Source organism: Ranitomeya variabilis, chromosome 4 (genome assembly GCF_051348905.1).
Source record: "Ranitomeya variabilis isolate aRanVar5 chromosome 4, aRanVar5.hap1, whole genome shotgun sequence".
Lineage (NCBI taxonomy): Eukaryota > Metazoa > Chordata > Amphibia > Anura > Dendrobatidae > Ranitomeya > Ranitomeya variabilis.
Window position 1 is genome coordinate 220,392,702 of NC_135235.1, and position 288,358 is coordinate 220,681,059.

The 288,358-nt window shown below is 44.0% G+C and overlaps 2 protein-coding genes and 1 long non-coding RNA gene across 3 annotated transcripts; 1 reads left to right on the top strand and 2 right to left on the bottom strand.

Moving 5' to 3' along the window:
- Window positions 1–6,496: 6,496 nt before the first annotated feature.
- On the bottom strand, window positions 6,497–176,629 carry LOC143767789 (uncharacterized). The gene is made up of 8 exons (XM_077256309.1): window positions 176,568–176,629; window positions 173,430–173,671; window positions 139,235–139,310; window positions 68,634–68,810; window positions 36,094–36,175; window positions 22,843–23,035; window positions 18,510–18,592; window positions 6,497–12,847 (listed from the first exon to the last, which is right to left on the bottom strand). The coding sequence occupies exons 1-4, from the start codon at window positions 176,627–176,629 to the stop codon at window positions 68,702–68,704; spliced, it is 489 nt and encodes a 162-aa protein (XP_077112424.1). The 3' UTR covers window positions 6,497–12,847; window positions 18,510–18,592; window positions 22,843–23,035; window positions 36,094–36,175; window positions 68,634–68,701.
- Window positions 176,630–185,588: 8,959 nt separating this feature from the next.
- On the top strand, window positions 185,589–212,014 carry LOC143768668 (uncharacterized). Its single transcript, XR_013213988.1, has 3 exons — window positions 185,589–185,697; window positions 197,018–197,137; window positions 209,708–212,014. It is a non-coding gene; the product is annotated as an uncharacterized LOC143768668 (long non-coding RNA).
- Window positions 212,015–240,978: 28,964 nt separating this feature from the next.
- LOC143770423 (hyaluronan synthase 1-like) lies at window positions 240,979–248,294 on the bottom strand. The gene is made up of 5 exons (XM_077260041.1): window positions 248,235–248,294; window positions 245,141–246,015; window positions 244,157–244,382; window positions 243,149–243,281; window positions 240,979–242,427 (listed from the first exon to the last, which is right to left on the bottom strand). Exons 2-5 carry the CDS (start codon window positions 245,966–245,968, stop codon window positions 241,755–241,757), a joined length of 1,860 nt encoding a protein of 619 aa, XP_077116156.1. The 5' UTR covers window positions 245,969–246,015; window positions 248,235–248,294; the 3' UTR covers window positions 240,979–241,754.
- Window positions 248,295–288,358: the final 40,064 nt, after the last annotated feature.

The window sequence follows — 288,358 nt, forward strand, 5'->3', positions numbered from 1 at the left end:
AAGTTAAATGTTCAATTTTTTTTAAATATTCCAAAAATTCCTGTGAAGCACCTGAAGGGTTAATAAAATTTTTGAATGTGGTTTTGAGTACCTTGAGGGGTGCAGTTTTTAGAATGGTGTCACTTTTGGGTATTTTCTGTCATATAGACCCCTCAAAGTCACTTCAAGTGTGAGGTGGTCCGTTAAAATAATGGTTTTGCAAATTTTGTTGCAAAAATGAGATATCGCTGGTCAACTTTTAACCCTTATAACTCCCTAACAAAAAAAATTATGTTTCCAAAATTGTGCTGATGTAAAGCAGACATGTGGGAAATGTTGCTTATTAACTATATTATGTGCTATAACTCTCTAATTTAAGGGCATAAAAACGAAAAATTTGAAAATTGCTACATTTTCATAATTTTTGACAAATTTCTGTTTTTTTCACAAATAAATGCAAGTCATATCGAAGAAGTTTTACTACTATCATAAAGTACAATATGTCACGAGAAAACAATGTCAGAATCACAAGGATCCGTTGAAGCGTTTCAGAGTTATGACCTCATAAAGTGACAGTGGTCAGAATTGTAAAAATTGGCCCTGTCACTTAGGTGAAAACAGGCTTCGGGGTGAAGGGGTTAAAGAAGTAATGGCAACTGGTACTGGGGACTGCGATGGCCATCAGCTTTTGGAAACTATCTGTATCCATCAGGCAGAAAGGCTGTATTTCCATGGCCAGCAGATTGGATTGGCCAACAAATTTGTCAAGGATTTCATCCCATTATCAGAGATCACAGGTCGGTGGTCACACAGAACCACCCGCTGTGCTCTTCCCATTGAACAGCTCTCAGCTGGCCCCTATCTTCCAATTATACCACTGAGCAACGATCAAACGAGGTTGCAGGCTGTTGCCAATAATTAGTTATCGGAAAACGAACAGTGAGCATACGGCATATACACCTCTGGACAACAACGCATGGAATTTGTGTATATAACTGCTAACTCCACGATAACCCCACACTCCTCGCTGCCACCACCAGTTTTTTTTTTTTACAAAAAATAAATACAGGCTGATTGGATGCCATTCTTTTTTTGAGGTCCACACCATCAGTGTCTTCCCTCCCCTCACCCTCAAAGTAGCGGTTATATACCGTCCCCCAGGCTCACCCACCCACTTCTTTGACCACTTTATGCCTGACTGCTGCACTTTATGGCCCCAGAATTGACAACACTTATCCTGGGAAGTCCTATCCTTATTCTCTACTTCTCTGAACATAATTCGCCAACAAACTCCACCGCCCTCAAAAGCACTATAACTATTGGCTGGTGACTACATCATGCATCCTTTATCTACCCCCATTTCCTCAAGATGGTTGTACCATCATTGTAAATAAGCACCTGTATTTTGTGTCACCCTACCTCATTGTATATTGTAAGCTCTGAAGAGCAGATTTGTCATTATTTTGGCTTTAATTGGATTATCATTCACTTTGCTTTGTACCTTATGACTGTTTTACTGTATATGAACTGCTGACTTGTAAAGCTATACGGAATGTAAAGATTATTAGTAGTAGTAGATTAAAGATGGTGAACGTCAAGCTGTTAGCTTTGCCATGTGTAGGAGGAAACAATATTTTACGTGACTACAACTGCACAAATGAGGGCTCACTGCTGTGCTGTCACAGGGTGGAGTAGGGTAAACACTACAAACTGCTGGACTGTGAGTGAGGTGCAGGTGGAGATATGATGGTGGATTGAGAAAGATGTGATGTCCTCGGTGTCGGAGATCGGTCAAAAACAGCAGGCATGTCCACTTCTGAAACAGCTGATGGGCTCTCACTCACGACTATAGCGGGTAAACAAATGGAGGTCCAGCGAATGGAGAACTGTGCAAGAACACTTGCCACATTGAGGGTGGAGAAAGAAGTAGCAGATGTGGTTAATGGGGTGGCCAGTGGTTGGCGAGGTCCACTAGTCCACATTTTAGAGCAGTGAGATTCCTAGAGTAACACATATTGATCGCACATGTGCCAGTTCATGTATGTAATTGTCAATTTATTGATTTTTTGCCTCTACTCAGTCGTTTTTTTCAAAGTTGGCAGATAACCTGAGTTGGGTCATCCTTTGCGGTCCCCTAAAAGGGCTAGGCTAGCCAACCCTGTCAACTGTAGACCCGCAACTGCTGCTTGCCACAGACAGAGTTGTGGCTTAGGATGCAGTGCTTGTCGTGGTTGCATCACTTTGGGTCTGTGTGGGAAGCTGCAATGTAACCTCCTTGTCTTCATCTTCCTCCACCTCCTCTGCTGAGCAACTCAGCTGCGTGCCTCTGGGTTCATACCAAGTGGGATCTACAACCTCATCATCATCCTCTCTGTTCTCCCACTCCACTCCCTGAGTATCACCCTCCTCCTCTTCCTGCCCTGACAGCACAGTACAGCCACGTGCGCCTCAGGTATATGTCACAGATGTCAGAGGTTGCAGACCGTTGGACTGCATCGGTCTGCAGATGGTCTCAACAGTTTGCTTTGCAGACTTCTACCTGGTCCTTCTGATGCTAGGACCCAGTGGCCACCGTCCCCAACTCTAATGGTCACACCTGGGTCTGGGTGTTTATACCTCCCAACTTACTGTGATATTTTCTATTGCACTTCCCTGTTGAGGCTTGGAGCTGTAGCAGTCTGATAGCGTCCTCTTTGGAGTTTGGAGGGCATCGGTGTTTCTGAGTCTACTCAAGCTGTGACTCCCTTGTTTCATTTATTCTAGCTGTCTTTAGTTAGTGGGGTTCAACCAGTGTTCATCCCTTCCTTCCCAAAGCAGGGCTTACCGCTAGGATCTGACAGGGATTAGGTATCCTGCTCGGCGATAGGTGCGGAACCTATTTAGGATCTCTTAGGGCAGACAGGGTGACATTAGATCTGCCTAGGGGTCTCCACTCCCCGCTTCCCTAGTGTTGGGACCCCCTTCCACTTATCCCTTTGTGAGGCACTTAGTCTGTCCTACACCGTGCGTGACATTATCTGAGTCCCATCAAGATTACCTCCACTCCCAGTGGTTAATGTCTGGTGATGAGGGTCTGGATTCTGCTGAGACCCTACTTCGTCCGACCCCAGATCCAACTGATAAAAATGTTGACCATCGATGCAGATGCTTTCCTCATCTTGAGTCTGTGAATGTTTGGCGCATACTTCTAAACCATGGCATAGAATGTGTGTACAGCTCTTCAGACTTACCCAGCTGTGGTTCCCCACAGTCAGTTGGAGAGTTCTGATGCGGGGGTAAAGAAAGGTAATTTGCGCGCCACTTCTGAGAACTGTACCGTGTGTGATGTTAAGGTGGAGAAAGAGGAGCAGAGGCCACTTGATATAGCTTGCCATCCACTGGAGCACGTTCTTTCTGGCCCTTATCTACAAAGCTTACCGCTGTGAGGCTGCCAACAAAAGGGAGTCGAGTAGCCTGTCCAGTAACAGAAATTGTCAAAATGCTGTACAATTAATCACTGCAGCAAAACAAACCTACTTCTCATCCCTCATATCATCCCTGTCTCACAACCCTAAACAGCTATTCAGTACTTTCAATTTTCTCCTCCCTCCCAAAGCTCCCCCTCCCTCTCTACTCATATCAGTTGAAGACTTTGCCTAATTCTTCAAGCAGAAGATTGACAACATAATACAAAGCTTTTGCCTAAAGTCCCCACAGCCTCTCCTTATAAAAACTCAACTCTCATCCTCTAAAACCAACTTCTCCACCATAACGGAAGATCACCTTTGAACTTGACCCAATCCTGTCCCACCTCATACCAAACCTTACAGTCTTCATCCCAACCATAGCTCACCTCTTCAAGCTCTCTCTAACCATTGTTGCTTTCCCCTCATACTTCAAACATACTTCGGTCACACCCATCATCAAAAAGCCCTCTCTTGACCCATCCTTTGTGTATAGCTATTGCCCCATATCACTTTTCCTCTATGACTCAAAACTACTGGAACAACACGTCCATTTTGAACTGTCCTCCCACCTCTCCTCCTGCTTCCTCTTTGACCGCTTACAATCTGGCTTTCGACAGCACCATTCCACTGAAACGGCCCTGACTAAAGTCACCAACAACCTACTATCCGCCACATCCAAGTGACACTACTTTGTTCTTCTCCTGGAGGACCTGTCATCTGCCTTCAACACAGTGGACCATACCCTCTTACTACAGACTCTCTCCTCCCTTGGCATCACAAGACTTGGCCTTATCTTGGATCTCCTCATACCTAACAGGAATGACATTCAGTGTCTCCCACTCACACATGACCTCCTCATCTGACCACTCATCTGTCAGTGTCCCCCAAGGTTCAGTTCTAGGACCCTTCCGCTTCTCCATCTACACCTTTGGCCTGGGACAGCTCATGGAGTCTTATGGTTTTCAACCTCACCTCTATGCTGAAGACACACAGGTCTACCTCTCTCGACCTGACATTACCTTCTTACTAGAGTTGAGCGAATATGTTGGGAATCGGCAGCCGAAGCTGAATTTGCCATACTCGTGCTATATTGTTACCCTATTCATGCTGAATTTATGTTTGATGATCGGTTCCGAACATATTCGGTCATTTCTACTCCCATTGACTCCAATGACTTTCGGCTGTGTTCGTGAAATATTGCAAAATCAATATTCGCCGCCGATCATAATCGGAACCAAATTTTGAAAAATTCTCTCAACTCTACTTCTTACTAATCAGAATCCCACAATGTCTGCTATTTCATCTTTCTTCTCTGCTAGATTTCTAAAACTTAGCATGGATAAAATCGAATTCATCATATTTCCAACATCTGATTTAACCACCCCAACTGACCTATCCATCAAAATCAATGGCAGCCCACTGTCCCAATTCCTGCAAGCTTTACTCTGATCTCTCCTTCAAGTCTGAGATCCAAGCCTTTTTCACTTCCTGCCGACTCCAACTCCAAAGTAACTTCTGGATGCGCACATTCCTCAACCATGAATCTGCAAAAACACTAGTACATGCCCTCATTATCTCCTGCCTTACCTACTGCAACCTCCTGCTCTGTGGCCTCCCCTCTAACACTCTCGCACCCATCCAAACTATCCTAAACTCTGCTGCCCAACTAATCCACCTGTCACCCCACTATTCCCCAGCCTTTCCCCTCTTTCAATCCCTGCACTGGTCTCTATTACCTAGAGACTACTGTTCAAAACCCTGACTTTGGCATACAAAACCATCCACAACCTGTCTCCTCCATACATCTGTGACCTAGTACGTACTTGCACGCAACCTCCAATCCTCACATGATGTCCTTTTGTACTCCTCTTTTATCTCCTCTTCCCACAATCCCATACTAGATTTCTCCAGTAGATCTCCTCTACTCTGGAACTGTGTACCACAACATATCAGACTCTCGCCAACCATGGGAACCTTCAAAAGGAACTTGAAAAACCACCTCTTCCGACAAACTTACAGCCTACAATAACCTTTGTTCCACCATAATGCTGCAGGACCACCTCTACCTGTCACGGGGTTACCACAACACAGAGGAGCCAGAAGACCACAGTGTCTGATTTCTCCTACTCCTGTGCTGAAACAAAGCACTTCTCCTTTTTAAATGGTGTTTATTTCTTTAGGCAGAAAAGGGGTTAATCTGCCATGTTGGAAACTCTGGGAGTCTGAGCTCTCACCTGAGCTCGGTTAGCCACTACTATCCCCTATATAATCTGGGTCCTGAGTAAAACCCATGTCAGAGCTAGCTTTTGCAGCATGGCTTGGTGGAGAGGTGTTTATATGAGGAGTTTTGGAGGAGTTATCTGTGACTGTTGCATGGTTTGTAAGTGATTATTCCCTTCCCTCCTCTTACCTTGGTTTTTCCCCGTCCTCCACTCCCCGATGCATTTATCTGTTATATGTGAGTGAATATTTGTATGTTTGGTATTTCAGTTTACCCTTTTTTGTGTTGCCTTGTTTGTCGGGTTGGTGTACCGCAGTGCACAATAGCGCCCTTCTTCCCTGGGTGGGGGAAGTGAACAGACGGAGGGCTGATTGAGGAGATAAGGCAAGGGTGGCGGCCCCGGCATCTTCACCTTCAGAAGTATCCTGGGGAATAGGGCGAGCTGGGGCGCCCCCTAGTGTTATGGACAGGGAAGGAGCCCCTGGTCCCGGGTCACCTGAAAGCTGAGTCGTGACACTACCCTCACTTAGTGTATCCTCACCATCCCTTGTAATTTTGAGCCCTCATGGCCAGGGTCCTCTCTCCTCCTGTACCAGTAGTGACTAGCATTGTTTAAGATTATTGTCATTGTTATTATTATGTACACCCCTTCTCACATGTAAAGCGCCATGGAATAAATGGCGCTATAATAAAAAAAAAATAATACCGGTGTGCAGCTGCCAGAGTAAGGGAGTCGAGTAGACCGTACAGTAACAGAAGTTTTTTAAAAAAATTGCAATTATAATATTTCTACTCTGGGGAAATTGATGACACTTTAGTGGTGTGTGACACCAATTTAGGGAAATGTTTGTACTCCAAGTTGGGTCTCCTTCATGTGTGTTGCCTGAATATGGCAGAGCTCCCAGGACAGCAGGGTACACCGGTCCCTCACCCACCTCATCTTAATTTAAACATTCTCTTTTCTTAATCCGTGAGTTCCATAAGACATTGTCCTGTTTGTTGCAGGTGCAGTGCTGTCTTTTTAATTTTTTTTTTCTAGTATAGTAAGAAAAATATGTTACTGGGTCTCAGAAAAAGGCGACAAATCACTTTTTTTTTTTTACAAAGATTTGATTTTTTTTAACCACTAAAATATATAAAAAGGAAAAAAAACCTTGTCGGTGCATTACATTCTTCTCTTGGTGCAGGAGAACCCATGTTTTATTCTAGCGTTGTCCATATGGTGGGTTCACTTTTTTTCCTGATCACATCCTGGTGGTTTTTCCATATATTTCAGAGACCAGTAAATGACGACAATTTCTTTTATCATCGTTTATTCAAAATAAATATCAATATTAAAAAAGATGGTAAATCTACATAGAGGACACAACCCGCAGAACGTCATGTGGTTCAGTTCTGCTGCCCCCAACATCTGTTAGAAGGCCCCAAAATTGACGGCAGCAATGTGGTTGATTCCTTCTCGGTTCTGCTGCACAGCTGGGTAAGGGGTCCTGCTGGATGGGGTTCCTGCTGGGTGGAGGGTCCTGCTGGGTGGGGTTCCTGCTGGGTGGAGGGTCATCTATACTGCTAATTTCGGCACTTTAAATTGGGGAGAGGGTGTTTATAAGGTCCCTTATAATCATGGGGTCTGATCTGGGCCTCATGATTTGCAAATAAGGACAACTTGGTCCTGATCCACAGCTGTCAATTGTATTGTTTGTACTCGTATTTGAAACTCATCTTGGTCCTTATCTACACTTATCTTTTATCTTCAGTCTTATCTACAGTCATCATTCATGTTGGTTCTTATCTATAGCCATCATTCATCTTGGTACTTATCTATAGCCGTCATTCATCTTGGTACTTATCTATAGCCATCATTCATCTTGGTACTTCTCTATAGCCATCATTCATCTTGGTTCTTATCTATAGCCATCATTCATCTTGGTCCTTATCTATAACCATCATTCATCTTGGTACTTATCTATAGCCATCATTCATCTTGGTACTTATCTATAGCCATCATTCATCTTGGTCCTTATCTATAACCACCATTCATCTTGGTCCTTATCTATAGTCATCATTCATCTTGGTACTTATCTATAGCAATCATTCATCTTGGTCCTTATCTATAGTCATCATTCATATTGGTACTTATCTATAGTCATCATTAAACTTTGTACTTATCTTTAGTCATCATTCATCATCTTGGTACTTATCTATAGTCATCATTCATCTTCAGTCGTATCTATGGTCATCATTTATCTTGGTCCTTATCTATAGTCATCATTCATCTTAAGTCGTATCTATAGTCATCATTCATCTTGGTCATTCTCTATAGTCATCATTCATCTTGGTCATTATTCCTAGTTGTCATTCACATTAGATTTTATCTATATTTATAATTAATCTTGGTCTTTATCTATAATCTCAGTTCATTAATTTCTTTTAATTCATCATCGCCTTTATTCATGCATATCATTGCGGTGCTGATAGGCATCATTCATCTTAACCCATATTCATAAGTGTCATTCAAATTAGTCCTAATCCATTCTTATAATTCATATTACTCCATATCCATAGTCATCATTCATCTTGGTCACTATTCATAGTTGTCTTTCATATTATGTTCGCACTAGTCCTAACCTATAAGTCCTTATGTACACTCATCATTCATATTAGTCTCTTTCTATAGTCATCATCAATAGTGGTCCCTATCCATAGTCATCACTCCATCGGTCCCTATCCATAGTCATCACTCCATCGGTCCCCATCTATAGTCATCACTCCATCTTTCCCTATCCATAGTCATCAGTCCATCGGTCCCCATCTATAGTCATCACTCCATTGTTCCCTATCCATAGTCATCACTCCATTGGTCCCCATACATAGTCATCACTCCATTGTTCCCTATCCATAGACATCACTCCATCGGTCCCTATCCATAGTCATCACTCCATCGGTCCCCATCTATAGTAATCACTCCATCGTTCCCTATCCATAGTCATCACTCCATTGGTCCCCATCCATAGTCATCACTCCATTGTTCCCTATCCATAGACATCACTCCATCGGTCCCCATCCATAGTCATCACTCCCCATCCATAGTCATCATTCCATCGGTCCCCATCTATAGTCATCACTCCTTCAGTTCCCATCCATAGTCATCACTCCAACGGTCCCCATCCATAGTCATCACTCCATCGTTCCCTATCCATAGACATCACTCCATAGGTCCCCATCCATAGTCATCTCTCTCCATCCATAGTCATCACTCCATCGGTCCCCATCTACAGTCATCACTCCATCGTTCCCTATGCATAGTCATCACTCCATTGGTCCCCATCTATAGTCATCACTTCATCGGTCCCTATCCATAGTCATCACTCCATCGGTCCCCATCTATAGTCATCACTTCATCGGTCCCTATCCATAGTCGTCACTCCATCGGTCCCCATCTATAGTCATCACTCCATTGTTCCCTATCCATAGTCATCACTCCATTGGTCCCCATCCATAGTCATCACTCCATTGTTCCCTATCCATAGACATCACTCCATCGGTCCCTATCCATAGTCATCACTCCATCGGTCCCCATCTATAGTCATCACTCCATCTTTCCCTATCCATAGTCATCAGTCCATCGGTCCCCATCTATAGTAATCACTCCATCGTTCCCTATCCATAGTCATCACTCCATTGGTCCCCATCCATAGTCATCACTACATTGTTCCCTATCCATAGACATCACTCCATCGGTCCCCATCCATAGTCATCACTCCCCATCCATAGTCATCACTCCATCGGTCCCCATCTATAGTCATCACTCCATCGTTCCCTATCCATAGTCATCACTCCATCGGTCCCCATCCATAGTCATCATTCCATCGGTCCCCATCTATAGTCATCACTCCTTCAGTTCCCATCCATAGTCATCACTCCAACGGTCCCCATCCATAGTCATCACTCCATCGTTCCCTATCCATAGACATCACTCCATAGGTCCCCATCCATAGTCATCTCTCTCCATCCATAGTCATCACTCCATCGGTCCCCATCTACAGTCATCACTCCATCGTTCCCTATCCATAGTCATCACTCCATTGGTCCCCATCTATAGTCATCACTTCATCGGTCCCTATCCATAGTCATCACTCCATCGGTCCCCATCTATAGTCATCACTTCATCGGTCCCTATCCATAGTCGTCACTCCATCGGTCCCTATCTATAGTCATCACTCCATCGTTCCCATCCATAGGCATCACTCCATCATTCCCTTCCATAGTCATCCCTCCACTGGTCCCTATCCATAGTCATCACTCCTTCGGTTCCCATCCATAGTCATCACTCCTTCGGTCCCCATCCATAATCATCACTCCATTGGTCTCCATCTATAGTCATCACTCCATCGTTCCCTATCCATAGTCATCAGTCCATCGGTGTCCATCTATAGTCATCACTCCATCGGTCTCCATCTAGAGTCATCAGTCCATCAGTCCCCATCCATAGTCATCACTCCATTAGTCTCCATCTATAGTCATCAGTCCATCTGTCCCCATCCATAGTCATCACTCCATCGGTCCCCATCCATAGTCATCACTCCATCGGACTCCATCTATAGGCATCACTCCATCGTTCCCTATCCATAGTCATCAGTCCATCGGTCCCCATCCATAGTCATCACTCCATCGGTCCCCATCCATAGTCATCACTCCATCGGTCCCCATCTATAGTCAGCACTCCATCATTCCCTTCTATAGTCATCACTCCATCGGTCCCCATCCATAGTCATCACTCCATCATTCCATTCTATAGTCATCACTCCATTGGTCCCCATCCATAGGCATCACTCCATCGGTTCCCATCTATAGTCATCACTCCATCGGTCCCCATCCATACTCATCACTCCATCGGTCCCCATCCATAGTCATCATTCCATCATTCCCTTCTATAGTCATCACTCCATCGGTCCCCATCCATAGGCATCACTCCATTGGTCTCCATCTATAGTCATCACTCCATCAGTTTCTATTCATAGTCATCACTCCATCTGTCACTATCTATAGTCATCATTCCATCGGTCCCCATCCATAGTCATCACTCCATCGATCCCCATCCATAGTCATCACTCCATCATTCCCTTCTATAGTCATCACTCCACCGGTCCCCATCCATAGGCATCACTCCATCGGTCCCCATCCAGTCATCACTCCATCGGTCCCCATCCATAGTCATTACTCCATCGATCCCCATCTATAGTCATCACTCCATCGGTCCCCATCCATAGTCATCACTCCATCATTCCCTTCTATAGTCATCACTCCATCGGTCCCTATCCATAGGCATCACTCCATCGGTCCCCATCCATAGTCATCACTCCATCGGTCCCCATCTATAGTCATCACTCCATCATTCCCTTCTATAGTCATCACTCCATCGGTCCCCATCCATAGTCATCACTCCATCATTCCCTTCTATAGTCATCACTCCATCGGTCCCCATCCATAGGCATCACTCCATTGGTCCCCATCCAGTCATCACTCCATCGGTCCCCATCCATAGTCATCACTCCATCGGTTCCCATCTATAGTCATCACTCCATCGGTCCCCATCCATAGTCATCACTCCATCGATCCCCATCCATAGTCATTACTCCATCGGTCCCCATCCATAGTCATCATTCCATCATTCTCTTCTATAGTCATCACTCCATCGGTCCCCATCCATAGGCATCACTCCATTGGTCTCAATCTATAGTCATCACTCCATCAGTCCCTATTCATAGTCATCATTCCATCGGTCCCCATCCATAGTCATCACTCCATCGATCCCCATCCATAGTCATCACTCCATCATTCCCTTCTATAGTCATCACTCCATCAGTCCCTATTCATAGTCATCACTCCATCGTTTCCTATCTATAGTCATCACTCCATCAGTCCCCATCCATAGTCATCACTCCATCGGTCCCCATCTATAGTCATCACTCCATCGGTCCCCATCCATAGTCATCACTCCATCGGTCCCCATCTATAGTCATCACTCCATCGGTCCCTATCCATAGTCGTCACTCCATCGTTCCCATCCATAGGCATCACTCCATCGTTCCCTTCCATAGTCATCCCTCCATCGTTCCCTTCCATAGTCATCCCTCCACTGGTCCCTATCCATAGTCATCACTCCATCATTCCCTTCCATAGTCATCCCTCCATTGGCCCCCATCCATAGTCATCACTCTATCGGTCCCTATCTATAGTCATCACTCCATCGGTCCCCATCTATAGTCATCGCTCCATCGGTCCCCATCCATCGTCATCACTCCATCGGTCCCCATCCATAGTCATCACTCCATTGGTCCCCATCCATAGTCATCACTCCATCCGTCCCTATCTATAGTCATCACTCCATCGGTCCCCATCTATAGTCATCACTCCATCGGTCCCCATCTATAGTCATCACTCCATCGGTTCCTATTCATAGTCATCACTCTATCGGTCCCCATCCATAGTCATCACTCCACTGGTCCCTATCCATAGTCATCACTCCATCGGTCCCAATCCATAGTCATCACTCCATTGGTCCCCATCCATAGTCATCACTCCATCCGTCCCTATCTATAGTCATCACTCCATCGGTCCCCATCTATAGTCATCACTCCATCGGTCCCCATCTATAGTCATCACTCCATCGGTTCCTATTCATAGTCATCACTCCATCGGTCCCCATCCATAGTCATCACTCCATCGGTCCCCATCTATTGTCATCACTCCATCGGTCCCAATCCATACTCTTCCTCATATTGGTTCTCATCTATAGTCATAATTTTTACTAGTCCCTTTCCATAGCTCCCATTGCTCCGTCACATTGGTGCCTTTATTAGTCCCTGTCCTCGTTGGGACTCACACTGGAGTAGTAGTAGGATACCGCTGTGAATAAAGGGGAAGCACAGACGCTTCAGTTGTCGCTCCTGTAAGTGTTTCTTATAGGGTTATACCATACGCCGCCATATTGTCCTTAATTGCCCTGATAGCATAAGGCATCATGGGATATCATTCGTCCAATTCCCGTTGTTGCAGTAACACACGACGCCCGGCTCCTCAGAACCTCACCTGTGACATATTTTTTCTTCACAGGTTAAGGGTCTCAGGGACAGAGCGATGTGCTGACAGGATGAACGGCTGATGAGGACATGATCTCCTTACCTGAATGACACCAAAGAACCTGCAGGAAAAGAAAAAGAAAAGATCAAAATGGGATCACGGAGAAAAGGAGATGAGACAGACACTATAGTATAAAAAAAAAAACAACAACTCTATAGCATAGCTGAGTAAGGTTAGATTAGGATCAGGCATGTTGGAGTTCAACATGCCCAATCTTTTGTTCTCATGGGAGACAGCCCAGATATCTGTAAAGTATTATTAAAATTTTTGGACCCCTGAATTAAGTGTATAAGCTTCTTGGATGAGGTGATATTAGGGGAAGACTGTAAAAAAAACCCCTAACAGTATTCAGCGAGTGGCTGACCTAAATTTCCGTGGCACAGTGGGAAACTTTCATGAAGAAGAGAATAAAATCCTCAGCAATGCTCCAGGGATCTGTGATATTTCAAAGGATGTATTAAATTAAAGTTCACAGAAGATTCTTCTAGAAAAGTTTCTTCTTGATCGGGGTGAGTAACTTGAGTATGCGCCAGACCAAATATATGGATTTGTGAGCCAAGCGAAAAATAAGGAATGATTGAATCTAAGTACTTTGAGGGCCCAGGGGTGAAGTGACAGAAGTTGCAAGGCAGTGACATCAATTATTTTTGCAGGTGTCATAACCCGTTTTCTACACAGACGGCTATAGATTTTTAGAACCAATTCCCAGAAGTTGTTTCCACCAAAATATCTTCTAAATTGGGTGAGTAAATTGTCTAAATACCAAACCGAATATATAGGTTTGTGAGGCAGGAAAAAAGAAAGGATGACTGAATCTAAATACCATGAGAGCCCAGGGGTGAAGTGAAAGCAGGTCCAAGGCCATGACATAATTTATTGTTAAAGGTTTAAAAGTTAACTCTCCACTGACAGCTTTAGATGACCCCTCTAACTTTGGAAATATTACGGATCCTCACCTAAGATATGTGAAGGAGTTGTCATACCGACTAAAGTAGATTATCATAATTCACAGACGTTGTTTCCAAAAAGTTTCAAAGGATTTATGGAATGAGTTTCTTTAAGTTCACCCAAGTTTCTTCTAGATTTGGGTAATTAACTTGAGTATATACCACACCAAATATATGGATGTGTGCAAGCAAAAATAGAAAAGATAAATTATTCTAAATACTGCGAGGGCACTGGGGCGAAATGACAACAAAGGGGTTTATTAAAATTGTTGCACTCTTTAGCTGTTACAAACTTTTTTTAGTGCACATTTATCTTTAATGTGGTGTTAGGGTATGTGTCCACGTTCAGGATTGCATCAGGATTTGGTCAGGATTTTTCATCAGTATTTGTAAGCCAAAACCAGGAGTGGGTGATAAATGCAGAAGTGGTGCATATGTTTCTGTTATACTTTTCCTCTAATTGTTCCACTCCTGGTTTTGGCTTACAAATACTGATGAAAAATCCTGACCAAATCCTGATGCAATCCTGAACGTGGACACATACCCTTAAATCCGCTGATAGGAGCGCAGAAAAAGTCAGAGAAAGAGTTACAAAGTCTACTGTCAGAATGAGCTCATTGATTAATCCTCAGTTAACTCATTCTGCATCCAATCAAAGACAATGCAACACAGGGTAGCTTTTTTTTCCTATAGACAGTTTTGTTAAATCTGTGAATGGAGATGCTGTTTAACCAATTAGCTGCCGCCGTCACTCATGAGTTGTCAGTGGGTTAACATGGCAGTCTAAAGTCAGCTGAAGGCCTTTAGCTCCAACCATCTTGGAGCTTCTATGACAGTGCTTCATGGGAGATTGTAATGTTTACTATATACTGCAATACTAAACGATTGCTGGGCAAAGTCCTCTGAGGGGGAAAATATTAATAATAATAAATAAATATATATATATATATATATATATATATATATATATATATATATATATATAAAACGTAGTTAAAAAAAATAAATAAAAATAACAACATGAAAGTATAAATCACCCCTTTCTCCCAATTCAAATATAAATGAACAAATGAACCAAGAAATTTCTTTTTAGCATTGTGGTGTCCTGAAAAGTCCAATGAAAATATAAAAATAATGAACCCATACGGTAAACGCCAGAAAGAAAAGAAAAAAAATTGAAACACCGGAATTGCAGTTTTGCCCTCCCCCCAAAATAATACCATTAAAAATTACATATCGGAACACAAAAAACAAGCCATCACACAAGCTTGACCGACGTAAAAGTAAAAAAGATAAACTGTAGGAAAATGTAAAAGATTTTGTTTCTGAATGTTATAAAAGCTGTAAAAAAAGAAAAACTGTATACATTTAGTATTTCCGTATTCGTACTGATACCTAGGATCAAGTTACCAGGACACTTAGGCAATAGACAGCCTAATCTATCAAAACTGGGGAAGAAACCTTGTTGTCTACAGCAGCCAATCAGAACACAGCTAACATTTTCCAAGAGCACGTTAGTAAATTAAAGCACAGCTCTGATTGGTTGCAATGGTCAACAAGGATACATTGGCTGTTAGGCTTAAAATCCCCAATTCATCTTTCTAAGTGCAATCCAGATAGAGAGGAAACTGTTTCCCTGGAACGTAGAGACAGGGAGGCAGTACTGTCTGTGTCTACATTATTTTCTAGTACATCAATGGTTTACAAGTAGGTGACTACCACATTATACTGCAGACTATGCACCACCATAGTAATCACCCAGTGTCGTGGAGGCTGTTGCTATGACTTGAGTATTCATTACAAAATGATAAGATAAAAAAAGCAGTAAAAAGGGAATGTTAAGTGTGATGTGGAGTGTAAAACAGAACAGAAAGTTTCCCCTTAAAGGAAATGTCAAAAGTTGTAAAATCCTGGCTGTTTTTTTTTTCAGAACAGTACCATCTCTGTCCACATGTTGCATTTGGTAGAGCGGCTCAGCTCCACTTACAAATTAAATGAGACCGAAGAAGAGTAATCTGGCCCCTTCCATGTTAAGTGTGAGTGAAGAAAAGTAGTCTGGCCCCTCCCATACGAAATGAGACTGAAGAAGAGTAGTCTGGCCCCTCCTACATGAAATGAGACCGAAGAAAAGTAGTCTGGCCCCTCCCATATGAAGTGAGACTGAAAAAGAGTAGTTTGGCCCCTCCTACATGAAATGAGACCAAAGAAAAGTAGTCTGGCCCCACCCATATGAAGTGAGACTGAAAAAGAGTAGTCTGGCCCCTCCTACATGAAATGAGACTGAAGAAGAGTAGTTTGGCCCCTCCCATGTAAAATGAAACTGAAGTATAGTAGTCTGTCCCCTCTCATGTGAAGTGAGACTGAAGTAGATATGTCTGGACCCTCCCATGTGAAGTGAGTACTGAAGAAGAGTAGTGTGGCCCCTCCCACATGAAGTGATACTGAAGAAGAGTAGCCTGGTACCTCTATGTAAAGTGAGACTGAAGAAGAGTAGTCTGGCCCCTCCCAAATGAAATGAGACTGAAGAAGAGTAGTGTGGTCCATCCCATGTGAAGTAGACTGAAGAAGAGTAGACTAGTCCTCTATTTCAAAGTGACATTAAAGAAATATAGTGTGGCCTCTACTACAGGAAAAGAGACTGAAGAACAGTAGTCTGGCCCCTCCTAAAAGAAATGAAACTTAAGAAGTGTAGTCTCTTCCCTCCCATGTGAAGTGAGATTGAAGAAGAGTAGTCTGGCCCCTCCCAAATGAAATTACACTGAATAAGAGTAGTCTGGCCACTTCTACAAGAAACTAGATGGCAGACCAGTAGTCTAGCCCCTCCCAAATTAAATTAGACTGCAGAAGAGTAGTCAGGTCCACCCCAAATGAAATTAGACAAAAGAATAGTAGTCTGGTCCCTCTCAAATGAAATTAGACTGCAGGTTTGACTGCAGAAGAGTAGTCTGGCCCCTCCCAAATAAAAATAGACTGAAGAAGAGTAGTCTGGCCCCTCCCGAATGAAATTAGACTGAAAAAGAGTAGTCTGGCCCCTCCCAAATGAAATGAGACTGAAGAAGAGTAGTCTGGCCCCTCCCAAATGAAATTAGACTGCAGAACAGTAGTCTGGCCCCTTCCAAATAAAAATAGACTGAAGAAGAGTAGTCTGGCCCCTTCCAAATGAAAATAGACTGCAGAACAGTCGTCTGGCCCCTCCCGAATGAAATTAGACTGAAGAAGAGTAGTCTGGCCCCACCCGAATGAAATCTGACTGAAGAAGAGTAGTCTGGCCCCTCCCAAATGAAATTAGACTGCAGAACAGTAGTCTGGCCCCTCCCAAATGAAATTAGACTGCAGAACAGTAGTCTGGCCCCTCCCAAATGAAAATAGACTGAAGAAGAGTAGTCTGGTTCCTCCCAAATGAAATCAGACTGCAGAACAGTAGTCTGGCCCCTCCCAAATGAAATCAGACTGAAGAAGAGTAGTCTGGCCCCTATCAAATGAAATCAGACTGCAGAACAGTAGTCTGGCCCCTCCCAAATGAAAATATGACTGAAGAAGAGTAGTCTGGTCCCTCGCAAATTAAACTAGACTGCAGAACAGTAGTCTGGCCTCTCCCAAATGAAGTGAGACTGAACTTGTATATGTGGTTCAATCTGCAGGCAGCATGATATAGAGCAGGAGGCACTGAGTAGGTTGATATGTACATTTTTGGGTAAAATTAATTAAATTCCTGCTCACTCTGAGCTCAAGAGTCCAGTGGGTGGAGTCCAATAATGCATATACAAAGATATCTGTCAGTTATTACAGGGAATCTGACAGCAAGATTTCACCCACAAAACTGAAGAATTACAGTAAATCTGTAGCCTCTGTCACTCCAGCTCTATTCCAAGCCCATCGCTGCCTCCTTCTGCTTGACCGACAGCCTCTATGCTGTGTGATATCAGTCAAAGGAGTCCTCAGTCAAGCAGGAGGACGCAGCGGGGATTAGAGCTGGAATGACAGAGGCTTCAGATCTACAGCTTCATTTAAATATCAACTCAAATGCTGATTTCTCAATAACGGAGGAACGGACTGGCTATGTAAAGGAATCGCTGGACTTGTCTTCGAAAGAGCTATATTCACACAAATAGTTTGGGGGAGTGAAATCTTGCTGACAGATCTTTCTTTAAATAGGACCGCCTACTGGACTCCCAAGCCAAGAATGAGGAATGGTTAACATTAATAATGATTAAAATGATGCTCAATATTTTCTCAAAAAACTATATATCAATCTGCTCAGCTCCTCCTGCCCTATAACATAGATAAACAGATAGATAATAGATATATAGATAGATCATAGCTAATAGACAGATAGATAATAGAAATATATATATAGATACTTAGAATCTATCTATCTATCTATCTATCTATCTATCTATCTATCTATCTATCTATCTATCTATCTATCTATCAGAGCCAGGATATAACTAGTGAAATCTGGAACCTCTTGTTGGATTTTCTGCTACCTGTAGTACCTATATACCCATGTATATATATATATATATATATATATATATATATATATATATATATATATATATATATATATATATATATATATATAGCCTCAGTATTAGAAGGCAGGGACTTCGGACTATAAATTCTGACAACTCGATTGCAGAAATGTTGCGCCCCAGACAACAATAGAGCGGACATCTTGTCTATTGTCTGGCGCAGGAGTGTTGGTGGCGTTGGAGCTCGGGGGACAGCAGACACAGACAGACGTCCACACCTTCACACATCCCATTGTCTTACCTTTCTCGCTTCTTGTCGTCCCTTCTTTTACCACCGAAATTTCCACCAAAAATAACCCCCGTGAACCTCTCCGGAGTCTTGGACTAGGACACAGGATGAAATGAGTTAACGATAATCCCAATCAATAAGAAATGGTTAATGAAATAAAGAATTAAGCCCCTCTTTTTTACGGCTGGTGCCAACATTTCTTCTTTGGTTTACGCTGCATAATCCGTGATTTAGCAGCAGAACCAGTGCAGAAAATGGCACTTTAAGGACGGCAGACGCAGCGCACCCCATTAATGCGTGTCCTCATATTGCCCCGACTGTATTAGCAAGCAATTTAGGGAGCGGCTGCAGGAAGTGCGGGCTATAATTGGATGGCCTGGTGCCATAATACTTCTTCTTCACCTATAATGGTCCTGGGTATGAGGAGATGCACGACCATCGGGTCACCAGACATGGCCACTTTTACTTCTCATCCCAAAAATTGCCTCCAGACATCCCTCTAGTTTGCATGCAGCCTTATCGACATGGATGATATATGTGTATGTATATCAGGGGCACGGACCGCTGCACATAATCACAGCAAGAAGACAAGAATGCGACTGGAAAATGAGCGAAAACTCCCGACCCAACGCTGGCACACCTTGTCTGACACCTGTCCGTGAGCCGACAGACTACCACCTGCACGGGGAGAGCCGGGGGGACAAAGGACGGCAATGTAGACATTCCGGCGGAGAGTCGCCCAGACAGACGAAAGGCGCGGACAGTGCGCAAAATGGCGACTCGACCGCCGCAGAATATTAATCAGCGACTGACCCAAAACTGAGATGCAGATCGAGACCCTGAAACCCTCCAAAATGGGCAAAAATGAAAATAAAAAAGCATCGACATCCGAATACCATCGAACAAGACAAGAACCTACAGGCATTAGATCTTAATGCAAGACTGAACCCCGAGCACAGGCATCCCCCCGAGATGAGCGCGCAGATGTGTATCCCACCAACCCCCCTCGATGCAACAAAAGAACATCTAATCCCTGCAGGAAAAAAAGGAAAAATGGTGACAAAAACGCACATTGGCATCCGCCTGCCAACCCTGTACCTGACCTCCGGCTGCCTCTGCGACTCTCGACGCTGCTGTCTGTCTGTCTCCATCCTCGGTCTGTGCTGCCAGAGCGTCATGAGCGAGTCTATGCCACCCCCTCCTCCTCCTCTGCCCTCACATACACTCTCACCCCTCTACATGCAAAACCTGACGAGCACGTCGCCTGGCGAGTACGGCTAATCCGTGCCGCCTGTAACAGGTAGCTGTGCCCACTGAGCCGGGCACCCCCCGCAGGCCTCTGGAGCACCTGAATACGTAGACTCCCCCCGTGTCCATTAAGCGTCTCCTCGTCCTCCCCGATCAATAATTGCTTCTGATGCTCCATTGCTCTCACCTTGCGTTATCTGGCTGCCTTTGTGTTTGTGCATTCCTCTGTACCTTTATCCATCATACACCTGCCGCTGCCTCTTTGTCTGCTGCTCCCTCTGATGTGCCGTCGCCGTCTGCCCCCCTCTGCCTGCCCCACGCTGATTCGCACCATCCTGTCGACGCTCTTTGTCTGGTCCCATTTTTTTTTTGCACCTTCTCACCTGTCTGCCTCTCTCGCATCCCTATCCTGATTTTTTCAATTTTTCGAGACCCCCCCTACCAATTCTACCGCCGCTTAAATCCCATTGCGCGCTCGCCGTTCCTTTTTGCCCCCCACCAAAAAAAATAAAAATACCTGTTCTCGGTCTTGATTTCCTCATCTGCCCATTCTCTCTTCCTTCTTCCTCGCTGCTCTCTTTCACCATTCTCACCCCCTCCTTTTGCCGTCGCTCTCTCTCCATTCTCTCCATCCCTCCCCTCCCTCCCCGCTCGCTCTCCGCCTCCTGGGCTGCCTTTCATTTCCAGACAGGCAGAAAGCGCAATGCGGTTCTAGTCAGGATGGGGGGGAATTTATTAAACTTGTCTGGCTCTAGACACGGAGGGTAGGGTCTGTCTCTATGTGTGGGGTGATGGGATGGAGGAGACACTGGTAGGAACGGGCAGAAGGGGGGACCTGTGGGGAAGGTAGCGAAATGGTAAAGGTGGGTAGATATGCCCAATCGTTTGGTAAGCCTGGGTAGATTAACTCATCGCTGCCAGGCGACGGTGGCGCATTGCAGAGCGTGCTCGGTTCAAAAGTTAACGGCACGTCGTGTAAACCCAATTTCCAGGGCATCTATTTCCACCTATTTCTATTTCGGCTACGCGAGGCATCGGCTGCCTCGATATATTTAATTGTGGCTGCAAATAAAAAGAGTCACATATTTCCGCGTGCAAGAATGTACATCGCGTGCAAGGCCGGGTGTCCGACCGGTCGTAAATCTTCATTTTTTTTTTCAATTTTTTTTTTTAGCCCTCTCTGACATCTTCGGTCTAGACAGAGACGTGATGGTCTATTTCTGACGCTCCGAGAACACGTCTGGCAATTCCGATTTTGAGAAATAAAATGGCCGGTGCCGAAAATACTCTTGACGGGGCTAAAAATCAAATGCTTTTTTTTTTTCGGTGCACTGCGCAAAATTAATTTTTTTATGGTGCTGATGACTGTTCTAAGAAGCCGAATGTGGAGCATGGATTATATCCAACTGGATTTGGCCCCCGATCCTTAATTCCATGTCTGTCTGACTTGAAAGTGAGACTCATAAATGGAGCAATCTGCAGAATTACAATGCAGCTTCCTCCCGGGGGCGCTCTTATACCATTCGCTCCGCAAGGTGCAGCAGAGGTCGCTGAAGTCCCGAGGTTGGGAAGCATTATCCCAGTGTAGTGCCGCTGTGGGAACAGCAGGTGACGCTGCGACACTGAGGAGACAACTCTCAGGAGCTGCGCACAGACTGAAAAAAAAAGCATGCTGCCGCCCACTGCATGGCAATACAGACACAAAAGATTAAAAAGAAAAAATCACCCTGCAGCCCTTGACTCAAAATCACCAACCAGGATTGATCGGGGAGGGGAGTTTGGAAAACAAATAAAAAAAATCAGCAACAATGGAGCAAGGCAGAAAGAATATACAATATCATAATTAGTCATGGTAAGTGGAGGAAGACACGTAAAGAATCCTTATCATAGGGGTATTCCCATCTCATACGGTGGTGTCAGGTCGAAAGGGTAAGCAATCACTTTCTGACCGGTGGAGATCAATCTTTGGGATCCCCATCAATTCGCAGAAATGAGTTGACGCAGGCTTCTTACTATTTTTCCTGGACAGCAAAACTGCAGCACAGCTCTGTTCAGTGCTGTGGCCCCTTCAATGTCAGGACTGATGGGGGGTCCCAGAAGTAAGTACTTCATCCATCATAAAGTGATGCATTTCGTAAGGGTATCCTATAACCTGATCCAACATAACCTTAGACTCTCAAGAGAACAAGAACAAAACAACGGTGGTCATCAAAATGCTTCTTGGTTGAACAATTTTTGGGCAGATTTGGCAGCAAATTGGAAACCCTCCTACGGCCCAAGACCTTCTTTGGTCTAGAAATGGATTCCAATATGTACTAGATAAACAATTGCCAAAAAAAACCTTGATGGTAAATAAAGATTTCTCAAAGTTGTAATATTTTGGTGAAACATCCTTAAGTGACAACAATGGATGGAACATAGCTTGGTACTCCTTCCTTACTTGATTGTAGAGTCCCATATCCAACGATGTTGCGATGTTACGGTGAAACCCCAGGGAAAGATAGGAGGCTGTACAGTTATCTCCTGTGGTGTTATCCTCAACTATACAACCTACTACCTCATCCTGGAGCTCACTGAGAAGAAGTCCCCGAGAGTTCCTAATAGGAGCACAATAAAGAAGACAACATGGTGGAGAAGAAAGCAAATTCAACATGGTCTGTACCAGCCAGAATGTCTTCAGACATACGGAAGTAAAGCAAGACACATTACGGGATCCAAAAAGTTGGTAATCCAAGTCATGACAAAGCTCACACGCCGCCGTAGCCAAGCCGACACAGACCCGCACACTCGAGCTTGTGAGAGGGGCACAGCACAAGTTCGGATCTACGGGTTTATGGCAACCAGCAGAACATCTACACTCAACTCAACATCAAGAGTAAAGAAAACTTTTTCAGTAATTGGCAAAAACATGTTGCGTCTACATTTACATCCAAACCTAGGCCTTATAGATTTACTTAATTTAGGGTTCGTGATCAGCACCCACACAATGGCAAGATTGTCATATTGAGTCCTAGATTCGAGAACAGTAGAACACTCTCTGACATTTTATCTAAGAGGACAAAAGCTACTGCTTAAATAATAGCAAGCACCGAGTTACCGTTATTGGTGGCTTCCTAACACCCCTGAATGTCCTCGCCCCATGCACAGTCGAGAAGTAACGGCCATGTTACATGCTGCTTGGTGTGGGCGGATGTACTGGGCCCTGTGCCATGACACTGAAGGCGGTGTTGCATTTTTCGTGGCCTCTCTTTTCCTCCCTCTCCCCTCACTATGGACAATCTCCGTCGCAACTAAAAGGAACAAAGAAGAGAAATGAACACATATGAATGCAGGTTGCATGTTGGCACAGACCGGTAGATTTGCTTGGCAGCAACTGGCCCTCCGGAAAGGAATCCCTTCCTCCTTTCGTAAACGCTTCTGCCCGCTGTGTGTCTGTTGTCCGCTGTATCTTTTTCCGAACCTATGATGTCACCACTTCTTTGTCCACCTTATCAATATTTTGTGAGTGTTATCGCTCCTCTTCTTCCTAAGTTTGACTTTTTATCTGTTGCCTTCTGGCAACTTCCACCCCGTACGCCGAACATCAAACTAAAAGTTAACGGAGCGATTCTGCTCCTCCTGGATTTCAAGGCTATGATCTTACCGCATCTCTTTCTATCCCTTCCATGGTCACTTTGACAGCTCTTTGTTAATTATCGATCCCTGGCTCCATTCCTCTCCTGCCCCGATTCTCTTCATTCATTACACTCCTCCTTTTTTAACTCTGTCTCTTTCTTCCACTCCACCCATATGTCTCCCAGCTCATTCCAACACTTCCTCTTCTCTCGCCCAAGTCTCCCCAGGCTTTACCACATTCTCTTGTCCCGTTCCCCACCCAGCTTATGTTACCTCCCCTTCCTTTTCCTTAATACCCATTTACTCGCTATTTTTTCTCAGAATTATGTACCTCGAACACATAAAAACTTTTTTTCCCCCATTCCAAATAAATATTAAGATGTCAAAGTCAAAGGGACATCCTTATGAAGCCAACATATTCCTAGTATCTCCTTGACTAATAGTCCTAGACTTTTTTCCCACCGGTAAGCCAAGACCCTAGGGCTGAATGTTACCTGTAAAAGCCAATAACCATCTGTTCTGGTAATGTACATGTTAAAATACGAGACATTCTCCATCCAGCGAGCCCGTGCCAGACCGCTCAGCATGTGCAAGTCAAAGCAGAGCCCAACAACATTTCCAAGGCTGAAGATCAAATGAAAGTAATGAAGGGAAAAATATCCGATTATTACACAGGTCAACAAAAAAAATTTTTTTTTCTGGTGTCCAAAATATTTTAATGAATTTGGGGTATTTTTGGGGTGCTGATTCTGAATATGCTATCAGTTTTGCCAGATTGGCTCAAGTTTTTGACATTTTTGGTATCTTATTTATAGCACTTGTTGGTAAATGCGACGCATCATCTCATTAATTTCTTTGGATTAGTACTTGAACTGAGCAGTTCTCAATATAGTTTTGTGTTAATTAGTGTTCTAAAAGTTTGTTCATAGCTTGATTTTTGCACTAACTTTATGTTGTTGTCTGTTTTCCAGTGAAAAGCATGAACTCATCAAGAAGAAGTTGTCTTAACGATCCAGACTCATTCTGTTACATTTGTGGTGAATACACACTGCCAAAACATAGAAGAAACATAACAGACTTCGTAAAAAAAAGTGTATTTTGCCTATTTTGGGGTTATGCTTGGGGACCAAGACAAGTTTTGGGCACCACACATAGTGTGCAAAGCATGTATCGAATTATTACGAAAATGGAGCAAAGGACAAAGAAAAAGCTTCAAATTTGGTGTTCCAATGGTGTGGAGAGAGCCAAAAAATCATCATGATGACTGTTATTTCTGTGCAGTGCAAGTGCAAAGATTCAATAAGCATAACAAACGAAAATGGGAGTAACATGGAATCTGCAAGAAGGCCTGTCCCTCATTGTGAAGATGTGCCTGTACCTGTGTTTACCATAAATAACAGTCATCATGATGATTTTTTGGCTCTCTCCACACCATTGGAACACCAAATTTGAAGCTTTTTCTTTGTCCTTTGCTCCATTTTCGTAATAATTCGATACATGCTTTGCACACTATGTGTGGTGCCCAAAACTTGTCTTGGTCCCCAAGCATAACCCCAAAATAGGCAAAATACACTTTTTTTACGAAGTCTGTTATGTTTCTTCTATGTTTTGGCAGTGTGTATTCACCACAAATGTAACAGAATGAGTCTGGATCGTTAAGACAACTTCTTCTTGATGAGTTCATGCTTTTCACTGGAAAACAGACAACAACATAAAGTTAGTGCAAAAATCAAGCTATGAACAAACTTTTAGAACACTAATTAACACAAAACTATATTGAGAACTGCTCAGTTCAAGTACTAATCCAAAGAAATTAATGAGATGATGCGTCGCATTTACCAACAAGTGCTATAAATAAGATACCAAAAATCTCAAAAACTTGAGCCAATCTGGCAAAACTGATGACATATTCAGAATCAGCACCCCAAAAATACCCTAAATTCGATGAAATATCTTTGGCACCAAAAATGCTGTTGACCAGTGTTATTTATGCATCCTATACAAAAGACCACTGCTCAAACCTGAGGATGCTTTTCGGCTTGCTTTCTCCATACTGGGTTGTTAGCTTATAATTATATCCCACATAAACCTTTTTTTTCTAGGGAACTGGTGGCAGTCCAAACTCTTGGACTCCAAACAATGTTATGGCCATCAACATTTTTGGATGATTTCTAAAAAATGAAGAACCCCTCATATTGCACTTTCTACCTTGTTTCAGTCTTCATTTGTAATATTTTGACCCTCTCAAAGTATGTGTATATAGGCTCCTAAGGCTTCACCTTCATTACAGGAGAACATTGGTGAAATCCCGGGCCATGGTCATCATCTGTAGGTATAAGTGCATTCTTGACATTTCGTTGGCAACTATGGCTGGTATGATGAGTGTAGCATAAAAGTTTTTGAAAACTATTGTTATATATCTTGGGGTTAGTATATGACAAGAGGCAGCACTCAATGTCAAGTAACTGCTGTGAAAGCTGTGACAAGTTTAAAATACTAGAAGAAAAATATCTCTCAACCAAGCGTTCGGCAGGCAGATACTGTAGTTTCAGAAAAAAGGAGTTCTTTGTAGCAACTACCTACACTATTGATTTCAGTTTTTCGAGGGCTTTCAAAAAAATAATTACGTTGGACAGTGGTTTAAAGCACCAAATCCATACTACATGCAAAATACAGTATCATCTGCTTTAAAGGGTTAGGCCTCCATATAGTTTAGATAACTGTTGGCCAGTAGCTATCTCGCTGTCTCTACCATACACAGGAGCAACCACTCAGCCGAGGGCTCCTGTGACCTCTGAGAAAGCCGCTGCCAGTCATCTCTGCCTGTGGCTTATCTTAGGGCGAAGAAAAGGATTGACAGTCCGAAATTGGACTTGCTAGATCCATAACTCCTCGCCACAATCAGCTGTCGAAAGCCTCCGTATATATTAGATGATATTGATGGGTTGGGCCGACGTTAATATTATGTGTATATTGGTCTTTGTCTTGCCACATTCTCTTCTGCATCAAGAGGACAACGAGGCAGTTGAGGTTTTGCCGATTGATAACTTCTAAGATGTGTTGTCACCCGATGCGGAAGTCAGCAGTGTAGAACTAACTCTTTAAATGTTTTTTCCCCCATCTCATGAAGATCAGTGGGTGTCCAATTTATAAGACCCATCATGATCCTGAAAATTATCTGTATTTTTCCCAACTAATGTGCATGGGGGCCTGCCACATTTAGGTCCACATCAGGAGGTCAGTGGAGCACTTTAGGTTACGTCGACTGATAACTGATGGAATGGGTGCACAATTCTCCGCTCACGTCCCGATGTGGAGGTAAGAAGGGGAAGTAGGGAAATGTTTTTTTTTCCCATCTTATGAAGATTAGTGGGTGTCCAACCTATAAGACCCCTTATGATCCGTAAAATTAACCATTTTCTCCTACTAATGTGCATGGGGGCCTTTAGTCTTGCCAAGTTTAAGTCTTTATCAGGAGGTCAGCGGGGCAGTTTAGGTTACGTTGATTGATAACTGCAGGGATGCGTGCACAATACCTGCCGATCATCCACATGTCTTGGCAGGCAGGCAACAGTAGATGTGTCCGTCACACTCCCCGCTCACCTCCCGATGTGGACGTAAGCAGGGTAGAACTCTTTAAATGTTTTTTCCCCATCTCATGAAGATCGGTGGGCGTCCAACCTCTAAGACCCTTATGGTCATGAAAATGAACTATTTTTTTAAGGCACAATGGGGCCTCAGTGACCAACTGTACAGGAAACTGAAGCAACTTTCTCCCATTGAAAGAGGACATAGCACTAAATCGAAATTGCCATTTAACCATTTTTGGATCCAAGAGGTCTCCAATCCAACGATTGAAGGTGTCGCAGTGATGGAGATCCCATCCACTGTTTTAGCCTACGCATTGGCCCCCTGTTCTCCAAAGAACTAAAGCATGACCTCATTTATGTGAAATACACTGCACAGATGGGTGGCCAAGAGCACCACCGTATAGGAACAAATTATAAGGGTATGCAGTGATGGTGCCTTCAATTCAGCTACCCACCACCAATTGTAAATTGATGGCATATCCTACACAATTTTATTTTTTTTTAAGTTTTCTGTTCTTGGGATGCCTTTGTAGTGGAGTTACGCCCCTGTTTTCGTTCTGTTGCGATCACGCAGTTAATTTGCCAGGGCTTTTCGTAGATCAACTCCCTCAAAGATTAAGAAAAAGAAAAATGAGTGAAAAGTAATGTGCAAGAAAATTTCAGTAATTGTTTCTTGAGTGAAATGTTCGGTGGTCTAAATGGACATAAAAAAAGGAGAAGCGGCGTTTAATAGGGTGTAAAGTTCCAGGTTGTGAACTGTATTTTATTTGAAGGGTCGGAGCTGTAATGATTATTGGAAACACATGTTATTGGGAGTGTTCAGAGTTATTTCCACTTGTTCTGTGGCTACAATATCGAGCTCGGATGTAAGATGAAATATGACTCAGCGGCTCAGCATCTGTTGTTTATACTCTGCTCTTACAGCCACTAATATCCTTATAATATAGGGGGTCCGACTGGCCATACACAAAGTCTACAGACCATAGAGAACCAGGATCTGAAGGGTTGAAAGTGCTCGTTATTGCTCCCAACAAGGTTCCAAAAAGTCTATTCATTAGCTTTTAGAAAAAGGATGATGTTCTCTTGCATATTGGTGGAGAATAAGGACCCAAGGAAAACACGCTTTCTCATGGATCACTGGTCCAGATAGATATGTACATGTCTATGGTTTCCTTAATGACCTTGTGGTTAAAAACTCCTAATCATCACCTCAAACAGATTATTCCGGTTATAAAACCTATTTAAACTTGTGTACCACATTCAAGATCCTCATTTTTTGGCCAGAGTGAAAAGACTGGAGGACCCACTTATTTCAATAGTTTAATGCTTAAAAAGCACCAGTCATCAAATCAGAAGTGTCCAGTTTTTGCTCTTATTTTATTCTCGTGGCTCCCCTGAGTAATTCGCTTTTTGTTTTTTAAAAATCCACCACACAGTTCCAGAGATATTCGCTTTTGTATTTAGTGCTAATTTTTATGGTCTTTAGGGGCATGGCTTACAGGATCCTCTGGGGCGTGACTTAAGGCTGCTGTGCATAATTACCCTGTGAGCCACACCTCCTTGGGAAAGACCATGAAAATTAGCACTACATAAGAAGGCTCATATCTCTGGAACCGTATGGCGGATTTTAAAAAAACTAAAACTGGAATACTCAGGGGAGCAACGGAAATAACATAAGAGCAAACACTGGCCACTTTTGACTTAGTGAAAGGTCCTCTTTAATTTTTTTCTGTGGTGGTATGTTGGTAAACTGCACAGATTACCCTACAAATGTCTGATTAATTTATTTTTGAAGAATTCTTCTAACAAGTGGGTTTCGTGCAAAGCAATGGACCCTTTTAAGCAAAATTCTTAATGTCTACAGCAGTGTTCCCCAACTCCGGTCCTCAAGAGCCACCAACAGGTCATGTTTTCAGGATTTCCTTAGTATTGCCCAGGTGATAATTGCATTACCTGGAAAGGCAATAATTCCATCACCTGTGAAATACTAAGGAAATCCAGAAAACATGACCTGTTGGTGGCTCTTGAGGACCGGAGTTGGGGAACACTGGTCTACAGGGAGTTATCATAAGTTATGAATTCTGTGGTTCAAAATAGTGGTTTCGGTGTACTCTAGTAAGGCAAGTACCCTTTAAAAAATAACTTTTGGGCAGCAATGGCTCTCATATAAATGGGTAACTACATTTTGAAGAGACCCTATAGCAAGATAGTCCTAAAAAAAAAAAAAAAACGGCACAACAATTTTCTACAGCAAAATGGAAAATAGCATCATAAAGCAGGAAAATCCAAATTGTAGGGGAACATTCCCCCCACCAGAGTTGACCCTCAGCCACAACAGATTATATAGATGATAGATTCCTAGAAATCTCCATATGTTTTTACATAACCAGGCAACATAATTCTCCAGGTCAATACCATTTCGGAGATACCAAATGTCTAAGTTTTTTTTTTTAGATTTTAGTGATTCTAAAGAAAATCTGAATTTTTAAAAAATTGGTTTATGACGCCATTTTCTGAAATCCATAATATTTTTCATTTTTCTGTCGATGAACTTGGGCTTTTTTTTACGCACCATTTTTTGGTACAAATGATGTTTTCATAGCTTTGTTGGAGTATTGCCGCAATCGGAAAAAACGCCATTTCTTGATTTTCAACTTTTTTTATTTTCCGTTTTTTGGCGTTGATATAAATATGTTTATATTTTATTAGTGCGATTACGCACACAGCGATACCAAACGTGATTTATTTTGCATTCTTTACATTTTTCATTTGGACAATAAGAAGTAAAATACCAGGAAATGGCGCTAACACCACGGAAAAGAAAAATATATCCAAAAAGGATTTAAGAGAAAAAAAATTGAAAAACGTAGAGCAAATTGCTACGGTGACATGTATTTTGATTAAAACCAGGAAACATAATAACTCAACGTGTTTCGACTACAACGAGGCTTCATCAGGTGTCTGAAACCAAATGTAACATACAGCTCTCTTATTTTCTACTTTCATTTGGGGAGTGATTAAAACTTTTAGTTTTTTTATTATACTTTTTACACTTTTCTTTTTTTTTTACATTTTTTATTTAGTCTTTTTAGGGAACTCAAACTTGTAATCGCTTGATTGCCTGTACAAGACACCACAGTATTGCAGTGTATTGTGAACTCACCGGTTGAGCTTCATAGATTTCATATGAGAGGCTCGGAACGCGCTGTCGGTGGCTTTCAGAAGTGATGGCCACCGAGTGGAAGCCTCCTAGATATAGCTGCCTGTCACGCAAAAGATTACACCAATGGGATCAGATTTAGGTCTGAGGGCATCAGGTGTTGTCTACGTAACAGAATCGGCACTTGACTGCATGGAGCGGGCTCAACTCCTAAGCTCGCTCCATACATATCTGTACGACCCCAAAGTTGTCCAACTTTGGAACATTTCTTTTATTTTTTCACCTAAATGCATGGATTTTGGACTACAAATCGCTTTTGCAATTGGATTTTGGAAACTTTGCTTCGTTTGCCTTCTTTAGCCTTTTGTCTATCCCTTGCTCCAGAATGAGTTAACTGAGAATTCATCAGCTAGTTCGTTCTGACAGTCCGACTTTCTTTTTTTCTGTGCCTCTTTCAGCTTATTGACGACCACATCAAAGTTGAAGGTGTGGAGAAACATGGAGCCCGTAAAAGGTGCAAAATTTGTAACATAACCAAATTGCAAACCTGATTTTTAACCCCGAATACATTGATTTAAATAATAAAAAAAGTGGACAACTCTTTAAAACCTGCGTTGGACTCATCTCCTTATAATAAAAAAATGATGGCGGTGGGCAGCAAATAAGTCCCCGGCTGGTTCGGACTTTCCATTTTTGCCCCAACCTTCTGTTTTTCAGATCTTCTGATTGTTATATGGAAATTTTCGACACTCGGTAGGGGAACTCGCCCGAAGTTTTTGAAAAAAGTTTTCAAGGACGTTTTTTTTTTTTTACAACGAGGAAGGAGGAGGCAAGAGAGGACGAGGCATCCTCCATCACCTGCAGAGCTGAATGCGGCGGTTTCCTCCTCCGTACGGAGAGGGCAGGGGGTGGCAGAAGTGACGGAAAGCTCTTACCGTTAGCTCTGATCCCTGTTGCTATGGGAGCCGGATCCGCCGCTCGTCTATATATTGGGCACATGCCCAGATATCTCTCCTCCTTTGTCTCTCCCTCCTTCCCTCGCTCCCTCCTCTGAGACATGGTCTGCTGTTTCTTGTTCCTCGCACCTCTCCCGCTTCGGAAGATCACACCTTTGTGTCTCGCACGTTTCTCCCTTATTCTCTACCTTCGCACCCTGGCAATTTCTTTCTAAAATTCCTATATATTTTATTTATTTTGCCGCCCGTCATTGCCCGCGATTTTCCCGATATTGCCATTTTTCATCTGTTACCTTTAATATTTCTTTCTTTTTTCTCCTTTATTTTGCCTGTCGTCTACATCCCCCCCACGTTGCTCGCCTCTCCTCGTCTTCCTCTCCCCACCCCAACGCTCTCATTAATTCATAACACGCAGCACTGCGTCTGATGCCAGGATACCAGGCTGGCACCCGCCACGATGCCACAGAGACGCGGCTCGCCGCAGCACCTGCATGAAATCCACCGACGCCCATTAATCTGAAATACATTACTTTTTCATAATTTTCAGATAATTTGTGTAACCCCCCCGCCCTCCCTAAAAAAAAAGCGTTAACGCTCACCTGATGGGGCGGACTGGCACTGCAGGGGTTAAGTCTGTCAGACTATGACTGGGTCTTGTAGGGATTAGTTGGCGGTCTCGTACTCTGTCACACGCGATTACTCCTTTTTGAGTTATTGAGTCTGCTGTGATCGCCACAACCAATTCATCTCCCCGACCCCACCGTCCGCGACACGCAGAGGTATTCGGGACCGTGACCACCATGGCCGCCCCCCGGACTCTCACCGGCTCCCACTTTCCTTTGTACTGCACACTGCAGTATATATATATATATATATATATATATATATATATATATATATATATATAAATATGTGGTCAGACATATCTGTACATTGCTTTCCACAGAGTACAGCGGAATGCTCCGGGGGTCATAATTATCATCCACCTGAGACAGAAATGATCAAGAAATATGTGCACAGCTATCTTATGTAATTGTATGTTACAGATCTGCCATGTTAGCTAGATGATAGATAAGATAGATAGATAATAGATAGATAGATAGATAGATAGATAGATAGATAGATAGATAGATGATAGATACATAGATGATAGATGATAGATAATAGATAGATAATAGATAGATGATAGATAATAGATAGATAGATGATAGATAATAGATAGATAATAGATAGATGATAGATAATAGATAGATGATAAATACATAGATGATAGATAATAGATAGATGATAGATAATAGATAGATAGACAATAGATAATAGATAGATAGATAGATAATAGATAGATAATAGATAGATGATAGATACATAGATGATAGATAATAGATAGATAATAGATAGATGATAGATAATAGATAGATAGATGATAGATAATAGATAGATGATAAATACATAGATGATAGATAATAGATAGATGATAGATAATAGATAGATAGACAATAGATAATAGATAGATAGATAGATAGATAATAGATAGATAATAGATAGTTAAAAGATAGATAGATAATAGATAGATAATAGATAATAGATAAATGATAGATACTAGATAGATAGATGATATAGATAAATAATACATAATATATAGATGATAGATAGATAGATAGATAGATAGATAGATAGATAGATAGATAGATAGATAGATAGACAGATTATTTAAAAATAGAAAAAAGAGGCACCACTCCAAATACTTCTCCTAGTGAGAAAAGGAGTTTAATGGCTGGTGGCCATTAAACTCCTTTTTTTCACTTGGAGAAGTATTTGGAGTGGTGCCTCTTTATTCTATTTTTACATTATCTTGCAAGGAAGGGATTCCAAGCGTGGGAGGCCGTGCACCCAAAGTGCTTTTGTATCTGTGCTGTTCCAGCATTTGTTTGATAGATGATAGATAGATAGATAGATAGATAGATAGATAGATAGATAGATGATATAGATAGATAATAGATACATGATGGATAGATAGATAGATTATATATAGATATTAGAAACACACTACATAGTTAATAGAAGGATAGACAAATATACCTATTATCTGTCCGTATATCTATAGAACTATTGGATGTGGTGCCTGCCTCCTATCTGACACTACTCTCCTCCCTTTTACCTACAGGTGATATAACCAGTTCTCATTGCCCATTCATCTTGTAGACTTAGAGCCTCAGAGAGACGGGTTTGTTCATTTGATTGTAGGCCCATAAGTGACATGTACAGTAGAAATAGGACCCATCAGAGGGATGTCACCTTGCCGTGGTTGATGGGCACACATGAAATGGCCAATAGATGCAATAAGAACCCTTCATTTTTTGTAAGTACTTCTTACTGAGTAACAATACAGCCTAGATCTAATGTTTCCAGTGTTTTCATATATCTTGGCTTTCACGGAGAGCTGCTGTTTTTACTTGCTGTATCCACCCATCTATCATAGAGATATATTTTCGTTCTTTGTGGGGTTATTGATGAGAATAGCAGCAGGACAGTTGTGCTGGTGGTTATTCTGGGAGTTGTAGTCCTTGAACCTCACTCACAGTGAACAGACGCTTATATAAGATCCCATTTTTGGAGTAAGCGTCTGCCGTCCACCTCCAGACGTCTCGCCCCGGGTGACCGTTCCTTCCTCTCTCCTCTCCTCCTCACTGGAGAGAACTAATGATCTCATTACTTGAGCAGCTCCAGATTTCACAATTTTTTTTCTTTTTTTCTTTGTATCGCAACAGAAGTGAAAGTCCTATCGCAATATTGTCCTGACCCTCCCAGGACGACCGGTTCTGATGGCCCCATGGTACTGGATTGAGGCGAGGACCGGAGATGGTAATTTTTAACTTCTTACAAAACACACAGAGGATTATTAAACCTGGTCGTGACTTCTCGCTCTGTGAATTTCCTCTTTGGCCTGCCCGGACCACCCTTTATTCACTTCCCACCTTGTGTCCTGCACTTGTCTTTGTAGTTTGGGTTTCTGCCAAGTCCGGGGGTGAACTGACCCTTATTATGACCGCCTATGCTTTCGGAGTATTTCTTGAATCGTGTCGCCTGGACGCTTCACACATCAAATATCTACGGCTTTTACTAAGGGAAAATAGGCAAAAGAAATACCTTTGCGGCGTTGTTACGGTCTTGTGACATTGGGGGAAATGGCCGCCGATCCCTTCGTTGATACTCGTCTTTTTTTGCGCCGAGCCCAACTTCCCGTCTCAACCGGGCACAAAAACTTCTAACGAGAAGCTGCAAACATGGGTAAAATCAGGAGGACAATAATGGGGGCGAGTATCACCCCACGCCATAATTACTGGGGTTCTTCCTCTTGGTTTCCCTCTCTCCTCGTCTCGTTTTCTTTCTCACCTCCCCCCCTCCGCATGCCACCGGCTGGCGTGTCAGACTGCCAAGGGAGCCAGCTCCCTGGCAACGCTGAACCCTGGCACATCTCCCGACGCTCACTAACTCAAGCTGTGTTTAACACCTTCAAGCCTGAGCTCGCCGTGCCACCGAGACACCGCAGCAGCTGATTTTTTACCTGAAGGACAACAACACTTCCTGTGCTCAGCATCCACATCAATGTTGACGTCTGAAGATTTGGAATGTGATTGGCTGATAGAACTTTCACTTTTTGGCCACGTTCATACGGTCAGTGTTTGGTCAGTATTTTACCTCAGTATTTGTAAGCTGAAACCAGGAGTGGAACAATCAGAGGAAAAGAATAATAGAAACTCATCATCACTTCTGCATTTATCACCCACTCCTGGTTTTGGCTGCAAATACTGATGTAAAATACTGACCAAATACTGAACGTGTGAATGTGGCTTTAGGGTGTATTTCTGTCTTGTACATGTATGACATCTTATGGTGGCAATAGTCCATCATCTAATGGGTACGGAGGCGTCATTACTCTCTTGTAAAGGCAGACATTGATGGAAAGAAGGATTGGGCATATTGGATTTTAGCATGCCCAATCCTATGTTTTCAAAAAGAGGATATATCGATAGATAGAGTATAGATAGATACTAGACAGATAGATAATAGATAGATGGATATCTGTTGCCTGTTGCTGCTTTTCTCTTTTTTTCCAGAAAAATAGTGTAAAACAAGTACTGGAAGCAGCAATGAATATATATTCCACTATACATATCAGTAGCCTATAGAATAAGTGGTATACATCTGCTGGTGGATGAATGGTAGACCATTCGGAGAAATTGTGGAAACCAAAGAAAAAAGCTGAACATGTGATCAAGAGAATATGGGACAAGAAAGTATATAAAGATAAAATACCTTTATTGACAAAGTGATAAGAGGTAGCACCACATACTAGAGGTGCCCGCACCATCAATAAAAGGAAAACATAATTATGTACAGTAAAAAATGTCATAAAGACCAAACCGCCAGGTAATCAATAGATGCTATATATCAATGTAAATATATTTAACAATGTATTGTGAGCTGCAATCTGCGTACATTCAGGAGATAACGTGCCCCACAACAATAAGAGTCCAAGACTGGGAGGGACAAAAGAAATATGTAGATATGTGGGGGTCAAGGTATGAGTGCTTCTAGAATACAATAATTGGTAATTATGTGCATAGAACCACCATAGTAAGCTCAAATTGTAGGCAGTGAGATTAGAGGACTGACTGGACGGGATAAAGCACCTATATTATAGGACCAGGGAAGTGACAGAGGTGGAGCATGGTTTCTGTGAGCCCTGAGAAGTAATAAGAGTAGGGTACGATTTCTGTAAAGCCTAGGATGTAATTAAGGAGAAATAGACTATCTGGGTGGAAGGTCGTTCAGGTGCGGAGCAGACCCCGACGCGCGTTTTGGACGGTGTCCTTCATCAGGGAGAATAGATAGATAATGGATGTGTCGGGACCCTCCTGCTTTTCTCTGGGGTCTGGCAAACTATTACTTGGTAGAGAAACTGCAGGGACCCCACGCCCTCTAGTGCTGAGATTGGGAAGTGCAGGCTGGAAGAATCGACTTACCTGGCATGACTGATGATGAAGATGATGGTGCTCCGCATACAGGTGATTCCTGCACCAAACACATCACACCGGGTCTTCAATTCTGTAAAGGGAAGAAGAGAGCAGAGTGAGAAGAGCAGATTCCTGGGCTCTGACTCCAGGTCACCAGCGTATGATTCACGGGCAGACATGTGATCCTATTGTAGTGGGAAGCACTGATGTCACAGGATCACAATCGCTCCAAGAATTTGTTATCTTTTTCCTCTTAGGAATTTCCGGGCATGTGATAAATGGTAATATGTGGCTCCTGAGACGCCCCTGAAACATGTAACCCTGCACAAAGTCGCACCAGCATGATGCCCGATTAAATTATGCTGCAGCGCTTCTTGAGCTGCCCATGGATTTGCCTGTGATGTTGGGGGTCCTCACACTCTGTAGGTGCCCTACAATCTGCCTGTGTGAGGACCCCCAATATCACAGGTAAACCCCATCATAAATCCTTATATCTCCGTTTCCCGGACTTCAGTAAGGATGGGGATCATCCACAATGGGTTTCACTTTGGTCCTAATACTTTCACCATCAGAATCGGAGAGGTTTTCAAGCATCACTTTAATTATCTAAAAACTCCATAGATATCCATGGGCACCTAAATCTAAGTTCTGGCCCTCTACGCCCTACCCCAAGACCAGTGGGACCCTGTAGTTGACAGTCTTATGTATGAATGGACACCACTGAGCACTCTCTCAATTTTAGGCTCTGCCCCCTCCCACCATAGGCACGTACCCATCAGTTTTGACCATCATAAAAAAAGCCTTATTTTTTTTAATAAGTGCCCCCTCTCCAGGTGCTGATAACCACAGTATACTCCTGTACCAGCCATGCCATCTAAAGTCTGGCTGGATTAGGGAGGTTCATCCTCATCAGTGTGAATGTCATTAATTGGAAGACAGATTGGCTCGTTATCCACGAGCTGCGCTCCACCGAGATAATTAGCGATGCACACACTACAACTGGCATGATGGCTACCATAGCGCACAGCGTCTTTTCTCAGCCGTGCCATGAAATGGCGTTCATACTTGTTATCTTGTTGGCTTCACTGATAGTCATTATGTCCAGAAGAACATTCCCTCTAGAAGCTAATCCACAGAACTGTCCTCCAGAGCCAATCACCATGTACTGGAATGTGGGGATTCACTACAGGATCAGTAATGTATGTTCACAGTGACCGCACCAGCAGAATAGTGAGTGCAGCTCTGGGGTATAATACAGGATGTAACTCAGGATCAGTAATGTATGTACACAGTGACTGCACCAGCAGAAAAGTGAGTGCAGCTCTGAAGTATAATACAGGATGTAACTCAGGATCAGTAATGTAATGTATGTACACAGTGACTGCACCAGCAGAATAGTGAGTGCAGCTCTGGGTTATAATACAGGATGTAACTCAGGATCAGTAATGTATGTACACAGTGACTGCACCAGCAGAATAGTGAGTGCAGCTCTGGGGTATAGTACAGGATGTAACTCAGGGCCAGTAATGTAATGTATGTACACAGTGACTGCACCAGCAGAATAGTGAGTGCAGCTCTGGAGTATAATGCAGGATGTAACTCAGGATCAGAAATATAATGTATGTACACAGTGACTGCACCAGCAGAATAGTGAGTGTGGCTCTGGAGTATAATGCAGGATGTGACTCAGGATCAGTAATGTAACGTATGTACACAGTGACTGCACCAGCAGAATAGTGAGTGCAGCTCTGGGGTATAATACAGGAGGTAACTCAGGATCAGTAATGTAATGTATACAGTGACTGCACCAGCAGAGTAGTGACTGCAGCTCTGGAGTATAATACAGGATGTAACTCAGGATCAGTAATGTAATGTATGTACACAGTGACTGCACCAGCAGAATAGTGAGTGCAGCTCTGGAGTATAATACAGGATGTAACTCAGGATCGGTAATGTATGTACACAGTGACTGCACCAGCAGAATAGTGAGTGCAGCTCTGGAGTGTCATACAGGAAGAGGCGGAGCCTGCTTGCCGTGTGCTCTGTGTGCTGCCTAGAGAGAGCTCCTGGGAAGGGAGGTAAAGTTTTTCATCCAGGACTTTTTGTCTGCCCCCTTCCCAGGAAAGAAGGCTCATTTTGGGACTGGCCTCCGGGGCTGGGCCCCCGGCTCCCACCTCCCGGTCCAAGCCGGCGGGGGGTGGGAGGACTCCAACTCCGGCTAGGGCCACAAGATCTGGCCAAGGATCAGGCAAGGGATCCAGTGTGAAGACCCGTAGGACCCCTGAGGCCGTAGCGGCTCCTTCCCCCGGAGGTAGGCCTAGTACGAGCAGGGGTGCTGCAGCGGTGCCCCTTGGTTGGGGTACCAAGGCGGCTAGGGAATCCGCCATGGGCTATGGTTCACGCATCCATGCGCACCTCTGCAAGTATGAGGACGCCTCAAGGAAGCTAAAATCCCTCTGGGGGTAGTTGAGGGTAGCTAAGGAGAGGTCTGACAGGGCCTCCGGCAATAAGAAGGCCGAGCTATCCGCCGCGGTCAAGAAGATAAAAAAATCCATACAAGACCTGGAAAGCCGGAGGTGTGAGATCCTGGATGGCAGCGGGCCCTTCCGTGAAAAGTTGGAAAATGACGACCAGTTCAGAGCCATGACCGGTGGGGCTCCGGAGGGGTCACGGAGCTCCGGCCAGGTGGTGGAGGAGGATGATGAGGAAGAGGAATGCGAGAAGGAGGTCGCGCCCTACCCACCGCCTGGTGGCCTGGTAAGAGATCTCCAGGCGTCGCATAGCGGGATAGCCCCCGAGCAGGTGGCTCTCCCGTCAGATTCTGGCCCTTCAGGGGACAGCGGGAGCGAGGGGGAGGATGAGGATGGTGGTAGTAGCAGCGAGGGGGGCTGCCTTGTCATGCAGCAGATCCGGCAGATCGAGTCCCCGGTCCGTTTTAACCAGCTGAGGTTCGGGGATGAGATCTGTGAGGACGAGGCAACCAGGAGGGGGATGAAGAGAAAGGCAAAGAAAAGTAAGAAGAAGAAAACATCTACTGTGGAGAAATATGTGTATGTCCCCCTCTCTGGGGCCCCCCGATCCCGCTGTGCGGCACCCGCTACCCACCCCGGCTCGGGCTCTGTTGTGGGTCCGCAGCGAGGGAGCAGGGAGATTACAGGCCATGACACGCAGGGCGCTGCCTCTGTTTGTGGTAACGGAGGGGGTAGTGATGTGTCTGATATGGAGCATGGTGTGGAAGGTGGCCCAGAGGTGGGCAAGAGAGTGGCATCCGGGACCGCATCTCCGGCGGTGAGCGCTGGGGTGTCCGGGTCCCCCACTTACGGATCCCCTAAAACTGGATCGCTTCTGGGGACCCAGGCACTTAGTAAAGTAAAGGGGGAGGGGCCTGCGGCTCCGGCAGAACCGGCTCATAAAAAGAAAATGGTGGGGGCTCCCCTGGTGGGGTCTGCGGTGAAGTCGGCATTGGGGGCACCGCCGCTGGTGGATGCTGAGGGGGAGTGGCCTAGCCTGGGGCCGGCTGCTGGAGTTGCTGTGGCCAGGCTGTTTGTGGCCCAGGGTGTGGTGGTGGGGGGCGCTGTGCCTCAGGGGACTGGTACCGCCGGGGGGATTCCTGGGGGTGGATCCAGCTCTGGGTCGGCTCTGGGGGTCCCGCTGCGGCCGGTCTCAGGGGGCGTGGCCTCCTCGGCACCTGCTGCCCATGTAGGAGCAGCTTTGGATAGCTGTGCTGTGCGGCTGGAGGCTGGGGGCGTGGCTTCCCAAGCAAAAGAAAAAAAAATGAACTTAGCTGCGGTCTGCAATGGAGCAGGGACTGCAGCTGCAGCAGACAGCAGCAAGGGCGCCTGCCTGGCGGGGTCCCCTGAGTCTGGGGGCTTACCTGCGGTGGGGGCTCCGGTGACAAGGCAGGATGGAGGTGAGTCTGCACCTGGCTTCCTACCTGCCAGTGAGGGAGGAGACTCTGCGCCTGCTGTGGTGCCAAGTCAGGCTGTGTTGCTTAAGTCCTATGGCAGCAGGACCCTTAAAGGGACACAAGCGCTGTGTGTGCCAAACCCCCCAGCAGGGAAGATGCCACCAGTAGGTGGCGGTAGCAGAGGGGAAACAGAACCTGGAAGTACCCAAAAGGTGAGGCAAAATAATATTTAACCCCAGTGTGCATGTGAGTGAGAGTGGGGTGACTGATGGAGTGGATGAGGAGGGTGCGGGTATGGAAGTGTCTATGGTTGAGAATGCGAGTGGCAGTGCGTCTAAGGTGGCAAGTGTGAGTACGGTGTCTGATGGTAGTGGGAGAAGGGGGGAGGGGGCCGGTCCATCTGCACCCCCAGCCACAGGCTCTCTGAGTTATTCGGGGGTGGTGGCTGGAGCCTCGGGGTCTAGTCAGGGGGTTTCCTCGCCTCTGGACCTCAGGGATAGCGTCTTGCGGCGCCGTTTCCTGGAGGCCCTCAAAAAGGGAGAACGGACGATCGAAGTAGAGGGAAGAGTGGTGGACTTGGCCTTTTGGCTGGATAGACACGGCCAGGCTGCCTTCCAAGATAAAAGGGAAGGAGAAATGGTTTGGTCCCTCCCAACAGTCGGGCAGGGGGTGGCCAGGCGGAATGTGGTCCGTCTTCGGTGGAGGGGCAGTGAAGCGTGCCCGCCAAGGGCGAGGGTTGTGGAGCTCCTTCTGAAGATGGACTTCAGGGCGATGGACATCTTTGCCCTGATTCATCCGTTTGGCACCTCCTTCTTCGATGTCAGTTTTGTTCGGCCAGAGGGCTTGGAGCTTTTCTGGTCGAATTTCGAACTGGCAAAGGGGGAGCCCGGCTGGCGAGACTGCCGTGCAGGCGGTGTCTCGCCAAAATAGTGTAAAGAGGGTGACCGTTCTGACAAGTAATGAGTCACTCTCTGGGGTCGACATAATGACGTGGCTTTCCCGTTATGGGGAAGTCACCGAGGTCCCTAAAAAAAATAGGGACGAGTTTGGCATTTGGTCAGGGGGCTGGACCTTCATGGTATAGTTGAAGGTTTCAGGAGGTACGGTCACCCACATCCCCTCCTCAGCATTTCTGGGGAGGGACAGAATCCAGATCTTCTACCAGGGGCAACCGAAGGTCTGCCACAGGTGCGGTGATCCCCGCCACTTCAGCGCAGGCTGCAAGGTGCAGAAATGTGCCTTGTGTGGCGGGGTAGGCCATCTTGCCGCGGCCTGTGGTGACATTAGGTGTCACCTGTGTGGTGACCTAGGTCACCCGTATAGCCGCTGCCCCCGTTCCTTTTCCAGCACCATCTCTGGCCCGGCAGGGGGGAGCCAAGGGGGGGTCCCCGGTGGTGCAACTTCTGCTAGGGCTGAGGGTGGAGGCGTGAGGGGAGCTGAGGGGTCAGTGAGGAAAGGCGAGGCTGGTACATCTGCCCACCAGTGGCAACAGGTGAGGAGCCGTAAGGGCAGGGGGCAGGATAAGCCTCAGGCAACTGGGGTGATGACTGCCCCCACCCTGGAGGCGGCAGCCAAAGCCTCTGAGGCCCTGGGGGAAAAGGCGGTGAGCGAGGAGATCCGGAGGATGGAGAGGGAGGAGTTGGCTGCTTCTGATAACTCTTCCCAGTTTGAAAGTCTGGATGAAGAGGTGGTGGAGCAGCCTAAAAAAACGGGTGACAATCGTACCGGTAAAGGTACTGTCACATTAAGCGACGCTGCAGCGATATCGACAACGATGCCGATCGCTGCAGCGTCGCTGTGTGGTCGCTGGAGAGCTGTCACACAGACAGCTCTCCAGCGACCAACGATGCCGAAGTCCCCGGGTAACCAGGGTAAACATCGGGTTACTAAGCGCAGGGCCGCGCTTAGTAACCCGATGTTTACCCTGGTTACCAGTGTAAATGTAAAAAAAAAACAGTACATACTCACCTTCTGATGTCCGTCAGGTCCCTGGCCGTCTGCTTCCCGCACTGACTGTGAGCTCCGGCCGTAAAGTAAAAGCAGAGCACAGCGGTGACGTCACCGCTGTGCTGTGCTTTACGGCCGGCCGGCGCTCACAGTCAGTGCGGGAAGCAGACGGCCAGGGACCTGACGGACATCAGAAGGTGAGTATGTACTGTTTTTTTTTTTACATTTACAATGGTAACCAGGGTAAATATCGGGTTAGTAAGAGCGGCCCTGCGCTTAGTAACCCGATATTTACCCTGGTTACCATTGTAAAACATTGCTGGCATTGTTGCTTTTGCTGTCAAACATGACGATACACGCCGATCTGACGACCAAATAAAGTTCTGGACTTTCAGCAACGACCAGCGATATCACAGCAGGATCCAGATCGCTGCTGCGTGTCAAACACAACGATATCGCTATCCAGGACGCTGCAACGTCACGGATCGTTATCGTTGCAAAGTCGTTTAGTGTGAAGGTACCTTAAGAGTCGGAAGAAGAGGAAAAACAAGGCTAAAAAATCTAAGCCCCCCCCCTGGCCACTAGGGTGCATACGGAAGGGCTCACCGACTCCCCTCTGATCCCCCTCTCCAATCGGTTCCAAGCCCTCGATGACTCTGCTGTGTCGGAGGTTGGGGGTGAGGGGCCGGACGCAACATCTGGGGTGCCTTCGGGGAGTGGTGAGGTCTGTCCTCCGGGGGATTCACACTCCTTTGGAGGGGGGACTACCTCGGGGTCCAGGGGCGAGGAATCTATTTCTGGGAAGTCCAGTGCTTTAAAGGAGGATATGGACACCTCGGTGTCTTTAAAGCGGAGGGGTGAGTCGGGCTCCTCCTCAGAGGGGGAGAGGAAATCAGGGGGTACGGTTAAAAAACAGGCCATCTAACTCAATCACCCATGATGGCGGAACCTACCCCGTTGACTCTGGCGTCGATTAATGTCGCCAGCATAAAGTCAGGTACGGCTAGATTTACGGCCTTTGATTTTTTTCACCCGGGTTGAGGCTGATATTTTATTTTTGCAGGAGACCAGACTAACGGACCTGGGGTCCATCTACAAAGCAAAGAGGGAATGGAGGAGTGGGCCCTCATACTGGTCTCTTGCAGCCGAGCCGTATAGCGGGGTAGTGGTCCTTTTTAAGACCGCGGAGGTAGAATGCAGACGGGTGATCGAGGTAGAAATGGGGAGATGTTTGGTCCTTGACGTCTTCATGAGGGGACAGGAGCTTCGGCTCATCAATATCTATGGCCCGCAATCTAAGTGGGACCGTAAATGTCTCTTCCTGAGGATCAAGCCCTATCTTTTTACGAGCCGGCAGGTGGTCTTCGGTGGGGATTTTAATACTGTAACCAGACTCCATGATAGGGGAGGCCCCGGAGACCGGCTGGCTTATGATAGCGTAGCCTTGAATAGCATAGTAAGCGAAGCTCGCCTGGTGGATGTACACATCCGGCACACCCCAGGTCACGGGGGTTTCACCTTTTTTAGGGGAAGCAGTAGGTCTAGGATAGATAGGTTTTTTTTAAAGGAGGAAGCCATCTCTTCTGCAGTGTCCGCTGTTGAGGTGGAGTTCTCCGATCACTGTTTCATTTTCTTTACTTTGAATGTTACAGAGACCCCCCGGATGGGGAGAGGCCTATGGAAGCTGAATTCGTCCCTTCTGGAAGAGGCAGAAGTAAGACAGTCCTTTGAGGAATTTCTTCAGAGCCAGGTACCTCTCTTGGGTCTTTGTAGCAGTAAGTCTGAGTGGTGGGAGATCTTCAAAAGAAGGGTCGCAAGGTTCTTCCGTCAGCTCTCGAGCCTCAGGGGCCTGAACAGGTACCGCCTGTATCGGGAGCTGGGGAGGAAACTCGAGCAGCTCGTCTCAACTGGAGGGGACCGAGAGGAAATCTCCAGGGTGAAGACCTTGCTCAAGGGGTGCCAGTATGATAGGCACACATCCTTAGTTTTTGAGAGGGAATTTCGTGAGGTACCGCTCGCCCGACCCTTACAGAAACTGCAGGTTGTCAGTGAATTGTAAGATGGTGAGAGGACTGATTGACAGTACGGGGTCCCTGAACAGATCCAAATCAGGGATCCTGGAGGTGGTCAGATCCTTCTACTTGCACCTCTTGGGGAGGAGGGATCCTGATCGGGATGAGATGTCGGCTTTCCTGACTGAAACCATCCCTGAGCCAGGGGATGACCCCTCTCTTCATGTTTTGGCAGAAGCAATCAGGGAAGAGGAAGTGAGACGGGCGATTGATGGGCTCCGGCCCAAAAAGTCACCCGGTCCGGATGGTTTAACATCCGAGTTCTACAAGACTTTTAGGGACTCTTTGGTCCCCCTCTTGACTGAGGTGCTTAATGAGTGCCTCTCCTCGGACATTCTGCCCAGTTCAATGGGGAAGTCAGCCCTGATTATCCTGTCAAAGGGTAAAGACTCGTCCCGTATTGAGAATTGGCGTCCCATAGCGCTTCTCAATACGGACCGAAAGGTTCTGGCAAAGGTGCTTTTTAATCGGTTGGTGCAGTTTGCGCCCCGGCTCCTTTCGGGGGCCCAGCACTGCTCTGTTCCAGGCCGCAGTACATTTAGTGCTGTGCTCGGTGTCCGGGAGGCAGTGGAGCAGGGCAGGGCAGGTCACTGGAAGGGGTACTTGCTGTCCTTAGACCAGGCGAAGGCCTTTGACTGGGTTAACCATGAGTACCTCTGGTCCGTCCTTCTGAGGTATGGTCTGCCTGGGAGGTTTGTTGATTGGTTGAGAGTTTTATACAATGGGGCAGAGACTTTTCTGCTCGTGAACGGTTGGGTTGGACACCCTTTTGAGGTGAGGTCTGGTGTCCGCCAGGGCTGTCCTCTGAGCCCACTGTTATACGTGTTTGCGATCGACCCCCTTTTAAGGAGGGTGGAGCGTGAACCGTTGGTGGGAGTCAGGATGGACCAGGTGGAGCCAGAGGCCGCCTTGAGGGTAGTGGCGTACGCTGACGATGTTTCCCTTTTTATATCCTCGAGAGAGGAGGCAGATTGGGTGATGTCTGAGGTTGAACGCTACTCGGTGGCATCCGGGTCCATGATCTACCGGGACAAGTGTGAGAGTCTCTGGCTGGGAGGGGGAGATCCAAGTTTTGATCTCCCGGACACCCTTCCAGGGCCTCAGGCCACAGCAAAAATATTAGGCATCAGTTTCGGCCCGGGGGACTATCCCTAGCAAAACTGGGAGGGCAGACTTAAGATTGCCGCCCAGAAGGTGGATCAGTGGAAGGGTTGGTCTTTGACCCTAAGGGAAAGGGTTAGTCTTGCCAAGGGCTATTTGCTTCCTTTGCTAATATATTTGGGCAGCGTTTGCATCTTGCCAGAGCCTCTTTGGACACGGGTCTACAGCCTGTTTTTCCAATTATTATGGGGAAATAGGCTGAACCTAATCAAGAGGGAGGTCACGTACCGCATGAGGAGACTAGGAGGCTTAGAGAGGGCTCCTCTGTGGGTATTCTCCTGTAGGGGGTGGTTTCGGCCTTTCTTCCAGGAATGGGAGACAGGAGGGCAGGTAAAGGACCTTCGTACACCTCATGGGCATCTTCCGGCTTATGCTACCCCGGTTCTGAAGGTGATCCGTCGGTGGGGTCTGGGAGTGTGGGAGATCAGGACCATGTCGAGAAGGTTTCTTGACAATAGGGTCCTGTTGACCCACTTTCAGAAGCCCCTGGCGCTCAGGGATTGCCCAAGCCGGGATCTGGAGGTGGGGCTCGGGTTATTGAACTCTAAGCGGATCCCCTTGAAGTTTTGGGACTTGGCTTGGCGCTGCTTCCATGGGAAGCTGTATGTGAGGGACAACCTGAAGTGCAGATGCTCTGATGACCGGGATTGTCCCCGCGAGGAGTGTGGCGGTATGCTTGAAAGCATGGAGCATTTCCTGCTTCGGTGTCCCTTTAATACAGAGGTCTACAGCAAGGTGGGTGCTTCCATTGGCTGGCCCAGGCTGGCAGGCCTTTCCTATGCGGAGTGGGCCTATGGGGCATTCAGGTCCCTTGGTGGCCGAGATCGGGGCACTGTTTTCTTAGTTAGTTTAGTAACTAGGTTCCACACGTGGAATGCACGGTGTCTAGTGTCTACTCAGCGGAAAGTCCTCCCCAGGGAAGAGGTGATTAGGAACATCCTGGGTGACCTGGCAAAAGTGCGCTTGCTGGAGTTTGAGAGGCTGGGTGCAGGGAGGGCCTCTTTTCTATGGAGGGGTTTCTCCTTTAATGTGCCCTAGGGAGAATTGAGTGCTGTGTGCCTGTGATAGGGTTGAGTTAGTCTTATTTATCTTTTCATCTTTATTTTGTAGGGTCAGATAGATGTGTAGGGACAGGGAGGGACAGATAGGGACAGTCTTTAGGGACAGGTAGTTAGTATTAGGTTGGTAGTGAGGGACAGGTAGGGAGAGATTGGTAGGGCTATAGGGACAGGATTTTCTCTTTTGTGTTGTTAGTGAGGGTCAGGGTGATGTGCGGTAGATTAGGGTGAGAGCCTCTATGGTCTCCAGTTCCTGGTGGTGGGCTGTAACCCTCACTTACAGATTTTTGTTTTGTAATTGGTAACCAGGGTATAGGGCTTGCAAGCATTGAACTTGGGCCTGTTCTTTGGTCATGATTATGGTGTGTACTGGTTATTATTATGTTGTATTGATATATGTTATTATAAGGTTGTATATATATGTTACATGTGTACTATGATGCGAGTAGGGGGGATTTAGTTTAGGTGGGGTGGGGGTTTCTTGGGGGGTGGGGGGATGGGTTTTGGAGAATGGACATCCGGCGGGATGCCAAGAAGAGAAAAAAAAAAAAGGCCATAAACTTCTATAGACCTTGCTGTGTAGGAAAGGCCACAAACTTTCGTGGGACCTGGTGTGATAGGAAAAGTAAAAAAAAAAATAAAATAAAAAATATAAAATAAAAAAAAAATATTAAAAAATATGATTAAGTTTCGGCCAGGTGGCCTATTTACTTTCTTTAGGGCAGATGGCCGACTTTTGTTTATTTTTCTAGGGATGAATGCATGGGTATGTGTGTATGAGGGGAAAAAGGAACAAAGGAAGGGAAAAAAGGATATAGGCTGAGGTCTCTTCCTTTGCTGGGGGGTATTAATGAAATGGAGGAACATTTTGTTTGTATAAATCTGCTGGACATTGGACTTTTGGGGATTGTGAATATTTTGTTTTCTTATTGAGTTTGTCTGTAAAGGTACCGTCACATTAAGCGACGCTGCAGCAATATCGACAACGATGCCGATCGCTGCAGCGTCGCTGTGTGGTCGCTGGAGAACTGTCACACAGACAGCTCTCCAGCGACCAACGATGCCGAAGTCCCCGGGTAACCAGGGTAAACATCGGGTTACTAAGCGCTTAAAAAACGTACATACTTACATTGCCGTGTCTGTCGCGTCCCTCGCCTTCAGCTTCCCTGCACTGTGTAAGCGCCGGCCCTAAAGCACAGCGGTGACGTCATCACTGTGCTTTGCTTTACGGCCGGCACTGACACATTCAGTGCAGGAAGCTCTGAGCAGCAGCGCGGACGCCGGGGGACGTGACAGACATCAGAGGGTGAGTATGTAGTGTTTTTTTTTACTTTTACAATGGTAACCAGGGTAAATATCGGGTTACTAAGCGTGGCCCTGCGCTTAGTAACCCGATATTTACCCTGGTTACCATTGTAAAACATTGCTGGCATCGTTGCTTTTGCTGTCAAACACGACGATACACGCCGATCTGACGACCAAATAAAGTTCTGAACTTTCAGCAACGACCAGCGATATCACAGCGGGATCCAGATCGTTGCTGCGTGTCAAACACAACGATATCGCTATCCAGGACGCTGGAACATCACGGATCGTTGTCGTTCTCGTTGCAAAGTCGTTTAGTGTGAAGGTACCTTAAGCTTTGTTTTGTACTTTTATAATAAAAGAGATACAGGATGTAACTCAGGATCAGTAATGTAATGTATATGCACAGTGACTGCACCAGCAGAATAGTGAGTGCAGCTCTGGAGTATAATACAGGAGGTAACTCAGGATCAGTAATGTAATGTATGTACACAGTGACAGCATCAGAAGAATAGTGAGTGCAGCTCTGGAGTATAATACAGGATGTAACTCAGGATCAGTAATGTAATTTTTGTACACAGTGACTGCAAAAGCAGAATAGTGAGTGCAGCTCTGGAGAATAATACAGGATGTAACTCAGGATCAGTAATGTAATGTATGTACACAGTGACCGCACCAGCAGAATAGTGAGTGCAGCTCTTGGGTATAATAGAGGATGTAACTCAGGATCAGTAATGTACTGTGTGTACACAGTGACTGTACCAGCAGAATAGTGAGTGCAGCTCTTGAGTAAAATACAGGATGTAACTCAGGATCAGTAATGTAATGTATGTACACAGTGACTGCACCAGCAGAATAGTGAGTGCAGCTCTTGAGTAAAATACAGGATGTAACTCAGGATCAGTAATGTAATGTATGTACACAGTGACTGCACCAGCAGAATAGTGAGTGCAGCTCTGGGGTATAATACAGGATGTAACTCAGGATCAGTAATGTAATGTATGTACACAGTGACAGCATCAGAAGAATAGTGAGTGCAGCTCTGGAGTATAATACAGGATGTAACTCAGGATCAGTAATGTAATTTTTGTACACAGTGACTGCAAAAGCAGAATAGTGAGTGCAGCTCTGGAGAATAATACAGGATGTAACTCAGGATCAGTAATGTAATGTATGTACACAGTGACCGCACCAGCAGAATAGTGAGTGCAGCTCTTGGGTATAATAGAGGATGTAACTCAGGATCAGTAATGTACTGTGTGTACACAGTGACTGTACCAGCAGAATAGTGAGTGCAGCTCTTGAGTAAAATACAGGATGTAACTCAGGATCAGTAATGTAATGTATGTACACAGTGACTGCACCAGCAGAATAGTGAGTGCAGCTCTTGAGTAAAATACAGGATGTAACTCAGGATCAGTAATGTAATGTATGTACACAGTGACTGCACCAGCAGAATAGTGAGTGCAGCTCTGGAGTATAATACAGGAGGTAACTCAGGATCAGTAATGTAATGTACACAGTGACTGCACCAGCAGAATAGTGAGTGCAGCTCTGGAGTATAATACAGGATGTAACTCAGGATCAGTAATGTATGTACACAGTGACTGCACCAGCAGAATAGTGAGTGCAGCTCTGGAGTATAATACAGGACGTAACTCAGGATCAGTAATGTATGTACACAGTGACTGCACCAGCAGAATAGTTAGTGCAGCTCTGGAGTATAATACAGAATGTAACAGGATCAGTAACATAATGTATGTACACAGTGACTGCACCAACAGAATAGTGAGTGCAGCTCTGGGGTATAATACAGGATGTAACTCAGGATCAGTAATGTAATGTATGTGCACAGTGACTGCACCAGCAGAATAGTGAGTGCAGCTCTGGAGTATAATACAGAATGTAACTCAGGATCAGTAACGTAATGTATGTACACAGTGACTGCACCAACAGAATAGTGAGTGCAGCTCTGGGGTATAATACAGGATGTAACTCAGGATCAGTAATGTAATGTATGTACACAGTGACTGCACCAGCAGAATAGTGAGTGTGAGTGCAGCTCTGGAGTATAATACAGGATGTAACTCAGGATCAGTAATGTAATGTATGTGCACAGTGACTGCACCAGCAGAATAGCGAGAGCAGCTCTGGGGTATAATACAGGATGTAACTCAGGATCAGTAATGTATGTACACAGTGACTGCACCAGCAGAATAGTGAGTGCAGCTCTGGGGTATAATACGGGATGTAACTCGGGATCAGTAATGTAATGTATGTACACAGTGACTGCACCAGCAGAATAGTGAGTGCAGCTCTGGAGTATAATACAGGGTGTAACTCAGGATCAGTAATGTAATGTATGTACACAGTGACTACACCAGCAGAATAGTGAGTGCAGCTCTGGGGTATAATGCAGGATGTAACTCAGGATCAGTAATGTAATGTATGTACACAGTGACTACACCAGCAGAATAGTGAGTGCAGCTCTGGGCTATAATACGGGATGTTACTCGGGATCAGTAATATAATGTATGTACTCAGTGACTGCACCAGCAGAATAGTGAGTGCAGCTCTGGGATATAATACAGGATGTAACTCAGGATCAGTAATGTAATGTATGTACACAGTGACTGCACCAGCAGAATAGTGAGTGCAGCTCTGGAGTATAATACAGGATGTAACTCAGGATCAGTAATGTAATGTATGTACACAGTGACGGAACCAGCAGAATAGTGAGTGCAGCTCTGGGGTATAATACAGGATGTAACTCAGGATCAGTAATGTAATGTATGTACACAGTGACGGAACCAGCAGAATATTGAGTGCAGCTCTGGAGTATAATACAGGATGTAACTCAGGATCTGTAATGCAGTGAATGTATTTGCCGCTCTCGGGTTCCTCGTTGGTAAAGAGCGCAACACTTGTAATAGTTATGTTTCTGCTCGGGTTGCTATGGCGACCAGCATTAGGTGGTCTGACAGATGAGGTGATTACAGGCCGGTCAGATACAGAATGACAGATCAGATGAGTAATAGTTATTGTTTAAGACATGAATCATAGAAGATTATTCATTAAAAAAAACCATGAAAGTCATTTCAAGGTAGGGGAAGAGACAGTACATGGCTCCTGCATCTACACCAGGGTCTAACAACATAGGAAATGCTCATCTGCAGCACAGGGAAGCGCGTCCAAAGGGTCTGATGTATCACATAGAAGTCACAGTAAAGAGAAAAGGTGAACAATGGATGAAGATGACGATGATGGTCACAGATCTTCCTGCACTGACCAGGGATGATAACTAGATGACTAATTTGACCAACCCTCAAAATAAGGAATTGTCCAAGCCAAATTATGAAAGTATAAGAACGATGGTGGGAAGAGGCTAACAAAATAAGAGAAAATCTACTTTAAAAAAAAAAAAGTTAATACCAGCTGGAGCCAAAAAATCCCCAACAGTTACACAGTAAAATTAAAAATCTGGAGTACCCCCAATCACCACTAGAGGGAGAGCCGAGCACAGTGTTTTAGTATTGGGTGTCAAGATACAACAACCCCCAACATCATTACTATACAACTGTACAATACTCTGCACATAGGACACTACAACCCCCAGCATCATTATTTTACGACTGTATAATACTCTGTACATAGGACACTACAACCCCCAACATCATTATTTTACGACTGTATAATACTCTGTACATAGGACACTACAACCCCCAACATCATTATTTTATGACTGTATAATACTCTGTACATAGGACACTACAACCCCCAGCATCATTATTTTACGACTGTACAATACTCTGTACGTAGGACACTACAACCCCCAACATCATTATTTTACAACTGTATAATAATCTGTTCATAGGACACTACAACCCCCAACATCATTATTTTACGACTGTACAATACTCTGTACATAGGACACTACAACCCCCAACATCATTATTTTACGACTGTATAATAATCTGTACATAGGACACTACAACCCCCAACATCATTATTTTACGACTGTACAATACTCTGTACATAGGACACTACAACCCCAACATCATTATTTTACGACTGTATAATAATCTGTACATAGGACACTACAACCCCCAACATCATTATTTTACGACTGTACAATACTCTGTACATAGGACACTACAACCCCCAACATCATTATTTTATGACTGTATAATACTCTGTACATAGGACACTACAACCCCCAACATCATTATTTTACGACTGTACAATACTCTGTACATAGGACACTACAACCCCCAACATCATTATTCTACAACTGTATAATACTCTGTCATACCTCCCAACTTTTGAAGATGGGAAAGAGGGACAAAGTTTGCTGCGCGCAACGCACGCGCCGCAGCAAATTTTAGGCCACGCCTCTGACTACACCCAATCATAATTAGTCACACCCATATCCACGTCCCAACCACACCCATTTAGCACTGCTGATCACACTGTTTCATATACAATAATTAAACAAAAAAATATGGCCACACAGTGCTCCATACTGTATAATGACTGCACATGATGCTCCATATTGTATAATGGCCGCACATGATGCTCCATACTGTATAATGGCCACACAGTGCTCCATACTGTATAATGACCGCACATGATGCTCCATACTGTATAATGACCGCACATGATGCTCCATACTGTATAATGACCGCACATGATGCTCCATACTGTATAATGACCGCACATGATGCTCCATACTGTATAATGACCGCACATGATGCTCCATACTGTATAATGACCGCACATGATGCTCCATACTGTATAATGACCGCACATGATGCTCCATATTGTATAATGGCCGCACATGATGCTCCATACTGTATAATGGCCACACAGTGCTCCATACTGTATAATGACCGCACATGATGCTCCATACTGTATAATGACCGCACATGATGCTCCATACTGTATAATGACCGCACATGATGCTCCATACTGTATAATGACCGCACATGATGCTCCATACTGTATAATGACCGCACATGATGCTCCATACTGTATAATGACCGCACATGATGCTCCATACTGTATAATGACCGCACATGATGTTCCATACTGTATAATGACCGCACATGATGCTTCATACTGTATAATGACCGCACATGATGCTCCATATTGTATAATGACCGCACATGATGCTCCATACTGTATAATGACCGCACATGATGCTCCATATTGTATAATGACCACACATGATGCTCCATATTGTATAATGACCACACATGATGCTCCATACTGTATAATGGCCACACATGATGCTCCATACTGTATAATGACCGCACATGATGCTCCATATTGTATAATGACCGCACATGATGCTCCATACTGTACAATGGCCACACATGATGCTCCATACTGTATAACGACCACACATGATGCTCAATACTGTATAATGGCCACACACAGTTCTCCATACTGTATAATGATCCCACATGATGCTCAATACTGTATAATGACCCCCCCCTCCTGTATGCATGGCTCATTTCCCTCCCATCCCATATACATGGCTCATATCCCCCCTCCTGTATGCATGGCTCATATTCCCCCTCCTGTATGCATGGCTCATATTCCCCCCCCTTATCCATGGCTCATATTCCCCCCCTGTATGCATGGCTCATATTCCCCCCCCTCTGTATGCATGGCTCATATTCCCCCCCCTCTGTATGCATGGCTCATATTCCCCCCCCTCTGTATGCATGGCTCATATTCCCCCCCCCCGTATGCATGGCTCATATTCCCCCCCCCCCCCGTATGCATGGCTCATATTCCCCCCCTGTATGCATGGCTCATATTCCCCCCCCCCGTATGAATGGCCCATATCCCCCCCGTATGCATGGCTCATATTTCCCCCCCCCCGTATGCATGGCTCATATTCCCCCCCCCCCCTGTATGCATGACTCATATTCCCGCTCCTGTATGCATGGCTCATATTCCCCCCCCTGTATGCATTGCTCATATTCCCCCCTGTATGCATGGCTCATATTCCCCCCTGTATGCATGGCTCATATTCCCCCCTGTATGCATGGCTCATATTCCCCCCTGTATGCATGGCTCATATTCCCCCCTGTATGCATGGCTCATATTCCCCCCCTGTATGTGTGGCTCATATTCCCCCCCCCCCCGTATGCATGGCTCATATTTCCACCCCCCTGTATGCATGACTCATATTCCCGCTCCTGTATGCATGGCTCATATAACCCCCCCCTGTATGCATGGCTCATATTCCCCCCCTGTATGTGTGGCTCATATTCCCCCCCCCCCGTATGCATGGCTCATATTTCCACCCCCCTGTATGCATGACTCATATTCCCCCCCCTGTATGCATGGCTCATATTCCCCCCCCCTGTATGCATGGCTCATATTCCCCCCCTGTATGCATGGCTCATATTCCCCCCCCCCCTCCCGAATGCATTGCTCATATCCCCCCCCCCCCGAAAGCATGGCTCATATTATTCCCCCCCCAAATGCATGGCTCATATTATTCCCCCCCCGAATGCATGGCTCATATTATTCCCCCCCGTGTACATGGCTCATATAACCCCCCCTGTATGCATGGCTCATATTCCCCCCCTGTATGCATGGCTCATATTCCCCCCTGTATGCATGGCTCATATCCCCCCCCCTGTATGCATGACTCATATTCCCGCTCCTGTATGCATGGCTCATATAACCCCCCCTGTATGCATGGCTCATATTCCCCCTCCTGTATGCATGGCTCATATTCCCCCCCTGTATGCATGGCTCATATTCCCCCCCCCTCCCGAATGCATGGCTCATATCCCCCCCCCCCCGAAAGCATGGCTCATATTATTCCCCCCCAAATGCATGGCTCATATTATTCCCCCCCCCGAATGCATGGCTCATATCCCCCCCCCCCGTGTACATGGCTCATATAACCCCCCCCTGTATGCATGGCTCATATTCCCCCCCTGTATGCATGGCTCATATTCCCCCCTGTATGCATGGCTCATATCCCCCCCCCCTGTATGCATGGCTCATATTCCCCCCCTGTATGCATGGCTCATATTCTTCCCCCTGAATGCATGGCTCATATTATTCCCCCCCTGAATGCATGGCTCATATTATTCCCCCCCTGAATGCATGGCTCATATTATTCCCCCCCCCCCGAATTGCATGGCTCATATCCCCCCCTGTTGTGAATTCTGCTTTTGGGTTCCCTCCGGTGGTGGTAGGTGGTAATGCAGTTGTCCCTGAGTTGCAGTCCTGGTCAGGTGTTTCTGCTGATTGCAGTTCTGACTGGGGTATTTAGGTGTGCAGGATCCATTAGTCCTTGCCAGTTGTCAATTGTTGTTGGGAGGTGTTGGACCTCTGCCTTTCCTCCTGCCTTTCTGCCAAATCAGCAAAGATAAGTGTCTGTTTTTTTTTCTGTGGCACACATGCTGTGTGCTTCATGATTCAGTGCTATTCTTTTGTGTTTTCTTGTCCAGCTTAGATTGTGTCAGTATTTTCTCAGTCTTGCTGGATTCTCTGGAGTGGCAGATATACATTCCACGTCTTTAGTTAGATTGTGGAATTTTTTGTATTATCTGCTGTGGATATTTTTTGAAGGGTTTTAATACTGACCGCCTAGTATTCTGTCCTATCCTTTCCTATTTAGCTAGAGTGGCCTCTTTTGCTTAATCTTGTTTTCTGCCTGCGTGTGTCTTTTCTTCTCCTACTCGCAGTCAATATTCATGGGGGCTGCCTATCCTTTCTGCTCTGAGGCAAGGTAGTATTCCTATTTCCATCTATAGGGGTATTTAGTCCTCCGGCTGTGTCGAGGTGTCTAGGGTTTGTTAGGCACACCCCATGACTACTTCTAGTTGCGGTGTTAGTTCAGGATCTGCGGTCAGTATAGTTTCCACCTACTCCAGAGAAAGTTTCATGCGGCTCCAAGGTCACTGGATCATAACAGTACAACTGGCCAATAATGAGCTAAATGCATCTCAGAAGAAGGGAAGAAAGGTGTGTTGAGCCATTTTTTTTTCTGCAGTCTGTTTTGTCTTTTTTTCCCTTGTTATTTATGGGTGGCTGAGGAGTCTTGTGCTAGCATGGATGTTCAGGAATTAGCTTCTCGCATAGACCAGCTTGCTGCTAGGGTACAGGGTATTTCTGATTATATTGTTCAGACTCCTGTTTTAGAACCGAAGATTCCTACTCCTGATTTGTTTTTTGGTGACAGGTCCAAATTTTTGAGTTTTAAAAACAATTGTAAACTGTTTTTTGCTTTGAGACCTCGTTCCTCCAGTGATTCCATTCAGCAGGTTAAAATCGTCATCTCCCTGCTGTGTGGTGATCCACAGGATTGGGCATTTTCCCTGGAATCTGGGAATCCTGCTTTGCTTAATGTAGACTCCTTTTTTCAGGCTTTAGGATTATTATATGATGAACCGAATTCTGTGGATCAAGCGGAGAAGACCTTGTTGGCCCTCTCTCAGGGTCAAGAGGCGGCAGAATTGTATTGTCAGAAATTCAGAAAATGGTCTGTGTTGACTAAATGGAATGATGATGCTTTGGCGGCAATTTTCAGAAAGGGTCTTTCTGAATCTGTTAAAGATGTTATGGTGGGGTTTCCCACGCCTTCCGGTCTGAGTGATTCTATGTCTCTGGCCATTCAGATTGATCGGCGTTTGCGGGAGCGTAGAACTGTGCGCGCTGTGGCGTCGTCCTCAGAGCCAATTCCTGAGCCAATGCAGTGTGATAGGATTCTGTCTAGGACAGAACGACAAGGACTCAGACGTCAGAATAGGTTGTGTTATTATTGTTGGGACGGTTCTCATGTCATTTCAGTCTGCCCTAAGCGGACAAAAAGGATCGCTAGTTCATTTACCATCAGTACTGTACAACCTAAATTTCTGTTATCGGTGTCCTTGATCTGCTCATTGTCATCATTTTCTGTCATGGCGTTTGTGGATTCAGGCGCCGCCTTGAACTTAATGGATTTTGAGTTTGCCAGGCGTTGTGGTTTTCCCTTGCAGCCTTTGCAGAACCCTATTCCTTTAAGGGGGATTGATGCTACACCTTTGGCTAAAAATAAGCCTCAGTTTTGGACACAGGTGACCATGCACATGGCGCCAGCCCATCAGGAAGATTGTCGATTTCTGGTGTTGCATAATTTGCATGATGTTATCGTGCTGGGTTTTCCGTGGTTGCAGGTACATAATCCTGTGTTGGATTGGAAGTCTATGTCTGTGACTAGTTGGGGTTGTCAGGGGGTTCATAATGATGTTCCTTTGATGTCAATCTCCTCTTCTTCCTCTTCTGAAATTCCAGAGTTTTTGTCTGATTTTCAGGATGTATTCGATGAGCCCAAGTCCAGTTCCCTTCCACCGCACAGGCACTGTGATTGTGCTATTGACTTGATTCCAGGCAGTAAGTTTCCTAAGGGCCGACTTTTCAACCTGTCTGTGCCTGAACATACCGCCATGCGGAGTTATGTTAAGGAGTCTTTGGAGAAAGGGCATATTCGGCCATCTTCTTCACCGTTGGGAGCGGGATTTTTTTTTGTTGCTAAGAAGGATGGCTCCTTGAGACCTTGTATTGATTATTGCCTCTTGAATAAGATCACGGTCAAGTTTCAATACCCTTTACCTTTGCTTTCTGATTTGTTTGCTAGGATTAAGGGGGCTAGTTGGTTTACTAAGATTGACCTTCGGGGGGCATATAATCTTGTTCGTATTAAACAGGGTGATGAATGGAAAACTGCGTTCAATACGCCCGAAGGCCATTTTGAATACCTTGTGATGCCATTCGGGCTCACTAATGGTCCATCGGTTTTTCAATCCTTCATGCATGATATCTTCCGGACTTATATTGATAAATTCTTGATTGTATATTTGGACGATATTTTGATTTTTTCCGATGATTGGGAGTCTCATGTTGAACAGGTCAGGATGGTATTTCAGATCCTTCGTGACAATGCTTTGTTTGTGAAGGGGTCTAAGTGCCTCTTTGGGGTGCAGAAGGTTTCTTTTTTGGGCTTCATTTTTTCTCCCTCATCTATGGAGATGGATTCGGTTAAGGTTCAGGCCATTTATGATTGGATTCAACCCACATCCGTGAAGAGCCTTCAGAAATTTTGGGGATGTGCAAATTTTTATCGCCGTTTCATTGCTAATTTCTCCAGCGTGGTTAAACCCTTGACCGATTTGACGAAGAAAGGCGCTGATGTGGCGAATTGGTCCTCTGCGGCTGTCTCTGCCTTTCAGGAGCTTAAACGCCAATTTACTTCTGCTCCGGTTTTGCGCCCAACCGGATGTTTCCCTTCCGTTTCAGGTTGAGATTGACGCCTCTGAGATTGGGGCAGGGGCCGTTTTGTCTCAGAGGGATTCTGTGGGTTCCTTGATGAAACCGTGTGCCTTCTTCTCCCGCAAGTTTTCGCCTGCTGAACGCAATTATGATGTCGGCAATCGGGAGTTGTTGGCTATGAAATGGGCGTTTGAGGAGTGGCGACATTGGCTTGAGGGAGCTAAGCATCGTATTGTTGTCCTGACTGATCATAAGAATCTGATTTACCTCGAGTCTGCCAAACGGCTGAGTCCTAGACAGGCTCGATGGTCTTTGTTTTTTTCCCGTTTTGATTTCGTGGTTTCGTATCTTCCGGGTTCTAAGAATATTAAGGCTGATGCCCTTTCTAGGAGTTTTTTGCCTGATTCTCCTGAGGTCCTTGAACCGGTCGGCATTCTGAAAGAAGGGGTGGTCCTTTCTGCCATTTCCCCTGATTTACGGCGGGTTCTTCAGGAATTTCAGGCTGACAGACCTGACCGCTGTCCTGTGGGGAAATTGTTTGTTCCTGACAGATGGACTAGTAGAGTGATTTCTGAGGTTCACTGTTCCGTGCTGGCTGGTCATCCTGTTTTTTTTGGTACCAGAGATTTGGTTGGTAGGTCCTTTTGGTGGCCTTCCTTGTCGCGTGATGTGCGTTCTTTTGTGCAGTCCTGTGGGACTTGTGCGCGGGCCAAGCCTTGTTGTTTCCGTGCTAGTGGGTTACTTTTGCCATTGCCGGTCCCTGAGAGGCCCTGGACGCATATTTCTATGGATTTTATTTCTGATCTTCCGGTTTCCCAGAGGATGTCGGTTATCTGGGTTGTTTGTGACCGGTTTTCTAAGATGGTTCATTTGGTGCCTTTGCCTAAATTGCCTTCCTCTTCAGATTTGGTTCCGTTGTTTTTTCAGCATGTGGTTCGTTTGCATGGTATTCCGGAGAATATTGTGTCCGACAGAGGTTCCCAGTTTGTTTCTAGGTTTTGGTGGGCCTTTAGTGCTAGGCTGGGCATTGATTTGTCTTTTTCTTCTGCATTTCATCCTCAGACAAATGGCCAGACCGAGCGAACTAATCAGACCTTGGAGACCTATTTGAGATGCTTTGTGTCTGCTGATCAGGATGATTGGGTGGCCTTTTTGCCATAGGCCGAGTTTGCCCTTAATAATCGGGCTAGTTCAGCTACTTTGGTTTCGCCTTTCTTTTGTAATTTTGGTTTTCATCCTCGTTTTTCTTCTGGGCAGGTTGAGCCTTCTGACTGTCCTGGTGTGGATTCTGTGCTTGACAGGTTGCAGCAGATTTGGGCTCATGTGGTGGACAATTTGGTGTTATCTCAGGAGGAGGCTCAACGTTTTGCTAACCGTCGTCGGTGTGTTGGTAACCGGCTTCGGGTTGGGGATCTGGTTTGGTTGTCTTCCCGTCATGTTCCTATGAAGGTTTCTTCCCCTAAGTTTAAGCCTCGGTTTATTGGTCCTTATAGGATTTCTGGGATTATTAATCCGGTGTCTTTTCGATTGGCGCTTCCGGCCTCTTTTGCTATCCATAATGTCTTCCATAGATCTTTATTGCGGAAATATGTGGTGCCCGTTGTTCCCTCTGTTGATCCTCCGGCCCCTGTGTTGGTTGATGGGGAGTTGGAGTATGTGGTTGAGAAGATTTGGATTCTCGTTTTTCGAGGCGGAGGCTTCAGTACCTTGTCAAATGGAAGGGTTATGGCCAGGAGGAACTCTTGGGTTTTTGCTTCTGATGTCCATGCTGCTGATTTGGTCCGTGCCTTTCATCTGGCTCGTCCTGATCGGCCTGGGGGCGCTGGTGAGGGTTCGGTGACCCCTCCTCAAGGGGGGGGAGGGGAACTGTTGTGAATTCTGCTTTTGGGTTCCCTCCGGTGGTGGTAGGTGGTAATGCAGTTGTCCCTGAGTTGCAGTCCTGGTCAGGTGTTTCTGCTGATTGCAGTTCTGACTGGGGTATTTAGGTGTGCAGGATCCATTAGACCTTGCCAGTTGTCAATTGTTGTTGGGAGGTGTTGGACCTCTGCCTTTCCTCCTGCCTTTCTGCCAAATCAGCAAAGATAAGTGTCTGTTTTTTTTTCTGTGGCACACATGCTGTGTGCTTCATGATTCAGTGCTATTCTTTTGTGTTTTCTTGTCCAGCTTAGATTGTGTCAGTATTTTCTCAGTCTTGTTGGATTCTCTGGGGTTGCAGATATTCATTCCACGTCTTTAGTTAGATTGTGGAATTTATTGTATTATCTGCTGTGGATATTTTTTGAAGGGTTTTAATACTGACCGCCTAGTATTCTGTCCTATCCTTTCCTATTTAGCTAGAGTGGCCTCTTTTGCTAAATCTTGTTTTCTGCCTGCGTGTCTTTTCTTCTCCTACTCACAGTCAATATTCATGGGGGCTGCCTATCCTTTGGGGTTCTGCTCTGAGGCAAGGTAGTATTCCTATTTCCATCTATAGGGGTATTTAGCCCTCCGGCTGTGTCGAGGTGTCTAGGGTTTGTTAGGCACACCCCACGGCTACTTCTAGTTGCGGTGTTAGTTCAGGATCTGCGGTCAGTATAGTTCCACCTACTCCAGAGAAAGTTTCATGCGGCTCCAAGGTCACCGGATCATAACACCCCCCCTGAATGCATGGCTCACATTCCCCCCCCCCTGAATGCATGGCTCATATTCCCCCCTGGATGCATGACTCATATTCCCCCCTGAATGCATGGCTTATCTCTCCACCCCCCACGCCCCTGCTCCCGCTCCCATCTCGCATGGCGCGCCGGCTTATGTCCTCCTTCATCCCCCCGTCCCATACTCACCTGTGCCACAATGCACAGCCGCGCCGACATCCCTCTCCGCTCTGTCCCAACTCCCGACGCAGCACCTACTTCCTGCGTGAGCGGTCACGTGATACCGCTCATTAAGGTCATGAATATGTGCATATTCATTACCTTAATGAGCGGTACCACGTGACCGCTCATTCAGGACGAGCTGTGTATGCCGAGACCAGGCATCGCTGGAGCAAGGTGATTATCGTCTTCAATGAGGGCGGGCGGCCATGGGGGGGGGCGCAGGGGGGTTGGTCAGTCAGGTGACCCAGGACTTGGCTTAACACAGGGGCGTGGCTAAACACAAGAGGGCTTGTCGGTTCGCTCTTCCTGCTGTCTGCGGGATCAGAGCGTCCCGTGCGGGACTGCGGGGCAAAGCATCAAATCCGGGACAGTCCCGCACAATGAGGGACGGTTGGGAGCTATGCTCTGTACATAGGACACTACAACCCCCAACATCAATATTTTACGACTGTATAGTAACCTGTACATAGGACACTACAACCCCCAACATCATTACTTTACGACTGTTTAATACTCTGTACAAAGGACACTACAACCTCCAACATCATTATTTTACGACTGTACAATATTATTATTATTTATTTATATAGCACCATTGATTCCATGGTGCTGTACATGAGAAGGGGTTACATACAAGTTACAGACATCACTTACAGTAAACAAACTAACAATGACAGACTGATACAGAGGGGCGAGGACCTTGCCCTTGCGGGCTTACATTCTACAGGATTATGGGGAAGGAGATAGTAGGTTGAGGGTTGCAGGAGCTCCGGTGTTGGTGAGGCAGTAGCTTCAGTAGTGATGAGGAGAGAAAAAAGGAGAAACCGGAGCATGTATATATAGAAAACATGTACTTTATTATAACAAAAGGAATTAAAAACAGCAGTAATACTTAAGGGTATATAGTAGGTACCATAATTTTGCATATGTCAGAGGGCACCCACCCCTCTACAATCCCCATTTTAGTAATAATCCAGGAGGGAAATCCCCCATATAATGCAGCCTGGTTCAGCAGTCAATAACTAAGTCAAAGATTAGTTCAGCAATTACTGAACAATAAATTAAGCCAGATAAGCTTACCAGGGTGCAGGAGGGGAAGTGGAGGAGCGGGGTCCCGCCAGAATACCGACCCCGACACGTGTTTCGCGGCTGCAAACGCCGCTTTATCAAGGAAGTACTTCCTTGAAAATATCAACTAATACCTCACATAAAGATATATTTTTTTATGTGTTTTTTGCACTTTTTTTCGGGGTGCAGTTGGGCCCATTTTTCTCTTGTAAACTGTGGTGTCTGTTCAGATGGGGTGCATTTGGATAGCGCTGGGCAGGCCCGCCTGATCTAATAGAAGGGTGTCACTACTAGGCCTGCCTGGATGCTGTGCATCTCCATTGTGTGAACAGCGCCACATACAAGTTTTTTATGTGCAGCAATGTGCCAAGCAGCCACCCCCTCCATTAGTTTGGTAGGCCGTGAGTGGCTGCCTCATCGGTTATGCTGCACCTGTGTTTTTTTTCATCTTGACCACATGGGTCCACTGCATCCTGATAGTGCATTTGTTTGGAGGCCTAGGCAGGTAAGCATCTCTGCCTTGTTTTGCTGTTTTTTCTCATTTTTGGAGGATCTCTGAATCCTCTTTTTGTGCTTTTAGCTATTTTAAAGTGGAGCCCTAGGCAAAGTTTAAAATGTGACCCCAAATGCTAACATATTGCACATCACACAAAAGCATTTCGGTTTACAAGCGCTGAATTCAGGCCGCTAAATGAGTTTGATCGACAATACTGAAGTTGTTCAACGCTTGTTTCCCGGCCTCTTTCCACCAGCTGAGGAATAATGATGGGACAGAATGATCACTAATAGATCACTAACAGATCACCATACAGGATCATGTTATAAGCAGCACATCTACAGTTTACACCGGCGATGCACTGCTGAGAACAAGGATTTTTGTTCCAGCAAAAACAATCTGAATAGGCGGCATTTTACTTGTTTAGTAAAATACACCCCATAGTCCTCCATATATTATAATGTGCACCACAGTCCTCCATATAGTATAATACACTCCCTATAGTCCTCCATATATTAAAATACACTGCTCAGTCCTCCATATAGTATAATACTTTCCTCATAGTGCTCCATATAGTATAATGCACCGCCATAGTCATCCATGAAGTACAATTCACTTCCCATAGTATAATGCACCCCATAGTTCTTCATATAGTATAACGTATTCCCCATAGTCCTCATTACAGTATAATGCAACCCACATATAGTATAAGGCAGCCACCACCCTACAGAATATAATGCAGCCACCCCAGAGTATAATGCAGCCAACCCAGAGTATAATGCAGCCAACTTATAGAATATAATGCAGCCCCCCCATAGAGTATGATGCAATCACCCCTCACAGAATATAAATATAATACTGCCCCCCATAGAATATAATGTAGCCCCGAATAGAATAGAATACAGACCACCTCCCCATAGAATATAATGCAGCCCCATCAAAGAGTATGATGCAATCATCCCTCATAAAATCTAATACAGCCCCCCATAGAATATAATACAGCCCACCTCTCCATTATATAAAATGTAGCCCCCCATAGAATATAATGCAGCCCCCCTTGGTATACAAGACAGCCTCCCCCATAGAATATAATATACCCCCATTGTATATAAGACAGCCTCCCCCATAGAATATAATATACCCCCATAGTATATAAGACAGCCTCCCCCATAGAATATAATATACCCCCGCAATAGTATATAACACAGCCACATAGTATATAACACGGCCTCCCCCATAGAATATAATATACCCCCCATAGTATATATCAAAGCCCGCATAGTATATAGCACAGCCTGCATAATATAGAACAGCCCACGTGGTAGTATACAGCACAGCCCGCGTAGTAGTATGTAGCACAGCCCACACAGTAGTATATACAGCACAGCCCACACAGTAGTATATACAGCACAGCCCACACAGTAGTATATACAGCACAGCCCACACAGTGGTATATACAGCACAGCCCACACAGTGGTATATACAGCACAGCCCACACAGTGGTATATACAGCACAGCCCACACAGTGGTATATACAGCACCGAAAACACAGTGGTATATACAGCACAGCCAACACAGTGGTATTGGTATATACAGCACAGCCAACACAGTGGTATATACAGCACAGCCAACATCTCACCTCTCCCCCCCCCCCCCCGATAATGGCCCCACAGCCCAGTAAAAAAATAAAAAAAAAACACACTCTCCTCACCTTTCCTCTTGCCCGCGCTGTTCCCTACTCCTGTCTCGGTGGCTGCAGTCTGCCCGGGACACAGCAGGTGCGCAATGATATGACGTCATCGCGCACCCGCAGTGTCAGAGGCATTTGCCAGAAGTGCCCGATGGCCAGTCCGGCCCTGGGCGATAGCTGGACATAGCTGTTGGGTCGGGGGTTGGCTTTTTAAGGATAGGCGTGATTGTGGCATGTTTGAAAGCAGAAGGGAAGGTGCCAGAAGTTAGTGATAGGTTGAAGAGGTGGGTTAGGCCTCTTTCACACTTCCTTCTTTTCTCTCCTGTCGAAATCCGTCGAGTTTTGAAAAAACAGGATCCTGCAAATTTTTCTGCAGGATCCTGTTTTTTCCCATAGACTTGTATTAGCGACGGATTGTGATGGATGGCCATCCGTTTCATCCATCGTGCACTGGATCCGTCTCTCTCTCTCTCTAGAATTTTCTACATTGAAATTCAGGTCCTACCACTTTCGATGCATCAGTCAGATTACTGGATGCGTTACATCTGTTTCCCAATCTTTTCATGAAGTCGGTCGATACGTCGCACCTACGCAGCATGACGGACGTCACAAGACGGAAATGTGAAACAAGCCTTAGGGATGGGATAAGTGTGGTGGTGGGTTTGGGGAGGAGGTGGGATGGGATGGGGTCAAGCGCACAGGTGGTGAGGTGCGATTTGGAGAGGAGACAATGAAGCCCCCCTTTAGTGAAGTTGGAGAGGGAAGTTATGGGGTTTGGGCATTGGTCTGGTATACAAAGGGGTTGTGGTGGTTGAACAATGAAGACTTGCCTTGTCTGGTCGATCTTATTTTTAAAGTGTGTGGCAAAGTCCTCAGCAGAGATGAGGGAGGTTGGAGGGGGCAGTGGTGGGTGGAGGAGGGAGATAAAGGTTTTGAATAACCGTCTCACAGTGGCACTTTGGACGCTACGACGGCACGATCCGTGACGCTCCAGCATCACTCCATTATCGCTCCAGCGTCGTAGACTGCGGTCACACTTCGCAATGCACAGCGCTGGAGCGATAATTTCATGACGTATTTGCGATGTAGAAGTCGTACGGGACAGTCGCACGGGCATGTCATATCGTGCACACCTTTGTTACACGATGCGATCATGCCGCCACAGCGGGACACTTGACGATGAAAGAAAGTTTCAAACGATCTGCTACGACATACGATTCTCAGCGGGGTCCCTGATCGCAGTAGCGTGTCACACAGCGAGATCGTAAGTATATCGCTGGAATGTCACGGATCGTGCCGTCGTAGCGACCAAAGTGCCACTGTGAGACGGTACCTTTACTGTTTGGGGTTGTAGGATAGGGAAGATATGAGGGTTGTGAAGTAGGCCTGTTTAGCAGAGGTGAGGGCAGATTTGAAAGCAAGTGTTGCCTGTTTGAGTGCAGTGAAGTCGCCTTGTGAATATTTTCTTCCAATGCCGCTCCGCAACCCTGGACACTTGCCGGAGCTTTATAGTGGTGTTATTGTGCCAGGGTTGTCTATTGATACGTCGCACTCTGCCATGAACAAGAGGGGCGACCGTGTGAATAGCTGATGCGAGAGTGGCATTGTAGAAAGCAGTGGCAGAGTCTGTGTCGTGGAGTGAGGATATGGATGCCAGTGGTAGGATAGAGTCAAGAGAGTGTGTGGGTGTCTAGGTGTGGAAGGTTTCTGCGGGGGGTGCGCATGTTGCTGGCATGGGTGACCGGTGAGGAGGACACTACAACCCCCAACATCATTATTTTACTATTGTACAATTCTCTGTACATAGGACACTACAACCCCAATAATATTAACCCCTTAACCCCTGGAGCTTTTTTCAGTTTTGAGTTTTCGTTTCTCGCTCCCCTCCTTCCCAGAGCCTTAACTTTTTTATTTTTCCGTCAATATGGTCATGTGAGGGCTTTTTTTTTGCGGGACGAGTTGTACTTTTGAACACCATTGGATTTTACCATGTCGTGTACTAGAAAATGGTAAAAAAATTCCAAGTGCGGTGAAATTGCAAAAAAAGTACAATCCCACACTAGTTTTTTGTTTGGCTTTTTTGCTAGATTCTCTAAATGCTAAAACTGACCTGCCATTATGATTCTCTAGGTCAGTACGAGCTCATAGACACCAAACATGTCTAGGCTCTTTTTTATCTAAATGGTGAAAAGAAATTCCAAACTTTGCAAAAAAAAAAAATTGTGCCATTTTCCGATACCCGTAGCGTCTCCATTTTTTGTGATCTGGGGTCGGGTGAGGGCTAATTTTTTGCGTGCCAAGCTGACGTTTTTAATGATACCATCTTTGTGCAGATACATTCTTTTTTTTTGCCTGTTATTGCATTTTAATGCAATGTCGCAGAGACCAAAAAAAAAGGTAATTCTAATGTTTTGAATTTTGTTCTCGCTACGCTGTTTAGCGATCAGGTTAATTTTTTTTTATTGATAGATCAGGCGATTCTGAAGGCTGCGATGCTAAATATGTGTAGCTTTCATTTTATTCATTGTTTTATTTTGAGTGGGGTGAAAGGGGGTGATTTGAACTTTTATATATTTTTTATTTTTTTCATATTTTTAAGAACATTTTTTTTTTTTTACTTTTGCCATGCTTCAATAGCTTCCATGGGAGGCTAGAAGCTGGCATAGCCTGATCAGCTCTGCTACATAGCAGCGTTCATCAGATCGCCTCTATGTAGCAGAATTACAGCGTTGCTATAAGCGCCGACCACAAAGTGGCGCTCACACCAATCTGACATCAACAACCATAGAGGTCTCCAGAAGACCTCTGGTTGTCATGCCAACGCATCGCTGACTCCAGATCACATGACGGGGTCAGCGGTGCGCGTATTTCGGACCGATGGCAGGAAGCACGCATCAAATACCGCTGTCAGAGTTTAACAGCGGCATTTAACTAGTTAATAAGCATGGGCGGATTGCGATTCAACCCTCACCTATTGCGGGCACATGTCAGCTGTACAAAACAGCTGACATGTCCCAGCTTTGAAGCGGGCTCACCGCCGGAGCCCACATCAAAGCGGGGGTTCTGCCATCGGATGTACTCATCCGTCAGATGGCAGAAAGGGGTTAATGTAACGACAGTACAATACTCTGTACATAGGACACTACAACCCCCAACATCATTATTTTACAACTGTATAATACTCTGTACATAGGACACTACAACCCCCAACATCATTATTTTACGACTGTACAATGCTCTGTACTTAGGACACAACAACCCCCAACATCATTATTTTACAACTGTACAATACTCTGTACATAGGGCACTACAACCCCCAACATCATTATTTTACGACTGTACAATACTCTGTACATAGGACACTACAACCCCCAACGTCATTATTTTACGACTGTATAATATTCTGTACATAGGACACTACAACCCCCAACATCATTATTTTATGACTGTATAATACTCTGTACATAGGACACTACAACCCCCACCATCATTATTTTATGACTGTACAATACTCTGTACATAGGACACTACAACCCCCAACATCATTATTTTACAACTGTATAATACTCTGTACATAGGACACTACAACCCCCAACATCATTATTTTACGACTGTACAATGCTCTGTACTTAGGACACTACAACCCCCAACATCATTATTTTACGACTGTACAATACTCTGTACATAGGACACTACAACCCCCAACGTCATTATTTTACGACTGTATAATATTCTGTACATAGGACACTACAACCCCCAACGTCATTATTTTATGACTGTATAATACTCTGTACATAGGACACTACAACCCCCAACGTCATTATTTTACGACTGTACAATACTCTGTACATAGGACACTACAACCCCCAACATCATTATTTTACGACTGTACAATGCTCTGTACTTAGGACACTACAACCCCCAACATCATTATTTTACAACTGTACAATACTCTGTACATAGGGCACTACAACCCCCAACATCATTATTTTACGACTGTACAATACTCTGTACATAGGACACTACAACCCCCAACGTCATTATTTTATGACTGTATAATACTCTACATAGGACACTACAACCCCCAACATCATTATTTTACGACTGTACAATACTCTGCACATAGGACACTACAACCCCCAACGTCATTATTTTATGACTGTATAATACTCTACATAGGGCACTACAACCCCCAACATCATTATTTTACGACTGTACAATACTCTGCACATAGGACACTACAACCCCCAACATCATTATTTTATGACTGTATAATACTCTACATAGGGCACTACAACCCCCAACGTCATTATTTTATGACTGTATAATACTCTACATAGGACACTACAACCCCCAACATCATTATTTTATGACTGTACAATACTCTGTACATAAGACTCTACAACCCCCAACATCATTATTTTACGACGGTATAATACTCTACATAGGACACTACAACCCCCAACATCATTATGCTACGACTGTATAATACTCTATACATAGGACACTACAACCCCCAACATCATCATATTACGAATGTATAATACTCTATACATAGGACACTACAACCCCCAACATCATCACTTTAGTGTAGCATGATCTTTCCAGATGGTGTTATTGGGGATTATATCTGTACATTTCTTACAATATCTGTGTTGTTACGTGTGATTGTAACTCCTCTGCCTTGTCTTCCTCGTTATGGTTCTTACCTGTTGTGGCCTTTCTCGTTGTCCTGGATGTGTTGGTGTCTTCGTCGGTGATCCGTGCCGGTTGAGGATTAGGTGTCATAGATCCAGTGAGTGATGTTGGATTTCGGGTGATGCGTGGGACATGAAGATGACCAGGATGATCGGCGTTCCTCCTGCATTATATCCAATCTTGAGAAACTGGGAAAAAAAATAGGAACTTTAATTTGTACTCGCAATATGAAAAAATGCGCTGTGGGCTTGCGGTCCACATGCCGGAATCCACAATTTACGTGACTGTGACGCCCCAGGAGGGTGTCGCGCCAAGGAGACAGCCATTCAAAAACCAGCAACTCCGTCATTCCTACTTACAGCACATGACAGGACACGACACCTTAAATTGGCCATTGGCCACCAAGGTATATAAAACATCCCCTCTCTAAACACGTCCCCTGAGGAAGTGTACAGAAAAAGTGCGTCGGGGCTGAGGGCAGCACAACCGGATACAGCTCTGGACACACAACATTCCTAATATCTAAAGGCAGTGGTGGACTGGAGTGATAAGGGCCCACCAGTAACATTGACTATGAGGGGCCAGCTTTTCACCTGCATACTATATAAAACATCCAGCACATTCCCTCTAAACATGACCCCTGAGGAAGTATACACAAAACGTGCATCGGGGCTGAGGGCAGCACAACTGGATACAGCTCTGGACACACAACATTCCTAATATCTACAAGTAGTGTCGGACTGGGGGCTAAGGGCCCACCAGTAACATTGACTTTGGGGGCAGGCCCACTTTTCACCTGCATACAAATATTATACTACACTACCCTCATTCACAAATTTACCTACATCTCTATAAAATAATACATTGGGTAGTTTGGTTAACGAATGATGAGATGCTTTTTTTCTGTGCAGAGTGAATCAAGTTAATTATGCTAAGTACAGTCCATACAGTGGGGTCTGGGGCCCAGATATGCACAGCGGCCCACCGGGGAATTGCCCTGCTACCCTATGTGCCAGTCCGAGCCTGTCTATCTGAAACTGCTTTCCTGTGTGGTCGATCACACGAGGCATCAATTCTTTGAGGTTTTTAAATTTGATGTTTTGTACATTTTAATAAGCTGATTTAATAAAATCTAATATTTTTATACTATCTGTGGAAGTGTTAAATGATGTGGCCCCTTCGTTCCACTTACTAACATGGAATAATATAGGGGCCGCTTTTTGATAATTATTCATGTATGGTACCACATTACTCTGGACACCCTATATTAATTAATGATCTTATATTACGTTTACGACGGAGGTTCCTTTCACTGTAGAATTATGGATTTGAAAGCCACAGAGATGGCCTGGTAAACAAAAGCGTCAGACATTTTTACACGCGTTTCCTCTAGTGTTTTTTTTTAATGAAAACATGGTTACGAATAAAGAACTTATTCGACAATACAAGAGTCTAATGCTTAGAAAAACTAAAGTCTGGTGGACCAAGACCTCTTTGGACAATTACTTGGAACCTAAAATTATCCCAAGAGGACTGAGGCTTCAATCGTACCCCTCGTTTAACCTAGAGAATGAGACCCTCAAAAAAAAAGATGGAATAAAGGGTCAACCGCATGTTCATTGTCATTCATACAAATTATCATTGAACGCAATGTTCAAACCCTAAAAAACCATAGATGATGATATCCTCAAAATCCAACAAACCATGGAAAAATAAGTACAGGCAGATATTTTCGATAGACACCTTAAAGAAATGGACAAAGAACTAGAAAAGTGGGAGTCGGACGGCAGTGAAGGTAAAATGAAAAAAATCACAAGAGACATCACTGTAGATGGCAATATGCCACAAAAACAAAAAGGCCATCAATTTCCAGAAGTGAATCCTCCATCTCTATGACATCATAGGGGACAACAGGTACTCCAAGAACAACTTGGAGGCCATGTCATCCTCTGGACCTGTTACCAGATATGCTGGAAGAAGGAAATTCCCTCAGTCGCCTAAAAAAAACCATCAACGGGACAAAAATTATGACAACTATAGGCGTAAGGTCATCAATTTGTCCAAACATACCCTTATTGATTCCCAACTACAGGTCCTTCAAAAAGGTTTAACATTTTCTCCATCCCATTCCCCAGATCTTTTTTTTAGTTACTAAAGACGTAAATTTATTTCCAAGAAAAACAATTTTCCGAAAACTTCATTAGAAACCTGATCATCGAGAACTGTTTCCTACTGTTGAAGAACAGGAAGCCGTTAAAGTTCTCGAATCTTTGTTAGGAGGCAACGAAGCTCAGGTCGATAACTTTCCCACACACCTTTTTGGTAGATATCCCAAAAAAAATCTTGCTCTAAGTATTTGCCCCTCGGTTGATATTTTCACCAAATGGGTCATGTCTGATACCAATCAATTAACAGAGACCAAAAAAATGGTCTAATAACCTAAACAGAAAGGAACGGATGGCCATTAGGGAACTCCAACAATGGAAAGACATTGTCTCTAAATCCGCAGATAAAGGGGGCAAAGTGATAGTATGGCCTTGTACTAGGTACAAAAAACAAGCCAAAAAATTACTCAGTGACACCAAATGTTACGGAAACAACAACCAGCTAACCCAACACACAAATTTCAAACAGAGCTAATAGCAATTTTGGAGAAGGCCTATCGTAAAAAAAAAAGTTGGATATGGTCCAGGATCGGGAGCCCCGTTTACCTACACTTTATCTCATTCCTAAAGTTCACAAGGACCCCCAAGACTACCGGGAAATAGGGGCCTTTGTGAAATCAACTGTGACACCCTAGAATTCTTCTTGATACCACTGGTAGCAACTCTACCATCATATATTAAGGATTCCACGGTGGCCCTACATCTTACAGATGACGTGGTCATGGTCACAGCAGACGTGAAATCCTTACATACATCCGTCAAACACACAGATGGATCAGCAGCGGAATCTTGGATCCTTGAATCAAGCAATACTGAACCACAGGTGACCAAACTGCTGCTGACACTATAGGAATTGGTATTGACACACAGGGAACAGCCATGGGCACCTCCTGCGCACCGTCATGTGCCAACTGGTTTTTAGGGGTATGGGAAAGAGAAATGTTTCAAAGTGATCCTGAAATGGAAAACATAAACCATTAGATGACACTCATTGAGGATATATGGTTTACTGGGAATATTTTACGACTGTATAATACTCTGCACATAGGAAACTACAACCCCCAACATCATTATTTTACGACTGTATAATACTCTGTACATAAGATACTACAATCCCCAACATCATTATTTTATGACTGTACAATACTCTGTACATAGGACACTACAACCCCCAACATCATTATTTTACGACTGTACATTACTCTGCACATAGGACACTACAACCCCAACATCATTATTTTACGACTGTACAATACTTTGTACATAGGACACTACAACCCCCAACATCATTATTTTACGACTGTACAATTCTCTGTACATAGGACACTACAACCCCCAACATCATTACTTTATGACTGTACAATTCTCTGTACATAGGACACTACAACCCCCAACATCATTATTTTACGACTGTACAATACTTTGTACATAGGACACTACAACCCCCAACATCATTATTTTACGACTGTACAATTCTCTGTACATAGGACACTACAACCCCCAACATCATTACTTTATGACTGTACAATTCTCTGTACATAGGACACTACAACCCCCAACATCATTATTTTACGACTGTACAATACTCTGTACATAGGACACTACAACCCCCAACATCATCATTATTTTACGACTGTACAATACTTTGTACATAGGACACTACAACCCCCAACATCATTATTTTACGACTGTACAATTCTCTGTACATAGGACACTACAACCCCCAACATCATTACTTTATGACTGTACAATTCTCTGTACATAGGACACTACAACCCCCAACATCATTATTTTACGACTGTACAATTCTCTGTACATAGGACACTACAACCCCCAACATCATTACTTTATGACTGTACAATACTCTGTACATAGGACACTACAACCCCCAACATCATTATTTTACGACTGCACAATACTCTGCACATAGGACACTACAACCCCCAACATCATTATTTTACTACTGTATAATACTCTGTACATAAGATACTACAAACCCCAACCTCATTATTTTACGACTGTATAATACTCTGTACATAGGACACTACAACCCCCAACATCATTATTTTACTGCTGTATAATATTCTGTATATAGGACACTACAACCCCCAACATCATCATTATTTTATGACTGTATAATACTCTGTACATAAGATACTACAACCCCCAACATCATTAATTTACGACTGTACAATGCTCTGTATTTGACACTACAACCCCCAACATCATTATTTTACAACTGTACAATTCTCTGTACATAGGACACTACAACCCCCAACATCATTATTTTACGACTGTATAATACTCTGTACATAAGATACTACAACCCCCAACATCATTATTTTACGACTGTACAATACTCTGTACATAGGACACTACAACCCCCAGCATCATTATTTTACGACTGTATAATAACATGTACATAGGACACTACAACCCCCAACATCATATTTTACGACTGTACAATTCTCTGTACATAGGACACTACAACCCCCAACATCATTATTTTATGACTGTACAATACTCTGTACATAGGACACTACAACCCCCAACATCATTATTTTACGACTGTACAATTCTCTGTACATAGGACACTACAACCCCCAACATCATTATTTTACGACTGTATAATACTCTGTATATAGGACACTACAACCCCCAACATCATTATTTTACGACTGTACAATACTCTGTACATAGGACACTACAACCCCCAGCATCATTATTTTACGACTGTATAATAACATGTACATAGGACACTACAACCCCCAACATCATTATTTTACGACTGTACAATTCTCTGTACATAGGACACTACAACCACCAACATCATTATTTTATGACTGTACAATTCTCTGTACATAGGACACTACAACCCCCAACATCATTATTTTATGACTGTACAATTCTCTGTACATAGGACACTACAACCCCCAACATCATTATTTTATGACTGTACAATACTCTGTACATAGGACACTACAACCCCCAACATCATTATTTTATGACTGTACAATACTCTGTACATAAGATACTACAAACCCCAACCTCATTATTTTACGACTGTATAATACTCTGTACATAGGACACTACAACCCCCAACATCATTATTTTATGACTGTACAATACTCTGTACATAGGACACTACAACCCCCAACATCATTATTTTACTGCTGTATAATATTCTGTACATAGGACACTACAACCCCCAACATCATTATTTTACGACTGTATAATACTCTGTACATAAGATAATACAACCCCCAACATCATTATTTTACGACTGTACAATACTCTGTACATAGGACACTACAACCCCCAGCATCATTATTTTACGACTGTATAATAACCTGTACATAGGACACTACAACCCCCAACATCATTATTTTACGACTGTACAATTCTCTGTACATAGGACACTACAACCACCAACATCATTATTTTATGACTGTACAATACTCTGTACATAGGACACTACAACCCCCAACATCATTATTTTACGACTGTACAATTCTCTGTACATAGGACACTACAACCCCCAACATCATTATTTTACGACTGTATAATACTCTGTACATAGGACACTACAACCCCCCACAGCCAGGACCCCCACCAGGCAGTTGTGAGCAGGCCCCAGAGGGTATCATTCCCCTTACTGGTGTGAGTCTGTGAGCCCACGTCACAGCTTTTATATACCAGAGCTGTGTGTGAGGAAAGAGGAGGAGCCTCGCTGTGACAGACAGCTGGGAGAGGCAGTCAGTGCTGAGCCTCAGGAGGGCGGGACTTTCCACCATCCAATCCCTGCTCAGCGCTGGCTCAGTGCAGCCTTCTCGTGCTCAGTTACCTCAGTCAGTGAGTGAGAGCCCAGTCTGCCCCTGACAGGACACAGCAGCCCCTCTGAAGATTTTCACAGGGGGCATTTACTCCAAACTATTTATATGTACGGTATATATATACATAACATATATAAATAATCCTCCCAAGCACAGTATATTGCAGGGGGATAAAATCTTAGTCCTCATTCACACTGGCGTATAACACGGCCGGGTGCTGTGATGTTTTATCGGACAATGTTATACTATGGGGCAGCGCAGATCTGTGATTTTTTTTTTCCCTACACCAAATTGGTCTGTGGAAAAATAATCTGCAGCATGCTGCAAGTGGCTCTGGGATTTGGATCACCCACTGAAATCTATGGATGCGTGTGAAACATAAGGCTGCACTCAGCTGTCATCTGAGTGCAGTCCGACATCCATGGCCTCATACGATGAAGAAGTTGCCTGGCTTCTCAATGTGCTCCGATTATCTCATGCAAGAGAATTAGAGGACACTCGGATGAGAGTTTGAGCCGAGGGTCCGTAGCATAATTTAGCCGATTCTCTCGCACTCGTGTGACCCCGGCCATACACTTTTTTTCAGTTTGACAATTCTTTTATATATCTTAATTAGTCCTAATATTCCTGAAGACTTCATAATATAAGTATCCTTCTCCCCAAACCCACTGACCGCAGCGGGCCCCTCTCCTCTGCTCAGCGGGCCCCAACTGCAGGATCCTGCCGGCTGTGTAACATTAATCCTCAGATACAGAGGCTGTTAAAATTTGATGCTGTGCTGGAGATTCCTCCCACATAGCAACAGTTAACAGGGCAGCCAATCACAGGCCGGCAGCTGATGTCGATGTACCGTCGTCGCCATATGATGTCACTGCATGCTAAGTACAGATCTCCTGTGTATAATGTTACTGGTGATTAGGGTTGAGCGACCTTGACCTTTTTAGGGTCGAGTCATGTTTTGTGAAACCCGACTTTTTGAAAAGTCGAGTCGGGCGAAATCGGCCGATTACTGCGAAAAGTCGAGGATCGGCCGGAACACGAAACCCTATGCACGTCAATTGGGAATATTTTTTATTTTTTTTATTTTTTTTTCTCTCTCTCCCTCTCTCTCTCTCTCCTCCGTCCCATATTCCCCCTCCGTCCCAGCACAGAAAATCTCGTGTTACACATTGCAAATCCCTACTGCGCACAAGCGATAAAATGATGATAGGCGTGCACGCCCTAACCCCTATGTCATCACTCTGCCCACACTCCTTCATTGGCTGAAAAAATGGCGCTAAACGCGTCATTCGAAACGCGACTTTGGCGCCAAGATCGCGTACCGCATGGCCGACCCCACACAGGGATCGGGTCGGGTTTCATGAGACGCCGACTTTGCCAAAAGTCGGCGACTTATGAAAATGAACGATCCGTTTCGCTCAACCCTACTGGTGATCACTATATTACCTGTACATTATATACTATATACAGAGCGCCTGTGTATAATGTCACTGGTGATCACTGTATTACCTGTACATTATATACTATATACAGAGCTCCTGTGTATAATGTCACTGGTGATCACTGTATTACCTGTACATTATATACTATATACAGAGCTCCTGTGTATAATGTCACTGGTGATCACTGTATTACCAGTACACTGACACTTTATACAGTGTGTCCGTAAAGTCATATAGCTTACATTTTGGCGCTCTTTTTCTGGCCCAATCATATCAGACCTGTTCATGAGGAGAGATAACAGGAACCAATCAAACAACACAAACTCATTTAAGCTGTTGCTGAGCCTCCAGTCAGATTAACCCCTGATAAACTGAACTCTGATTAATACACTGTGAGGTCTGTGACATCATGCAACCACAAGTTTATGCCAGCAGTGTGGTTTTCCATGCCAGTCAAGATGTGGATGGCACAGAGGAAAGTTCAGTGTGTTCTGTGGCTCGAATCCGTGACCAAAGTGCTATGTGAATATCGGCACATTTATAACGATGCACCACAACACAGGAATAACATTACTCGGTGGGATAAGCAGTTGAAGGAAACCGGCAGTCTGGTGGAGAAACCCTGTTCTGGTAGGCCATCAGTCAGTGACAAGTCTGTAGAGGCTATACGGGATAGCTACCTAAGGAGCTCTAAAAAATCTGTGCGTGTGCTTGACAATTACACCTAAGCAAGACTACAGTTCATAAGGTGTTAAAGAAACGTCTCTGTTTTACGGGGTACAAATTGAGGCTGTTGCACGCTATCAAACCGACGGATAGACCCAAACGATGCGCGTTTGCTACAGATATGCTTCATGAGATTGACAATGATGCAAGATTTTTTGCAGAAGATTGTGTTTAGCGATGAGGCGACCTTCCATATCTGTGGACATGTTCATCGCCATAATGTCCACATATGGGCTGCTGAACATTCTCATGCCTATGTTGAGTACAAACGTAACACCCCTAAAGTGTTCACAAACACACCTCAGCACTTGTGCACTTGACTCCATCCCACCTCCTCCTCAACCTCACCACTACACTTATCCCGTCCCTAACCCATTTCTTCAATCTATCACTAACTTCTGGTACCTTCCCCTCTGCTTTCAAACATGCCACATTCACAACTATTCTCAAAATGCCTTCCCATGACCCGAGCGCTATGTCCAGCTATTGCCCCATATCTTTGCTCCCATTTGCTTCCAAACCTCTTGAGCAGCACGTCCACGCTGAACTTTCCTCTCACCTTGCATCCAACTCGCTCTTCGATAACCTACAATCTGGCTTCCGTCCCCACCATTCCACTGAGACTGCCCTGACCAAACTTACGAATGACTTACTTACAAAGCTAACCGACAGTTCTCTATACTTCTCCTTCTAGATCTGTCCTCGGCCTTCGACACAGTTGACCACTGCCTCCTAATACAGATCCTCTCTTTCTTTGGTGTCAAAGACCTTGCCCTATCCTGGATCTCCTCATACCTGTCCAACCGCACATTCAGCATCTCCCACTCCCACACTACCTCCTCATCTCGCCCCCTCTCTGTTGGTGTCCCTCAAGACTCTGTCCTAGGACCTCTTCTCTTCTCAATCTATACACTTGGCCTGGGACAACTCAAAGTCCTCTGGCTTCCATTACCATCTATATGCTGATGATGCTCAAATCTACCTCTCTGGCCCAGATGTCACCTCTCTGCTTCCAGAATCCCAGAGTGCCTATCAGCCATATCCACCTTCTTCTCCTCTCGATTCCTCAAACTCAATTTGGACAAATCTGAACTAATTATCTTTCCTCAATCTCGCATATCTTCCCTACCTGATCTATCTATCACAATAAATGAATTCACACTTTCCCCTGTCCCGGAAGTCCGCTTCCTCGGAGTAACCCTTGGCTCTGCCCTGTCCTTCAAACTGCACATCCAAGCTCTCGCCATCTCCTGTCGCCTCTAGCTTCAAAATATTTCCAGAATCTCGCACCCCTCCAGTCCGTCCTTAACTCTGCTGCCTGACCAATTAATCTCTCTCCTCGCTACACTCCTGCTTCCCCTCTGCAAATCCCTTCACTGGCTCCCATTTTCCCAGCGTATCCAGTTTAAACTACTAACACTGACCTACAAAGCCATCCATAACTTTTCTTTCTCCTCCCTATATTTTCGAACTAATCTCTCAATATCTTCCCTCACGTAATCTCCAGTCCTCCCAAGACCTCCTTCTCTCCTCCATGCTTATTCGCTCCTCACCCAATCGCCTCCAAGACTTCTCTCAAATATCCCCCATCATCTGAAATTCTGTGCCCCAACACGTCCGATTATCCACCACATTTGGATCCTTCAAATGGAACTTGGAAACCCATCTCTTCAAAAAAGCTTACAACCTGTAATGACCACACGGCCACCTGAACACCATCAGAGCAACTGCAACCCTTGACCTACTGTCTCCTTCCCCACCATTCTGCAGAATGTAAGCCAGCAAGGGCAGTGTCCTCGCTCCTCTGTACCAGTCTGTCATTTAGTTTTGTTTACTGTAAGTGATATTTGTATTTTGATGTAACCCCGTCTAATGTACAGCGCAATGGAATTAATGGTGCTATATAAATAAATAACTTATATTAATAACACAGTGAACGTGTGGTGTGGCCTGATGCATGATAAGGTGATGGGTATGAAACTGGGAGTTTTTCTTTTACTTGGAGCAGATTTCACATTTCTATCGTTTTTTGTTGCTTTCCAGTGACTGGTCAAAAGTGCCCCATGACATTACGGACACACTGTACAGAGCTCCTGTGTATAATGTCACTGGTGATCCCTGTATCACCTGTACACTGACACTATATACAGAGCTCCTGTGTATAATGTCACTGGTGATCCCTGTATCACCTGTACATTGACACTATATACAGAGCTCCTGTGTATAATGTCACTGGTGATGACTGTCTTACCTGTACACTGACTATATACAGAGCTCCTGTGTATAATGTCACCGGTGATCACTGTATTACCTGTACACTGACTATATACAGAGCTCCTGTGTATAATGTCACCGGTGATCACTGTATTACCTGTACACTGACTATATACAGAGCTCCTGTGTATAATGTCACCGGTGATCACTGTATTACCTGTACACTGACTCTATATACAGAGCTCCTGTGTATAATGTCACTGGTGATGACTGTCTTACCTGTACACTGACTATATACAGAGCTCCTGTGTATAATGTCACCGGTGATCACTGTATTACCTGTACACTGACACTATACACAGAGCTCCTGTGTATAATGTCACTGGTGATCCCTGTATCACCTGTACACTGACACTATATACAGAGCTCCTGTGTATAATGTCACTGGTGATGACTGTCTTACCTGTACACTGACTATATACAGAGCTCCTGTGTATAATGTCACCAGTGATCACTGTATTGCCTGTACACTGACACTATATACAGAGCTCCTGTGTATAATGTCACTGGTGATGACTGTCTTACCTGTACACTGACTATATACAGAGCTCCTGCGTATAATGTCACTGGTGATGGCTGTCTTACCTGTACATTATATACTATATACAGAGCTCCTGTGTATAATGTCCCCGGTGATCACTGTATTACCTGTACACTGACACTATATACAGAGCTCCTGTGTATAATGTCACTGGTGATGACTGTCTTACCTGTACACTGACTATATACAGAGCTCCTGTCTATAATGTCACCGGTGATCACTGTCTTACCTGTACACTATATACAGAGCTCCTGTGTATAATTTGACCACCAGATATGCACCATTAATAGAGCCAGAAACAGGATAGCTCCGTGGCCGTTCCCTGGTACTGCAATTCAGCTCCACTGAAGAATGGCCACTGCACAGTGTATGGAGCAGTGATGTCCTAGATCCAAACATGCAAACAGCTGAACTCTGACGATCATATATCAATGGATATCTTTTGGATAGGTCATCAATATTGTCATCCTGGACAACCCCTTTAAGAATCAGGAAGCATATAATGGTGTAAAATGAATGCTATTTTGACTTGCATAGAGTGCTGGGTCATAGGACAACCAAGTGACATCAAAGTGTCACAAGGTGCTGACACTGAGGTTGAAACCCCTGAATTCCCTTCAAGGGGTTTTTCACCTTTTTGAAAAAAAAATATTTTTAACAGAATTGCATGTATTTTGGGTTACAAATGATTTTTGCAGTTGGGGTATATCATCAATTTTGCACCGTTTGGCTTTTAAAGGCTCTTTGTTTCACAACACATTGAATTTTGATGTGGTCTGTGGTAAAAAAAAAAAAAAACAGCTGAGAGGAGCAAAACTTTTATTGAAATCCAATTGCAAAAATTACTTTTAGCCACAATTACATCCATTTAAGTAAAAAAAACAAAACATTGTCCCCCAAAAGTTGACAACCCCTTTAAGCTTTGGCTCCTGTGACACCTTTACATGCCTGCACTGTGGTCAGATATATGGCTACTCTCCTATCAGGGCGAGATCTATAGCTGTTCATCCTGTTCCTATTAATTACATGGGTAGACCAATATTCAGGGTCAGTGGGTGGCCGGATGACATCTGAAGCAGGTACGACAAAGTTCACATTACATTTAGGGTCTACACTTGGCATCTATCCTGGAAAAGCTCCAGATATAATGCTAAGATGACAGAAGAAAACCAATCTTCTACATCCTCTACATCACGAAGAAAACGTTTTCACCATCAAAATAGTGGTGAAGAATTCTTTACTGTAAGAGCAGTAACATTGCACCACATCATGGTGGCCTGCACCATCCAAATACAAGAAGGTCATTTTTTATGTAGTTGGGCAGATATTTGGACCCAAAGGTAGTACTGCCAGTGGCAATGCAGAAGGTCCCTGATACCAGGAGGACCTCTGAAATCTCATCTCAAAGGGACCAGCCTGTTAGAAAGGAGATGGGACAAGTGGACAACCCCCCTTTAATAACGTCATTTCGATAGAGATGTTGACACTTTGGCCAAGTTTTCTCCTCTCTAGTAGCAATCCAGGGACAATGTGAACAGTTGGGGGTCCTCTGGATTCAACATCCCTTCTGAAGAAGCATAGTGAGGGTGGGGCCATTAGAATTGAGTATTGGTACTCATGGAGAATTTGCAGAATCCTGAGAACAGCCATGAAATCAAGCCGGCAGATCCTTAAAGAAACCAAACCCAACCACAAATGGTCAATATGGAGCTTTAAATTAACATGGACTGAATTTACTGGAAAAGAAAGGTAACCAGAAAGCTGGAGTCACACTAAACAACTTACCAACGATCACGACCAGCGATACGACCTGGCCGTGATCGTTGGTAAGTCGTTGTGTGGTCGCTGGGGAGCTGTCACACAGACAGCTCTCTCCAGCGACCAACGATCAGGGGAACGACTTCGGCATCGTTGAAACGGTCTTCAACGATGCCGAAGTCCCCCTGCAGCACCCGGGTAACCAGGGTAAACATCGGGTTACTAAGTGCAGGGCCGCGCTTAGTAACCCGATATTTACCCTGGTTACCATTGTAAAAGTTAAAAAAAAAACACTACATACTCACATTCTGATGTCTGTCACGTCCCCCGCCGGCGTCCACAGGGTTAAAATTGCTTTCGGCAAGAGCGCTGCAAATGCACGCGCTGCTGCCGAGAGCTTCCCTGCACTGAATGTGTCAGCGCCGGCAGTAACAGCGGTGACGTCACCGCTGTGCTCTGCTTTACGGCCGGCACTGACACAGTCAGTGCAGGAAAGCTCTCGCCAGCAGCGCGTGCATATTAGCAGCGCTCCTGCCGAAAGCAGTTTTAACTCTGTGGACGCCGGGGGACGTGACAGACATCAGAATGTGAGTATGTACTGTTTTTTTTTTACTTTTGCAATGGTAACCAGGGTAAATATCGGGTTACTAAGCGCGGCCCTGCGCTTAGTAACCCGATATTTACCCTGGTTACAAGTGAACACATCGCTGGATCGGCGTCACACACGCCGATCCAGTGATGACAGCGGGTGATCAGCAACCAAAAAATGGTCCTGATCATTCCCCAACGACCAACGATCTCCCAGCAGGGGCCTGATCGTTGGTCGCTGTCACACATAACGAGATCGTTAGCGGGATCGTTGCTACGTCACCAAAAGCGTGACGCTGAAATGATATCGTTAACTATATCGTTATGTGTGACTCAGCCTTTAGTCGTTTAGTGTGACTCCAGCTTAACCGTGTGTGAATGGAGCATGTGTGAAAACCACTCCTGTATGCAGACAATGCAGAAATGCTCGCACATGCTCAATACTGCTGTCTTTAAATAGGGACCTTTGTGAGCCCCATTCTTGTTATCAGTAAGGGTCCAAGTATTCGGACCTCGACAGTCATACTGTGGATAGATGATATATGTTTATGGGACACTTTAAAAGATCCAAATTTATAGTTTATATCATCCTTGTAGTGAAAAGACCTTGAAATAAGAATTATTTATTTTCACTCTTTTCGTTTCTGCACCCCCCCCCCCCCCCCCTCTCTGGATTGACCCAGCATTGGCCAAGTTGTAGAGCCAATCCCTCTCGGGTGTGGCGGATCTTTCGTAAAAACATTGCTCGAATTCTTCAGGCAAAAATGTTTGATGAATTCCAAATGTGTGCGACGAAGTAGAATAAAGCGGCTGTGGGTGGGAATGGACGTTCTGTTAGATGGGTCAAAAAATAAAAAATAACTCTTCTTGTTCCAGAGACAACATTTACCTCCATGACCCGGGCGTTGGTTGTCAGATCTTCCTAGGGCTGGTCGCAACATTACAGGTTATCTAAATGAAAAAGGGATAGAGAAATCATTTTTATCTTCACCCATTAGTTATCCTCTTCATCTTCTTGGCCATACATGCTAGTGATCACATTAGTATACAGGTCTTTAGACAAGGGTTGACATGAGTACCGGCAAACCTGGTCACATTCTGGGCCTGTTGGGCTTGAGAGGGTGATATTGATATGGGTAAAAGCATTTTACCTTGTCTAACTAAGATTGTTGTAGACACAGTCCACTATGATTCTGTGTCCTACCAGGATGGAAGAAGTTTACAGTGACCCTGCTATGCAGTATGAAGTAATATCAAGACATATCACCATCAGATGATCTAAAAGCAAATTCTGAGAATAAAAATGTATAGTTCCCCCTTAGCATTAGCTATCAATGTCTGATCAATAGGGTATCTACCCTCTAGAGGCCCACAATGATCAACAAGATCACCGATGAACCCAAAGGTTCCCATACATTGTCAATTACTCTTGCCCAAATGCTTGTTCCGCATATTGTTTGGCCGAATGTACCTTCTTTAGTTCCTGTGTAGACCAAAGGTTTGGTCATGTTAAAATCTATCTGTTGATATCTCTGGTTGGGGCAGAGGCAGGAGACCCACATACACAAGAAATGCTGAAACGAGCACCTCAAGGGTCAGACCTCCACTGACTGAACATTGATGAGTTATGTAAGTGAAGACGATTTATATACTACTTTAATGGCGATGGAGAGGAAGGCATGACCCTCAGGTGAGATGTCTTCTCTGTTTAACAATGTTGAGGAGTCTTTCAAGAGCTGTGTCTTAAGGTCCCATACACATTAGGTGCTTCAGCTGAACAAGCATCTGGGCCGTCTCCCATACAGAAAATTGCTCATTCAGCTGGGGGCTCTTGTGTTCTCTGTAAGAAAGTTATCGTCGGACATCTCTGCCTGTGGCTTAAGTCCAGGAGAATAAAGCAATCAGCAGTCTGAAATTGGAAAAGGCCAATCAATATCTCCCCTCACAGTTACTTGGCCAGCGCTCCACATCAAATTAAAGTTTTGCTCAAACTCATCAATATCGGCCAACATTTATCTAATATGTATAGGGTGGCTTTAGACAAGTCCTCCACACCACAAGTTATGAGGTTGGTGACATCTGTGGTTGAGTGAGAGGCAATACACCCTCATACACATGAGATCTGAAATGGGCACCTCAAGGGTCAGCTCTTCATTAATTGAATATTGATGACTTAGAGGACATTCTCATACTTCTATAGCAGAGGCGATACCATGTTTCATGTTTGGGAAAAGTTGTGGAGCTTTTTGAGAGCCAAGTCTACACCCCAAATTATGAGATTGCTGAAATCTGTTGTTGAGGAAGATGCAGAACATTTTTATACAAATGAGATACTGAGATGGGCTTCTGAAAGGTTGGCTTTCACTGATTGACCACTGATGACCTATATAACTACAGAATCTTCTCCTACTTCCCTAGAAGGCAAAGTATGAAATCCGTGGTTGGGGAAAAAGCAATAGACACCTATACATACAAGAGCTGAAATGAGGATTGAATGGACTGTCATACACCACTGAACAATAGAGACCGGATAATTTTTTGACCTCCTTAATCTCTCTGATTATTACAACCTGATTGTCAGAACTTGTACAAAGTTTTTGTTGCCACCATTGACTCATGGCAGACACTTTCTCATAGAATATTTATGACACAGATGTAAAGCTCTGACAAAGTGTCACAAGCAAAAAATATAATTGACGACCTGGCCTGGATATATGTGATATTAATATTTCATAGATCGGATACTCTTTAAATATGGATAGATAATGTGTCTACATCGGATCCTCATCAGATCCATATTTAATATCAAAGAGATAAAGTGGTCTCGTTCCGGAAGAAAATTCCTTTAGTAACATTCCTCTCCCGTGAAACAACACCAGGCTCCCATCGAGTCGCCCACTGTGACATTCGCGGATTTCACAATATGCGGCTCCCTGTTTTCTGCTTTTACCGCTCACACCCATTTGCGGTGATGACGCCAGGGTTTAATGTCTTTGAAAAACTCATTTTTGGCATTTCATGAAAACCGAGCAGTCGTGACCTCGAAAATTTGGAAAGACATTTTGTGATTCATTAAAATTCCCCAGAAGAGTAGAAAAAAAAAGCTTTAAAGGAGCACTTCCGAGACGTCTGACCTTACATAAACAAGCCGTGAATGAGCATTTGTTCCTTTGGACCAAAACATTATCTGGATGTAGAAATTGCTTTCTTGAGTCATGACTCTAAAGGCCACCAGAAGTAATCGTTTGGCCTGGCTTGCGACTCCATGATACCCAGAGACACAGCTTGACCGAGCGCTTCTGTGTTCTCTACAAGAGAGACTCCTCTGGTGGCTTATCCCCCGGATAAAAAAGGATAGGATCCTTTCCACCCTTGACATCATCTGGTGATCTCACCGATATCGGAAAATTCACAAGACTTTAGTGTGCCTTTAAAGAGTAGCAAAATGTTATTTTTCAATTTAATTATTGAGATTACTGAGAACTCATCTCCCGAGATCTTGGTACTGAGATCTCCATCTGCGCATGCGCCTCCCCCGGCAGCCAATTTCCCGGAGTCCACCTCATATGTAACTGTGGGGGCTCTGAGCTTTCACAAAATGTCGGCAGAGCCCCCGCAGGACCGAACACCCGCAGCGGCACGCCGCACATCCAAACACCCCCTCATCCCAGACTGTGGCCTGCAGCAACGCTCCACTTTTGCCTCCTCTAGCAGCGACCCTGGGACCCTTCTCCACCGTGGCCGGTATGGTATATAGACATTATAAGACGCACCCCGTTTTTACCCCCAAATTTGGGAGAGAAAAAGTGCGTCTTATAATCCGAAAAATACGGTAATTTATTTTTGCTAGGAAGTTAGATGGGTTAAAAGTTTATCAACAATTTTCATTTTTCTGGGAAAATTTACACAACCTTTTTTTTTTAGTCACCACAGCATATTCAAAGGGACTTTGAGGGGCCTATGTGACAGAAAATACTTATATACCCATAGATGACATCAATTTAAAAACTGCACCCCTCAAAATGTTCACAACCACATTCAAGAAGCTTATCAACCCTTTAGGTGTATCATAGGAATTAAAATAATGTGGAAGGAAAAAATGAAAATTTTTCTATTTCCCACAAAAATGTTGCGTTAGCCCCCAAATTTTTCATTTTCACAACGGTATCAGGAGAAAATGGACTATGCAATTTGTTATTTAGTTTTTCCTGAGTATACGGATACCCCGTATGTGGTGGAAAACTACTGTTTGGGCGCACGTCAGGGCTCGGAAGGGAAGGAGCACTATTTGACTTTTGGAATGCAAAATTGGCTGGAATCATTAGCGGACCCCATGTCGCGTTTGCAGAGCCCCTGATGTGCCTAAACAGTGGAAACTTCCCAGATGTAACTCCAATTTGGAAACTACACCCCTCAAAAAATTTATCTAGGAGTGGTGAGCACCTTGAACCCACAGGTGCTTCACAGAATTTTATAATGTTGAGATGTAAAAATGGAAAAATACATTTTTCCCATTAAAATGTTGCTGTAGCCTCAAATTTTTAATTTTCACAAGAGTAAAAGGAGAAAATGGACAATACAATTTGTTGTGCAATTTCTCCTGAGTAAACCGATACCCTATAAGTGATGGAAAGCTACTGTATGGGTGCACGGCAGGGCTCGGAAGGGAAGGAGAAGCATTTAACTTTTGGAGTGCAAAATTCTCTTGATTAGATAGCGGCTCCCATATATTGTTTGCAGATCCCCTGATGTGACTAAACAGTTGAAACCTCCCATAAGTGACCCCATATTGGAAACTACACCCTTGAAGGAATTTATCTAGAGGTAAGGTGAGCAGCTTGAATCCACAGGTGGTTTACAGAATCTTAAAACACTTGACCGTGAAAATTAAAAATAATGTTTTTTTTTCTCTAAAAATTGTTTTAGCCTAAATTGTTTTATTTTCACTAATGTAACAGGAGAGAATGGACCTCATAATTTGCTGTGCAAATTCTCATTAGTACAAGGAGACACCATATATGCTCAAAAACTCTTGTTTGGGCAAACGGCAGGGCTTGGGAGGAAAGGAGCGCTATTTGATTTTTGGAGTGCAAACTTGTTTGGAATAGATTGTGGATGCCATGTCGCATTTGAAGGATCCCCAAGGGTCCAAAACAGAAAAATATCTCACAAGTGACCCCATTTTACAAACTACACCTCTTAATAAATTCATTTAGGGGGGGCAGTGATCATATTGATACCACGTGTTTCACAAAATGTTAAACCATTGAACAGTAAAGAAAAAAAAAAAAAATTTTTTACCACTATGATGTTGTTTTAGCCCTACATTTTTTAATTTTCATAAGGGGAAATAGGTAAAACAGACCACATGATTTGTTAGACAAATTCTCGTGAGTGTGGTTTATGCAAATTGCCTGTTCAGAGAAAAAGAGGACTTGAACTCTATAGTGCCACCTGTTGGAAGTAGCGATCCTACAAGTCACAATTGACCGGTGAGTGTGGTAATACCCCATATGTGGCTGTACAGTACTGTTTTGCCACACAGCAAGATTTGGGAGGGAAGAAGCGCTATTTGACTCTTTGAGAACAAACTTACGTAGAATATTTTGCGGACTACATATACAAGCCCTAAGTGCCAGAAGAGAAGAAACCTCCCTAAATGTACTTAAATTTGGACATTACACCCCTATGGGAATTTATCTACAGGTGTAGTGATGATTTTGACTCCGTAAGTGATTTCGAGAAACAAGCAGCAATGGATTTTACTAAGTGGAAATGCAAATATGCCATTGTAGTGCCTGTACATTATAGTGTCCATACGTTGTAGTGACCAGTACATTGTAGTGACCAGTACATTGTAGTGCCCATACATTATGCCCAACTCGTGGTTCTCGAGACACGCACAACGTAAATAAAGCGGGCTCTCATCACTACAGAAATGTCAAACATGTGGACGCTAAATGTGATTTAGGCACATTGTGGGGCTCATGAGGAAGGGGCATTTGGATTTGGGAGCGCAGAATTTGCTGGATTTCTTTTGGAGGGCGAGGAGTCTTCCAGAGCCTTTGTGTTGCCAGTAATGTGGACACCGCTTATATTTCTGTTAACAGATGACGAACTTGAGCGGGGATTTGTTTTTTTTGTGGGTTGAGTAAAAGATTTTATTGGTGGCATTTTGGGGTAGAGAACATTTTGGATCAGGTCACATTTTTTCCAGTGCTCTATGATGAGGTATTATATCGGGGTTTCTACAAAATACATGACTCGGAAAATACCCCCGAGGGATCCATTCACTAATGAGAGTTACTGTGGACTCTGTGTGGCTTTTGTTCGGCGGTATACAGCTTTTAAGAGGTGCACAAAACTGTGGTTGACCGAGCTCTAAAAGATGACCACCGCCACTTCATAGGCCAGACAGCGACCACACTGCCTCCATATGCCCCATTATAAGGAACCTTTCATCATGGATTCCATCTGAATCACGTATTTCAGAGATTTACACAGAAATTTCGGTGTAAGCGCTCAGCATAGAGAGCAGGATAAATGTGAGGAGCTATAATGCGATCAACAAACAAAGCAACAGCAAATCAAGAATTGGTTTTATTTATTTTTTACACTGTTTTTCATGCAGTATAATTGATAAATTGAATATAGTGGGAGGGATGCCAGCACACCTGTTGTGGCTCTATATGTTGGGAACGTGGAAATTGGTCCTGACCAGACGTAGAAGTACCGTAATCAGAAAATTAAGGTGGATTCCAGCTCCAGTTAAAAAAAGAAATTGAAAAGTTAAAATCCCAACCCCATGGAAAATCTTGGAGAAGCCAAGTTAGAGAATGAAAGGCGTGATGCTGAAACGCATTTCAGACACTCTCCGGCATCCTTTGTCAAAGCTACCTTAGCTCAGTAGCTTTGACAAAGGACGCTGGAGTACATCGGAAATGTGTTTCAGCATCACGCCTGTCATTCTCTAACTTGGCTTCTCCAAGATTTTCCATGGGGTTGGGATTTTAGCTTTTCAATTTCTTTTTTAACTGGAGCTAGAATCTACCTTAATTTTCTGATATGTGATTAGACGACTTTATCTTTCGGGTCGTTGGTATTACAGTGATACCAGATTTATATTGTTTTTTTTATCTTTGGCTGCTGTCACACACTAAAAGATACTTTTTTTTGATAAAAACAAGTTTTTGCATCGCCATATTCTGAAATATATAATTATTCTATATTTCTGCTGACAGCATCATGTGAGGGTTTATTTTTTGAAGGACACATTGACGTTTTTATTTTTTGTTATTTTTTTACTTAGTCAGTCTATGGGACTTTAACTTTTATTAGTCTGATAACTGATCTCATGCATTGCAATTCACCAGCACTGCAATGCATGAGACCTGTGATACTACACAGGCAGATCGACTATTACACCCTGACGATAACTGGGTCTATCAGGCCACCATATTTGGCACAACAGGAGGTCATTGCTTGACCTCTGGGTGCCATGACAACCATTGGAATCCCATGATTTCTTTACAGTGGTGCTGATGAGGGTGAGAGAGTGACCTCCCTCTCTCACAACCTTCCAAATGACACTATCACTCTCTATCACGGCATATGGAGGGTTAACCAGCCAGAGGTGGTCCAGGCACCAGCCCTTGCTGTTACTTCAGGAGCTTGGCTGTTACGGGGTTAAGTGGAATTGTAAAAAAGGCAAGGCAGAAGCTGAGAATGCGAATAACCATATACAAATACCAAGATATTGGAGGCGAAATGAGGCTTAAGTTATGTTCACATTGCGTTTTGGCCAAACGTCAGTAGCTCCATCGGAAGACCTTGCAAATGAAATTTGGACGGGAACCATAATGGAGGGAGAAGTAATTTTCACCTTTCAACAGTATCCAGGTACAAAAGTGTGGTCAACGGACTTTCTTGCCTGAAGAAGATGGACCAGTGTTTATCTCAAATGATGACCTGAGAGCAGGGCTGTGGAGTCGGAGTCATGGAGTCAGAGTCGGAGCCCATTTTGGTGAAGTCGGTGTCATGGAAATTGAGGAATTGAGGAGTCGAAGGTTGGGCTTATTGACTCCACAGCCCTGGCAGGGCTGTGGAGGTGGAGCCGGTGTCATGAAAATTGAGGAGTCGAAATCGAAGGTTTGGCTTACTGACTCCACAGCCCTGCCTGAGAGGGAAAAACGTTTTTCTGACTGTAGGAAATGGGCCCATTGGGGGGTCTTTGTTCAGATCCCGTTCTTCTGGCTTCAACCGGAGCCACTTACAAGTGGCACAAACGCAAAGTCAACCCGGTTTTACTCATAATCTGTGGTATAACATGGGAACGTGGCGTGTCACCGTGTATTGGGAGCTGCGGATCGAGTCAACAGGGTGAAACCAGTAAAAAAAAAAGAAAGTCACTTTCTACTGTCCTAAATCAATACAGCCAGGAGGCATGTGAGTGTGTTATTAGACCTCATGGTCATGGCAGCAGACGTGGAGTCTAACCTTAACACAACCTCGCACCCCCTGCGATAATGACCCCTTTCTCCCTGTCTGAACACATTACACCTACTGAGCTCTGCCAGGTGTAAAATGCTTCACATTTCCTGTACAATCCCAACCCCCCCCCCCCCCCCCCGCCCCCCCGCCGAGATCGGATAATTACCGTGTGTGTATATAAGGTGCTAAACTAATCAGTGTCTAGGTAGTAGGAGTTTTATAGAGGAGTGAAACACAAAAATAAGTGCTTTTTATGTTATTTCTTTAGGGAAGTGATACTAAAACAAAAGATTACATTTAAAAAACTCTTAAAATTCATCAACAATTATCAAAACGTAAAATATCCGATTTATATAAAATTAAATATTAAAAAAACATAAATAAAATTTAAATTTATTGGATACCTAAATACAAGAAGGCAAATTGTAAAAAAAAGCAGAAAATGGAATGAATTAGTAAGAAAAACAGAAAATTAAGTAAATAAAAAAAATGTAAAAAAATAACAATAAAAATAAATAATAAAAATAAATAACAATAAAAATCTACTTAAGTAGAGAATAAATGAATAAATAAAAACATTCCGCTAAATATTCCATACTCTGTCTTTCTAGCATTTTATCTATTTTTTTTTTCAATATAAATTCTTAAAAAAGATGTCCCACATTGTAAAAAAATATTTGCCAAGTCTATGAGAAAAAAACAAACAAAGATATCGACTATACATCGACTATACAAGGAAATCTTCAATGTGTAACCTATTGATAACTTAGAAGGCAGAAACAGGTTGTATTGGCTTAAGGATAATTACCTAAGCTAATTATAAGGGTCAAAGGTTAATGTGGGGGGTGGGTCAAGACCATGAAAGGTCCATCTACAAATCAAAGAGAAAACAATAAGAAATCCCTTTTCCTGGAACAATCAATACTGAAGAACAATGCCTCCTCTCATCCCTGCTTGACCACTAGCCCCTCTTGCTCATAGAGTGTCATGTCCATCATTTATCATTATCAAACAAGTGACAACAAAAAAGATCGGATTATTCTGCGCATTTTTTCCTGTTTACAATAATTACGATATTGCTCTTTAATTATTTTAAAGAAAATTTTATGTATATAATTTTTTTCTCAGTAAACGCACTATATATATATACATATATATGTGTGCAACCTGTAAAGCGCTGCGTAATATGCTAGCGCTATATAAAAATAAAGATTATTATTTAATTATTATATATATATATATATATATATATATATATATATATATATATATATATACTGTACAAAGCAAATGTTTGGACACACCTCATTTAAAGATTTTTCTGTATTTTTATGACTATGAAAAATGAAAATTGTACATTCACACTGAAGGCATCAAAACTATGAATTAACACATGTGGAATTATATAATTAACAAAAAAGTTTGAAACAACTGAAATTATGTCTTATATTCTAGGTTCTTCAAAGTAGCCACCTTTTGCTTTGATGACTGCTTTGCACACTCTTGACATTCTCTTGATGAGCTTCAAGAGGTAGTCACCGGGAATGGTTTTCACTTCACAGGTGTGCCCTGTCAGGTTTAATAAGTGGGATTTCTTGCCTTATAAATGGGGTTGGGACCATCAGTTGTGTTGTGCAGAAGTCTGGTGGATACACAGCTGATAGTCCTACTGAATAGACTGTAAGAATTTGTATTATGGAAAGAAAAAAGCAGCTAAGTAAAGAAAAACGTGTGGCCATCATTACTTTAGGAAATAAAGGTCAGTCAGTCCGAAAAATTGGGAAAATTTAGAAAGTGTCCCCAAGTGCAGTGGCAAAACCATCAAGCTCTACAAAGAAACTGGCACATATGAGGACCGCCCCAGGAAAGGAAGACCAAGAGTCACCTCTGCTTCTGAGGATAAGTTTATCCGAGTCACCAGCCTCAGAAATCGCAGGTTAACAGCAGCTAAGATTAGAGACAGGTCAACCAGTTCTAGCAGCAGACACATCTCTACAACAACTGTTAAGAGGAGACTTTGTGCAGCAGGCCTTCATGATAAAATAGCTGCTAGGAAACCACTGGTAAGGAAAGGCAACAAACAGAAGAGACTTGTTTGGGCTAAAGAACACAAGGAATGGACATTAGACCAGTGGAAATCTGTGCTTTGGTCTGATGAGTCAAAATTTGAGATCTTTGGTTCCAACCACCGTGTCTTTGTGCGAAGCAGAAAAGGTGAACGGATGGACTCTACATGCCTGGTTCCCACCGTGAAGCATGGAGGAGGAGGTGTGATGGTGTGGGGGTGCTTTGCTGGTGACACTGTTGGGGATTTATTCAAAATTGAAGGCATACTGAACCAGCATGGCTACCACAGCATCTTGCAGCGGCATGCTATTCCATCCGGTTTGCGTTTAGTTGGACCATCATTTATTTTTCAACAGGACAATGACCCCAAACACACCTCGAGGCTGTGTAAGGGCTATTTGACCAAGAAGGAGAGAGATAGGGTGCTACGCCAGATGACTTGGCCTCCACAGTCACCAGACCTGAACCCAATCGAGATGGTTTGGGGTGAGCTAGACCGCAGAGTGAAGGCAAAAGGGCCAACAAGTGCTAAGCATCTCTGGGAACTCCTTCAAGATTGTTGGAAGACCATTCCCGGCGACTACCTCTTGAAGCTCATCAAGAGAATGCCAAGAGTGTGCGAAGCAGTCAAAGCAAAAGGTGGCTACTTTGAAGAACCTAGAATATAAGACATATTTTCAGTTGTTTCACCCTTTTTTTAAGTATATAATTCCACATGTGTTAATCCATAGTTTTGATACTTTCAGTGTGAATGTACAATTTTCATAGTCATGAAAATACAGAAAATCTTTAAATGAGAAGGTGTATCCAAACTTTTGGTCTGTACTGTATATGTGTATATATATATATATATATATATATATATATATATATATATATATATATATATATATATATATATATATATATATATATATATATATAAATAATGCATATGCAGTGAGTATACTTGAAAAACAAAAAAAATTCCACCGCCGGTTGCGATACTTTTGGACTATGTTCACATGGTCCACTGCTGAATTCCCATCTTCAAAGCTTTCAGGATGAAAATTGGATCAGACAAATTATCACGTCACCAATCTGCCGATCGTTAGGCTGTCAGCTATCACGCCAAACTCTTTAATACTCATGAGATGGCTGTAGGCCGTACCATCGGCCAGTAGCTTTCTCACCCAACTTTGCATTACACAAGCGGCGTCTTGTCTCTTTGAGTACAAAGGGATCTGCAGTCGAACCTTGTCTTCTACACATTACATTATCAGACAAATTTGTTGATATCAGCGATGGAGGGAGAAGAAGTGAATTTGAGCTTTCAACAGTGTCCAGGTACAAAAGTGTGGTCAACTGGGCTTTCTTGCCTGAAGAAGATGAACCAGTGTCCATCCAAAACGATGACGTAAAAGGGAACAAAAAGTCTTCCTGACTGTAGGGAATGGGACCGATGGGTTCCACCGATATTAGTCTAAAGTCCCCTATACACATTAGAAAGTTGATGGCCAAACGATGGATGACATCAGCTATCTTGCCTGACATGCTCAGAAGCACTCGCTCTGCCCTACGCTCCCCTGATCTCTATAAGCAGACACTTCTAGTGGCTTATGTCTTTGAGATCAAATGGATAATCAGTCCCTATGTCCTTTGACAATCACCTGTTGGGGGCCCCTGTATTCACTAGGCTGTCGATAAATGTTGTTCGTTGGAGAACCCCACCAGATGAATGTGGGAGGTCCCACTGATTTCTAAATAGTAAAAGAGGCCCAACTCTCTGAAAGTGGTCGCGGAACGAAATATTAGACCTGTTGACTTTTAAACAGGGTGATCCGGGTGGAGATAAGATTCCCAAGGGCAGCGACTCCCACGGTCTGAAAGAAGTGGACGACAGCTAAATAGTATGTAAGGTCATCCTGATGTTCACTGCGCCAACGATGGTGCCTATACAATGGAAGTTCTTGTAGCGAATGGTCGAAGAACCCCTTTTGGCGGTGACTTTCCATTTGGGTTAATGGGGGTATCCAAAATGGGGAACCTATATAGTGTACAAGAATGAATTTCTGAGATTTTTCATGTCTCCTTTTCTTACTTTCCCTGACATGTAGGAGTTAATGAACACCACTGTGAATGTCATGGTAATCCCTCCCTTTCTACGGCTGGGATTTTTTGGCGGGCTTTCTTCTGAGTAATTTGGGAGTGAATCCGGCAGACTTTTCCAGTGCGGTGAATCACCTGCAAATCATTTTTTACTAAATCCCCCATAATATTGCCGATTTCATGTATTTCCATCAAACTGAACGTTGAACTCTCGCCGACTAATGGCCCGTCCCTTCCCTGAGAGGATTTGTAAGCGCCGGTTACCTAATTCTCCCCACAGACTTTTTTTTTTTTGCATCCAGGAGTCAAAACCACAAATGCTTTGCCCACAGGCCTAATCCACCATCTTGTAAATGTCATCAGGCACTGAGGTAAAAAAAAAAGTCGAATTACAGCGAAAATCTAGTCAAAACTCAAGTTTTCAGGCCACATTCACAAACAGCTGACCTTAAAAAAAAAAAGGGTTAAAAAAACACCATAGAGTAAAAAAAAAAAACACTGCGGTAGATTATATACTTCACTTTTGGCTTTTAGATAACATCTGGCGGCAAAAAAAGTAATTAAGAAAATGGTAGAAACTTGGCATTTATTCACAAAACCAATGCAGGCCTGTGTGAGTTGCCCATAGCAACCAATCAGAGCTTAGCTTTCATCTTGTAAACAGCTCTGGTGAAATGAAAGCTGGGATGTGATTGGTCGCTATGGGCAACACAGACAAATTTTCTTATAGATAGATTTGGGCCTTAAAGGGCTTGTTCAGTGAAAACAAGATGTCGCCTATGTGCACGACCGACCACTGGGACCAACACCTATCGTCAGAACGGAGAACTTTTATCCTAGTTAGAATGGAACTTGGCCACTGCTCCATTAAATTTCTATGGAGCTGCTGGAAAAAGCCGAGCATGTGCTTGAAACAGTGGAATGTTGGTCAAGCATGCGCAATGTCACCTCATTCTAATGGGGATAAAACGGCCCCGTCCTGCCTATACGGGGGACCCAGCGGTCAGACCCCCACTGTTTTGTAATAAATCACCTATCCTGTGGCTGGATGATTGTTTTGTTTTTCACCAGACAACCCCTTTAAGGCTACACACAAAGGCCCCACTTCAATAGGACTGGGGTTTCGTTTTGTTTTTGGCGGAGCGGTTTGAAACCCTCAAAAGTTGCAACTTCCATCAAAACATATAGGGGAAAACCCATGCGGCTGCTATGGGTGGGGGCCAATATAGAATAGGGGCCCAGTGCAAGATCTCATTATCCATGTAGGACCCTCCTCTCCAGAGGAACAGCATTCTTAGCAAATACGGGGATAGGAAATTGGTCCAAGGGTCTTAGAAAATGTTGCAGAAGTGGAAAATGAAACACCAGACAGAAGATACTGATAATTGTCCAGCTTTGGTAAATATCATAAAAAACCCTAGAAATAGATATAATCCTCAGAAACAGAAGGATAAAAGACATCTGAGGATATTTTTTATTTAAGGGGGAAGCATTTCAATATTTTTTCAAAAACTTTAGTGGATTTAAAGGCTCGGCAGATGGGATAATATCAGGAAACGCGACCATCTGTGAACTAAATGTTTACCGGTCGTGGAAAAGAGCCTGATTAGAAGATGTGAGAGTAAAGATTAGAGGGTATGTGAGGTGACCAGTTACTGGGAGAGAATATAGGGTGAGACATTAGGAGAGAGGCCTGCAAATGTCAGCTGAGGACGCAGCTCCCCCAGGGCCTGTCACTTTATTTCTCTGTCTTGTTTTATACAGAATCATTTACATTTCTGATTAGTGTCAGGAGCTGCAAATAAAGTCACATAATTGTAACATTTCCTTGGAGAGACCATGATAGTTTGATGCACTCACAATTCTGCTGGAGCAGTCACTGTGTACATACATTACATTACTGATCCTAAGTTACATTCTGTATTATACCCCAGAGCTGCACTCACTATTCTGCTGGTGCAGTCACTGTGTACATACATTACATTACTGATCCTGAATTACCTCCTGTATTATACCCCAGAGCTGCACTCACTATTCTGCTGGTGCAGTCACTTTGTGCATACATTACATTACTGATCCTGAGTTACATCCTGTATTATACCCCAGAGCTGCACTCACTATTCTGCTGGTGCAGTCACTGTGTACATACATTACATAACTGATCCTGAGTTACATCCTGTATTATACTCCAGATCTGCACTCACTATTCTGCTGGTGCAGTCACTGTGTACATACATTACATAACTGATCCTGAGTTACATCTTGTATTATACTCCAGAGCTGCACTCACTATTCTGCTGATGCAGTCACTGTGTACATACATTATATTACTGATCCTGCGATGCATCCTGTATTATACCCAAGGGCTGCACTCACTATTCTGCTGGTGCAGTCACTGTGTACATACATTACATTACTGATCCCGAGTTACATTCTGTATTATACCCCAGAGCTGCACTCACTATTCTGCTGGTACATACATTACACTACTGATCCTGTACTGATCCTGAGTTACATCCTGTATTATACCCCGGAGCTGCAATCACTATTCTGCTGGTGCAGTCACTGCGTACATACATTATATTACTGATCCTGCGATGCATGCATCCTGTATTATACCCCAGGGCTGCACTCACTATTCTGCCGGTGCAGTCACTGTGTACATACATTACATTACTGATCCCGAGTAACATTCTGTATTATACCCCAGAGCTGCACTCACTATTCTGCTGGTGCAGTCACTGTTCACATACATTACATTACTGATTCTGAGTTACGTCCTGTATTATACCCCAGAGCTGCACTCACTATTCTGCTGGTGCAGTCACTGTGTACATACATTACATTACTGATCCTGAGTTACTTCCTGTATTATATCACAGAGCTGCACTCACTATTCTGCTGGTGCACTCACTGTGTACATATATTACATTACTGATCCTGAGTTACATCCTGTATTATACCCCAGAGCTGCACTCACTATTCTGCTGGTGTACTCATTGTGTACATACATTACATTACTAATCCTGAGTTACATCCTGTATTATACCCCAGAGCTGCACTCACCATTCTGATGGTGCAGTCACTGTGTACATACATTACATTACTGATCCTGAGTTACATCCTGTATTATACCCCAGAGCTGCACTCACTATTCTGCTGGTGCAGTCACTGCGTACATACATTACATTATTGATCCTGTACTGATCCTGAGTTACATCCTGTATTATACTCCCGAGCTGCACTCACTATTCTTCTGGAGCAGTCACTGTGTGCATACATTACATTACTGATCCTGAGTTACATCCTGTATTATTCTCCAGAGCTGCGCTCACTATTCTGCTGGTGCAGTCACTGTGTGCATACATTACATTACTTATTATTGCATAGTGAGGAGGGGAGTAGTAATAACACCGATGGGCACTGGGATTGTCCCCCACAGAGACCAGAATAACTGACTTCACACATGGTGACGGCTCAGATGACATGTAGATATTTCCACACCTAAACTAAGTCCCACGACCTCTGACAATCGCTCTATTACTGGTGTGTGGGCAGCAGCAGTGACAGCTGGAAAGCCCTGAGAGCTCAGTGTCATACAGAAGTGATTCATACCTGCTCAAGAAATGAGAGCGCACACGACAGCGATGTACCGGCTGTTATAATGTTATTACACTACAGGTACTATAAGGGATGAATGTAGAGAAATGTCAACTGCTCAGTGTTCGCCAGGTACCAACAATCCCTTAATATGTACTCGCTGCAGAGCTGCTCTTTTATGGCAGCCAGTATATATTTTTCTTTCTTTTTCTCTTCCTTTCCGTTTTTCTCTTTCCTTTCTATGTATTTACATCTTTCCTATTTCTGTCCTTCATTCCCTTTTCCCTTCCCTTCTCTCTTTCTTCTTTTCTTTCTCTTTCTCCTCCCTTTCTTACTTTCACTCTCTCCTTATTCTTTTTTTTTTCTTTCTTTTTTATCTTTCTTTCTCCCACCCTCTCTGCTCTTTCTTTTATTCATTTTCTCTTTATGTATTTCTTTTTTTATTTGTTTTCTATCTTCTGTCTTTCTCTCTCTCTTCCTCTATTTCTTTTTCTCTTCTTTCTTTCTCGCTCTCCCTCTTTTTTTTTTACTTTTCTGCTTATTTTCCTTCTTTTCATCTTTACCTATCATTCTCTTACTTTCTGTCTCTTATTATCTTATATCTTTTTACTTCTCTCTCTCTATTTCTCTCATTTTCTCCTTTTTTTCCCTCTTTCTTTTCCCTCTTCCCTTCTTTCTCCCTCCTTCACACTTTTTCTCCTCTTCATTTTTTCTCTTTTTCTTTTTCCTTCTTTCTCTCTTTTTTCCTTCCTTCTCCTTTACTATTTCCTTCTGTAATATGGCACCGGTGTAACTCACAGAAACCCGGTAATGAACATATATTTACATAAGACGCATCTTGGGTTTCTTTTAGGGTTGTGTCCCTTTACATCAACATATTTTGAGATGAGTGAGGAACAGACCTGTTCCTGCACTGCTGGGGTCCGGGTTCTACAAATCATGGTGGTCAGCGATAAAGTAATGGTGGGCTGGTCAGGCTGAGCATTCCAGATTTTTCAGGTTGCTGCTGATTATAGGGGTGGATTTTGCCCATTGCAAACTATCTGCCCCAAAATCTGTGCCACATTTACTACAAAATCTGCTGCAAAAAAAAAAAAGTCCAGAACGAGCGCCTGACTGTGCGGAGTATGCGGGGACACAGGTGATGTGTAAATGTTTACATGAAGCCTTCTATGAGGATTGTAACATTCACTCATCTGATTACTAAACAAATATTTATAATCGGGATCTGTCACATTGTGCTGCCATGTCCTCAGGCGCCTTCTCGCAACCAGGGGGGACACAAGCGCAAGAAAACATTTTATGCCAGATAAGCGCCAACCTGGTCGGCGTCCTCTATGACCGCGATCTGGACTGATCCTTTATCTGAGGAACAGACGGAAGTTTCTATACTGTGCAAATAATCGACTAACTCATAAGTAACTTTCTGTCGCCTTGTAATATTATATCATGAGACTCGGATGAGACCAAAGCACCAGAATATCTATCTATCTATCTATCTAATATCTATCTATCTATCTATCTATCTATCTATCTAACTATCTATCTAACTATCTATCTATCCAGCTTCTATCTACAGTTATGCTCAAAAGTTTACATACCCCGGCAGAATTTTTAATTCTTGGCCTTTTTTCAGAGAATATGAATGATAACACCAAAACCTTTTCTCCACTCATGGTTAGTGGTTGGGTGAAGCCATTTATTGTCACACTGCTGTGTTTTCTCTTTTTAAATCATAATGACAGCCCCAAACATCTAAATGACCCTGATCAAAAGTTCACACACCCCAGTAATTTTGGCCTGATAACATGCACAGAAGTTGACACAAATGGGTTTGAATGGCTACTAAAGGTAACATCCTCATCTGTGACCTGTTTACTTGTAATCAGCGTGTGTGCATAAAAGCTGAGTGAGTTTCTGGGATCCAGACAGGCTCTTGTATCTTTCATCCAGCCACTGATGTTTCTGGATTGTGAGTCATGGGGAAAGCAAAAGAATTGTCAACGGATCTACAGGAAAAGGTAGTTGAACTGTATAAAACAGGAAAGGGATACAAAAAGATATCCAAGGAATTGATAATGCCAGTCAGCAGTGTTCACACTGTGAATAACAAATGGAAAATCAGGAGCTCTGCAAAGACAAAACCACGGTCAGGTAGACCAACAAAAATGTCATCCACAGCTGCCAGGAAAATTGTTCGGGATGCAAAGAAAAACCCACAAATAACATCAGCTGAAATACAGGACTCTCTGAAATCTAGCGGTGTAGATGTTTCAAGATGCACAATAAGGAGGCACTTGAAGAAAAATGGGTTGCATGGTCGAGTCGCCAGAAGAAAGCCATTATTGCGCTAATGCCACAAAGTATCTCACCTACAATACACAAAACAGCACAGAGACAAGCCTCAAAACTTCTGGAACAAGGTAATTTGGAGTGATGAGAACAAAATTGAACTTTTTGGCCACAACCATAAACGTTACATTTGGAGAGAGGACAACAAGGCCTATGATGAAAAGAACACCGTTCCTACTGTAGAACGCGGAGCTGGATCACTGATGTTTTGGGGATGTGTGAGCTACAAAGGCACAGGAGACTTGGTCAAAGTTGAAGGAAAGATGAATGCAGCACGTTATCAGCAAATACTGGAGGCAAATTTGCACTCATCAGCCCAGAAGCTGCGCATGGCTCGTACTTGGGCGTTCCAACATGACAAAGATCCAAAACACAAGGCCAAGTCGACTTGTTATTGGCTACAGCAGAACAAAGTGAAGGTTCTGGAGTGGCCATCTCAGTCTCCTGACCTCAGTATCATTGAGCAGCTGTGGGGAGATCTCAAGCGCGCAGTTCATGCTGGACAGCTCAGCAATTTACAGGAACTGGAGGCTTTTTGCCTAGAAGAGTGGACAAAAAAAGCTTTACCATCTGAGAAAATAAAGAACCTCATCCACAACTACCACAAAAGACTTCAAGTTGTCATTGATGTTAGAGGGGGAAATACACGGTATTAAGAAAACACAGTAGTTTAACAATAAATGGCTTCACCCAACCACTGGCCATGAGTGGAGAAAAAGTTTTGGTGTTATCATTCATATTCTCTGAAAAAAGGCCAAGAAAGCAAAAATTCTGCCTGGGTATGTAAACTTTTGCGCACAACTGTATTTATATATCTATTAACATCTATTATGTATATATCTATCTATTTTGGATAATATATTTAGTGCCTTGCGAAAGTATTCGGCCCTCTGGAACTTTTCGACCTTTTCCCACATATCATGCTTCAAACATAAAGATACCAAATGTAAATTTTTGGTGAAGAATCAACAAGTGGAACACAATTGTGAAGCTGAACGAAATTTATTGGTTATTTTAAATGTTTGTGGCAATTCAAAAACTGAAAAGTGGGGTGTGCAATATTATTCAGCCCCTTTATTTTCAGTGCAGCAAACTCACTCCAGAAGTTCATTGTGGATCTCTGAATGATCCTATGTTGTCCTAAATGCCTAATGATGATAAATAGAATCCACCTGTGTGTAATCAAGTCTCCGTATAAATGCACCTGCTCTGTGATAGTCTCAGGGTTCTGTTTGAAGCACAGAGAGCATCATGAAGACCAAGGAACACAACAGGCAGGTCTGTGATACTGTTGTGGAGAAGTTTAAAGCCGGTTTTGGATACAAAATGATTTCCAAAACTTTAAACATCCCAAGGAGCACTGTGCAAGCGATCATATTGAAATAGAAGGATTATCATACCACTGCAAATCTACCAAGACCCAGCCGTCCCTCTAAACTTTCATCTCAACCATGGAGAAGACTGATCAGAGATGCAGCCAAGAGGCCCATGATCACTGTGGATGAACTGCAGAGATCTACAGCTGAGGTGGGACAGTCTGTCTATAGGACAACAATCAGTCGTACACTGCACAAATCTGGCCTTTATGGAAGAGTGGCAAGAAGAAAGCCATTTGTCAAAGATATCCATAAAAAGTGTTGTTTAAAGTTTGCAACAAGTCATTTGGGAGACACACCAAACATGTGGAAGAAGGTGCTCTGGTCAGATGAAACCAAAATCGAACTTTTTGGCAACAATGCCAAACAATATGTTTGGCGTAAAGGCAACACAGCTCATCACCCTGAACACACCATCCCCACTGTCAAACATGGTGGTGGCAGCATCATGGTTTGGGCCTGCTTTTCTTCAGCAGGGACAGGGAAGATGGTTAAAATTGATGGTAAAATGGATGGAGCCAAATACGGGACCATTCTTGAAGAAAACCTGTTGGAGTCTGCAAAAGACCTGAGACTGGGATGGAGATTTGTCTTCCAACAAGACAATGATCCCAAACATAAAGCAAAATCTACAATGGAATGGTTCACAAATAAAACGTGTCCAGGTGTTAGAATGGCAAAGTCAGAGTCTAGACCTCAATCCAATCGAGAATCTGTGGAAAGAGCTGAAAACTGCTGTTCACAAACGATCTCCATCAAACCTCACTGAGCTCAAGCTGTTTGCCAAGGAAGAATGGGCAAGAATTTCAGTCTCTCAATGTACAAAACTGATAGAGACATACCCCAAGCGACCTGCAGCTGTAATCGCAGCAAAAGGTGGCGCAACAAAGTATTAAGTTAAAGGGACTGAATAATATTGCACGCCCCACTTTTCAGTTTTGGAATACTTTCGCAAGGCACTGTATGTGTGTATATATATATATATATATATATATATATATATATATATATATATATATATATATATATATATATATATATATATATATATACAGTGCCTACAAGTAGTATTCAACCCCCTGCAGATTTAGCAGGTTTACACATTTGGAATTAACTTGTCATTGTGACATTTGGACTGTAGATCAGCCTGGAAGTGTGAAATGCACTGCAGCAAAAAAGAATGTTATTTCTTTGTTTATTTTTTTTTTAAATTGTGAAAAGTTTTTTCAGAGGGTCATTTATTATTCAACCCCTCAGCCCACCAGAATTCTGTTTGGTTCCCCTAAAGTATTAAGAAGTAGTTCAGGCACAAAGAACAATGAGCTTCACATGTTTGGATTAATTATCTCTTTTTCCAGCCTTTTCTGACTATTTAAGACCCTCCCCAAACTTGTGAACAGCACTCATACATGGTCAACATGGGAAAGACAAAGGAGCATTCCAAGGCCATCAGAGACAAGATCGTGGAGGGTCACAAGGCTGGCAAGGGGTACAAAACCCTTTCCAAGGAGTTGGGCCTACCTATCTCCACTGTTGGGAGCATCATCCGGAAGTGGAAGGCTTATGGAACTACTGTTAGCCTTCCACGGCCTAAACAGCCTTTGAAAGTTTCCTCCCGTGCCGAGGCCAGGCTTGTCCGAAGAGTGAAGGCTAACCCAAGGACAACAAGGAAGGAGCTCCGGGAAGATCTCATGGCAGTGGGGACATTGCTTTCAGTCAATACCATAAGTAACGTACTCCACCGCAATGGTCTCCGTTCCAGACGAGCCCGTAAGGTACCTTTACTTTCAAAGCGTCATGTCAAGGCTCGTCTGCAGTTTGCTCATGATCACTTGGAGGACTCTGAGACTGACTGGTTCAAGGTTCTCTGGTCTGATGAGACCAAGATCGAGATCTTTGGTGCCAACCACACACGTGACGTTTGGAGACTGGATGGCACTGCATACGACCCCAAGAATACCATCCCTACAGTCAAGCATGGTGGTGGCAGCATCATGCTGTGGGGCTGTTTCTCAGCCAAGGGGCCTGGCCATCTGGTCCGCATCCATGGGAAGATGGATAGCACGGCCTACCTGGAGATTTTGGCCAAGAACCTCCGCTCCTCCATCAAGGATCTTAAGATGGGTCGTCATTTCATCTTCCAACAAGACAACGACCCAAAGCACACAGCCAAGAAAACCAAGGCCTGGTTCAAGAGGCAAAAAATCAAGGTGTTGCAGTGGCCTAGTCAGTCTCCTGACCTTATCCCAATTGAAAACTTGTGGAAGGAGCTCAAGATTAAAGTCCACATGAGACACCCAAAGAACCTAGATAACTTGGAGAAGATCTGCATGGAGGAGTGGGCCAAGATAACTCCAGAGACCTGTGCCGGCCTGATCAGGTCTTATAAAAGACGATTATTAGCTGTAATTGCAAACAAAGGTTATTCCACAAAATATTAAACCTAGGGGTTGAATAATAATTGACCCACACTTTTATGTTTAAAATTTATAAAAATTTAACTGAGCAACAAAACTTTTTGGTTTGTAAGATTTATGCATCTGTTACAGTGGCGTAACTACAAAGTTATGGGCCCCGGTGCGAACTTCCAAATGGGGCCCCCCCCCTACCCCCCCTACCCCCCCCACCTTCCCCCGCCCCCACAACCCCCCCACCTTCCCCCGCCCCGCTTCCCCTAGATACGCCTCGGACTGTTGCAGGAATCTCCTGCACTGCAACATGGTGTTGGGTGCCAGCACAGCCCGCACAGTGGTCTATCCAGCACAGACCGCACAGTGGTATATCCAGCACAGACCGCACAGTGGTATATCCAGCACAGACCGCACAGTGGTATATCCAGCACAGCCCGCACAGTGGTATATCCAGCACAGCCCGCACAGGGGTATATACAGCACAGCCCGCACAGGGGTATATACAGCACAGCCCGCACAGGGGTATATACAGCACAGCCAGCACAGGGGGTATATACAGCACAGCCCTCACAGTGGTATATCCAGCACAGCCCGCACAGTGGTATATACAGCAGAGCCCGCACAGTGGTATATACAGCAGAGCCCGCACAGTGGTATATACAGCACAGCGGTATATACAGCACAGCCCGCACAGTGGTATATCCAGCACAGCCCGCACAGTGGTATATACAGCAGAGCCCGCACAGGGATATATAGAGCACAGCCCGCACAGTGGTATATCCAGCAGAGCCCGCACAGTGGTATATACAGCACAGCCCGCACAGTGGTATATACAGCACAGCCCGCACAGTGGTATATACAGCACAGCCCGCACAGTGTTATATACAGCAGAGCCCGCACAGTGGTATATAGAGCACAGCCCGCACAGTGTTATATACAGCAGAGCCCGCACAGTGGTATATACAGCACAGCCCGCACAGTGTTATATACAACAGAGCCCGCACAGTAGTATATAGAGCACAGCCCGCACAGTGTTATATACAGCAGAGCCCGCACAGTGGTATATACAGCAGAGCCCGCACAGTGGTATATACAGCAGAGCCCGCACAGGGATATATACAGCAGAGCCCGCACAGGGATATATACAGCACAGCCCCCACAGGGGTATATACAGCACAGCCCGCACAGGGATATATAGAGCACAGCCCACATCTCATCTCATTCCCCCCCCCCCCCCGATAATGGCCCCACAGTCCGGTTAAAAAGAAAAAAAAAAAACTCTCCTCACCTTTCCTTTTGCCCGCGCTGCTCCTGGCGGCTGCAGTCTGCCCAGGACACTGCAGGTGCGCGATGATATGACGTCATCGCGCACCCGCAGTGTACTGTCAGAGGCAGAGCGGGGAATGATGGGAGAGGAAGCGTCAGGAGACGCTCTCTCCGACATCATTGCATTGAACTATACCGGTGTCATAGACGCCGGTATAGTTAAATGCGGCGGCGGCGGCGGCACTGGGGGGGGTTCCGGGGGAGGAACAGTGCAGCGGCCCACTACTGGCATCGGCTCTTCTGGCATTTGCCAGAAGTGCCCGATGGCCAGCCTGGCCCTGCTCAGACCTGCCGGCGTGGGGCCCCTGACCTGCGGGGCCCGGTCGCAATGGCGACCGCTGCGACCGCGGTAGTTACGCCCCTGATCTGTTAATAAATCCTGCTCTTGTTTGAAGTTTGAAGGCTCTAACTTATTTGCATCTTATTAAACCTGCTAAATCTGCAGGGGGTTGAATACTACTTGTAGGCACTGTATATATATATATATATATATATATATATATATATATATATATATATATATATATATGTATGTTATCTATCTAAATCTATCTATCTATCTATTCATATTTCCATCCATCCTTCCTTCCATTTGTTCATCATCTATCTATTTATCCATCTAATTTCCAGCCACCAAGCATTCATTGCTACAACCGTTTCTAATGACTGTCCATTAAAACTACAAGTGATCAAGATCCAAGAAACGTATAGTGGCTGTTTTTCTGGGAACAAAAATGCCATAAATATCTGATCCATCGAACTTCACCCACTGGGACTCTCATCTATTGGGGGTAACGTCGGGCCCCCATTCTGGAGTAGTAATAGTAGTTGTCTAGTGGATGCCACTAGAGGGATCATACTACACTTGTTCGTCTGTTTCCAAAAGACCCAAATTCTAACTGCGAGAACCCTACATGTGCAAACCTTCTCCTCTTATGTATATGTTACAGGTCTATGAAAGCGCGGCCAGTAAGGACCCCACTTGGTAGAAGAAGTCCACTCATTGGACCACCAACTGGAGATATTCACAATCCACTGATCTTAGATCCTTTGATATTTTGGATACTGTTGTAGTCATCGTAAACGGATTCTAAATTTCATTACTCACCCCGGAAAATATAGGCTGACTGCCAACTCCGTATATGAAGGGTCCACATACAGTTGGACATCTGAGTGACTTTTGTATCACATTTGGTCTGGTTCTCAAAAGTTTACCTTTCCGTCCATATTGGATTTTATGGAATATTTTATCTATTTATGATCCATCTCTCTATTTATCTATTGTCAATCCCAATTTTTTGAACTTCAGAAACTTTTTTTCTTCTATCCAATTTTTGGGATGCAATTTCAATTCCACTATCATGGTATGGTCCATTTTAATTTTACATACTTTTCTTACTTACTTTCGTGCAATGGTAAAGGAAAGGTCTATCAGAATTGTCCTTGATTAAAACATTTTCTTTATTCATTTATCATGGTATAGTCCACCAAACCTGATCTGATTTAAGATGTTTTGTTAACTATTCCTTCTATTATTTTATGGTCATCTGGAATGTTCTTAACACTTTTTTTCACTCCACCTAAAATGGTATGGTCCATTGAACTTTTTAAAAACACTCTTATTAATGACCAGTGGAATCAACTAAACACTTTTTAAAGTCAACTATCATGGCATGGCCCACCAGAATTTTTATATATATGCTTTTACTAACCAGGTATAACGCACCAGAATCTTCCAAACACTTTCTTTCTATCCAATATCAGTACAATTTTCTGAAGAGTTTTCTACTGACTTATCATGGTATAGTCCAAGCGGAGTTTCTGTTCAATTTTTATACCTACCTTATCATGGTATGGCCCATCATAATTGTAGAAAAGCTTTTTCTACCCACTGATCAGGTTCAATACACTGGATTGTAATATACACATACATATCGGTATATGTATATACACATTTTATATATATATATATATATATATATATATATATATATATATATATATATATATATATATATATATATATATATATATATATATATATATATTATATATATATATACACACTGTATACCAAACCAGGGAAAAAAAGGCAGCACTCCAGTTCTTTTTAAAGATGAAAAAAACTTGTGAAGTTTATTCAGACCCACATCTCTATACAACGTTTCGGCTCACACTGAGAAAGGCTCAGTGTGAGCCGAAACGTCGTATAGAGATGTGGGTCTGAATAAACTTCACAAGTTTTTTTCATCTTTAAAAAGAACTGGAGTGCTGCCTTTTTTTCCCTGGTTTGGTATACTATTTGGGTGGATGAATGGACCGTCTTACCTAGGAGGCCTGGCACCCATTGGTGAGCATTGTGCTGTTCCAATTTTTACATCTATCTAATATATAAAGCTGAATGTGTGTATGTGTGTGTGTGTGTGTGTGCGTGTGTGTGTGTATGTCCGGGATTGGCATCTGAACCGTCGCAGCTACAGGCACAAAATTTTGCACAGTCACACGTCTGGACCCCGAGAGCGTCAAAGCTATGTTGTGAGGTGAAATTTTAACCCCACGCTTTCCAATTCACCAAACAATTTTGCCCCTATCTACATAATGGGGAAAAAATGAAAGGAAAAGTGTTGGAGGCAAATTAACAGCTGCCAGATGTGAACAAGGGGGACTTAAAGAATGAGAGCGATGGCGCCAAAGAGTATATACCGTACAGTTGCTAAGGTGGGGCCCCAACATGGGATAATCACCACACCACCACGGGGATATGAACACACACACAAAATGCGCCACACACTACCACGTGCTCGAACACATATACCACCCTCAGCGCACATTTCACCACACATACACCAACCTCGCCACATAAAAGTCGAAACACAAAAGTCGCCGCTCAAAACTCGCCAAGCGCAAAACTCTCCACATGCAAAACTCGCCACACGTGCAAAACTCACCTCATGGAAAACTCGCCACATGCAAAACTTGCACACGCGGAAAAATTGCCACATGCACAAAAGTTGCAACACATGCAAAAGTTGCCTCACACAAAACTTGCACATACTCAAAAGGCACCACACATAAAACTCGCCACGCGCAAAACTCGCCATGCGCAAAACTTGCTGCACACAACTTGCTACACTATACTGTCACATGCAACTCGACACACAAAAAGTTGCTACACGCATGTCGCCACACAAAACTCATCTCACAAAAGTCGCTACATGCATGTTGCCACACGCAACTCAACACACACAACTTGACACACGAAACTCGCTCTAAAACACACACAAGTCTGGTATTATCCTTCAAAAATAAAAATCTGTTTAATAAGCAGACAAACTACAAGAGCAACAAATGTACCATATAGGAATCCGGCAGCTGTCAGTCACATGACCTGTCTATTATGTGTATGTGTGAGCTAATATATACTGCCAGGGGGTGGGCTTACTGTTGGCTGGGGATTTATCAGGCTGCCAATTTAGCTTACAAATACTGAGGTAAAAATACTGACCAAATAACGTGTGAACGAGGTCTAATACAGGAGGAGATGACATACAGATATATACTATATACAGGAGGAGATGACACACAGGTATATACTATTTACAGGGGAGATGACACACAGGTATATACTATATACAGGAGGAGATGACACACAGATATATACTATATACAGGAGAGATGACACACAGGTATATACTATATAGAGGAGGAGAGGACATACATGTACATACTACATACAGCAGATGACATACAGGTATATACTATATACAGAAGGAGATGACACACGTATATACTATATACAGGAGCAGATTACCTACAGGTATATAGTATATACAGGAGGAGATGACATACAGGTATATGCTATGTATAGGAGGAGATGACATACAGGTATATACTATATACAGGAGGAGATGACACACAGATATATACTATATATAGGTGAGATGACACACAGGTATATACTATATACAGGAGGAGATTACATACAGGTATATACTATATATAGGAGGAGATGACATACAGGTATATACTATATACAGGGGACATGACACACAGCAGGTATATACTATATACAGGGGAGATGACATACAGGTATATACTATATACAGGAGATGACATACAGGTGTATACTATATATAAGGGAGATGACAAACATGTATATACTGAGGTGAAAATGAGAGGTGTGAGGTGAAAATGAAAAGGTGTGAGTGCAAAATGAGAGGAGTGAGGGAAAATTGTGGAGTGATCAGAAAATGACAGATGTGAGGTCAAAATGACAAGTGTTAGGGGGAATGAGAGGAGTGAGGGGGAAAATAAGAGGAGCGAGGGGGAAAATGAGAGGTGTGAGGGAGAAAATGAGAGATGTGAGGGGGAAAATGAAAGATGTGATGGGGAAAATGAGAGGCGTGATGGGAAAATAAGAGAAGTGAGGTGCTATAACTAACCACAGATATTTACTATGCCCAGGCAACGCCGGGCTCTTCAGCTAGTATATATATATATATATATATATATATATATATATATATATATATATATATATATATATATATATATATATATATACACATTTTTTTTCATCATGCTATGATGGCATAAGGCCATCAAAGTCTTGTAAATATCTCTTCTATCTAATTATGGTATGGTCCACTGTAATTTTACAAGCAGTTTCTTATAGATCTTTCATGGTATGGTCAACTGGGATTTCATTAACACTTTTTCTTTCCACCTGGCATGGTATGGGCCACTATAATTTTATACATGTAATTTTCTCCCCACCGCTCAGGTTATGATCCACCAGATTTTCATAAGGTACAATTATACCAAAACCCACACATTTTTATTTAATCATGTTAAAAATACCCATGATGCATGCCAGATAAAAAAATAAGTCTTACGCATTTTGAGACCAGAAACATGATCATCTTCATGATAGTCTCACGCTATGACTGCGAGCCTCTTTTCATAATCAGAACGTGTAAGATTTTTTTTGTGGTCTGCATCTTGGGTTTTTCTAACTTGACGGCATGAAATTTGCATTTTTGTAAACTTCATGATCGAGTGATTAATTGTGACTTGGATTTTACACCTGCTTCCAACATAGAGAATTTGGGCACCAATCCATGAGGAAACATCTACGTAAAGCCAGATGTGGGTCAGCTACCCTGCCTTTTCGCTGAATTGGATTTTAATATGGTATCACCCACAGGATTTAATACATCTTTTTCCTACACATCTACCACTCAGTGTTCTACTAGAACTTAATGCAACATTTTTTATATATATCTTCTGTAGAATGGTCCACCACATCTTGAAGAACCTTCCTCCTGTCATGGTATGATCCAATAATGAATGGAATTTTGTAAACATTTTTCCCACCCAACTATTACAGAAGGATCCACTGGAATTTTATGGTTCACCAAAAATTTTCCTAACAATTTGTGAATACATCAATCATGAACCATACCATTTATTATGGTATGACTAACAGGAGCTTATACATCTCTTTTCCGATCCATCAACCACTGGGCTTTATTATTATCTACCATGGTATGGTCTATGAGAATATATACAGCCTTTGATCTGAGGGATCCTAGTCTCCGCTTATGATTAGCCGGGTTGACAGGACGCCGAACACATGACATCACGCCAAGAAGGCAAATCAAACGCTGGGCTAAGGAACCCAGAGGCTCGGGAAATTCAATCAACTCCTATCCACAGCAACAGCGCCTTTCAACAGCCCCTGTCCACGAGTTTTGGGACTTTTATGCCAACAATTTTTCTACCCACCTATCACAGCAAGGTCCATCATCATGCAATGGTTCACCAGAAATTGCCATAACAGGTTTTGAATACATCGAACATGGGCCATACCATCTATTACGGAATGGCTAGCAGTTTATACATCTCTTTTCCTATACCTCAACCAAACTGTAGCTTTATTAGTATCTACCATGGTATGGTCCACACAACCTTTGATCTGAGGGATTCCAAGCTCTGCTAATGATTAGCCAGGTCGACAAGAAGGCACCTGTGGGCTGTACGTAGCAGATATGACATCACACCAGGTGGGCAAATTGGGGAACCCCAAAGATCAGGAAATTCACCCAGCTCCTGGCCACGGGGTAGGTAACACTCTTCTTACCTACCGTTCACAAAAAAGCCCACAGGATTTTTATATAAATACTTTTTCTACCACAGTAGTGTGCACCAGAAATTTTTTAATACACCGATCATGGGCCATACCACATACCACAGTTTGACTAACGCAAAAGGGTCTATCATCATGCAGTGCTTCATGAGAAATTGTCATAACAATTTTAGAATTCACCAGTAATGGACCATATCATCTATGAAGGTAAGGCTAACAGGAATTTATAGATCTCTTTTCCTATCCATCAACTACTCTGGCTCTGTTAGAATTCGATTTAACACCCTCTAAGTTCATCTATCATGGTATGGTCCACCAGATCTTACACAACCTTGTGGTCCAACATCCAATGGAATTTTAGAAACACTTTTTCTACTTACCTATCACAGCAAAGTCTACCTGAATTTTTTTATATGCAAATTGCCTCTTCAGAGAAAAAGAGGACTTGAACTCTATAGCGCCGCCTGTTGGAAGTTTGAATTTTTTAAAACACTTTTTGTACCCATTTTTTACCCACCTAAGGTCTATCGAAACTTGACACACATTCTTCAGTCAATACTGTAATGGTTTATAAAAAAAATACCAATTTTTTTAAATACACCAATCATGGACCATACCATCTATCATAGTAGGTCCCACAGAATGTTGAAAATCTCATCCTATCCCTCAACCACTCTGTGTTCCACTAGAATCCAATGTAACATCTTTTATATATATATCTATCATGGTATGGTCCAACAGATTATGAATAACATCCTTCCAGCCATAGAACGTTCCAATGTAATTTTATTAAAAAAAATTCCCATCCACTGAAATTTTATGCGAATGTTTTTTCTCCCCACCTTTTTCAGTAATATCTACAGGAATTCGACACACAAATATTTTTCACGAGAAATTTTCATACCAATATTTATACGCAGTCATGATGGGCCATACCATCTATCATGGTATGGCTCACATGATTTTTTTTGCATCACTTTTCTTATCCATCAACCACTATAATTTAATGTAACACCATTTATTTAGACCTACCATGTTATAGTCCACCATATCATATCCAACTTGTTTTCACTTATGGTATGGTCCAATATGTTCTACAGTATACTGCATCCTATAATATTTGGAGAATAATTTGATTCTGTTACCAAAATTAATAATTATAATTTTGTTTGGTCAGTGATCAAGTACGCTTATTTGCAAAATTGTATTTTTTTTCCGAATTGGTGGATGAGGAACACTTGAGTATGGATCTTATGAGGTCCAAGTAGGTCACGAAGAGGATAAAATACTCCAAATTTAACGATGAAGAACAGTTTTGTTTGGCAAGGCCCACTATGATACATTTTTATATCTCCGGGACATTCAGATCCTTCAAAGACTGGTAAGAATTTTACAAGGATGATATTTTTTTTCGAGGAGAAACCCCCATTCCCTGTCGCCCTTCTGTGACTTTCTGAATTATTGTCAGAAAAAAAAAAGGGGAGAGGCCATTGTGTGATGATACGACTGGGTGGGCTAAAAAATTCATATTAAAAGGGCATCCTTATTAACTTATTCAGTGCCTGAAAATTTCCCCGCCGTACATTGCACTGCAGTGCGACATTGTCACCTAGGCACGGGTTAATAAAAAAAAATAAAAATATGATGGCCTTTCATAGAAGTAGGGTACGATGGGAAATCTGTACTTGCACCCCACATCTTCCACCACGAGCTCCACGTGCTTTATACAATGGTTGGAATTTCTTTTTATATTAAGACCCCCTATCCCTCCCCTCCTTCCGTTTTACATGTGCATCCCTGCACATCCCCCCTCGGCAATGCTGTAATTATAAATCTGCCCCCCCCAAGCCACCCCCGGGCAACCAGGTGCATTATACATAATAATCATGGCATAGCGTGCACAGTGCCAACCTCAATTTTTTTTTTTTTTTTATGCATATTTTAACAGAATTTTTCGAAAGACGTCCGAAACGTCAGCCCCACGTGCACCCTTTCCAGATACAAAAATGGCAGATAGCGTCGTACGTCCTTTTATTTTTTTTTTCCAGGAGGAAAATGATCATTTAGATATATAAAAGAAAATATAAAAAATCAAAACCAAAGCAAAAAAAAGAAAAAAATTCTCCCTGCTTGATGACAAAAAAAATATATAAAGTAACGACTCACGACTTCCCACGTGCCCCCCTCACATTCCAATTATGAACACCACTTTTAACATAGACCCATTCAATTTTTATTTTTTTTTTTTAATTCACGGTCATTCTCTTAGAACCTTCTCGGAACACAACGAGTTAACTAAGATAGACGTAAAAAATATATTTTTTTAAAAATGAAAGTGAAGAACGTCTCATTTTTTCCCCTTTTTTTATACCCCTCCCATTAAAAAAAAAAACATATTTTACAGACCCCCCTTTTAAAAAAAAGGAAAATTAAAATGAAAAAACTTACATTTCGAAGACTCGCGCTAAATCCGCATTGGCTGTAAAATCTCGTATTGTGCCAGATGTTGCATTAATGGAAGATGAAGATTTTTTTTTCCCCGTGAAATGCACAGTGTCGGCCTTGTAGCGAGCTGCCTGGTTAACCCTGCACTGGAAGAAGCCGCTCGCTCTCTTCACTTGTATGGGGGTAAAGGAATTTTTTTGAAGCACGTGTTTTCTTCCCTTTTGAATCCTTTCCAACTCCATTGGTTTTTTCACTGGATAAAAAGCAGAAAGGATAAAAACCAGCTAGCTCTATATTGCCTTTCGCATGATCTGACTTTCTGGATGGCCGCTTGCTGTGTTTTAGTGGGAGAGGGGGGTGTGGGAGGAAGAGGAGGGAGGGATGTGTTGAGCGAGGGGGGGTACGGAGGGAGAAAGAGCAAGAGAGAAGCTAAAATGGCTTTGGCTTTGACAGTGTATAGAGGAGCCTGGAAGGGGTGGGAAAAGGAGAAAAAGGAGAGGGCGGGAGATGGGATGAGAGAAAGGCAGATAAAGGCAGTGGGAAGATGAAAAAAAAAAGGAAAAAGAAAAGGTGAAGGTGACAGGAGAGAGTGAAAAAAGAGGCGTAAAAATGAAAAATGAATTTTTCCTAATTTTTCACTCTTTTTATTTTTGCCATGTTTTCGAAAATGATCCCATAAACCCAAATAAGCAAAGAAAGTAATATTGTTTTTGTTCGATGTGATCCACTCAATCAAAATCTAACGGCTTCTTCCATACTTTCTTGGTATGGTACTAAGAACCCCTCAAATGAGGAAAAGTCAATTAATCACAAGTTTCAGATCCGCATAATAAATAATCTGCAGGGTCTCAAATTTCATTTCGGGTCATATGGACCCGAACAGAACAGCAGGGTTAAACGGAAGTTCCAAAAACTATCAAATTGTAAATTAAAAAAGATACACTTTTTTTTTTTTCTCTCGTTCATTTCATGCATTGATCTCATATCACTGTGATCCAATACATATACGTTATTTTTGATTTGTTGGTAGGGATACGTGGGAAGGATGTTTTAGCCTGTGGTTACAATTTTGATGAAAAGTCTAAAAGAAAAGTTGCAGAATATATATGATAAATACTGTTTGTTGGTTGCATTCATTTTTTTTTTCAGACTCTGCTAGACACGGTAATTATTGGCACAAAGGCTCACAATCTGCGATTATTTATTATCTATCTAACTATCAGCTTTCCTTCCATCTATTCTGCACTTGAAGTACTAACTGCTTCTTGTTATCGCTATCTGTTTAAAGAAAAACTATGATGGGGTGACACAAAACCCCATGGCAGTCCCCTCTGAACTACCTATCTAATAAACAAATAAAGTTGCACTCAGAGCTAAAGCATGTAAATATTTTTAGGAGACACCATCTGTACTGGTTATTATAAGAGACGTCATATGAACTTATGAAATATGGCTGTAGATAATAAGAAAAAATAGAGATGCTTAGCACATAATTTCTATCCACCATGATGAAAATTAAAGGGGTATTTTGATGACATTTCAATAGGACCCCCACCAATCAGACATGTATGGCTGCCTCAATATCTGACAAGGGAATACCCCTTAAGAAACTGAAGCCGGAGATATTTTCCTCAGGGTAACATAGTTGGACCAAATTGAAGTTCTAGGAATCTGAAAATGTTATCTTCACATTACCACATCTTTTGCTTGCCAAAAATTTTAATAATATTACTGAATTGCTATTTAAGCAATTAACTTTATAATCAAATTGATTTCTTTATCCCGTGGATCTAAAACTACCTGGTTATCAGTTTTCTATAATAGACAGATAATACAAATACCCCACAACTCCTTCTTTCCACCTTACCCAACTATTTTGCAACATTTTGATCTAATTAGTAGGGATTACTAGTTAAGCAATTTTCTAATATTTTCTATAAAGGAAAACCAAAGATGAAGCGTGAGTGAAAGCTCATATCTGACATTTTCTTTCTATATAACAGAGTGTGCGGTGGAATGTGTCTTGCCTCAATCTGGAGACTGTCCATGAGATAAGGTGTTATTAATGGCGGCCATCTCTTACATTCTCCACTTACATCCTGATACGTCTCAGTAGACACCGGGTATTTCATTACAAGCACAGCCATCTGCAAACCCGGATCTGGAGACAGTAGTTTCTTTATCTAATAGAACTATCTATCTATTTTCTATCTATTATCTATCATCTGTCTATTATCTATTTATCTATCGTTCTATCTATCTATATCTATCTCTATTATCTATCTATTTATCTATTTTCTATCTATTATCTATCTATTATCTATCATCTATCTATTATATATCTATTTTCTATCTATTATCTATCTATCTATCAATCATCTATCTATTATCTATATCTATCTCTATTATCTATCTATTATCTATCTATCTATTTATCTATTATCTATCTATTTTCTATCCTCTATCTATTTGCCTATCTATTATCTATCTATTACTAATCTATTATCTATCATCTATATATCTCTATCTATCTATTATCTATCTAGTATCTATTATCTATCTATCATCTATCTGTCTATTGTTCTATCTATCTCTCTATTATCTATCTATTATCTATATATCTCTATCTATTATCTGTCTCTCTATTATCTCTCTATATTATTTATCTACCTATCATCTATCTGTCTATTGTTCTATCTATCTATCTATCTATCTATCTATCTATCTATCTATCTATCTATCTATCTTTCTATATCTATCTATTATCTATCTATATATCTCTATCTATTATCTATCTATTTCTCTATTATCTCTCTATTATTTATCTATCTATCTATCTATCTATTTATCTATCATCTATCTGTCTACCGTTCTATCCATCCCTATGCCCTCGGAACGTTCTCTGACGTCCATATTCGCACTTTCCCTCCATCCTCCGTGTGACTGTATATCAGGTGACAGGTCATCGATGTTATCTTTATTGAGTGTTTATTATGTGTGAGCAGCGTAAGAGGGTCCCGATGTACAGGAATGGAGTGAGGACTGAGCATTTAGTGAGTCAGCACCTCTCTAATGCTCCTGCTGTGGCATTATAGCGTCTTGCGGAAAAAAATATATAATATAGGTCGATGTCTTTTTAATAACATAGATAGCGAAAGTTTAAAAAAAAACACATGAAATTAAAATATAAATTGTAATATTCTGTACAATTCCTTTAATCTGGCACCTGATATTCCAGGAAGTCCAGTCATTTATTATCCACAATTGTATCAATCTGTCACCTTTAGTGTTGAATTATCAGATATTCTGGATTATCAGACAATCAAACAAGAAGTCTATAAACAGAAGTAGACAATCTGAGGGTTGTATGCGATGTTGCAACTGAGCCCCATTGAAGTCAACGGAGCTGCAGTTCCGCATGCAACCTATAGTTAAGGGTGGCGCTGTTTTTGAAAGCAGCCGTGTGTTTTTTAATCCTGGATGGAAATTTTGACCCGAAAAAAACCCTCAAATACTCCTACAGGTACGTCAGGATCTCAGGCCATCACATAGGCGTCACCGGACAGAACACGTGGATGCAATGACCTGGTAATTTCTTGACATCTTCTAAGAACAGGGCCTGGCACGTACAAGCAGGGGCCTGCAGCAATTCCCCGGCCCGTCTGTCCCGGATCATTCTGATGGGAGTGTACTCTCCACTCTATTCTGAGGGTGTGTGAGGGAGGAGGGGGATTTTTCTAGGAATCCATTCAGAGAATGATTCTTAGAGTTCACTTTCCCTTTTTTAGTCTGAAACCCCCCATGTTAATGTCTACCAGTGACCTTGGGATGATGATCACCGATGATCGCTCACAATCTAGTGATCACATTGGAGCTAAATCTTATAGGGAAATAAAAAACAGGATAAAAAATGGGCAAAAAATATGGTCATGTCAGCGCTCCCTCAGGCTCCAGAGACTTGTACCGTAATCCCACTTAGATACCCAACATACTCATCATCTATCATCCATACTGCGTAGTACCTCTTAGATGATGAGTATGTTGGGTATCTATCATCCATACTACGTAGTACCTCTTAGATGATGAGTATGTTGGGTATCTATCATCCATACTGCGTAGTACCTCTTAGATGATGAGTATGTTGGGTATCTATCATCTCCATACTACGTAGTACCTCTTAGATGATGAGTATGTTGGGTATCTATCATCCACACTGCGTAGTACCTCTTAGATGATCTGTATGTTGGGTATCTATCATCCATACTACGTAGTACCTCTTAGATGAGGAGTATGTTGGGATATCATCCATGTTATGTAGTACCTCTTAGATGAGGAGTATGTTGGGTAGCTATCATCCATGCTATGTAGTACCTCTTAGATGAGGAGTATGTTGGGTATCTATCATCTCCATACTACGTAGTACCTCTTAGATGATGAGTATGTTGGGTATCTATCATCCACACTGCGTAGTACCTCTTAGATGATCTGTATGTTGGGTATCTATCATCCATACTACGTAGTACCTCTTAGATGAGGAGTATGTTGGGATATCATCCATGTTATGTAGTACCTCTTAGATGAGGAGTATGTTGGGTAGCTATCATCCATGCTATGTAGTACCTCTTAGATGAGGAGTATGTTGGGTATCTATCATCCATACTGTGTAGTACCTCTTAGATGAGGAGTATGTTGGGATATCATCCATGTTATGTAGTACCTCTTAGATGAGGAGTATGTTGGGTATCTATCATCCATGCTATGTAGTACCTCTTAGATGAGGAGTATGTTGGGTATCTATCATCCATACTGTGTAGTACCTCTTAGATGAGGAGTATGTTGGGTATCTATCATCCATGCTATGTAGTACATCTTAGATGAGGAGTATGTTGGGATATCATCCATGTTATGTAGTACCTCTTAGATGAGGAGTATGTTGGGTATCTATCATCCATGCTATGTAGTACCTCTTAGATGAGGAGTATGTTGGGTATCTATCATCCATACTGTGTAGTACCACTTAGATGAGGAGTATGTTGGGTATCTATCATCCATGCTATGTAGTACCTCTTAGATGAGGAGTATGTTGGGTATCTATCATCCATGCTATGTAGTACCTCTTAGATGAGGAGTATGTTGGGATATCATCCATGTTATGTAGTACCTCTTAGATGAGGAGTATGTTGGGTATCTATCATCCATGCGATGTAGTACCTCTTAGATGAGGAGTATGTTGGGTATCTATCATCCATACTGTGTAGTACCACTTAGATGAGGAGTATGTTGGGTATCTATCATCCATGCTATGTAGTACCTCTTAGATGAGGAGTATGTTGGGTATCTATCATCCATACTGCGTAGTACCTCTTAGATGAGTATGTTGGGATATCTATCATCCATACTATGCAAAAACTCTTGGATGATAAGTATATTGGGGTATCTATCATCTATAAACAACATAGCACAAAAAGAGGACTTAGAAATCCTCCAAAAATTCAAAAATAATAGCAAAAAGGCAGCAATGTTTACCTGCCCAGGCCTCCAAACAAATGCACTATCAGGGTGCAGTGGACCCATGTAGTTAAGATGGCGGCAACACAGGTGCAAAAATACCGATATCTATCATCCATACTGTGTAGTACTTCTTCGATGAGGAGTATGTTGGCGTATGTATCATCCGTACTATGTAATACTTCTTGGATGATGAATATATTGGGGTATCTATCATCCATACTATGTAATAGCTCTTACATTAGGAGTATATTGGGGTATCTAGCATCCATACTATGTAGTACCTCTTGGATGATGAGTATATTGGTGTATCTATCATCCATACTGTGTAGTACCTCTTGGATGATGAGTATATTGGGGTATCCATCATCCATACTATTTAATACCTCTTGGATGATGAGTATATTATTATTATTTATTTATTTATATAGCACCATTGATTCCATGGTGCTGTACATGAGAAGGGGTTACATACAAATATCACTTATAGTAAACAAACTAACAATGACAGACTGGTACAGAGGGAAGAGGACCCTGCCCTTGCGAGCTTACATTCTACAGGATTATGGGGAAGGAGACAGTAGGTTGAGGGTTGCAGTAGCTCCGATGGTGTTGAGGTGGCCGTGTGGTCATTACAAGCTGTAGACTTTCCTGAAGAGGTGGGTTTTCAGGTTCCGTCTGAAGGATCCAAATGTGGTGGATAACTGGATGTGTTGGGGCAGAGAACTCCAGAGGATGGGGGATATTCGGGAGAAGTCTTGGAGGCGATTGGGTGAGGAGCGAATAAGTGTGGAGGAGAGAAGGAGGTCTTGGGAGGACCAATGATTAAGTGAGGGAAGATACCGAGAGATTAGTTTGGAAATATACGGAGGAGAAAGGTCATGGATGGCTTTGTAGGTCAGTATTAGTAATTTAAACTGGATACGCTGAGAGAATGGGAGCCAGTGAAGAGATTTGCAAAGAGGAGATGCAGGAGTGAAGCGAGGAGAGAGATGAATTAGTCAGGCAGCAGCATTAAGGATGGACTTTTAGGGGTGCGAGAGTGTTAGCAGGGAGGCCACAAAGGAGGATGTTGCAGTAGTCAGAGCGGGAGATGATTAGGGCATGCACAAGCATTTTGGTAGTGAGGGTTGAGGAAAGGACGGATTCTGGAGATATTTTTGAGCTGGAGGCGACAGGAGGTGGCGAGAGCTTGGATGTGCGGTTTGAAGGACAGGGCAGAGTCAAGGGTTACTCCAAGGCAGCAGACTTCCGGGACGGGGGAAAGTGTGATGTCATTTATTGTGATAGATAGGTCAGGTAAGGAAGATGTGCGAGATGGAGGAAAGATGACTAGTTCAGATTTGTCCACATTGAGCTTGAGGAAGCGAGAGGAGAAGGAGGAGGATATGGCTGATAGACACTCTGGAATTCTGGACAGCAGAGAGGTGATATCTGGGCCAGAGAGGTCTATATGCTGAGTGTCATCAGCATATAGATGGTACTGGAAGCCATAGGACTTCATCAGTTGTCCCAGGCTAAGGGTATAGATTGAGAAGTGTAAAGGTACCGTCACATTAAGCGATGCTGCAGCGATATCGACAACGATGCCGATCGCTGCAGCGTCGCTGTGTGGTCGCTGGAGAGCTGTCACACAGACAGCTCTCCAGCGACCAACGATGCCGAAGTCCCCGGGTAACCAGGGTAAACATCGGGTTACTAAGCGCAGGGCCGCGCTTAGTAACCCGATGTTTACCCTGGTTACCAGTGTAAATGTAAAAAAAACAAACAATATATACTTACATTGCCGTGTCTGTCGCGTCCCTCGCCTTCAGCTTCCCTGCACTGTGTAAGCGCCGGCCCTAAAGCACAGCGGTGACGTCACCACTGTGCTTTGCTTTACGACCGGCACTGACACATTCAGTGCAGGAAGCTCTGAGCAGCAGCGCGGACGCTGGGGGACGTGACAGACATCAGAGGGTGAGTATGTAGTGTTTTTTTTTTTACTTTTACAATGGTAACCAGGGTAAATATCGGGTTACTAAGCGTGGCCCTGCGCTTAGTAACCCGATATTTACCCTGGTTACCATTGTAAAACATTGCTGGCATCGTTGCTTTTGCTGTCAAACACGACGATACACGCCGATCTGATGACCAAATAAAATTCTGGACTTTCAGCAACGACCAGCGATATCACAGCAGGATCCAGATCGCTGCTGCGTGTCAAACACAACGAGATCGCTATCCAGGACGCTGCAACGTCACGGATCGTCGTCGTTCTCGTTGCAAAGTCGTTTAGTGTGAAGGTACCTTAAGGGTCCTAGGACAGAGCCTTGAGGGACACCAGCAGAGAGAGGGCAAGATGAAGAGGTAGTATCGGAGAAGGAAACTCTAAATGTGCGGTTGGTAAGGTATGAAGAGATCCAGTAGGATCTGTAGTTGGAGGCAGTGGTCAACTGTGTCGAAGGCAGAGGACAGGTCTAGGAGGAGGAGTATAGAGTATTGTCCGTTAGCTTTGGCTGTAAGTAAGTCGTTAGTAATTTTGGTCAGGGCTGTCTCAATGGAATGGTGGGGACAGAAGCCAGATTGTAGGTTGTCGAAGAGAGAGTTAGATGCAAAGTGAGAGGATATATTGGGGTATCTATCATCCATACTATGTAGTACCTTTTAGATGAGGAGAGTGTTGGTATATCGATCATCCATACTGTGTAGAACCTCTTAGATGATCAGTATGTTGGGTATCTAACTTCACTGTATGTTTTGCTGGTTCCTTCTCCTCTCACCTTCCCCTTACTGTTGGGGTTCCTCAAGGATCAGTCCTAGGCCCCCTCCTCTTCTCTTTGTATACTGCCCCTATTGGACAAACAATCAGTAGATTTGGTTTCCAGTACCATCTCTATGCTGACGACACCCAATTATACACCTCTTCTCCTGCTTTCACTCCGACCTTCTTAGAAAACACCAGTGATTGTCTTACCGCTGTCTCTAACATCATGTCCTCCCTCTATCTGAAACTGAACCTGTCAAAAACTGAACTCCTCGTGTTCTCTCCCTCTACTAACCTACCTTTGCCTGACATTGCCATCTCTGTGTGTGGTTCCACCATTACTCCAAAGCAACATGCCCGCTGCCTTGGGGTTATCCTTGATTCCGAGCTTTCATTCACCCCCCACATCCGATCACTGGCTCGCTCTTCTTATTTGCATCTCAAAAACATTTCGAGAATTCGCCCTTTTCTTACTTTCGACTCTGCAAAAACTCTTACTGTTTCTCTTATTCATTCCCGTCTGGACTATTGTAACTCTCTACTAATCGGCATCCCTCTTACCAAACTCTCCCCGCTCCAATCTGTCCTGAATGCTGCTGCCAGGATCATATTCCTCACCAACCGTTACACCGATGCCTCTACCTTGTGCCAGTCATTACACTGGCTACCCATCCACTCCAGAATCCAGTACAAAACTACTACCCTCATCCACAAAGCACTCCATGGCTCAGCACCACCCTACATCTCCTCTCTGGTCTCAGTCTACCACCCTACCCGTGCCCTCCGCTCCGCTAATGACCTCAGGTTAGCATCCTCAATAATCAGAACCTCCCACTCCCGTCTCCAAGACTTTACACGTGCTGCGCCGATTCTTTGGAATGCACTACCTAGGTTAATACGATTAATCCCCAATCCCCACAGTTTTAAGCGTGCCCTAAAAACGCATTTGTTCAGACTGGCCTACCGCCTCAACGCATTAACCTAACTATCCCTGTGTGGCCTATTAAAAATAGAAAAAAAAACAAAACACATAATCAGGTTCCTTGCATCGTGTTCTCATACACTTTATGCAGTTAATAGCCCTCTGTGTCTGTACTGCTACATACTTAGGCAGTTAACTGGTTCATGCAGCTTTACATGAACACCCGAGCCTTACACTATGGCTGGTCCAAATAACTAAAGCAATTGTTACCATCCACCTCTCGTGTCTCCCCTTTTCCTCATCGTTTGTAAGCTTGCGAGCAGGGCCCTCATTCCTCCTGGTATCTATTTTGAACTGTGATTTCTGTTATGCTGTAATGTCTATTGTCTGTACAAGTCCCCTCTATAAGTTGTAAAGCGCTGCGGAATATGTTGGCGCTATATAAATAAAAATTATTATTATTATTATTATCTATCATCCATACTGCGTAGTACCTCTTAGATGATGAGTATGTTGGGCATCTATCATCCATACTATGAAGTAACTCTTAGATAAGTATGTTGGATATCTATCATCCATACTGTGTTATACATCTTAGATTGTTTATTTCCTGGTATCTATCATCCATACTATGCTGTACCCCAATGTTGCTCCCCTTTTTCCTTACCTCGTAATACACACAGTTGTTGGGGGCTGCGTACATTCCTCCTTGCTGACTTTACGCCGGTTGTGCCCATATTGTCTGGCATGGGTGGGGATCCGTCTGCTGAATGATGTCTCCCCATTAGACTAGGTTCACATTAGCGTTTCTGTGCGCAGTGTATAATCTGCATGCGCAAGGACATGCCAAAACGCATGCAAAAGCATGTTTAAGCCTTGTGCATCATCTTGCCGCTGCGCATGACGCAAACAAAAACGCTGCGTGTGCATGCATTTAAATGCGTTGTTGCACGCATTTGCGTTTTTTTATGCGCATGGTGGGGGCCGTGACATCATTTTCTGGACATGCGCAGTGTACGCATGTCCTTGCATACCAATGCGTTCCCTTAGACAGTAATGTGGGTTTTTTTGCGCAATCATCCACAATTGTCCGTATGTGAAATATTGTGCAATATTTGACGCCTCAACACCGCAAAATGACGCATCCGCATGCGAATGCATGGAAAAGCATGTCCCTGCGTACGCCATGTTGAAGATATGACAAATGCAGATGTCTGCGGATCATACGCTGCGCACAGAAACGTTAATGTGACCCCGGCCTTATATAAATAGACCCAATACACAGGCAGATGGCGGTACGAGCGAGCGGACGAGGCGGCGCACACAATTCACTGGACTTAAAAGTAATGTTTGGCTGTTGTATTTATAGGATTTATAAATAGACCTAGACGCGCATCAGACGGGAAGGAGGCTGTGTTTCGGGGCTGCACACCACGTACAAAGCTGACCCAGATTTAGGAACTTGTGCGCTGGTGGGGGAACGAGATAAAGAAAAATTCCCATTTTGCAGAACCATCTTTAAAGGAACAACCAATGACTCATTTTAAGCTATTTATTTAAATTTACTTTTCATGTGAAGCCATTAAGGACAATACTATGATATGGCAGTGTCTAATCCATGGTTTTACATAGGACTACAGGATCAATAGTAAGGAGGAGCCCAGCTCAGGACTTGTAGGAGGAGTCTGGTCTGGGGACTGTAGTAAGGAGGAGTCTGGTCTTGTGTCTATAGTATGGAGGTGTCTGGGGTCTATAGTAAGGATGAGTCTGGTCTGGGGTCTATATTAAGAAGGTGTCTGGTCTGGGGTCTATAGTAAGGAGGAGTCTGGTCAGGGGTCTGTAGTAAGGAGGAGTCTGGTCTGGAGTCTGTAGTACGGAGGAGTCTGGTCTGGGGTCTGTAGTAAGGAGGAGTCTGGTCTGGGGTCTATAGTAAGGAGGAGTCTGGTCAGGGGTCTGTAGTAAGGAGGAATCTGGTCTGGGGACTGTAGTAAGGAGGAGTCTGGTCTCGGGTCTGTAGTACAGAGGAGTCTGGTCTGGGGTCTGTAGTAAGGAGGAGTCTGGTCTGGGGTCTGTATTACGGAGGAGTCTGGTCTGGGGTCTATAGTAATGAGGAGTCTGGTCTGGGGTCTGTAGTACGGAGGAGTCTGGTCTGGGGTCTATAGTAATGAGGAGTCTGGTCTGGGGTCTGTAGTACGGAGGAGTCTGGTCTGGGGTCTATAGTAATGAGGAGTCTGGTCTGGGGTCTGTAGTAATGAGGAGTCTGGTCTGGGGTCTGTAGTACGGAGGAGTCTGGTCTGGGGTCTATAGTAAGGAGGAGTCTGGTCTGGGGTCTGTAGTATACATATAGATAGAGGTAGCAGTGCAGCTGAGCTGTATTGGTCATTCTTCTTTAGTCCATCCTGACAACTCGGCCACATCGGGCTCATCTGCTCCTGTGCTGACCAGTAGTCGGATATGTACGGTCGGCCTCATCGCTGGGCCATTTTTCCCTATAGCGAACGGAGCCGCTCGATCCCTGACGCAGAGCGCTGCGGAGCTGAATATGTACCAGCACCAATGTATCTGCTGCGAGCGTCTCAGCTCTGCTACATCTGCGGAGCAGAATTATATAATGTACATAAGTGATCAGATTAGTCTTTTATTCAGCAACTTCTATGCACCCGGTGGCTTCTAAGTGGTTAAACGCTGCAAAATCCTGTGCACCTTGCGCGGCTATTGTGGCTTAGTCTCCATTCACCGGTTCCGTATCTTTCCTCCTGTTTAATTGCCGTCTCCTCTGGATCGCTCACCCTTTCAGCGTCGCCCGCTCTGCCACTCCTTTCCTGCCTGTGCCAGTCGGCTCCCTGTCTCTCTCTTTTTCTGATTTTCTCGTCTTTTTTTTCGCTCCCCTTTCCCTCTTGTAACCACAGAAACCTGCCTGCGTTTGTCAGTAGACAGGTCCGACGGGGCGGCGGGCCTTTTTTCGTAAAAAAAAAAAAGAAAAAAAAATGCTGTTCGCTAGCCCAGCCTTCTACGGGCCGTGCCAGGCGGACGCCATTTCAGAGCTCCTTGACTCCGAAGCCGTACAAAATGGTGGCACCTCTCCAACTGCAGCATGGGAGCAGCTGTAGGGAGCCGTCGTCGTGCCCGGCTCTGCGCAATGCCGTCTGCTAGGCCTCGCCAAAAAAAGGAGCAGAATGACTAAAGTGAAACGTTCGAACCAGAGAGAACCTACCGAATAGGATGTAGCAGAGCCGAGGCGGCAAGTTAACCGTTCAAATGTGGCAGATTTATGTGATCTGATGTGGGTTGTGCCAACTGACAATTTCGGCTCTGCTATATCTGTCCACAAACGCACACATTTCGCTGCTTGGCGTAAGTCCCTGTCTTTTCTGACATGATGAGGGTCAGAGGCACAACAGAATCACCTCATATGTAAACATTCCCCCATGAGGATGCCATGTTTGTGCCTTTCATGTCCCTTTTATAAGCTGTACTAGCCAATTAGCAAAGCCAAAGGGGTCACATGACCTGTATTTGCCTTTTTCAGTGGTAATATGGTCCCTTTTCTTAAATCAGTCTGGCCGAGTCTCCACCAGAGGTCGTCAAAGAAGACCCATTCTAATAACAGCTCTAGCGTATATGGTCACTCCATGTTCCCTTGCCCTGATGTGTGATGAAGTGTACATGGGCATTTTCTGGCCTGTATTTGCCCTTTTCATTGGTAATATGGTCCCTATTCTTAAATCAGTCTGACCGAGTCTCCACCAGAGGTCGTCAAAGAAGAACCATTCTAATAACAGCTCTAGCGTATATGGTCACTCCATGTTCCCTTGCCCTGATGTGTGATGAAGTGTACATGGGCATTTTCTGGCCACCAGTATTTGCCCTTTTCATTGGTAATATGGTCCCTATTCTTAAATCAGTCTGATAGTGTCTCCACCAGAGGTCGTCATCCAGGAAGACCTGTTCCAATAACGGCTCTAGCGTATATGGTCACTCCATATTCTCTGTCCCCAATGGGTCGTGAAGTGTACATGGGCATTTTCTGGCCAGTATTTGCCTCTTTCATTGGTAACATGGTCCCTAGTCTTAACTCAGTCTGACAATGTCTCCACCAGAGGTCATCGTTAAGGAAGACCTGTTCCAATAACGGCTCTAGCGTATATGGTCACTCCATATTCTCTGTCCCCAATGGGTCGTTAAGTGTACATGGGCATTTTCTGGCCTGTATTTGCCTTTTTCATTGGTAACATGGTCCCTAGTCTTAACTCAGTCTGACAATGTCTCCACCAGAGGTCATCGTTAAGGAACACCTGTTCCAATAACGGCTCTAGCATCTATGGTCACTCCATATTCCCCATGCCTGATGGGTCATCAAGGGCATTTTCTGGCCAAAACGTCAACTGAAACAATATGACCGCCATTATGAGCTTTCACATTTTGTCACACAGTTTTTCTAGAGTCCTGACTTGAAGAGTTCCTGGTGCAGTCATACCACTCAACCATACTGTAAAATGGGTAGCGAAGTGGGCAAGAAAAAATATGCATTAAAGTGGGCCCCGCCCTTTGAAGACTAGGGGCGGGACTATAAGTGTTCCGTAAACAAAGACGCAAATGTTGAGACATGTGAACCACCAGCTATGATTGTATTAGTTACTATTTGCGTTTTTTTTTTTCATTTTAAAGCTGCAGCCTATTGCCAGTGAAAGGAATCCTTCGTCCTTAAAGAGTGAACATCGTTTCAAATTTTTTTTTTTAACAGAAATCAGTAGTACACATGAAAAAATGATACTTTGTAATATATCTTATCAGATAAATCTGCTTCTTTTTCCTCCTGGACTGATCGTTCACTCTCAATTCACTGATAAAGTTTTGCAGTGAATACAGATTTATACATTACTGAGATAGGAGATGACAGTTGCTATTTGAAGTTCTATGGAGGTGGGAGGGGAAGGAGGAGGAGTGAGGAGCTAGAGGCAAAGACAGGTACTCTGTTGAAATGACAGTTACAGTTTAAACTTCATACTTCCTCTAGCTCCTCCCCTCTCCATAGAACTTTATTAAAAGTAACGGTTATCTCCTGCCTCAGTAATCTCTCTGGTTTGAGAGAGAAAGATCAGTCCGGGAGGAAAAAGAAGCATATTTCTTTAAGAATATATACTACAAAGTTGTTTATTTTCATGTGCACTATTGATTTCTGAAATAAAAATTAAAGAGACGGTTACCCTTTAAATTCACTTTCGTAACCCACCCTGATTATTTCCAGCTCAAACAAAGCATATTCCATTGAATCAGAATAGTAGCTGTAGGAATTGGCTATGTCTAGGTTTCCATTCACTTCCAGCAAACACATAAGTAGTGAAAAATTGAAATACAAATAAAATTGAACTTTTCAATATGCGGCGTTACTTGGAAAACCCCTTTAAGCACAGACCGAATTTCTTGGCAGCGGGTATTTCCAGATTTGTGCCCCGTACGCAGGCTGGCAGTGAGATGGCAGTATAAAGGCATCTGGAAGCAAAGCACGCTTTTAGTTGGTGGGGGAAGGGTCACAAGCTGGGGTGGGGGAGGTTTGTTATTGAGACGGGCTGGGGTCAAAGGTGACAACATCCCAGCTGCAGGCAGTCTGGGACTGCAGACAAGGTCAAAAGGCAAGCAGAGGTCAGAGCGGCTGAGCAGACAGCAGCTGAAGCCTCCTGTGCCTCATCAGATAGGATGTCACCTTTAACCTCCTCAGCCTGTCCTATCTATCTGCATGGTTCTGCTGGATATGGAGACCCTCGGGGACTGGCAGCATACCCCCTTTATGTGACACAATGCAGAAATAGGGGGAAAAAACCCTCTGCCCACATGGCATTCCTCCGGAGAACGACAATGACGGTCACCGTCACTGACACACTAATGGGCATGACTAAAAAAGAAGCTGCTACGGGGGACCCCCCTCCTGTCACACATAAGAACAGTCAGCAATGAGTGCGAGCAATGGAAAGGGGTGGCACTTGTGGCATCACTGTGTGCATTATCCCTGCACTGTGACATCACTGTGTGCATTACCCCTGCACTGTGACATCACTGTGTGCATTATCCCTGTACTGTGCAATCACTGTGTGTATTATCCCTGCACTGTGACATCACTGTGTGCATTATCCCTGTACTGTGACATCACTGTGTATTATCCCTGTACTGTGACATCACTGTGTGCATTATCCCTGTACTGTGACATCACTGTGTGCATTATCCCTGTACTGTGACATCACTGTGTGCATTATCCCTCTTCTGTGACATCACTGTGTGCATTATCCCTGTACTGTGACATCACTGTGTGCATTATCCCTGTACTGTGACATCAGTGTGCATTATCCCTGTACTGTGACATCACTGTGTGCATTATCCCTGTACTGTGACATCACTGTGTGCATTATCCCTGTACTGTGACATCACTATGTGTATTATCCCTGTACTATGATATCACTGTATTATCCCTGAACTGTGACATCACTGTGTGCATTATCCCTGTACTGTGACTTCACTGTCTGCATTATCCCTGTACTGTGACATCGCTGTGTGTATTATCCCTGTACTGTGACATCATTGTGTGTATTAGGCTAGGGTCACATTGCGTTAGGGCAATCCGTTTAGCGCTAAGAACTAGCGGATTGCACTAACGCAATATCTTTTTCGGGGTCGCGTTAAATGTCCCCGCTAGCGCAAATCCCCGATCTGCGAGAGCGGGGAACGGACCGCGGGTGCGCAGCGGACGCTGCAAGCAGCGTCCGAAGCGCTCTACAAAGGACCGGCACATCGCTAGCGCGTGCCGAAAATGACATGCGCTAGCAATGCGCTTTAACATTGCAGGCAATGGGAGCGCTAACGGACGCATTGCACGGCGTTAATTTCCCCGTGCAACGCTGTCCGTTAGCGCTCAGCCATAAACGCAATGTGACCCTAGCCTTATCCCTGTACTGTGACATCACTGTGTGCATTATCCCTGTACTGTGACATCACTGTGTGCTTTATCCCTGTACTGTGACATCACTGTGTGCATTATCCCTGTACTGTGACATCACTGTGTGTATTATCCCTCTACTGTGACATCACTGTGTGCTTTATCCCTGTATTGTGACATCACTGTGTGCTTTATCCCTGTACTGTGACATCACTGTGTGTATTATCCCTGTACTGTGACATCACTGTGTGCATTATCCCTGTACTGTGACATCACTGTGTGTATTATGCCTGTACTGTGACATCACTGTGTGTATTATCCCTGTTCTGTGACATTACTGTGTGTATTATCACTGTACTGTGACATCACTGTGTGCATGATCCCAGCACTGTGACATCATTGTGTGCATTATCCCTGTACTGTCACATTACTGTGTGCATTATCCCTGTACTGTGACATTGCTGTGTGCATTATCCTTATACTGTGACATCACTGTGAGTATTATCCCTGTACTCTGACATTACTGTGCGCATTACACCTGCGCTGTGACATCACTGTGTGCATTACACCTGTACTGTGACATCACTATTGCATTACTCCTTTACTGTGACATCACTGTGTGCGTTACACCTGTACTGTGACATGACTGTGCGCATTACACCTGTACTGTGACATCATTGTGTTCATTATCCCTGTACTGTGACATCACTGTGTGCATTACACCTATACTGTGACATCACTGTGTGCATTATTCCTGTGTTGTGACATCACTGTGTGCATTATTCCTGTAGTGTGACATCACTGTGTGCATTATCCCTGCACTGTGACATCATTGTGTGCATTATCCCTGTACAGTGACACCACTGTGTGCATTACACCTGCACTGTGACAACACTGTGTGCATTACACCTGTACTGTGACATCACTGTGTGCTTAACACCTGTACTGTGACATCACTGTGTGTATTATCCCTGTACTGTGACATCACTGTGTGTATTATCCCTGTTCTGTGACGTTACTGTGTGTATTATCACTGTACTGTGACATCACTGTGCATGATCCCGGCACTGTGACATCATTGTGTGCATTATCCCTGTACTGTCACATTACCGTGTGCATTATCCCTGTACTGTGATATTACTGTACTGTGACATTGCTGTGTGCATTATCCTTATACTGTGACATCACTGTGAGTATTATCCCTGTACTGTGACATTACTGTGTGCACTACACCTGTGCTGTGACATCACTGTGTGCATTACACCTGTACTGTGACATCACTATGTGCATTACTCCTGTACTGTGACATCACTGTGTGCATTACACCTGTACTGTGACATCACTGTGCACATTACACCTGTACTGTGACATCATTGTGTTCATTATCCCTGTCCTGTGACATCACTGTGTGCATTACACCTATACTGTGACATCACTGTGTGCATTATTCATGTGCTGTGACATCACTGTGTGCATTATTCCTGTAGTGTGACATCACTGTGTGCATTATCCCTGCACTGTGACATCATTGTGTGCATTATCCCTGTACTGTGACACCACTGTGTGCATTACACCTGCACTGTGACATCACTGTGTGCATTACACCTCTACTCTGACATCACTGTGTGCATTACACATGTACTGTGACATCACTGTGTGCATTACCCCTGTACTGTGACATCACTGTGTGCATTACCCCTGTACTGTGACATCACTGTGTGCATTACCCCTGTACTGTGACATCACTGTGTGCATTATCCCTGTACTGTGACATTATTGTACTGTGACACCACTGTGTGCATTACACCTGTACTGTGACATCACTGTGTGCATTACACCTGCACTGTGACATCAATGTGTACATTATCTCTGTACTGTGACATCACTGTGCACATTACACCTGCACTGTGACATCAATGTGTGTATTATCCTTGTACTGTGACATCTCTGTGTGTATTATCCGTGCACTGTGACATCACTGTGTGCATTATCTCTGTACTGTGACATCACTGTGCGCATTACACCTATACTGTGTGTGACATCACTGTGTAATTATCTCTGTACTGTGACATCACTGTGTGTATTATCTCTGTAATGTGATATCACTGTGTGTATTATCCGTGTACTGTGACATCACTGTGTGTATTATCCCTATACTGTGACATCACTGTGTGTATTATCCCTGCACTGTGACATCACTGTGTGCACTATCTCTGTACTGTGACATCACTGTGCGCATCACACCTGTACTGTGTGTGACATCACTGTGTGTATTATCTCTGTACTGTGACATCACTGTGTGCATTATCCCTGTACTGTGACATCACTGTATTTATTATCCCTGCACTGTGACATCACTGTGTGCATTATCCCTGTACTGTGACATCGCTGTGCGCAATACACCTGTACTGTGACATTGCTGTGTGTATTATCCCTGTACTGTGACATCACTGTGTGTATTTTTCCTGCACTGTGACATCACTGTGTGCATTACACCTGTACTGTGTGTGACATCACTGTGTGTATTATCTCTGTACTGTGACATCACTGTGTGTATTATCTCTGTACTGTGACATCACTGTGTGTATTATCTGTGTACTGTGACATCACTGTGTGTATTATCCCTGTACTGTGACATCACTGTGTGTATTATCCCTGTACTCTGACATCACTATGTGTATTATCCCTGCACTGTGACATCACTGTGTGCATTATTTCTGTACTGTAACATCACTGTGTGCATTATCTCTGTACTGTAACATCACTATGTGCATTATCTCTGTACTGTGACATCACTGTGTGTATTATCTCTGTACTGTGACATCACTGTGTGCATTATCCCTGTACTGTGACGTCATTGTGTGCATTATCCCTGTACTGTGACATTACTGTGTGTGTTATCCCTGTTCTGTGACATTACTGTGTGTATTATCACTGTACTGTGACATCACTGTGTGCATTATCCCTGTACTGTCACATTACTGTGTGCATTATCCCTGTACTGTGACATTACTGTACTGTGACATTGCTGTGTGCATTATCCTTATACTGTGACATCACTGTGAGTATTATCCCTGTACTGTGACATTACTGTGTGCATTACACCTGTACTGTGAAATCACTATGTGCATTACTCCTGTACTGTGACATCACTGTGTACATTACACCTGTACTGTGACATCACTGTGCACATTACACCTCTACTGTGACATCATTGTGTTCATTATCCCTGTACTGTGACATCACTGTGTGCATTACACCTATACTGTGACATCACTGTGTGCATTATTCCTGGGCTGTGACATCACTGTGTGCATTATTCCTGTAGTGTGACATCACTGTGTGCATTATCCCTGCACTGTGACATCATTGTGTGCATTATCCCTGTACTGTGACACCACTGTGTGTGCATTACACCTGCACTGTGACAACACTGTGTGCATTACACCTGTACTGTGACATCACTGTGTGCATTATCTCTGTACTGTGACATCACTGTGTGCATTACACCTGTACTGTGACATCACTGTGTTCATTACCCTTGTACTGTGACATCACTGTGTGCATTACCCCTATACTGTGACATTACTGTACTGTGACATCACTGTGTGCATTATCCCTGTACTGTGAAATTATTGTACTGTGACACCACTGTGTGCATTACACCTGTACTGTGACATCACTGTGCACATTACAACTGCACTGTGACATCAGTGTGTATTATCCTTGTACTGTGACATCTCTGTGTGTATTATCCGTGCACTGTGACATCACTGTGTGCATTATCTCTGTACTGTGACATCACTGTGCGCGTTACACCTGTACTGTGACATCACTGTGCGCATTACACCTGTACTGTGTGTGACATCACTGTGTAATTATCTCTGTACTGTGACATCACTGTGTGTATTATCTCTGTACTGTGTCATCACTGTGTGTATTATCCGTGTACTGTGACATCGCTGTGTGTATTATCCCTGTACTGTGACATCACTGTGTGTACTATCCCTGCACTGTGACATCACTGTGTGCATTACACCTGTACTGTGTGTGACATCACTGTGTGTATTATCTCTGTACTGTGACATCACTTTGTGCATTATCCCTGTACTGTGACATCACTGTGCTCATTACACCTGTACTGTGTGTGACATCACTATGTGCATTATCCCTGTACTGTGACATCACTGTGTTTATTATCCCTGCACTGAGACATCACTTTGTGCATTATCCCTGTACTGTGACATCACTGTGCTCATTACACCTGTACTGTGTGTGACATCACTATGTGCATTATCCCTGTACTGTGACATCACTGTGTGTATTATCCCTGCACTGTGACATCACTGTGTGCATTACACCTGTACTGTGTGTGACATCACTGTGTGTATTATCCCTGTACTGTGACATCACTGTGTGTATTATCTCTGTACTATGACATCACTGTGTGCATTTTCTCTGTACTGTGACATCACTGTGTGTATTATCTCTGTACTGTGACATCACTGTGTGTATTATCCGTGTACTGTGACATCACTGTGTGTATTATCCCTGTACTGTAACATCACTGTTTGTATTATCCCTGTACTGTGACATCACTGTGTGTATTATCCCTGCACTGTGACATCACTGTGTGAATTATCTCTGCACTGTAACATCACTGTGTGCATTATCTCTGTACTGTAACATCACTGTGTGCATTATCTCTGTACTGTGACATCACTGTGTGTATTATCTCTGTACTGAGACATCACTGTGTGTATTATCCATGTACTGTGACATCACTGTGTGCATTATCCCTGTACTGTGACATCACTGTGTGTATTATCCCTGCACTGTGACATCACTGTGTGCATTATCTCTGTACTGTGACATCACTGTGCGCATTACACCTGTACTGTGTGTGACATCACTATGTGCATTATCCCTGTACTGTGACATCACTGTGTGTATTATCCCTGGACTGTGACATCACTGTTTGCATTACACCTGTACTGTGTATGACATCACTGTGTGTATTATCTCTGTACTGTGACATCACTGTGTGTATTATCCGTGTACTGTGACATCACTGTGTGTATTATCCCTGTACTGTAACATCACTGTGTGCATTATATTTGTACTGTTACATCACTGTGTGCATCATCTCTGTACTGTGTCATCACTGTGTGTATTATCCGTGTACTGTGACATCACTGTGTGTATTATCCGTGTACTGTGACATCACTGTGTGTATTATCCGTGTACTGTGACATCACTGTGTGTATTATCCCTGTACTGTAACATCACTGTGTGCATTATCTCTGTACTGTGACATCACTGTGTGTATTATCCGTGTACTGTGACATCACTGTGTGTATTATCCCTGTACTGTAACATCACTGTGTGCATTATCCTTGTACTGTGACATCACTGTGTGTATTATCCCTGTACTGTAACATCACTGTGTGCATTATCCCTGTACTGTGACATCACTGTGTGTATTATTCCTGCACTGTGACATCACTGTGTGCATTATCTCTGTACTGTAACATCACTGTGTATTATCTCTGTACTGTGACATCGCTGTGCGCATTACACCTGTACTGTGACATCACTGTGTATATTATCTCTGTACTGTGACATCACTGTGTGCATTATCCCTGTTCTGTGACATCACTGTGTGTATTATCCCTGTACTGTAACATCACTGTGTGCATTATCCCTGTACTGTGACATCACTGTGTGTATTATCCCTGCACTGTGACATCACTGTGTGCATTATCTCTGTACTTTAACATCACTGTGTGCATTATCTCTGTACTGTGAAATTGCTGTGTGTATTATCCCTGTACTGTGAAATTGCTGTGTGTATTATCCCTGTACTGTTACATCACTGTGTGTATTATCCCTGCACTGTGACATCACTGTGTGCATTATCTCTGTACTGTGACATCACTGTGCACATTACACCTGTACTGTGTGTGACATCACTGTGTGTATTATCTCTGTACTGTGACATCACTATGTGCATTATCCCTGTACTGTGACATCACTGTGTGTATTATCCCTGGACTGTGACATCACTGTCTGCATTACACCTGTACTGTGTGTGACATCACTGTGTGTATTATCTCTGTACTGTGACATCACTGTGTGTATTATCTCTGTACTGTGACATCACTGTGTGTATTATCCCTGCACTGTGACATCACTGTGTGCATTATCTCTGTACTGTAACATCACTGTGTGCATTATCTCTGTACTGTCACATCACTGTGTGCATTATCTCTGTACTGTTACATCACTGTGTGTATTATCTCTGTACTGTGACATCACTGTGTGTATTATCTCTGTACTGTGACATAACTGTGTGTATTATCCCTGTACTGTAACATCACTGTGTATTATCCCTGTACTGTGACATCACTGTGTGTATTATCCCTGTACTGTGACATCACTGTGTGTATTATCCCTGCACTGTGACATCACTGTGTGCATTATCTCTGTACTGTAACATCACTGTGTGCATTATCTCTGTACTGTGAAATTGCTGTGTGTATTATCCCTGTACTGTGAAATTGCTGTGTGTATTATCCCTGTACTGTTACATCACTGTGTGCATTATCCCTGTACTGTGACATCACTGTGTGTATTATCCCTGCACTGTGACATCACTGTGTGCATTATCTCTGTACTGTAACATCACTGTGTGCATTATCTCTGTACTGTGAAATTGCTGTGTGTATTATCCCTGTACTGTGAAATTGCTGTGTGTATTATCCCTGTACTGTTACATCACTGTGTGTATTATCCCTGCACTGTGACATCACTGTGTGCATTATCTCTGTACTGTGACATCACTGTGCACATTACACCTGTACTGTGTGTGACATCACTATGTGCATTATCCCTGTACTGTGACATCACTGTGTGTATTATCCCTGGACTGTGACATCACTGTGTGCATTACACCTGTACTGTGTGTGACATCACTGTGTGTATTATCTCTGTACTGTGACATCACTGTGTGTATTATCTCTGTACTGTGACATCACTGTGTGTATTATCCCTGGACTGTGACATCACTGTCTGCATTACACCTGTACTGTGTGTGACATCACTGTGTGTATTATCTCTGTACTGTGACATCACTATGTGCATCATCCCTGTACTGTGACATCACTGTGTGTATTATCCCTGGACTGTGACATCACTGTCTGCATTACACCTGTACTGTGTGTGACATCACTGTGTGTATTATCTCTGTACTGTGACATCACTGTGTGTATTATCTCTGTACTGTGACATCACTGTGTGTATTATCCCTGCACTGTGACATCACTGTGTGCATTATCTCTGTACTGTAACATCACTGTGTGCATTATCTCTGTACTGTGACATCACTGTGTGCATTATCTCTGTACTGTGACATCACTGTGTGTATTATCTCTGTACTGTGACATCACTGTGTGTATTATCTCTGTACTGTGACATAACTGTGTGTATTATCCCTGTACTGTAACATCACTGTGTGTATTATCCCTGTACTGTGACATCACTGTGTGCATTATCCCTGTACTGTGACATCACTGTGTGTATTATCCCTGCACTGTGACATCAATGTGTGCATTATCTCTGTACTGTTACATCACTGTGTGCATCACTGTGTGTATTATCCCTGTACTGTAACATCACTGTGTGCATTATCCCTGTACTGTGACATCACGATCTCCTGTGATCTGTTTAGGACTAGTTATCAGTGGTCTTCCATCTCTTAGGAATTTCAGGTCCATACAAGACATTGTGAGTCCACAGCACAGAACAGGCTCATGAATTAGATGACACAGCTATTGCATTGCAGGGGGTGACGGGGATGGGGGGTGGTGACGGGGATGGGGGGTGGTGACGGGGATGGGGTGGTGACGGGGATGGGGGGGTGACTGGGATGGGGGTGGTGACGGGGATGGGGTGGTGACGGGGATGGGGGGGTGACGGGGGGTCATCATTTCATTTCTTGTAGCATATCAGGAGTGAATGTGTTTTTACTCTGCCTGTTTCCATAACATTAATACAGGGGGATCCCCCACTATTAGAGCGGATATAGCGCTGACTCATAGGACATATCAAGTCCATACATGATACTGGATGTTACACTGATTCCTTTCCCTTGTGCGGACCTGTCATATACAGTGATACACTGTAACCAGCTGCCGCGGGTTGAGGACGGGTCATTATAGGCTCTGGATATAAACATGGCCGCTGCTGTGACCCGGCGATCGCATGTGAGGCACGACACAGCAAGTGTTCCAGTTTCCCACAGTGCCTCCACTGGAGAAATGAAGTATTACACTTTACTTTATGAACTTACGGATGCTCCAAACAGAATGAGGTGACTTGTCTAATCACCTCCCTAATATCTGCGCCCGCATCTATTAATTCAGCGTTACTTAATGGGGTCTAAGCTTAGGTTTCAGCCGTCCATCCCGTGTGGAGCTCAGGGGGTGGCAGCGGAGCTTCAATATCCACTTTTACCAGCCAAATAGGAACATTTATGCACCATAATTGCAGGTTGTGTTACCCTAAGAGCAGTGCCGATGCTGACCGGACCCAGCCATGATTGATCTCAGCCATCATTATCTTCGCATGTGAATGTGTCCAGTAACCCAACCGCCATAGCCAAAAGTCTAACTTCACCATCCACAAATTACTACCAGTTCAATCACTTCAATGTCCGGACTACCAAGATGTCACCTCTACATGCCAGAGCCATACAGTGCCAGCGGCAAAGATGGAAGCACTGGAGAAGCAGCACGGCAGCCCTCACATATGATACAAGGCACAAGTCACATGTAATAAATGCTGCTATAATAATAATAATAATTGTAATGTTACCTACCTCATACGAGGATGCAACGGAAGGACCATGACGGGACATTGGTGAGTTCTGTGCAGAGTATTATCTTCTATTATTTCTAAACAAAAGAAAAGAAAATGCGTCACTGTGTACATGCAGCACAATAGTGATCCTGAGTTACATCCTTATACTCCAGAGCTGCACTCACTATTCTGCTGGTGCAGTCACTGTGTAAATACATTACATTACTGATCCTGGGTTACATCCTGTATTATACCCCACAGCTGCACTCACTATTCTGCTGGTGCAGTCACTGTGTACATACATTACATTACTGATCCTGAGTTACCTTCTGTATTATACCCCAGAGCTGCACTCACTATTCTGCTGGTGCAGTCACTGTGTACATACATTACTGATCCTGAGTTACATCCTGTATTATACCCCAGAGCTGCACTCACTATTCTGCTGGTGCAGTCACTGTGTACATACATTACTGATCCTGAGTTACATCCTGTATTATACCCCAGAGCTGCACTCACTATTCTGCTGGTGCAGTCACTGTGTACATACATTACATTACTGATCCTGAGTTACCTCCTGTATTATACCACAGAGCTGCACTCACTATTCTGCTGGTGCAGTCACTGTGTACATACATTACTGATCCTGAGTTACATCCTGTATTATACCCCAGAGCTGCACTCACTATTTTGCTGGTGCAGTCACTGTGCACATACATTACATTACTGATCCTGAGTTACATCCTGTATTATACCCCAGAGCTGCACTCACTATTCTGCTGGTGCAGTCACTGTGTACATACATTACATTACTGATCCTGAGTTACCTCCTGTATTATACTCCAGAGCTGCACTCACTATTCTGCTGGTGCAGTCACTGTGTACATACATTACTGATCCTGAGTTACATCCTGTATTATACCCCAGAGCTGCACTCACTATTCTGCTGGTGCAGTCACTGTGTACATACAGTACATTACTGATCCTGAGTTACATCCTGTATTATACCCCAGAGCTGCACTCACTATTCTCCTGGTGCAGTCACTGTGTACATATATTACACTCTGAGCTTCTGTCGGTAACAGAATTGTGGTATGCTCCTTGTATAACTGAAGTGCACAATACACTGGATCTAATGGATTTATAGTAATGAGGGGCAGGCACATTTTGTAGGCAGGACCCTCCATTTCTCTACTGTGCACAAGGTGTTTCCTGTCGATTTCTCTCCTACCCTGGACATGATTTATGCTGCTCTGAAGAATGCTGAAAATGTATTCTTAGAAGGTGAAAGATTTAGGGAGTTTTCAACAGAACCCAGGAAGCGCAGCCATCTGCAGCCTTCAGAGGAGGAGGCTTAACCTGCCAATGAATGGCCGCTCGGTATAACGTCCCTATGGCCCAGTGCAACTTCTAGATGTGAGGCCCGATGGCCCCAGCGCCATAATGACCACTGTACCATATGTATAGGGGGGTCCGAAAGGGTCCTCCCATTTCCGGCTGTTTCTTTACGCGTTGATAATGATTGACATCTAACTGGTCAAACTGTTAGCTCCGACTCAAAATCTGACATCGAATTCAAAAGGCAGCTAAAAATCAAAAGTTTCAGGAAAAAAAAAGCTTAAAAAAAACTCAAAGTGTTTGAGTTTTTTTCACACAGATTTTAAAATTCCATGTGAAGAACAAAAAACAGTGCGAACATATCCCTAAATCCGATTCAAAAACCTTTAAAAAAAAAAAAAAAAAAATTCCCGAAAATGAAGTTTCATCATTTTTTGAAAGTTTAATTAAAAGTGAAAACAATCATTGTCAGACTGGGATTCCAAGGGCCCACCAGTAACATCAACTGCAGGGCCCCACTTTTCAGCTGCGTGCAAATATGACTTCTGAAGCAATAAACTGGGTAGATTGTTAAATAAATAAATGAGTAGATAAATAAATAAATAAGATGCTGTCTTTGTGTGTTCAAGTACTGCTCAAATAAGAGGGTGGTGGCCCACCGGAGGATTCTCCTGTTCTCCCGATGGCCAGACCGAGGCCGGAACCTTTTTTACTAAGTTTTCTGTGCAGAAAACACAAAGTTGTTTTAAGGAAGTTTTGGAGCAGAAACTTCAGAGGAAAAGGAGCCGAAACTCTTTTGAGGAGTTTTGAATTTTGCAAGAGGATTTGGAGAGTTTCGGCTCAGTTTTGGCGGAATCCTTTCCGGTGATCCTTGTCTCCAGTATATCGCAGTCCGCCTGACTAATAGTGCTATAATATGTTTGAGTGAAGTTTAATATAAAGCACGTCGGCGACCTCATTACATCGGTCGGGGCACTTCCGGCCTTTTGACTGCCGGGGAATTAAAGCTAAATGCATTAAGCGATATGATGAATGCACTTTACTTATCCGGGGCTAAATCATCATTATGGCGACACAGCGCCGTATGAAATGGAGACCTCAGCTCGCAGCTTACGGGAATCAGCCTTATGGATCGCTCGCCAGATCATCAGCCGTCGTATAGTGGACCAGAACCCATTACTTGCCGGCAACGGGAGTTGTAGCTTTACAACAGCTTCCTAATTTTCTGGAGGATGAGCCTTATTGTTTTTCTATGCAGAAAATATACCGTACAATATCCACATAATAGTGCCGTAACGTCCTAAAAAAAAAAAAAAGCTGTACAATCATAAAAATGCAAAAAAAAAATCCCACCAAAAATACCAGCGTGCCCCAATCAAAATTTGCATTTTTTTTTTAAAACTTACTTTTCAGGATCAAAAATTTTGAGCAAAATCCCAAACAGCTCTATTTAATGATACCATTATTTTTGGGGAACTTTTTTTCAGTGCGAAAAGAAGTCCGCGCGTTCCTCTAAAATTTGCACAAAAATTTAGAGCTGTACATAAATATCACTGACTTCGGGATTGGGAACTACATTTGTGCAAAAAAAGTTCAGCAACTTTTTAAAAAGTCGCAAATCCTTCTCAAAAATGCAAATCTCTTCGAAAACTTTGAGGTTCTGTACAGTTTCTGCTCCGAAAACGCTGCAAAAAGATTTCGTTTTTTCCTAAAGTTTTTCTTTTTTTGCAGCCTTTAGTTTGGGTGGTATCTAGTTTGGGGCGGACTACATCAGGAGCAGCTTCAAAAAAAAGTGTCATGTGCCTTCTTTTTTCCCACCAGGTGTTTTTCGAAATCTAAAGCGAAAAAAAAAAAATACTCAAAAGACTAAACTATTTCAAGCTTTTTTTTTTTTTGCAATTTTTCAGTAGTTCGTTGGTGCCAACAAAGCACTCTTCAAAAAAACTGCATGTGCAGAGAATGTTCACGCTAGATTTTTTTTTTTTTTCCGACAATTTTTAAGCTGGAAATGCTTTGTCGTTTTCTGTTAAGGTTTTTCTTAAATGTATTTTTTTTTTTTTTTTGGAGGGATGTTTTTTTCACATTTTCACAAAATCTATTAAGCAATGAATAAACTAGTGGTTTTTTTAGGTGAAAAATCTTACAAAACACTCCAAAAAGGTGTTTTTTTTATTTTTTAGGCTTCCATTGACTTCTATTGCAAATTATGGAGTTGCTCAATGGTGGAAAATGTTTTGAAGGACGACCTCTTTTTACCGCTTGGCATTTTTGGAAGCCCCCAAAAAAACAACAAGTCCGAACTGAAGAGAAAAAAATAGGAAGCGCGTTCTGAGCTTTTTTTAGAGATTTTTTTTTTCAGGGCCTAATAATACCTGCTCCAATAGTGCCGAGTTTGGCCCACCCATCAGTTGGATCCCTAGCGATCAATGATCCCCCACCCTATGGACTTTCTGGGAATTTTGGGAATACGCCCTTAGGTCTACCTATTTCTGAGAAAGCTGTCATACTGGTTGCCATTTTTCCCAGAATTTTTAACTGACCCTTTGCTCGCGACATTTTTGGGTTATTCTGCAAGTCACTGGAGTTGATGTTCACATCGGGGGGGAGGGGGGGGACTTTTACAAGACCCTTTTTCCTTTCACCTCTGGACACTGTCGTCCCGTATAGATAAATTTAACACGTCAGTGTTATCAACTGATAAAGGGTGGAAACTCAGGGCCCGTCCTTTCCACCCTCTTCCTGTCAACTCTTCGTCCCCCCCCCCATCATAAAAACTGAATGGCAGCCCTGGCCGGTAATGATACGAGCTTCCTGCCCAGCGGGTGATATGCCATAATGTGAATGTTCTCAGAAGTTCTCCGATTCTGCCGCAGCTGTAAGAAGCGTCGCCCTCAACCGCGCGCTCAGTCTCCGGTTTAATCCTGGCTTTTCGCAGAACCTGCTTCCATCTAAGAATCTAAATGAGCAAAAGAAGAAGCCATTTTGAGAAGGGATTATGGTGGACACGCTTTACGCATGGGTTAATTCAAGATGGCTACCATGACAACAGGCTGGATTAACTCCTTGCCACCTCCAAGAATATTCCAAAGAAGAGACGGAACCTTTGATGGAGCTTCATTCGTTACCGACTTTTCTCGAGAAAGTGAAGAATGGAAGTCCATTACTTTATAAACGAATCATTGTGAGACCCTGTTACATCTCATTTCGTATGATCTGCAAGCACGATTTTTCAACACGCCCAATTTTACATAAAAAAACAACTATGGCCCACACTTAAAGGGGACTTGTCACTTGCTATAAGTGTGTCATTTTTTAACTAGCGTAAATGCCGCCGTTCTTCTGAATCCGGCGATGTTTTTCTTTTCTTCCTATGCCTCTCCGTTCCTGAGATATGGCCTCTGTTCCGTTCCCTGTCTGTAAATCTAGTCAATTTTTAGCCAACTGGGCACAGTCCTCAAGGACACGCCCACAGAGTAGTGAGAGCCACGCCCACTTGCAATAAAACACTAGACTTGCATACAGAGAAGAGGAGGCCATATCTTGAGAATGGAGAGGCGCAGGAACAAAAGGAGAACCACGCCAGAGTCAGGAGAACAGCGGCATCTAGAGCAGAATTGTTTTTTACAAATTTATGGTAAGTGAATGATCCCCTTTAAGTCTAGCATGTTATGAACAAAAAAGTCATGGAATAAATTGCATCTGATTTACTTAAAGGCTTTGTGGATTTTGTAAAAATGTGTGCCATTTTCTGGCTTTTCAAATAAAAATCTATCTAAAAGTTGTACACCACACCTACATCCAGGAAACCACGCCCACGCAGCGCTTTTCTGAACGGGCAAGAGTAGGAAAAAGTAGAAGATTTCTGCGGAAAAATGCTGTGTGACACCTTTTTTTAGCTCAGATTATGCCAAAAACTTATTACATAGACATCTATAATTTTTTGCATGGTAGTCTATGGGGGTAATTTTTAGAAAAATTCAATTGTGTGACAAGTGTCATGGGGACCTATTTTTCAATCACCCAGTAACCCAGAGATGACTTCTCCTTTCTTCCTCTTTTAGGTCTGCCTGGAAGTGAGTCACACCCTCATATTACTACCATTATGCAAGGATATGGGGCATGACAGGAGTGTGGAAGATGTTATTTAGGAAAAGGCTACACAACGACTTTTGAGCACGTGGCATGTCATTGCATTGTCCCGCTATCAAAATCGCAAGTCTTATAGGAATCCAGCAGGTTGGATTTCTGACGATAGTGGCAGCCACTGGTGGGTTGCAACATAACCCTTTTCACTATCATTACTTGCCAAGGAGAACCCACTAGTCTTCTTATTATCAATGGGGTCAAAGTACTAAGATCGCTGCAAAAATCCAAACACTATTGTTCTTTCTTTGCTACAAGTTGCACATACAGTCTCAAACATTATCATTAGTAACACACTATGCCGTCATGAATTAAAATCCTGCAGGGCATGCAAGGTCCCTCTGCTCACACCAGCACATGTCCAGGCCTATTTGTAGATCGACAATGACCATCTGGATGATCTAGAGGAGGATTCAGAGAAGGTCATGTGGTCAGATGAGACCAAAAATAGAACTTTTTGGTATCAACTCCACTCATTGTGTTTGGAGGAAGAAGAAGGATGAGTACAACCCCAAGAACATCGTCCCACCAGTGAAGCATGGTGGGGGAAACATCATTCTTTGGGAGTGGTTTTCTGCAAAGGGGACAGGATGACTGCACCGTATTGAAGGGAGGATGGATGGGGTCATGTATCGCAAGGTTTTAACCAACAACCTCCTTCCCTCAGTTAGAACATTGAAGATCGGTCGTGGCTGGGTCTTCCAGCACGACAATGACCCGAAGCACACAACCAGGGCAACTAAGGAGTGGCTCCGTAAGAAGCATTTCAAGGTCCTGAAGTGGCCGAGTTGCAGAAACCTCTCCACAATGGCTGTTGCAACTTGATAGACAATAGGAATGAATATGTTTAGACACAAGATTTGGCGCTAGGTTTAATTTTGAAGAAAGGGCATCATGGATCTGTAACAGGGACCCCCACCTATTATGTACCACGGACAATACTGTGGGATCAGATGGGTCATTGGGCTTCCTCGGGCACCAAAATACTCTATAGTGACCCATGAGCAGGTTCCTCCCTGGTTCCAAAAAGATCACACCCTTTTTGCTATTCTGGTTTCCACGTTTATGTATTTAGTATTTTCAGATAGAGCTTGTAAATACAAGCAATTTTGCAATTTACTACTTATTAAAAATTTGAGCCGTTCTTGAGCTATTAACACTTTTGACTTTTCTTGTGTTTACAGCTCGTTGCCTTGGAGACCGTCCACCACTGCCAAACAGTAGAACATGCACACTTGGAGACTGACCACCGCTGCCAGACAGTAGAACATGCACAATACTTACAAGCTGTTTTTTACTGAGGTTGTAAGCACAGGTTTGAAGCTGGCTAGTAATGCCGGAGTACACTGTTACCTCCTTATTCCAGCAAACTTCACCTAGGGGCTTAGAAGCCAGACAGCAGAGGTGGTCGGTCTCCTAGACAACTAGCTGTAAGCAAAAGAAAAGTTTTAATATCTCAAGAACGAATTCAAATTTTAAGAAGCAGTAAATTGCAAAAGTGCTTGATTTCGCCAGCACTATCCATCTTACTGATGTAAAATACTGAATTTGTGAATGTGGCCTTAAAGGCAATGTTCACATGGAGTTCAAAACGGCGCATTAGTCAAGTGGAAAATGCTTCAGGAGTTTTTGGAAAGTTTTCTTTTTCTAAAGCGTTTCCTTAATTGTTTTTGGGGTATGTTCACATGGAGTTTCTTCAATAAGGATTTTTGAAGTGTAAAACTATGTGCACACTGAATCTTTTTTGGAGTTTTTGGACTGACTGAAAATACCAAGTTGTTTGTGGATGATTTGTAGAGTTTCTGCTCACTTTATGATCCAAAAATACCGAAAAGCTCAATGTGCACATAGCCTATACGCTCCAAAATCCACATCAAAGAGTACTTGAAAGGGCTTTTGATGTGGATTTTGGTGCGGATACGCTTCCAAATCCTTGTCATAAATCTCTACCTTAAAACACTCCAGGAAAAAAAAACCTCTTTAAAATAAATCTCCAAAAAAAAAGCATTTCCCGAAATGGTTTCTGCTTGAAAAATTCAACTTTTTGATAGTCTCATATAAAAAACACAAAAAACATATGTGTGCCCGAAGCCTTGATAAGATTATAAACAATTTTGGAAAAGTTTTTTTTTCTTTTTCGGAAGCGTTTTGATTGGACGGTGCTTAGTTTGGGTCGGAATCCGTCTGACATGCAGAAAGAAGAATCACTCAAATTTTAATTTTTAAGAAAAGTTTTCAGAGTTTTTTTTAATCTGCTTTAAAAATAAAAATCTTTCTAAATTTCAAAATCCGGCGAAAAATTAACATTTGTAAGAAGTTTTCAAAGAGTTTTTTGATGAAGATTTTAGGCAGAATCTGCTTAAAAAAATGAAAACTTTTGAAAATTTCGAAATCCGGCGTAAATTTTTTTAATTTTTTTCTTTATAATCGTTGACTTATACGCTGCAAGAAATATCCCTAAATCTGTCGGTCACGTTTTATCGTTTTTGCCCCTTGCAGCCTCTCTCCTCTGTCCCCCTCCTCGCTTCTTCCTCTCTCTCCACCTCTCTTCTATCTTCTGCCTCGTTCTCTCCTCTTTTGCTCGGAGAGGCAGTGCTGGCTCCACGCCAAGGCGAAAAATTCCATCTCCTCATCCAGTGCAGAGCCGCAGGGAGGGCGAGAGGATGGGGGGAGGGAAGAAGAGAGAGAGACATGGGGGGAGGGGAGAGGTGAGAGGGAGAAAAGGGGGACACAAAGACGAGAGCGACCGCCAGAGACACGCCAATGTGCCCGATGTGCGACAGTACCGCGCCTACAAAATTACCAGTCACACCAGTCATGGTCAGATTAAGGCTGGAAATGCGTGGCGACTTTCACCGCACGATATCGCAATGCGACGCCGTGCGCTGCGATTTACGACCATTTTTCTGTCACACGTTGCCCCGGCTTTAGGCGACTGTCTTATATGATTGTCGCAAGCGGTTTGGCACCAACTTAGGGCGAGAGGATCTGTCCGGTCACCTAATGACCTCGTTAAATCTATATATCGTCGTGTATACCCGTTTAGGCCGCACCGTGTGTTTATTCAAAATGGCAGACAGAAAACTGGCAACCAATTAGAGTCCAGCGCTCATTTCCCAAAACCGCCCTGGAAAAGAAGTCAAAGCTGCGTTGAGATTGGTTGCTATGGGCAACAAGATCCACTCCGAGATATTCATGAAGTACTAACCAATCACAGTGAAGCTTTCATTTCTTACAACGCCCTTGAAAAAAGAAAGCTGCCTCCTGATTGGTTGCTATGGGTACCAAGACCAACTAGGACAGATTTATGAAATATCTATGTTACCCGGCGTAACAAATACCCACGGTTGCTATGGGCAACAAGATCCGCGATTTACGAAGCATCTTTGTTACCTATAGCAACCTTAGCGCTCTTGAAAAATGAAAGCTGCAATGTGATTGGATACTATGGGTACTGAGACTCACTAGGACATATGTATCAGATATCTATGTTACCCTTAGCAACCAATACTCCTGGTTGCTATGGACAACAAGATCCACTCGGAGAGATTTTAAAAGTATATTTGTTACCCCTAGCAACCAATCACATTCTTATAGCACCCTTGATAAATGAAAACTGCATTGTGATTGGTTGCTATCGGTACCATGACCCACTGGGAGATATTTCTTAGATATCTTTGTTACCCATAGCAACCAATCACAGGTAATATCCCTGGTTGCTATTCCACTCGGAGAGATGTAAGAAATCTTTGTTACCCCTAGCAACCAATCACATTGACGTGAAAAATGAAAGGTGGGTTGTGATTGGTCTCTACGGGCAACGGAACACATTTGAGATTTATGAAAAATTCCTTTAAGAATATTTTGTTGTTGTTGTTGCCTATAGCAACCAATCACAGGAACGATTTTGCCTTCCCCCGACAGCTAGGCCGCAAATTGAGCAAATTTTTGATTGAAAGCCAACGACATCCATTACTATGAATAAGATGTCGGTCTACACAGCGGCAACCATGAATACAGACCTGGCTAATAAATTTCAGCCAATATGGCGGCCATCGCCTAGCAACAATGGTAATTTCAGGGTGGCTTAGAGGATGCTTGTTGTGGCATCATCGCACTCAAAGCTGTAATAGCGGAAAGCCGCCATTTTCCCCCCCACTTTGCCTCTTTCCCGTAGTATTTAGACCCAGGGCCGGGGCAGGAAACTGATTCTAGTCCTCACTACATGACTGCAACCACCAACCTGGCACCTTTCCTACCAGCGTTGGCTGGCAGACGTGCAGATGCCCCCGGGGGACTTGGCAAAAAAGACTTCATACCTAGAAAATCAATGTCTGACACGTAAAAAATACATGAAAAAAATATCAGTGTCTCCACTGCCGACATTATGCAGATATATATATTTTTTCAATATTTTTTACTTTAAAAATTGAAAAAAAAATGAATATATATGAAAAAAATCTGATACTTTTTTAAAATATTTTTGCTAATTAAAAACTACAGAAACGGGCATAGAAAGTATTAAAAAATTAGGAATATATTAAAAATAAAACTATTGTTCGTGGCTACTAATGAATCTTTATTTTTTAATTATTTTTGCTAATTATGCCTTTGATGTGTTTTTGCTGGTTTTTTTTCAGCTTAAAAAACAGATTTTTTTGCAGCATTTTTCATGCTGATACCGTTTAGTGCCTGTTATTGAATTTTGTGCAGCAAAAGCTGACACCTGCGTTTTTTGCTGCATTTTTGCTCTTACTCATTGCTTTCTATGGGTGAAAAAACTCGGCAAAAACGCTGAAAGAAGCGACATGCTGCAGTTTTAAAAAACGCAGGAGTTTTCCAATTCGGTTAGAAAAAAAAACAATGTGTGTGCATGAGATTTCTGAAATCTCATAGACTTTGATGGTACTGTAAAACATAGCTTTTAATTTGCATTTTAAAAAAAAGCTGCAAAAACGCAATGTGTGAACGCAGCCTAAGGCTTTTGCATGAGTTTTTGATGTTGCAGATTTTCTACACCTGTTAAGGTTGCGTGCATTTTTTTGAAAAAATCAATGGAAATGTAACGTAAAAACGGAACCTGAAACTACCAGAAAAAAAATTACATTCCATTACTTCTACTATGTTGAGTAAAAACAACAAAAAGGGGCAAAAAATGAGCTTGAAATCCCCCCCATAGAATACATTCCACTACTATTACAGAGTCTAAAAACTACAAAAATGGGCAAAAAGGGAACCCAAAATCCCCCCATAGAACATTACATTCCACTACTATTACAGAGCCTAAAAACTACAAAAAGGGGCAAAAAAGGAACCCGAAATCCCCCCCATAGAACATTATATTCAACTACTATTACAGAGCCTAAAAACTACAAAAATGGGCAAAAAGGGAACCTGAAATCCCCATAGAACATTATATTCGACTACTATTACAGAGCCTAAAAACTACAAAAAGGGCAAAAAGGGAACCCGAAATCCCCCCATAGAACATTATATTCAACTAGTATTACAGAGCCTAAAAACTACAAAAATGGGCAAAAAGGGAACCCGAAATCCCCCCACAGAACATTATATTCCACTACTATTACAGAGCCTAAAAACTACAAAAAGGGGCAAAAAAGGAACCCGAAATCCCCCCCATAGAACATTATATTCGACTACTATTACAGAGCCTAAAAACTACAAAAATGGGCAAAAAGGGAACCCGAAATCCCCCATAGAACATTATATTCAACTAGTATTACAGAGCCTAAAAACTACAAAAATGGGCAAAAAGGGAACCCGAAATCCCCCCATAGAACATTATATTCCACTACTATTACAGAGCCTAAAAACTACAAAAAGGGGCAAAAAAGGAACCCGAAATCCCCCCATAGAACATTATATTCGAATACTATTACAGAGCCTAAAAACTACAAAAATGGGCAAAAAGGAACCCGAAATCCCCCCATAGAACATGATATTCCACTACTATTACAAGTCCTAAAAACTGCAAAAAGGGACAAAAAAGGAGCCCAAAATCCCCGAATAGAACATTACATTCCACTATTACGAAGCCTAAAAACTACAAAAAGGGGCAAAAAAGTAACCTGAAATCTCCCCCCATAGAAACTACATTCCACTACAATTACAGAGCCTAAAACTACAAAAAGGGGCAAAAATGGAGCCCAACCCCTCCCCATAGAACATTACATTGCACTACTATTATGGAAACTAAAAACTACAAAAAAAGGGTAAAGAAGGAACCTGAATGACATTCCACTACTATTACAGAGCCTAAAAACTACAGAGAGGGGCAAAAATGGAGCCCAAAATCCCCCCCCCATAGAACATTACAATCCACTACTATAACAGAGCCTAAAAACTACAAAGAGGGGCAAAAAAGGAACCCACCCCCCCCCATAGAAAATTACTTTCCACTACTATTACAGAGCCTAAAAACTACAAAAAGGGTCAAAAAGGAGCCCAAAATCCCCCCATAGAACATTACATTGCACTACTATTATGGAGACTAAAAACTACAAAAAAAAGGTAAAAAAGGAACCCAACTCCCCCATAGAACATTACATTCTACTACTATTTCAGAGCCTAAAAACTACAAAGACGGGCAAAAATGGAGCCCAAAATCCCCCCCCCCCCATAGAACATTACATTCCACTACTATTACAGAGCCTAAAAACTACAAAGAGGGGCAAAAGTGGAACCCAGAACTCCCCCGAAAAAATTACATTCCACTACTACTATGTTGCGTAAAAACACCAAAAGGGGCAACAAAAGGAGCCCGAAATCCCCCAATAGAAAATTATATTCCAGTACTATTACGGAACCTAAAAACTACAAAAAGGGGCAAAAATGGAGCCCAACCCCCCCCCCCGAGAAAGCAGTCTTTTTCAAGCAGCAGAACCGAATACGCTGTGCGATGCTCTGCAGGAAAAAAAAGGCAGGATGATAGGAAGGGCTGTTGGCGGTTAATGGTGGGAGGTCGCCGCTCCGTCAAGGCTCGGATCATGGGAGCAATAGACTGCAGAGGGAAAGTATGGCCTATCAGCTTAGAATAATATACAGCAGGGAGGGTAACTTTGCAGGAAACATTGGGCGTTTTTTTTTTTTTGTAGAATTAAAGGCGCAACGCGATGCTCTGCGGTTTACGGAACGGACGCACAATTGCTCTAAGAGGTTCCGCAAGTGGAATTCCCAGGATGGGCGATGAGAACAAAGATGGTGAAGATGCTGGGAATAGCCAGACAGGATCTTTCTAGGACAGAGTTAGGCTAAATATAGTCGGATAGGAGAGGGCGGCGCGGTGGAAAAAAAAAGAGTGCGGGGCTAGGAAAGGGGGTCGGTGGACTAGCAATGGTGGGGTTCAATGAGAAAGGAGAGACGCAGGTAAAGCAAAAGGAGAAAAGAGAGCAGAACAAAGCTGAGAGAGGAGAAGAGACAGAACGAGGAGGAGGAAGAGGAGGAGGAAGGAGACCTGCAGTGAGCAGGGAGGGGGCCCCCTGTCTGTCCTTGTATAACTCTGTCACACAGCACTCTGTCACTTGCCGATTCCTGCTCAACCTCAAGAGCATTGCGCTTAACTCCTTGGCTGCCCGTACCAGGCGGATCTATTCACCGGCCGCGCAGGGGAAAAAAAAGGACGTTTCCCGGCACCAATTACATTCACAAATCAACGAGTTTTTTTCCAAATTAAAAAAAAAAAAATATATATATATATATATATATATATATATATATATATATATATAATAATAATAATAATAATAATATTTATAATATATAAATAATGTAAATATATACAATTTACCATATATATTATATATGATATATATAATATATATATATAATATATTATATATATATATATATATATATATATATATATATATATATATATATATATATATATATATATATATATATATATATATAGTAAATTAAATACGCAACCTGGTGATAAACCACTTACGCCTTTTCCGGAAGTCGGTTTTTTTTTTGGTTTTTTTTTGAGTTTTATTGATATTTGTTCCGAGCGTCCCTTTTTTTTTTTACCGGCAGTCATTTTCTGCAACTTAATAAAAAAACAAACAAAAAAAAGACACTTGTACGAGTGATTGCAATCCATGACTGGGATGAAAAACAGACATGCAATTTTTTTTATTTTTTTTGGGGGGGGGCACAAGCGCGAACAGTTGTGAACAAAGCCATAGATTATAATGGACACATGTTGTGTTTTGGAGAAAATGGATGTGTGAACGAAGCCAATGGATGACTGCACCTTGGAAAAATTAACAAACATCAAAGATAAGAGGTTAAGGCCGGTTTCACACGTCAGTGGCTCCGGTACGTGAGGTAAACAGTTTCCTCACGTACCGGAGCCACTGACACACGTAGACACATTAAAATCAATGCATCTGTGCAGATGTCATTGATTTTTTGCGGACCGTGTCTCCGTGTGCCAAACACGGAGACATGTCAGTGTTCGTGGGAGCGCACGGATTACACGGACCCATTAAAGTCAATGGGTCCGTGTAAAACACGTACCGCACACGGACGTTCTCCGTGTGCCGTGCAGGAGACAGCGCTCCAGTAAGCGCTGTCCCCCCCACATGGTGCTGAAGCCGCCATTCATATCTTCTGTGCAGCAGCGTTTGCTGTAAAGAAGATATGAATAATCCATTTTTTCAGTGGTATTTCGTGTTTAAAATAAAGCTCCATGTCCCCCACCCCCTGTGCGCCCCCCCGCTGTTCTGAAAATACTCACCCGGCTCCCTCGTTGGCTGTCGCTGCTTCGTGTCATGGCCGCACCTTCTACTGTATGCGGTCACGTGGGGCCGTCGATTACAGTCATGAATATGCGGCTCCACCCCTATGGGAGGTGGAGCCGCATATTCATGACTGTAATCGACGGCCCCACGTGACCGCATACAGTAGAAGGTGCGGCCAGGACAGGACACTGCGAAGGAGGTGGGTGAGTATTTTCAGAACAGCGGGGGGGCGCACAGGGGGTGGGGACATGGAGCTTTATTTTAAACACGAAATACCACTAAAAAAATGGATTATTCATATCTTCTTTACAGCAAACGCTGCTGCACAGAAGATATGAGTCGCGGCTTCAGCACGATGCAGGGGACAGCGCTAAACTTTAGCGCTGTCTCTCCTGCACGGTCCGTGTGGTACCCAGGCGGCACACGGCTGCCGCACGTGTGCCACACGGATGGCCTACGTGAGCTCACGGACACACGGACACGGATAACTCCGGTACCGATTTTTTCCGGTACCGGAATTATCTGGACGTGTGAGACTGGCCTAAGACACGGGAAAAAAAGGATGATTTTAGGATAAATAATATTATTTATTAGGGAAAAGGAGAAAAAATATATATGTTGTTCATTGAGCGTTATAGATAATGAAATGTACTAATTCTGAGGGTTGTTACGGTTAAGTGGACACCAGATATGGTGGTATTATTTGGTGCCTATTTGTCATATTATTTTTTATAGAAACTCTACCTAGCTTTTGGGCTTTCCATAGTTAAAGGGGTTGTTTAAATGTTCCATCCCTTTAAAGCCCACTTCAGTGGGGATGTACATTGTATATACCGAAGTCGGAGTTTCTATTTTTAATGTTTATTTCCCTCCGGTGGAGTCAGATGGTCATTCACAGCCGTGTCCTCACTACACATCATATCATCACCACTTCCCTAATATTTTGCAAGCTATTTTATTTTTAACCACAAAGTGCATTCTCGTGTCAGTAGTATCGAGGTCAGAAACTGAGACTATGTGAGGAATAACCAATGACCGTCTGACTGCAGCACGACGCATAGGAACCGTCTGACAATGTCATCCCGATGTCACAGAGTCCACCCAGCACAGAGTTACATACTGTCTGCCACCTATGTCATCTCACACTATAGGAGGGTATGGCTTCCCTTACTGACTGCGTACATACATTACATTACTGATCCTGAGTTACACCCTGTATTATACCCCAGAGCTGCACTCACTATTCTGCTGGTGCAGTCACTGTGTACGTACATTACATTACTGATCCTGAGTTACATCCTGTATTATACCCCAGAGCTGCACTCACTATTCTGCTGGTGCAGTCCTTGTGTACATACATCACATTACTGATCCTGAGTTACATCCTGTATTATACCCCAGAGCTGCCCTCACTATTCTGCTGGTGCAGTCACTGTGTACATACATTACATTACTGATCCTGAGTTACATCCTGTATTATACCCCAGAGCTGCACTCACTATTCTGCTGGTGCAGTCCTTGTGTACATACATCACATTACTGATCCTGAGTTACATCCTGTATTATACCCCAGAGCTGCCCTCACTATTCTGCTGGTGCAGTCACTGTGTACATACATTACACTACTGATCCTGAGTTACATGCTGTATTATACCCCAGAGCTGCACTCACTATTCGGCTGGTGCAGTCACTGTGCACATACATTACATTACCGATCCTCAGCAATCCAGTACACTGGATTCCGGAATGAAAAATTTGGTAACAGATTCACAGCAGCACAGAGTATTTCAGGAGAGGACCACAGAGGGAGAACGTCTCCAGCAGCACAGAGCATTTCAGGAGAGGACCACACCGGAAGAACGTCTCAAGCAGCACAGAGTATTTCAGGAGAGGACCACAGAGGAGGACGTCTCAAGCAGCACAGAGTATTTAAGGAGACGACCACAGAGGGGGAACGTCTCCAGCAGCACAGAGTATTTAAGGAGACGACCACAGAGGGGGAACGTCTCCAGCAGCACAGAGTATTTCAGGAGAGGAGCACAGAGGGGGAAAGTCTCCAGCAGCACAGAGTATTTCAGGAGACGACCACAGAGGAGGACGTCTCCAGCAGCACAGAGCATTTCAGGAGAGGAACACAGAGGAGGAACGTCTCCTGCAGCACAGAGTATTTAAGGAGACGACCACAGAGGGAGAACGTCTCCAGCAGCACAGAGTATTTCAGGAGACGACCACAGAGGGAGAACCTCTCCAGCAGCACAGAGTATTTCAGGAGACGACCACAGAGGGGGAACGTCTCCAGCAGCACAGAGTATTTCAGGAGAGGACCATAGAGGAGGAACGTCTCCAGCAGCACAGAGTATTTCAGGAGACGACCACAGAGGGGGAACGTCTCCAGCAGCACAGAGTAATTCAGGAGAGGACCACAGAGGAGAAAAGACTCCAGCAGCACAGAGTATTTCAGGAGAGAACCACAGAGGAGGAACATCTCCAGCAGCACAGAGCATTTCAGGAGAGGAGCACAGAGGGGGAAAGTCTCCAGCAGCACAGAGCATTTCAGGAGAGGACCAAAGAGGAGGAACGTCTCCAGCAGCACAGAGTATTTCAGGATTCAGGAGAAGACCACAGAGGAGAAAAGTCTCCAGCAGCACAGAGCATTTCAGGAGAGGACCAAAGAGGAGGGACGTCTCCAGCAGCACAGAGTATTTCAGGATTCAGGAGAAGACCACAGAGGAGAAAAGTCTCCAGCAGCACAGAGCATTTCAGGAGAGGACCACAGAGGAGGATGTCTCCAGCAGCACAGAGTATTTCAGGAGAGGATTACAGAGGGGGAACGTCTCCAGCAGCACAGAGTATTTCAGGAGAGGATTACAGAGGGGGAACGTCTCCAGCAGCACAGAGTATTTCAGGAGAGGACCACAGAGGAGGAACGTCTGCAGCAGAACAGAATATTTCAGGAGAGGACGACAGAGGGGGAAAGTCTCCAGCAGCACAGAGTATTTCAGGAGAGGACGACAGAGGGGGAAAGTCTCCAGCAGCACAGAGTATTTCAGGAGACGACCACAGAGGGGGAAAGTCTCCAGTAGCACAGAGCATTTCATGAGAGGACCACAGAGGAGGAACGTCTCCAGCAGCACAGAGTATTTCAGGAGAGGACCACAGAGGGGGATTGTCTCCAGCAGCACAGAGCATTTCAGGAGAGGAGCACAGAGGAGGAACGTCTCCTGCAGCACAGAGTATTTCAGGAGAGGAACACAGAGGGGGATCGTCTCCTGCAGCACAGAGTATTTCATGAGAGGACCACAGAGGAGGATTGTCTCCAGCAGCACAGAGTATTTCAGGAGAGAACCACAGAGGGGGAAGGTCTCCAGCAGCACAGAGTATTTCAGGAGAGGACCACAGAGGGGGATTGTCTCCAGCTGCACAGAGTATTTCAGGAGAGAACCACAGAGGGGGAAGGTCTCCAGCAGCACAGAGTATTTCAGGAGAGGACCACAGAGGGGGAAGGTCTCCAGCAGCACAGAGTATTTCAGGAGAGGACCACAGAGGGGGAAAGTCTCCAGCAGCACAGAGTATTTCAGGAGAGGATTACAGAGGGGGAACGTCTCCAGCAGCACAGAGTATTTCAGGAGAGGACCACAGAGGAGGAACGTCTCCAGCAGCACAGAGTATTTCAGGAGAGGACCACAGAGGGGGAAAGTCTCCAGCAGCACAGAGCATTTCAGGAGAGGACCACAGAGGAGGAACGTCTCCAGCAGCACAGAGCATTTCAGGAGAGGACCACAGAGGGGGAACGTCTCCAGCAGCACAGAGTATTTCAGGAGAGGACCACAGAGGAGAAAAGTCTCCAGCAGCACAGAGTATTTCAGGACCACAGAGGAGAAAAGTCTCCAGCAGCACAGAGCATTTCAGGAGAGGACCACAGAGGGGGAACGTCTCCAGCAGCACAGAGTATTTCAGGAGACGACCACAGAGGGGGAACGTCTCCAGCAGCACAGAGTATTTCAGGAGAGGATTACAGAGGGGGAACGTCTCCAGCAGCACAGAGTATTTCAGGAGAGAACCACAGAGGGGGAAGGTCTCCAGCAGCACAGAGTATTTCAGGAGAGGACCACAGAGGGGGAAAGTCTCCAGCTGCACAGAGTATTTCAGGAGAGAACCACAGAGGGGGAAGGTCTCCAGCAGCACAGAGTATTTCAGGAGACGACCACAGAGGGGGAAGGTCTCCAGCAGCACAGAGTATTTCAGGAGAGGACCACAGAGGGGGAAAGTCTCCAGCAGCACAGAGTATTTCAGGAGAGGACCACAGAGGAGGAACGTCTCCAGCAGCACAGAGTATTTCAGGAGAGGACCACAGAGGGGGAAAGTCTCCAGCAGCACAGAGCATTTCAGGAGAGGACCACAGAGGAGGAAGGTCTCCAGCAGCACAGAGTATTTCAGGAGACGACCACAGAGGGGGAAGGTCTCCAGCAGCACAGAGTATTTCAGGAGAGGACCACAGAGGGGGAAAGTCTCCAGCAGCACAGAGTATTTCAGGAGAGGATTACAGAGGGGGAACGTCTCCAGCAGCACAGAGTATTTCAGGAGAGGACCACAGAGGGGGAAAGTCTCCAGCAGCACAGAGTATTTCAGGAGAGGACCACAGAGGAGGAACGTCTCCAGCAGCACAGAGTATTTCAGGAGAGGACCACAGAGGAGGAACGTCTCCAGCAGCACAGAGTATTTCAGGAGAGGACCACAGAGGGGGAAAGTCTCCAGCAGCACAGAGCATTTCAGGAGAGGAACACAGAGGGGGAACGTCTCCAGCAGCACAGAGCATTTCAGGAGAGGACCACAGAGGGGGAAAGTCTCCAGCAGCACAGAGCATTTCAGGAGAGGACCACAGAGGAGGAACGTCTCCAGCAGCACAGAGCATTTCAGGAGAGGACCACAGAGGGGGAACGTCTCCAGCAGCACAGAGTATTTCAGGAGAGGACCACAGAGGAGAAAAGTCTCCAGCAGCACAGAGTATTTCAGGACCACAGAGGAGAAAAGTCTCCAGCAGCACAGAGCATTTCAGGAGAGGACCACAGAGGGGGAACGTCTCCAGCAGCACAGAGTATTTCAGGAGACGACCACAGAGGGGGAACGTCTCCAGCAGCACAGAGTATTTCAGGAGAGGATTACAGAGGGGGAACGTCTCCAGCAGCACAGAGTATTTCAGGAGAGAACCACAGAGGGGGAAGGTCTCCAGCAGCACAGAGTATTTCAGGAGAGGACCACAGAGGGGGATTGTCTCCAGCTGCACAGAGTATTTCAGGAGAGAACCACAGAGGGGGAAGGTCTCCAGCAGCACAGAGTATTTCAGGAGACGACCACAGAGGGGGAAGGTCTCCAGCAGCACAGAGTATTTCAGGAGAGGACCACAGAGGGGGAAAGTCTCCAGCAGCACAGAGTATTTCAGGAGAGGATTACAGAGGGGGAACGTCTCCAGCAGCACAGAGTATTTCAGGAGAGGACCACAGAGGGGGAAAGTCTCCAGCAGCACAGAGTATTTCAGGAGAGGACCACAGAGGAGGAACGTCTCCAGCAGCACAGAGTATTTCAGGAGAGGACCACAGAGGGGGAAAGTCTCCAGCAGCACAGAGCATTTCAGGAGAGGACCACAGAGGAGGAACGTCTCCAGCAGCACAGAGCATTTCAGGAGAGGACCACAGAGGGGGAACGTCTCCAGCAGCACAGAGTATTTCAGGAGAGGACCACAAAGGAGAAAAGTCTCCAGCAGCACAGAGTATTTCAGGACCACAGAGGAGAAAAGTCTCCAGCAGCACAGAGCATTTCAGGAGAGGACCACAGAGGGGGAACGTCTCCAGCAGCACAGAGTATTTCAGGAGACGACCACAGAGGGGGAATGTCTCCAGCAGCACAGAGTATTTCAGGAGAGGATTACAGAGGGGGAACGTCTCCAGCAGCACAGAGTATTTCAGGAGACGACCAAAGAGGGGGAACGTCTCCAGCAGCACAGAGCATTTCAGGAGAGGACCGCAGAGGGGGAACGTCTGCAGCAGAACAGAGTATTTTAGGAGACGACCACAGAGGGGGAACGTCTGCAGCAGAACAGAGTATTTCAGGAGACAACCACAGAGGGGGAAAGTCTCCAGCAGCACAGAGTATTTCAGGAGAGGACCACAGAGGAGGAACGTCTCCAGCAGCACAGAGCATTTCAGGAGATGACCACAGAGGGGGAACGTCTCCAGCAGCACAGAGTATTTCAGGAGAGGACCACAGAGGGGGAAAGTCTCCAGCAGCATAGAGTATTTCAGGAGAGGACCACAGAGGAGGAACGTCTCCAGCAGCACAGAGTATTTCAGGAGAGGACCACAGAGGGGGAACGTCTCCAGCAGCACAGAGCATTTCAGGAGAGGACCACAGAGGAGAATCGTCTCCAGCAGCACAGAGCATTTCAGGAGAGGACCACAGAGGAGGAACGTCTCCAGCAGCACAGAGTATTTCAGGAGAGGACCACAGAGGAGGAATGTCTCCAGCAGCACAGAGTATTTCAGGAGAGGACCACAGAGGAGGAACGTCTCCAGCAGCACAGAGCATTTCAGGAGAGGACCACAGAGGAGGAATGTCTCCAGCAGCACAGAGTATTTCAGGAGAGGACCACAGAGGAGGAACGTCTCCAGCAGCACAGAGCATTTCAGGAGAGGACCACAGAGGGGGAACGTCTCCAGCAGCACAGAGTATTTCAGGAGAGGACCACAGAGGGGGAACGTCTCCAGCAGCACAGAGTATTTCAGGAGAGGACCACAGAGGAGGAACGTCTCCAGCAGCACAGAGTATTTCAGGAGAGGACCACAGAGTAGGAACGTCTCCAGCAGCACAGAGCATTTCAGGAGAGGATTACAGAGGGGGAACGTCTCCAGCAGCACAGAGTATTTCAGGAGAGGACCGCAGAGGAGGAATGTCTCCAGCAGCACAGAGTATTTCAGGAGAGGATTACAGAGGGGGAAAGTCTCTAGCAGCACAGAGCTTTTCAGGAGACGACCACAGAGGAGTAATGTCTCCAGCAGCACAGAGTATTTCAGGGGAGGACCACAGAGGAGGGACGTCTCCAGCAGCACAGAGCATTTCAGGAGAGGACCACAGAGGAGAAAAGTCTCCAGCAGCACAGAGTATTTCAGGAGAGGATCACAAAGGAGGACGTCTCCAGCAGCACAGAGTATTTCAGGAGAGGACCACAGAGGGGGAATGTCTCCTGCAGCACAGAGTATTTCAGGAGAGGACCACAGAGGGAGAACCTCTCCTGCAGCACAGAGTATTTCAGGAGAGGACCACAGAGGGAGAACGTCTCCAGCAGCACAGAGTATTTCAGGAGAGGACCACAGAGGAGGAACGTCTCCAGCAGCACAGAGCATTTCAGGAGAGGACCACAGAGGGGGAACGTCTCCAGCAGCACAGAGTATTTCAGGAGAAGACCACAGAGGGGGAACGTCTCCAGCAGCACAGAGCATTTCAGGAGAGGATTACAGAGGGGGAACGTCTCCAGCAGCACAGAGTATTTCAGGCGAGGACCACAGAGGAGTAATGTCTCCAGCAGCACAGAGTATTTCAGGGGAGGACCACAGAGGAGGGACGTCTCCAGCAGCACAGAGTATTTCAGGAGAGGACCACAGAGGAGAAAAGTCTCCAGCAGCACAGAGTATTTCAGGAGAGGATCACAAAGGAGGAGCGTCTCCAGCAGCACAGAGTATTTCAGGAGAGGAACACAGAGGGGGAATGTCTCCTGCAGCACAGAGTATTTCAGGAGAGGACCACAGAGGGGGAACGTCTCCAGCAGCACAGAATATTTGAGGAGAGGACCACAGAGGAGGAACGTCTCCTGCAGCACAGAGTATTTCAGGAGAGGAGCACAGAGGGGGAAAGTCTCCAGCAGCACAGATTATTTCAGGAGAGGACCACAGAGGGGGAACGTCTCCAGCAGCACAGAGTACTTCAGGAGAGGACCACAGAGGGGGAACGTCTCCAGCAGCACAGAGTACTTCAGGAGAGGACCACAGAGGAGGAGCGTCTCCAGCAGCACAGAGCATTTCAGAAGAGGATAACAGAGGGGGAACGTCTCCAGCAGCACAGAGTATTTCAGGAGAGGACGACAGAGGGGGAAAGTCTCCAGCAGCACAGAGCATTTCAGGAAAGGACCACAGAGGAGGAACGTCTCCAGCAGCACAGAGTATTTCAGGAGAGGAGCACAGAGGGGGAAAGTCTCCAGCAGCACAGATTATTTCAGGAGAGGACCACAGAGGGGGAACGTCTCCAGCAGCACAGAGTACTTCAGGAGAGGACCACAGAGGAGGAGCGTCTCCAGCAGCACAGAGCATTTCAGGAGAGGACCACAGAGGAGGAACGTCTCCAGCAGCACAGAGTATTTCAGGAGAGGACCACAGAGGGGGAACGTCTCCAGCAGCACAGATTATTTCAGGAGAGGACGACAGAGGAGGAAGGTCTCCAGCAGCACAGAGCATTTCAGGAGAGGACCACAGAGGAGGACCGTCTCCAGCAGCACAGAGTATTTCAGGAGAGGAGCACAGAGGGGGAAACTCTCCAGCAGCACAGATTATTTCAGGATAGGACCACAGAGGGGGAACGTCTCCAGCAGCACAGAGTATTTCAGGAGAGGAGCACAGAGGGGGAAACTCTCCAGCAGCACAGAGTACTTCAGGAGAGGACCACAGAGGAGGAGCGTCTCCAGCAGCACAGAACATTTCAGAAGAGGATAACAGAGGGGGAACGTCTCCAGCAGCACAGAGTATTTCAGGAGAGGACGACAGAGGGGGAAAGTCTCCAGCAGCACAGAGCATTTCAGGAGAGGACCGCAGAGGAGGACGTATCCAGCAGCACAGAGCATTTCAGGAGAGGACCACAGAGGGGGAACGTCTCCAGCAGCACAGAGTATTTCAGGAGAGGACCACAGAGGGGGAACGTCTCCAGCAGCACAGAGTATTTCAGGAGAGGACCACAGAGGGGGAGAGTCTCCAGTAGCACAGATTATTTCAGGAGAGGACCACAGAGGGGGAACGTCTCCAGCAGCACAGAGTATTTCAGGAGAGGACCATAGAGGAGGAACGTCTCCAGCAGCACAGATTATTTCAGGAGACGACCACAGAGGAGGAACGTCTCCAGCAGCACAGAGCATTTCAGGACAGGACCACAGTGGGGAACGTCTCCAGCAGCACAGAGCATTTCAGGAGAGGACCACAGAGGGGGAACGTCTCCAGCAGCACAGAGTATTTCAGGAGAGGACCACAGAGGAGGAGCATCTCCAGCAGAACAGAGTAATTCAGGAGAGGACCATAGAGGAGGAACGTCTCCAGCAGCACAGAGTATTTCAGGAGACGACCACAGAGGAGGAACGTCTCCTGCAGAACAGAGTATTTCAGGAGAGGACCACAGAGGAGGAGCATGTCCAGCAGCACAGAGTATTTCAGGAGAGGACCACAGAGGAGGAACGTCTCCAGCAGTACAGAGTATTTCAGGAGAGGACCGCAGAGGAGGAACATCTCCAGCAGCACAGAGCATTTCAGGAGAGGACCACAGAGGGGGAACGTCTCCAGCAGCACAGAGTATTTCAGGAGAGGACCGCAGAGGAGGAACATCTCCAGCAGCACAGAGCATTTCAGGAGAGGACCACAGAAGGGGAACGTCTCCAGCAGCACAGAGCATTTCAGGAGAGGACCAAAGAGGGGGAACGTCTCCAGCAGCACAGAGTATTTCAGGAGAGGACCGCAGAGGAGGAACATCTCCAGCAGCACAGAGTATTTCAGGAGAGGACCACAGAGGGGGAACGTCTCCAGCAGCACAGAGCATTTCAGAAGAGGACCACAGAGGAGGAACGTCTCCAGCAGCACAGAGCATTTCAGGAGAGGATTACAGAGGGGGAACGTCTCCAGCAGCACAGAGTATTTCAGGAGAGGACGACAGAGGGGGAACGTCTCCAGCAGCACAGAGTATTTCAGGAGAGGACGACAGAGGAGGAACGTCTCCAGCAGCACAGAGTATTTCAGGAGAGGACCACAGAGGAGGAACGTCTCCAGCAGCACAGAGCATTTCAGGAGAGGACCACAGAGGAGGAACGTCTCCAGCAGCACAGAGCATTTCAGGAGAGGACCACAGAGGAGGAACGTCTCCAGCAGCACAGAGTATTTCAGGAGAGGAGCACAGAGGGGGAAAGTCTCCAGCAGCACAGAGTATTTCAGGAGAGGACCACAGAGGGGGAACGTCTCCAGCAGCAAAGAGTATTTCAGGAGAGGACCACAGAGGGGGAACGTCTCCAGCAGCACAGAGTATTTCAGGAGAGGACCACAGAGGGGGAACGTCTCCAGCAGCACAGAGTAATTCAGGAGAGGACCACAGAGAAGGAGCGTCTCCAGCAGCACAGAGCATTTCAGGAGAGGACCACAGAGGGGGAGCATCTCCAGCAGCACAGAGCAATTCAGGAGAGGACCACAGAGGAGGAACGTCTCCAGCAGCACAGAGTATTTCAGAAGAGGACCACAGAGGAGGAACGTCTCAAGCAGCACAGAGTATTTCAGGAGAGGACCACAGAGGAGGAGCATCTCCAGCAGCACAGAGTAATTCAGGAGAGGACCACAGAGGGGGAACGTCTCCAGCAGCACAGAGCATTTCAGGAGAGGACCACAGAGGAGGACGTCTCCAGCAGCACAGAGCATTTCAGGAGAGGACCACAGAGGAGGAACGTCTCCAGCAGCACAGAGTATTTCAGGAGAGGACCACAGAGGGGGAAAGTCTCCAGCAGCACAGAGCATTTCAGGAGAGGAACACAGAGGGGGAACGTCTCCAGCAGCACAGAGCATTTCAGGAGATGACCACAGAGGGGGAACGTCTCCAGCAGCACAGAATATTTCAGGAGAGGACCACAGAGGAGGACGTCTCCAGCAGCACAGAACATTTCAGGAGAGGAACACAGAGGGGGAAGGTCTCCAGCAGCACAGAGTATTTCAGGAGATGACCACAGAGGGGGAACGTCTCCAGCAGCACAGAGTATTTCACGACCTGATTTAACATGGGGGGCAGCGCATCTACAATATTGAGGCAGATTAGTCACCGCTCCCAGTTTCCGCAGCGCTCGGCCAGTCTCCGTATTTTTAGATTTCTGTCTGCAGCTGCTCATTTATTCTTACAGGGTTCACGCACGGGGACATCTCAGCCTTTGAATATGCCGCCTGCCCTACTGCAGATTTTTTTTTTTCGGGGATGTGCGTTCCCCCTCGACAGCGCCCGATGTATCGTAAGAAGTGATTGTGGATTCCCTTTGTCCACCTGCGATCCTGCCTGCAGCACATTCCCCCAGTACGTCCCATCCACAGCTGGAGCCACATGCAGGCGGCTCCATTGTTCGGTGGCGGGCGGGCGGTGGGGGGCAGCGAGCGGGTTAACCGGGTGTAGAGCAGGATATGAATCCCTGCAGCTTTTCCTGAGCCATGCCCCCATAACCCCAAATCCCACCACCGCAGAGCTTTAGAGGTGTCTTAAAAGCGATTTTTTTAACCAGTCTGGCAGATTTAAATAGCATTATATTATCAGCGCCGGCTTTTTGTGGTTAAAATAGATCAGCGCTGTTAAGCTGCGAGGCAGCCGACTCAATATGGCGCCGATGCACAAGCGAGTTTTTTTATTTGGGTGTGTCCGTAGAAGACAATAAGCGCCAAATATTAGGACGAAAAATTATAAAAATGCGCAATGGAAAAGGAGTTTGCTACAAAGAAAACGGAGGCCCGGCGAAATAATGGGAGCGCGCGGACAGAAACGGTTTATTTATAGGCGAATGTCGGTGGGTAATGCAGCGCCTAATGATTGTAGGGGGGGCTTCATAATAAATCTTTGGGATATGTTCAGGTATAGTGGAAAATGTATTCCCTATATATGGACAACCAAAAATCCACCCAAAATCTATGGATAGAGGCCGGGCATGCTACCAAGTAAGAGCAGGTGCCTGCCCGGCCATATCTTACTTGGCACAAGGTGGTTCCTAATCAATGGGAAAGGGGACATCTTGCTGATTGCTGGGGGTCCAAGTGCCGGCATAAGGGCTCGGCAGCCTCAACCTGTGCTCCATTCAATGCCCGAGAAAGCCAATGGCGGTCCCCAGGGGCGTAGCTATAATAGGTGCCCTGCACCCCACCGGGCTCCAAAGGTCCTATTGGCCCATATGAAAAGACCATTACTAGAGTTCGAGAATATCATAGACAATGAATGGAGAGGAGACGAAGCATGCCATAGACAATGAATGGAGCAGAGATCGGGCGTGCCATAGACAATGAATGGAGCAGAGATCGGGCATGCCATAGACAATGAATAGAGAGGCAATTGAGCATGCCATAGACAATGAATGAAGCGGAGGTCAAGCATGCCATAGACAATGAATGGAGCAAAGATCAAGCATGCCACAGACAATCAATAAAGAGGAGATCGAGCATGCCATAGACAATGAATGGAGCAGAGATCGAGCATGCCATAGACCAGTGTTCCCCAACTCCGGTCCTCAAGAGCCACTAACAGGTCATGTTTTCTGGATTTCCTTAGTATTGCACAGGTGATTGAATGTTTGCCTGTCCAGGTGATGCAATTATCACCTGTGCAATACTAAGGAAATCCTGAAAACAAGACCTGTTGGTGGCTCTTCAGGACTGAAGTTGGGGAACACTGCCATAGATAATGAATGGAGAGGCGATCGAGCATGCCATAGAAAATCAATAAAGCGGAAATCAAGCATGCCATAGACAGTGATTGGATCAGAAATCGAGCATACCACAGACAATGAATGGAGCAGAGATCGAGCATGCCACAGACAATGAATGGAGAGGAGATCAAGTATGCCACAGACAATAAATGGAGCGGAGATCGAGCATGCCATAAACAATGAATGGAGAGGAGATCGAGCATACCACAGACAATGAATGGAGCAAAGATCGAGCATGCCACAATGAATAAAGAGGAGATCAAGCATGCCATAGAAAATCAATAAAGCAGAGATCAAGCATGCCATAGACAGTGAATGGATCGGAAATCGAGCATACCACAGACAATGAATGGAGCAGAGATCGAGCATGCCACAGACAATGAATGGAGAGGAGATCAAGTATGCCACAGACAATGAATGGAGCAGAGATCGAGCATGCCACAAACAATGAATGGAGCGGAGATCGAGCATACCACAGACAATGAATGGAGCAAAGATCGAGCATGCCACAGACAATGAAAGGAGAGGAGATCAAGCATGCCACAGACAATGAATGGAGCGGAGATCGAGGATACCACAGACAATGAATGGAGAGGAGATCAAGCATGCCATAGACAGTGAACGGATCGGAAATCGAGCATATTACAGACAATGAATGGATCAGAGATCGAGCATGCCATAGACAATGAATGGAGAGGAGATCGAGCATACCACAGACAATGAATGGAGCAAAGATCGAGCATGCCACAGACAATGAAAGGAGAGGAGATCAAGCATGCCACAGACAATGAATGGAGCGGAGATCGAGCATACCACAGACAATGAATGGAGAGGAGATCAAGAATGCCATAGACAGTGAACGGATCGGAAATCGAGCATACCACAGACAATGAATGGATCAGAGATCGAGCACGCCACACACAAGGAAAGGAGAGGAGATCAAACATGCCACAGACAATGAATGGAGCGGAGATCTAGAATACCACAGACAATGAATGGAGCAGAGATCGAGCATGCCACAGACAATGAATGGATCGGAGATCGAGAATACCACAGACAATGAATGGAGTGGAGATCGACATACCACAGACAATGAATGGAGTGGAGATCGACATACCACAGACAGTGAATGGAGCGGAGATCAAGTGTACCGTAGACAATGAATGGAGCAGAAATCAAGCATGCCATAAACCATAATTGGAGCAGAGATCAAAAGTATGTCATAGAAAATGAATACAGAGTAGGTCGAGCATGCCATAGACAATAAATGGAGATGAGATCGAGCACGACATAGACAATGAATGGAGAGGAGATCGAGCATGCCATATAAAATGAATGGTAAAAAAGAAGGAAAGACGCGCACTCTAGCTTAGGAGGTGCTGACTGAGCATGAAAATATTCCACTGACCGTAATCCAGAGAATTGAGCATGACATAGACAATGAATGGAGATGAGATCAAGCATACCACAGACAATGAATGGAGCAGAGATTGAGCATGCCATAGACAATGAATGGAGATGAGATGGAGCATGACATAGACAATGGATGGAGCGAAGATCGAACATGCCATAGACAATGAATGGAGCGGAAATCGAGCATGCCATAGACAATGAATGGAGAGGAGATCAAGCATACCACAGACAATGAATGGAGCGGAGATCAGCATACCACAGACAATGAATGGAGCGGAGATTGAGCATGCCACAAACAATGAATGGAGCGGAGATCGGCATACCACAGACAATGAATGGAGCAGAGATCGAGCATGCCATAGACAAGAAAATGGAGCGGAGATCAGCATACCACAGACAATGAATGGAGCAGAGATCGAGCATGCCATAGACAATGAATGGAGCGGAGATCGAGCATGCCATAGACAAGAAAATGGAGCGGAGATCAGCATACCACAGACAATGAATGGAGCGGAGATCAGCATACCACAGACAATGAATGGAGCGGAGATCGGCATACCACAGACAATGAATGGAGCGGAGATCGGCATACCACAGACAATGAATGGAGCGGAGATCAGCATACCACAGACAATGAATGGAGCGGAGATCGAGCATGCCATAGACAATGAATGGAGCAGAGATCGAGCATGCCATAGACAATGAATGGAGCGGAGATCGGCATACCACAGACAATGAATGGAGCAGAGATCGAGCATGCGCTCATCCCCTCCAGACAAGATGGGGCTTGTTCTGTGGAGTGCTGGGGGTCCCACCGGCTGGATCCACCAAATTATAAGAGGATAGGGAATAACGTGCTTTTTTTTTTTTTAAATATCCCAAAAGCTAAAAAAAAAAACATACAGACCTAATGCTTTTCACAACTGAGGGTTTGTTACAACTGTATCCAGTCCAGACAATCATCTGGGAACTAAACAGGCCAGCACAAATCTCTGTCCAGTCCTGAAAGTTTGTTACAATGTATCAGTGCAGGGACAATGTATCGGTCAGGATTGGATAGAATTGTCACAAAATAACCTCATCCGCTAGAAGCAGGACAAGATTTCAACCCAGAGCGTCTCACCGTTGGCAAATGGAGATCTCGAAAATGTTAAAGAAAACGTGAAAGAATTGCAACACAAAGGCAATCAAACACTTAGCAGAACTGATGACGGGGTCAACTGGTCCAATAATTAATAATTAGATTCTCCGGTCTACCGTATATACAGCATATGTAAAGAGACCAAATGGCCAGAAGAAGAACCAATCAAAGCTGAGGAAAAATACATTGAAAATCACCGCTAAAAAGAAGAAAAAAAAATAATCCTTTCTGACATTCTATAAAAGGTCGAAGAGAACACAAAAATGTAGGAGGGCCGCATCACTCCCACAAAGTCCCCTGACAAATGAACCAATTGTAGCCTATTAATTTATAGCCCCTATTATGTAGACGTGCAGTAATTGTGGGGCTGGGGTCATTATGTGGGCTCTAATGGCGCTGACTCTCATACTGAAGGCAAGCCAAATTCTGATTATTTTTATACCTTTTATCCGTTATTTTCATTATTATTTTTTTCATTATTTTTTTTTCCATATTTTATCTCAACTTTTGTATTTTCTTTATTATGTAATCTATTTTTTTTTCTTTTTATCATTTATATTTATTCTAAAAAAAATTCCCATTTTTTTCTACTTTACATTTATTTTTCTTTTCGCACATAACAATTTTTTATTTAATATATTTTACCTTTTTTTTCTCTCTTTTAGTTTACGTTTATTGTTTTACTTTTTGATTTCTTCTACATTTTTTTCCTATTATTTTTATTCTTTTTTTCTACTTTATATTCACTTTTCTCTTTTCACCTATTGATTTTTTAGCCTCTTTTTTTTTTTACATTTTTTTCCTCTCCCTTATTTCCTTTCAGTTTAGGTTTATTCTTTTGTATTTATTTGACATTTTTCTGTTTGTTTATTGATTTTTTATGTTCTGTTTCTGTTTAGATTTCTTATCGTAAACAACATGTTTAACCCTTTTCTATTCTTTTTTTTACTGTTATGTTTCTGTTTAGATTTCATACATTTTTTAACCCTTTTCTATTCTTTTTTTATTTTGTTTCTGTTTAGATTTCTTATTATAAATAACATTTTTAACCCTTTTTTATTCTTTTTTTTACTGTTATGTTTCACTTTAGATTTCACACTATTATTACAATTTTGATCTCTTTTCTATTCTTTTGTTTCTGTTTATATTTCTTATTTTTAAGTAACATATTTTAACGGTTTCTATTATTTTTTTTACTTTATGTTTCTGTTTAGATTTCATGTCGCAATTAAAATATTTAACCCTTTACTACTTTTTTTATGTTATGTTTCTGTTTACATTTTTTTTAATCATAAATAACATTTTTTAACTCTTTTTTAAATTCTTTTTATTGTTATGCGTCTGTTTAGACTTCACATCATAAATAACATTTTTAACTCTTTTTTTTTTTATTATATCATTTCGAACGCTGAACCCTCTCGGCTAGATGCAGACATTACGTATTTGACAGTGGATTGCACCAATTTTTTGTTTTTTTATTTTGGGTTCCCTCCTCCCCGAAAAATCTAATCGGATCCGATTCTTTTGTCTCCTAATAAACGGCTGGAGGAGCTGCCCGGCAGACGTTCATTCCCCATCGGCACCGCCACCACCAACGCCACTGTATCATCGAAATTGCAAATTTGATACATTATGAACATTCCATACCATAAAAAAAATAAATCAACCCAAAAAAATTTTCAATCTATACGACAATGACCCTAATTCTTCATCTATTCAGATCCTGCACCCCTTGTCCAGTCGGGAGTCGTTGCATCGGTGGGATTATTGAACCCTACTGGTCTCTGTATGCCGCCATATAGGCGCACGAAGCGTTTCGATGGGACGCCGAGTGCGGCCGTCATTTAAAGGGAGTTGCCTTTCAGCTTTATAGGAATGAAAGGCATGTTCAGCACCTGATCTCTGGATGCTGTCAGCGGGGAGCGCGGAGAGATTGGGGGGGATTCTCAGTGGGTGGAGAGGCGTTTGGGGGCCTATAATAGGGGGCGAGGAGGCGTATTTGGGGGCCTGGATGAAAATAGGAAAGAGGGAGGAGTATTTAGGGGCCTGCAAGGGAATAGGGAGAAGACAGCCGGGAGATTCAGGACCAGTATAAATGAGGAACGGCGGAAGAAGCGCAATATGGCGGCACGTAATGATGCACAATGCATGGGAATAAAACGTATCATCCATGCTGATGTAGCAGAGCTGATTTTGTTACTGATTATTTTTTTTTTCGCAGTTCCTATACAAAAGTCATCTGCCTGGAATTCTTTATAATTTTTTTTCTAGAGCGTTTTCCGCATCACGTCAGGTGTTTTTTTTGGGGGGGAGACCAAGAGCCAACAAGTCACAGGCGATCTTTATAAATGGCTTGTTGAAAAGCGCTGCATGACTTCCCTTTGGCCACCGCAAAAAAAAAAGGCCAAAATGCGCCAAGAATCACGTGATCGTCTGTGTGATCTCTCCTGTGACTGGCAGGCGCTGCATTCATTCATCAGCAGGGAAGGAGTTAATGATGCAGCTCAGTGCACTGGAGGGATGGGGTGACTAGTGCAGGGGCCAGGGCTTTTTTTTTGGAGGGGGGGGTCTCAAAGCTGCAGGTGTAAAAATATATATATTTATTTTTATATATATATATATATATATATATTTTGCATTCTTGTACAATATTTTACATGTAACATTGCAGCAAGTGAAGGGTTATTTTTGCAAATCTGTTGAGATTTTTTTCAGATGCATCAATTTAAGACCCTTCCCAGCTTAGGAAGTTTTGGTCTGAGGCCCGGGAAGGGGTTAATGATGCAGCTTATGTCATACTGTAGTGTAGGGGCCTGGTGAAACTTTGCAGGATAATGACATCTTGGAAGGATTAACCTCAGAAGGAAAGGAGTTGGCTATTTGCTACTGTGTGCAATTAGAAAGCTTAGACCCATTCAGGAAGAAAGGGGCTAATTCTTTAAGGTGATTTTGATTTTGTTTGTTTTTTTGCACTGGAATGCAAGGGTTAAAGCATCAGTAACCCCTATATCTGTCTCTCCAGCAGTGCAGGGGTTACAGCTGCTGGTCCTTATATCTGTCTCTCCAGCAGTGCAGGGGTTACAGCTGCAGATCCCTATATCTGTCTCTCCAGCAATGCAGGGGTTACAGCTGCAGGTCTCTGTTTCTGGCTGTGCAGGGGTTACAGCTGTAGGTCCCTGTTTCTGGCTGTGCAGGGGTTATAGCTGCAGGTCCCTGTTTCTGGCTGTGCAGGGGTTACAGCTGCAGGTCTCTGTTTCTGGCTGTGCAGGGGTTACAGCTGCAGGTCCCTGTTTCTGGCAATGCAGGGGTTACAGCTGCAGGTCCCTGTTTCTGGCTGTGCAGGGGTTATAGCTGCAGGTCCCTGTTTCTGGCTGGGCAGGGGTTACAGCTGCAGGTCCCTGTTTCTGGCTGTGCAGGGGTTACAGCTGCAGGTCCCTGTTTCTGGCAGTGCAGGGGTTACAGCTGCAGGTCCCTGTTTCTGGCAATGCAGGGGTTACAGCTGCAGGTCCCTGTTTCTGGCTGTGCAGGGGTTATAGCTGCAGGTCCCTGTTTCTGGCTGGGCAGGGGTTACAGCTGCAGGTCCCTCTTTCTGGCAGTGCAGGGGTTACAGCTGCATGTCCCTGTTTCTGGCAGTGCAGGGGTTACAGCTGCAGGTCCCTGTTTCTGGCAGTGCAGGGTTTACAGCTGCAGGTCCCTGTTTCTGGCAGTGCAGGGGTTACAGCTGCAGGTCCCTGTTTCTGGCAGTGCAGGGGTTACAGCTGCAGGTCCCTGTTTCTGTCTGTGCAGGAGTTACAGCTGCAGGTCCCTGTTTCTGGCTGGGCAGGGGTTACAGCTGCAGGTCCCTGTTTCTGGCTGTGCAGGGGTTACAGCTGCAGGTCTCTGTTTCTGGCAGTGCAGGGGTTACAGCTGCAGGTCCCTGTTTCTGGCAGTGCAGAGGTTACAGCCGCAGGTCCCTGCATCTGGCAGTGCAGGGGTTACAGCTGCAGGTCCCTGTATCTGGCAGTGCAGGGGTTACAGCTGCAGGTTCCTGTTTCTGGCTGTGCAGGGGTTACAGCTGCAGGTCCCTGTTTCTGGCAGTGCAGGGGTTACAGCTGCAGGTCCCTGTTTCTGGCAGTGCAGGGCTTACAGCTGCAGGTCCCTGTTTCTGGCAGTGCAGGGGTTACAGCTGCAGGTCCCTGTTTCTGGCAGTGCAGGGGTTACAGCTGCAGGTCCCTGTTTCTGGCTGTGCAGGGGCTACAGCTGCAGGTCCCTGTTTCTGGCAGTGCAGGGGTTACAGCTGCAGGTCCCTGTTTCTGGCTGGGCAGGGGTTACAGCTGCAGGTCCCTGTTTCTGGCTGTGCAGGGGTTACAGCTGCAGGTCCCTGTTTCTGGCTGTGCAGGGGTTACAGCCGCAGGTCCCTGTTTCTGGCTGTGCAGGGGTTACAGCTGCAGGTCCCTGTTTCTGGCTGTGCAGGGGTTACAGCTGCAGGTCCCTGTTTCTGGCTGTGCAGGGGTTACAGCCGCAGGTCCCTGTTTCTGGCTGTGCAGGGGTTACAGCTGCAGGTCCCTGTTTCTGGCTGTGCAGGGGTTACAGCTGCAGGTCCCTGTTTCTGGCAGTGCAGGGGAAGGTCCCCTTGGGTGATGTGTCCCCTCCTCAGGCCTCTCTGGATGATATAGAGAAGGAATGTCATTCTTACCTCCTTGAGATGCAGAGTCCTGTAGATGCTGCTGGGTCTCCTCCTCAGGGTCTTCCTGCTCTCTTTCTCTGTCCTCTGCTCTCTGCCTCTGTCCTGTGCTCTCTGCCTCTGTCCTGTGTTCTCTGCCTCTGTCCTGCTCTCTGCCTCTGTCCTGTGCTCTCTGCCTCTGTCCTGTGCTCTCTGCCTCTGTCCTGTGCTCTCTGCCTCTGTCCTGCTCTCTGCCTCTGTCCTCTGCCTCTGTCCTGTGCTCTCTGCCTCTGTCCTGTGCTCTCTGCCTCTGTCCTGCTCTCTGCCTCTGTCCTGTGCTCTCTGCCTCTGTCCTGTGTTCTCTGCCTCTGTCCTGCTCTCTGTCTCTGCCCTGTGCTGTCTGCCTCTGTCCTGTGCTCTCTGCCTCTGTCCTGCTCTCTGCCTCTGTCCTCTGCTCTCTGCCTCTGTCCTGCTCTCTGCCTCTGTCCTGTGTTCTCTGCCTCTGTCCTGTGCTCTCTGCCTCTGTCCTGCTCTCTGCCTCTGTCCTCTGCTCTCTGCCTCTGTCCTGCTCTCTGCCTCTGTCCTGTGCTCTCTGCCTCTGTCCTGTGCTCTCTGCCTCTGCCCTGTGCTCTCTGCCTCTGTCCTGTGCTCTCTGCCTCTGTCCTGCTCTCTGCCTCTGTCCTGTGTTCTCTGCCTTTGTCCTGTGCTCTCTGCCTCTGTCCTGTGCTCTCTGCCTCTGTCCTGTGTTCTCTGCCTCTGTCCTGTGCTCTCTGCCTCTGTCCTGTGCTCTCTGCCTCTTTCCTGTTTTCTCTGCCTCTGTCCTGTGCTCTCTGCCTCTGTCCTGTGCTCTCTGCCTCTGTCCTGTGTTCTCTGCCTCTGTCCTGTGCTCTCTGCCTCTGTCCTGTGCTCTCTGCCTCTTTCCTGTTTTCTCTGCCTCTGTCCTGTGCTCTCTGCCTCTGTCCTGTGCTCTCTGCCTCTGTCCTGTGTTCTCTGCCTCTGTCCTGTGTTCTCTGCCTCTGCCCTGTGCTCTCTGCCTGTCTTGTGCTCTCTGCCTCTGTCCTGTGCTCTCTGCCTCTGTCCTGTGCTCTCTGCCTCTGTCCTGTGCTCTTTGCCTCTGTCCTGTGTTCTCTGCCTCTGTCCTGTGTTCTCTGCCTCTGCCCTGTGCTCTCTGCCTGTCCTGTGTTCTCTGCCTCTGCCCTGTGCTCTCTGCCTGTCTTGTGCTCTCTGCCTCTGCCCTGTGCTCTCTGCCTCTGTCCTGTGCTCTCTGCCTCTGTCCTGTGCTCTCTGCCTCTGTCCTGTGTTCTCTGCCTCTGTCCTGCGCTCTCTGCCTCTGTCCTGTGTTCTCTGCCTCTGCCTTGTGCTCTCTGCCTCTGCCCTGTGCTCTGCCTGTCTTGTGCTCTCTGCCTCTGTCCTGTGCTCTCTGCCTCTGCCCTGTGCTCTCTGCCTCTGTCCTGTGCTCTCTGCCTCTGTCCTGTGCTCTCTGCCTCTGTCCTGTGCTCTCTGCCTGTCTTGTGCTCTCTGCCTCTGCCCTGTGCTCTCTGCCTCTGCCCTGTGCTCTCTGCCTGTCCTGAGTTCTCTGCCTCTGCCCTGTGCTCTCTGCCTGTCTTGTGCTCTCTGCCTCTGCCCTGTGCTCTCTGCCTCTGTCCTGTGCTCTCTGCCTCTGTCCTGTGCTCTCTGCCTCTGTCCTGTGTTCTCTGCCTCTGCCTTGTGCTCTCTGCCTCTGCCCTGTGCTCTCTGCCTGTCCTGTGTTCCCTGCCTCTGTCCTGTGTTCTCTGCCTCTGTCTTGTGCTCTCTGCCTCTGCCCTGTGCTCTCTTCCTTTCCTCCTATTCCGTCCCAGCAGTTCACATTCCCTGCACTCTCTCACTCCGTGTCCTCCCTCCTCCTGCCCTGCTTCTTCTCCCACCTTCTCCATGTCTTTCTCTCTTTCCCCCCTGTCTGCCTTCTCTTTCCTCTCCTCCCATGTCCCTCCCAGTATTCCCCTCCCTTTTCCTCCCTCTTCTCACTATTTCACTCCATCTTCTTTCCTGCAGCCCTCCCTCTGCACCTCCGCGTACTGATGTCACTTCTTCTGCGGCCCTACAGCGCTATGGAATATGTTGGTGCTACATCCTAGGGCCACAGCTGCCAGGTTTATGGCACTGTAGAGCCTACGTTGCCGGTACAATATATGTGGGGATGATCTCTCAAGGGTATCCCTCCAACAAGAGGCTGCCACCGAAAATGTTGTAGTGGAATTCAACGGGATACATAATAGGGTCATATCAGGTTAATGGAGCCGAATGGACACGATCGGTTCTTAGGTTTCATGAACAAAGCCGTAGGAAGAGTGGCCACAGATGTGAAGATTTGGCCACCGCAACTGTTCTTGGGAAAGAAACGTCTTCTAAAAGATACTCATCCCAAAACAAATGATTTTTCCAATAGAAAATGGTTTTGGTAATGCCATAGGGATGGTAAATGTCCCAACCAATCAAGTCGATATGCAAAGCTTTGGGAATCATGGATATAGAACTCATGTGATGGAAACCTATGCTCATCCTAAAGGGGATCTCATGGAAGCAAAATCTGTCCATATACCCTATCCATTAGGATCTCTCTCGATGAGTCTGAATGGAGAACCCTCTTTAGGACCAACTCCCATTCTGGTGGACTCAATACATGGATGGCCATTTATCTAATGGTCACCAATGGGTAAAACTATATTTCCACAGCAGAGATCACAAGCTTCCCATTTTTGGGGGGGTGATAGGAGCTGATTGTTTCAGCAGAAGATGGTCTAGAATTTGGTTCTCTGATGACATCTCATTCTAAAGCCAGGAACAGCTTGTTCCTCCACTCTTCTGGATTTGATGTCGATTCAGCCACAGGAGCATTATTCCATGCTGACATGGGGTTGTAAGACTTCCATGTTTCACAAAGTTGTGAAAGAGTGATTGCCGCTCTAAGAAAAAAGGAAAAACAACAAGAATTTCTCCAAGTTATCACCAAGGATGTGGAAAGTCACAATTCTTCAGAAAGTCATTGTATGCTAGAAATGTAGGAGTTCTCTTCAGTAGAACTAATCAAACTTTACAGTTTCCACCAAATTTGGAATCATCCATCGATATATCACACGTGATCATCATTGTGGGGAAAGTGTCCAGTAGCCAATAATGATGTATATCTATCACCGTAGACCATACTTGGCATTGTGCATGGAGATCTCAGGTTTCTTTATGACATCCAAGTCCATGAAGCTTCTAGTCAACATTTGTTGGTCAACATTTCTGGAACAGTGTTCATCAATCTTTTAGAACATTTCTTGTGCTGATGTTTCCTCCAACGATTCGAGAAAATCCTTGTTGACCTACACATGCTCTTGGATTTCTCCTATTCACCATTTGTTGGTGACCAGTTCAACTCTTCCAGAGGAAGAACTTCAGTGACTTTACTTGTTGGGAAGGTGGCATTCTATTTCAACGCCACATTGCGAGTTATTGAGCTCTTTAGCTTGGATATGTTTGTCTATGGTTATTCCATGGTAGCTTTGTAGACTCAACATACGTTTAACGAACTGATTAGAATGATGGAATCCACAAATTAGGAGGGGGTGCTGATGAGCTTTCGCAAATGCAGGGTATAATAAGAGCACCAACAACAAGAAGTTATAAGAAATATCATTTGATAGATGTCTAACCAATGGATAATTCCATAGGTTGAAATAAATTGTAGGAGATGAGTAACTTTTTTTGGATTTTTTGATGAGATGAGTAACATTTTGTGACTTATCGTGACTTTAAAGAGGTTGTCTGGGTAGAACAAACTTGCTGAACATGGAGTATCCCATTGCTTGGTAGATCAGGACATTTGTTATCCACGATAGGGAACTTTTATCCACGTTACAAAAGAAATGGCAGGTCAGAAGCCAGACCACCACTCCATTCATTTTTCATGAGGTTGCTGGAAAAAGAGGCAGCACATGCGCAACTCCGCTCCATTTATTGTGCGTAAGATTGTTGAAGATTGCAATGGCAGTTGTATAGACAATAAACAGCAGTGGCGGGAATGTGTGACCACCACTCTGTTGTAACTGGGCATGTTAGAACTTTGTTCAGAGGAATAGCGGGTTCTCAGAGGTTGGACCCCTAATGATCAGCAAGATATCACCTAGCGAGCATACGCTGTCACCAGTCCGTTCTAGCTGGGCATTCCAGAGCCCTGTTCAGATAAATGGTAAGGATCCTGATGTCATACCCCCAGTGATCAGCAAGGTACCATCTGGCGACATTGCGCGACCACCACTCCGTTCTAATGGGGCATTTCAGAGCCAAGTACAGAGGAAAGGTAATGGACACATAGATCCGATCCTCGGCGATCGGCAAGGCATCAGCTGATGAGCATGTATGGCCACCACTATGTTCTAATGGGCATGTTAGAGCCATGTACAGAAGAAAAGTAAGGGTCCCAGAAGTGAGACCCGCAACAATAAGCAAGGCATTATCTGGCGAGCATGCGTGGCCACCACTCCATTCTAGCGGGGCATGTCAGAGCCCCGTACAGAGGAAAGGTAATAGTCCCATAGATCCGACCCTCGGCGATGAGCAAGGCATCAGCTGACAAGCATTTGTGGCCAAAACTCTGTTCTAATGGGCATGTTAGAACCCTGTACAGAAGAAAAGTGAGGGTCCCAGAAGTCAGACCCGCAACGATCAGCAGGGTACCACCTGACGAGCATGCGTGGCCATCACTCTATTCTAACAGGGCATGTCAGAGCCCCGAATAGAGGAATGGTAATAGTCCCTTAGATTGGACCCCCGGCGATGAGCAAGGCATTACTTGATGAGCATGCGCGGCCACCACTGTGTTCTAACGGAGAATGTCAGAGCCCCGTACAGAGGAACAGTAATGGTCCCATAGATTGGACCCCCGGCGATGAGCAAGGCATCACTTGATGAGCATGCACGGCCAACACTCTGTTCTAACAGAGCATGTCAGAGCCCCGTATAGAGGAACGGTAATGGTCCCATAGATCGGACCTCCGGCGATGAGCAAGGCATCACTTGATGAGCATGCACGGCCACCACTCTGTTCTAACAGAGCATGTCAGAGCCCCGTACAGAGGAATGGTAATGGTCCCATAGATCGGACCCCCGGCGATGAGCAAGGCATCACTTGATGAGCATACGCGGCCACCACTGTGTTCTAAAGGAGAATGTCAGAGCCCTGTACAGAGGAACAGTAATGGTCCCATAGGTCGGACCCCCGGCGATGAGCAAGGCATCACTTGATGAGCATGCGCTGCCACCACTGTGTTCTAACAGAGCATGTCAGAACCCCGTACAGAGGAACGGTAATGGTCCCATAGATCGGACCTCCGGCGATGAGCAAGGCATCACTTGATGAGCATGCACGGCCACCACTCTGTTCTAACAGAGCATGTCAGAGCCCCGTACAGAGGAATGGTAATGGTCCCATAGATCGGACCCCCGGCGATGAGCAAGGCATCACTTGATGAGCATACGCGGCCACCACTGTGTTCTAAAGGAGAATGTCAGAGCCCTGTACAGAGGAACAGTAATGGTCCCATAGGTTGGACCCCCGGCGATGAGCAAGGCATCACTTGATGAGCATGCGCGGCCACCACTCTGTTCTAACGGAGCATGTCAGAGCCCCGTACAGAGGAATGGTAATGGTTCCATAGATCGGACCCCCGGCGATGAGCAAGGCATCACTTGATGAGCATGCGCGGCCACCACACTGTTCTAACTGGGCATGTCAGAGCAATGCTAAGAAGAATGGCAGGGTCCTAGAGATTGGACCCCCAGCGATTAGAAAACAATCACCTGTCCTGTTGCCAAAGTCATAGTCACAAGAATAAAAACCCTTCCCTACTTTCATAACAAATTAAAATATTCTACAACCTTTTATCTATTGGAAATCCCAATTTTCTCGCCTCTTGCCAAATTTTCTCCAAACTTATTTTTTTCAATAAAGCTAGAAAAAAGATCAAATTTCCCAAAATTGAAAAAACTACTAAAACACCAGCTAAACTTTCCCTCCCAATTTTTTTTTTTTTAAATACACACATTAAGGTACTGCGGCCCTCCCCTTTAGATTTCAAAAACAGGAATCATCCGAAAGCTAAATTCTCTTCTTTTTTTTTCTCGGATAAGAGTCCAGTTTTGGAAAACACACCGTACTTTCCTTATTGGGGTTAAAATTAATCTCCCTTTATTCTGTACCCAACTAATTATCGTTCCCGGACCATGTGGGCGCGCCGCCGGCTTTACGGTACGCTGCCAGATCTTCCCTTTTTTCTCACTCTGCTGTCTGTGTTCCTACCCTTACCGGTTTCTAATCCTCTAAACCTTTTCTTTGCAGTTTTCGCTCGATTAAAGGTATAAAAATAAAATCTATACATACAGCGAAGCGCGGATGTCTGCGTGCGTTCATCCCTCCCGCTGGCCAGGAAAAAAGACCGCAGAAGGAAGGGGAATCTGGAACTGCAAAGGTTAAACTTCCGTCTCTTGCGGGAGGTCACTTTGGGACGCCGAATATCTGTTTTGTGTCCCCGCCCTGCTGCAAAATCTGCTCTCTGCCAGGCAGATTAACTCAGGCGCTTAACCCTCTGGCTGCTGAAAGCATCTCCACGAATGCAACTTTCGCCCGTCTCTCCATCACCGGCGCAAAATACCCGTTATAAAGAATTGGCGCAATTAATTCGCCATCTCAGATATTAGCGATGCCATCCAATAATGTCATTTTTGCTATATTTCTTTTTGAGAATCCCCCCCTTTTTGCTTTTGGCTTCGATTCGCAATGCGCCATCTTTTATCATTGTCTTATTGGGCGCCAGATTTCGCGTTTTGACTGGCATCATCGTATGTTCGTTGACACCTTGGATTTAACCTCAACTCTTCGAAAGTAATGACCTCCAGAAAATAAACTTTTTATTAGACTATTATCTGCAGAACATTCTGGAAACCCCTCTCCTCTGGGTTCACATATTTATATCCCCGGCACTTTGTACAATAGTCATTTTCCTGACCATACTTGTCCTGTCCCCCCCTATACGCCCATAAACTGCAGGGCATTGTGGTCTGTGTAGTTTCCTGTGCTGGCAAAGTGGTCTCCGTCCTCCTCTGGTCCCTGATTGGCTGCCAAGACGCAGGGCGCTGCCAGGGGCGGATCCCGTCACCCCGGGTCTGGAAATTATTTTTTTTATTCCATGGGTCACATGATTCATCTGCATTAAAGGGACAATTTAAAAATTATTACAAACTTGAAACTTTGTAACACACTTTTTTTTTCTTTGATTCCTCATCATTCTAAAACATATTTGCGCACTGTCAGTGAATGAAAAAAATATTCCACTTGTGTACCCGTTGATTATGGGGTGACAACGGCACCTGTCAGGGATGGTATATGTGAGGCAGCAAGTGATCAGTCCGCTCTGGAGGTTGATGTGTTGGAAGCAGAACAAATGGCCGACTGTAAGGGACTAGCCAGTGCCTAATTGTGATTTTTAGACAAATGGGTACTAGTATCCCCAAAACAGGTGGGGTGTTCTCAGTATACGGCAGGTCTTATGGGGTGTTCACCCCACAATCACAATCACAATCACCCCTCATAGAATATAAATATAATACAGCCCCCCATAGAATATAATGTAGCCCCGAATAGAATAGAATACAGCCCACGTCCCCATAGAATATAATGCAGCCCCATCAAAGAGTATGATGCAATCATCCCTCATAAAATCTAATACAGCCCCCCACAGAATATAATACAGCCCACCTCCCCATAATATATAATGCAGCCCCCCATAGAATATAATGCAGCCCCCCATAGTATATAACACAGCCTCCCCCATAGAATATAATATACCCCCACAATAGTATATAACACAGCCACATAGTATATAACATATAATGGGTGTGGGGTGTTTCCAGTATACGGCAGGTCTTGTGGGGTGTTCCCAGTATACGGCAGGTCTTGTGGGGTGTTCCCAGTATACAGCAGGTCTTGTGGGGTGTTTCCAGTATACGGCAGGTCTTGTGGGGTGTTCCCAGTATACAGCAGGTCTTGTGGGGTGTTTCCAGTATACGGCGGGTCTTGTGGGGTGTTTCCAGTATACGGCAGGTCTTGTGGGGTGTTTCCAGTATACGGCGGGTCTTGTGGGGTGTTCCCAGTATACGGCAGGTCTTGTGGGGTGTTTCCAGTATACGGCGGGTCTTGTGGGGTGTTCCCAGTATACGGCAGGTCTTGTGGGGTGTTCCCAGTATACAGCAGGTCTTGTGGGGTGTTTCCAGTATACGGCAGGTCTTGTGGGGTGTTCCCAGTATACGGCAGGTCTTGTGGGGTGTTTCCAGTATACGGCGGGTCTTGTGGGGTGTTTCCAGTATACGGCAGGTCTTGTGGGGTGTTTCCAGTATACGGCGGGTCTTGTGGGGTGTTCCCAGTATACGGCGGGTCTTGTGGGGTGTTTCCAGTATACGGCAGGTCTTGTGGGGTGTTTCCAGTATACGGCAGGTCTTGTGGGGTGTTTCCAGTATACGGCAGGTCTTGTGGGGTGTTTCCAGTATACGGCGGGTCTTGTGGGGTGTTCCAGTATACGGCAGGTCTTGTGGGGTGTTCTCTGTATACGGCAGGTCTTGTGGGGTGTTCTCTGTATACGGCAGGTCTTGTAAGGTGTTTCCAGTATACGGCGGGTCTTGTGGGGTGTTCCCAGTATACGGCAGGTCTTCTGGGGTGTTCTCTGTATACGGCAGGTCTTGTAGGGTGTTTCCAGTATATGGCGGGTCTTGTGAGGTGTTTCCAGTATACGGCGTGTCTTGTGGGGTGTTCCCAGTATACGGCAGGTCTTGTGGGGTGTTTCCAGTATACGGCAGGTCTTGTGGGGTTTTCTCTGTATACGACAGGTCTTGTGGTTTTTTTCCAGCATACGGCGGGTCTTGTGGGGTGTTTCCAGTATACGGCAGGTCTTGTGGGGTGTTCCCTGTATACGGCAGGTCTTCTGAGGTGTTTCCAGTATACGGCAGGTCTTGTGAGGTGTTCCCAGTATACAGCAGGTCTTGTGGGGTGTTCACGGTATGCAGCAGGTCTTGTGGGGTGTTTCCAGTATGTGGCAGGTCTTGTGGGGTGTTCCCAGTATACGGCAGGTCTTGTGGGGTGTTCCCTGTATACAGCAGGTCTTGTGGGGGTTCCCACTATACGGCAGGTCTTGTGGGGTGTTCCCAGTATACGGCAGGTCTTGTGGAGTGTTTCTGGTATACGGCAGGTCTTGTGGGGTGTTTCCAGTATACGGCAGGTCTTGTGGGGTGTTCCCGGTACACGGCAGGTCTTGTGGGGTGTTTCCAGTATACGGCAGGTCTTGTGGGGTGTTTCCAGTATACGGCAGGTCTTGTGGGGTGTTTCCAGTATACGGCGGGTCTTGTGGGGTGTTCCAGTATACGGCAGGTCTTGTGGGGTGTTCTCTGTATACGGCAGGTCTTGTGGGGTGTTCTCTGTATACGGCAGGTCTTGTAGGGTGTTTCCAGTATACGGCGGGTCTTGTGGGGTGTTCCCAGTATACGGCAGGTCTTCTGGGGTGTTCTCTGTATACGGCAGGTCTTGTAGGGTGTTTCCAGTATATGGCGGGTCTTGTGAGGTGTTTCCAGTATACGGCGTGTCTTGTGGGGTGTTCCCAGTATACGGCAGGTCTTGTGGGGTGTTTCCAGTATACGGCAGGTCTTGTGGGGTTTTCTCTGTATACGACAGGTCTTGTGGTTTTTTTCCAGCATACGGCGGGTCTTGTGGGGTGTTTCCAGTATACGGCAGGTCTTGTGGGGTGTTCCCTGTATACGGCAGGTCTTCTGAGGTGTTTCCAGTATACGGCAGGTCTTGTGAGGTGTTCCCAGTATACAGCAGGTCTTGTGGGGTGTTCACGGTATGCAGCAGGTCTTGTGGGGTGTTTCCAGTATGTGGCAGGTCTTGTGGGGTGTTCCCAGTATACGGCAGGTCTTGTGGGGTGTTCCCTGTATACAGCAGGTCTTGTGGGGGTTCCCACTATACGGCAGGTCTTGTGGGGTGTTCCCAGTATACGGCAGGTCTTGTGGAGTGTTTCTGGTATACGGCAGGTCTTGTGGGGGTTCCTATTATACATATATTATACGCAGGGCCGGTTTTAGGCAACGTGGGGCCCTAGGCAAAGTTTATAATGGGGCCCCAAATGCTAACATATTGCACATCATACAGAAGCATTTCGGTTGTATTTACATGCGCTGATCTCAGGCCGCTAAACGAGTGTGATCGACAATACTGAAGTTGTTCAATGCTTGTTTCCTGGCCTCTTTCCACCAGCTGAGGAATAATGATGGGACAGAACGATCACTAATAGATCACTAACAGATCACCATACAGTATCATGTTATCAGCAGCACATCTACAGTTTACACCGGCGATGTGCTGCTGAGAACAATGATTTTTGTTCCAGCAAAAACAATCTGAATATGCAGCATTTTACTTGTTTAGTAAAATACACCCCATAGTCCTCCATATATTATAATGTGCACCACAGTCCTCCATATAGTATAATACACTCCCTATAGTCCTCCATATATTAAAATACACTGCTCAATCCTCCATATAGCATAATACACTCCTCATAGTGCTCCATATAGTATAATGCACCGCCATAGTCATCCATGTAGTACAATTCACTTCCCATAGTATAATGCTCCCCATAGTTCTTCATATAGTATAACGTATTCCCCATAGTCCTCGATACAGTATAATGAAGCCCACATATAGTATAATGCAGCCACCACCCCACAGAGTATAATGTAACCCCCATATAATATAATGCAGCCCCCCTCATAGTTTAATGCAGCCCCCTCATAGAGTATGATGCAATCACCCCTCATAGAATATAAATATAATACAGCCCCCCATAGAATATAATGTAGCCCCGAATAGAATAGAATACAGCCCACGTCCCCATAGAATATAATGCAGCCCCATCAAAGAGTATGATGCAATCATCCCTCATAAAATCTAATACAGCCCCCCACAGAATATAATACAGCCCACCTCCCCATAATATATAATGCAGCCCCCCATAGAATATAATGCAGCCCCCCATAGTATATAACACAGCCTCCCCCATAGAATATAATATACCCCCACAATAGTATATAACACAGCCACATAGTATATAACATATAATATACCCCCATAGTATATAGCAAAGCCCGCATAGTATATAGCACAACCCGCATAGTATATAGCCCAGCCCGCATAATATAGCACAGCCCATGTAGTAGATACCACAGCCCACGTAGTATATAACAGCACACGTAGTTTATAACACAGCCCACAGAGTAGTATACAGCACAGCCCACAGAGTAGTATACAGCACAGCCCACAGAGTAGTATACGGCACAGCCCACAGAGTAGTATACAGCACAGCCCACACAATAGTATACAGCACACACAGCCCACACAGTAGTATACAGCACACACAGCCCACGTAGTAGTATACTGCACAGCCCCCCCGCCCCTCGAGAATGGCCCCACAGTCCAGTTAAAAAAAAAAACACACTCCTCACCTGTCCTCGTGCCCGCGCTGCTCCCTGCTCCAGTCTCAGTGGCTGCCGCTACACTGCCTGGCACACAGTGAGTGCGCGATGATGTCATCGCGCACCCGCAGTGTCAGAGGCAGAGCGGGGAATGATGGGAGAGGGAGCATCGTTAGATTGAACTGTACCGGCGTCATAGACGCTGGTATAGTTGAATGCGGTGGCGATGGCGGGGGGGGGGGGCTAGTTGGCGCTGGCGCCACTGACAACGGCACAGTGTGCAGCGGCCCACTACTGGCACCGGCCCTTCTGGCATTTGCCAGAACTGCCCGATGGCCAGTCCGGTCCTGAGTGACATCATCACTCCTGCAGAGCAGCCTGTGCAGGATGCTGACGAGTGACAGTAGGTATCATTAATTTTTTTATATCACTTTTTTACATTGGAGTTTTGGTTGCTGTGCAGACTGCCGTGTGTGATTGGTGTGATAGTGCAGTTCAAAAAACTCACCAGTGAGCAGTGAAGTGTCTATATGGGAACACTTCTCCTGGGTGGCAGCACAGCTCCTGTACTGTATCCTGACAGGGGCTGCTGTGCAGCGTCAGGACACGGGACAGCGTCAGCGGTCAGGTGTCACATAGGAAGGTCCTGCCGCTGAACAGCAGCTGCCAGCCCAGGACACAGTATACATTATAACCATGAAGCCTGCTGCAGAGTGAGGATGGACGGCCATAGCAGAAGAACAGGAGAACATGCAGAGCGCAGGTCAGGTCATTATAACACGCCTGACTGCTTCTGCCTCCGGAAATGCAGCCGAGAGCGGACATTACAATAGATAACACAAGGCAGTGCAGCGCTGGGAAACCTCGCATTGCAGAACAGATAAGACACAGACACACTTATGTCTGCCTCTTCTGCAAAGGGAAGCACTGCCTTGTGCTATTTGAATTGTAAGTAAGCTACATCATGGAACCAGCAGGCAACAGGGGGGCCCCAGGCAGCTGTCTGGTCTGCCTGTGCATAACGCCGGCCCTGATTATACGGCAGGTCTTGTGGGGTGTTCCCAGTATATGGCAGGTCTTGTGGGGTGTTTCCAGTATACGGCGGGTCTTGTGGGGTGTTCCCAGTATACGGCAGGTCTTGTGGGGTGTTTCCAGTATACGGCAGGTCTTGTGGGGTGTTCCCAGTATATGGCAGGTCTTGTGGGGTGTTCCCAGTATACGGCAGGTCTTGTGGGATGTTCCCAGTATACGCCAGGTCTTGTGGGGTGTTCCCAGTATACGGCAGGTCTTGTGGGGTGTTCCCAGTATACGGCAGGTCTTGTGGGGTGTTCCCAGTATACGGCAGGTCTTGTGGGGTGTTCCCAGTATACGGCAGGTCTTGTGGGGTGTTCCCAGTATACGGCAGGTCTTGTGGGGTGTTCCCAGTATACGGCAGGTCTTGTGGGGTGTTCCCAGTATACGGCAGGTCTTGTGGGGTGTTCCCAGTATACGGCAGGTCTTGTGGGGTGTTCCCAGTATACGGCAGGTCTTGTGGGGTGTTCCCAGTATACGGCAGGTCTTGTGGGGTGTTTCCAGTATACGGCAGGTCTTGTGGGGTGTTCGCAGTATACGGCAGGTCTTGTGGGGTGTTCCCAGTATACGGCGGGTCTTGTGGGGTGTTTCCAGTATACGGCGGGTCTTGTGGGTTGTTTCCAGTATACGGCAGGTCTTGTGGGGTGTTTCCAGTATACGGCAGGTCTTGTGGGGTGTTCCCAGTATACGGCAGGTCTTGTGGGGTGTTCCCAGTATACGGCGGGTCTTGTGGGGTGTTTCCAGTATACGGCGGGTCTTGTGGGGTGTTCCCAGTATACGGCGGGTCTTGTGGGTTGTTTCCAGTATACGGCAGGTCTTGTGGGGTGTTTCCAGTATACGGCAGGTCTTGTGGGGTGTTCCCAGTATACGGCAGGTCTTGTGGGGTGTTTCCAGTATACGGCGGGTCTTGTGGGGTGTTCCCAGTATACGGCAGGTCTTGTGGGGTGTTCCCAGTATACGGCGGGTCTTGTGGGGTGTTCCCAGTATACGGCAGGTCTTGTGGGGTGTTTCCAGTATACGGCAGGTCTTGTGGGGGTGTTCCCAGTATACGTCAGGTCTTGTGCAGTGTTCCCAGTATATGGCAGGTCTTGTGAGGTGTTCCCGGTATACAGCAGGTCTTGTAGGGTGTTCCCAGTATACGGCAGGTCTTGTGTGGGTGTTCCCAGTATACAGCAGGTCTTGTGGGGTGTTCCCAGTATACGGCAGGTCTTGTGGGGTGTTCCCAGTATACAGCAGGTCTTGTAGGGTGTTCCCAGTATACGTCAGGTCTTGTGCAGTGTTCCCAGTATATGGCAGGTCTTGTGAGGTGTTCCCGGTATACAGCAGGTCTTGTAGGGTGTTCCCAGTATACGGCAGGTCTTGTGTGGGTGTTCCCAGTATACAGCAGGTCTTGTGGGGTGTTCCCAGTATACGGCAGGTCTTGTGCAGTGTTCCCGGTATACGGCAGGTCTTGTGGGGTGTTCCCGGTATACGGCAGGTCTTGTGGGGTGTTCCCAGTATACGACAGGTCTTGTGGGGTGTTCCCGGTATACGGCAGGTCTTGTGGGGTGTTCCCGGTACACGGCAGGTCTTGTGGGGTGTTCCCGGTATACGGCAGGTCTTGTGGGGTGTTCCCGGTATACGGCAGGTCTTGTGCAGTGTTCCCGGTATACGGCAGGTCTTGTGGGGTGTTCCCGGTATACGGCAGGTCTTGTGGGGTGTTCCCGGTATACGGCAGGTCTTGTGAGGTGTTCCCAGTATACGGCAGGTCTTGTGCAGTTTTCCCGCTATACAGGGCTTAGCAACTCACAATGGAGTTCAGGGAAGGACCTCCAGTAACCATGTATGTGGAGGGTGAAGCCCGTTTGATTCAATATCCACTATTTAATGGTGGATATCCTCCATGGCGTTCTGCTACTGGCAGCGTAGGGCCACACAGTGGAGGGCGACGTCGTGTTCCTACCATTGTCCTGCTGATTTTCATAGATTACACTTGCTTGTAATGGGCACAGTCTAGGTCTGAGGTCTGTATTACACCATCGCTCACAGTGCAATTCCCCAATGTATTATTAGCCACGCTTTACTTTTGTTTATTTTTTTTCTATTTCATTGGCAGTTTTCTCACTTTCCATTTTCCACAGTTTTTGTGATGGGATGAAGTTTGTTTGCATTTGCTGGCGGTGGCACCCCATCTGTTCTCAGCAAATAGAAAACCCGACACAAAATACATTTTATTTTCATGTAAAAAATATTTATCCTATAAAGGCAAATTTCATTTGGACACGAGAAGTCAAATAAAATTAAAGTCCTCTATCTTTATTTATCTAACTTGTAGTTATCTATCTATTCATCCCTTCTTCTATATACACTTATAGATATTATGTCATACATGAGGACAGTTTTTTTTATTTATTTGTAAGGAGACATTTGTGTAGGGGGTTCACCAATAAAATTAATTAGTTGACAATAGATTAAAAAAATGGAGTTTGCACCCTTTAAAACACCAAAGCAGATAAACCTAGAAAAATAGTAAGGAAAAAAAGGAAGCTGTGACAGTCATAGATTGGACAAAGCAGTTTTTATTCAATCATATTGATGTAAAAACACAATTAGGCATGATTACAAACAGGTAAAACCAACACGAGCCGTGGTCACAGCCATAATTATACATGATTAGGAGGAACAAATGATAATGTAAACTAATATAAACTAAATTGCAACAGTTAGACAAGTAATGTACAGTAATGACCAGCAGGTGGCGGTACAATAATGGATATACAAACTGCAAGGACCCAGTTGAGCAGATAAGTGACAGGAATCAGTTGAGCGAATGGCAGTGACAAGACCCAGTTGAGCAGATGGCAGTGCCGGGACTCAGTTGAGCGGATGGTGGTGCCGGGACCCAGTTGAGCAGATGGCAGTGCTGGGACCCAGTTAAATGGATGGTAGTGACAGGATCCATTTGAGCATATGGCAGTGCTGGGATCCAGTTGAGCATATGGCAGTGACAGGACCCAGTTAAATGGATGGTGGTGCCGGGACCCAGTTGGGCGGATGGCAGTGACAGGACCCCGTTGGGCATATGGCAGTGCTGGGACCCAGTTGAGCAGATGGCAGTGCCAGGACCCAGTTCAGCGAATGGCAGTGACAGGACCCAGTTAAGCAGATGGCAATGCTGGGATCCAGTTGAGCAGATGGCAGTGCCGGGACCCAGTTGAGCGGATGGCAGTGACAGGACCCAGTTGAGCAGATGGCAGTGATGACCCAGTTGAGTGGATGGCAGTGATGGGACCCAGTTGAGTGGATGGCAGTGCTGGGACCCAGTTGAGCAGATGGCAGTGATATGATCCAGTTGAGCAGATGGTAGTGATAGGACCCAGTTGAGCAGATGGCAGTGATAGGACCCAGTTGAGCAGATGGCAGTGATAGGACCCAGTTGAGCAGATGGCAGTGCCAGGACCCAGTAGAGCGAATGGCAGTGACAGGACCCAGTTGAGCAGATGGCAGTGATGACCCAGTTGAGTGGATGGCAGTGATGGGACCCAGTTGAGTGGATGGCAGTGCTGGGACCCAGTTGAGCAGATGGCAGTGATAGGATCCAGTTGAGCAGATGGTAGTGATAGGACCCAGTTGAGCAGATGGCAGTGATAGGACCCAGTTGAGCAGATGGCAGTGATAGGACCCAGTTGAGCAGATGGCAGTGATGGGACCCAGTTAAGCAGTTAGTAGTGATAGGACCCACTTGAGTAGATGGCAGTGCTGGGACCCAGTTGAGCAGATGGCAGTGATAGGACCCAGTTGAGCAGATGGCAGTGATGGGACCCAGTTGAACAGATAGTAGTGATAGGACCCAGTTGAGTAGATGGCAGTGCCAGGACCCAGTAGAGCGAATGGCAGTGACAGGACCCAGTTGAGCAGATGTCAGTGCTGGGATCCAGTTGAGCAGATGGCAGTGCCGGGACCCAGTTGAGCGGATGGCAGTGACAGGACCCAGTTGAGCAGATGGCAGTGACGACCCAGTTGAGTGGATGGCAGTGAGGGGACCCAGTTGAGTGTATGGCAGTGCTGGGTGTTATGGTTCTCAATGGCAAGAGAACATAGCCCAGCAAACATAAGAACTAGCTCTTGGAAGGATGGAAACTAAACTGACCATGAACTAAACCTGCCGCACAACTAACAGTAGCCGGGTAGCGTAGCCTGCGTTTTATCCCTAGACGCCCAGCGCCGGCCGGAGGACTAACTAATCCTGGCAGAGGAAAATATAGTCCTGGCTCACCTCTAGAGAAATTTCCCCGAAAGGCAGACAGAGGCCCCCACAAATATTGGCGGTGATTTTAGATGAAATGACAAACGTAGTATGAAAATAGGTTTAGCAAAATTGAGGTCCGCTTACTAGATAGCAGGAAGACAGAAAGGGCACTTTCATGGTCAGCTGAAAACCCTATCAAAATACCATCCTGAAATTACTTTAAGACTCTAGTATTAACTCATAACATCAGAGTGGCAATTTCAGATCACAAGAGCTTTCCAGACACAGAAACGAAACTACAGCTGTGAACTGGAACAAAATGCAAAAACAAACAAGGACTAAGTCCAACTTAGCTGGGAGTTGTCTAGCAGCAGGAACATGCACAGAAAGGCTTCTGATTACAATGTTGACCGGCATGGAAGTGACAGAGGAGCAAGGCTAAATAGCGACTCCCACATCCTGATGGAAACAGGTGAACAGAGAGGATGATGCACACCAGTTCAATTCCACCAGTGGCCACCGGGGGAGCCCAAAATCCAATTTCACAACAGTACCCCCCCCGCAAGGAGGGGGCACCGAACCCTCACCAGAACCACCAGGGCGATCAGGATGAGCCCTATGAAAGGCACGGACCAAATCGGAGGCATGAACATCAGAGGCAGTCACCCAAGAATTATCCTCCTGACCGTATCCCTTCCATTTGACCAGATACTGGAGTTTCCGTCTGGAAACACGGGAGTCCAAGATTTTTTCCGCAACGTACTCCAACTCGCCCTCAACCAACACCGGAGCAGGAGGCTCAACGGAAGGCACAACCGGTACCTCATACCTGCGCAATAATGACCGATGAAAAACATTATGAATAGAAAAAGATGCAGGGAGGTCCAAACGGAAGGACACAGGGTTAAGAATCTCCAATATCTTGTACGGGCCGATGAACCGAGGCTTAAACTTGGGAGAAGAAACCCTCATAGGGACAAAACGAGAAGACAACCACACCAAGTCCCCAACACAAAGCCGAGGACCAACCCGACGCCGGCGGTTGGCAAAAAGCTGAGTCTTCTCCTGGGACAACTTCAAATTGTCCACTACCTGCCCCCAAATCTGATGCAACCTCTCCACCACAGCATCCACTCCAGGACAATCCGAAGATTCCACCTGACCAGAAGAAAATCGAGGATGAAACCCCGAATTACAGAAAAAGGGAGACACCAAGGTGGCAGAACTGGCCCGATTATTGAGGGCAAACTCCGCTAAAGGCAAAAAAGCAACCCAATCATCCTGATCTGCAGACACAAAACACCTCAAATAAGTCTCCAAGGTCTGATTAGTCCGCTCGGTCTGGCCATTAGTCTGAGGATGGAAAGCAGACGAGAAAGACAAATCTATGCCCATCCTAGCACAGAATGCTCGCCAAAATCTAGACACGAATTGGGTACCTCTGTCAGAAACGATATTCTCCGGAATACCATGCAAAAGGACCACATTTTGAAAAAACAGAGGAACCAACTCGGAAGAAGAAGGCAACTTAGGCAGGGGAACCAAATGGACCATCTTAGAGAAACGATCACACACCACCCAGATGACAGACATCTTCTGAGAAACAGGAAGATCCGAAATAAAATCCATCGAGATGTGCGTCCAGGGCCTCTTCGGGATAGGCAAGGGCAACAACAATCCACTAGCCCGAGAACAACAAGGCTTGGCCCGAGCACAAACGTCACAAGACTGCACGAAGCCTCGCACATCTCGAGACAGGGAAGGCCACCAGAAGGACCTTGCCACCAAATCCCTGGTACCAAAGATTCCAGGATGACCTGCCAACGCAGAAGAATGAACCTCAGAAATGACTTTACTGGTCCAATCATCAGGAACAAACAGTCTACCAGGTGGGCAACGATCAGGTCTATCCGCCTGAAACTCCTGCAAGGCCCGCCGTAGGTCTGGAGAAACGGCAGACAATATCACTCCATCCTTAAGGATACCTGTAGGTTCAGAATTACCAGGGGAGTCAGGCTCAAAACTCCTAGAAAGGGCATCCGCCTTAACATTCTTAGAACCCGGCAGGTAGGACACCACAAAATTAAACCGAGAGAAAAACAACGACCAGCACGCCTGTCTAGGATTCAGGCGTCTGGCGGACTCAAGATAAATTAGATTTTTGTGGTCAGTCAATACCACCACCTGATGTCTAGCCCCCTCAAGCCAATGACGCCACTCCTCAAAAGCCCACTTCATGGCCAAAAGCTCCCGATTCCCAACATCATAATTCCGCTCGGCGGGCGAAAATTTACGCGAGAAAAAAGCACAAGGTCTCATCACGGAGCAATCGGAACTTCTCTGCGACAAAACCGCCCCAGCTCCGATTTCAGAAGCGTCGACCTCAACCTGAAAAGGAAGAGCAACATCAGGCTGACGCAACACAGGGGCGGAAGAAAAGCGGCGCTTAAGCTCCCGAAAGGCCTCCACAGCAGCAGGGGACCAATCAGCAACATCAGCACCCTTCTTAGTCAAATCAGTCAATGGTTTAACAACATCAGAAAAACCAGCAATAAATCGACGATAAAAGTTAGCAAAGCCCAAAAATTTCTGAAGACTCTTAAGAGAAGAGGGTTGCGTCCAATCACAAATAGCCTGAACCTTGACAGGATCCATCTCGATGGAAGAGGGGGAAAAAATATATCCCAAAAAGGAAATCTTTTGAACCCCAAAAACGCACTTAGAACCCTTCACACACAAGGAATTAGACCGCAAAACCTGAAAAACCCTCCTGACCTGCTGGACATGAGAGTCCCAGTCATCCGAAAAAATCAAAATATCATCCAGATACACAATCATAAATTTATCCAAATAATCACGGAAAATGTCATGCATAAAGGACTGAAAGACTGAAGGGGCATTTGAAAGACCAAAAGGCATCACCAAATACTCAAAGTGGCCCTCGGGCGTATTAAATGCGGTTTTCCACTCATCCCCCTGCTTAATTCGCACCAAATTATACGCCCCACGAAGATCTATCTTAGAGAACCACTTGGCCCCCTTTATGCGAGCAAACAAATCAGTCAGCAGTGGCAACGGATATTGATATTTAACCGTCATTTTATTCAAAAGCCGATAATCAATGCACGGCCTCAAGGAGCCATCTTTCTTAGCCACAAAGAAAAAACCGGCTCCTAAGGGAGATGACGAAGGACGAATATGTCCCTTTTCCAAGGACTCCTTTATATATTCTCGCATAGCAGCATGTTCAGGCACAGACAGATTAAATAAACGACCCTTAGGGTATTTACTACCCGGAATCAAATCTATGGCACAATCGCACTCCCGGTGCGGAGGTAATGAACCAAGCTTAGGTTCTTCAAAAACGTCACGATATTCAGTCAAGAATTCAGGAATCTCAGAGGGAATAGATGATGAAATGGAAACCACAGGTACATCCCCATGCGTCCCCTTACATCCCCAGCTTAACACAGACATAGCTTTCCAGTCAAGGACTGGGTTATGAGATTGCAGCCATAGCAATCCAAGCACCAACATATCATGTAGGTTATACAGCACAAGAAAGCGAATAATCTCCTGGTGATCCGGATTAATCCGCATAGTTACTTGTGTCCAGTATTGTGGTTTATTGCTAGCCAATGGGGTGGAGTCAATCCCCTTCAGGGGTATAGGAGTTTCAAGAGGCTCCAAATCATACCCACAGCGTTTGGCAAAGGACCAATCCATAAGACTCAAAGCGGCGCCAGAGTCGACATAGGCATCCGCGGTAATAGATGATAAAGAACAAATCAGGGTCACAGATAGAATAAACTTAGACTGTAAAGTGCCAATTGAAACAGACTTATCAGGCTTCTTAGTACGCTTAGAGCATGCTGATATAACATGAGTTGAATCACCGCAATAGAAGCACAACCCATTTTTTCGTCTAAAATTCTGCCGTTCACTTCTGGACAGAATTCTATCACATTGCATATTCTCCGGCGTCTTCTCAGTAGACACCGCCAAATGGTGCACAGGTTTGCGCTCCCGCAGACGCCTATCGATCTGGATAGCCATTGTCATGGACTCATTCAGACCCGCAGGCACAGGGAACCCCACCATAACATCCTTAATGGCATCAGAGAGACCCTCTCTGAAATTCGCCGCCAGGGCGCACTCATTCCACTGAGTAAGCACAGCCCATTTACGGAATTTCTGGCAGTATATTTCAGCTTCGTCTTGCCCCTGAGATAGGGACATCAAGGCCTTTTCCGCCTGAAGTTCTAACTGAGGTTCCTCATAAAGCAACCCCAAGGCCAGAAAAAACGCATCCACATTGAGCAACGCAGGATCCCCTGGAGCCAATGCAAAAGCCCAATCCTGAGGGTCGCCCCGGAGCAAAGAAATCACAATCCTGACCTGCTGAGCAGGATCTCCAGCAGAGCGAGATTTCAGGGACAAAAACAACTTGCAATTATTTTTGAAATTTTGAAAGCAAGATCTATTCCCCGAGAAAAATTCAGGCAAAGGAATTCTAGGTTCAGATATAGGAACATGAACAACAAAATCTTGTAAGTTTTGAACTTTCGTGGTGAGATTATTCAAACCTGCAGCTAAACTCTGAATATCCATTTTAAACAGGTGAACACAGAGCCATTCCAGGATTAGAAGGAGAGAGAGAGAGAAAGGCTGCAATATAGGCAGACTTGCAAGAGATTCAATTACAAGCACACTCAGAACTGAGAAAAAAAAAAAAAAAATCTTCAGCAGACTTCTCTTTTCTCTCCTTTCTCAGTCAATTAATTTAACCCTTTTAGGCCAGTCAAACTGTTATGGTTCTCAATGGCAAGAGAACATAGCCCAGCAAACATAAGAACTAGCTCTTGGAAGGATGGAAACTAAACTGACCATGAACTAAACCTGCCGCACAACTAACAGTAGCCGGGTAGCGTAGCCTGCGTTTTATCCCTAGACGCCCAGCGCCGGCCGGAGGACTAACTAATCCTGGCAGAGGAAAATATAGTCCTGGCTCACCTCTAGAGAAATTTCCCCGAAAGGCAGACAGAGGCCCCCACAAATATTGGCGGTGATTTTAGATGAAATGACAAACGTAGTATGAAAATAGGTTTAGCAAAATTGAGGTCCGCTTACTAGATAGCAGGAAGACAGAAAGGGCACTTTCATGGTCAGCTGAAAACCCTATCAAAATACCATCCTGAAATTACTTTAAGACTCTAGTATTAACTCATAACATCAGAGTGGCAATTTCAGATCACAAGAGCTTTCCAGACACAGAAACGAAACTACAGCTGTGAACTGGAACAAAATGCAAAAACAAACAAGGACTAAGTCCAACTTAGCTGGGAGTTGTCTAGCAGCAGGAACATGCACAGAAAGGCTTCTGATTACAATGTTGACCGGCATGGAAGTGACAGAGGAGCAAGGCTAAATAGCGACTCCCACATCCTGATGGAAACAGGTGAACAGAGAGGATGATGCACACCAGTTCAATTCCACCAGTGGCCACCGGGGGAGCCCAAAATCCAATTTCACAACAGCTGGGACCCAGTTGAGCAGATGGCAGTGATAGGATCCAGTTGAGCACATGGTAGTGATAGGACCCAGTTGAGCAGATGTCAGTGATAGGACCCAGTTGAGCAGATGGCAGTGCTAGGACCCAGTTGAGCAGATGTCAGTGATAGGACACAGTTGAGTAGATAGCAGTGATAGGATCCAGTTGAGCAGATGGCAGTGATGGGACCCAGCTGAGCAGATAGTAGTGATAGGACCCAGTTGAGCAGATGGCAGTGATAGGACCCAGTTGAGTAGATGGCAGTGACAGGACCCAGTTGAGCAGATGGCAGTGATAGGACCCAGTTGAGCAGATGGCAGTGCTAGGACCCAGTTGAGCAGATGTCAGTGATAGGACACAGTTGAGTAGATGGCAGTGATAGGACCCAGTTGAGCAGATGGCAGTGCTAGGACCCAGTTGAGCAGATGGCACTGCTAGGACCCAGTTGAGCAGATGGTAGTGATAGGATCAAGTTGAGTAGATGGCATTGATAGGACCCAGTTGAGTAGATGGCAGTGATAGGACCCAGTTGAGTAGATGGCAGTGATGGGACCCAGTTGACCAGATGGCAGTGATGGGACCCAGTTGACCAGATGGCAGTGATAGGACCCAGTTGAGTAGATGGCAGTGATAGGCCCCAGTTGAGTAGATGGCAGTGATAGGACCCAGTTGACCAGATGGCAGTGATGGGACCCAGTTGAACAGATGGTAGTTATAGGACCCAGTTGAGCAGATGGCAGTGATAGGACCCAGTTGAGCAGATAGTAGTGATAGGATCCAGTTGAGCGACTCTGGGAACTAAAGAGAGGCCTGGAAGTAAGGATGGAAAATATTATAAATCCAGTAGGTAGAGGAAGTATAGGGAGGTGTCCACCACTGCACATCTTGTACTCGGGTATTGGGGTGGAGTTATAATGGCCCTTAAACCCCGGATGCCCCTTTTGACGACATCTATAATCTGGGTCCTACGACTAAGTTGATTTCTGCACATCTCTCCCCAGAGGTGAAGTTCTCCAGGATCCTGATCAATTTCCTTCTTTTTTGCACTTTCTGTGTCTCCATCGATCAATTGTATTGATGCCATTGAATCAGTATTACCCTGAGTGTAAATCGGCATCCAAGGGTGGCTCGGTATTTCCAAAGCCCTCCACCTCGAGATATTTTCCACCTCATGATCCCATCTCAGATATCTTGCGCTGCTCTTATTTCTGTTTTTTTTTTCCTTTTTCGCAGATAATTCTGGAAAACTTCCGGTGTGTTGGAATTGATAGTACGAAAAAAATCAAATAAAAGCAAATACATAGGCCTCTTAAGAAGAGCATGATAGCGTCACTTATCTCCAGTCTCATCCTGGTAAGGTACAAAAAAGGAATCCTATCAATTGTATGTGAATCCTTGACTTTATATCTGTGAAAAGCGGTAACTGAAATGGAAATGCAGACAAAAAGCAAATAATAAGTGAATGTCTACAGAAAGCCTTGAAAGTGATCTTGAGTGAAATACGATAATGCAAAGAGGATTTTTTTTATTTTATACATTACCTTTTTTATGGGAAATAATGACCCGAGTTAGCTATTTAAAAAAAAAAATAAAAAGATAAATGTGGGGGCGCTGTTGCATTATTGTGTATGAGGAAAGTACTTGATAATTTTAGTGGTGAAAATTGGTACTGCAGCTCAACTTTTTTTCATTTTTGGGGGGATTTTGTTTGTCACTTGTCAGGCAGATAAATGATTAAGTCACCAATTAATTTCTATTTGAAATGTCCATGTGTTGCACTATCCTACGCTTTTACATCTGTTAGGGTGGCCCTGACCTCTATAGATGCGCCTTTGGGGGCGCTGTTTCATTGTTCTGTATGAGAAAAAAATTTTTGCACATTTTTGGCAATTTGTCAGGCAGATAAATGCTAAGGTCACTGATGCATGTCCGTTTAAAATTTGCATAAGTTGTGCTCTCCTATTCTTTTACATCTGATTGGCTGTCCCTAACCTCCACACATGATCCATTAGGGGCGCTGTTTCATTGTTCTGTATGAGAAATAAATTGCTGATTTTAGTGGTGAAAAGCAGTACTGCACCTCAAATTATTTTTTGGGGGCAATATATATATATATTTTTCCCTTGTCAGGTAGATAAATGATAAAGTCACCAGTGCATTCCTATTTTAAATTTCAATACGTTGCGCTCTCCGATGCTTTTACATCTGTTTGGCTGGTCCTGACCTACACACATACTCCTTTGGGGGCGCTGTTTCATTGTTCTGTATGAGGAAAGTAGTTGCTGATTTTAGCGGTGAAAAGTGGTACTGCACCTCAAATTTTTTTTTTGCAATTTTTGGAGATTTTTTTTGTCACTTGAGAGGCAGATTAATGATAAAGTCACCAATGTACAATCACCAATGCATTTCTCTTTGAAAAGTCCAAGCGTTGTACTCTCCAAGGCTTGTACATCTGTGTGAGTGGCCCTGACCTCCACAGACGTGCCTCTGAGCTTTTTTTGTGTGCAATGTATCCCGTAAAAATATCTCCCTGAGGGAGGTATTACGGGGGACAGTTTATGTATTAGGGGTCATGCTAGTGGGGAAATAGAGACAAAGACATCACAAATAATATTATATTATGTCTCCCAGAAGCACAGAGTATTTCAGGAATGGAGTAACCACAGAAGCACAGAGTATATCAGGAGAGGAGCATTCTGATATTTTGCAGGATCGGTGACCCGCGACAAACAAATGCAGAGCTGCAAAGGTAATAGGAGGTGATTCACGACTGACATATCGCAGCGGCACAGAGTATTTCAGGAGTGGAGCGTTGTTGTGATATTTTGCCAGATCGGTGAGCCATAACGAGCCAGCACACAATGACCTGTGAACTTTGCATACTTGATGAAGGTAATGGGAGATTTGCAAAATGAAATATGGAAAGAAATGGTGTGCTGCAGCAGCGCAGAGTATTTCAGGAAAGGAATAACCACAACAGCGCAGAGTATTTCAGGAGTGGAGTGTTGTTCCGATATTTTTGCAGGATCGGTGAGCCGCGACGAGCCAACGCGGAACAGCCTGTGAACTTTCCATGCCGGATGAAGGTAATGGGAGACTTGCAAATTTGAAATATGGAAAGAAATGATGTGCCGCAGCAGCGCAGAGTATTTCAGGAAAGGAATAACCACAGCAGCACAGAGTATTTCAGGAAGAGAAAAAAAAGCGGTCCGGCTCAGGAGGAGGAAGAAAAAAAAAGGTCTGACTCAGGAGGAGGAAAAAAAAAAAAAGTCCGGCTCAGGAGGAGGGAAAAAAAAAGGTCTGGCTGAGGAGGAGGGACAAAAAAAAAAGGTCCGGCTCAGGAGGAGGAAAAAAAAAAAAAGGTCCGGCTCAGGTGGAGGAAAAAAAAATGTCCGGCTCAGGAGGAGGAAAAAAAAAAGGTCCGGCTCAGGAGGAGGAGAAAGAAAAAAATGTCCGTCTCAGGAGGAGGAAAAAAAAAATGGTCTGGCTCAGGAGGAGGAAAAAATAAAGGTCCGGCTCAGGAGGAGGAAAAAAAAGGTCTAGCTCAGAAGATTCCAGCAGTCGGCGGCTTTACTCCTCGCTATATGAGAAGCCTGTTTTCAGGATTGCTGGTGTGAGGCGTGCACGTGCCAATCAGCGGTGACAGTGGCGGTGCGTCCTGCTGTCTGCTCCTGCCACTTTACCTTGTCTATATCATTACCTAATGTAAAGGAAAATGTCTGTCCTGCTGTGACTGCAGAGACGCTGCTCTCATTACGGCCTTGGCCATGATAGTCACCTGCGGTGTTAACACTCTCCCTATGGGACGTAGCGCTATAGTGCAGCACGCTGTGCTCAGGAGAAACCACGCCGTAAACATGGCTCCTGTCTCTGGCGGTGACACCTGGGAGGTGCTGGAGCTCTGTAATCGGGCGCCAGCCGAGTTATACTGGGAAATTCCTTTAATCCAGAACATCCGATAATCCAGAAAAAGTTTCCAGGACTGGGATCTGGAGCCTCACATGGAAACCTATTTGGAAGGGACATTATTTTAGGTTTTACAACAGTCCAATAATCCAAAATGCTTCATAATCCGGCACCTATGGGGTCCTCCTGGATGCAGCATATGAATGGTGGCTGCATTACCCATCCCTGCTGCTAGGGGCACCATTGATGGACGTCTACCCAAGACATGAGACCACCACAAAGTACTGTATGAATATCCGTTATATAGCGCTGTTACTAGATAACTGTGACCAATGACCTATTAACCGCCAAGAGCAAGCAACACTACTCTGTCCTCCTCCTCCTGGACCTGTCTTCTGTCTCTGACACAGTGGACCATTCCCTATTATTACAGACCCTCTCATCCCTTGGCATCACAGACTTGGCCCTATCCTGGATCTCGTCATACCTAACAGACCGGACATTCAGCGCCTCCCACTCACAAACCACCTCCTCACCTCGCCCCCTATCTCTCAGAGTCCCACAAGATTCAGTCCTAGGGCCCCTGCTCTTCTCCATTTACACCTTTGGCCTAGGACAGCTCATAGAATCTCATGGCTTTCAGTATCATCTCTATGCTGATGACACACAGATCTACATCTCTGGACCAGATATCACCTCCCTACTAACCACAATCCCTCAATGTCTATCTGCTATTTCATCTTTCTTCGCTAGATTTCTAAAACTTAACATGGACAAAACAGAATTCATCATCTTTCCCCCATCTCACACGACCTCCCCAACGAACCTATCCATTACAGTAAACGGCTGCCCACTCTCCCCAGTCCCACAAGCTCGCTGTCTCGGGGTAATCCTGGACACTGATCTCTCCTTCAAACCACATATCCAAGCCCTTTCCACTTCCTGCCGCCTTCAACTCAAAAATATTTCACGGATCCGTACATTCCTAAACCAAGAATCTGCAAAAACCCTAGTCCATGCCCTCATCATCTCCCGCCTCGACTACTGTAACCTCCTGCTCTGTGGCCTCCCCTCTAACACTCTCGCACCCCTCCAATCTATTCTAAACTCAGCTGCCCGACTAATCCACCTGTCCCCCCGCTAGTCCCCAGCATCTCCCCTCTGTCAATCCCTTCACTGGCTCCCCATTACCCAGAGACTCCAGTACAAAAGCCTAACCATGACGTACAAAGCCATCCACAACCTGTCTCCTCCATACATCTGTGACCTCGTCTCCCGGTACTTTCCTGCACGCAACCTCCGATCCTCACAAGATCTCCTTCTCTACTCCCCTCTTACCTCCTCTTCCCACAATCGCATACAAGATTTCTCTCGCGCATCACCCCTACTCTGGAACTCTCTACCACAACACATCAGACTCTCACCTACCATCGAAACCTTCAAAAAGAACCTGAAGACCTACCTCTTCCGGCAAGCCTACAACCTGCAGTAACCACTGATTGACTAAACCAGCTCTACCCTCACCTATTGTATCCTCACCCATCCCTTGTAGACTGTGAGCCTTCGCGGGCAGGGTCCTCTCCTGTACCAGTTGCGACTTGTATTGTTCAAGATTATTGTACCTGTTTTTATTATGTATACCACTCCTTACATGTAAAGCGCCATGGAATAAATGTCGCTATAACAATAAATAATAATAATAATAACTGTGTGTGGCGCTGTTATCTGAGCACAGCATAGCGGTATTCACTGTATGATGGTACTGTGTAGCGGGATTGTTTGAGCAGTGAATGGTCATGTTATATGAACACTGTATAGTAGTATTATTTGTGCACTGTATGAGAACATTTTGAGCACTATATGGTGGTATTATTTGAGCAGTGAATTATGTTGATATTTGAGCACAGTATGTCAGTATCACTGTATAGAATATGTATTATTTGAGAACTGAGTGATGATAAAATTTGAGCACAGCATTGTTTGATTAGTGAATAGTGGTATTATTTGAGCACTGTATGGCAGTTTTATTTCAGCACTGAATAGTGGCATTGAGTATTAGAATGATGGTATAATTTAAGCACTGTATGGCAGTATTGTTTGATCACTGTATATTAGTATTATTTGGGTAATGTATGGCAATAGTTTTTATCACTGTATATTGGTATTATTTGAGCACTGTATGGTAATATTGTTTGATCACTATAGAATATGTATTATTTGATCACTGTATATTGGTATTATTTCAGCACTGTATGGCAATATTATTTGAGCATAATATGGCAGTACTGTTTGATAATTGTATAGTGGTATTATTTCAGCACTATATGGCAGTATTGCTTTATCACTGTATAGTGGTATTATTTGAGCACTGTATGGCAGTATTGCTTTATCACTGTATATTGGTATTATTTGAGCACTATATGGCAGTATTGTTTGATCACTATAGAATATGTATTATTTGATCACTGTATAGTGGTGTTATTTCAGCACTGAATGGCAGTATTGTTTTATCACTGTATATTGATATTATTTGAGCACTGTATGACAGTATTGTTTCATCACTGTATATTGGTATTATTTGAGCACTCTACGGCAGTATTGTTTCATCACTGTATATTGATATTACTTGAGCACTGTATGGCAGTATTATTTCATCACTGTATATTGATATTATTTGAGCACTGTATGGCAGTATTATTTAATCACTGTATTTTGGTATTATTTGACCACTGTACGGCAATATTATTTGAGCACAATATGGCAGTATTGTTTGATAATTTTATATTGGTATTTGTCAGGACTCTGAACATTTTGATTACCTTTTGTGCATTACTGCCCTTTCCCAAGATGGCGTCTTTGGTCTCATGTGCACTGTGTCTTCCTGCTATATAACTCCATCCCAGCCTTTAGTCTGTGCTAGAGTATTCTGCCTTGCATCCAGCTCCTGATGACTCCCTGGCTTTCCACCTGCACCTGCTCCTGTGAACCTGTGTGGAGATCCTGCTACTCAGCTCTGAGTTTCTGCTGCATACATCGGTTTCCAGTAATCCTCCATCTGGCTGCTTGTGTTTGTTTCCATCTGCATTTGCTGGATATGTAAGCTGTTGCTGCTCTGCTTAAACCTGAGACTTTTACCCAGGCCTCCCTGGTTGTGCTAAGATATTATTTGAACCGCCTTATAAGCATATCTATCTGTGTTTGGACTACCAAGGACTTATTCGTGTCAAGTATCCTCAAGAATAATTGTGCTTCATAGACTTTCTGTGTGATTGCATTTTCCTCTGAAGTTTCCTATAGACTGCTCAGCTGCGTTTAATATTTACTCCAAGTGTTGTGGACTTGAGTTTCTCTCTGCACCTGTTTGAATCACCGTGTGATAATATGGACTTTACCACTTATAAAACTGTGTCCTGTAGTAGTCTTGTTCCATGCAAAGAGTCTCCTGAGTTATCCCTTATAATTTTTACAGGATACTCTAGCCTCAAAAGAGGAGACTGCTGGAAGAATGACTGCAGAAAGCAGACTAGAGCAGGTGTTCTCCATAATTAGATCACTGCAGAAAGATGTGGAAGGTCTGCAAAAGAAGTTTGGAAGCTTTGAACACAATCAACAAGTGTTTGGACAAACTTTGCAGGACTTAAGCACCCGCATGGCAGCCCAGGAAAACAAACTTGCTGGCATAGAGTCCCAGTATGGACGGGCTTTTCAGGACATAAGTACGCAAATGGCTGCACAAGCGACTTTACCATCTGGGCAACCGCCACCAGCTAGCCCACCTAAGTTGCCCCCATTCAGATTTAATGGTGATCGCGACAAATTTCGTGGCTTTGTGAATCAATGTATGCTATATTTTGATGTGCATGCTGACTGTTTTCCCAATGATAGATGCAAAGTATTGTGTGTAATAATGCTGCTGACCGCACGAGCGCTCGCCTGGGCAAATCCGATGATTGAGTCTCGTGACCCGCGGTTAAATAATTTGAACGATTTTTTGGCTGCTATGGCATTAATGTTTGATGACCCTAATTGCCGTGCAACCGCTGAATCTGCTTTATTGTCTTTACGCCCGGCTAAACGTTCTGTTATTGAGTATGCTACTGAATTCAGGAGATTAGCGGTAGATACTAATTGGGACAGTTATGCACAATTACCTATTTTTAAAAGGGGTCTGTCTAGTATTGTAAAAGATGAACTAGCCCACTCTGAGTCACCACAAGAGCTAGAGACATTTATACAGCATTGTGTGCGCATTGACATTCGCCTTACTGAGCGTAGGCAGGAAAAGTTTGCTGCATATAACCGTATTTCTAACTTTTCCCTTCCTTCCAAAGAGCCTGCAGGTAAAACATCTCGAGAGGTAGAGGAGATGCCCATGCAAGTTGATTCTGTTCAGAGGCGCGAGAGTAATGAGCGCCGGGAGCATCGCCTTCTAGAAAGTCTATGTTTCTACTGCGGCCAGTCTGACCACTTTCTAATCGACTGTCCCAAGTGTCCCAAGCGGCCTAACAAGGTGCTAGCAGCAGTAGGGGAGTATGACAACTATGATGATGAATCTGACATCTCTGAATGTAGCCTTCCTTTAAACGCTGTATTCCATTCACTTTCTATGACTTCACCAGCCAAGGAGCTAAATGAAAAGAACTCTCACTGTTCTCTCCCAATTAAGATCCTGTGTACAGGACAGTGGATTTCCAGTGCAGCTATGATTGACTCTGGTGCAGGTGGCAATTTTTTTGGATATCGCATTTGCCAAGGAACATGGTATTGAAATTCAGCAAAGAGCCTCTCCAATTACCATGGAAACAGTGGATGGGTCACCTTTAATCTCCAGGCCTGAAGATCAGGAGACCGCACCCCTTGAGATTTTGTTGGAGCCTAATAATCAAGAGCAACTCTCTTTCTTGTTAATTTCTTCTCCTCATTTTCCTGTGATTTTAGGCATCCCTTGGCTGCGTTCTCAGAATCCAACTATCAACTGGGAGACCAAGGAGATTATCTTTCCAACAAGGAGCAACTCAGCATTAACTGAAGCTGTCCCCGAGTCCACAGCTACGGAACCACCGGTACAGGTATTTACTTTACCTTCAGCATATAAAGAGTTCTCTGACATCTGTGACAAGAAGAATGCAGATCAGCTTCCTCCACACAGGCATTATGACTGTCCCATTGAGTTGCTTCCTGGGGCAGCTATTCCTTTTGGTAACGTATATCCTTTGGCGGCACCTGAGCTTCAAGGCTTAAAGGAGTATATTGATGAAAATCTGGCCAAAGGCTTCATACGTCCTTCTTCTTCACCAGCAGGGGCACCTATATTTTTTGTAAAGAAGAAGGATAGGTCCCTGAGACCCTGTGTGGACTATCGAGAGCTCAATAAGGTAACCGTAAGGAATCGTTACCCTTTGCCTCTGATTCCCGAATTACTGGAAAGAGTTCGCCATGCTAAGGTGTTCTCTAAACTGGATCTTCGTGGGGCTTATAATTTGGTGCGTATTTGTCCAGGGGATGAGTGGAAGACAGCATTCCGATGCCGGTATGGACAGTTTGAATATCTCGTGATGCCCTTCGGGCTTTGTAATGCCCCTGCAACGTTTCAACACCTTGCTAATGACATTTTCAGAGATTTGTTGGACCAGTTTGTGGTGATCTATTTGGACGATATTCTAATCTTTTCTGACTCTCTACAGGAACATGAAGAACATGTCAAAGCTGTTTTAAGACGTCTGAAAGAGAACCATCTGTATATCAAGCCGGAGAAATGCGAGTTCCATCGTTCTGAGATACAGTTCTTAGGTTATATCATCTCTCCCCAGGGGCTGAACATGGAATCTGGTAAGATTCAGGCTATCCTTGACTGGCCGGTACCCAAGAACGTTAAGGAGGTCCAACGTTTTATTGGTTTTGCAAATTTCTACAGACGCTTCATTCAAAATTTTTCTGATATTGTCCGTCCCATTACTTCCTTGACAAAGAAGGAAAAGCCGTTTAAGTGGTCATCACGGGCTCAAGAAGCTTTTGATCGGCTTAAGATCTGTTTCACCTCAGCACCGCTGTTGATACACCCAGATCCAACACTTTCTTTCATTGTGGAGGTGGACGCTTCTGATAATGCCTTGGGGGCTATTCTCTCCCAAAGAACTGGAGAGAAGGGTCTGCTACATCCTTTTGCTTTCTTTTCCCATAGACTAACCTCAGCAGAGAAGAATTACGATGTGGGAGACAAGGAATTGCTGGCTATTATTGCGGCTTTCAAGGAATGGAGGCATCATCTGCAAGGAGCTGCACAACAGATCGTAGTGCTTACTGACCGTCGCAATTTAGAGTTCCTCAGATCTGCTAGATGTCTTTCTCCTCGTCAGGCTCGTTGGAATGTATTTTTAAATCAATTTAATTTTGTTATCTCGTACCGTCCAGGTTCTCGTAATGGGAAGGCTGATGCTTTATCCCGAATCCATGCTGCGGATTCTGTACCTGGAGCCCCGTCCAAGACCATTCTATCTGATGCCAATTTCATCGGAGTTATCCACGATCAGGACTTGCGGAAGGAGTGGAGGGAGGCTTATGACGGTGATTTATTTCTGGCCAACCCACCTGTGGATATTAATCTTGTCTTTAAGAGTGGCATGTGGTTCAGAGATCGACGTATCTATGTCCCTGAGGTCGTCCATCTGCAGATCCTCAAGATGGTACATGACTCCAAGTTGGCTGGTCACAGGGGGGTACAGAAGACATAAGAGTTCCTAAGCCGATTTTTCTGGTGGCCAACTTGCCTGAAGGATACTAAAGACTATGTTCTCTCTTGCGAGGTATGTGCTCGTTACAAGACTCCTCGTGTGGCACCTACGGGTCTCCTGCAACCATTACCTGTTCCGTCCTGACCTTGGGGGTCTATATCAATGGACTTTATTGTGGAGCTGCCTACATCGGGGGGCATGAATACGATCATGGTAGTAGTTGATCGCCTGACTAAAGCTGCTCATTTTGTTCCATGCACCGGCCTCCCCTCAGCTAAGGATACAGTGAACTTGGTTATTCAGAATGTCTTCCGGCTGCATGGGGTCCCGGATGAGATCATCTCTGACCGTGGCGTACAGTTCAAGTCAAGATTCTGGAAGGGGTTTTGCTCTGCACTCAATATTAATGTCTGTCTCTCTTCCGCTTACCATCCCCAGACAAATGGTCAGACTGAGCGTACCAACCAGACGTTGGAACAATATCTAAGATGCTATGTTAGCCATCTCCAAGGTGATTGGTTGGAATTACTGCTGTTAGCCGAATTTTCAGACAACAATTCTCAGAGCGCCTCCACTAAGTTCACTCCTTTCTTTGCCAATCTGGGTTATCATCCATGTCTTACCTAGGTCTCCGATTAATTCTCCGGTTCCAGCAGTTGAGGAAAGGCTGACTGCGATGAGGCAAAATCTGGAGGTTCTGAAGGAATCCCTGACCACAGCTCAAGAACGTTATAAGAGATCGGCTGATAGATTCCGTAAACCTGCACCCATGTTCAAGGTAGGAGATTCCATGTGGTTATCAACTAAGAATCTGAAGTTAAACGTTCCTTCACAAAAACTTGGACAAAAATTAATTGGCCCTTTCAAGATCAACGGTATTGTGAGCTCTGTGGCCTGCCGGCTGAAGCTGCCTAGGACTATGGAGGTACACCCAGTTTTTCATGTATCTTTACTAAAGCCTGTATCTCCTAATACCTTCCAGGGACGTGTTGTGCCACTTCCGCAGCCTGTGGTGATTGATGGGCAAGAACAATTTGTGGTGGAGGAAATTATTGATTCCAGGATTCGCAGGAATCGGCTCCAATATCAGGACTCTGGACATTTTGATTACCTTTTATGCATTACTGCCCTTTTCCAAGATGGCGTCTTTGGTCTCTTGTGCACTGTGTCTTCCTGCTATATAACTCCACCCCAGCCTTCAGTCTGTGCTAGAGTACTCTGCCTTGCATCCAGCTCCTGATGACTCCCTGGCTTTGCACCCGCACCTGCTCCTGTGAACCTGTGTGGAGATCCTGCTACTCTGCTCTGAGTTCCTGCTGCATACACCAGTTCCAGTAATCCTCCTTCATCTGCTGCTCGTGTTTGTTTCCATCTGCATTTGCTGGACGTGTAAGCTGTTGCTGCTGTGTTTAAACCTGAGACTATTACCCAGACCTCCCTGGTTGAACTAAGATATTATTTGAACTGCCTTATAAGCATATCTATCTGTGTTTTGGACTAAGCAAGGACTTATTCGTGTCAAGTATCCTCAAGAATAACTGTGCTTCATAGACTTTCTGCGTTATTGCATTTTCCTCTGAAGTTTCCTATAGACTGCGTATAGCTGCGTTTAATATTTACACCAAGTGTTGTGGACTTGAGTTTCTCTCTGCACCTGTTTGAATCACCGTGTGATAATATAGACTTTACCACTTATAAAACTGTGTCCTGTAGTAGTCTTGTTCCATGCAAAGAGTCTCCTGAGTTATCCCTTATAATCTTTACAGTATTATTTGAGCACTGTATAGCAGTATTATTTGATCACTATAGAATATGAATTATTTGATCACTGTATATTGGTGTTATTTCAGCACTGAATTGCAGTATTGTTTTATCACTGTATATTGGTTTTATTTCAGCACTGAATGGCAGTATTGTTTCATCACTGTATATTGGTATTATTTGAGCACTGAATGGCAGTATTGTTTTATCACTGTATATTGGTATTATTTGAGCACTGTATGGCAGTATTGTTTTATCACTGTATATTGGTATTATTTGAGCACTGTGTGGCAGTATTGTTTCATCACTGTATATTGGTATCACTCATTGGCGGTAATATTTGGATGACCTAGTAGTACTTGTCCCTGGTGCTATGGTCTGATGTCAGTAGGGGGCAGAGTACTGACATGTTGTTCTCTGGAGTGTACAGTATCCATGATACTGAACTCCGGCGGTTCTGGCTGCTGACCTTGGACTGATAAACTGTTTTGCTTCTAATGAGCCACAAGATGGCGCTGTGATTACATACAATGTTATATTCACACCTGATACATTTTTTTTAACTCTTGCAGCAGATTTAGTTGCATTTACCATAATAAAAATAGAGATAATTATCAACATAATCATATGTAAATATGCCAGGGGCAACCAATCATTTTTCTACAACTGGCAACCATGACAGAGGTTCCTACCTAGCTTTCCCAAACTATTGATTGTAATTCTCAGGCATTTAATTTCCTATTTTTCTGCACTCCTGAATGACAAATTTACCTAGGGACCTAATATTTCAGGGGTCGGCGACAATCATCATCATCATCATCAACTGTCTATCTCCGCTCAGTTTTAGCGCTCCCTATGTTAATTTTTTCTAAAAGCTATCTAGCACCCTCTAGTGGCTCTTAGTTGTATTGTACACAAACTAGAAAGGTAGAAATCCTCACATTAACATATGGTGGCACATAGAAAAACTAAAATATTGATGTGACCCCAAATATGAATGGTAGTCTGCTCGATATCCATGGAGGATACAGGTGAAGAAATTTACGACAGCATTGACTCCTGTATATACCGTATATGCATTCTAGGATCTTCAAGCGTACGTGCATTTGGGCTCTGTGGGTGATAGCCATTGGCCAATTCCGCATTCAATTTACAGTAGCCTGACTCCCCCATAAACATGCTTTTATCATAGCAAAGGCTGTATTGAAGCACAATTTTTTATCGTGGGCAGTTTATCAAATATGTATATTCATGTGACAGAAGCCCAAAATCAGGTTCAGAAAAAGAACAAAAAAAACCCCATTACTAACATGCATATAACCCTACAGGTGCACCGCAAAGGGGGCGGAAGCATCAATAGTGGCATGAGGATTTAAAACCCCCATTTTCGTTTTTGTGATTCCAAATTAGGTGGCTTCATGGGGTTAATGGCTCTGTTCACATGTGCATATTTTTTAAATCATGCAAATATAAATGCATCAACTAATATAATTTTTTTTTCTGTCTTTCTATTTTATGTTTACAGCTTAAAATTAGATCTACATGTTGAAAAAGGAAGAGAAAAGCCAATGGCACCGAAGCCCACTGAAAAAAAAAAAGAAAGGGCACAGATAGATCAGCCTCTTAAAGAATGCAAACTAAGCTCTGAACTTGCAGCTCCACAAAGCATGCCAAGTGATGTCTAAATTGGGAGTTCAAATGGGAAATGCCAACTGAGCTCTAAACTTGCAGCTGTGAAAGGAATGCCAACTAAGCTCTAAACGTGTCGATCCACAGGGAATGCCAACTGATCCCTAAACTTGTCGATCCACAGGGAATGCCAACTGATCCCTAAACTTGTCGATCCACAGGGAATGCCAACTAAGCTCTAAGCTTGTCGATCCACAGGGAATGCCAACTGATCCCTAAACTTGTCGATCCACAGGGAATGCCAACTAAGCTCTAAGCTTGTCGATCCACAGGGAATGCCAACTATGCTCTAAGCTTGTCAAACCACAGGGAAAGCCAACTGATCCCTAAACTTGTCGATTCACAGGGAATGCCAACTAAGCTCTAAGCTTGTCGATCCACAGGGAATGCCAACTAAGCTCTAAGCTTGTCAATCCACAGGGAATGCCAACTGATCCCTAAACTTGTCGATCCACAGGGAATGCCAAGTGATCCCTAAACTTGTCGATCCACAGGGAATGCCAACTGATCCCTAAACTTGTCGATCCACAGGGAATGCGAACTGAGCTCTAAACTTGTAGCTCTACAGGGAATGACAACTGACCTCTAAACTTGCAAGTCCACAGGAATACCAACTGAGCTCTAAATGTGCAGCTCTACAGGGAATGTCAACTAAGCTCTAAACTTGCAGCTCAATATTGAATGCCAACTAAGCTCTAAATTTGTCAATCCACAAGGATGCCAACTGAGCTCTAAACCTGTAGCTCTAAAGGAAATGCCAACACAGCCCTAACCTTGCAAGTCCACAGGAATGCCAACTGAGCTCTAAATGTGAAGCTCAATATTGAATACCAACTGAGCTCTAAACATGCACCTCTACAGGGAATGTCAACTAAGCTCTAAACTTGTCGTTCCACAGGGATGCCAACTGAGCTCTAAACTTGTAGCTCTAAAGGGAATGCCAACTAAGCTCTAAACATGCTGCTCAATATTGAAGGCCAACTAAGCTCTAAACTTGTCGTTCCACAGGGATGCCAACTGAGCTCTAAACTTGTAGCTCTTCAGGGAATACCTACACAGCTCTAAACTTGCAAGTCCACAGGAATGCCAACTGAGCTCTAAACTTGCAGCTCTACAGAGAATGTCAACTAAGCTCTAAACATGTAGCTCAATATTGAATGCCAACTGAGCTCTAAACTTCTAGCTCTATAGGGAAGGCCAACTGAGGTCTAAATTTAAAAGTCTGCAGTAAATTCCAACTGAACTCTAAACCTGCAGCTCCTCAGGGAATGCCAACTGAGCTCTAAACTTGCAGCTCCAGAGGAAATGTGCTTTGAGCTCTATTTGCAGCCTCAAAAGGAATGTCCACTGAACACCAAACTCGCAGATCCATAGGAAATTCCATCTAAGCTCTAAATATACTGATGTATAGATAAAACCAATGGAGCTCTAAAGCCACATTCACACGCTCAGTATTTGGTCAGTATTTTACATCAGTATTTGTAAACCCAAATCAGGAGTGGGTGAAAAATGCAGAAGTGGTGCACGGAGTTCTATTATACGTTTCTTCTGATTGTGTATGTAAAATACTGACCAAATACTGAACGTGTGAACGTGACTTAAATTTGCAGCTCTACAGGTTGTGCTATTGAAGTTATGAACTTGCAGGGAATGCCCTTTGAGCGCTAAACTTGCAGTTCTACAGGAATTGCCAACTGAGCTCTAAATTTGCAGCCTCAAGGGGAATGACCACTAAGCACTAAACTTGCAGCTCTGCAGGGAATTCCATCCAAGCTCTAAATTTGCAGCTCCACAGAGAATGTCCATGATGCTCAGAACTTGCAGCTTCGCATGGAATGCAAACTGAGATCTAAATTTGCAGCTTAAAAAGGATGTTCTACGATGGCAAACCATAGAATTCACATATTTGTCCACTAGACCGGTTAGCCCGGGTCCTCTGACGCTGCTGTGGGGTTTACTGCCATTTAATAAAAGAAACTCATGATTTATAGAACACGCAGCTCAGTACATTATCGGACCCTTCTAGATGTTTTGTTTCTATAGATACATTCAGTGCAGAAAAATAATGAATGTTCTCGTCTGATTCATTGTCCTTTAAAGATATTATGAGCCGGTAATGGAGGCAGATAAATATAAAGATAAGAACACGCTGCAATAATAAGAGGTATTCTATGTCATGGGAAAGATGTCATAACATGCAAAGCATCGCAGCTATGATAGAAAGGTGTCAGAAAAGAGAGCATCGCAGCTATGATAGAAAGGTTCAATAAACCAGAGAAAAATACACGGAGTATACGTCCAAATTGAAAAAGTATAAATATATACGTTTTTATTCATAGACAAGTCATATACATAGCATTAAAAAAGTTAATCATTCCATACAAGGTATACAGAGCAAGGGAAACTGAAGAAAACACTGAAAAATAAATGGTGCCAGCCCCTGTGGATATCTGCATATATTATATCATAAAGTGCCAATAGTGCATGTCACGGAAAGGGTTTAAATGGACCGGGTATTCCATTTCTATATAATATAAAACCCACGATGGGGTTAAGACCAGAAGTATAGCACACTATATGCCCATCCCGGTTCCATAGACCTTATCCATTTTGCAGATTCCCAGGGGTCACCACCGAAACCCCAACGCGCGTTTCGCGTCGGCTTCGTCAGGGGGCAGTGTAGTGCATTGTATAGGGTCCAGAGTCCTCAATCAGGTGTCACTAGTTGCGGCGCATATCACATGTCAGTCGCACCGGGAGCTGCATCATGTGCGGCATCCAAGATGGCGCCGTGGTTCACAGTCGCGTACCGATGACGACACTGGACGGCAGACGTCACTAAGTGGGAATCTGCAAAATGGGTAAGGTCTATGGAACTGGGATGGGCATATAGTGTGCTATACTTCTGGTCTTAACCCCATCGTGGGATTTATATTATATAGAAATGGAATACCCGGTCCATTTAAACCCTTGCCATGACATGCACTATTGGTACTTTATGATATAATACAGTATATGCAGATATCCACAGGGGCTGGCACCATTTATTTTTCAGTGTTTTCTTCAGTTTCCCTTGCTCTGTATACCTTGTATGGAATGATTAACTTTTTTAATGCTATGTATATGACTTCTCTATGAATAAAAACGTATATTTATACTTTTTCAATTTGGACGTATACTCCATGTTTTTTTCTCTGGTTTATTGAACTCTATGGTGGAGTGTCCTATATAGTGGTATGCGATCTCTCTAAATGATAACTTCTCAACACATGACTAAAGGTACCTTCACACTAAACGACTTTGCAACGAGAACGACAACGATCCGTGACGTTGCAGCGTCCTGGATAGCGATATCGGTGTGTTTGACACGCAGCAGCGATCTGGATCCCGCTGTGATATCGCTGGTCGTTGCTGAAAGTCCAGAACTTTATTTGGTCATCAGATCGCCGTGTATCGTCGTGTTTGACAGCAAAAGCAACGATGCCAGCAATGTTTTACAATGGTAACCAGGGTAAATATCGGGTTACTAAGCGCAGGGCCGCGCTTAGTAACTCGATATTTACCCTGGTTACCATTGTAAAAGTAAAAAAAAAACACTACATACTCACCCTCTGATGTCTGTCACGTCCCCCGGCGTCCACGCTGCTGCTCAGAGCTTCCTGCACTGACTGTGTCAGTGCCGGCCGTAAAGCAAAGCACAGCGGTGACGTCACCGCTGTGCTTTAGGGCCGGCGCTTACACAGTGCAGGGAAGCTGAAGGCGAGGGATGCAACAGACACGGCAATGTAAGTATGTACTGTTTGGTTTTTTTACATTTACACTGCGCTTAGTAACCCGATGTTTACCCTGGTTACCCCGGGACTTCGGCATCGTTGGTCGCTGGAGAGCTGTCTGTGTGACAGCTCTCCAGCGACCACACAGCGACGCTGCAGCGATCGGCATCGTCGATATCGCTGCAGCGTCGCTTAATGTGACGGTACCTTAAAAGTATGTGTGAGAGATCGCTGTTATCTTTGTCCATTGTGGGCTGTTTGTATTGTATGATAGAAAGGTGTCAGAAAAGAGAGCATCGTAGCTATGATAGAAAAATGTCAGAACAGGGCGTTACAGCTATGATAGAAAGAGGGTCTGGACACACAGCATCACAGCTATGGTAGAAAGGTGTCGAACAGAGAACATTGCAGCTATGATAGAAAGGTGTCAGAACAGAGAACATCGCAGCTATGATAGAAAAGTGTAAAAAAAGAGAGCATCGCAGCTATTGTAGAAAGGAAAGAACACACAGCATCGCAGCTATGATAGAAAGGTGTCAGAACAGAGAGCATCGCAGCTATGATAGAAAAGTGTCAGAACACAGAGCATCACAGCTATGATAGAAAAGGTGTCAGAAAAAAACATTGCAGCTATTGTAGAAAAGTGTCAGAACACAGAGCATCGCAGCTATGATAGCAAAGTTTCAGAAAGGAACATCGCAGCTATTGTAGAAAGATGTCAGAACATGCACAGTATCGCAGCTATGATAGAAAGGTATCAGTACAGAGAGCATTGGGGCTAAGATATAAAGGTGTCAGTACAGAGCATCACAGCTGTGATAGAATGTTGTCAGAACACAAAAGTGGATCGCCCCCACGCAAGGGCAATGGGGTACTCGGCACCGGGTCCTTCAGTTCTCAGTGGGGATGTCACGGTGGCCTGACCCGGTCCATGGCCCTTTGAGGGACGTCCAATAAAGAAAGGAGTTTTTATGGTTTTAGGAAAGGTCTTTAAAGGGGAAGTGTTCGCGACGCCACCTGTGGTATTCGGTCAGGGTGACCGACGCTGCTTAGGGGTCCACTGGGGTGATGTTATGGCAGCTTGATGGTATACCTTCCCACAGGTGAAGTGTATCCCCAGGGCTTCCCAGAGTGTAGATGGTGGATGGTGTGAGGCGCAGTGAATAACGAGGACGCAAGGCTGCAGACTCTTTACCTTTACTGAAGGTTTCAGTGTCCACAGTCCAGGGCACCGGATCACAGGGTAGGCAGAGTCCGGCCGGTCTGAAGGCAAATCCAGAGTGTCCTTGTCCAGGTGGAATGCAATAGCCTTCCTATGCGCACAGTAACACAGTAGGTTCCCACTTGCATAAGCTCTAATAAGGTCCTCACTGTTATTACTCCTCTCACTGTTCCCCGTGGTCGGATAGAATAAAACACATATGACTGGTGGCCTGAGGCTTTTTATAGGGACCCTAGAGACGCCCCGGCCCCCACAAGCTGCCACCGTGTCTCCTGTGTATAAAGGTAGGGCAGCCAACGTAGAATTAACTGTCCTGCCGGTCTCTGAAGTAAAGCATAGAGATCCTTACTCCCTCGGTATTCTGGCCACCGGTATTCCTGCGCTTCAGAAGGAGGCAGCCTCTCACAGGACAGAACTCCTGGTTTCCTCTCCTTTTTGCTATGACTTCATTTCTCACTCACTGCAATACACTTCTATATCTCTTTCTTTGGATGCTGCCGCACGTGGGGCAGGCGCAGCTTCGTGGACCCTCGTCCTCCTCAGACCTCAGTCTGGATCTGACTGGAGATCACTCCAGCCAGCTCGGTCTGGAGACCTTTCTCTCTCGGCCTCCAGCCAGGAACTCTCTAACTTTCACTCCAACTACCAGTTTTACCTAACTGTGAGGAGTGGCCTAGTAGACAGAACCTTTGCTCCCCCTGGTGGCTGGAGTGTGAAGTGTGTTGTGTGTGGTTGTGATACCTGGACAGGAGATCTCCTTTATTGCCTTCAGACATAATATCGCTCCCCCTGGTGGAAGAACAACATTACTGCAAAGACCAGGACTCTGGGGTGCTGCAAAAGCATCGCAGCTATGATAGAAAATTGTCAGAACACAAAGAGCATCGCAGCTATGATAGCAAGGGGTGAGAACATGCAGAGCATAGCAGCTATGATAGAAAGATGTCAGAACAGAGAGCATCGCAGCTGTGATAGAAAGGTGTCCAGACCTTCAGAGCATCGCAGTTATGATAACAAAAGGTGTCAGGGCACACAAAGCATCACAGCTATGATAGAAAGGTGCCAGGAAACACAGAGCATGGTAGAAAAGAGTCAGGACATGCAGAGAATCGCAGCTATGATATAGGTGTTAGAAGATGTAGAGCATCGCAGCTATGAAAGAAAAGTGTCAGAGCAGAGAGAATCGCAGCTATGATAGAAAGGTGTCAGGACATGCAGAACATTGCAGCTATGATAGAAGGTGTCAAAAGAGAATATCGCAGCTATGATAGGTGTAAGAGCAGAGAGCATCACAGTTATGATAGAAAGGTGTTAGGAAACACAGAGCATTGTAGGTATGATTAGAAATGTGTCAGGACACAGAAAGCATTGTCAGTATGATAGACGGGTTTCAGGATTCAAAAAGCATTGCAGCTACAATAGAATGAACTCAAAACACATAGAGCATAGTGGATCGCCCCCAGGCGCAGGGCAGTGGGGTACTCGGTACCGGGTCCCTCTGTCTCGGTTCTGGGGATGTCACGGTGGCCCGACCCGGTCCGTGGCCGTGCTAAGGGGCGCCCAATCAAAGGTGTAGTTTGTCAAGTGTTCGTGACGCCACCTGTGGTGTTCGGTCAGGGTGACCGACGCTGCTGGGGGTCCGCTGGGGTGATGGCATGGCAGCTAGATGTTATACCTTCCCACAGGTGAAGTATGTCCCCAGGGCTCCCCCGATGTGTAGGTGGTGATGGTGAACGATGTAAGGCGCGATGAATAACGAGGACACAAAGGTTGCAGTCTCTTTACCTTTTACTGAAGACTTCAATGTCTACAGTCCAGCGCACTGTTCACAGGGCAGGCTAAATCCGGCCGGTCCGAAGGCACATCCAGAGTTCCCTTTGCAGGTGGAAATCAGTAGCCTTCCTACCAGCGCCTGTGTGTTGTAGTACCTCCCTGCTGAGCACCACGGGATAGTCCTCACAACTCTCGTGTATATTTCTGATGTTCTCTCTCCGTCTCCCAGATGGTATGGCTAGGAGGACCCATATGACGGGGTAGGCCTGGAGCTATTTTATAGGGACCCTAGTGATGCCCCTCTCCCACAATTTGCCTCCGTTGTCTTCATTAGGTATTAAGGTCGGGCAGCCAACTTGGAATTGAACTGTCCTGCCGTGTTTCAAAGTAATGCGTAGATCCAATTACTTCCTCGGTGTTCCAGACACAAGCTACACGCCTCAGAAGGATGTTGCCGATCTTAAAGGGAACCTGTCACCTGAATTTGGCGGGACCAGTTTTGGGTCATATGGGCGGGGTTTTCTGGTGTTTGATTCACCCTTTCCTTACCCGCTGGCTGCATGCTGGCCGCAATATTGGATTGAAGTTCATTCTCTGTCCTCTGGAGTACAAGCAATCTTGCCTTGCGCAGGCGTGTACTCCGGAGGACAGAGAATGAACTTCAATCCAATATTGCGGCCAGCATGCAGCCAGCGGGTAAGGAAAGGGTGAATCAAACACCAGAAAACCCCGCCCATATGACCCAAAACTGGTCCCGCCAAATTCAGGTGACCGGTTCCCTTTAAGGCAGGACTCCTCCTGGTATTATCTCCTTGTGCTGTGATCTCGTTTCTCACTTCTCCACAATATACTTTGCTTCTTGTCCTTTCTTAGGATGCTGCCGCAATGAGGTGTAGGCGCCACTCCGTAACGTTCTATCTCTTGCTATGTCTCTGTCAGGATCCCACCCCTGACAGGGACCTCTGTCTACAGTTCCGATGTTCCTCCTTCTCCCTCTGTCTGCCTGACAGGTCTTCTCTGGGTCAAACCCAGGTAGCTTCTCCCTAATTTCCTATCCAACCCCCAGTTTTACCCAAGTGTGAGGAGTGGCCTAATAGATAGAACCTTTTGCTCCCCCTGGTGGCCGGAGTGTGAAGTGTAGTGTGTGACTGTGATACCTGGTCAGGTGAACTTCTTTAGTACCATCAGACGTACCATCACCCCCCCTGGTGGAAGAGCGACAATACTGCAACAACCAGGACTCTGGGGCGCTGCACTAGCAGCTAGGATACACGTGTCAGGATACACAGAGCATCTCAGTCATGATAGAAAGGTGTCAGGACTCAGGACACACAAAGCATCAAGGTTGTGATAGAAAGGTGTTAGGACATCCACATCATCACAGGTATAAAAGAAAGGTATCAGGGCATTCAGGGCATCACGGCTATGATAGAAAGGTGTCAGGACACAGAGAGCATCACAGCTATGATAGAAAAGTGTCAGGACACAGAATCGCAGCTATGATAGAAAGGTGTCAGGACACAGCGCATCACAGCTATGATAGAAAAGTGTCAGGACACAGAATCGCAGCTATGATAGAAAGGTGTCAGGACACATCACATCACAGCTATGATAGAAAGGTGTCAGGACACACAGCATCACAGCTATGATAGAAAGGTGTCAGGACACACAGAGCATCACAGCTATGATAGAAAGGTGTCAGGACACACAGAGCATCACAGCTATGATAGAAAGGTGTCAGGACACGGAATCGCAGCTATGTTAGAAAGGTGTCAGGACACACAGAGCATCACAGCTATGATAGAAAAGTGTCAGGACACAGAGCATCACAGCTATGATAGAAAGGTGACAAGACATGCAGAGCATCGCAGCTATGATAGAAAGGTGTCAGGACATGTAGAGCATCACAGCTATGATAGAAAGGTGTCGGGACACAGAGCATCTCAGCTATGATAGAAAGGTGTCAGGACACAGTGCATCCAGCTATGATAGAAAGGTGTCAGGACACAGAGCATCCAGCTATGATAGAAAGGTGTCAGGACACACAGAGCATCCACCTATTATAGAAAGGTGTCAGGACACAGAGCATCACAGCTATGATAGAAAGGTGTCAGGACACAGAGCATCACAGCTATGATAGAAAGGTGTCAGGACACAGCATCTCAGCTATGATAGAAAGGTGTCAGGACACAGAGCATCACAGCTATGATAGAAAGGTGACAAGACATGCAGAGCATCACAGCTATGATAGACAGGTGTCAGGACACGCAGAGTATCACAGCCATGATAGAAAGGTGACAACAAAGAGCATCACAGCTATGATAGAAAGGTGAAACATGTAGAGCATCGCAGCTTGCAGCTATGATAGAAAGATATAAATAGTCAGAGCCTCACAGAATGCTGTGCAATCATAATGCAATCAGATTGTGTAGTCTCATCCTACACTCAGATACTACAGTACAGGATTAGATTACCCGGGGCATGTTTATAGTTTGGTACTATGGAGACACAGATCTATACAGGTCCTTCTCAAAAAATTAGCATATAGTGTTAAATTTCATTATTTACCATAATGTAATGATTACAATTAAACTTTCATATATTATAGATTCATTATCCACCAACTGAAATTTGTCAGGTCTTTTATTGTTTTAATACTGATGATTTTGGCCTACAACTCCTGATAACCCAAAAAACCTGTCTCAATAAATTAGCATATTTCACCCGTCCAATCAAATAAAAGTGTTTTTTAATAACAAACAAAAAAACCATCAAATAATAATGTTCAGTTATGCACTCAATACTTGGTCGGGAATCCTTTGGCAGAAATGACTGCTTCAATGCGGCGTGGCATGGAGGCAATCAGCCTGTGACACTGCTGAGATGTTATGGAGGCCCAGGATGCTTCAATAGCGGCCTTAAGCTCATCCAGAGTGTTGGGTCTTGCGTCTCTCAACTTTCTCTTCACAATATCCCACAGATTCTCTATGGGGTTCAGGTCAGGAGAGTTGGCAGGCCAATTGAGCACAGTAATACCATGGTCAGTAAACCATTTACCAGTGGTTTTGGCACTGTGAGCAGGTGCCAGGTCGTGCTGAAAAATGAAATCTTCATCTCCATAAAGCATTTCAGCCGATGGAAGCATGAAGTGCTCCAAAATCTCCTGATAGCTAGCTGCATTGACCCTGCCCTTGATGAAACACAGTGGACCAACACCAGCAGCTGACATGGCACCCCACACCATCACTGACTGTGGGTACTTGACACTGGACTTCAGGCATTTTGGCATTTCCTTCTCCCCAGTCTTCCTCCAGACTCTGGCACCTTGATTTCCGAATGACATGCAAAATTTGCTTTCATCAGAAAAAAGTACTTGGGACCACTTATCAACAGCTTCTGCCGCTGTTTATGGTTCAAAAGTGGCTTTACCTGGGGAATGCGGCACCTGTAGCCCATTTCCTGCACACGCCTGTGCACGGTGGCTCTGGATGTTTCCACACCAGACTCAGTCCACTGCTTCCTCAGGTTCCCCAAGGTCTGGAATCGGTCCTTCTCCACAATCTTCCTCAGGGTCCGGTCACCTCTTCTCGTTGTACAGCGTTTTCTGCCACATTGTTTCCTTCCAACAGACTTACCATTGAGGTGCCTTGATACAGCACTCTGGGAACAGCCTATTTGTTGAGAAATTTCTTTCTGGGTCTTACCCTCTTGCTTGAGGGTGTCAATGATGGCCTTCTTGACATCTGTCAGGTCGCTAGTCTTACCCATGATGGGGGTTTTGAGTAATGAACCAGGCAGGGAGTTTTTAAAAGCCTCAGGTATCTTTTGCATGTGTTTAGAGTTAATTAGTTGATTCAGAAGATTAGGGTAATAGGTCGTTTAGAGAACCTTTTCTTGATATGCTAATTTATTGAGACAGGTTTTTTGGGTTATCAGGAGTTGTAGGCCAAAATCATCAGTATTAAAACAATAAAAGACCTGACAAATTTCAGTTGGTGGATAATGAATCTATAATATATGAAAGTTTAATTGTAATCATTACATTATGGTAAATAATGAAATTTAACACTATATGCTAATTTTTTGAGAAGGACCTGTACATGAGCTGTAAATATAAGGCAATAGGTTATTTTTAATTAAAACCTTGCAAAAATGTGCTTCATTTTTGTTTTTACACGCAAGAGTGCGATAAAATAATGGCTGTCAAGGTGGACATATATTTATAAATCTACAATTATCGCTTTCACCATTAGAGGTCGCCATCCAAGTTCTATAAGAAATCCTTGCTTATTTTCCTCCTGTTTCCAAGCCATTGTAAATATTTTGCATTACTTATCGCGTTAATTGCGGCTAATTTGCTGAGCAAGAAATCATGTCAGTAATTAAGGATCCTCCGAGATGATATCAGGGACTCACAGATAGTAGATCTGTCACATCCGAAGTGATGGGAGATGAGTACTCACTTGTGATAATTAACATCATTCTCGCGGTATTATACAATACGTCATTTTTTATTCTAATGAGAAATTTTAGATTTTTTTTAAATAAATAAATGAAAAATTGGTAGTCCATAAATGTTCAGTTTGATTATTATGATGCTATCGAGAAACTGAGCTCACTTGTGGCTGCTCATCAGTTTACTGAGTCTATAAAAATATTAGTTACTTGCAGTCATTTTCTGAAAATCCAAGATTCAGAAGGCTAAATTTTTTTTTTTTTTAAATTTCAAAAGCAGCGCCACTTTTCACTGTGTGGCTGGGATTGGAATTGCAGCTCTGCCCAATTCATCTCAGTACGGATAACGTGCGATCTTTGACTTCACCAATTTGATTCTTCTCATCGCAATTGTTTTCAAATCTAAATTTAGTAATATGATGTGATGTTGATTTATTTCTACTCGCGGGTGTCAGGCAATAATCCTTACCGCCCTGTAATATGCTGAGCATACGCCCAGCTGAGATGCAATAGCTCAAGGTCCTATAATGTCACATTCTGCGTATATTGGTAAATCTTCATCATTAACTACCTGCAGGTAGAGGCGTAGAGAAACTTTTATGCTGCACACTGGAAGTTTATAAAGCTTTATGTCATTATGTTTTTATACTTTATGTGGTGATTGTTGCTATTAATAAGTGATAAGAACAACTGAAGAGACATTCTAATGAGTTATAGGAGCAGTATTATAGTAGTTATATTCTTGTACATAGGGAGCAGTATTATAGTAGTTATATTCTTGTACATAGTAGCAGTATTATAGTAGTTATATTCTTGTACATAGGGGCAGTATTATAGTAGTTATATTCCTGTACATAGGAGCAGTATTATAGTAGTTATATTCTTGTACATAGGAGCAGTATTATAGTAGTTATATTCTTGTACATAGGGAGCAGTATTATAGTAGTTATATTCTTGTACATAGGGGGCAGTATTATAGTAGTTATATTCTTGTACATAGGGGCAGTATTATAGTAGTTATATTCTTGTACATAGGGACAGTATTATAGTAGTTATATTCTTGTACGTAGGAGCAGTATTATAGTAGTTATATTCTTGTACATAGGAGGAGTATTATAGTAGCTATATTCTTGTACATAGGGAGCAGTATTATAGTAGTTATATTCTTGTACATAGGAGCAGTATTATAGTAGTTATATTCTTGTACATAGGGGACAGTATTATAGTAGTTATATTCTTGTACATAGGAGCAGTATTATAGTAGTTATATTCTTGTACATAGGAGGAGTATTATAGTAGCTATATTCTTGTACATAGGGAGCAGTATTATAGTAGTTATATTCTTGTACATAGGAGCAGTATTATAGTAGTTATATTCTTGTACATAGGGGACAGTATTATAGTAGTTATATTCTTGTACATAGGAGCAGTATTATAGTAGTTATATTCTTGTACATAGGAGCAGTATTATAGTAGTTATATTCTTGTACACAGGGAGCAGTATTATAGTAGTTATATTCTTGTACATAGTAGCAGTATTATAGTAGTTATATTCTTGTACATAGGGGCAGTATTATAGTAGTTATATTCCTGTACATAGGAGCAGTATTATAGTAGTTATATTCTTGTACATAGGAGCAGTATTATAGTAGTTATATTCTTGTACATAGGGAGCAGTATTATAGTAGTTATATTCTTGTACATAGGGGGCAGTATTATAGTAGTTATATTCTTGTACATAGGGGCAGTATTATAGTAGTTATATTCTTGTACATAGGGACAGTATTATAGTAGTTATATTCTTGTACGTAGGAGCAGTATTATAGTAGTTATATTCTTGTACATAGGAGGAGTATTATAGTAGCTATATTCTTGTACATAGGGAGCAGTATTATAGTAGTTATATTCTTGTACATAGGAGCAGTATTATAGTAGTTATATTCCTGTACATAGGAGCAGTATTATAGTAGTTATATTCTTGTACATAGGAGCAGTATTATAGTAGTTATATTCTTGTACATAGGGAGCAGTATTATAGTAGTTATATTCTTGTACATAGGGGGCAGTATTATAGTAGTTATATTCTTGTACATAGGGGCAGTATTATAGTAGTTATATTCTTGTACATAGGGACAGTATTATAGTAGTTATATTCTTGTACGTAGGAGCAGTATTATAGTAGTTATATTCTTGTACATAGGAGGAGTATTATAGTAGCTATATTCTTGTACATAGGGAGCAGTATTATAGTAGTTATATTCTTGTACATAGGAGCAGTATTATAGTAGTTATATTCTTGTACATAGGGGACAGTATTATAGTAGTTATATTCTTGTACATAGGAGCAGTATTATAGTAGTTATATTCTTGTACATAGGAGGAGTATTATAGTAGCTATATTCTTGTACATAGGGAGCAGTATTATAGTAGTTATATTCTTGTACATAGGAGCAGTATTATAGTAGTTATATTCTTGTACATAGGGGACAGTATTATAGTAGTTATATTCTTGTACATAGGAGCAGTATTATAGTAGTTATATTCTTGTACATAGGAGCAGTATTATAGTAGTTATATTCTTGTACACAGGGAGCAGTATTATAGTAGTTATATTCTTGAACATAGGAGCAGTATTATAGTAGTTATATTCTTGTACATAGGGACAGTATTATAGTAGTTATATTCTTGTACGTAGGAGCAGTATTATAGTAATTATATTCTTGTACATAGGAGGAGTATTATAGTAGCTATATTCTTGTACATAGGGAGCAGTATTATAGTAGTTATATTCTTGTACATAGGGGGAAGTATTATAGTAGTTATATTCTTGTACATAGGGGCAGTATTACAGTAGTTATATTCATGAACATAGGAGCAGTATTATAGTAGTTATATTCTTGTACATAGGAGCAGTATTATAGTAGTTATATTCATGTACATAGGGGACAGTATTATAGTAGTTATATTCTTGTACATAGGGGCAGTATTATAGTAGTTATATTCTTGTACATAGGGAGCAGTATTATAGTAGTTATATTCTTGTACATAGGGGCAGTATTATAGAAGTTATATTGTACATAGGAGCAGTATTATAGTAGTTATATTCTTCTACATAGGGACAGTATTATAGTAGTTATATTCTTGTATATAGGGGCAGTATTATAGTAGTTATATTCTTGTACTTAGGGGGCAGTATTATAGTAGTTATATTCTTCTACATAGGAGCAGTATTATAGTAGTTATATTCTTCTACATAGGGGCAGTATTATAGTAGTTATATTCTTCTACATAGGAGCAGTATTATAGTAGTTATATTCTTGTACATAGGAGCAGTAATATAGTAGTTCTATTCTTGTGCATATCAGCAGTATTATAGTAGTTATATTCTTGTACATAGGGGCGGTTTTATAGTAGTTTAACTGTTGTTTATAGGTGGTAGTGCATTGTACTAGATGCAGTACTGTAGTAGCTAATACATTTTAATAGAGGCTTTATTTATTATACGGGGTGAAATATTTGCTATATACACAGTGAGCAATTCATTAGGTTTTTTTTTTTTTTTTCGAATTAGATGCAAAGAAATAAAACAACAACAACAGTAATCTTTATTATAATAATAATACCAAAATTTAAACAAAAAAAATAATAATCATTTCAAATTAATAAACGACACTCACCCCATCGCTGGAGGCAAGTTATTTACTTACTTATATAGCACCATTATTTCCAGACATCATCATCACTGTCCCCATTGGGGCTGACAATCTAAATTCCTTATCACTGTGTTGTTGGATTGTGGGATGAAACCAGAGCAAACATGGGGAGAACATACAAACAAACTCCGTACAGATGTTGTCTTTGGTGGGATTTGAACCCAGGACCCCTGCACTGCCAGCCACCCCTCCCACCCCACATTGAATGGACCATGGTACTTTTTAAACCCTGAGGATCCTTCATAGATTTTCTCTGCCTGGTTATGTAAGAGGATCATGTAGGTGAAATGCAAAATTTCATTTTTTGTGGCACCCAGAGTTTGAATCTACAAAATCCAGGGTATTATGATGGCATGTCCTAGTGATGTGACTGCATGGAATTTTTTTTGTCATCATGATGGTCTGGGTTGGTTAGAGAAGAAAATGCAATCAATATGGTGTATGGTGGTAAAAATTTTCTTGCTACGGTGGTTTTTTTTAAGGATCAGTATGGTGGTATTATTCAGTCACTATATGCCATATACTGGTTATATGTGATTATGGTATGGCAGCATTATTTAGCTTTTATAACCATTATGATTTTGATCTTTGATTTTGTTAATGATCAGTATGGGGGTATTATTTAGTCACTATTGTATTTGCTGTTAATATGTGGTTTTGGTCTGACAGTATTATTTATCTTGTATATTATGATCATATTGATCTTGGTACAGTAGTTTTCATTAATGTTCAATATGCGGGTCGTATGTGGTTATGATCTAGCGGTATTATTTGTCTTTGATATATTTGATGATATTTGTCTTCGTACAATGGCTTTTGTTATGATCAGTATGGTGATATTATTTGGTCACTATGCAGTGGCAATATGTGGTCATGGTGTGACTGTATTATTTATTTCTAATAATCATGAGGATTTTGATCTTTGATTTTGTTAATGATTTATATGGTGGTATTATTCGGTCACTATATGGTGATATTACGTGGTCATGGTGTGACGGTATTATTTATTTCTTATAATCATGAGGTTTTTGATCTTTGATTTTTTTTAATGATCAGTATGGTAGTATTATTCGGACACTTTGTGGTGGAATTATGCGATCATGGTGTAGCGGTTTTATTTATCTTTTATGATCATCATTATTTTGGTATTAGATTTTGTTAATGATCAGCATGGTGATATTATTTGGTCACTATGCAGTGGCAATATGTGATCACGGTGTGGCGGTAGTCTTTATTTCTAGCAATAATGAGGTTTTTGATCTTTAATTTTGTTAATGATCTATATGGTGGTATTCATTCACTATATGGTGATATTGCATTGACATGGGGTGGCGGTATTATTTATCTCTTATAATCATGAAGCTTTTGATCTTTGATTTTTTTAATGATCAGTATGGTGGTATCATTTGGTCACTATGTGGTGGTTTTATGTGATCATGGTGTGGCGGTTTTATTTATCTTCTATAATCATCATGATTTTGATATTAGATTTGTTAACCTCTTTCTGACATCGGGCGCAATAGTACACTGAGCCCGCGCCTTTCCGGGTATATGACAGCTGATCTGTACAGCTGACATGTGCCCGCAACAGCTGCGGGTGGAATCACATTCCACCCGTGGCTGTTAACTAGTTAAATACCACTGTCAAACTCTGACAGTTGCATTTAACTTGCGGTTACTGGAAGTGTGCCGTAAATCCCGCCAATCGATGACCCCGCCATGTGATAGTGGGTCACCGATGGGTCGGCATGACAATCAGAGGTCTCCAGCAGTCCTCTATGGTTGTCATAGCCAGATTGCTATGAGCACCGCCTTGTCGTTGGCACTCATAGCAAGTGAGTAATTCTGCTATACACAGGCAAGCTGATCATCACTTGTATGTAGCAGAGGAGATCTAAGTACTGCAGCTTCTAGTCTCCCATAGAGACTATTGTAGCATGCAAAAAGTAAAAACAAATGTTTTTAAAAATATAAAAATAATTTAAAAGTTCAAATCACCCCCCTTTCGCTCCATTCAAATAAAACAATAAAAAAATCAAATATATATTTGATATCACCGCATTCAGAATTGCCCGAACTATCAATATAAAAAAAAGAATTAACCCGATCGTTAAATGGCATAACGATAAAAAAAGTGAAAATATCAGAATTATGTTTTTTTGGTCACCGCTACATTGCAATACAATGCAATGATGTGCGATTAAAAGATTGTATCCACACTAAAATGGTATCAATAAAAACATCAGCTCGGTGCGCAAAAAATAAGCCCTCACCCAACCCAAGATCACGAAAAATGGAGACGCTACGGGTCTCAGAAAATGACAGTTTGGATTTTTTTTCACCACCTTAACAAAAAGAACCTAGACATGTTTGGTATCTATGAACTCGTAATGACCTGGAAAATCATAACGGCAGGTCAGTTTTAGCATTTAGTGAACATGGTATAAAAAAAACAATAAAAAAAAACTGTGTAATTGCTCTTTTTTTGCAATTTCACAGCACTTGGAATTTGTTTGCAATTTTCCAGTACAAGATATAGTAAAACCAATGGTGTTGTTCAAAAGTACAACTCGTCCTGCAAAAAAAAATCCATCGCATGGCCATATTGACGGAAAAATAAAAAAAGTTATGGGTCTGTGAAGAAGGGGAGCAAAAAACGGAAATCCCTCTGGTCGTGAAGGGGTTATTGGTCAGTATGGTGGTATTATTTGTTCACTTTCTGGTGGTATTATGCGATCACAGTGTGGCAGTTTTATTTTTCTTTTATAATCATCATTAGTGTTGAGCATTCCGATACCGCAAGTATCGGGTATCGGCCGATATTTGCGGTATCGGAATTCCAATACCGAGATCCGATACTTTTGTGATATCGGGATCGATATTAATGTGTAAAATAAAGAATAAAAATAAAAAATATTGATATACTCACCTCTCCGACGCAGCCTGGACCTTACCGATGTAAGCGGCAGCTTCCGCTCCTAAGAATGAGCGCTTGAAAGACCTTAGATGACGTCGCGGCTTGTGATTGGTTGTGTGGCGGTCACGTGACCGCCACATGACCAATCACAAGCCGCGACGTCATCTAAGGTCTTTCAAGCGCTTGAAAGACCTTAGATGACGTCGCGGACCGCTCACGCAACCAATCACAAGCCGCGACGTCATCTAAGGTCTTTCAAGCGCTCATTCTTAGGAACGGAAGCTGCCGCTTACATCGGTAAGGTCCAGGCTGCGTCGGAGAGGTGAGTATATCAATATTTTTTATTTTTATTCTTTATTTTACACATTAATATGGATCCCAGGGCCTGAAGGAGAGTCTCCTCTCCTTCAGACCCTGGGAACCATACAGGATACCTTCCGATACTTGGTGTCCCATTGACTTGTATTGGTATCGGGTATCGGTATCGGCGATATCCGATACTTTTCGGGTATCGGCCGATACTATCCGATACCGATACTTTCAAGTATCAGACGGTATCGCTCAACACTAATCATCATGATTTTGATATTAGATTTTGTTAATGATCACTATGGTGGTATTCGGTCACTATGGAGTGGTAATATGTGGTCACGGTGTGGCGGTATTATTTGTCCCTTGTATCGTGTTATCACTGGTAACACTGGTCTTAGTCTTAGGCGAACTGAAGACCGCGTACACGGTATGAATTTTTAGGTAGTTTATTGAAGCCAACGCGTTTCAAGAGCTTTCTTGCTCTCTTCTTCAGGGCATATAGTACATAAATACAATATAGGGTGTATTTATACAAACAGGAAGGGGGAGGGACACCAGCACCCGTTATACCATAACACATGAGTACAATTAGAACCAATAAAAGTCATTTAAAGAATGTTGCTCATTATTATTTATTTATAACCTAAGGACACTAATGAATATTAAAAACCGAAAAAATATAAAATATAAAATAAATTTAGAACACGCCCTAAATAAAATCACAAGAGGTAAAATTGAGTATTCGAACCAGGGAGCTTAACGTAGTAATTCCATTTTTTAGGCTATTTCAGTCATTGTGCCACGGAATGGTGATAAGTTCTCTCTGATTCCTTCATGAGTAATTATAGAAACCTCACAAAGGACCAGAGGTAAGTTGTTATAGGAGTGCGGTTTAGTAATTGTCACCTCACTTAGTAAAAGGTTTTATTAGGTCACAGAATATCTGACATTACATTTAGCCCTCCAGGCTCAAGAGAATTCAAGGTATATATCCAAAAAATCTCTTTCTTATTAAGTGACTGTATGCGATTGGGGACATGTGCCGCAACATGATCAATAGGGTGAACATGGAATAGTGAAGGATTACAATTATGTGAGATACTAAAATGTTTGGAAAGACCATGTTTAAGAAAACCTATTTTAATATTGTGTCGGTGAGAATTCATACGAAGGTGAAGTGGTTGTGTTGTCCTGCCAACATAAATCTTGTTGCATGGACAAGTGATAATGTAAATAACATAAGAAGTGGTACAAGTGAAATGGTGACTGATTGGAAAGGGGTGAGGAAAGGAGGGATGTTTAAATGCTGTACTGGTATGTGCTATGATACCACAGTACAGACAATCAAAATCACTTTCTTCACAAAAACCGGGGATTTTCAAATGTTTTCATAAGAATTGTCTGTGCTGTGGTATCATAGCACATACCAGTACAGCATTTAAACATCCCTCCTTTCCTCACCCCTTTCCAATCAGTCACCATTTCACTTGTACCACTTCTTATGTTATTTACATTATCACTTGTCCATGCAACAAGATTTATGTTGGCAGGACAACACAACCACTTCACCTTCGTATGAATTCTCACCGACACAATATTAAAATAGGTTTTCTTAAACATGGTCTTTCCAAACATTTTAGTATCTCACATAATTGTAATCCTTCACTATTCCATGTTCACCCTATTGATCATGTTGCGGCACATGTCCCCAATCGCATACAGTCACTTAATAAGAAAGAGATTTTTTGGATATATACCTTGAATTCTCATGAGCCTGGAGGGCTAAATGTAATGTCAGATATTCTGTGACCTAATAAAACCTTTTACTAAGTGAGGTGACAATTACTAAACCGCACTCCTATAACAACTTACCTCTTTGTGAGGTTTCTATAATTACTCATGAAGGAATCAGAGAGAACTTATCACCATTCCGTGGCACAATGACTAGAATAGCCTAAAAAATGGAATTACTACGTTAAGCTCCCTGGTTCGAATACTCAATTTTACCTCTTGTGATTTTATTTAGGGCGTGTTCTAAATTTATTTTATATTTTATATTTTTTCGGTTTTTAATATTCATTAGTGTCCTTAGGTTATAAATAAATAATAATGAGCAACATTCTTTAAATGACTTTTATTGGTTCTAATTGTACTCATGTGTTATGGTATAACGGGTGCTGGTGTCCCTCCCCCTTCCTGTTTGTATAAATACACCCTATATTGTATTTATGTACTATATGCCCTGAAGAAGAGAGCAAGAAAGCTCTTGAAACGCGTTGGCTTCAATAAACTACCTAAAAATTCATACCGTGTGCGCGGTCTTCAGTTCGCCTAAGACTATTACCCTCAACATCCTTATTTGGATTTTCGTGGAGACCTGCTGCTACGGTCAAGCCTACATGGGAGTTGTGACCTAGGTTCACAACTCCAATAGGTGAGTACATTCCCTGCATAGAACCATATGTTTTCTTAAACAGTGTGACACATTGGGGGCGCCTTGTGTTTTTCTCATTTTTAGTAACACTGGTCTTGGAACACTAGATTTTGTTCAGTAATTGAACGGTGAATATAGTTGTATGGTGGTATTAGTAAATGTGATCTATACCCGGATCAGCCATAAATCACAAAGGTACAATATATTTCACATTCACAGTGCAGCAAATGTCCCCGTGTGCTCGTTATCTAGTACTTTGCATTGTACAACGTTCCATTTGAACTTCTGTGCCTGGTTTTGCTGGGTTGTCCATATTGTCAATTTACGGGTTAACACTAGAACCCACCCAAAGTTTGAGGAAACTCTTGGCAACTTCAAAAGTGATTTCATGTCTGTGGAGGAAGTGATTAGGCCAATGAATAGTCACCAGCCCTGTTTTTTTACTAGAAAACCCAACCCATGACCCGGGCACTGCCCTTCGGCCAGCTGAGAGGTGGCCATGGAGAACTTACTGCTCCTGTTGCTTCATCTGAGAGTGTGTTGCTAGGACTCGCTACTTCTGTGAGCTGAATATGAGAATGTACTGTATAAATAATCCGTCAAATGGTTGTGAAATTTCATTTTAACTCTTGGCTTTACTGATGCAAATGATTCACAGTTTTTTCCTTCGGGAAAGTCCAAATTTTTCAGGACAATTTGCCGATTGCTCAGATTTGCTGTTGGGACACCCCACGGTTTAACGCTCAAATATCTCTTTTGACTGTGGTGAGAGATCTCCATAGATTAGGCAGCCAATATATGATCAGTGGAGGTGCATCAACTGAAGTGAATGGGAGACAATCTGCGGTATTTGGCCATAGGTGCTGAACAAAGCTGTGGTGTTCCAATTGCTCAGATCTGGGTGCTGATCGTTGGGGGTATGAGGTGTCACCAGACTAACCTTTTATATGGATGGTATATGGCTAGGATATGTTCTTAGATCCCAATTGATTTGTGTTCTGTCTGTAAATATCATGTATATGACGGGTACATCAAAATCAGAAGTATGGGTGAATGCTAAATCGCAGTATAACCGCCCGTCAAAACTAAACAACTGCTCAGATTCCAACCATCTTGGGTTCCATAGATCCTCCAGAGCCCAATCTACCTGGAACTTTACTAATACATACTTGTGGAAGATTCTGGATTGCAGGGGCAAGATGTTTCCATATCCAGACCACGTCCCTTCCACACCATGCTTTTCCAGTTGGTAAGGCTACGTTCACATTTGCGGTCCTCGCCGCAGCGTCGGGCGCCGCAGCGGCGCCGCATGCGTCATGCGCCCCTATATTTAACATGGGGGCGCATGGACATGCGGCGCACTTGCGTTTTGCGCCGCATGCGTCGCTGCGGCGCCCGCATCGGTGCGCAGAGGACGCAGCAAGTTGCATTTTTGCTGCGTCCAAATTCAATGAAAAAAACGACGCATGCGGCGCAAAACGCAGCGTTGTGCATGCGTTTTGCTGCGTTTTTATTTGCGTTGTGCGTTGCGGCGCCGACGCTGCGGCGCACAACGCAAATGTGAACGTAGCCTTATTGTGCATTGCAAGTTGGGGCTTGATCTGATGATGGAGGGTCTTTGTCATCATGCTAAGGAACCTTTTAGGAAGTCTTTGCATTTTCAAAGCTTCTGGGAGGCTTCTGTGGCACCTGGGAGTCCTTTTACTGGTAGCCTGACAGCCATTTCAGAGATGTTAGCTTATATAAAAGATAATTGACCAACAGCACTCAGGTGTTCACGGTGCACGCTCCACAGTCCATGAATCCAATTGGACCAATACTCACAGAAATACTGAAGGAAGGAGCAGCATCCGTATCCAGGTGAAAAAATAAAGTCTTTATTCTGCCATTACAAGATGCAACGTTTCGGCCGGCAACCAGCCTTTGTCAAGGATGCTGCTCCTTCCTTCAGTATTTATGTTAGCTTATATGTCGTAACACTATGGGATGCTCTTGGTTCAGTTGAGACCATCTTCAGATTTTACACAGTGGGGATGGTATATGTCCTCCAGGTTCTCAACGGACAAATTGTCCACCAGTAGGCAGAGCTTTCCTCCTTCTCCTTATCTCCTTTACAAGTTGGAAGCTTTGCATCCAGCTTTTCCAAAGTCCTGCTTGGGTGTTCTGGTCTTCCTATAATTCATCCCTGATCTACTGTAACTTTTTACAGATTTGTCATTATCTTATTGTATTGTAGAGATCGAAGGCCAAAGGAACATCATGTGGGGCACAGATGGACACATACATATCATGAAATTGAGCTGGGCAAAGGCCACATCAACACCTCCATCTATGGCGTGACAGGTTCTTTCTATTACATGGCACCTGATGTTCTTCTTAGGGAAGGATACAGGCAGCAATTGAGTGGTGACGCCTGGGGATTGTAGCATCTAGATTGGCACTCCTCTTTACAATGGCCTCGCGAAGGCAAGCCAATGCCACCAAGAAACCTAAAGTTCCAAATGAGATTTATGCTGATGTAAAGCATCTCATCAAAATATTACTAAGCAAGAATATTCAGAAGGTTTGTATGGGAAAATCTGTGAAAATCCATTCCTTTCCACTGTTGACTAAGAAGAACTAGAGAAAAGAAAGGCATAGCCACCATTGAAATCAGTTGAGGCCAATGTAGAGAATCATCATTCGCATTGACCTAAGGATAAGAGCAGTCTTCACCCAGTGTTCGAATTTATCTACACTATATGTCACTAAGCTAGTCAAAGTAACACTCTCCGAGCCTTCTGTCCGTCTTCATTGCCCTTGTCTTCTTCCTCTGTCCCTGCCAATGACTATGACTCTGTTTTCCTTAGGTTGATGAGAAGATTGTAATTGTGAAAGAATCCTTAAGCATCTAGTCAATTACCCTATACACAGGGGACTGAAAACATTATATCACTATATTATATCTGATTTTATATGGTTGAATGATTCATTATTAAGACCTAAGATAACAAAGCACAAGAAGAGCTCATGGACTCTGATCAGAACTTCACACCTCAATGGGGCAAAGTTCTTTTAGCAAAGCAAGGAGGACCTGTACGAAATTCTTCAGTTGGTTTAATATTATGACTGATTGTTGAAGAAGCAATGCTGAACGTTTACTGTAATTGCGCTTGTTCTTCTCAGGTTACGAACAGCCACAGGGAGTCCTGTAGGTATGAAAAAAGTGTCACGTTCTCCATAAGGACTTGACATTTTTAACCTCAACTGAAATGATCTGTAGAAATTCCAAATAAACAATTTCTAAACAGATCTGAAGAACAAGCTGCCACTCAGGAATGTGGACTCACCCCAGACTTTTCCTCGAGCAGGAGCAAGTTGAACGTCTCATGAAACTAATCTTTTCGACTGACCGGTTCCTCACCACAATATAGTCTTCACTTACCTTTCCTTTTGAAATATCGAGATGATTTCTGAGGCTCAATGGAAAAAATTGTAAGATTTTTGCATTTAATGTATGCTTTTTCAAAAAAACAATTCATCAGGTAAAGAATGCCTTCCTGGACTACTCTTCGAGACATCAGTATAAAATGTGCATACTATCTATCCAACTGCATATTTTCCAACTTCTTGACATAGTCTTGGGTGATATTCCAGATTGTGTAGTGTAAATTTGTGGGAGGATCTTAGTCTGATAATAAAGAATCAAATCACAACACACAGAAAACGTTTAGGAAGGCTTCTGAGGACCCAGCAGATTTACAGTTAAGGGCTCACCTGGTGATGCCAATTCTCTCAGATGTTCGTCTGGGTGAACAGTATGGACAAGAGACAATAGTGCAACATAAAGGGTCTTGAGTCTTGACAGATTACTTGTGGATTGTGGCTTATAGAGGACCAGGACAACTGAATATGTAGGTTGGCAGACAACCAAAGCAGGTAGTACTGATGAAGCAGAGCCAGTTGTGTAGATACATAAAAAATTGTAGTAGTATGGGGAACTGGTATCGTCTGGCAATGAAGCAGTTAATGATAGAAATGCAGTCTTACAACAGGGAATTGTTTGTACACAGTAGAAACCAAAATGTAAATACAGTCTATTATCTTCCAGAAGGACAATGGTTAATGGCAGCACTGTTAGAGAAGTAGATGCGATCTGGCATCTCCAAGTAGGGAAATGGTTAATAGCAGCAATTTTGCGGATAAGTAAAAGTAATCTAGTATTTCCCGGCCGGGCAATGGGTTAATAACATCAATGTTACAGAGGCGTAAATGCACTCTGTCATCTCCCAGTAGGGCATTGATTAGTAGAAGCAATGTCACAGAGAAGTAAATGCAGTGTGGTATGTATCAGCATGGCAATAGTAGTTAATAGCAACAATGTAGCAGAGAAGTAAATGCAGTTTGGTATCTTCCAACAGGGCATTGGTTAATAGCAGAAAAGTTAATGCAATCTGCAATCTTCCAGCAGGGCAGTGGGTAATCACAGCAATTGAATGAAGTATAGCCTAAATAGAAATTTGCTTGAATAGATTTGTTACCTTGCTTGCAGAGGCCTTGTTTGAACAGTTGCGAGAATTTAGTAACTGCTGAGAGGTTGGTGTGGACAACAGCTAAGTAAACTATAATGAGCTTGGAAATATCTCTGAAGTAGAATGAAGTGGCAAAAAATGCCTGACATACTTAAGACAACTGTAACAATGGTACGTAAAATCTAATCACCTTACTTCCATTGCCTTAAAAAGTCAAGGGTTATGAGATGTTAATGATATTTGCCAAATTACCTGAGAAACACAGTGTGGAATGGAAGAAAGGAAGGCAACCATAGAAGAAGGGAACCAGGCCAAGTGCTCGTGCTGGAATAAGCGAGTAACATTTACCAATGTTACCGCATTCCAAGAGGTGTCGGACATTCCAGAAGAGCTGGCAAGTGTGACCATGATGGCTTAATTTGGCTAATGTATGGCATTAGCCATATTCATAAGTCCTGGATTCCTCATTTTATGGGTCTTTTGAAGTGGTATCAAAGAGAACCATAGTTTTTTTTTTTTTACAGTAGTTTTTATATATAGGAAGACATGGACATAGAAAGAGATTTTCATTGCAATGGCAGTTATGGAGCTCCCTATTACTGGTCATGGTCTTTAGATTCGTCTTTTTTGAGGAAGGAAGGAAAGAAAGAAAAAGAAAGAGAAAAAGAAAGCAAGAAAGAGAGAAGGAAAGAAAGATAGAAAGAAAAAGAAAGAAATAAAGAGTAAGGGGATTAAAAGAAAAAAAGAAAATGGGGATAGAAAAAGGAGTTGTGGAGAAAGAGTGAAAGAAGGAAATGACAACAGGAAAAAACAGCTGCAGAAAAGTGAGAGCAGAGCGAGTGTTACCATATCACATCAGGTATCCCTCAGCTAATTCTACCACTCTAAGTACAGTCTGAGAGTTTTATGTTGCCATTTCTTTCTAGAGAAGAAACCTCCCTGATTTATATGGTAAATTGGTCCAATGTAAAGTAATTGCTGCACATTTTGGAATGATATGAAGTGACATAAAATCATTTAGTTCATGTCAAAATATTCAGTAAACTAATTAAAATCGTAATTCACTTTCCTCATCAAACATAATGATCCCGGAGCTTAAGTTGCTAAAGTTTTTTTTTCTCTGCTGATTTTTGTTTGCTTTTGTGGAAACTATGGGAGTGATAATGACACAGCGAGGTTTACAGGGTGCAAATGACTGGCTATAAAGTCAGTATAAGGAGCTATTCCGGGAGATTCTGGCAGACATCTGCCACAGATGGAGCATTACTTACTGCTGGAGATAAGAAGGTGGGGTGACTATGACTGAACATGGTTGCCTATTTGAGGACAGCCGATAACTTCTTACATTGGAGACCAAAGTAGGCTTGTGTCTTAGGCCATGTGCACACGTTCAGTATTTTTCGAGTTTTTTTCGTGTTTTTTCGCTATAAAAACGTGATAAAAACGCGAAAAAAATGCTTACATATGCCTCCCATTATTTTAAGTGTATTCCGCATTTCTTGTGCAAATGTTGCATTTTTTTCCGCGAAAAAATCGCATCGTGGAAAAAAAAGCAACATGATCATTAAATTTGCGGAATTGCGGGGATTCCGCACACCTAGGAATGCATTGATCTGCTTACTTCCCGCACGGGGCTGTGCCCACCATGCGGGAAGTAAGCAGATCATGTGCGGTTGGTACCCAGGGTGGAGGAGAGGAGACTCTCCTCCACGGACTGGGCACCGTATAATTGGTAAAAAAAAAAGAATTAAAATAAAAAATAGTCATATACTCACCTTCGATGCCCCCCGGAGTCTTCCCGCCTCTCATCGGTGCATGCTGCCGCAACGTCATCGAAGGTCCTGCACCACACCATCTATAGGAACGGACGCCGCTGAGGAGATCGGCTGTCTGCAGAGGGTGAGTATAACCATTTTTTTATTTTTTTATTATTTTTAACATGATATCTTTTTCCTATTGATGCTGCATAGGCTGCATACAGTATATAGTAAAAAGTTGGTCACACTTGTCAAACAGTATGTTTGACAAGTGTGACCAACCTGTCAGTCAGTTTTCCAAGCGATGCTACAGATCGCTTGGAGAACTTCAGCATTCTGCAAGCTAATTTCGCTTGCAAAATGCTAAAAAAAACGCGAAAAAAACGCAAAAAAAAAATGCGGATATCTTGCAGAAAATTTCCGGTTTTCTTCAGGAAATTTCTGCAAGAAATCCTGACGTGTGCACATACCCTTAGGGTTATTGGATATCATACTGAGAACCAGATCACTGACAGCTGATACCAGGCAGAAAACCAGATCACTGGTTAGATGACACCAGGCAAAACAACATATCACTGACAGCTGATACCAGAGAACCAGATCACTTACAGCTAACACAAGGCAGACAACCAGATCAATGACAGCAGACACGAGTCACAGAACCCGATCACTGACAGCTGACACCAGGCAGAGAACCATATCAATGACAGCTGATACCAGAGAACCTGATCACTGACAGCTGATACCAGAGAACCTGATCACTGGCAGCTGACACCAGACAGAGAGCAAGATCACTGACAGTTGACACCAGAAAACCAGATCACTGACAGCTGACACCAGAAACCAGATCACTGACAGCTGACACCAGAAACCAGATCACTGACAGCTGACACCAGAAAACCAGATCACTGACAGCTGACACCAGAAAACCAGATCACTGACAGCTGACACCAGAAAACCAGATCACTGACAGCTGACACCAGGCTGAGAACCAGATCATTGATAGCTGACATGTCACAGAACCAGCTGACACCTGGATGAGAACCAGATCACTGAAAGCTGACACCAGGCAGAGGACCAGATCACTGACAGCTGACACCAGTCACAGAACCAGATCTCTGACAACTGGCTGAGAACAAGATCACTGACATATGTCACCGAACCAGATCACTGACAGCTGACACTGGGCTGAAAACCAGATCACTGACAGCTGAAACTAGTTACAGAACCAGATCATTGACAGCTGACACCAGTAACAGAACTAGATCACTAACAGCTGACAGCTGGCTGAGAACTAGATCACTGACAGCTGACACCAATCACAGAACAAGATCACTGGCAGCTGACACCAGTCACAGAACCATATCACTAACAGCTGACACCTGGCCGAGAACTAGATCACTGACAGCTGACACCAATCACAGAAAAAGATCACTGGCAGCTGACACCAGTCACAGAACCAGATCACTAACAGCTGACCCCTGGCTGAGAACTAGATCACTGACAGCTGACACCAATCACAGAACAAGATCACTGACAGCTGACACCAGTCACAGAACCATATCACTAACAGCTGACACCTGGCTGAGAACTAGATCACTGACAGCTGACACCAATCACAGAACAAGATCACTGGCAGCTAACACCAGTCACAGAACCTTATCACTAACAGCTGACACCGGGCTGAGAACCAGATCACTGACAGCTGACACCGGGCTGGGAACCAGATCACTGACAGCTGACACCAGACAGAGAACCAGAATACCGGGAACTGACTCCAGAAAACCAGATCACTGACACTTGGCTGAGAACCATATCAATCACAGAGAACCTGATCACTGACAGCTGACACTTGGCTGAGAGCCAGATCACTGACAGCTGACACCAGACACAGAAGCAGATCACTCACAGCTAACACCTGTCACAGAAGCAGATCACTTGGCTGAGAACCATATCAATCACAGAGAACCTGATCACTGACAGCTGACAGCAGGCTGAGAAACAGATAACTGACAGCTGACACTGGGATGAAAACCAGATCACTAATAGCTGAAACCAGTCACAGAACCAGATCACTGACAGCTGACACCAGACATAGAAGCAGATCACTGACAGCTGACACCAGACAGAGAACCAGATTACTGACAGCTGACACCAGACATAGAAGCAGATCACTGACAGCTGACACCAGACAGAGAACCAGATCACTGACAGCTGACACCAGACAGAGAACCAGATCACTGACAGCTGACACCAGAGAGAGAACAAGATCACTGACAGCTGACACCAGACAGAGAACCAGATCACTGACAGCTGACACCAGACAGAAAACCAGATCACTGACAGCTGACACCAGAGAGAGAACAAGATCACTGACAGCTGACACCAGACAGAGAACCAGATCACTGACAGCTGACACCAGACAAAGAAGCAGATCACTGACAGCTGACACAAGACATAGAAACAGATCACTGACAGCTGACACCAGACAGAGAACCAGATCACTGACAGCTGACACTGGGATAAGAAGCAGATCACTGACAGCTGACACCAGACAGAGAACCAGATCACTGACAGCTGACACTGGGATAAGAAGCAGATCACTGACAGCTGACACTAGGCTGAGAACCAGATCACATACCACTGACAGCTGACCCCAGGCTGAGAGTTTCAAAAGGATGACAAACAAAATAAATGAATAAAATAAAAAAAAATCTGATTGTTCTCAGATCACATAAAATATTGTAATACTTTGAGAGAAATGCAATGCTTGAAGGAGCAATAAAAGTAAAAAAATGTGCTAATAATAAAAAGTATCCCATCCTGTCCTCGGCTAATCTTACCCTTTTTTTGATTTGATAGTTGTTTTTCATATTACAATTAAAACAGAAATGTATATCAGTGTATTATCATCACACATCCATATTCTCTCATCCTCCATAGTGTCCTGTGTGCGGCTGCGTGACCACTAGCTGCAGCGTAATCTCTCCCCCTAGGCCTTAGGGCACGGTCACACTTTCAGTATTTGGTCGGAATTCGACATCCTATTTTACATCAGTATTTGTAAGCATAATCAGAGAGAAAGTATAATAGAAACACGTCACCACTTCTGTATTTATCACCCACTCCTGGTTTTGGCTTACAAATACTGATGTAAAATACTGACCAAATACTGATAGTGTGAGCGCGGCCTCATCTGCAGTAAGAAGAAAGATCGCTAAACCCTTCCCTCTTGGTGGAAGAGAGATTTTTCACCTTATTTTCATAAATCATTAGAATTAAAAAACTAAGAAACTATGTAATATATTTTGTCAGAGAAATCGGCTTCTTTCTCCTCCTGGACTGATCATTCGTTCTCAAAATTCTCAGTTAATGGGTAAAACCTGTCTTCCGTGAATACAGATCTTACATTACAGACAGTTGGTGCTCGTAAACTTCTTTACAGAACTTGCAGAAGAAGGTCTTCATCTGCCTCTAACTCCTCCTCCTCCTTCATGGAGTTTTCAAAGCACCAACTGTAATGGGAACATCTGTCTTCACTAAATACAGTTTTTACCCATTAATTGAGAGTGACAGATCAGGCCGGGAGGAGGTAGGAGGAGATATATTAAAAAGTTGCTTATTTTCTTGTTAATAGCCTTACCGGTCGAGTTAGCGTTGGACATCATCACTAGCCTTCCAGCAGAGACCGTCGGAGCGTCAGATTGGGAACGGGAAACTGGTGTTAGCTACAACTTCTTTTCTTCTTTTATCAGAATGGTTGCCTAACTATAAGGAAAGAGTCACATGGCCATATAACTCAGACGAGGAACGAAACACAATGTTCGGACTGGCTGGCAGCTCTACCCACCCAAGCGCGACAGCTGCATAGAAAAACATGGCGTCACGCTTGGGTTAGGAGAACCACCGGCCAGTCCGAGCATTGCATTGCTGCATAGAAAAACATGGTGTCACGCTCGGGTCAGGAGAACCACCGGCCAGTCCGAGCATTGCGTTGCTGCATAGAAAAACATGGTGTCACGATCGGGTCAGGCGAACCGCCGGCCAGTCCGAGCATTGCGTTGCATTCCTCGTCCAAGCTATATGGCCACGGTAATCTTCCATGAGCGTTTCACCTGGCTGTCCTCAAAGTAGTCACACTGATAATGCTTTGTGTGGTTCTTATAAAATTGTTTGAATTCTTAATGGCGCCAGTACAAATATAAACAGATATAATAAAAAAAAGCCAAAAAGTCGTCGGTAATAAAAAATAAACATTTTATTCGTAATAAAAACACAACAATGACATAAATAAATAATTATATAAAACCTATATATATAATTGTCGTTATGTGCACACTTTTCACCAACGCATCTTTATACATTTGCACAGGGTAGCGCCTATATGGAAACCTGGGCCTGTGGACTAACGTGTCGATAACACGTAAGAAAATCATTTTAATTTCTTACGTTTTTGACTCCGTAAATTACTAATATTATTTATAATAGTCTTTATTATGTATATATATTTTTGTCAGTGAGATAGCCATCATGCTGGTTGCAATTTCAAAATGTGTAGGTGTACCCATCAGTGTAAACGCGTTCGGTAGTAGAAAGCAGAAAGAAGTTTTCCTTAGCCCCAAAAAGCAGCAATAGTCATTCTTCCCTGAGCCGCCTTCTTCTAATTACATGGGTAACTTCCATTAGTTCAAGTCTTGACCTTTCGAACAAGTCATAAAAAGACAAATGACAATAAATAGCTCTGAATGTTTTGGCCTCGAGCTGTGGGCAACCGTTGACATCATCAAGGATCCCATAACTACCATGCACACCAAGATAAGACAACAAGTAAGGTCTACTGATGAAATATTGGAAGCCATTTTGAAAAATGTCATCTAAAATAGATGGAGTGGTGCAACCATTGAGGATGATGGAACCACCTCATTCTTAGTCTAGTCTTCTTCAGGTCTCCTTACATCTTGGCTAATACTTCTGGCAGTATGTGCTTCATGATCACTTGGATCAAGTCATCCTTGATCAATTATCAATATCATAATAATCGCGCCTCTTCCTGCAGCAACGTCTTATCCAAACCCAGTAGAGGGTAACCATTAGTAGCCAGTAGCCAGCATAAGCTGAAGCTCCATAAATCAAGTAGTATTTCTCAGCTTCTAGAAGTCTACAGTCCGTACAAAGTGACATCATGATGATGGTATAGATCAGTCCTGCAAGGAGAATTCCCCACCAAATAGACAGAGGAAGTAGAGGGATATAGTTGCCCACCATTTTCTTTCGACCAGATGTTCCCCAGCTGCTTTTGTTCATGGTAAGAATGGCAAAGTACTTGGTTGGAAGGAGGCCAGCCATATACAGCACGGCATACAAAGACATGAATATCATGACCATGTTGCGTCGAAGGAAACACGCATACAAGGCTTTGATGGTGGCAATGAGTTGGATGGTGATTAGAACCCACATGATGTCCCATAGGTGGCAGCTGAAGAAGAGTTTTATGACTGTAGCGGTAACAAAAAATGGAAAGATGCCAGCAATAATTGATTCATAGGTCATCCAAAGGTGATGCTTGTGCCACCACAGAGCATTATACAGCCACTCCCGGAAGTAAGACTTGGTCCAGCGAGTCTGTTGATTCAGCCAACGCAGGAATTGGGCAGGAGTCTCAGAATAGCATTTTGATCGTGCCGTGTACCTGTTAAAAAAATATTTTTTTATTAGAAATATCCTGTTTTTTTTAGTAATTCATCATTTTAATACTTCAAGTACCCAAATACCAATTTAAAGGAATCTGTCAGTAGGATCAACCTTCCTAATCCATCTATATGGGCATGTATGACATAGAAAGCTAAATAAAATATCTGGGATCCAATGTTTTCTTCCAGAGTGATCCACTTTTTCCCTAATATGTAAATTAGCTGTTAAGATCTTTGGGCTGAACATAGATCTCCCTGAAAATCTGCCTCCAGAACTTATTGGAAATTAAATGGGGCGTTACCAGTGTGAGACTTGTAATGACTGACAGTCTGATCTCTTGATATGCATGTCTCGCACTGATAACATGCCCTTTCAATTAAAATAATCTCTTGATGGAGATCCATGTCCGGCTCATAGATCTTAACAGCTCATTTACATATTTAGAAAAATTTGAATTTCTCCAGAATAAGACATCAGATAGAAGATATCAAGGTGTCATTTTGTTAAACTTTCCATGACCTGCATGCTCATATAGATTTCTTAGGAGGGTTGATCCCACTGAGATTCCCTCTAAGGCCATGTTTTTCAATTCTTTATGCCCTTTTCATTTTGAGAATATCCCCCGCTCTAAAAGAACATTTGAGTGGTCTTCCATATATTTATTTTTCATTACTTTCCAGTTTTGTTTTTTTTAGTAGGGCAAACTTTTTGGTACTCACTTAGTTGCGTAGCCGATACTGAGCATTCTGTTGGTCAGATGCCTATCATCTCCAAAAGTGCAATGGGTTCCCAAAAACTTCTGGTTATACCAAGACTCAAGGAAAGTCTGAAGAAGATCATTTCGATAAAGACCTGAAAATCAATTAAAATGAATTATTTATTCATACTGAATTAAAATGTTGAGATTTCAACCGAAAAATGTGATGTAGTTTTTTCCTGAATCGTAAATTATGACTTGTCTTAGGCTGAGCAGTATCGGCAAAGAACGCTGAAAACACCCAAAAGTATCACTACCAAAATCTAAGTATTTCGAGTAATTTTCAACTTTTATATATTTAGTCACCACACCCTTGTTTGCTAACATTATGGTGCCAAGTTCTCAGCACTCAATAAAATAAGAAATGCAGAAAGAAGGCAAAATCCCTGCTACCAAATTTTAAGTCACTGGTCATCAAAGAAGAAATTTGTCAAAAATTAGGCTATAAAGAGTAAATAGTATAAAAACCCCACAAAAAAAATTTGATTTTCTGTATAAATCCGTTGTTACTCCACACCTCTCCAGTTGTCACCACCAATCTTATGTTTACCTTCCTACTATTTATCCAAGTGATTGCTGCAGCCAATCACTGACATCACTGCTAAAACCAGTAATTGGCTGCAGCCATCATATGGTGGGATAATTTCTCTGTAGGGGATCTAGCTGGTAGAAATAATTAATATAATTAGTTATTGGATTCATTGTAGTTGTGATATAACAGCTGCGGCCTCTAAATAAAGGCCGGAGGTAACAAGAAAGGGTGAAAAATAACTAATTTATCTATTTTTAACATAGCGGTAAAAGGTTGAAGAACCCTATTCCCAGAAAAAGACCCTTAAAGTCAAAACATCAAGTGTCAACATTATACATGGCTTGAAGGAACTTAGAACAATTAAAACATTTCTGAGTTTATCAATATCTTTATTTTCCTTTTTATAGATTCTACTAAACCACAGATGTGAAGACCTACCTAGAGGACCACTGATGCAGGAGACACAGTTGAAATAGGATTGGCAAGCCCTCTCTACATTGAAGGCGATCCAGTACCGCAGGCTGCTCATGAAACTTATATAGGAATCAGAAAGGTTCAGGATGCGCACATCTCCTCCTACTGCTCCATATCGATCATTCGACTCCAAGACCTTCACCAGTTCCAAGGTGGCCAGTGGGTCAAGTTTTGTATCTGAGTCACACACCTGAATAATAAATTCCCATTAGTTAATATTTGTATCCAGTTACAAATTAAGAATTATGCATCATATATTCATCAATCTACATCACACAAGTATCATAGTTGCCGAAGACTCGGTGAGAATTAGTAAACCTTGTTTTAAAAAAAAGCCATAACTGATATTGTGCACTATGATTGACTGTGTTTCCCAATAAACTAATTACATAAGTGTCACTGGTTGGGGTTAATGTGGTCACTAGCACCACTCTCACTCTCCCGATAGGAATTATGTAGACTTCCAAGTGGTTTCTGGTCATTGGCAGAAACAATCATTGTGATGGTAGGTCAATTAAAAATTTTTCAACAGAAAAGTGACTGGTTCTTGAAGTTCCTGGGCCCCAAACCACTCCTCTGTCATCCCAATATTAGTGTCTTGCTTTGTGAGGTCTTCTAGCCACCCTTTCACTGGGAGAAACTGCTACCAACCATCCTCTAACTCTCCAAATTGGAATTACGTAGACCTCCAAGTGGTTTCTGGTCATTGGCAGAAACGAGCAATGTAATGGATGGTCAAAATAGTGGCTGATTTCTTGAAGCTCAGGGGCCCCAAACCACTCCTGTGTCCCTCACAATGTTAGTGTCTTACTTTGAAGGGTCTTCAGTGAGAGTAATTGCTATCAACCACTCTCTACAGCTTCATCATGAAAGCAATTGCTACCATGCATGCTCTCTAGCTTTATCCCTGGTTAGTTGGCAACCTAAAGCATTAGATGTTTGGCTTACCTGGACATAGTCAACGCTATCTCCTAGAGCTTTGAAGGCGGTGTACATGACTTCTCTCTTTCCACCCCATTTTTGCATGATGCAAACACATCGCTTTGTCCTAATAAGATTCTGAATATCCTGTCTGGTGGGATCTTCCATTTCGATTTCTGTGTACATCGGCAATGGATCTTCTGGCATATTGTCACCCAAATTATTCATTCCAATGGTGTATGGCCCTGGATTCATTATGGTTTTATCATACAAAGTGTCTTCACGAACTTCGGCATAGATATCATTCTGATGCAAATCTTCTTGGGGCATCATGTCCGTGTGACCGTAGAATTTTTCGGCAGTGTCTTTGTCCCAGTGGTGGTAATTGTTTTTCCATTCATAAGTCCCTACATCTTCTTTGGAAAAAACTTCTTTGAACATGTCCATCATGTATCGGTCTTCTGGACTGTTACCATCAATTATCATGATGATCTGAAGTTTGTCTGGGGGGTACTCCGTTTTTTTGACAGACTCAAGGCACTCTCGTAAATAAACAGGATCTTCCTGGTAGGCAGATATTGTCAAGGCCACCGATTTGGTATATGAGCAGGGTCGACCACTTTTTCTCATCTTCCTGTGCTCCAAATAGGCAAAAAAACTTTGAATCATGAGATGGGCTGATAGAAAGGCACCATAGATGCCAAAGGCCATAATTTTAAACTCATCTGTGGCTAAGGGTATGCTGTCAACAAATGCCCATAACACCCCAGCAAGAACTAGAAACGCAAAGGTGAAAGTCACTATCCTTCGGACTACACCCACCCAAGGGCGGTCATCCTTTTCTATATCAGCCATTTTCTTTTTAAGGACTCTCAACTGGGAGAGAGTTATGAGAGATGTTTCTGCAAATGAAAATAAAAAAACAAGTTATTCAAAAATTTTGACTTCAAGGAATGAAAGTTGACAACATGAAATAGAGCTAAGTTTGTAAAGTCTGTGTGACTTAAGTTTGGATGCCATCTTAACAAAATTGACTCTGGTGGTCAATCGGAGGTGTCGTAAACCTCTTTTCCGCTGTAAATATATTTGGCTTTTGATGACTTAAGGGAAAACATAAAGTCTTTTCAGTCTGTAAAGGTGCTAAAAATCTGATTTTTCATATGTTGATGCTCAACTGTACGTCCCCCTGAGCACAAAAATGTTGTTCAACCAGTAGGTTGACTTTCATCAACCAGTTCCTTCAAGCCCAGAGAATTCAGAGGTCAACAACTAAATTTTTGCTAAGCTTCTGGCTCATTTAATAAAACAATGATTAGATCTGTTCCTTGGCAATATTATCGCGCAAATAATGAAAAGTAAGTAGACGTTGCCCTGGTTGAATCCTCGGATTATGGCAAAAGAGGCAATTGCTGAAGGTTCTTCACGATCTAGAAACTTACTACAGTTTTGTCCACACCAAAGTGACCAAGTTCAAGAACATTGAGACCAAGGGGACTCAAGAGGTTAGGATAGACCTTATCGTGGAGCTGGTGCTTGTACGTTGCCATTGTTGGTAGTCATTGCTACTCCACCACTTGGCTGGTGACACTAGTAAGTTGACTGCTGATTTGAGTTCTGCATGGTACTGTTTCTTAAAGCATAGGTTTGCACTTTTACTTGGTCACTGTATGACAGCATTATCTTGGCACTATATGCAACTGGTATTATTGAAAACTGTACGGTACTATTACTTAAGCTCTATATGGAACTCATTTACTTTGCACTATGTGGAACTTTTATTAAACACCATGTATGGAACCATTATTATTAAATACTCCAAGGGTCGCCAACCATCCAGAAATTTCTGGAAAAGTAGGCTACTATTTTTTGTGACCGTAAAATACAATTGGAAGTCTCTCTCTCTATATTTTTTTTATAAGTTGGAGAAGCCGGCACAGGCAATTGAATTATCACCAGTCTACAGGTCACAGTAATTAGTGCTTTTCAGGATATTCTGCCCTGTAAACATGTCACTTATATTATTTAGAATCCGCCATGCTTTTTTTTTTTTTTTTTTAAGTTGCTTTTCTTTTTTTCATCTTGTGGTATTCAATGAACGTTTTACACCAAATGATGCACACGGTTCATGAATTTTTTGCAAAATCAGAAGCGCTCTCTACGTTCATCTTTAACCTTTCTTGCAAGCTTTTTGGCACAAAAAGTGTCACTTTCCAATAAAATGATGCAAAATTTAAGTAAAAATTCCAGATGTCCATAAAATCACTCATGGGCAGGAAAGACAGGGGAATATTTAGAGAACAATTTTGCTACCTTTATAGAATGTTGCAATTATTGAATCAGCCGAAAAAAATCTGGAAACCCCAAACTCGCCCACAATAACAAACGCATCTAAAATAAACTTTAGAAATATCACAAATTAAAAGAAGAATATGGTGCAAATGAAAAACAGGTGAAAAACACCCACAATTAGGAATAAATAGATGCAAATAATAAATCGTATCTATGTATCCAAAAAAATATCGACTGTCCGTAATTTTTCAATAAATTAAACTTTTATCTATCTATTATCTATTATCTATCTCTCTCTCTCTATCTATCTATCTATCTATCTATCTATCTATCTATCTATCTATCTACCTATCTATTATCTATCATCTATTATCTATCTATTTTCTATCTATTATCTATCTATTATCTATCTATTATCTATTTATTATCTATCTATCTATTTATTATCTATCTATCTATCTATCTATCTATCTATTATCTCTCTATTATCTCTCTATTATCTATCTATATCTATTATCTATATTTTATCTATCTATCTATCTATCTATCTATCTATCTATCTATATCTAGTTATCTATTATCTATCTATCTATCATCTATCTATCTATCTATCTATCTATTTTCTATCTATGTTCTATCTATTTATTATCTATCTATCATCTATCTATCTATTATCTATTATCTATCTTCTATCTATTTTCTATCTATTTATTATCTATTATCTATCTATCTATCTATCTATCTATCTATCTATCTATCTATCTAGCTATCTCTTTTCCACGTCACAGTGAGATGAATGCACTGTGTACATGAAGCCTGGACGTTCTCTTACCAGCTCAGCCGCGTTGCTCCACTTTGGTACGTTGTTGCACTCTCTCTCTCTCCCTCGGAGGGTGTTTCTTCTTTAATATAGGGGACACACCTTAGAGCTGCCATGCCTACGTCAGAGCTGACAGACGTCTTTAATGTTCTTTCTGTGCAGTGAGTCTCGCAGGATTATTTGACGCGACCTCACATACCATTCTGCAGTGGGCGCGCGTCGCCGATGGAGGGGAATGTGTCCTACCAGCCCCCTGGCATTGCTGTCCCTGAGGACACTACAGTTTGTCATTTTTTCATTACTGGGTTCTGTCATCTACAACGTTTAACTTTTCCATCAAAGCAGATATATACGGATTGTTTTTGTTGCCGAGCAAGTTGTAATTTTTTTAGACCATTTTTGGTGCATATAATCCATGAAAAAATAAGACAGTAAAAACTCTTTAAAAAAATCATTTTTTGTGTTCCAATGATAGCTCTGTCGATGCAACTTCTGGGGGCTCATTTTTGGTAGCTAGAATTGTAGTTTTCATTGTTATCATTTAGTGTATAGGTAAATTATTGATTAGATTTTATTCCACTTATTCCTTTTTTATCTTACCATGGGTTATAAATAATTCATTAATTTCAGAGTATGGATTGTTACATATATTTTTTTTAATTTGAAGGGTTATCCCCCCAAAAAATATATACTTTTTTCTATTAATTTTTTTTTTATTTTTATTTTTGCACAATTTACCTTTAATTAAACTTCAAGGGGTTTTCCAATTTAAGAAAAGTGGACCCTACACAATTTGATCTAAGTATAATAACAAGCCGAGTGGGTACTAACATCACTACATTGGTGAAGCTGCTGAACTCAGGGATTGGTTGCAGTGGTGATGTGCGCTTTCGACATGATATCTCAATTGCGGAGGGCTGGCGTCTTTGGAAAACTGAAGTGGGTAAAAGATGCTCAAATGCCTGAGAATCAAGTCATTTCTACATACATATGCATGTTCAGGTGAGTTTTGGAGTGGAATACTCCGTTAAAAAAACATTGTGTGCACAGACACCTAAATGGCCTTGTCACATGAAGATTTTAGTTTGGCTATGTTTCCTATGACTTTTTGCATGGCCAAAATGTCTCCATACGCACAAAAGAGAACATTTACTCCTGAGTTGTTTTTTTTTTGAGGAGTTGATTGGAGCAGATTCACTCTAAATCATGCCTCAAAAATTGCACAAAATTGCTCGAAAAACTCTTGCCTTTCATCTTTTTGTCAAACCGCTTTTGTTGAGATTTTAAAATACACGTGATGGGTAAAAAAAAATGTTCATGTCACTTTTATGTATCGTTTCCAAAATAGGACCTCTCCATTCAGATGGCTACAAAAAAACAGTTTCGGCAAAATAATCCTTCAAGACGGCTTCAAGAAACGGGAAAACTCCTCCAAAGATTCACCAAGGAATTGGATCTTTTTTCTAGAGTGGTTACCACTAGAAAACTCATTGTTTTTGACCACCTCGAAAAACTCTTGTGCACTTATCCACGGAACTGTCAGAAAAAACAGCGCCTTGCAGAGCAGAACTGGGTCACCTACGTAGGGAAACAGAGACTTTACTTTCTATACACGGTATATGAAGAATGAGGCATCCAAATTTCACGTAACTGTGAATGCGAAATATCAGTTTCTAAAATGTTGCATTCAATGTGTTTTTCTCAGCACATTGTGAGCTTTTTATACCAGATTTATGGCAGGTCAAAAATTTTATTTATTGTCAAAAATGTCTATTTTCTTATGATATCTTGTTACGCTTTTATAATTCATTTTGCATTAGGCACTTGAAGAGAAAGCATTATGCAAATCGGTCACCCGCAAGCTTTGGCTCAACTTTTGAAGTGCAACTTTGATTTGAACCTGTGAAGATCTGAGGTTGTGGGTTGTATTAATCATGTAGGCAGGTTAATGATGCAATTATTTTTATTTCTTCCATCCACGGTCTTACAGCAACTTCCGGTAGATGGTCACAATGAAATGCCTCCAGTCTACAAGATCCCAACTACCTACAATCTCCCAACTTTTGGTTGGCCCACAGCTTTTGTATCTCCCGCTGGTATAGTCTGCAATCATAGCCTATGTTCCTCCAGATGACAGATACTACGACCATAGCGAGTGTATCCAGCTCCAGCCGACAACAACTCCCCATCAGTGTCTTATGTACCCCAAGTCACCACCTGGAATTGTGTCCTCGGGAAGCACGCCACCAAAGCTAACTGTACATTGATGGAGATGTTTTTCTGAGGTTGAGCCCCTCACCTTGGACAGCGTGTGAGACCATGTGGTAATGGGTCTACTAGGTTTACTATCACCATCCACATAATGGGACTAGTTGCTGGGAGAACAATGGCTTCACTGAGGCCTCTGAGATGCTAACAAGAGTAATGGAATGATTAATTTACTTAATTACCAATCTTGTGTCTGGCCTTATGTATGCACAACAAATATCCCGCATGTCTTTGCCTTGTGGTTCTGGGGTCTGGATGAGCATGGTATGTGTACATGTGAACTGTGTCTCCCACATTGCCCCTCCCGATCCATTAATATTTTATAAACTGACGAGCAAGCAATTCTCTAATAAAACATAACAATAAGATTGATATAACTGGTGCTCTGTGCTGGAAAAAGTCAGCATCCATTAGAACCATGTATTCGGCTCTACTCCCATTGATCCAATAGTCTTTAGTCCATGGCCATCGACTCACACAACCGTTTTGTGCAAATCTCCGACTCAAACTGACAGTGTCACTGTCAGAGGTAACATAACTGAGATGTATGTCATGCTATATATTCAATAATGCCCTATATTTCCTCCCCTTCCTGAGCAAAATTAACTTGTGATAAACTTTTCAACTTCTATTATACGACCCGAGAAGAAATGACAAGTAGGCAGGTACACGGGGGGGGGGGGGGTGGGGGGGGAAACAAAAAAAATGCATAGTATAGTAGTGAGGTGTGCAGTTGTCAAATTATAATAGCACGCAGGTGGGCAAAAACAGACATATATGGCTATACGCCTACATTACAAAAAAATGTTTTCTTCTGTATTTTTTCCAAAATTCAACTGCCTTACTAAAAATTATATGATAGCAAATTCTAGGTAGGTACACGTCACAAGAGCCAGCACCTGCAGCAGAGCCCTGTATTAGTGGGGCATGTGCAGATATAACATTTCAGTAGTAAAACAAATGTGTCAAAAAAAAAATGTTTGCGCCATGCATACTTTGTTGCAGTCATAGTTAAATGTCTTGATTTTGGTGCTTTTTTTTGCATTTTTAAAAACAATTATTTCCCCTTCACGAAAACAAGAAATGCAAAAACTTGGTACAGTTGAATGTGACAAGCAAACACACAGACTTATACTGATTTCCCTTTTTTTCTGAAAATTGTCTGAAATATTTTCAAAAATATTGTACTGTCTTGATATGCTTTCTAGTACATTAAGAGATGTGTATACAGTACAGACCAAACGTTTGGACACACCTTCTCATTTAAAGATTTTTCTGTATTTTCATGACTATGAAAATTGTACATTTACACTGAAGGCATCAAAACTATGAATTAACACATGTGGAATTATATACTTAACAAAAAAGTGTGAAACAACTGAAATTATGTTTTATATTCTAGGTTCTTCAAAGTAGCCACCTTTTGCTTTGATGACTGCTTTGCACACTCTTGGCATTCTCTTGATGAGCTTCAAGAGGTAGTCACCGGGAATGGTCTTCCAACAATCTTGAAGGAGTTTCCAGAGGTGCTTAGCACTTTTTGGCCCTTTTACCTTCACTCTGCGGACCAGCTCAACCCAAACCATCTCGATTGGGTTCAGGTCTGGTGACTGTGGAGGCCAGGTCATCTGGCGTAGCAACCCATCACTCTCCTTCTTGGTCAAATAGCCCTTACACAGCCTGAAGGTGTGTTTGCGGTCATCGTCCTGTTGAAAAATAAATGATGGTCCAACTAAACGCAAACCGGATGAAATAGCATGCCACTGCAAGATGCTGTGGTAGCCAGGCTGGTTCAGTATGCCTTCAGTTTTGAATAAATCCCCAACAGTGTAACCAGCAAAGCACCCACACACCATCACACCTCCTTCTCCATGGTTCACGGTGGGAACCAGGCATGTAGAGTCCATCCGTTCACCTTTTCTGCATAGCACAAAAACACAGTGGTTGGAACCAAAGATCTCAAATTAGAACTCATCAGACCAAAGCACAGATTTCCACTGGTCTAATGTCCATTCCTTGTGTTCTTTAGCCCAAGCAAGTCTCTTCTGCTTGTTGCCTGTCCTTAGCAGTGGTTTCCTAGCAGCTATTTTACCATGATGGTCTGCTGCACAAAGTCTCCTCTTAACAGTTGTTGTAGAGATGTGTCTGCTGCCAGGGCCGTATTTGCCACTAGGCACTTGAGGGAACGTGCCTAGGGCGGGACAATGCGGGGGGAGGCACCTGAGCAAGGTTTGGTTTTTTTAATTTAAGTCCCAGGTCACCTCCCAACCGACCACCCCGCAGCCCCCTTGGCCACCCGCCCGCTTGCCTTCCTGCCTCCCACCCATTCTCCTTGATGACGTCATACTCATCCTGCTCCAGCGATGCCTGGTCTCAGCGTCTGCAACTCGTCCTGAGTGAGCGGTCACGTGGTACCGCTCATTAAAGTCATGAATATGGGCATATTCATGACCTTAATGAGCGGTACCACATGACCGCTCACGCAGGAAGAAGGTGCTGCGCTGGAAGTCGGGTCAGAGCTAGAGGGATGTTCAGCGCGGCCGTGCGGTGTGGGAAAGGTGAGTATGAGGGATAGGGGACAGGGGATGGGGGGATGAAGGAGGACGGTAAGCCGAGCCATGCAAGATGGGAGCAGGAGCGGGAGCGGGGGGTTGAGAGATGAGCCATGCATACAGAGGGGGGAATATGAGCCATGCATACAGGAGGGGGGGAATATGAGCCATGCATACAGGAGGGGGAATATGAGCCATGCATACAGGAGGGGAGGAATATGAGCCATGCATACAGGAGGGGGGAATATGAGCCATGCATACATGTGGGGGGGAATATGAGCCATGCATATGGGATGGGAGGGAGATGAACCATGCATACAGGATGGGAGAAGATGAGCCATGCATACAAGATGGGAAGGGGGCGTTATACAGTATTGAACATCATGTGGGGTCATTATACAGTATGGAGCATCATGTGTGGCCATTATACAGTATTGAGCATCATGTGGGGTCATTATACAGTATGGAGCATCATGTGTGGCAATTATACAGTATGGAGCATCATGTGTGGCCAATGGCCATTATATAGTATTGAGCATCATGTGTGGCCATTATACAGTATGGAGCATCATGTGTGGCCATTATACAGCATAGAGCATCATGTGTGGTCATTATACAGTATTGAGCATCATGTGGGGCCATTATACAGTATGGAGCATCATGTGTGGCAATTATACAGTATTGAGCATCATGTGGGGCCATTATACAGTATGGAGCATCATGTGTGGCCATTATACAGTATTGAGCATCATGTGTGGCCATTTTACAGTATTGAGCATCATGTGGGGCCATTATACAGGATTGAACATCATGTGGGGTCATTATACAGTATGGAGTATAATGTGTGGCCATTATACAGTATGGAGCATCATGTGTGGCCAATGGCCATTATACAGTATGGAGCATCATGTGTGGCCATTATACAGTATGGAGCATCATGTGTGGCCATTATACAGTATGGAGCATCATGTGTGGCCATTATACACTATGGAGCATCGTGTTGCCATTATACAGTATTGAGCATCATGTGGGATCATTATACAGTATGGAGAACTGTGTGTGGCCATTATACAGTATGGAGCATCATGTGTGGCCGTTATACAGTATTGAGCATCATGTGTGGCCATTATACAGTATTGAGCATCATGTGTGGCCATTATACAGTATGGAGCACTGTGTGGCCATATTTTTTTTGTTTATAATTATTGCATATGAAACAATGTGATCAGCAGTGCTAAATGGGTGTGGTTGGGACGTGGATATGAGTGTGACTAGTTGTGAAATGGGTGTGGTCAGAGGCGTGGCCTAAAATGTGCCGTGGCACACAACGCGCGCCGCAAACTTTATACCTCTTTCCCTTCTTCAAAAGGTGGGAGGTATGGTACTGCATTTGCGAGATCACAGCAAGTGCCGCAAATCCCACAGGGAATGAATGAGGCCGAACGCAGTGTTGCCGTAAGGGATCCATTACGCGGCAGATGCAGAAAAACTGCCCGATCTGCTGCAAAAGGCTACTTTCACATCAGCGATTCTTGCCAAAGTCACTGCCGATAGTGTCATACTCACCAAAGGGGGAGGCAGCACTAAAAGTGCCTAGGGCAGCAGAAACTCTAAATACGGCCCTGTCTGCTGCTAGAACTCTGTGTGGCATTGACCTGGTCTCTAATCTGAGCTGCTGTTAACCTGCGATTTCTGAGGCTGGTGACTCGGATAAACTTATCCTCAGAAGCAGAGGAGACTCTTGGTCTTCCTTTCCTGGGGCGGTCCTCATGTGAGCCAGTTTCTTTGTAGCACTTGATTGTTTTTGGAACTGCACTTGGGGACACTTTCAAAGTTTTCCCAATTTTTCGGACTGACTGACCTTCATTTCTTAAAGTAATGATGGCCACTCATTTTTCTTTACTTAGCTGCATTTTTCTTGCCATAATATAAATTCTAACAGTCTATTCAGTAGGACTATCAGCTGTGTATCCACCAGACTTCTGCACAACACAACTGATGGTCCAAACCCCATTTATAAGGCAAGAAATCCCACTTATTAAACCTGACAGGGCACACCTGTGAAGTGAAAACCATTTCCAGTGACTACCTCTTGAAGCTTATCAAGAGAATGCCAAGAGTGTGCAAAGCAGTCATCAAAGCAAAAGGTGGCTACTTTGAAGAACCTAGAATATAAGACATATTTTCACTTGTTTCACACTTTTTTGTTAAGTTTATAATTCCAGATGTGTTAATTCATAGTTTTGATGCCTTCAGAGTGAATGTACAATTTTCATAGTCATGAAAATACAGAAAAATCTTTAAATGAGAACGTGTGTCCAAACTTTTGGTCTGTACTGAATGTATATATATATATATATATATACTAGATTGTGGCCCGATTCTAACGCATCGGGTATTCTAGAATATGCATGTCCCCATAGTATATGGACAATGATGATTCCAGAATTCGCGGCAGACTGTGCCCGTCGCTGATTGGTCGAGGCAACCTTTATGACATCATCGTCGCCATGGCAACCATTATGACATCTACGTCGATACTGTGCCCGTCGCTGATTGGTCGAGGCCCAGGCGGCCTCGACCAATCAGAGACGCGGGATTTCCAGGACAGACAGAAAAACCCTTAGACAATTATATATATAGAAAGAGAGAGAGAGAGAGAGAGAGAAAGTGTAATTGTAATTCACATGCAGCAGGACACATGCCAGCTCTACCATTTCATTGGCCAATCACGCTGAATCTGGCACCTCTGTTATCTATCTCCCTCTATTAATTGAATATCTGTATTATTCGCAGACTACTACTCTTATCTTCTTCACTGCTACAGTTATATGACACATTGCTGTCTAGAGAATTTGTCCAGCGTTTTAGGGCTTTCTCCTTCTACTTCTATTCTGACATCCTCTTATCCTTACTCACCCAAAAAATGGCTGCTGTATTCCCTGTCTCGGCTTTTATACTGGCAATAATAATCTCTCTTGATGGGCTACACTATACTACATGATTTGATAGCTGCAGGGCATTAAGGGGAAGCCCACGCTGCCGCGACTGAGGTCATGTTGACCTGCAATGACTGATGTAGTCTTTTGCAATGCGTAAAAAGGCGATAGTTATTTTTTATGGCAAATTGCTCACGTGGACTTGCAAATTGTTTGAAATTGCGTGGACCTGCAGATTTTATTACATTTTATAAAATTGCTAATCTCTATTACCAGGATAAAAATAAAATATATACAAATGCATTGCAGGTGACAGGGCTTCATTAAAGGAATTGCTAAATAGCAGAAATGTTGGGAATGTGGACGAGCTCGTTAAATATTCTCATCTCCTATTAAGAAATCTTCAAATAATGCAAAGTCATTATATATGGTAAATATGCAACACCAAAAAGTCATCCTTCACACAATATCAAGTAAAAACCATGAATACTTTATTAACAATACATATAAAAACAGTGATGAATAAAATCCACAATACAGGAACAAGAAGGTGGGCTATCCAGGAGAACCACTCTAAGATATAATGGTAACTAAATACTAATACATAACATATGTGCCAAGTGACCATATACATATACACAAGGAAATTCAAAATAGAAAATTATAAGGTAAATACAATATGAAGTAAGTACAGAGTGTATATAGTGTTACCTATAGAGCGCTCCTGGAGACCCACCACACCCGACGCGCGTTTCGCAATGACATGCTTCGTCCAGGGGTGGTTGGGTACTAGCCAGAGAAGGTATATAAGTCCAAAGTGCAAAGTGCACTTGGATAGCCCACCTTCTTGTTCCTGTATTGTGGATTTTATTCATCACTGTTTTTATATGTATTGTTAATAAAGTATTCATGGTTTTTACTTGATATTGTGTGAAGGATGACTTTTTGGTGTTGCATAGCTATTCATTCCCTTCATGGTGTTTGTATAGGATACATATAGGTGTTTTCTTTTTTTTTTTATATGGTAAATAGTCACATGACTAAGTTATTTCGGGTAGTGCAGTCTATTGTAGGTGCCACCTCACACCTGATGACACCTTGGGTGCGAATGATCAGTCATTATGTCACAACCTCCTTCTCAGAGGACTTGTCACTGTCATGAAGGTAGAGACGGGAGGAGAGGAATCCACCTTCTTTTTTCTTAATTATCCTTGACGTCTAGCCCTTGGGTCAGGTATGAACAGGTTGGACTTGTGCCAAAAAGGTCTTTTATTGTTACAAACCTGAAATAAGTTTAGCACCTGACTTAACCACAGGTAGGGGAACAGTCTGTCCTACAGAACGCCACTAAATGACAGGTTGTAACTGTCAGCTAGAACTTAAAAGAGATAGGTCCTCAGTGAGACCCCTTAGGGCAATTAGATCTGCTCCACCAATGGTCAACCAGTTGGTGCAATTGTACCGTATGAGCTATGAACCTCTTTAGGGTTTAATATGAGCATATATTGTTCTATGGCTCAGTTAGAACAAACTAATGGACTTAAATTACACCTCAAATTCATTGACTATTGAATTGGGTAGGTGGGAGCTGATATATTTGAACTTTCGGACTCTTAACTGCACTGATGACAGCTTTCAATGAGACTTTTCTCAAGCAAAACCCATTATTACGGGTCACGCCCCTCTGCTATATTCCATGCTCCATTACCCAACCCATAAATTGTGTTTAGAAGCTGGGGCTTCTGATCAGAACTCCAGAGGATGTGAGTTGCAAAGTTCAGAATTCCAGGGGAAGTCAGTTGCAAAGTTCATAATTCCAGAAGAAGTCAGTTGCAAAGTTCATAATTCCAGAAGAAGTCAATTGCAAAGTTCAGAATTCCAGGGAAGTCAGTTGCAAAGTTCAGAATTCCAGAGGAAGTCAGTTGCAAAGTTCAGAATTCCGGAGGAAGTCAGTTGCAAAGTTCAGAATTCCAGAGGAAGTCAGTTACAAAGTTCAGAATTCCAGAAGAAGTCAGTTGCAAAGTTCAGAATTCCAGATGGTCAGTCGCAAAGTTCAGAATTCCAGAGGGAGTCAGTTGCAAAGTTCAGAATTCCAGAACAAGTCAGTTGCAAAGTTCAGAATTCCAGAGGGAGTCAGTTGCAAAGTTCAGAATTCCACAGGGATTCAGTTGCAAAGTTCAGAATTCCAGAGGGAGTCAGTTGCAAAGTTCAGAATTCCAGAAGAAGTCAGTTGCAAAGTTCAGAATTCCAGAGGGAGTCAGTTGCAAAGTTCAGAATTCCAGAGGAAGTCAGTTGCAAAGTTCAGAATTCCAGAGGAAGTCAGTTGCAAAGTTCAGAATTCCAGAGGAAGTCAGTTGCAAAGTTCAGAATTCCAGAGGGAGTCAGTTGCAAAGTTCAGAATTCCAGAGGGAGTCAGTTGCAAAGTTCAGAATTCCAGAGGGAGTCAGTTGCAAAGTTCAGAATTCCAGAGGGAGCCAGTTGCAAAGTTCAGAATTCCAGAAGAAGTCAGTTGCAAAGTTCAGAATTCCAGAGGAAGTCAGTTGCAAAGTTCAGAATTCCAAAGGAAGTCAGTTGCAAAGTTCAGAATTCCAGAGGAAGTCAGTTACAAAGTTCAGAATTCCAAAGGAAGTCAGTTGTAAAGCTCAGAATTCCAGAGGAAGTCAGTTGCAAAGTTCAGAATTCCAGAGGAAGTCAGTTGCAAAGTTCCGAATTGCAGAGGAAGTCAGTTGCAAAGTTCAGAATTCCAGAGGGAGTCAGTTGCAAAGTTCAGAATTCCAGAGGAAGTCAGTTGCAAAGTTCAGAATTCCAGAGGAAGTCAGTTGCAAAGTTCCGAATTGCAGAGGAAGTCAGTTGCAAAGTTCAGAATTCCAGAGGGAGTCAGTTACAAAGTTCAGAATTCCAGGGGAAGTCAGTTGCAAAGTTCAGAATTCCAGAGGCAGTCAGTTGCAAAGTTCAGAATTCCAGAAGAAGTCAGTTGTAGAGAGAGATATTTTTTTTTCAACTCCAAAGTTCAGGTCCCAATTGTTTTCAGTAATGTTCTGGTTCAAGTTTGGGTAAATTTCTGGCACCCGAACTGAACTGTGGAATAAAGTTTGGGTCAGATACCAGAACCCGATCTTCCATGGGTCTGCTCATCCCTAGTCACAATGACAAATCTTTACAGGGCTTCCCAATCTTGGGCCATTTTAGGCACATAGGATCTGGCACAATGGCTGCCCATAAACCCCTTATATTTCCAGCCCAGGGGTGGAGCATGACTGGCCCTATTTCGGTGGTGCTCCATGCTTCACCCACTAGACAGGTCCTTATATTTTCTTGCACTGTTCCTTTAAGGTCACAATTGACTTGACATCTGCACCTCTACATAAACACCTAAGTTCGCAGTCTTTACATGTCTCTGGACCAGACTCCTTACAAGATACCTGTACTTTATTTAACTCGGCGGTGTAGACTGTTATTGGCCTCACCCCATTCTATAAATGTGTCTTGTGTTCAGTGCTAGGAGCATCTCCGGTTTACTCACGCAGCCGAGGAATGGACTTTCCTTAGGAGAGGTTTAGCAGATAATAGTTGACGTAATCCAGCGAGTGTGAGCGTTCTCCTTTTTTAGAATTCGCACAGTCACTAATGGCCGCAGCCTCCTGACTTCATACTGATCTGTAATAACTCACAGAGTGAATGAAACGTCACTGAGGTGGATCTGTCAGCAACGTTCATGTGAGTGTGAAGTCACCATTGTCTCATGAGCTGTAGATCATAGTCCAAAATGGCCACTGCCACAATCAAGGAACCATTATGCCCCCATGCAATTATTAGGATCGGCAATCACAGTACTCAACGCAATGACAGGTATCATCATTATTATCCTGTACCCCAAGTGTCATTATCCTGTACCCCAAGTGTCAGTGTCATTATCCTGCACCCAAAGTGTCAGTGTCATTATCCTGTACCCCAAGTGTCAGTGTCATTATCCTGTACCCCGAGTGTCAGCATCGTTATCCTGTACCCCGTGTGTCAGTGTCATTATCCTGTACCCCAAGTGTCAGTGTCATTATCCTGTACCCCATGTGTCAGTGTCATTATCCTGTACCCCAATTGTCAGCATCGTTATCCTGTACCCCGAGTGTCAGCGTCATTATCCTGTACCCCGAGTGTCAGTGTCATTATCACGTACACCGAGTGTCAGTGTCATTATCCTGTACCCCGAGTGTCAGCATCGTTATCCTGTACCCCGAGTGTCAGCATCGTTATCCTGTATTTCCAGTGTCAGTGTCATTATCCCGTACACCAAGTGTCAGTGTCATTATCCTGTACCCCAAGTGTCAGTGTCATTATCCTGTACCCCAAGTGTTAATGTCATTATCCTGTACCCCAAGTGTCAGTGTCATTATCCTGTACCCCAAGTGTCAGTGTCATTATCCTGTACCCCAAGTGTCAGCATCGTTATCCTGTACCCCGAGTGTCAGCATCGTTATCCTGTACCCCGAGTGTCAGCATCGTTATCCTGTACCCCAAGTGTCAGTGTCATTATCCCGTACACCAAGTGTCAGTGTCATTATCCTGTACCCCAAGTGTCAGTGTCACTATCCTGTACCCCAAGTGTCAGTGTCATTATCCTGTACCCCAAGTGTCAGTGTCATTATCCTGTACCCCAAGTGTCAGTGTCATTATCCCGTACACCAAGTGTCAGTGTCATTATCCTGTACCCCAAGTGTCAGTGTCACTATTCTTCACCCCAAGTGTCAGTGTCACTATCCTGTACCCCCAGTGTCAGTGTCATTATCCTGTACCCCAAGTGTCAGTGTCGTTATCCTGTACCCCAAGTGTCAGCATCGTTATCCTGTACCCCAAGTGTCAGTGTCATTATCCTGTACCCCAAGTGTCAGTGTCATTATCCTGTACCCCGAGTGTCAGCATCGTTATCCTGTACCCCGAGTGTCAGTGTCATTATCCTGTACCCCAAGTGTCAGTGTCATTATCCTGTACCCCAAGTGTCAGCATCGTTATCCTGTACTCCGAGTGTGTCATTATCCTGTACCCCCAGTGTCAGTGTCATTATCCTGTACCCCGAGTGTCAGTGTCATTATCCCGTACACCAAGTGTCAGTGTCATTATCCTGTACCCCAAGTGTCAGTGTCACTATCCTGTACCCCAAGTGTCAGTGTCACTATCCTGTACCCCGAGTGTCAGTGTCATTATCCCGTACTCCAAGTGTCAGTGTCACTATCCTGCACCCCAAGTGTCAGTGTCACTATCCTGTACCCCAAGTGTCAGTGTCATTATCCCATACGCCAAGTGTCAGTGTCACTATCCTGCACCCCAAGTGTCAGTGTCACTATCCTGTACCCCAAGTGTCAGTGTCATTATCCTGTACCCCAAGTGTCAATGTCATTATCCTGTACCCCAAGTGTCAGTGTCACTATCCTGTACCCCCAGTGTCAGTGTCATTATCCTGTACCCCAAGTGTCAATGTCACTATCCTGTACCCCGAGTGTCAGCATCGTTATCCTGTACCCCGAGTGTCAGTGTCATTATCCCGTACACCAAGTGTCAATGTCATTATCCTGTACCCCAAGTGTCAGTGTCACTATCCTTTACCCCGAGTGTCAGCGTCATTATCCTGTACCCCCAGTGTCAGTGTCATTATCCCGTACACCAAGGGTCAGTCATTATCCTGTACCCCAAGTGTCAGTGTCACTATCCTTTACCCCGAGTGTCAGTGTCATTATCCTGTACCCCAAGTGTCAGTGTCACTATCCTTTACCCCGAGTGTCAGCGTCATTATCCTGTACCCCAAGTGTCAGTGTCATTATCCCGTACACCAAGGGTCAGTCATTATCCTGTACCCCAAGTGTCAGTGTCACTATCCTGTACCCCAAGTGTCAGTGTCACTATCCTGTACCCCAAGTGTCAGTGTCACTATCCTGTACCCCAAGTGTCAGCGTCATTATCCCGTACACCAAGTGTCAGAGTCATTATCCTGTACCCCAAGTGTCAGTGTCACTATCCTGCACCCCAAGTGTCAGTGTCATTATCCTGTACCCCAAGTGTCAGCGTCATTATCCTGTACCCCGAGTGTCAGCATCGTTATCCTGTACCCCGAGTGTCAGCATCGTTATCCTGTATTTCCAGTGTCAGTATCATTATCCTGTACCCCCAGTGTCAGTGTCATTATCCTGTACCCCAAGAGTCAGTGTCATTATCCTGTACCCCGAGTGTCAGCATCGTTATCCTGTATTTCCAGTGTCAGTGTCATTATCCTGTATTTCCAGTGTCAGTGTGTGGGTTGACACTCTCCTTTGTAGACCTCTTGCAGTATGCTGTGACATATTTTTCCTTCTACCCTCTCGCTGTTATTCTGGGGATCCCACACCGCACGTTACCTGAGGCTCTCACCATCTGATCTGTACGGACACTCCTGGATTCCATTTCGCCATCTTTTCCTGAGTCACTGGATTGACTTCTTGATGAATAAATAAAGCTGAAACTTAAATACCTGATTTGCATTGATACTTCCGAAATCAGTGAGAACTTCTAGAAAGGATGATTCGGTGTCCTCACCCTCACCTCTGCTGCTCCTTCATTACTCAGGAACACCTGAATTCCCATTTACACTCAAAGGAGTTTTTCCCATGAAGAATTTGGAAATGCCTTTTGGCTCGATCATGTTAAAAGTAAACTTAGCATTGCTCAATTTTCCCTGCTTCTCCATTGCTGCTCCTGTCTTCATTCATGATTTCTGAGCAGGAGACCACTGCAGCCAATCACTGACTTGGTCTGCAGATCTAAACGGCATGGGCCCCTGTGCCCAGATATTGGATGCTGCAAGAGCCCCTTTAACACTCTGGCACAAAAGGATCTATGTCCACATGTTTGAAGCTAGTCCGCCCAACACGAGGCAGGTGCCAGTTGTGCAGTGCTGATGGGCTACCATGTGGAAAGTCCACAGTTAACCCTAACCCTAACCCTAACCCTGTAAAATACAAAGCTCTATCATGATTATGTAAGTGGGGAAAAAAATAATATATACATATAGAAGTTCAATTAAATATGCAATTTTTAGTACTCATTAGTTAATAGCTTCAGCATTCAGTGCGGATTAATTACACAGTAGATGTTTACAATAGTTAATTTTCCTGATACAGAGCTCAAAATTCCCCGCAAAAGAAAAGTACCTTACATGACAATTTTTTTTTTGCCTGTAGTCACCACTAGGGGGAGCTTGAAATCTTATTGCATACTAATTACCATATTCATTCAGCTCAATAACAACACGTTATGTAGAGGCTCCATCTAGTGGTGGCTCCAGGCAGACAGAATCTTATTATACACCGATATGGTTGTATTCCAAGAATAATAAAACCTCAAAAACATTATGCTTCCATCTTTACAGATTTTTTAGGAAATATATTGAGAGTGGAGTAAATGACCATCCTCCTTATATCATAGCTCCCTGAAGCTTAACCTTTCCAAGACATGACTTTGTGAAACTTCCCTGTTCAATCCTTCAGTCTTTTCCATCAGTCCAATACGTTTTATTGTGAGAAAAGACTGATATCATTATAGTTTGTGCTTTGATCCTCAATTTTTTAAGGTTTTTGCTCCAAACAGACATAACATTTTTTAAATAAATTTGTGCTTTTTCCATTTTTAGAACATTATATTAACCACAGTGCTTGACCTATCGACAACCCTATTTCTAATACCATCACTAGCTCTAGCCCTAAACCTCTCTCTAATACCATCTCTAGCCCTAACCCTAAACCTCTCTCTAATACCATCTCTAGCTCTAGCCCTAAACCTCTCTCTAATACCATCACTAGCTCTAGCCCTAAACCTCTCTAATACCATCACTAGCTCTAGCCCTGAACCTCTCTCTAATACCATCACTAGCTCTAGCCCTAAACCTCTCTAATACCATCACTAGCTCTAGTCCTAAACCTCTCTCTAATACCATCCCTAGCTCTAGCCCTAAACCTCTCTCTAATACCATCTCTAGCCCTAACCCTATCTTCAATACCATCTCTAGCCCTAAACCTCTCTCTAATACCATCCCTAGCTCTAGCTCTAACCCTATCTCTAATACCATCTCTAGCCCTAAACCTCTCTAATACCATCCCTAGCTCTAGCGCTAACCCTATCTCTAATACCATCACTAGCTCTAGCCCTAAACCTCCCTAATACCATCACTAGCTCTAGTCCTAAACCTCTCTAATACCATCACTAGCTCTAGCCCTAAACCTCTCTCTAATACCATCCCTAGCTCTAGCCCTAAACCTCTCTCTAATACCATCTCTAGCCCTAACCCTATCTCTAATACCATCCCTAGCTCGAGCCCTTACCCTATCTCTAATGCCATCCCTAGCTCGAGCCCTTACCCTATCTCTAATACCATCCCTAGCTCGAGCCCTTAACCTATCTCTAATACCATCCCTAGCTCTAGCCCTAAACCTCTCTCTAATACCATCCCTAGCTCTAGCCCTAAACCTCTCTCTAATACCATCTCTAGCCCTAACCCTATCTCTAATACCATCCCTAGCTCGAGCCCTTACCCTATCTCTAATGCCATCCCTAGCTCGAGCCCTTACCCTATCTCTAATACCATCCCTAGCTCGAGCCCTTAACCTATCTCTAATACCATCCCTAGCTCTAGCCCTAAACCTCTCTCTAATACCATCCCTAGCTCTAGCCCTAAACCTCTCTCTAATACCATCTCTAGCCCTAACCCTATCTCTAATACCATCCCTAGCTCGAGCCCTTACCCTATCTCTAATGCCATCCCTAGCTCGAGCCCTTACCCTATCTCTAATACCATCCCTAGCTCGAGCCCTTAACCTATCTCTAATACCATCCCTAGCTCTAGCCCTAAACCTCTCTCTAATACCATCCCTAGCTCTAGCCCTAAACCTCACTCTAATACCATCTCTAGCCCTAACCCTATCTCTAATACCATCCCTAGCTCGAGCCCTTACCCTATCTCTAATGCCATCCCTAGCTCGAGCCCTTACCCTATCTCTAATACCATCCCTAGCTCGAGCCCTTACCCTATCTCTAATACCATCCCTAGCTCTAGCCCTAAACCTCTCTCTAATACCATCTCTAGCTCTAGCCCTAAACCTCTCTCTAATACCATCTCTAGCCCTAACCCTAACCCTATCACTAAAGCCGTCAGTAGCTCTAGCCCTAACTCTAACCTTAACCACTTTAAGCCAATCACTATTCCAAACACTTTTCCTTATTCGGGTTATAAAAATGTAAGATTGTAAAGCCAATATTTATTAATGAATGAAGACAGGATAGAATTATTTTCTCCGATTCATTCCTATTTTCATACATTAGCTGCGTGTCTTGGTCCATCTGTGTCGCTACTTTTGCAGAGTGCAGCAGGCGGAACGAGTTTGTCATAGGCTGCTGCACTCTGCATAGATAGCGACCGAGATGATAAAGCTTACTTCACTGTTGTAAGTGCGATAATTTCAGCCGCTGTCTCCCCATCCAGGTTCTGATCATTCGGGGGTGTTTTGCAGGGAGGAGGGTGTTAGGCATTGGATTTTGTGCCCCCGTTGACTTTTTCACCCTGTGTACCCCCTTGCTGATTTATTCTCAGTTTAATCAGTGCATTAAAAGAGCAAACAGTGGTAAGCAACCCAAGAAGAGCAAATTCCCTATGACAGCACTACTCAGCAGAGTAATGCCATTGCTTATATTGACTATGCACCATGTTGTAGCACAGTCGCTATTTCCTTCTCCTTACTGCATGAATATAGCCGGCAGCCAGTTCCAAAGCACCATAGAAATAAAGAAGCAAGAAAGCATAAATCCTTCTGCCGAGAATGTAGTGGGACCAGTTCAAGGTCCTTGGGTGTAGAACAAACATGTAAAACCAATATAGAGCTGACATAAATAAAAATGTTTGTCTAAAGTTATTATCCACCCTTATACACTGGTAATAAATTCCTAATTTGCCCTTATAGCCAACAGGATCCCAAATCCTCTGTATAACGATTTACTTGATAGAAATTATGGATTTCAGGAGCCACCACTAGAGGGAGCTCAGGAGCTAACTGCATACACTTTACCCATTGAATTCAATACTAATGTTGTATGCAGTAAGTTTGTGGACGCCCCCTGGTGGTGGCACTGCAGAGAAATTAATGACTTGCTGATTCACCTGTTGATTCGATCTGATCGCCAGGGATTCTAGAAGTGGAGAGACCCTTCTAACAGAAAGAATAGAATGTAAAATCCCTTTAATTCTTTTATTTATCTTGTTATTTTTGCAGCTCTCAAATATAAAGTTCAGGAATGCGTCAGTAAAGGTGATGTATCGAGGTAAGCTGCTTGGCTACTTAATCATTATGTTGCTTTCGGGGCTGAATGTAAGTAAAGGCCGTTGGACAATTGGATAATATTCCGAGACTTGAAGGTGTGAATTGACTTGTACCTTAAGGTGAGGCTTCTGAAGGACATTCTTCTTCACGAAGTGATCGTACGCTAGATAAAGTCATCTGGAAGAAATGTAGAGAAGTTGATGATGTTGTTTTTGCGCAATCAGAAGTGTCAGCAAAAGATCTGGGCAGACATGACACAAGATAAACTCTGGGTTTTTTTTAGCAGATTCCAATCGGCCTGGGGCTCAATCAGATCCGACCTTAGAGGAATATATTGCTACATTTACATTACTCTGTGGGGCTAAAACTGGGTTTCCAGGACTTCTGGTTCATTATATAATTAGGATGGAGTCCGTATAATACTACCATATAGTGCTTGTTTAATACTGAGAACACAATGACGTCACATAGTGGCCAAATATAGTGCATAAATATTACCACCGCATAGTGCTTAAATAATGCCATATGGGACAGGTTTGGGACATTGAAATTAGACCGTCTGTGGTGGTGATGGGTTGGCAAAGACTCCAATATGACAGTGGACTATGGGCAAACCTAACCCTAACCTTCCTTTCCCCATCCTAATACTCATCCCTTTAATATATTTAGCTAGATATTGTATTTATGTCATTGCATCTTGTGGCTTAAAAGCTAAGCCAGCCCCCTCCATCTCCAGAGCTGATGTATAAACAGAGAAAGGCATTGTATTGAGCAGTCAGCCAGCCCCTTATTTGACACAGCTGATATATGGACTGAAAAGGGCGATGGTTTAGCTATTAAACTAAGCAGTCAGCCAGCCCCCTCAACTGTCACATCCAATAAAAAGACTGAAAAGGTAGATGGCTTTGCAATTGCACTGAACAGTTAGCCATCCCCCTTCTCTGTCACAGCTGACATAAAGACTGAAAAAGGAGATGGCTTTGCTATTAAAATGAGCAGTCAGCCAAGTCCCTTCCACTGTCACAGCTGATATAAAGACTGAAAAAGGAGATGGCTTTGCTATTGAAAAGAGCAGTCAGCCAGCCCCTTATAAAGACTGAAAATGTAGATGGCTTTGCTATTGAAATGTGCAGTCAGCCAGCCCCCTTGTCTGTCACAGCTGATATAACGACTGAAAAAGGAGATGGCTTTGCTAATGAAATGAGCAGTCAGCCAGCCCCCTTTTCTGTCACAGCTGATATAAAGACTGAAAAGGTAGATGGCTTTGCTATTGAAATGAGCAGTCAGCCAGCCCCCTTCTCTGTCACAGCCAATAAAAAGACTGAAAAGGGCAATGTATTTGCTATTGAAATGAGCAGTCAGACAGACCCCTTCTCTGTCACAGCCAATAAAAAGACTGAAAAGGTAGATAGCTTTGCTATTGAAAGGAGCAGTCAGCCAACCCCCTCCACTGTCACTGCTTATATATAAATTGAGAAGGGAGCTAGCTTAGCTATTGAAATGAGCAGTAGGCCAGCCACCATCTCTGTCTCAGCAGATAAGTAGATAGAGAAGAGCTACCAGCAGAATTTAGAATACAGCTCTGTATCTGACCTTTGTTTTACTATTGAATGCTATAGGACATAACATGTCAGCCCTGAGCACCCCACTATGACATGGACAGGCCACATACATCTTAGTCCCAAAGGAGAAGTCCCCCCTATAATTTCCTTGAAGCCTAATAGACACATGGACTTGTTTTATCTTATTGAGTAGCACAGTGATATAAGTTAGAGGTATTGCAGAGCTGAGTTTGGCACATAGTCCAATGCAGAACTGGCAATGGTGTTGCATAGTTGATCAGCAGTGTATGAGGTTAGTATTTTTTTCCGAAGCATGTGGGATGCTTTTTGTAACACCAATCATCTTCCCAGCTTTCCTTGTTTTTAGTAGCATTAATCAGTGGTGTAGCAGAGCTGGGTTTGTCACTAGGTCATAGCCAGAACTAGCAAGTAGGTCAGCAGAGTTGAAGCTTGTCTGGTTGTTAATGCACAGCTGGAATAGAGACGCAGTACGCGGTAGCAAAAATGAGACCAAATACCTGAATACTCTGGTGGCATGCTGCCACCTGAGCCAGTTTATGAGGCATAAAAGCATGCCCTCACAGGAGGAGGAGGATGAGGAAACAAGTACTGGAGCCAGGGAAGATGGGTAACAACGTTTTTTGCTACAGTGGAACCACCTAGTAGTCTAAGCCCAGAACACTACAAAAAAAACTCAGAGGAAGAACTAGAGGAGACATTTTTTGTTACACCAACCCTCTTCCCAGCTGTCCTTGTTTTCTGCAGAGTTAACCAGCGGTGTAGCAGAGCTGGGTTTGTCACCAGGTCCGAGGCAGAACTAGCAAGTAGTACAGCAGAGTTGAAGCTTGTCTGGATGTTAATGCACAGCTGGAACAGAGATGCAGTGCATGGTAACAAAAATGAGACCAACTACCTGAATACTTTGGTGGCATGCTGCCACCTGAGCCAGTTTATGAGGCATAAGAGCATGACCATACAGGAGGATGAGGAACCAAGTGTTAAATCCAGGGGAGGTGGGCAACAGAACGTTTTTTGCTACAGTGGCACCACCTAGTAGTCTAAGCCCAGAATACTACAAAAAAATGTAGAGCAAGAACCAGGGGAGATGCTGTTTGTAACACCAACCATCTTCCCAGCTGTCCTTGTTTTCAGCAGAGTTAACCAGTGGTGTAGCAGAGCTGGGTTTGTCATCAGGTCCAAGGCAGAACTAGCAAGTAGTACAGCAGAAGTGAAGCTTGTCTGGATGTTAATGCACAGCTGGAATAGAGATACAGTGCATGGTAACAAAAATGAGAAAAACTACCTGAATACTCTGGTGGCATGCTGCCACCTGAGCCAGTTTATGAGGCATAAGAGCATGACTTCACAGGAGGATGAGGAGCCAAGGGTCCGATCCAGGGGAGGTGGGTAACAATGTTTTTTTGCTACAGTGGCACCACCTGAGAGTCTAGGCCCAAATACTACAAAAAACTTAGAGCAAGAACCAGAGGAGACGCTGCTGCAAGTAAAAAGCAATTGGAAACAATTAAATTAGATTTTTCAAACCTGGATTATTTAATCCGAGATAATCCAACAACGAGCTGTAATGGTTGTCACATTACGGAGCCTGCAGAACTGGATTTAATGACCCAACCGCTCCCATCTCATCACTGTCATTGGGGTAGAGATTCGGGCTGCCCGTCCTACTAATATATTGTATGTCATGGTACCCAATAGAGAAAACAAAAAAGCGTCACCGCCACCTGTCGTCATCAGTGCAGCTATTGTTACTAAAGACAGTGAAGGCCAAAAGTAAGGCAAGGCAACCCGAAACAATGCGATGGGGAACTCCACTTATATATTTGGCCAAGGGTGTGACAGTGTCACTAGTCCAGGAGAATTGTTTTTGCTGGGACTGATGACTTTATCTCACGTCGTCTCGCTCTATTAGGTCCTGCAAAAGTGAAAATTGCAATAATTTGTTAAAAAAACCCATAATAATAAAAAAAGTAAACAAAATGGAGAGATCTCCGACTGTTGCTATATTCTTGTTCTTGATTTCCCAAAACTTGGCTTTAGCTACAACATCTAGGATTAGGAAGGTTAACTCAGTGTAAGGCCGTGTGTCCACGGTAAGTAAACGCTGCGTGATTGACGCTGCAGCGTCAAACACGCAGCGTCCAGATGTTCCAGCATAGTGGAGGGGATTTTGTGAAATCCCGTGTCCACTATGCGTGGAAACACGCACGCGGCGGGCCTGCGACTCCGGACATGCTGCGCGTCTTTTCAGATCGCAGCATGTCTGTGCTACCTGCGGCGACGCTGCGTCGCCGCAGGTAATATCACAGGGCCCTATGGCGAGGGGTGCGATGATCCCGGATGTGTACAGTACACATCCGGCATGATCGCGTCCCAGAAAGGGGGCGGGGCTTAGCGCAGAGCGGCTTCGCCGCTGCGGCGATACCGCCGGCCATCCTGAGCGTGGACACGCAGCCTTAAAAGACGCGCCGCATGTGAGTTTTCTAGGGTGTGCCCCATGCGTCTTTTACTGCATAGTGGAGACAGGATTTCATGAAATCCCCTCCACTATGCTGTAACATCTGGACGCTGCGTTTTTTATGCATGCTGCTCAACGCTGCATCAAAAACACAGCGTTTCCTGAACGTGGAAACATACCCTTTGAGGCCAAACAAGGCTCCTAGGGAAAAGTATGCAAATTAGCTCTCCTCCGAAAGGAAGAATGATCGTTATCCAGTGACACCTCCAGAAGGTCACTACCTCCTGACCTCCACACATAATTGGAGAAGATCCAATCTCCTGTACTCCTCAGAATGAAGAGGTCGTAGTGATGCAGCACAGTGTTAGGTCAGATCCCTTCCGCTCATAAAGTGATGGTATATGCTAGTGATATGCCTCTATTGCTACTAGTACTACTGCAGTAACTGCCAGTTATTACTTCTATTGCTCCAATGCCAGTGCTATTGCAGCGCCCCAGAGTCCTGGTCGTTGCAGTACTGTGGCTCCGCCACTAAGGGGAGCTATGGTACGTCTGATGGCACTGAAGGAGTTCATCTGATCAGGTATCACAGACACCAATACATTTCACAGCTGGGCCTCCAGGGGGAGCTAAGGGTTCTATTCATTAGGCCACTCCTCACACACTGGTAAAACTGGGGGTCAGGCAGGAAGTTAGACAGAAAGCTGACTGGGTTGGAGCCAGGCAACACCTTGTGGCAGAGGGTGTTGCGGGAGAAGATTCGGTAGGGTCTCTGTCAGGAGTGACAGAGACTTGGCAATTTGAGAGAACGTAACGGGACCGTGCCTGCTCAGTATAGCGGCGGTGCCCAAGGAAGGATTGGAAGCGAGATAGATTGTGCTGAGTGAGAAACGAGATCAAGGCAACAAGGAGAAATACCAGTAGGGGTCGTGCTGTAAGACCGAGGCAACACCCTACTGAGGCGCACTACCGGTGGCCGGAACGCCGAGGGAGTATTACAATATCAGCTTCAAGCAATACTCCAAACAGCGGCAGGACAGTCAGTCTAAGGCGGGCTGTCTCACCTAAATCACCTATGCAGTCTTGGGGGGCAACTTGTGGAGAGGGGCGACTCTAGGGTCCCGGAAGAGCTCCGAGCCTACCCGTCAAACGGGTGCCGTCCTAACCGTAACATCAGGGAGGAACGGAGGATTAGCAGAACATCATCTAATCGAGTTGTGAGGGAACTTAAGAAATGGACACAACAGTTGTGGGGACTTTCCGTAAGCACAGCAGGGAAGGACCGCAACACATAGCGCTAGAAGGAAGGCACCGATTTCCACCTGCTAAGAGAACTCTGGAGGTGCCATTGGACCGGCCGGACTTGCGCAGCCTGGTTATCTGGACTCCGGACTGAGGACCCAGAGATCTTCAGTAAAGAGGTAAAGAGACTGCAAACTGGTGTCCTCGTTATTTACTGCACCGCACCACTACAGCATCACCAGCATCATCTACCTACATCTATTACTGTACGCCCCTCAGCAGGGTCACGGACCGGGCCTAGCCACCGTGACAACCCCAGAGCAGAGACTCAGAGGCCCGGTACCGGGTACCCCTCAGCCCTACACTATCACCACCACCATCACTACTGGTAGTACTGCTATAATCCAACTGCTACAACTACGAATATTATTACTTTTACATCAATCGCCCATACCACCCCCATTACTACTACCAGTACTGCAATTACTAGAACTACTATCGATATTACCACTAATACTACCCTATCTCTACAATTACCAGTACCACCATTACTGCCACTACTACCACCAGCAGTACTACTGTTACAACAGCTTCTACCTCTCTAATTTCCTGTACCATCGTCAACACTACTGCTAGTTCTCTAATTGATAGCATTAATATTACTATCAACACCCTACTATTACTAATACTACTAATGCTACAATTACGATCACCACGTCTGCCATTACTATACTACTACTATTACCAATATCACTACTACAATTACTGGCACTGTCTCTACTATTATTACTACTATTCTAATTACTACTACTATCGCCAATATTATTTATCCTACTACTACAATTACTCAATTACTAGCACCAGCTCGGTCCTCTATTACTATTAGTATTCTAATTCCTCTAATTAATCCTACTATTGCTAATACTACTGCTCCTAATATAAGAATTTCTAGCACCATCTCTATTATCACTATTAGGCCGGCCTCACACTGGGCGTAAGACAATACGCCACGTATTATACATCCGTACTACGGCCGTAATACGGAGAAATGTTCCCAAAATAGTGATCCGTAGTCAGGGTGTGTCAGCGTATTTTGCGCATGGCATCCTCCGTATGTAATCCGTATGGCATCCGTACTGCGAGATTTTCGCGCAGGCTTGCAAAACCGACATCTAATGGATTTATGTGCTCAAATGTTCGGGAAAACATATATACAGTATATATATATATATATATATATATGTCATTGAGACACATATATATATATATATTCTGTATTTAGATTTCATTCAGCACGATATGTGTTAAAAGCCGGTAATTCAATTGCCGGCTTCTCATTTCTCCTGCACAAACCCGACAGGATATGAGACATGGTTTACATACAGTAAACCATCTCATATCCCCTTTTTTTTTGCATATTCCACACTACTAATGTTAGTAGTGTGTATGTGCAAAATTTCAGCGCTGTAGCTGCTGAAATAAAGGGTTAAATGGCGGAAAAAATTGGCGTGGGCTCCCGCGCAATTTTCTCCGCCAGAATGGTAAAGCCAGTGACCGAGGGCAGATATTAATAGCCAGGAGAGGGTCCATGGTTATTGGCCCCCCCGTGGCTAAAAACATCTGCCCCCAGCCACCCCAGAAAAGGCACATCTGGAAGATGCGCCTATTCTGGCACTTGGCCACTCTCTTCCCACTCCCTGTAGCGGTGGGATATGGGGTAGTGAAGGGTTAATGCCACCTTGCTATTGGAAGGTGACATTAAGCCAGATTAATAATGGAGAGGCGTCAATTATGTCACCTATCCATTATTAATCCAATAGTACGAAAGGGTTAAAAAACACACACACATGATTTAAAAGTATTTTAATAAAATAAACACAGCGGTTGTTGTAATAATTTATTGTTCTCTCAATCCATCAGGAACACCCTCGCTTGGAAAAATAATAAACGCACAAGATACATACCTTCTGGTGAACCGTCTCGTCCCACGAAGTAATCCATCTGAAGGGGTTAACTAATATTACAGGCAGGAGCCCTGCTAAATGCAGCTGTGCTCCGTGCTTGTAATTCCCCAGCGAATGAATGAAATGTAGGTCATTGACCTACATTTCCTTCAGTCGCGGTGATGCGCCCCCTGGTGGATGTCCTCATATGACCTGGAGCGTGGGAAAAAGTTCCCAGGCTGCAGTTCATGAGAACATCCACCAGAGGGCGCCTCACCGCGACTCAATGTAAGTATAGATCCTGCTTTCCTTTCAGCACCCGGGGGATTACAGGCACGAGCGAGTGGTTTATCGCAGCTCGTGCCTGTAATATTAGTTAACCCCTTCAGATGGATTACTTCGTGGGACGAGACGGTTCACCAGAAGGTATGTATCTTGTGCGTTTATTATTTTTCCAAGCGAGGGTGTTCCTGATGGATTGAGAGAACAATAAATTATTACAATAACCGCTGTGTTTATTTCATTAAAATACTTTTAAATCATGTGTGTGTGTGTTTTTTAACCCTTTCGTACTATTGGATTAATAATGGATAGGTGTCATAATTGACGCCTCTCCATTATTAATCTGGCTTAATGTCACCTTCCAATAGCAAGGTGGCATTAACCCTTCATTACCCCATATCCCACCGCTACAGGGAGTGGGAAGAGAGTGGCCAAGTGCCAGAATAGGCGCATCTTCCAGATGTGCCTTTTCTGGGGTGGCTGGGGGCAGATGTTTTTAGCCACGGGGGGGCCAATAACCATGGACCCTCTCCTGGCTATTAATATCTGCCCTCAGTCACTGGCTTTACCATTCTGGCGGAGAAAATTGCGCGGGAGCCCACGCCAATTTTTTCCGCCATTTAACCCTTTATTTCAGCAGCTACAGCGCCCACATTTTGCACATACACACTACTAACATTATTAGTGTGGAATATGCAAAAAAAAAGGGGGATATGAGATGGTTTACTGTATGTAAACCATGTCTCATATCCTGTCGGGTTTGTGCAGGAGAAATGAAAAGCCGGCAATTGAATTACCGACTTTTCACTAACACCGCTGCGTATTTCTCGCAAGTCACACTGCTGGTCCGTGTGGAATCCGTATTTTTCTCGCCCCCATAGACTTTCATTGGCGATTTTTTTTGCGCAATACGGTGACAAACGCAGCATGCTGCGATTTTGTACGGCCGTAGAAAGCCGTATAATACTGAACCGTAATATACGGCTGATAGGAGCAGCCCCATTGAGAATAATTGTGCCGTTTATTTTGCGAGTTTTACGGACGTAGTTTATGCGCTCATACGTCCGTAAAACTCGCTAGTGTGAGGCCGGCCTTAGTGCAACAATTAATATCCTTGCTAATATTATCACCAACATTATTACTTCCACAATTACCAGCACTGTGTCTATTATTAATATTAATACTGCAGTTATTAGTATTACTATTATTGCCAAAATTACACCTATTAATGCTAATTACTCGCACCTTCTCTGCTATTACTAATACTATTAATGCTCAAATTAATAGTATTACTAATATTATTACCACCATTACTACTGCAATTTCTAGCACCATCTCTAGTATTACTATTAGTACTCTAATTTATATTGTTACTAATATCATTGTAATGTTACTACTTCTACAATTACTCGTCTATCTCTACTATTACTATTAATACTTTACTACTGTTGCCAATATTACTACTCCTACTGCAATTACCAGCACCGCCTCTACTATTACTATTAGTACTCTAATTAATAGCATTAATATTATTACCACTATTACTACTACTACAATTACCAGTGCTGTCTTTACTATTACTATTAGTACTCTAATTAATGTTATTACTAATATCATTGTAATATTACTACTTCTACTACTACATTTATTAGACTATCTCTAATATTATTATTAATACCCTAATTACTAGTGTTGTCGATATTAGTATTCCTAATACAACTACCAGCACCGTCTCTAGTATTACTATTAGTTCTCTAATTAATAGTATTACTAATATTATTACCACTTCTACGCCCCCAGCACCGTCTCTTCCACCAGTTTTGTGATTACCAGCACCTGCCATGACAGCCGATGTCACCCCCACCCTACTCCTGCCGTCACTGGCGCCACCACTGTCACTAATGCTACAATACTACGACCACATGAACGTCGCATTCTGTTATGGGGGAGTGTGACGTCGCGGTCGTACCACGGTGCGCTGACCGTTCTGTCCACTTCCACGACATATTTTTCTAATATTCACAGTAAATATTTATTTGTCTGCTTCTATAGACTTGTTTGTCTCCTTCTGCCAGTTACAGATGTGACAACGCCTTGTTCTGGGGTCTCCGTCACTTCGAGCATTTTTTTATATTAAAAAGGATTTTCATTAAGAGCCAAGAAATGGAAACACTGATTAAAAAAAACTGCCAAAAAATGTCTGTGGCAAGTCTAAGGAATACTAAAGTTATAAAAACTTCATGTAGCATACGTCTCCTCCTTCTTACTACTTTGTTTCACAATGTAAGGTAATTTAAAGGGGTTTTTTTTGCACCATTTGGCTTTTATAGCTTCTTTATCTCCCTGCACAACAGTGGCTGCAGAATGAGTCAACTGAGGATCCATCAGTGACCTTGTTCATGATGGAGAGCTTCTATTTGCCTCCGCTCAGCTGATCTACTTTGATGTGGTCTGCGGTCATAAATTAACACAGAGGAGTTCAGAAAAAGACAGATAAGGGAGTTACAAGCTTTCTATGGCAACCAGCTCACTGATGGAATCTCAGTTAACTCATTCTGCAGCCAATAATGTGAATGCAAAAGCCACATTTTTAATGACACCTAATGATAAAAGATATTTTTCAGCCCAAAACATATGCACGTAACCCCTGAAGGATGCAGACCTTTTTCCGTTTTTGCGTTGCCATTTTTTTCCGAACCTTTTTCAAAACGTTGTACTTTTCCATTCACATATTTTTTTTTTTTTTTTTTGTGGGATGTATTGTAGGTTTTGAAAGACACAATTCACTTTGCTTATGGTGTGGGGAGAAAAAAATAAAAAAATAAAAAAAAATAAATACAAATCCCTGTTTTTTAAGTTTTGATCTTATGGTGTTAAAAAAAAAATGACTTGGCAGAATGAAAGCAAAATATTCCAGCCATCTGACTATGAGGGATGTGGGTTTGCATAGGTGGAGGCTAGATATTGGGTTTGGGGTGAGTTTTGGCTATATTCACATGGTGCATTAGTGCCACATCTGGTTGTTTGTGGTATTGCAGCTCACTACAAACTGCAATACCATAGACAACCATTGATCCAGGGTGGCGCTGTTTTTGGAACAAAGCAGCCATGTAACCCCTGTATTTTGCAGAGTACATGAAGATGTTCTTCTCCAAGGTTGTGGCCGATCCCAAATGATCTCAGCACCTATAGGAAAATGTAACTTGCATTGTGCGTAGACTGTATAAACTCAAGTGAAAGTGTCCTTGTAATGTGGTGCGATGTCCTCCCTCCATGTCACTCTCCGAGACATGACTGATCATTCTCTACCCAATGCGTAAGAGAACATATGCCACCACACCCGCTGGTGGGAGCTGCCTGCCAGGAAACTGTGATACAAATGTAGGAGACGTAACTTCACATCGAGCTCCGTCTGAGACAACTGCATACAAATATCAATATTCCTTATCTAAAAGAATGGCTGCAAATCTGTGCAGAACCTCCAGGAGACGTGAGATCCAGATCTGTCGAAGTTCTGGCATTTCTGTGTAAAGAGTTATCTCAAGGGTTTTCATGCTACTAAGAAATGTGTTTTTTGCATAAAAACACATTTTGTAACACATTTTCACTTCTCTGTGTCCTTTATGCACTAAGAGTAGGATAAGAACAATGTCAGTCTCCTTCCCCTTCTGGCAGCAATGTAATCCTTTCATAGAGACTTCTCAGCTGTGCTCCCAAGCTCTGTCAGAGAGTTTACTCCTTTCCTGACAAGGCAGGCCAGTACAGAAAGCTATTTTATTTACAAGGAACAAAATAAGTCTCCTTCCCCTTCTGGTAGCAAACAATAAATTACTTTCAAGGAGTCTTCTCAGCTGGGCTCCCATGCTCTCGAAAAGGTGTTGCTCCTATCCTGGCATGCAGGTCAGACCAGAAAGCTATTCCTATTAGCTGCTCTGCAGGGAATGAAAGGATCACTATGCAGTGAACTGACTGTTGGTGAAGCAGCATAGCTTGTGTAAATCATTATGAAATAAGGGCCAGAGACACATGGAAATGATGGCGAAAAGAACATTATTACTAATTTATTTACTAGGAACAAAATGAGTCTCCCTCCCCTTCTGGCAGCAAACAATATAATCCCTTCAAGAATCTTTTCAGCTGTTCTCCCATGCTCTTGAAATGGCTTAACTCCTTTCCTGTCAAGCTGGCCAGTATAGAAAACTATTCCTATTGGCTGCTTTGCAGGAAATAAGAGGATCGCTATGCAATGACTTGCCTGTGGGGAAAGCAGTTGAACATGTGTAAATCATTCTGAAATAAAGGCCAGGAACACATGGAAATGGTAATCAGAAAAACATTGTTACTATTTTATTTACTTGGAACAAAATCAGTCTCCTTCCCCTTCTGGCAGCAAACAATATAATCCCTTCAAGGAGTTTTCTAAGATGTGCTTCCATGCTCTGACAGAGAATTTGCTCATTTCCTGATAAGCAGGCCAGATAAGAAAGATATTCCTATTGGCTGCTCTGCAGGAAATAAGAGGATCGCTATGCAGTGTCTTGCCTGTAGGCGAAGCAGCTGAGCATTTGTACATCATTATGAAATAAAGGCCAGGAACACAAGGAAATGGTGGTCAAATTAGAATTGTTACTATTTTATTTAGTTGGAGCGAAATCAGTCTCCTTCCCCTTCTGGCAGCAAACAATATAAACCTTCAAGGAGTCTTCTCAGCTGTGCTCCCATGGTCCTTTCCTGAAAATCAGGCCGGAACAGAAGGTTTTGCTGGGAATAAGAGGATTGCTATGCAGTGACCTGGATGTGGGGGGAAGCAGTTGAGCATGTATAGATCATTCATAAATAGGGCCAGGAACACAAGGAAATGGTGGTGAGAAAAAAATGATTATTATTTACTTTTAAACACATATCCCCATGTCGACCAGTAAGAATCTGACTGCCGATTTACCTGCTGCTGCCACTAGGGGGAGCTCAGTAGCTTACTATATCAGTATTAGGCTTATTGTATGCTCAGTTGTCATGATCTCTGCAAGCAGAGATCATAGCAAGCCTATAGAGGGACAAGCTCTCGGAAGATGGAACTATACTGACCATGAACTAAGCCTGCCGCGCAACTAGAAATAGCCAGGTAGCATTTCCTATTTTTTGCTAGATGCCCAGCTCTGGCCTAAGACCTAAATAGCTAGCAGAGGGAAATATAAGACCTGGCTCACCTCTAGAGAAATATTCCAAAGAAGACAGTAGACCCCCACATATAATGACGGTGAGTTCAGATGAAACAACAAACGCAGCAGGAATATAGTCTTAGCAAATTTGAGGTCCGCTTACTAGATAGCAGAAGACAGATAGTATACTTTCATGGTCAGCAGAAAAACACTAACAAAACACCATCCAGAGATTACCTTAAACTCTGGCATTAACTCATAACACCAGAGTAGCAATCCCTGATCAACGAGAGCTTTCCAGACACAGTAACAAAACTTCAGCTGTGAACTGGAACAAATAGGCAAACGAAACATGGACAAAAATCCAACTTATCTAGTAGTTGTCAGAAGCAGGAACAAGCACTGAGAGGCATCAGATAACATTGTTGACCGGCAAGAAACCACCAGAGAAATGAGCTTAAATAGCGACACCCACTACTGATGGAACCAGGTGAAACAGGAAAGAGGATGACAAGTCCAATTCCACAAGCGGCCACCGGGGGAGCCCAGAATCCAAATTCACAACAGTACCCCCCCCTCAAGGAGGGGGCACCGAACCCTCACCAGATCCACCAGGGCGACCAGGATGAGCCCTATGGAAGGCACGAACAAGATCAGAAGCATGAACATCAGATGCATTGACCCAAGAATTATCCTCCTGGCCGTAACCCTTCCAGTTGACCAGATACTGGAGTCTCCGTCTGGAAACACGAGAGTCCAAAATTTTCTCCACAACGTACTCCAACTCACCCTCAACCAACACCGGAGCAGGAGGCTCAACTGAAGGTACAACAGGCACCTCATACCTGCGCAATAACGACCGATGAAAAACGTTATGAATGGAAAAGGACGCAGGGAGGTCCAAACGGAAAGAAACAGGATTAAGAATCTCCAATATTCTATAAGGGCCGATGAACCGAGGTTTAAACTTAGGAGAAGAGACCCTCATAGGGACAAAACGAGAAGACAACCAGACCAAATCTCCAACACAAAGCCGAGAACCAACACGACGATGACGGTTGGCAAAACGCTGAGTCTTCTCCTGGGACAACTTCAAATTGTCCATAACCTGCCCCCAGATGTGATGCAATCTCTCCACCACCGCATCCACTCCAGGACAATCCGAGGATTCCACCTGACCGGAGGAAAATCGAGGGTGAAACCCCGAATTACAGAAAAACGGGGACACCAAGGTGGAAGAGCTGGCCCGATTATTGAGGGCGAACTCTGCCAATGGCAAAAAAGCAACCCAATCATCCTGGTCAGCAGAGACAAAACACCTCAGATATGTCTCCAGGGTCTGATTAGTCCGCTCGGTCTGGCCATTAGTCTGAGGGTGAAAAGCAGATGAAAAAGACAAATCTATGCCCATCCTAGCACAGAATGCCCGCCAAAATCTAGACACAAATTGGGTACCTCTGTCAGAAACAATATTCTCAGGAATACCGTGCAATCGGACAACATTCTGAAAAAACAGAGGAACCAACTCAGAAGAAGAAGGCAACTTGGGCAGAGGAACCAAATGGACCATTTTAGAGAAACGGTCACAGACCACCCAGATGACAGACATCTTCTGGGAAACAGGCAGATCTGAAATAAAATCCATCGACATGTGTGTCCAAGGCCTCTTAGGAATAGGCAAGGGCAACAGCAGTCCGCTAGCCCGAGAACTACAAGACTTGGCCCGAGCACAAATGTCACATGACTGCACAAAGACTCGCACATCTCGTGACAGGGAAGGCCACCAGAAGGATCTTGCCACCAAATCCCTGGTACCAAAAATTCCGGGATGACCTGCCAATGCAGAAGAATGTACCTCAGAGATGACTCTACTGGTCCAATCATCCGGAACAAACAGTCTATCAGGCGGACAACGATCCGGTCTATCCGCCTGAAACTCTTGCAAGGACCGCCGCAGATCAGGAGAAACGGCCGACAAAATTACTCCCTCCCTAAGGATACCTGTGGGTTCAGTATTACCAGGAGAGTCCGGGTCAAAACTCCTAGAAAGGGCATCTGCCTTAACATTCTTAGAACCCGGTAGGTATGACACCACAAAATTAAAGCGAGAAAAAAATAAAGACCAGCGCGCCTGTCTAGGATTCAGGCGCCTGGCAGTCTCAAGATAAATCAAATTTTTGTGGTCAGTCAATACCACCACCTGATGCTTAGCCCCCTCTAGCCAATGGCGCCACTCCTCAAACGCCCACCATAGAAGCACAATCCATTCTTCCGTCTAAAATTCTGTCGCTCGCTCCTGGACAGAATTCTATCACACTGCATACTTTCTGGCGTCTTTTCCATAGACACCGCCAGATGGTGCACCGGTTTGCGCTCCCGCAGACGCCTATCAATCTGAATAGCCATTGTCATGGACTCATTCAGACCTGCAGGCACAGGGAACCCCACCATAACATCCTTAACGGCATCAGAGAGACCTTCTCTGAAAGTTGCCGCCAAGGCGCACTCATTCCACTGAGTAAGCACAGACCATTTACGGAATTTTTGGCAGTAAACCTCAGCTTCGTCTTGCCCCTGAGATAGTGCCATCAAAGTTTTTTCTGCCTGAAGTTCCAAATGAGGTTCCTCATAAAGCAAGCCCAAGGCCAGAAAAAACGCATCCACATCGCGCAACGCAGGATCCCCTGCCGGCAATGAGAAGGCCCAATCTTGAGGGTCACCCCTGAGCAAGGAAATCACAATCCTAACCTGCTGAGCAGGGTCTCCAGCTGAACGAGACTTCAGGGACAAATAAAGCTTACAATTATTTCGGAAATTCTGGAAGCTAGCTCTATTCCCTGTGAAGAACTCCGGCAAAGGAATTCTCGGCTCAGATACTGGAGCATGTACCACAAAATCTTGTAAATTTTGTACTTTCGTGATGAGATTATTCAAACCCGCAGTTACACTCTGAAGATCCATTATTGTCAGGTGCACACAGAGCCATACAGAGATGAGGAGGAGAGAGAGAAAAAAGACTGCAGCAAGGCAAACTGGAGGGAAAAAAAAAAAAAAAAAAAATTCCAGCAGACTTCTTATAACTCTCCTTTCTCAACCTGGGTCTTTAACACTTTAAGGGCCGGTCAAACTGTCATGATCTCTGCAAGCAGAGATCATAGCAAGCCTATAGAGGGACAAGCTCTCGGAAGATGGAACTATACTGACCATGAACTAAGCCTGCCGCGCAACTAGAAATAGCCAGGTAGCATTTCCTATTTTTTGCTAGATGCCCAGCTCTGGCCTAAGACCTAAATAGCTAGCAGAGGGAAATATAAGACCTGGCTCACCTCTAGAGAAATATTCCAAAGAAGACAGTAGACCCCCACATATAATGACGGTGAGTTCAGATGAAACAACAAACGCAGCAGGAATATAGTCTTAGCAAATTTGAGGTCCGCTTACTAGATAGCAGAAGACAGATAGTATACTTTCATGGTCAGCAGAAAAACACTAACAAAACACCATCCAGAGATTACCTTAAACTCTGGCATTAACTCATAACACCAGAGTAGCAATCCCTGATCAACGAGAGCTTTCCAGACACAGTAACAAAACTTCAGCTGTGAACTGGAACAAATAGGCAAACGAAACATGGACAAAAATCCAACTTATCTAGTAGTTGTCAGAAGCAGGAACAAGCACTGAGAGGCATCAGATAACATTGTTGACCGGCAAGAAACCACCAGAGAAATGAGCTTAAATAGCGACACCCACTACTGATGGAACCAGGTGAAACAGGAAAGAGGATGACAAGTCCAATTCCACAAGCGGCCACCGGGGGAGCCCAGAATCCAAATTCACAACACTCAGTATGCAGTATGCTCTGAAGCTCCCCCTAGTGGTGGCTGCAGGCGGACAGAATTTTATCATGTAACTTTATGAGGTTTTAGATCTCTGTTTTAAAGAAAGAAAAAACAGAACTAAGAAGAAAACAACAAATAAAATAATTTGGAATTCAGAACTAATTAGTTAATTAATTAACTGCCATGGAAGGCACTTAACCCTAGCAATATGATGGCAGGCAGTGGTTAAGGGGTTAAGACATGGCTACGTTTCTGCTTTGGAGATTGCCTTCAAGGCATTTGTGCATTACAAAAAAAACAAAAAAACATTTCCTCTATAAAAATGTGATGTTTGCACTGGACCCACATGCTAAAATCAACATCTGCTCTATAGTAAAGCTGCCTATACACGCAATACTACAGCCAGGAATCCAGGGTTTCGGATACCCGTTGTATCTAAGCTTGAGTCATACTGTAGGCATCAGCAGCGTGATGTCATAATACTACACGTTGCTTTCTCCTCACACAGGTAACACATTATATAAAGAACATGTAGGTGTTATAGAAACATGCACGTCAGAAAGGATTCCCACCCTTACAGTACAGTCATTTTTTAGTTTATGTTCTTAGGGAAAGTTCAGGACTATAAGAGTTAAAATTCTGGGAAATTAAATATGCAAATTGCCTCTTTAGGGAGGAAGAGGACTAGAACTCTAGTGCCAACTAAAAGTCAATATTGGGTCTTTAACAAGCCTTGCAATATGACTTGGGACAAAAGCCAAATCAAAATCTCAGTTTTCAGACCTGGTGTTTCGGGGTGATTGCCCCTCATCAGTGTAAAGTATGAGAACTGATTTGGCTAGGTGAGAAGCACTGGACTGTGGTGTAAGGGGTAACCTTTGTGGAGATTGACAGGCCAAGCCTGGCATGTCAGAGTGAGGAGACTTATAAACCATACTTACTCCTCTGGGAAATTAAATATGCAAATTGTCTCTTCAGAGAGGTATAGGACTAGAACTCTAGTGCCAACTAAAAGTCAATATCGGGTCTTTAACAAGCCTTGCAATATGACTTAGGACAAAAGCCAAACCAAAATCTCAGTTTTCAGACATGGTGTTTCGGGGTGATTGCCCCTCATCAGTGCAACGTATGAGATCTGATTTGGCTAGGTGAGAAGCTCTGGACTGTGGTGTAAGGGGTAACGTTTGTGGAGATTGACAGGCCAAGCCTGGCATGTCAGAGTGAAGAGACTTATAAACCATACATACTCCTCTGGGAAATTAAATATGCAAATTGTCTCTTCGGAGAGGAAGAGGACTAGAACTCTAGTGCCACCTATTGGAAGCAGGGATACTAAAAGACAATATCAGGTCTTTAACAAGCCTTGCAATACTTAAAAATTTTAAAAAGTATTTTTTATATTTTTAAAATATTTTTTAATATATTTTTTTTCTTTTATTTTTTTTAGTCTCTCATTTAGTCGCTTATTCTATATCCTGCAATGTATCAATAACAGCAGCGATTGGAGCTCAGCTCTGGCTCCTGCTGTTAAACACAGATGCCGGCTATTTTTATTTTAGCTTTTTAATTTAATTATTTTTTTTTTTCATTTAAACTTTTAAATATATACATTTTTAAATATTTGTTTCTTTTTTTCCTCTATTTTTTTAGTCTCTCATTTAGTCACTTATTCTATACTAGATGGTGGCCCGATTCTAACGCATCGGGTATTCTAGAATATGCATGTCCACATAGTATATTGCCCAGTGACGTAGTATATTGCCCAGTTACGTAGTATATTGCCCAGTTACGTAGTATACAGCACAGAGCCACGTAGTATATTGCCCAGTTATGTAGTATACAGCACAGAGCCACGTAGTATATTGCCCAGTTATGTAGTATACAGCACAGAGCCACGTAGTATACAGCACAGAGCCACGTAGTATATTGCCCAGTGACGTAGTATAGTGCAGCGCCCCAGAGTCCTGGTTGCTGCAGTAATATTATTCCTCCACCACCAGGGGGAGAGATACTACGTCTGGAGGCAATAAAGGAGATCTCCTGTCCAGGTATCACAAACACACCACACACTTCACACTCCAGCCACCAGAGGGAGCAAAGGTTCTATCTACTAGGCCACTCCTCACAGTTAGGTAAAACTGGCAGGGCCGCTATCAGGGCATTACAGCCGTGACTGGCGTATGGGGCCCGGTGGGCAGAGAGGGCCCGCATTGGGCCCGGTCTCATCTGCCCACCGGGCCCCTACCGGCAGCCGCAGGCTGAACCGGGCCCTCAGCTGCGGCCGGCGCTGCGGCCGGCGCTGCAGCGCTACTGACGTGCGGGCCCGTGCCCGCACGTCAATAGTTAACAGCCGCCAGCCAATCTGAGGCTGGCAGCTGACGTCAGCCGCAGCATGCATGTCGCCGGCGTCTGACGTCATTGTCAGTCGCCGGCGAGTGCACGCTGCAGCTGCTTGGAGAAAGCAGGAGCGCGGGAGGTAAGTAGAGCTTGTTTTTTTTTTTTTTTTTACTGAGAGCGGCGATCCGGGGTGGGGGTGGGGGGGCGGCCCGGGGCAGAACGCTGGACACAGGAGGGCAGAACGCTGGACACAGGGGGGCAGAACGCTGGACACAGGAGCGCAGAACGCTGGACACAGGAGGGCAGAACGCTGGACACAGGGGGGCAGAACGCTGGACACAGGGGGGCAGAACGCTGGACACAGGGGGGCAGAACGCTGGACACAGGAGGGGGCAGAACGCTGGACACAGGAGGGCAGAACGCTGGACACAGGAGGGCAGAACGCTGGACACAGGGGGGCAGAACGCTGGACACAGGGGGGCAGAACGCTGGACACAGGAGGGCAGAACGCTGGACACAGGAGGGCAGAACGCTGGACACAGGGGGGCAGAATGCTGGACACAGGAGGGGGCAGAACGCTGGACACAGGAGGGCAGAACGCTGGACACAGGGGGCAGAACGCTGGACACAGGGGGGCAGAACGCTGGACACAGGAGGGGGCAGAACGCTGGACACAGGGGCAGAAAGGACAGAGGGCAGAACGCTGGACACAGGAGGGGGCAGAACGCTGGACACAGGAGGGGGCAGAACGCTGGACACAGGAGGGCAGAACGCTGGACACAGGGGGCAGAGTGCTGGACACAGGAGGGGGCAGAGCGCTGGACACGGGGGCAGAGCGCTGGACACGGGGCAGAAAGCTGGACACGGGGGCAGAAAGCTGGACACGGGGGCAGAAAGCTGGACACGGGGGCAGAAAGCTGGACACGGGGGGGCAGAAAGGAGAAACAGGGCTTGATTGGAGACACGGGGCAGGATGACAGACATGGCGGCATGACTGGAGACACTGGGGCATGACTGGAGACACTGGGGCATGACTGGAGACACTGGGGCAGGAATGGAAACAGATGGGGCAGAATTGAGACACAGGGGGCATGATTGCAGAAATGGGGGCCTGATTGGAGATGGAGCAGAATGGTGATACGGGCATGATTGGAGACACTGGAGGCAGGATTGGAGACAGATGGGGCAGGATCATGGGGCAGGATGGATACGATGGAGACAGATGGGGCAGGATGGGGAGATCATATGGGGCAGGATGGATACTCATTAGGGCAGGATGGGAGAACATATGGCTGACCCCAGTAATGAGACACACGGGGCCAGGATGGCGAATATTATTACCATAGGGGCTAATTAAGGGATATTATTACTGCAGTGATGTATTTATTTTATTTTTTGAGTATACTGTTTTAAATGGAGGGGCGGTCCTATTACTGTGTAGATTGACACTATGTCGCCTTCTTCATGTGGTGTAATGTAGAAGTTGGGAAAATTAAGTAATGTGTTCTGCAAGTGGAACTCGAGATAACTGTTATTTCCTGCAGAAACGAGTCCTGGCTGCATGAAGTGATGGTGGTCTGTGCGGGATGAAAGATGAAGGACTTCACCTAGAGACGTCACTGGTAAGTCAGTGTTACCTATACACTGACACTATACACTGTATACTATATACAGAGGTCCTGTGTATAATATCACCAGTGATCACTGGATTACCTATAGACTATATACAGAGCTCCTGTGTATAATGTCACTGGTGATCACTGTATTACCTGTACACAGACACTGCATACTAAGTACACATCTCCTGTGTATAATGGCACTTATGGTGATAGTATTGTGTTTTTTTTTATTATTGATCAGTATTGTAGTATTCAGTCACTATGTGGTGGTAATATGTGGTCTGGTCATGATGTTGTGGTGTTTGTTCCTTGTATTTGATATTATTCGATCACTGTGGTGGTACTATGTCATCTGGTCATGGTGTGGCGGTATTTGTGCCTTGTAGATAGTATTATAGGTCACTGTGGTGATAATATGGTGTCTGGTCATGGTGCTGTGGTATTTGTTCCTTGTATGTGGTATTATAGGTCATTTTAAAAATTGAAAAATAAAAATATACCTAAATTGTACTGCATATTTTAACAAATATTTAATAGGTTACAGTAGAGTAGGGCCCGGCCAAAAGTGTCTACCTTGTCATTTTGGTGGCTTAAAAAAATCTATTGGCCAAAAAAAAAACTGCCGGCTACATGTGTGATCTGGTGATGGGAACTGTCAATGTGTGATAGGTGAGAAGTGGAGATTTTCCAAGAGAGAGCGGTGGGACTGTGGACAGTTTGAGGGGTGGAGCGTGGAGGCGGGGCTGGGGTGGAGCCTGGGCGGAGTCTCAAGGGGGCCCCGGAAATTTTGCCAGTATGGGGCCCCGAAATTTCTAGTGGCAGCCCTGAAAACTGGTAGTTGGAGGGAAAGTTAGGGAGTTCCTGGCTGGAGATCGAGAGAGAAAGGTCTCCAGGCCGAGCTGTCTGGAGTGACCTCCAGCAGATCCAGACTTTGGTCTGAGGAGGACGAGGGTCCACGGAGCTGCGCCTGCACCCCATGCGGCAGCATCCCAAGAAAGAGACATTGAAAGGGAGCGTGTTCTAGTGAGTGAGAAACGAAGGCATAGCAACAAGTGGATACCAGATAGGATAGTAGACGAGAGGAGCTGCATCCTTCTGGTGCGCGTTCCGGTAGCCAGGATGCCGAGGGAGTAAAGTGCTCTATGCCATTGCTTCAGAGACTGGCAGGACAGTCAATTCCAAGTTGGCTGCCCGACCTAAAATACCTAAGAAGACATGGTGGCAACTTGTGGGGGTCGGGGCATCTCTAGTGTCCCTAGAAACAATTTTCAACAGAAAACTCAAAAAACCTACAATAGTTTTGTGGCCAGGGGTTCAGTCGTATATCCCCTCTAGAGGTTTCATAGAACTGTTAATGGGATTGGATGAAACCAAATTGAATGATATTGAGAAAGAGATTGATACTCTACAGATATTAATCAAAGAAGACTTGACACCAGAAGCCCTAGTGAAACTCAATGGTGATCTAGATAAAGATTTCACTAAATGGGAACAAGAAATAGGTGCAGTCAAGACTAAAAAACTACAAAGGGATAACACCGATTATCAAGACAATAAAGTCTATCGGTGGAGAAATCACTCTAA

Coding starts and splice junctions, on each gene's coding strand:
- LOC143767789 (XM_077256309.1), bottom strand. CDS start 176,629: ATGGACTTGGATGTCATAAAGAAACCTGAGATCTCCATGCACAATGCC. Junction 139,311..173,429: donor GGACTCTGCATCTCAAGGAG/GTAAGAATGACA, acceptor TCTTTTGTTTAG/AAATAATAGAAGATAATACT. Junction 68,811..139,234: donor CCGTTGCATCCTCGTATGAG/GTAGGTAACATT, acceptor TTTTTTTCCCAG/TTTCTCAAGATTGGATATAA.
- LOC143770423 (XM_077260041.1), bottom strand. CDS start 245,968: ATGGCTGATATAGAAAAGGATGACCGCCCTTGGGTGGGTGTAGTCCGA. Junction 244,383..245,140: donor ATAGCGTTGACTATGTCCAG/GTAAGCCAAACA, acceptor TTTATTATTCAG/GTGTGTGACTCAGATACAAA. Junction 242,428..243,148: donor AGTATCGGCTACGCAACTAA/GTGAGTACCAAA, acceptor TTTTTTTAACAG/GTACACGGCACGATCAAAAT.